The 276924-nt window shown below is 37.0% G+C and overlaps 9 protein-coding genes and 3 long non-coding RNA genes across 33 annotated transcripts; 1 reads left to right on the forward strand and 11 right to left on the reverse strand.

Annotated features, from left to right (window-relative positions):
- Positions 1 to 30909: 30909 nt before the first annotated feature.
- On the reverse strand, positions 30910 to 42788 carry LOC106071296 (galectin-10-like). Of its 4 annotated transcripts, none has more exons than XM_013231373.2 (5): positions 42609 to 42788; positions 37515 to 37691; positions 33182 to 33282; positions 32197 to 32401; positions 30910 to 31178 (listed from the first exon to the last, which is right to left on the reverse strand). In XM_013231373.2, exons 2-5 carry the CDS (start codon positions 37557 to 37559, stop codon positions 31065 to 31067), a joined length of 465 nt encoding a protein of 154 aa, XP_013086827.2. In that variant the 5' UTR covers positions 37560 to 37691; positions 42609 to 42788; the 3' UTR covers positions 30910 to 31064. The 4 variants fall into 4 exon arrangements, with proteins under 4 accessions (XP_013086827.2, XP_013086829.2, XP_055880851.1 ...); XM_013231375.2 differs by lacking the exon at positions 42609 to 42788 and adding an exon at positions 42191 to 42235; XM_056024876.1 differs by lacking the exon at positions 42609 to 42788 and adding an exon at positions 42042 to 42184.
- Positions 42789 to 48821: 6033 nt separating this feature from the next.
- Positions 48822 to 86057, reverse strand: LOC106071297 (galectin-6-like). 4 transcript variants are annotated; one of them, XM_056024296.1, is made up of 13 exons: positions 85864 to 86057; positions 68235 to 68444; positions 67037 to 67077; positions 66818 to 66906; positions 66048 to 66249; positions 61630 to 61752; positions 61084 to 61104; positions 54401 to 54427; positions 54158 to 54187; positions 53185 to 53217; positions 52712 to 52800; positions 51795 to 52011; positions 48822 to 50242 (listed from the first exon to the last, which is right to left on the reverse strand). In XM_056024296.1, exons 2-13 carry the CDS (start codon positions 68245 to 68247, stop codon positions 50126 to 50128), a joined length of 1002 nt encoding a protein of 333 aa, XP_055880271.1. In that variant the 5' UTR covers positions 68248 to 68444; positions 85864 to 86057; the 3' UTR covers positions 48822 to 50125. The 4 variants fall into 4 exon arrangements, 3 of the variants coding, with proteins under 3 accessions (XP_055880271.1, XP_055880273.1, XP_055880272.1); XM_056024298.1 differs by having other exon boundaries at positions 85961 to 85978; XM_056024297.1 differs by lacking the exon at positions 85864 to 86057 and adding an exon at positions 78031 to 78176.
- A 2114-nt stretch (positions 86058 to 88171) lies between these two features.
- On the reverse strand, positions 88172 to 100685 carry LOC106050847 (galectin-7-like). The gene is made up of 6 exons (XM_056024316.1): positions 100499 to 100685; positions 99359 to 99399; positions 96326 to 96414; positions 95316 to 95517; positions 89871 to 89984; positions 88172 to 89600 (listed from the first exon to the last, which is right to left on the reverse strand). The coding sequence occupies exons 1-6, from the start codon at positions 100509 to 100511 to the stop codon at positions 89592 to 89594; spliced, it is 468 nt and encodes a 155-aa protein (XP_055880291.1). The 5' UTR covers positions 100512 to 100685; the 3' UTR covers positions 88172 to 89591.
- Positions 100686 to 101887: 1202 nt separating this feature from the next.
- On the reverse strand, positions 101888 to 102971 carry LOC129925213 (uncharacterized). Its single transcript, XR_008777005.1, has 2 exons — positions 102709 to 102971; positions 101888 to 102026 (listed from the first exon to the last, which is right to left on the reverse strand). It is a non-coding gene; the product is annotated as an uncharacterized LOC129925213 (long non-coding RNA).
- Positions 102972 to 103110: 139 nt separating this feature from the next.
- LOC106050849 (galectin-4-like) lies at positions 103111 to 126513 on the reverse strand. Of its 2 annotated transcripts, none has more exons than XM_056024315.1 (7): positions 126362 to 126513; positions 121002 to 121042; positions 120816 to 120904; positions 115954 to 116155; positions 114032 to 114154; positions 113089 to 113112; positions 103111 to 107034 (listed from the first exon to the last, which is right to left on the reverse strand). In XM_056024315.1, the coding sequence occupies exons 1-6, from the start codon at positions 126372 to 126374 to the stop codon at positions 113101 to 113103; spliced, it is 480 nt and encodes a 159-aa protein (XP_055880290.1). In that variant the 5' UTR covers positions 126375 to 126513; the 3' UTR covers positions 103111 to 107034; positions 113089 to 113100. The 2 variants fall into 2 exon arrangements, with proteins under 2 accessions (XP_055880290.1, XP_055880289.1); XM_056024314.1 differs by having other exon boundaries at positions 113079 to 113112.
- Positions 126514 to 137283: 10770 nt separating this feature from the next.
- On the reverse strand, positions 137284 to 168705 carry LOC106060089 (galectin-4-like). 13 transcript variants are annotated; one of them, XM_056024299.1, is made up of 17 exons: positions 168555 to 168705; positions 153052 to 153092; positions 152859 to 152947; positions 152328 to 152529; positions 151909 to 152031; positions 150932 to 150970; positions 146953 to 146979; positions 144531 to 144557; positions 143739 to 143765; positions 143313 to 143336; positions 142979 to 143011; positions 142391 to 142417; positions 141250 to 141270; positions 140471 to 140503; positions 140143 to 140231; positions 139191 to 139407; positions 137284 to 137982 (listed from the first exon to the last, which is right to left on the reverse strand). In XM_056024299.1, the coding sequence occupies exons 1-17, from the start codon at positions 168559 to 168561 to the stop codon at positions 137869 to 137871; spliced, it is 1140 nt and encodes a 379-aa protein (XP_055880274.1). In that variant the 5' UTR covers positions 168562 to 168705; the 3' UTR covers positions 137284 to 137868. The 13 variants fall into 13 exon arrangements, with proteins under 13 accessions (XP_055880274.1, XP_013073316.2, XP_055880276.1 ...); XM_013217862.2 differs by lacking the exon at positions 144531 to 144557; XM_056024301.1 differs by lacking the exon at positions 143739 to 143765.
- Positions 168706 to 175136: 6431 nt separating this feature from the next.
- On the reverse strand, positions 175137 to 197765 carry LOC106060087 (galectin-4-like). 2 transcript variants are annotated; one of them, XM_056024311.1, is made up of 12 exons: positions 197621 to 197765; positions 188712 to 188758; positions 185400 to 185491; positions 183721 to 183925; positions 183448 to 183570; positions 182326 to 182340; positions 181087 to 181125; positions 180493 to 180546; positions 178477 to 178509; positions 177873 to 177961; positions 176898 to 177114; positions 175137 to 175920 (listed from the first exon to the last, which is right to left on the reverse strand). In XM_056024311.1, the coding sequence occupies exons 2-12, from the start codon at positions 188721 to 188723 to the stop codon at positions 175804 to 175806; spliced, it is 996 nt and encodes a 331-aa protein (XP_055880286.1). In that variant the 5' UTR covers positions 188724 to 188758; positions 197621 to 197765; the 3' UTR covers positions 175137 to 175803. The 2 variants fall into 2 exon arrangements, with proteins under 2 accessions (XP_055880286.1, XP_055880288.1); XM_056024313.1 differs by lacking the exon at positions 197621 to 197765 and adding an exon at positions 197361 to 197481.
- Positions 197766 to 208038: 10273 nt separating this feature from the next.
- LOC106060090 (galectin-4-like) lies at positions 208039 to 224058 on the reverse strand. Its single transcript, XM_056024318.1, has 7 exons — positions 223909 to 224058; positions 222709 to 222758; positions 216041 to 216132; positions 213513 to 213732; positions 208795 to 208917; positions 208335 to 208364; positions 208039 to 208062 (listed from the first exon to the last, which is right to left on the reverse strand). Exons 1-7 carry the CDS (start codon positions 223946 to 223948, stop codon positions 208054 to 208056), a joined length of 564 nt encoding a protein of 187 aa, XP_055880293.1. The 5' UTR covers positions 223949 to 224058; the 3' UTR covers positions 208039 to 208053.
- Positions 216095 to 232487, forward strand: LOC129925215 (uncharacterized). The gene is made up of 3 exons (XR_008777006.1): positions 216095 to 216223; positions 231554 to 231685; positions 232088 to 232487. It is a non-coding gene; the product is annotated as an uncharacterized LOC129925215 (long non-coding RNA).
- LOC129925214 (uncharacterized) lies at positions 217344 to 221236 on the reverse strand. Its single transcript, XM_056024317.1, has one exon. The coding sequence runs from the start codon at positions 221229 to 221231 to the stop codon at positions 217830 to 217832; it is 3402 nt and encodes a 1133-aa protein (XP_055880292.1). The 5' UTR covers positions 221232 to 221236; the 3' UTR covers positions 217344 to 217829.
- On the reverse strand, positions 229902 to 241169 carry LOC106060088 (uncharacterized). The gene is made up of 4 exons (XR_008777007.1): positions 240989 to 241169; positions 240605 to 240824; positions 231582 to 231716; positions 229902 to 229916 (listed from the first exon to the last, which is right to left on the reverse strand). It is a non-coding gene; the product is annotated as an uncharacterized LOC106060088 (long non-coding RNA).
- A 6945-nt stretch (positions 241170 to 248114) lies between these two features.
- LOC106060091 (32 kDa beta-galactoside-binding lectin-like) lies at positions 248115 to 270926 on the reverse strand. Of its 2 annotated transcripts, XM_056024321.1 has the most exons (12): positions 270702 to 270926; positions 261129 to 261172; positions 259302 to 259393; positions 258047 to 258248; positions 257399 to 257521; positions 257078 to 257092; positions 255449 to 255478; positions 254116 to 254145; positions 253921 to 253953; positions 253372 to 253460; positions 252778 to 252994; positions 248115 to 252223 (listed from the first exon to the last, which is right to left on the reverse strand). In XM_056024321.1, the coding sequence occupies exons 1-12, from the start codon at positions 270715 to 270717 to the stop codon at positions 252107 to 252109; spliced, it is 1008 nt and encodes a 335-aa protein (XP_055880296.1). In that variant the 5' UTR covers positions 270718 to 270926; the 3' UTR covers positions 248115 to 252106. The 2 variants fall into 2 exon arrangements, with proteins under 2 accessions (XP_055880296.1, XP_055880297.1); XM_056024322.1 differs by lacking the exon at positions 257078 to 257092 and having other exon boundaries at positions 270702 to 270925.
- Positions 270927 to 276924: the final 5998 nt, after the last annotated feature.

The following is a 276924-nucleotide window of genomic DNA, read 5'->3' on the forward strand; positions in this document are numbered from 1 at the left end:
GTCATTTTGAACAGAAGAGTCTTGATTTAAAGCTAGCCATTGAGTTCTAGCGGAACCTTCATTTTGAACAGAAGAGTCTTTTGATTTCAAGCTAGCCATTGTGTTCTAGCGGAACCTTCATTTTTAACAGAAGAGTCTTTTGATTTAAAGCTAGCCATTGAGTTCTAGCGGAACCTTCATTTTGAACAGAAGAGTCTTGATTTAAAGCTAGTCATTGAGTTCTAGCGGAACCTTCATTTTGAACAGAAGAGTCTTGATTTAAAGCTAGTCATTGAGTTCTAGCGGAACCTTCATTTTGAACAGAAGAGTCTTTTGATTTAAAGCTAGCCATTGAGTTCTAGCGGAACCTTCATTTTGAACAGAAGAGTCTTTTGATGTAAAGCTAGCCATTGAGTTCTAGCGGAACCTTCATTTTGAACAGAAGAGTCTTGATTTAAAGCTAGCCATTGAGTTCTAGCGGAACCTTCATTTTGAACAGAAGAGTCTTTTGATTTCAAGCTAGCCATTGTGTTCTAGCGGAACCTTCATTTTTAACAGAAGAGTCTTTTGATTTCAAGCTAGCCATTGAGTTCTAGCGGAACCTTCATTTTGAACAGAAGAGTCTTGATTTAAAGCTAGTCATTGAGTTCTAGCGGAACCTTCATTTTGAACAGAAGAGTCTTGATTTAAAGCTAGTCATTGAGTTCTAGCGGAACCTTCATTTTGAACAGAAGAGTCTTTTGATTTAAAGCTAGCCATTGAGTTCTAGCGGAACCTTCATTTTGAACAGAAGAGTCTTTTGATTTAAAGCTAGCCATTGAGTTCTAGCGGAACCTTCATTTTGAACAGAAGAGTCTTGATTTAAAGCTAGTCATTGAGTTCTAGCGGAACCTTCATTTTGAAAAGAAGAGTCTTGATTTAAAGCTAGCCATTGAGTTCTAGCGGAACCTTCATTTTGAACAGAAGAGTCTTTTGATTTAAAGCTAGCCATTGAGTTCTAGCGGAACCTTCATTTTGAAAAGAAGAGTCTTGATTAAAAGCTAGTCATTGAGTTCTAGCGGAACCTTCATTTTGAACAGAAGAGTCTTGATTTAAAGCTAGCCATTGAGTTCTAGCGGAACCTTCATTTTGAAAAGAAGAGTCTTGATTTAAAGCTAGTCATTGAGTTCTAGCGGAACCTTCATTTTGAAAAGAAGAGTCTTGATTTAAAGCTAGTCATTGAGTTCTAGCGGAACCTTCATTTTGAAAAGAAGAGTCTTGATTTAAAGCTAGCCATTGAGTTCTAGCGGAACCTTCATTTTGAACAGAAGAGTCTTGATTTAAAGCTAGCCATTGAGTTAACTAAGTTCTGTTATACTAACTACTACATTTACACAAAAATTTTTTTTACTTTTTTTTAAAGAGAAAAAATCCATGAAGTTGGACATAATTTCAAACAACAGTTAATAAGTAGTTTTTCATATTATCGTGTGAACTGCGGTGCAAACCAATTGCAATAGAACACTGAACTAAAGGATTTTTATTTTTTTATTTTACGGAAATGTCTTTTTTCTTGAGGAATAAGAAATTGACCCTTTACAAAACAATTAGAGCAAATATATATTTATCATAAGACATTAGTTAGGCCAGGTTCACATCTAACTTCACATTCACTGTCACTTTTTCTTTCTCTGTGGACCGCTGGGGCACCACACAAGATCCGTCTACCTTCTTTCTCCATTCTTCTATGTCATTTGTATTTGATAGAATTTCATTCTGATGTTCTTTCTGAAAATATTGAAACCTGCCTTTTTACCTGCTTGGATGGACCACTTCGGGGGCCGATTTTGAGTTTGTGTCTCCACACAAACTGTCTTTGTAACCTTGTTATTTATTAGCATTTTAATTATATGAGCATCTAGATCTAGAATGCTGATTTAGAACTCCTGTGATCTAGAGCTAGAATCTAGATGTAATCTATATTTAATTTACGTAACACTATAAGCAAAGCTTTGACACGGCCTTTAAATATAGACTTAGAAGACGATGTGCACAATGTTCATGAACATGAGTTGTATTGATTCTTGTGTTGTCAGCTATATGAAATAGTTGTGCACATGTGTAGATTGATCCGAGATTGGGCGTTGGAGAAACAATGTGTACAGACGTTTGGCCAGACAGACAGACAGACAGAGTGAGTTTGATATTAGTGTTGTAACAAAAGAGCACGTTTTCATTACATACAGAGGTGTGTTCAATACAAAATGTAGTTAAAGTTGGCAGAAGAATGTTGCCTTCTAGAAAAACACATAGTTTCCTTTTAGTCTCAATCGTTGAACTATATCAATGGCTGAAACCGATTGTAAAAGTGAAGACTAAAAAAGATAAAAGTAATAAAAATAGAAAAAATAATTTGTAACAACGCTTACATAATACTATAAATTGTTAGGCACTTAGTTTATATTTTAGTTAGGTAGAGACGCACCATAGAAGACGTTTATTGAACGGGACTAGTGACGCTTTGACTTAGTGGGGTTGGAGGCTTCTTAGAGACAGACAATCAGTAAGCGATAGGATTCTCTAGGGTAAAGACGTGTTTTATTGACAGAGACTTAGACTGTGGCCTTTTCATGGGTTAAATAGCATCTTAATTGTTCATCAGTGTTTCGGACTCATCTCTCTACTTGTTAAATCAATGTTGTCCGTCTGTGTTGTTAGTTAACTACACTGGAATAGACCCGAACAAGAAACTCATACATTTGCTGAGTAATTTGTCATAATGTGACAAGCATCAACAGTTAACTGCAAGACAGACAGGCATCCATCACAAAATGTATCAAGACTAAAGAGGTTGTGTATGTGTCTATGTGTTTAGTTTGAGTTAAAGGCCCTTCACTGGCTGACTAGATGCAGATCACCAGCTGCAGTACAATTAACGACATGATTTGGTTCACTACATTTTACTTTGATTAATCTACACTAGTAACACACTCTTTAAAAGTAGCACAGAACTTATATAAGAAATGAATAAGGTCAGACCCAAATAGGAAGTTTTTGATCTTTCTCATTGACATTCCACCGAGGATGGGTTGTAGGAACTGACCAGACAAAAACAATTTATAAATATCATCAATGTCGTTCATCTTTTAATATTTACTACTGGAAATGTATGTCTTAGGCAATCAACTATAAATAGCTCGTGTATTGGTGTATCTGGTGTACGACATAAAGGAAGTGTTGCTAAGCTAAGTATTTTAGAAGGTATAGGATCACTTGGTGCACTTTATGAGTGTCTAAACTCTTCTACGAGTACACAAAATGATATGCAGGAAGTATTAGATAATTAGTTGAGCTACTTAAAACGTTTTTATTAACGACTGGCCAACAAACTATCAGGCTACTCTTATGTTGGCATCTTTCTATTTAACGTCCTTGACATGGCTTACATAGTCAAACTCTCTCCCAATCTTTCCCTTTCATTTTGTTTCCTTATTTTGCCACCATGTTTCTTCATACCGCCCGCTCTCTGCTATTTCTATATTGCTGTATTTTGTTGCTTAAAGTTTGTAAATAGGATCTTATACATTCAATTGTAAACAAAGAAAAGGAGGCGTGGAGTGGTGAAGTGGTTCCGGACTCCCGGGTTCAAATCTCTCTGAAGACTTGGATTTTTTTAAATTCGGGATTTTTAAGACGCCTCTGAGTCCACCCAACTCTAATGGGTGCCTGACACTAGTTAGGGAAAGTGAACGCGGTTGGTAGTTGTTCTGGCCATATAACATCCTCGTAAGCCATAGAAACAGATAATCTTTAGATCATCTGGCCTATAGATCGCAATGTCTGAAAAGGGGAACCTTACTACTGTAAACAAAGAGCAGATTATTCTATTCATAACTCCTACAAATCGCCAATCAAAACATGACCATATAAGATAAATAAAAAAATATTATGAATGAAGAGAATGTAGGGGAGACCAATTAGGAGAAGAGAGAAAGAGTGAAAGAAAGATTTAAACCAAAGGGCCGTGAAGGCATAGGCGTGATACAGTTAATGAGATAGTATAGCCATTGAGACGAAGCTGGAATTCTAATTAAACAGCGCCCCTGGTACAGATCACTTTACCTCGTGTGACAGGAAGTGTGATGAGCAGCGCATCACGTGACCCATCACAGGATACTTTCCAACACTGACCATCTATCTTCCTCTGGTCACACAGGAACCAACTCAATGAAATCTTGTGGTTTCCACAACTGAGTCATAATGCACCTAAAACTAGCCACGGTCATTATAAAAATAATACATGTATTAGTAACAAATGGCCACCTTGAACAATAACTTATGCCCAGACTTACCAAGCTGTCAATCAACTGAATTGTGATACATTAAAAGAGGAACACGCACAATTATCATGGCTCTACAGCAAGGCAGCCATTGAAGTTCCACAAGGGGGAGAAGAGCGCTAGTAAACCATGGACAGCGAAGTCACAGGGAAAAACAAACCGAACGCAAATGAGTTAAATATTGAAAACTAGTCGACCCACGGCGTAGCATACGCCGTTATTTTGCAGGGCCGGCCTTAGGCCAATGCAACCTATGCGACCGCAGTGGGCCCCGCCCTTTCAAAGGACCCGTGGTAATTCTAGGCCTTAATTATTAAATTAAACCATTTTATAACTTATAACAGAATTCCCTCAAAATATACGAAAAAGTCACGGAAATCTCCGGAAATTATGAAAATCTTTTGAAAACTCAACAAAAAAAAAATCTGTTGAAATATATAAACAAAAAATTGTCATTTTGGGGTATCATTCAAAATGGAAATCGCCAATCCTACGCGCGATGAAAAAAGAATCGCGAATATGCAATACCCGTAATTGTGGAATCTGGTGAAAGAAGCTTCTCCGCCTCAAACTAGTGAAGAATTACTTGAGGTCAACAATTCTCGAAGATAGATTGAAACATTTGGTAATTCTTGCTATTGAGCGGTATCTATATAGGAAACAAAATTTTTATGATATACTGTAAGACTTTGCTACACCCAAGGATCGTAAAGTTATTCTGTACCTAGTAAAGAATAAATAAAATGCAAAGAAGAATGTATTTTCTTATACAAATTTCACTTATTATCCGTATTCCTACCCAAATCATTCACATAAGGCTCCACCACGGTTGAGTCCGGCTATGCTATTTAGTGACGGGTAAATACAGAGTAGATTACTTATTCTCCTCCCCCCCCCTTTTTTTTTTCGCCGCTAAAACTACGTGGGGTAGAAATAAAAAAGAGTGATCATTCCATGACTTCTTGGTCCCAACGATTAAGTCCGGCCCTTTATTTTGTGACGAGTGAATAGTGAATACTACTTGTTTTCCGCCCCCACTTTTTTTTTCGTAGCGTAACTCTAGTCCGACTTGCAGAAATAAAAGAGTGATCTTTCCTTTACTTCTTGTCCAAACTCATGAGCCATGAAGAGAATTATATATAGAGATATAGATAACTTAAAAAAAAATTATATTGTGTGAAATGGCATAAAAAAATGAAAGTTGCTCGAGTCTTAAATCTAACTCGAGTCTTCATGATGGAAGGCCGACTTGTTTTTCCACTGAGCTATTTCATGCACTTATAAAAATATAAGATTTTTTTTAGTTTATTGTTAGTTTAAAATTTTTAACGGACGACATAATTCTCTACATTATTGTGATTATTGTCATGGAACGCCCATCGCTGATTTAGTTTTCCATATAAAACAAACTCAATCAATTAGGACTAATTGATTAACGAATTGATTACTTTTTGTATTAAATTAATTCATGTGTTTTTAACGACAATGAATAATTGGGCAAAGTTTCAGCTGGATCCGAGAATGGGAAGTGGTACAACTAACGTAAACAAGATTTTGTCCAGATATAAGCTTGTTAACAAAAAGACTAGTCAACCCCGTGGCGTAGCATACGCCGCTATTTTGTGACGGGTGAACACGTCCTGAAAGACACAGTTGTCCAAAATGAGAGTCGGTGTGCCGTGCGTGCGTGGTATCCCGCATAGTTGAGCGACGTACCCCTCCCTCTTTTTTTTTTCCGAGTCGCGTTCTCTGTCGCCGCAAAGGTTACGTGGGGTAACTCTAGTCCGACTCCGAGAAATAAAAGAGTTATCTTTACATAACCTTTTCATCGAGGGTTAGAGAGTTGGCGTGCGCGCGTCTTGTCCCGCATGGTTGGGCGTCGTAGAGAATTATATATATAGATTGCTGCTTTAATACCCAATTTACGAAGACGTAATTGCATTGTCTACAACCGCAAGGTTTATGTCCAAGTTGAGGATGAACACGTTGGTGATACTTAAACGCAGTCAAAATCAACACCAACCTGCTATACTTAGAGCTATCAGTCAATAGAAAAAGTAACAAAACAAACAAAAAAATGTAATCAATTCCACCTTTACGAAGCTGATAATAACTCGTAACTTCTTTTTTCTCGTAATTTTCTGTAAAACTTCAATACTGCAAAGAGTCTTTCCAGTGAGTTTTGAACCATCAAGTTCTTCAATTAACAGTCCAATTCATGATTTCTATGAGAAGGTGTTGAAAATTTCATGTACAGTCTATCTTTTTAATCAACTCTTTACTGAATACAAAGAAATAATTGAGTAGAATGCTGGAATAATCCTAAAAAATGTAAGTCAAATTTAATTTTAAGATTATTATAATTTGAAAAAATTATAACGGTCTAACCAGAGTTTTCAATGTTTGGCTTATAAGGTATTTTCTTTCCTCCAAATATGTAAATAAACTATCCAATTTCTAGGAAAATCGTTAGATCTGTTTTTTGAACTACACTTCCGCTCAGTTTCCAGCCTTTCCAACTATTTGATTCTGGAACCCATGAAAAACTTTGCAAGCTAATAGGAGAAATAATAAAGCTTAGATGGTTTGGCAACTGACAAGATACAAGAAAAAAAATCCTACATGGCACAGTACCAGGTGGTAGAGTACGATGAAGACAGGTTAAAAGGAATATGGGTCTTTAATTTCAATAATGTATTGGTCCTAAAAGAGTCACACTAATGAAACTAAAATCTCAAGTTATTCATAAACCAGACGATAATTATGGCATGAGCGTAAGAGCGCCTAGCCAGGAAAGCACACTTCATCACTTCCGGTCCGTGAGATGTCATCATGAAACATCATCGGCAGACACCAGACGATGACAGTGCCCATCAGTGAAACTTTGTTTCCCTTCCCCTCCAAGATTCCCGCCATTTTACTTGCACGTGCAAAGTGGCATGTTAATTAGATATAGGCCTACCGTATTACATATATGTAGAAATAATAATAAACAAAGAAGCCTTCGTGGGGGTGGGGTTGGATATAGTGAATTGAGACTTTAGAATAAGAAAGACCTCAAAATATCCAAATTTACAATAATATAGATCTAGATTTTTAATTATTTTTTTTCTTAATTCTGCTTTTCCCTTCCCACAACTTCAAGAAAATAATTCTGTTTGGATCTGAGACTTCAGTACACCACCAAGAGGACGGCGAATCAGTGCGCTATGTCATGAAATAGTCTGCACTGTTCTGAGAACAACGAATTTACTGCCTAAATAAACCCTATAAGAACACATTCTGAAAACAAATATACTGCCTGAACATGGGCGTAGCCAGGATTTTTTTCGGAGGGGGGGGGTGTTTTGGGGGGGGGATTTTTTTCTCCCCCCCCCCCCGCCCCTCCCCCCGAAAAAATATATATGTTTATATGGATGGATGTGTGTGTGTGTGAGCACATAATTAATCTCTATTACATTCTGACCCTTAATTCTTTTGAAAGACGTTTATTGTGCCCCGGAATAGGTTCTTCCTGGAGTTAGTGAAAAATTGTTGACTCCTCGCTCTTGCCAGCAAGGGGTCTGGCGAAGCCCCGCCGCCAAGCTTTATTTCTGGTATTGAAAGCCAATAAATGCATATTCTGAGGTACCTATAGTGCATTATTTTGCAATTGTGACATAATGGGGAACTAACTATTTTTGATTACTTGTATAGTTAGTAGTGATTCCCCTTATGTAGTTTATAAAAGGCTTTGCTTAGTTGCCACTTGCTCCTGAGTTACCAGCTTGACCACTTGACCTGTGTTGTGAATAGTATTTTTTTTTCTGTTAGTGGTCGTGTGTCATGGGGTGCTCGGAGAAGTGTGCCCTGCTCTGGAGATCTTTGGCCTAAGTATATCTTTAGTATGATTGTATTTTGTGTAATGTATAATTATTAGTAGATATAGCCTCAAATGATTTTCAGGCAGTATATTTTTACCCTGATGTTCTGCATCCTGTGGTACTCCCAAACGTGACATATTTTTGTAACCTTTTCTGAGGGATTCAACCTGTATTGAATCATCAGATGGACTTAACATATTTGTATAGCCTTGTCTCTGAGGGATTCAACCTGTATTGAATCATCAGATAGGCTTTACCAAACGGATGTCTATAGGTGGGATGCTATGAAGCTTGTAGGCTCATAGGTTTCCCTGAAGCTTGTAGGCTCATAGGTTTCCCTGAAGCCTATAGTTCATCATGACCCTTTTGTGTTTTTTTTTTGGCTAAAAGTGGCTAGTGTCAGCCTGAAGCTTGTAACCCCAGAATGGTCAAAAGTGGTCATGTGTTGACCTGAGGCCTGTGACCTTTATTTTTGATAACCAGAATGTGACGATAATGTAAAATATGACTAGGGCTGTGTGCCATACTATTTTTGAGTATCTTTTGTTTACTTTTTGTTGTGTCGGCCTGTGAATTGATGGCCCTTTATTTACACATTTATGTTACTCATGTAAATAAACTTTGTAAATATGTTTACCTGCGACTTTGTAAAGTCTTTTGTTGCGGGGTTACATTAGTTGAATTGTATACCTGGAGGTTATACCTAATAACCTAGGCAGTACAAGAAGGGACCAGTACACCTCTGGACGAACGTGCCAGCACACTTTTAACACTGATCTGTTGATCTAAAATATCTAAATCTAGATATCTAAATATTTAATTCTAGTTGAATATTTTTAGCTATACCCGCTAATAGGTAAATTAATTGATCGTCTTTTTGTTTCATTTGTAACAGCTATTAAAAAGTTTTATTTCAAAAACCTAATGTGTTATTCATACTGACGTCTGAAGCCTCTTTCCACCTGCTCTAAGGACCTCCATGAAATTGTGGCGCCAAGTTGTACTAGAATGTCATCGCAACTTTTATTATGCGTAATTCATTTTGTCGAAGAACATGTCCCGCAAACCTCATGCGACGCTCTGTCACAACCTTACTAAGTTGTCGACTCCCACTTCGGAATAGGATTTCCTTGATTTAGACCTGTCTCTATAACTGACTTTTAAAATCCGTCTTAGCCATCTATGTAGAGCCACATTTAGTGCTTTCAATTTCATTGCACTTTATTAACGGAGCGTAGCCACTGGTAGACATGTGTAACTTCTCTTGACTACGATCTTGGAATTAGGTGACTATTTTGCTTTAGATGCTATATCGAAAAGGGAAGTTTTATCGTCAAAATCTTTTGGGAGGGGGGGGGGTTAAACTAAAATGTATCTGGAGTCATACGGTCATAGAATTTGGTGACTGTATTTTGCTTTAGAAATAACATTGGCTTTCAACCTTAAAACGCTCTGTAGGGGGATATTAAACTTTTTAAAAAGCCATCTGGAGGAGAGGGGTTGAAACTAAAAACCCCCCCATTGGCTTGGCTACGCTCAAAGAATTTTAGTGTGTAATTTGCTTTTTTTTTTAAATGGAAGATGTATTTTTTAACATCAAACCCCTCTGAAGGGAAATTTAAACTCAAAACACCCAATGGGCTTGGCTACGCTCAAAACATTTTGATTGCTAAATTTGTTTTTTTTTTATTTTGAAGATTTATTTTTTAGCTTCAAACCCCGCTGGTGGGGGGTTTAAGCTAAAAACCCATTTGGCTATGCTCATAGCATTTTGAGGGCATAATTTGCTTTTTTAAAAATATATTGAAGAGGTATTTTTAGCTTCAAACCAAGCTGAAGAAGGGTTTAAACTCAAACCCCTTTGGCTACTCTCATACAATTTTGTATATATTGAAGAGGTATTTTTAGCTTCAAACCCAGCTGCAGAGGGGTTTAAAGTCAAAACTTCTTTGGCTACGCTCATACAATTTTGAATGTGTAATTTGCTTTTTTTTATATTGAAGAGGGGTTTATCGTAAATTTTGGAGAGGGGTTTAAAATAAAGAAAATCTTCCTTAGATGTGCTCTTGGAATTTGGGAATTGTCGTTTGCATTTTTTTGTTTTATAGAAAAGGGGGATTTAAATGCAAAACCCCTGGTAGGGGGGTTTAAACGCAAAACCCCTGGTATGGGTTTTCAAACTCAAAACCCCCTGGTAGGGGGTTTCAAACTCAAAACCCCTCAAATCCCCCTGGTAGGAGATTTCCAACTCTAAACCCCTTGGTAGGGGGTTTTAAACTCAAAACCCCATTGGCTGTGTTAGAGCAAGTGATGGTTTAGTATTAAAATTTCACCTAAAATAAACAAAATTAAAGCAAAAGATCAGTCACTAAACTCCGATCCCCCCCCCCTGCGTTTCATTTCGGGGGGGGGGGGATTAAGGATATGTGACTGATCTTGGCTACGCCCATGTGCCTGAATAAACCCTAAATATAACAACACATTCCGAAAACACATTTCCAGCAAAGCTGTTTTCTGTTTCCGGCCGGAGAAAAACAATGAAAACAAATAAAATACAAGATTTTTCTTTTTTTTTTATTTGTCAGAAAAAAATATATTTATAGAGCGCTTATATGCATAATGACGTTACGTTTAAATACAGCCACTAAATGTTACTAGGGGAGTTCTTCGTAAATGTGGAAAATGTTGTTCGCAAACAGCATTTACTTTAAAAAAAATGTTTCTAAAACAAAGTTGTATGTTTTTAATAATAAATTAAAGAAAAACCTTTTTTAAAATAGGAAAAACTCATTCCAAAGGAGGCGATTCTTGAATCCTTTATGTTGTATATTGAGCAATTACCGCAGTGGATGCATCTTAGAAATGCATCTATTAATAAGGGCAAATTATAAACTCATTGTGTAAAGAAACATCTAGTTAACAACCCTAACCCATGCTATAGTTAAAACAATCTAAATAATTTGTCTCCTTGCACTTTGAAGGGCCAGTCCTATTGTTGGCTTGTCAGATTTCATATCAATATTAAACTTTCTAAAACATTGAACGTTGCAGAAAGAATTGGCTTAGAAGACAAACATTGTTTTATGCTGGAGAAAAATAATTTGTGTGTGTGCGTGTGTACATTGTTTTATAATAATATGGTAATAACAATAACAACAACAATTATAATATTGTTTCACAATCGTACATAGCAAACCGTGGAGGACCATAACCACGCGTATGGTTTCCACTGGGTAACGGTGCAACGGAAGGGTCTGGAAACCAAGTCTTTCTTCCATCCTCCTCACGTTCAGATATGTTCAGTCTGAACAAGTCAAGTGCAATCATCCGCATACAGATGCACTGCGACGATCATGTCTTAATGTTTAGGCGCCGTAGTTTGAATATACTGCCTTCTGAGAGGAACCTGATGCCTTTATGCCTTATTTAAACATTGATGAGATTGTAACTCATAAAATAAGAAAATACACATCCTGGCTTTACCTCACTGTCACTAGAGAAATGAGATGTTAGCTCATCCAATGTCAATTTCTTTTATCATTTTATCCCTCATAAAGCTGCTTTAGAATTGAAAGGAACATTGGAGGGCCTCCGAGATGATACACAATTCTCCACAAGCCATTGAGACACTTTGAATCGAAAGCCTTAGTAAAATAGACAAAGCCATCGTTCTCTGCATTTTCCTTATAATTGTCGCATGCCAAAAAATCACGGCATATATACCTCTAGTTAAAAACGACATTGGCTTTCAGATCTATTCATCTATCTTCATCTATTGTAGAATTGGTCTGCCGTTGAAAGAGAGTTCTGATCAGAATTTTTCCTGCAAACTGATAGAAGCGTAGTTGGAGCAGTCAGACTTGTCACCTTATTGTGCTTAGGGATATATTGACCACATCACAAAGAAAATGTGGAATGACACATTCTTAGAAAATGGTGTGAAAATCTCGGTGAGTCTTCCCGCTAGGGCGAAATTGTTTCATTTTGAAGACTGCTGCTGAAAGACCATCAGAGCTTTGTGTTTTATATCAGTCTCCTACGAGTTATCGGGTACCACGTTAACCTTTTGTTGCAGAATATATGGCTTCAAGATGAACTTATAGTGGCTAGTAGTGAGTGGATGCGCCTTGCAACTTAATAAAATGGAACTATCGGAAGCTTCTAAGAGCGCACTGGTCTAATCTAATAGGCCATAGATAGACAGATCGGAGCGACGGAAAATGTACATGTGTCCAGCGTCCGTCTGTCAGGATAGCTTCATATACACCAGAATCTATTGTTTCATTCACTGACTTTAGTCAGCTGACTTCTACACTTAGTTTTGTAATAACACAATACCATGGGTGACCAGCACAACGACCAAACGTCTTTACGTATGACAGATCACCTCAAAAGTATTGTCTTCATTCGCTTTCAAACTCGACATTATAGACCACGCCCTCCATTCATAGTTTACTTAGTGTCTCTTTCCTTTCACTTTTAAATCCATCTTTCTATCGTTTATCTTTTCTCTCTATATATCTCTTTTCTCTCCCTATTACTTTTCTCTCCCTATTACTTTTCTCTTCCTATTACTTTTCTCTTCCTATTACTTTTCTCTCCCTATCTCTTTTCTCTCCCTATCTCTTTTCTCTCCCAATCTCTTTTCTCTCCCTATTACTTTTCTCTCCCTATCTCTTTTCTCTCCCTATCTCTTTTCTCTCCCTATTACTTTTCTCTCCATATCTCTTTTCTCTCCCTATCTCTTTTCTCTCCCTATTACTTTTCTCTCCCTATCTCTTTTCTCTCCCTATTACTTTTCTTTCCCTATTACTTCTCTCTCCCTATCTCTTTTCTCTCCCTATTACTTTTCTTTCCCTATCTCTTTTCTCTCCCTATCTCTTTCTCTCCCTATTACTTTTCTCTCACTATCTCTTTTCTCTCCCTATTACTTTTCTCTCCCTATTACTTTTCTCTTCCTATTACTTTTCTCTCCCTATCTCTTTTCTCTCCCTATTACTTTTCTCTCCCTATTACTTTTCTCTCCCTATCTCTTTTCTCTCCCTATCTCTTTTCTCTCCCTATTACTTTTCTTTCCCTATCTCTTTTCTCTCCCTATTACTTTTCTTTCCCTATCTCTTTTCTCTCCCTATTACTTTTCTTTCCTTATCTCTTTTGTCTCCCTATTACTTCTCTCTCCCTATCTCTTTTCTCTCCCTATTACTTTTCTTTCCCTATCTCTTTTCTCTCCCTATTACTTTTCTCTCCATTCACTTAATATTAATGGTTTTATTAACATTCAGAGAAAACAAAAACAATAAAAAGAATAGGACGAGCAGGAAACAAACGCCATAACCAGCTTACAGTGTGATCAGGGCAGTCCCTTACACAGTGTGATCAGGGCAGTCCCTTACACAGTGTAATAGGGCAGTCCCTTACAGTGTGATCAGGGCAGTCCCTTACACAGTGTGATCAGGGCAGTCCCTTACACAGTGTGATCAGGGCAGTCCCTTACACAGTGTGATCAGGGCAGTCCCTTACACAGTGTGATCAGGGCAGTCCCTTACACAGTGTGATCAGGGCAGTCCCTTACACAGTGTAATCAGGGCAGTCCCTTACACAGTGTAATCAGGGCAGTCCCGTACACTGTGTGATCAGGCTATCCAAGTTGTTGGTACACAGACTCCAGATGAAATCACAGGTTGACTTTCTGAAGGTAATATAAAGTTTGGTATAACCTTTGGATTGAACATTTTAGATATTTTTCAATAACGGCTTGGTGCAATTATTTTTTTCTCTTTGGTTGTGGCCCCTACGTGCCAAGGTTGCTTCGTCACAGACTGTGGGCCCCTAATGGTCGTGGGCCCGAGTTCAATGAGCCAAATCGCGCCATGGATGCTACGCTAGTATTTGTAACTCATCAGTCACTCTATTTCAACGTTCCAATTCATCCTACACCACTGGCGGATCCAGGGGGGGGGGGGGCGGTAGGGGCGATCGCCCCCCCCCACTCGGCCGACCCCCCCCCCCCCCCGAAGGGGGGGGCGGACGAATTATAGTATAGAATTCACACAATTTGTATGCGAATTTATTACTTATGTTAATAATATATACTAATTATTTATATTTCAACCTATTTTTAGATTATTTCGCCCCCCCCCCTTCTAGTATTTTGGCCGATTTGGTAGGGTCGGGAGGGGGCGATGGCATCAATCCGCCCCCCCCCCACCATAAACTTTCGAGTGGGGGGGGGCGGTCCTATTTATTTGTAGAAATCACAGTTTGCTAAGAGAATCAATTAAATATCTATATGATTAAAACTTTTTATTGGTATTTTAACCGGTCTTTATATAATTTCGTTCACCTGTTGGCCAATTGGAAGGGGAAGAGAAAATACCTCCACTGCCCTTCCCATCTAAACCCTTTGAGTGGGGGGGGGGCGGTCCTACGTTGAAGGAGAAATTCTTATATCGAGTCGCCCAACCCCTATTCTTTAATGCAAAATGCAATCAATAGCAGAAATTATAAAAAGGAGCGAGAATTAATAGGTTTCATTTTACCGCCCTTGCTCTTTCCAGACAGAGTTTGTGTAATTTGACATGAATTTATCATAACTATTTTAAGAAAGACTTTGCTTTGGAAAAGTTATAATTCAAACGAAATTTTTCAATATAACAGTCACGGTTGAGATGAGTTCAAAAGCCAGATAATCTTTTCCTAGTCGACTTTTTCCAACCTTTACTCTATCTCATATTTTTCTAGTTAAATAAATTTAGGACTATAACTCACAATGTATACTAGAATTTTATTGAATATTATTAATCGAATATTTTTTTTTCGGCGGAGATCCTCAAAACCTTAATCTAAATATGTGGGGTATCTAATCTTTTCAAAGAACAAATCGGTTTTATTTGCAATGTATTAAGGGATTATAAATTCATATTAGAATATTTTTCTCATTATTCAAAAGGCACTTTATAATAGAATGAATAATGAGCTGTAGGGCACGAGAATGCGTTATTGCAGTGAAGAATGCCAGAAAACGCTTCGCCCCGAACCTCACTGATGAATAATAAGCTGTAGATGTCAGGAGAATGCGTTTCTGCAGTGAGAAATGCAAGAAAACGCTTTTGGCGTCGTGGCTTCGCCCCGAACCCCACTGATAAATAATGAGCTGTAGATGTCAGAAGAATGCGTTTCTGCAGTGAAAAATGCAAGAAAACGCTTTTGGCGTCGGGGCTTCGCCCCGAACACCACTAATAAGTAATGAGCTGTAGATGTCAGGAGAAGGCGTTTCAGCAGTGAAAAATGCAAGAAAACGCTTTTGGCGTCGGGGCTTCGCCCCGAACACCACTAATAAGTAATGAGCTGTAGATGTCAGGAGAAGGCGTTTCTGCAGAGAAAAATGTAAGAAAACGCTTTTGGGCGTCGGGGCTTCGCCCCGAACCCCACTGAAGAAGCTTACAGCGCGCTCCCAGACCCCCAAGCTTGCAAGAGAAAGACTGTTTTTTTTTTCTGTTTTTTTTTGCCGAAGATTGAGAAACAGTCTTATTTTATTCTCATATATCGAATATATATATATGCTGTACGCACGTTTATGCATAGGGTTAGGGTTTACTGGGCGTTAGGGTTAGGGTTTGATAAAAAATCGCCCCCCCACTCCAAAGTTCTGGATCCGCCAGTGTCCTACACTTTTATGACTTTGTTTATGCATATTTTGTTTCGCTTCTTTTTCTATTTTAAGACCTGTGTTGAACATTTTTAGAATCTCTTCATTTTTCTTGGGTCCTATTACCATAATTATGTTGTAGGGAGAGAGTCCGTGGGGCGGGCGAGGTGAATGAGTTAATTCCTTCTATCTGGTGTCATCCCCTGACTAAGTCGCTATGGCAGGACTTTAGAATGACGGCCTCTCTAAACTTGTCAACCTGCTAAAACATACAATTCATTACTGTCATGCGGCGGCTTCTCGAGCTGTCAGGTTTGAACATGCCTATGTTGTTTAGAGCTCAGAAAAAATACTCAGACATATATGTGTGTTCGTCAATGTGAGAATATGGGTAAGTTATTATAACAGGAGCTTGGGGGAGAGGGTATTGTAATGTATATGCCCTTTGGTCATTCTTATTCATTCTTTCTGTACCCCCCCCCCCCCCTCTTTCACTTGGATAAACTCTGTCCTTATCAATTAATTATGGTTTACCAAATTGGTCACTTTTCTTTATTTTATTTTTTAGCTTATCTATTTTTTTAGATGTTCTTTATCTCTCCTTATAATTCTCTATCTCTTTTTCGTTCTCTTTCTCTCTCTCTATCTGTCTTTCTTTCTTTCTCTCTCTCTCTCTCTCTCACTTTCTCTATCTTTTTCTCTCTCTTTTTCTCTCTCTTTCTCTCTCTCTCTCACTTCTCTCTCTTTCTCTTTTTTTTTCTTTCTTTCTCTTTCTTTTTTTCCTCTCCCTCTCTCTTTGTCTCTCTCTTTTTCTTTTTTTCTCTTTCTCTCTTTTTCTCAAACTCGACCCCTTACCAATTATAGACAATGCCCTGCTTTCATTACTAACTAAGTTTCTCTTTCCATTCTCTTTCTCGCTCTCTCCTTTCTCTCTCTCTTTCTCTCTCTCTCTCTCTCTTTCTCTCCCCCTCTCTCTTTCTCTCTCTCACTCTATCTTTAACATCTCCATGTAATTCTAATTTTCTTGTATCCTCTCCTACCTCCTCCTTGGCAGCCTGACCAGACACTGATATGAACTTTGGACTGTCGTTCAATGGTCACGATGGTCCAGAGTTCAAAACCTGCAGGCTGCCATCCGCCACCATTCTGCTGGACGTTTGGGATAAGATGTAATTATCTTCAAACATGAAACTCGTTAAACATATTAATATTTAAACATCTGATCTATGAGTATGTATAATTCATTTCTCTTCATTCTTTTTATCTCCCTAATTCTCTCTCTTCCTAATTCTTTTTCTCCCTAATTCTTTGTCTCCTTAATTCTTTCTCTCCCTAATTCTTTCTCTTCCTAATTCTTTCACTCCCTAATTCTTTCTCTTCCTAATTCTTTCACTCCCTAATTCTTTCTCTTCCTAATTCTTTCACTACCTAATTCTTTCACTCCCTAATTCTTTCTCTTCCTAATTCTTTCACTCCCTAATTCTTTCACTCCCTAATTCTTTCTCTTCCTAATTCTTTCTCTCCCTAATTCTTTCACTCCCTAATTCTTTCTCTCCCTAATTCTTTCACTCCCTAATTCTTTCTCTCCCTAATTCTTTCACTCCCTAATTCTTTCACTCCCTAATTCTTTCACTCCCTAATTCTTTCTCTCCCTAATTCTTTCTCTCCCTAATTCTTTCTCTCCCTAATTCTTTCACTCCCTAATTCTTTCTCTCCCTAATTCTTTCTCTCCCTAATTCTTTCTCTCCCTAATTCTTTCACTCCCTAATTCTTTCTCTCCCTAATTCTTTCTCTCCCTAATTCTTTCACTCCCTAATTCTTTCTCTCCCTAATTCTTTCACTCCCTAATTCTTTCTCTCCCTAATTCTTTCACTCCCTAATTCTTTCTCTCCCTAATTCTTTCACTCCCTAATTCTTTCTCTCCCTAATTCTTTCACTCCCTAATTCTTTCACTCCCTAATTCTTTCTCTCCCTAATTCTTTCTCTCCCTAATTCTTTCTCTCCCTAATTCTTTCACTCCCTAATTCTTTCTCTCCCTAATTCTTTCACTCCCTAATTCTTTCTCTCCCTAATTCTTTCACTCCCTAATTCTTTCACTCCCTAATTCTTTCTCTCCCTAATTCTTTCTCTCCCTAATTCTTTCTCTCCCTAATTCTTTCTCTCCCTAATTCTTTCACTCCCTAATTCTTTCTCTCCCTTCTCTACTCACTTCTTCTTTCTCTGCCTCTCGACATCTTTCTTTATTTTCAAACTTCTTGCTAAAAGAAACACGAAGCCTGTATGGAGGACTAGACCACAGGTAAGAAAGGACCCCTCCCCCTCCATCTCTCCCCCACACATTCTCACCACATCCTCAACATTAGCGGGAGCTATAAATTAGGAGCAGTGCGTCGTGGCTTTCTTGATGAATGTTGACATCTCGATGGCGAAGTGAAAAGGCCATCCTGAATACAACGTAAGCATGTTTCAGTTTCTAGGCCAAGTCTCCAGGCCAGGGATTCCCAAATGATTCCTAGCGGTGGGGCTGTGCATGTGCGTGTATGCCTGTATATATGGGGGGTATGACCTTGTATGTTTCTACTCTAAGATTGTACAAACATAGGCCTAAAGAATGTGATACGAACTTCTTAGATTTCCTATCTGCTTCTCTAGTAGTTACAAGATAAATATATGAGGAGAAACATTTATGATGGGAATAGTACTCTTTAGTCGTGATGTTTAAATTTAGCCTCAAAATAATATCTTAAGACTCTCAAACAATCACAGTTACTGTTTCCGGTGTAGCCGTATCAACTCCACGAGACTGTGGTTTCACCTTTCCAGCACCTGAATGAAGGGATGTCTGCTTTTGATTTTTTATGAATTCATAGTGACTAATGAATTCATGATTTTTAATGGTGTCCTGAAACTTTCTGTCTGTCTAATCTATCTATCTATCTATCTATCTATCTATCTATCTATCTATCTATCTATCTATCTATCTATCTATCTATCTATCTATCTATCTATCTATCTATCTATCTATCTATATGTCTGTCTGTCTGTCTGTTTGTCTGTCTGTCTGTCTAACTATTTATCTATCAGCAACTATTTAACACCGTTAAAGAATGAATAAATGGTCACAGACATAAACAAAGAGGTTAGATTTAAAATAATTCAAATACATTTGACGCCACAATAACTTTGGAAAAAGTTGTACGCACTAAGCTAGATAGTTTAAGCCGTTAACCTGGCAGTCAATAGATTTTCTATACACTACATAGTTCCGAGTCATTATTCCCAGCTTATACCTGACACAAGCACACACGTTTTGGTCTTCTGTTCGCTTTAAGTGCTTCTCGAGGCTTCTGTCATACTGATCGTTGGGGGCGTGCACTTTATTTTTCCAGAGTTAGATCTACTTTCTCTTTCAAATTAGACTAAGTTTCTTCTTGAGGCGAAGCTTCTGATTCGCAAATTGGTCTGACCTCTTCATTTATTTCCCTAATATGACGTCTGTCAGTCCAGACAGGAAGTAGCTGCTTAGTAGAGAACTTCAAAGTGGGATATCATTTAGTGGACATTTAGTGGACTCTTTGTGTCTGTAAGTCTTGAACTCACTACCTGCAATCACATCTCCACCCAACTGACCCAAGTGCGTGAGAACTCGTACCTATGTGATGTCAACAGGTCAATATCTTTTTTTTTTTCTAAAGTTTTATGTTTATGAAGTCTCCATGAGATTGATCTTCCTGCTCAATCTCCAGAACACAGGCCCACGTTCTATGTAAGATTTTTATGGAAATAAAATTTATGGTGGTCTCATGGTAGATCTGTCATTTGCTGCAGATATTAAACTTAATAAGAAATTGTTTTACTTTTCAGTTGGAAGCACACGCACACATAAAATTGAAATAAAAGTATTCAGGAGTTCAACCTACTTTAGTTTGCGCAGAATATAAACGATGGTCAAATCTGAATTTCATAGCGCTAGTAATTTCTGAAATCTAAACATTGCAGTCAGAGTTTCATAGCGCTAGTAATTTTTGAAATCTAAACATTGCAGTCAGAGTTTCATAGCGCTAGTAATTTCTGAAATCTAAACATTGCAGTCAGAGTTTCATAGCGCTAGTAATTTCTGAAATCTAAACATTGCAGTCAGAGTTTCATAGCGCTAGTAATTTCTGAAATCTAAAAATTGCAGTCAGAGTTTCATAGCGCTAGTAATTTCTGAAATCTAAACATTGCAGTCAGAGTTTCATAGCGCTAGTAATTTCTGAAATCTAAACATTGCAGTCAGAGGTAGCCTACATAGTGATGGGAACTAAGCTAAATTTTAAAAAGCAACTTTATTAAAAGTTAATTAAAAGTTAATCACTAATTTTAACTAAACTAGAAGCATGATTAATTGAGCTTCGACAACTTTTTCAACTTTTTTTTTTTTTTTTGGGGGGGGGGGGAGGTAAACATTAGAAAAATATCTCAGGGGGGGTTTCTGATAGAAGGTTGCCGTGCTGCCCTATGCGCTCAGCAAATACAACTCTGCTCTAGTAAGGACTCGAACTCCAGACTCCTATTCAGATGACTAAGCCGTAAGAAAACTTCATTATAGTTTGTGTCATTGTAAATTTTGTATCAGCATAAGGTTATATCAGTATAAATTTTGTATCAGTATAAAGTTGTATCAGTAGAAAGTTGGATCAGTATAAAATTGTATTAGTATAAAGTTGTATTAGTATAAATTTGTATCAATTTAAAGTTGTATCAGTATAAAGTTGCATCAGAATAAAGTTGTATCAGTATAAAGTTGTATCAGTATAAAGTTGTAACAGTATAAAGTTGTATTAGTATAAAGTTGTATTAGTATAAAGTTGTATCAGTATAAATTTGTAACAGTATAAGGTTGTATCAGTATAAATTTTGTATCAGTATAAAGTTGTATCTGTAGAATATTGAATCACTACTACTATCATAAACTTTGAATTGAACTTTCTAGATTGTAATTAAAAAAATGAATAATCCTCAACTCTAATTATACTAATTTGGCTTTAATTATGTTTTTGTTTGTTAAGCTAAAAGTTGGTTACTTTAAGCTTGTGCTCATCACTGGACGTCCCACCGACAACGAACAGATGGACGAGGACAGATATTCAGTACTTAAACTAGCGCTTTGTTTTCATGTCAAAATGCACTCACTTGAAATTTTACGGTCAATGGGGAGTAACCGCGATATAAAACAGTGAATTAAACGCACTAAGTGCGCTCCCTTTTAGTTTGCTCTATTTAATTCCCCCCCCCTCCCAAAAAAAAAAAAGTACCTCACAATCTTGTTATAAGGTATAGTGCTACTAAGAAAAAGTTTAATAAGCTGGTTTTGAAACCAAAAAACAAAATTATTGGCAACTTCCCTCTCCTCGTATTACTTGGCGACACACCTTCATGAAGGACTTCAGAACAATGGGCGTCCCGAGACATGACGTTAAACTGCGCTCCTCTTTCCTTAGCACTTTTGGAGCTCACTCTGTCTCCTTATCTCTAAATATCTCACTACGTCCTAGACCAGTCCGTTTGTCGTGGACTGCGACGGGTAAGGGGGGATAAAGAGATCCTGGTGTTTGAGTGGTGGCTATCTGAGGATAAACCACCACAACACAATACTTTGGCTCCAAGTTCCCCTAGACCTGAGGCCCAGATGGCCCGCTCTGGGTCAATCGGCTGGTCATGCCGAGCTACCAGCACACATGTCCGATGCAGCAGCTGACTGAGTATAGCACCTGTGTAGCCCTGGCGGGCTCATTCTGGACTTCCGAATAGCCCGTCCCCTTGTTGGACTCGATGGCGGGTGGGGAGCACAGGTGCCGAATTAACAAGAATATATATGGACAAAAAAAACCCCCAATAAACTACTTGCCCCAGATTTAAGTCTGGGCAAGAGACGCCGTATTGAGGCAAAAAAAATGAGGAGGCCACAAAAAGCTGTACCACCTGGCCATCATTTTTGGTGGTCAGGTGCGCAGAGGAGGGGAAAAGTCTGACAAAGCTGAGCCCTTTCCTTATCTATAAGGGACTCAAGTCAGTAGTGGGAGAGCCCAAGAGTGTGTCTAAGCTACACAAATCAATGGAACTTCTTGTAGAAGTAGATGGCAAGACACACTCTGATGAGCTTTTAAGATACAGAAGACTCTGTGATCTCCAAGTGGAAGTCATGCCACACAAGAGTCTGAACACCAGCAGAGGTGTAATCAGCTCTAGGGACCTACTGGAATGTTCCGAGAAGGAAATAGTGGAGGGCATTGAAGGAGTCACCCATGCCCGGCGCATTACCAGGCGCAGGGATGGTGAGTAGGTCAAAACCGCCACTATTATCCTCACATTCGGAACTAGGACACCGCCAGAGTATGTGAAGGCAGGATACCTACGAGTTCCAGTGAGGCCCTACATACTGTGACAAGTCAAAAACTCGCTGTCAGAGTCACTCAAATTTATCACAGCATTAATTATTATTTTTCATTACTTATTTATTTTATTTTAATTATTTCCCCATCCTACCCCTAAATTCTCCACCCGCACCACCTTTTCCTCTCCAGGCTAGACTTAGTTGACCACATTGGAGATAGCTAAGGCGCGTCCTTTCATTTATCTGCCCTTGATCGGGGAAAGGTAAACACACAATCTCTTTTGTCTTACCCGCCGGATGTCTGAAGGACGGTCGCGACTGACACCACCTTGGTCGGAATGCAAACCAATCTTTCTCCCCCCCCCCCCTTTCTCCCACGTTTCTCTTTCATCTAGGAGATTACTCGAGTCAAAGTGCCTCTCGACGTACCAATGTGCGACTCCCATCTCAAGTCTAATTCACCCACGTGTAAGATAATTCTAAGCCTAGGACATTTCCTGTTTCCGCCCGTACTTTCCAGGCCTATATAAAGTAGATCCAAATCAAATCAGATCCTCTTATTTCTCATTGTCGCTGAGCAATCGAGTCTGGACTACTTCATTTATTCATACTCTTAAGAGGAATACCTGGTGGTAAGCCGAACTTAATCACAAGTTCCATCTTAATCACTTTTGTGCTATTTCCATTGGATATTATCATGTGTATTTTGCTTAGATCACTTATATTTAATTAGTGCATTGTGTATTTCTCAATGGCCCTCCCTCAGGTGTCTGCCTATTTATTTGCTATCGAGAATCACCTATTGCCTATTTATGTGCTTAGTGCTATTCAGCACTGCACTTGCCTACTGAGATCTACTCAACTCTACTACTTGGCGCTATCGGCATTGCCCGCCTATTCGACAGCCCACCTGTCAACCTATTAGGTGCGATGTCCCTATAGACTCAGGTCTGTGCGAGACGTCATAGCTACGCCAACCCTCTGCAACTCACTGGACATATCCTGTCAACTACGCTGCCCACGGCAGATCAGATCTGCCCGCAGTAACCTTGTGTCCACGGTAGCCGGCCACCCGCCCTACTGTGCCCACTACAGATATCAGAACTTTGGATTGAGACTCCACAAGAACTGAATCACCGGCGTCCCTCTATCCGCTAGAGCGCCACCTCCAGCTGCAGAACCTCAAGTCAGGACTCAGCCAGCTGCGGCATCAACAGGAAAACCAGCTAAGTCAGAGGACAAAGTGACATACTCTCTCATTAGGTGCAAGAGTGATGATTAAATCTAGTATTATTTAGAGATAGATGCAAACCCTCCCCCTTTTTATTCTCATATGTAAATATTTACGTCTGTGACGAACCGTTTTAGCTCACTCAAGATATCACTCAGGTCTAAGCATTTAATTAATTTATTTGCACGCTATTAGTCACCAATTTTACTAATTTAGCGATCAAGCGCTGAAAACACAGCCACCACCCCTCCAATCCAACCCCACCCCTTTTGGCATCGATGTCACGTTTTACTATCCCCACCTTGACACGTGCCACACTAGACTCTTGACAAGAGTACGCTCCCCTTTTCCTATCTTGGCAAACATCCGTTGACCCCCCCCCCCTTGTTGGGAGCGGCTGGTCACTTCAAAGTGCCCATTCAACTCAACGCCTCGGGCAACGCTGTTCGTCTGGCACTAGCCTTTATCAAGGTATAATCTCCCTTGATGTGCCGAGCTCTGATAATCTCCCCTTCATAATCCACCTGACCACCTGGGCTGATTTCCTGGACTTTCAACTCGCGCCTCCGCGCAATGTCTATCTCCCGGAAACTCTCGTCACGGTCAAGCGTGGACCCCTTTGTCAAAGACGTCAAATAGTCTAGACCACATTTGCTCTTATCTCCCGCCACTCACCCCCCCCCCCCCCATCTCTCCACGTGTATATGGACAGAACTTCAACGTCCGATCTCATTCTCGCTGGAGAGCTGACAGGGAGCATATCTATCTCTTGCTTGAGCTCTAGACTATTTTCATTCCCTTATTTCACTTTGGATTGGTGGTATGTAACTTAGTAAAGTGCTTGAGAACCATTTTACTTAATAATGTATATATTATTAGTGCATTTATTACTACATTATTTGTGTATATATTTGTGCATTCTTATCATGGATAATGTAAGTAGATTACTGTATACTTATATTTTATATCATGACTTTTGTGGCTAAATGTTCAAACCAGCTGGACTAGAGTTTATTAACAATTCTTACCAGATGTATTTAGCTCTTTAACTATTATTAATTTAACTCTGATATGTTAGCGCTCGGCACGAGCTTTTAATATACTATCATTGATTAATTCCTTGGCAGGGAGTTATCAAAGCATTTCTGTAAACATGTCTTATTACTGAGTATGTATCTACTTATGCTCTATGTTTACTTATGTGGGAACATGGGCGAGTATCAGACGTTGATCTCTCCTTCCCCTGTCATCTCATTTATCTAAGAGATGTATGTACTTGCTACTCACCGTGATTGGTGAACGTCACCTGTATTACTTATCATATGTCACTTACTACTGTTTGTTATTTCCCTTTATGGGAGTCCCCATTATTATTGTTATCTCCCTTGATGGGACACTTTATTCATTTGTTAGTTCCCTTTGATATTTAAGAAACTAGCTTATAGTTTCTCTACATGAGACTGAAGATGTCCTTCACGGAAAGGCATCTACCTCCCAGTGTCATCATTATGGCTAAACCGACGTATACATCATATCGTTGCAGCTTTTATCTATAGGCTACATCCGCCTGAAATCTTAGCAACCTAAAGCTGATAGCAGATTTGCTGGCACAAGATCTGTAGACATCAGACCTACTCATCCTTCAAGAGTCCAAGTAACAACGCTAGCCACAGACTCGTCACTGGCTTAACTGATTGGTAGACGCAGCTTAGCTCTGCAACCATACAAGTTGGACTGCACACGGAGCCTGGATCCACTTCGCCAGCCCACCAGCAGACAGCATCAGTATCAGCCACACCAGTCTCACCAGTGCAGCACAGGACCAAAAGCTAAGCAACCAGCCTAATGACACTCAGACCACTTGGTTCTAATATCTGATGATGATAGTCCTATATATGTAAATAAGCTAGATCCCATACTAGCAACTGTACAGCATTTCACCTTTCATTATCTTATTTTGTATAATAAACTGTACATAAGTTTACATCTAAATATAGTATTTGTTGCCTGCATTATAACGCTGTGCTTGTAGTTTATATGTGCAAGTAAGGATTCTCAAACTATAAAAATCCCCTAGACACCCAAAACGGCCAATACTTTAATCCGACTTGTCACAACGTCAATAAATATTCTTCATTTTTAACTTTGTATCTATCTTTCATTGCTTGTCTCGTGGCGTGTCTGCTCCCGATAGCTTTAAAAATAATCATCCCCTAGACATTAAACGCGCCAAACACACGTTACATTTCCCCACCTGTCACACATACCTAACCCCATGAGGTGCTTCAAGTGCCAGGGTTATGGACACGGCGCGGCAGTCTGCAAGAGGAACACTGTGTGTGCCAGATGTGCTGGAGAGGGTCATGAGGACAAGGGCTGCACAGCCCAGTTCAAGTGCCCAAACTGTCAAGCTGGCCACTCAGCCTACTCCAAGGACTGCCCTGTGTGGAAACAGGAGGTTGCCGTGCAGGAGTACAAGACAAGAAATGGATGTACCTTCAGCCAGGCGAAATCGGCTGTATTGGCCCTACCCTAGGGCCTATTCGGCTTGACAAAGACCTACGCCCAGGCTGTTGCTAAGATAGGAAGATCCATAGCCACACAGACGGACACATTGACCCCACCACCCCCTCCTCCTTCTCCAACTGAGAAGAAAACACCACCAAAGAACAAACCTCTGAAGAAACAAGAAAGCCATGTTGTCATGCTAAAGAACAGGTTCTCTGTGCTCGCTGATGAGAGCATGGAGACTGAGCAGCATGTCAAAACCAATACTCCGGGAGAACCCGGAGACATCATGTCTGACACAGGTTCTCCTCAGAGAACCCAGCCAGACACCCCAATCTCTAACGAATTAGAGGTTGACCAACTCCCTAAGGGGAGAAATCAAAGCGGAGAGGATGCCCGTGGTGAGAGAGGAGGAAATGACCTCCGCTCTAACCAGAGGGATCTCCCCTCTCATGAGAGAAAGACTTCCCCCAAAAGGGGATTGTCCTCCTCTCCATCAAAACCCAAGAATAAAAATACCAAGGTCACTGGAATAAAGGGAAACCCCTCCGGGGGCCTCCCAAGGCCAAATAGCTCCAAGTAGGTCATCTAGAATAAGCCATGGATTCCAGAATTGTACAGTGGAATTGTAGAGGCCTCAAGGCCAATTACGAGGAAATGCAGCTACTGATGGACTCTGAGACTCCTGTAGCTGTCTGCTTACAGGAAACATTTCTGAAAGATTGCATCAGCTTCCGAAGCTACCGTGCTTATAGCAAGAATGTTGAGGATGCAGAGAGAGCATCAGGTGGAGTCTGTATCCTTGTGAAGGATAGCATTCCCCATGAGAGGGTAGAACTACAGACAACACTACAGGCCGTAGCAGCTAGGATAACCCTTCACAAGGTTATCACTTGCTGCAGCCTGTATCTACCACCAGGCACTCCATTAAATCCAACAGACATGGAGGACCTATTGAAACAACTCCCCCGACCTTATTTAATCCTTGGGGATTTCAACGCCCATAACACGATATGGGGATCCAACAATACCGACACAAGAGGTCGTATGCTGGAGGATATCTTCCTCCAACATGATTTATGCATACTTAATGATGCATCACCAACCTACTTGCACCCAGGAACTGGATCACTCACATGCATTGACCTCACCGTATGCGTCCCCGGACTTCTGGACGACTTTAAATGGTCAGTTAGCAATGATCTACGGGGAAGTGATCACTTTCCAATCATCATTACTAACAATCTCCCTTCATTGGGACGACCTCAGCGGTGGAAACTGAATAAGGCCGATTGGGAACAATTCCAAAAAAGATGCTCCGAGGATATCACAGAAAATATCTTCGATGAACAGAACTCAGCTGATACCTTTGCTAGCAAGCTACTAAGTATAGCCAGGAAAGTTGTACCCCTAACCTCGCAAATCCAAAACGGCCTAGCAAACCATGGTTTGATACAGCTTGCAAAAGTGCTATTGGCGATAGGAAAAAACGACTGGCTGCATTTATAAAGAATCCTTCCCAGGAAAACCTAAAGCTATTCAGGATAGCTAGAGCAAAGGCTAGACAAACCATAAGGTCAGCCAAAAGGAATTCCTGGAGAAGTTTTGTCGGCAGTCTGGATGCTAAAACTTCTGCTAGAGCGGTTTGGAAGGCAGTAAGGCGAATCAAAGGGAAAGAATCAAATGCAATAGGGCATTTGAAAAACCAAGGACGAACTGTCACGTCCCCCAGAGAAATAGCTGACTGCCTTGGATCCTCAATAGCAGAAAAATCATCCACTGCACATTACACGCCAGAGTTCCAAAAAGTCAAAACCAGGGAGGAAAGACACCCCATTGATTTCAGGTCAGAGAACAACGAAGACTACAACAAACCGTTCTCGCTTGAGGAACTGAGGGAATCGCTGGACAAGTCACATGACACAGCGCCTGGAGAAGACGAAATCCATTACCAGTTCCTCAAGCACCTTCCCGAACCCTCATTGGCAGTCCTGCTAGGGGTCTAGAACTGTGTGTGGCAAACAGGCGCTTTCCCAAACAGCTGGAGGAAAGCCACAGTTATACCGATACCTAAACCGGGATGAGACGGCTCTGACCCAGCTAACTATCGACCAATAGCACTAACAAGCTGCATCTGCAAAACCATGGAAAGAATGATTAACAGTAGGCTGGTCTGGTACCTGGAAAGAAATAAAGCGATCTCAAACTACCAGTGCGGATTCCGGCAGGGGCGGACAACAACTGACCACCTGGTAAGGCTGGAAGCTTATATTAGAAATGCATTACTCAGAAGAGAACATCTAGTAGCTGTATTCTTCGATATAGAAAAGGCCTATGACACAACCTGGAAACATGGCATTCTACGTGACCTGGCGCTTATGGGGCTTAAGGGACACCTCCCCCGTTTTGTGGAGGAATTCCTGAAAGATCGAAAATTTCAGGTTCGAGTGGGCAACTCCGCTTCTGACACTCATGACCAGGAAATGGGTGTACCCCAGGGCAGCATTCTGTCAGTCACCCTGTTCAACATTAAAATAAATAGCATCATAAATGCGCTGTCCCCTGGCATAGAGTGCTCTTTGTATGTTGATGACTTTGTCATTTTTACTTATGGGAAAAACATGAACACCTTAGGAAGAAAATTACAGTTATGTTTAAACAAAATTCAGGGTTGGGCAAACGATAATGGTTTTAAATTTTCAGACTCCAAAACAGTTAGTATGCATTTTTGTAATCTAAGGGGACTCCACCCAGACCCTGAACTATTTATACACAAAAAGAAGATCCCTGTCGTGAAAACTACAAAATTTTTAGGCCTCACCTTAGATTCCAAATTTAATTTTCTCCCCCACATTAAGGAACTTAAGTAGAAATGCCAAAAGTCATTAAAAATACTTAGAGTACTCAGCCATACGGACTGGGGAGCTGACAGAGATACCTTGCTGCTGCTTTATCGGAGTCTAATTCGATCCAAGCTAGACTACGGATCCATAATATATGGAGCAGCAAGGAAGTCGTACCTAAAAATACTGGAACCAATAAAAAATGCTGCCCTGCATCTCTGTCTCGGCGCGTTTCGTACACCACCTATCCCAAGTCTCCATGTGGAGGCTGGAGAACTCCCCATGGATATAAGAATGAAAAAGCTTGCAATGCAGTATATACTCAAGCTAAAATCCAACCCCACGAACCCTGCTTTCGACTTCATATTTAACCCCACAGAGGTAGAATTATACAATCGAAGGCCTAACGTCATACAGCCGTTGGGCCTTCGAATAAGAGAACCCATCCAAAATTTAACCCCACCCATTGACCAAATCTCTAAAATAGAAACCCCTCAGAATCCTCCTTGGCTAATGAATAAACCCAAATTAAATTTATCCCTCCTTAATTTCAAAAAAGAAAATACAGACCCAAGCATACTACAAGTCCACTTTAGGGAACTGCAGGAGAGCTACGGAGATTGTGGCACCATCTACACAGACGGATCCAAAATGGATGGAAAGGTCGCGTGCGCCTGCTCCTTTCGGAACAAAACAATCTCCCGTAGACTCCCCGATGGCTGCTTCATCTTTACGGCCGAATTGCACGCAATATCGCTTGCACTTATGGCCGTTAAAGCATCAGAAAGGAGGAAATTTATAATCTGCTCCGACTCCAAATCTGCATTGCAAGCTTTGGGGCGGATGAAGACTGACATCCCATTGGTACATAAGAGCCTGAAGCTGTTGGACCAAATAACAGCCGACCGTAGGGATGTCACCTTCATCTGGGTCCCCTCCCATGTTGGCATTGAGGGAAACGAAGCCGCAGACAGAGAAGCAAAGAGAGCCCTAAATCATGCGGTGTCAGGAACCCAAATTCCCTACTCGGACCTGAGACAAAGTTTTGCCTCTGCCATCTATCGAGAGTGGCAGAACCAATGGGAGGCTGAGACTCACAGTAAACTCAGGCAGATTGTGGCGGATGTCGGGTGGCGGCCCAATCTAAGGGTCTGACAAGGCGTGGTAGCACGACCATGTCCAGACTTAGGATTGGCCACACCTACATCACGCACTCTTTTGTACTGAAGAGAGAGGAGCCCCCACTTTGTGAGTACTGTGACTCTCGCCTCACCGTGGAACATATCCTCGTTGATTGCCCCAGATACCAGGATGTCAGGACGAAATATTTTAGAGCCACTAATTTAAAAACACTATTTGATAATGTCGACCCTGGGAAGGTACTGGGCTTTATCCGGGAAGTGGGGCTATCTACGAAGATCTGATTTATAAATTTGTGAACATGCACTATTTAAATTAGATTTTTACCAAATATTTAAATTTTTACTACCTTTACTATTTTAACTGTGAATAGACCTTGATTTTAATGATATGACTGTATAGAATCTGGCCCTTGTTGTTTAGAGAGAGAGAGTAGTCCTTGGGGGACTACAGGCATGACATGGCCTAAATTGTGCCGATGTGCCTCAAGTCAAAAAATCAAAATCAATCAGAACAATGGATACCAGGTGGGAGGAGGCTTCAGACATTGCCAATGACAGATCTTTATGGAGACAGCTTGACGCCCAGTGCGCGGGAGGACCTAAGTCTAAGTCATTAATTAACTAACTGGTTATTTTGTTTATTAATTCTTGTTTCGTCAGGTGCAAGAAATAATCGTGCAAAATTTGATCTGAAATTGAGTGGAGAGGAACAAGTGTCAGCTAGCCATCACTAGTGTCAGCCATCAGAAATGAGTGGACTCATAAAAAGACAAAAAAAAAAAAATAATCTCCAAATTAATAAAATCACCAAGATTCGAACCCGAGACATCGCGGCTCGGAAGCCACTCAGCCACCACGCACGCCCCCCCCCCCCAGATATGTCATTGCTTACGTTGTTGTCCCCGCCCCCCCCCCCTTTATAAAACGTTACATATCTATCATTGGTTCTCTCTTAACTTCTGCAACGCAGTCATTCAGTTTAAAACTAGAGCAACATTGATTGACATCATGTTTTCAAAGTTATATTTATTTATTTATTGATTGATTGATTTAAGTTGAAACTGAAACTTATAATATTATTTCTGTCTTTGAAACGGATCAGACCTCACGAGCTACAGTCTCTTGTTTCAGGTGCTATTTAGAGACACATGGGCGTCACCCCAACCTCAACTCTTTTGTTTTGACATCGCCCTTGACTTTCATGGTGGTGACTGTGGTTGGTTTGACACGATGGTTTAAGTAGGCTAAGTGTTGGCCAGTCACGCTCAGCTGAGGAGTACAAGAACAACATTACAACAATAATCCAGTGGACTAATAAAAAACTTGTTCCAGAACTTGAACTTAATTATGGAGTGCCTCTGAGAGTTTGGGTCAAACAGTGTAACTCTGGGCTACCTAGTAGGCCTACCTACGCTTTCGGATTCAAACCAAGTTGAAAAAAAACAGATTTTTACTGTGTAGTCTGGGGTTGGCCTGAAGACGTTTGTAAATGACTTCTGTAGCTTTGCATGAGAAACTAAAGAATGGTAACGTCACTATTATCACGTGACACGTTTATGAACCGTGGCCACAAAAAGAAAGCAAACATATACTTAAGTCACCTATGAACCTTGAACTCTCATGAATAATTAATTTCTTTACCTGGCTGTACAAATCATGTACAGTGCTCGTCATTGAGTCCATACTTTGACATTATTTTATACTTATCTCTGACAGTATCTTGTACTTATCTATATGACAGTATCTTATACTTATCTTTCAAAAAGAACCTTTTCCTTTCTTTGATACAATATCTCACTGTAACAATATCTTGTACTTATCTCTGTGGCAGTATCTTGTACTTATCTCTGTGGCAGTATCTTGTACTTATCTCTGTGGCAGTATCTTGTACTTATCTCTGTGGCAGTATCTTGTACTTATCTCTGTGGCAGTATCTTGTACTTATCTCTGTGACAGTATCTTGTACTTATCTCTGTGACAGTATCTTGTACTTATCTCTGTGGCAGTATCTTGTACTTATCTTGTAGAACGTACATTTACCTTTATTTCTGTAACAACACCTTCTATTTATCATTGAATTAATTGAAATAGTCATTTCTACTTATCTTTGAAAAAAGTAATTAGTATTTGTCTTTAAGACAGTACCTAGTACTTATCTTTTCAGGCAGTATTTAGTACTCATCATTTAGACAGTACCTTAAACTTGTTTTTTAGACAGTACCCTGTATGTATTTGTTTTTGAAACAGTACTTTAAGATAGTACCTACACTTATCTTTGGGACAGTACCTTGTACTCATCTTTCAGAACTTCGATGCCCAGTTTGAACGGAATACCCCTGGAGAATGGCAATGAAGTGTCGTCAAAGGTTAGTTGATGTGACCTGGCGCTAGCATCGCTGCGCTTGTAGTCTAAAGTAACAATGTTTTTCTGGAAGTCTACCTGGACACTCAGCGCCACATCGCCCTGTTTGTTCACTAGATACACGCAGAACCTGAAGATAGCACAGACACAAATGTAGTTCTGACACATCACTCAACCATCACACAACCCATCACACAACCCATCACTCAACCTATCACTCAATCCGCCACTTACAATCAGTCACCAATCACTAGTCCACTCAACCACTATTCAACAAATATCAACCTCAGCACTCAACCATTTTGCAGATGTAACTCAATCAATCAAAATCAATCAAACCTATTACTCAACCCTCCTGTCAAAACATCACCCATCACTCGACTCTCCTTCCAAAACATCCCTCACCCGTGACTCTTCTCCCCCAATCCATCTCTTACCCATCACTCAACTCACTAATCATCAATAGCTGTGTATTTTTAGATGACTTTTAAATGTCTAAAAACTGTTACAAACTCCAATGATCTTTTGATATGTGTCTCATAAACTTTCAAATCTTGTGTTTGGTGCTAACCTCATTTAGATAGTAGACACAAGAAGATTACGGTTGAACAATTAGTGCATGCCTTAGAAAGATGGCGTTTGTTAGCACCGAACCTTTGCTTCTAAGTTCAGACTACTCTCTTCATGTTCATGATCTAATGCCACAATGACTTCATTCTACTTAAACTCTTTTAAAATGGGGAGGGGGGGGCTAGCAATATGTTCTACAAGGCCAAGTTAGAAATAGAGTCTTTAAAGAAATGTGTTGTCTAACCAACAAAATATATCCCTCAGTTTCCAATAAGAGAAAAAAAAAAAGAGTCAGAACGAGATCAAGGTTCAAACCAAAACTCTCTCACTCGGCACTTACTCCTCAGCATCTCTGTCCGGTGTTCCAATGTAACTCACTTTCTGGCCAACTTCTAAGGCTGCAGGAATTTCAAACTCCGCCAATTGTTCACATTTAGCATCCTGCAGCAGAGGTACATTTGTGTACTGACAAACAAAATATACAACTCGATTTTAGACAGTGGCGGAGCAACCGTGACGGGAAGGGGCTCATTGCGGCCGAGCCTAGGACTACTAAAGACCCACATAGCTTATTGAAAGAATGATGACTATTAGTTTTGAAGAAGACGTATCAACATTAATGGTTACGACTGTGACACCACTGCTGACACTACTGCTGACACCAGTGCTGACACTACTGCAGACACCAGTGCTGACGCCATTACTGACACTACTGCAGACACCAGTGCTGACGCCACTACTGACACGACTGCAGACACCAGTGCTGACGCCACTTCTGACACTACTGCAGACACCAGTGCTGACGCCTTTGCTGACACGACTGCAGACACCAGTGCTGACGCCACTGCTGACACTACTGCAGACACCAGTGCTGACACTACTGCTGACACTACCGCAGACACCAGTGCTGACGCCTTTGCTGACACGACTGCAGACACCAGTGCTGACGCCACTGCTGACACGACTGCAGACACCAGTGCTGACGCCACTGCTGACACTACTGCAGACACCAGTGCTGACGCCTTTGCTGACACTACTGCAGAAACCAGTGCTGACGCCATTACTGACACTACTGCAGACACCAGTGCTGACGCCACTGCTGACACTACTGCAGACACCAGTGCTGACGCCACTTCTGACACTACTGCAGACACCAGTGCTGACGCCTTTGCTGACACTACTGCAGAAACCAGTGCTGACGCCATTACTGACACTACTGCAGACACCAGTGCTGACGCCACTACTGACACGACTGCAGACACCAGTGCTGACGCCACTTCTGACACTACTACAGACACCAGTGCTGACGCCTTTGCTGACACGACTGCAGACACCAGTGCTGACGCCACTGCAGACACCAGTGCTGACGCCACTGCTGACACGACTGCAGACACCAGTGCTGACGCCACTGCTGACACGACTGCAGACACCAGTGCTGACACTACTGCTGACACTACTGCTACCAAGAAGCTGAAACCGAATCGTAAAAGTTGGTACAAACAATGAAGTCTTTTTGTTAATATATTCAAGATGATCCGATTTCCTTTTGTCGTCTGAGCCTTCAAGTTTTTTTTGTTGGGGGAGGGGGGGGGAGGAGTGGGGGACATCCTATGTCTGAACTCTGACCCATAGGTACGTTTCTACGCCGCTGAATCTAGATCCACTTGTTTTACGTCTCTCTCGCCTGCGTTCAAAATGCCGACATGATCGTCACTGTCATTATTATTACTACTATTATCATTATTACAGCTTTTACCTACTACTACTACTATCATTATTACAGCTTTTACCTACTACTACTAGGCCTACTACTATTATCATTATTACAGCTTTTACCTACTACTACTACTACTATTATCATTATTACAGCTTTTACCTACTGCTACTACTACTATTATCATTATTACAGCTTTTACCTACTACTACTAGGCCTACTACTATTATCATTATTACAGCTTTTACCTACTACTACTACTACTACTACTATTATCATTATTACAGCTTTTACCTGCTACTACTAGGCCTACTACTATTATCATTATTACAGCTTTTACATACTACTACTAGGCCTACTACTATTATCATTATTACAGCTTTTACCTACTGCTACTACTACTCTTATCATTATTACAGCTTTTACCTACTACTACTAGGCCTACTACTATTATCATTATTACAGCTTTTACCTACTACTACTACTACTATTATCATTATTACAGCTTTTACCTACTGCTACTACTATTATCATTATTACAGCTTTTACCTACTACTACTACTATTATCATTATTACAGCTTTTACCTACTACTACTACTACTATTATCATTATTACAGCTTTTACCTACTACTACTACTATTATCATTATTACAGCTTTTACATACTACTACTACTATTATCATTATTACAGCTTTTACCTACTACTACTACTATTATCATTATTACAGCTTTTACCTACTACTACTACTACTATTATCATTATTACAGCTTTTACCTACTGCTACTACTACTATTATCATTATTACAGCTTTTACCTACTACGACTAGGCCTACTACTATTATCATTATTACAGCTTTTACCTACTGCTACTACTACTATTATTATTATTACAGGTTTTACCTACAACTACTAGGCCTACTACTATTATTATTATTACAGCTTTTACCTACTGCTACTACTACTATTATTATTATTACAGCTTTTACCTACAACTACTAGGCCTACTACTATTATTATTATTACAGCTTTTACCTACAACTACTAGGCCTACTACTATTATCATTATTACAGCTTTTACCTACTGCTACTACTACTATTATTATTATTACAGCTTTTACCTACTGCTACTACTACTATTATTATTATTACAGCTTTTACCTACTACTACTACTACTATTATCATTATTACAGCTTTTACCTACTGCTACTACTATTATTATTATTACAGTTTTTACCTACTGCTACTAGGCCTACTACTATTATTATTATTACAGCTTTTACCTACTACTACTACTACTATTATCATTATTACAGCTTCTACCTACTGCTACTACTACTATTATCATTATTACAGCTTTTACCTACTACTACTACTATTATCATTATTACAGCTTTTACCTACTACTACTACTACTATTATTATTACAGCTTTTACCTACTACTACTACTACTATTATCATTATTACAGCTTCTACCTACTGCTACTACTACTATTATCATTATTACAGCTTTTACCTACTACTACTACTATTATCATTATTACAGCTTTTACCTACTACTACTACTACTATTATTATTACAGCTTTTACCTACTACTACTACTACTATTATCATTATTACAGCTTCTACCTACTGCTACTACTACTATTATCATTATTACAGCTTTTACCTACTACTACTACTATTATCATTATTACAGCTTTTACCTACTACTACTACTACTATTATCATTATTACAGCTTTTACCTACTGCTACTACTATTATTATTATTACAGCTTTTACCTACTGCTACTACTATTATTATTATTACAGTTTTTACCTACTGCTACTAGGCCTACTACTATTATTATTATTACAGCTTTTACCTACTACTACTACTACTATTATCATTATTACAGCTTCTACCTACTGCTACTACTACTATTATCATTATTACAGCTTTTACCTACTACTACTACTACTACTATTATCATTATTACAGCTTCTACCTACTGCTACTACTACTATTATCATTATTACAGCTTTTACCTACTACTACTACTATTATCATTATTACAGCTTTTACCTACTACTACTACTACTATTATTATTATTACAGCTTTTACCTACTACTACTACTATTATCATTATTACAGCTTTTACCTACTACTACTACTACTATTATTATTATTACAGCTTTTACCTACTGCTACTACTATTATCATTATTACAGATTTTACCTACTACTACTACTATTATTATTATTACAGCTTTTACCTACTACTACTACTATTATCATTATTACAGCTTTTACCTACTACTACTACTATTATTATTATTACAGCTTTTACCTACTGCTACTACTATTATCATTATTACAGATTTTACCTACTACTACTACTATTATTATTATTACAGCTTTTACCTACTACTACTACTATTATTATTATTACAGCTTTTACCTACTGCTACTACTATTATCATTATTACAGCTTTTACCTACTACTACTACTACTATTATCATTATTACAGCTTTTACCTACTACTACTACTACTATTATTATTATTACAGCTTTTACCTACTGCTACTACTATTATCATTATTACAGCTTTTACCTACTACTACTACTATTATCATTATTACAGCTTTTACCTACTACTATTACTACTATTATTATTATTACAGCTTTTACCTACTACTATTACTACTATTATCATTATTACAGCTTTTATCTACTGCTACTACTATTATTATTATTACAGCTTTTACCTACTGCTACTACTATTATTATTATTACAGCTTTTACCTACTGCTACTACTATTATCATTATTACAGCTTTTACCTACTACTACTACTACTACTACTACTACTATTATGCGACAGGTATGCGAATATATCTATATATATATTATACATCTACAACCTTACAAGATAACAATACCGATGAGCAAGGGAATCTTATTTATGAACTGACCTTTTGTAGACATCCTTGACCTGCAATCTTCACACATAAGGTCATATTTATCGATGATCCTATTAGAATTCGCCTTAAAAAAATACGTTGTGATTTTGTTTGCGTTTATTTGTAAATAGAATCAATATAGTAAAACACTTTCGATCGTCTGTACAAGTTCTATGGGTCACACCACTCCTGGGATTATAAAAACAAGAAAATATTTTCAATAATTTAAAGAAAAAAAAATTATACAAAGTGTAGTTGTATCAGTTTGGATCAGTCATGTAACAGATCTAGACCAATAACATTAAATCTGTGCGATTAGAAATATTTTTACCAATTGTTTTTGTTAAACACTATTTCATGCTTTTAGCTTTCTCACTATGCTATGATCCTTATCATGTATCTGAAAAATGATGAGGGGAGAAAGAAAGAGATATCTGGGTAAATTTTACAGTAATCACTTTTTAAAAGCATTTAGGGGAACGACCTGAATTTGAATTCATAACTCAAGCTATTTACTCTGCTAGTGAAGTGCTTATGAAAATAGAAGATTGTATAGGCCCTATAGTTATCTATTGTTTGTTTCAAACTTACTTTAAAGCGGCGACCTATATATCTATATATCTGTCTATCTATCTATCTATCTATCTATCTATCTATCTATCTATCTATCTATCTATCTATCTATCTATTACGGGTGCACCGGATAGTACTTTTTGATATCCGGCCGGAGCCGGATATGACCGGATAGTAAAATTTGATATTCGGCCGGGGCCGGAGCCGAATACCTAAGTGTCTTGTAAATAGCTTGTATTGCTGAGCATTTTACGAAACTGTTAAATAACATACCTATATTTGTTGGTATTCTTTTTTTTCCTTTTATATACCTTATTGTTTTAAACTCTGTTACTGATTGATTTATTCAAGCTTAACAGTATTTATAAACAAAAATTAATCTGTGTAGCATGTACGAGGCCACCAACCATAAAGGCTGTGTGTTGGAGGGTCAATGTAAAATATGTTAGTATATATTTAACTAGTTACTATTGTAAATCTCTCATCTGGCTTGTATGGTGGTTGGATGTATGTGTTCAAGAATTTCTGACCAACAACTGGTCATCAGACTTGTAATTTTAAGTCCAAAGACTGCTTCTGGTTCTGGTTTCAAGGGCTTAATACTGATAGCTGTTAGTTAATAGTTGGAATCTGAAGCGTAGTAGGTCATATATTTATTAATCCATTTGCGGCAAACGATATTTTATTAACAGCAGGAACATCTATTATACCTACTCATAGCCTGAGCCTTAAATATTGCGAAGCATAGATTTAATTGTAGTCTGTAGGCCTATTATTGATATCTATGTTTAGATCTACTGTTATATAGATCTAAGAAAATCAGGAAAATCAACTATAGAAGAAAAAAAAAACGCATTCACACCCTCCGTACCAAAAAAAAAACATAAATAGACTCTGTGTTCGACTGATAGTAACAATCTGGTCAGATAGACGTAGTGAGCCTACACATGTAGTCCTAATGTAGTGTGTATAGATGATGGTGTTGACCATCACGCGTTTTTGTTCTTGGGCATTCGCAATAGTGTTTAGTGTGCAGTCGAAATAAGATAACACAATGGCATGGTCAGTCAAGCATATAGATAAATTATATCTGTACCTTAGTTATAGAGGTCAAGTGTTTCTTAATATTCCAGCATATTTTTTCTTTGTTTGCTAGATCTAATTGTGGTGTTTTAGATCAATTTATTTTCTGCGATGTTAAATTTTACTGTAAGGTTTTCCTTTATATATTAAGTCAATAGAATTAAACAATGATATTATTTTTCTTTCTAAAAGTTTTAATACAAGGGGAAAAAATACATACACGCACACATGCACATATTTGTTTTATTTTACTGTGCAACGAACGTGTGTTCAGCGCCCTAAATGACATTTCTCTCCAAGTAAACAAACTTAGTCTCATCATCTAGTCACCTCTAGACAGTGTCAATGTTTCTCAACAATCTGCGTTAATCCATTCTGGCTTAAGAATGGTCAATGTCTATCAATACATTGTCATGGATTAAACAAATAAGAAGTTGAGCGTGTTGAGTCTCTTGAGCCTTCCCTTTAAAGATACCCCTGGTCAGTGTCTGTTTGGCTTGTAGTCCAGCCTCCTACTTGAGACTTTAAGTAAACAAACTTATTGTCCCTGCCAATAGTATAAAAGGTGTGGGTTGTGGTCCAGACCCTTGATTGACAACCTATCTCATAATAAACACACTCATACCAGAGTAACCTTATGGAGATTTGGCTTGTAGTCCCGCCCCTAATAAAAATTCTTTTCCAAGTAAACAAACTCAGTTCCCTCATAAGATGTGACCTCTAGAAAGTGTCAACACGTTGACATCTAGCTTAATGTGGTCAGCTGCCTATCTGTGAACTCAATGTTATGGACTAAACAAACAAAAGGAGGTGGGGGTTGCTCATCTCTACCTCTGGAGATATACCCGCACATCTAGACAATCAGCTTGACATAGTTAAGAAATATTACATGGTTACTAGACCACTCAAAGGTCAAGACAAGCTTTTAAAGTGTGCCAGACATCGCTGCTACGTATGTAATACGAATTTATAATGTAAAGTCTAGGCCACCCCCCAATAACAAACCTAGTTCCCTCGTGTGACCTCTAGAGAGTGCTTACGTCCATCGTATCTGACTTGGGTTCACCTGTCAATCAATGAACTCAATGTGATGGGCTAAACAAATAAAAGGGGGAGGGAGATGTTCATCTAGAAATATACCTGGTTACCTTAGAGGTGTGGCTCTTGTAGTCCAGCCCCCCCCCCAATAAAAATTAACTACTAAGTAAACAAACTCAGTTCCCTCGAAAGGTGTGACTACTAGAGAGTGTCAATACGCTGACATTAAACCTACGTCCATCGTATTTAACTTGTGGTTACCTGCCTATAAATTAGCTCAATGTGATGGACTAAACAAACAAAAGGGGGTGGGAGTTGTTCATCTCTACCTCTGGAGATATACCCACACAGCTAGACAGACGTCTGGTCAGCATGACGTAGTCAAGGAATGTAGCATTTTAACATGTTAACTAACTTACTCAAAGGTCAAGACAAATTGAAAAAAATGCCAGCCATTGCTGCTCTGTATGTAAAGCGCATTTATGATGTAAAGTTTCATCTCTATTTATATTAAGTTATTAACATGCCTTGTCTTTATAATAAACGATGTTTGGTGCATATTCATAATGGCTCTATTTTAAGCACATTATTTTGTTTTCATATAAGCATTAATACATTCTATAACAGACAGTAATGGAACGAGGTCCACTTTATGCATATTAATTAGGTGTATTTTTTATTATCCGGTTTACTATCCGGTAGTGATATCCGACCGGAGCCGAATAGCACCGGATAGTAAAAAATACCGGATATTCGGCAGAAGCCGGAGCCGGAGGGACTATCCGGTGCACCCCTACTATCTATCTATCTATCTATCTGTCTGTCTGTCTGTCTGTCTGTCTGTCTATATATCTATCTATCTATATTTACAATTCGTTGGAAATCCAGATTCACGTAAAGAATGCTCATTAAAGGCTAAAACGTTTAGTACTAGAAACAAACTATTTTCAGAGATTGCAGACAGCAGTTTCCTCACGAAGTCAAGGGGTTTGTTGGGGCGCTGTAAGCTCCCCGAGGGCGGCTCGTTCTGAGCTTCGGAAATTCATTTTCCTGGCGTCTATAACACATTTTATTCCTCATTGTAAGAAGAGCGCATGTCGAGGGTTAAATTTAAAACAGATGGCACGTGATTAATAAGTAAATTAAGGGTACTAAAGAAGCAGGCCACACTGGCCAATCTTGTTATACAAGTGACAGTCGAGGTACATATAGCGTCTAGAACAGGTGTGAGATCATCGTAAGATCGTCTTTGAGTTAAGTAGGTTGTCTTATAGCGGGCATTTTTTGTGTGTGTGACGCAAAAGTCGTCAACATAACGACGTATTGTTTTTTCCTTTATAACCCGAATCCTAAGCCTAACCAAACCCAAATCATGCAACACACTGTCCTCCTTTAAAGAAAGCGTCTTTTATGCTCTGGTCTTAGTAGTTCAAGGATGCAAATACAGTCTTATAATTTATAACAAATGGATATTTACATTCTACTATAGTAGAACTATAGAACTAAACTAAACTCTTAGATAATTTAAAGTCTACTTAGTCATTGGTCTGGTGTAATCAGGAACACACGTTCCCTACATTAAACCTAATGGAACTAGCATATGAATAAGAAATGATTATTTTATCTTATATAATACAGACGTTACTTCAAAAAAAAAAAATGTGTATACGTCCTACGTGTGACTCAGTAGGCTACTTTAATGTGAGTCTTCTATCCTGGAGAGTCTCTAATTAATATGCACGACTAGATTGACATATAGATGTAGTCATTGTAGTCTAGATCTAAATTATATAGACCTACGTAGGATGTAAGTAGCTTCTTCTTTGTTGTCTTTGACGACTCAACCTGTTTTTATCTCTGGTTTTCTGTATTTTATAGAATTATTGAACTAGATCTAGTATAATTAAGTTGTGATTTCTACAATGTTACTTTTTTTTCAGGAAAATGTTTTGAAGAAAAAAACACCTTTCTAGATCTATCTTAGACTAGCTTACTTTTAAAACTTCCTTTTTGAGTATCTAAGTGATTGTTTATATTTTGTTTTGTTATTTTCAGACACAAAATTTATTTTTTAATGAGCATTTATAAACATTGAAATATATATAGGTCAGTGTGTATAGGGATTTTTAAAAAATTGCATCTCTGTTATCAAATAAACTTTTAAAAGTTCATGTTCTTGAAAATTTGCTTGTATTATAACCAGCGTCAAAGATCTACAACAGATTTTATTTAGATACAAAACTCAGATGTTTACATCTACTTAGCTAATACAACAGCATTCTTAGACTCTTGATCAGCCGGGTATGAGTTTCTCGACCAGGTCTCAGAAAAAAAAATTTAGACTGGGTGAAATTATCTGCAGCTTTAAAACTAAGGCGAGATTAACAAGAGATATTCAAAGTATAGACCTACTTTCTGCGAGATGAAGTTACCAGGACGTCGTATCCGCTGACTTTCCAGTACTAATTGAAATCAATACAAAACAAACAATGATGGTCTCTATGTAGGTGTCTATGCTACGATCACAAACTTATTTAGTATACTAGACTGAAAACCGGAAATAAATTCTTATCCGAGACTGATCGATTCACAGACCTATATATATATATATATTTATGTGCGTATTTAAGCGCTAAGGGGAGTCGTCCCAATAAATCTTAGAAAAGTAATGATCTTTAGTTTTCAAAGTTTAGAAATAATGCAAAATCATTTCTCAGATATTCACGCAAATATATGAAACAAAGTCATTTCCTGTTTGTTTCCATTGAGATAATGTTACAAAATCCTAGATCGAAATAATTTATGTTGATTTAAATCATCTTACGTACATTTAAATATTACCTAGATCTTTCTACATTATGTATCTAAAATTTGCAAAATAATAATTATGAGACGAGAGTACTCTCTTTTTTGATGTTCAATTACTAGATCTAGATCTAAAAATTAAATTATATGTTACATAGGCTAGGATTGAAAAAAAACAAAAACTTTACCTCTTTTGACTACTTTACAAAACAACGCCTTGATCCAACTTTTTAAAAAAATTTCGCGACATTTTTTGTAGTGTTAAAAAGTCTCCATGTCCAGTCTAGATATAGTATATATAAGTCTATGGCTACGACCTTATGAAAGGCTTTTATTTGTTTCTTTTACGTTTTGCGTGTTCCTTCAGAAGTGAACATTCTTACATCCTAGCTGTCTAAAGAATAAATGACTATTATAGGATGGAGTTGACGTTTCTAGTGTCTGTAGCATGTGTTGTGCCGATGGCGTTAATGAGCCTTGGCGACTGGAACTACTTACATGTGTTTGATAGTGACATGTAGAATAAAGTAAAGGCCGCGGGATACACTTTTAACTGCAAAAAAAATCTACTTCTGAGGTCAGACGTAGAGGCAATAAAAAAAACCTAAACCGACAACCTGCAGACAACAGAGTTAAGTTAGTGCTGGATGTGACAGACTATGTTGATCGAATACGCCTTCGTCTTGTGGGGAATCGCGGTGGGCAGGGCTTGAACCCGGAGCCATTGAGATAATAGTCTAGATTGCATACTAGAATGCAATGGCACTGTTCTACTAAAGGTATTATGCAATCTCTGTTTAAAGTCAATAAGCTGACTATGTGAATAAGCGAAACGTTGATTTTTAAACCAGTAGGCCTATGTGCAGCGTTTCAAGAACTTTTTACTAACAACAAAAGCTATCTCGACTACACTAATGAAATGTTCCAAAGTATCTTCTCTTATATAAATTACAGACGTTACAACAAAACAGAACATAATTATGTCCTACTCATTTCATGTGTCAATCTGGTCATGCATGTTAATCAATGACTTTAACTCCTTGATTTTTCTGTCTGATTCAGGCAACACATTCCATGCTCTAATGGCACTAGGAAAAGGAAAAAAGAAAACTTGTTCGAATTTATCTTAGTCTTTCTGAGACTGATTATTTTATTAGGTTTTGTTTTCGTATTTGTAAACTATGGTTCCGCTTTTTACGTAGCCTATCATTGTTAGTTCACTATTAATTCTTCTGTCCTGAAGTGCCTCTAAATTTAGAGATTCTACTGGTTGTGTTACTGTAATCGTGAATATCCGTTTGTTATAGATCTCACTGCTCTATTTGAGTTCTATTATTTTATGTTTACTTGAGATGAGGGCGTCCCAAACCAAGGTTAAATAGCAGTGTTTTCTTTTTTTTTTTGATTTGTTACAATTTCTTTCAATAAGCCCTAACGCCTATTGTTAATGTAAATCTCATATGTACGCAAGTCTAAGAGTTATAACTAACCAGTTTACAATACACTAAGTGAGTTACCGGAGTGAATTAATGTGTCATTTATTTATTTATTTATATTTTATTTGAAATTTTAATCCTAATAATTGTCATTTTTCTGGTAGAAGAGTAGTAGGTTTATAACAACAAATCAAGGGCTTAAGTAGATCGCCACTGATCTGAGATTGATGGTAGAACCTCCAGTCTTTTTATTTGCTCACTATTATTAAAACAGAATTATGTCAGCATGATAAAGTCAAAGAATTAAAAAGAAAGGGGAGAAAACTAAAATATTTGTTTCAAAATATAAAAAATTATTTATTGCGTCCCTTTGACTGCCCAACGCATCGTAAAAACAATGTCATAATGAACAAGAGTAGGCCTACTTGCCCCTGGTATTGGGTTTCTACATTATATAGATAGATTAAAAAAGAAAGAGCTATCTTCTAATATATAAAGCACAAGGTAAGGCGTATGTGTGTATGTATGTATGTATGTATGTTTCGTATAGAAATCAAAACCGTTTGACCAATCTTGATAAAACTTCACATAAATGTTCCTTAGGTCATGGCAGAGACCGTAATGTATCTTTAATGTCCTACCACCACCGGGGGACCCTAAAAATAAAAGAAAATACCTAAATAATGTATCTCTATTAAAGAGTGAAACGTTTAGACAAATCGGGTAAAGCCGGCCCGCAGGCCGTGGGTCATATTCGGATAGTATTTAATAAACAACAATTGATACTTAGCTGGACCCAATTGTCTATAACTAAAGTTTTTATTTCATGCTTTACAAGTACTCAACGTGACCACCACCAGCGGCACAGAGTGGCACCTTCGACATAGGGGTCACGGAGGTCACGCACAGAGAACATCAAGCCGACTGCCGTGTGAACATTCATACCTACCGCACTTCAGAATGTCCCCGTCCAATTGTGTTAACTGCCATCAGTTGTTCAATCTTTCATGTCCTGGATATTTACTGGCAACAGTGGAACAAATACTTGGTCTTGAACTTTTCTCCCTATCCCCCCCCCCCCCCCCCCCCCCACCAGGAAAAAGTCGCTGCACTGTGAAAATGGCTTTTTTTTTTTCACAAACTCAAGCAGACCAAAACGCCTTCTGCTGTGGAGTCATGATTTTCTTACAAATACAAATTGAAATCAACCCTCAGTTGAGCAAAGATAACTTCTGCATCAAATGATCACTAATTCAATTTGATCCTTGACTTTTCTTTTTAATAGAATGAATAGTGCGCTTTGATTACACACACACACAAAAAACAACTCTTAGTTATCGGCCCGTTCAACCCCTTTTAGCGGCCCCCGAAATAAAAACAAACGCTATTAGTTTTGTGTAGTCTGTCTGTCCGTTCGCCCGTCCGTCCGTCCGTCCGGTTTAGATCTCGTAAACTATAAAAGATATTGAAAATCCGATATCATGATATTTTAGACCTTTCAAAGTTCTGATGCATCGGCTACTTTTTTCTTTTCTGAAAGCGAAAATTTAATTTTTAAAATCTACAGTGCCAGCCGTTTTTTCTTTAAAATATGCCATTTTTTACATCTATTAATAGTAACAAAAACGGGAGGCTATTTAGTAAGGGAGATGACTATTTATCATATTACTAACACATTTATGCAAACGGTTTTAGATTTTTTGATGAAAAATTTTTTTTCACATATGTATTGCTAAGTTAAATAAGTTCTGTCATACTAACTACTACATTTACAAAAGAAATGTTTACTTTTTTTTAAAGAGAATAAATCTATTTAGTATGTAGGCCTATATAATTGTAACATAATTTAAAACAACAATTAATAAGTAGTTTCTCATATTATCGCGTGAACAATTGTGTAGCATTGTATGTATGAAACACTGAACTAAAGGTTTTTTTTTCCTTGAGGCTTTCAATAAGTGATTGACCCTTAACAAAACAATTAGATCAATTACATAATCATTATATGACATCAGCTAGACCAGGTTCACATCTAACTTTACCTTAACTTTCACTTATTCCTTGGTATGCTCGACCGTTGGGGCACCACACAAGATCTGTCAACCTTCTTTCTCTATTCTTCTCAGTCATTTGTCTTTGATAGAATTTTATTCTGATATTCTTTCTGAAAATATTGAAACCTGCCTTTTTACTTGCCTGGGTGGACCACTTCAAGGGCCGATTTTGAGTTTGTGTTCCCACACATAGGCCTACTGTCTTTTTAAAACCCTGTTAACTTTTTGAAGCGCTCTTTTTACTACGACTAAAAGGCCTTTTGAAGCTCAGAACACATCAGAACATTAGGCGCTCCAGCTAGCAATTACATCACTACAAAACATTATTTTCAAAAAAAAAAAAAAAAAGGACTACCTTTATTGAACATCTATTTCTTAAATTTGTATTCTAAACAGTTTAAATATCAAAGAAAATGCGTTATTATTTTTCTTTTTTTCTTTGTCATTCCCTGGTGTCATGTGGCCTGGGTACGCTATTCTGCCTCAACGTGGCACTTGGGTGGAAACAATCATTTGAGGAAGTGATTAGGCTAAATGAATAGCAAAACAAAACTACTGTGGGAGTGTCCACGGGAATGCGAGAGCTTTCCCATTGCACGGTGTGGAGTTGAAAGAGAGCTTCCATGTCCCTGTCGATAATTTATGCGCCGTTCATCAAGGGACCGTTACACTAATGGCAAGTCCTGCACGGTTAGCTTGGTAGGCTACAACATAGGAAAATGGCGGAGGTACCCGGTGCACTCGGTGTCCGGCCATGCATTCTAGTCCATGCGCCCAGAGTGCCAGATATGTCGTAAATGGCAATGCTTTACATAAGCATTGACTTGGATCTCTTCCAGACAGAACGGTTGTTCAACCAGGTTTACACGCCTAGAGCTGGAAGAGACTTCGGCTCAGCTCTTTTGACAATCAAACGGTGTCTTGTAGTGTGGGGTGCGAGAAGAAATCTGGTAGGCTGCAGAGTTTGGTCGCAGACCTGTCACGAGAATGTTATTAACAATTCATTCCACTGCTTCACCCTAAGCAATAGAGCTTTTCTACTTACCCTGATAACCTCAGTTCGGATCAATGAATTCGTTAAGTGTTTGACTGAAGTAAGATTTCTGTTTATAATTAGGCCTACTCTAAGTGTGTGTGTGTGTGAATGTTTTAAACCAAATTTAGAGTTAATATTGCCACCAAGAAGCTACATCTAGACTAAGACAGTTTAAAATGGTTATTATATTGAATATGTCGCAATAAGTGGGGCAATAAGTCACGTGATATCAGGGCCGGAGTTAAGTAGGTGGAGGCCCCTACATTTTTCGGAAAGCTTGACTACAATTAACTTATTCATAGATGTAGCTAGATAAATCAATCATCATCAACCAATCCTAAAGCTTGACTACAATTAACTTATTCATAGATGTAGCTAGATAAATCATCATCAACCAATCCTAAAGCTTGACTACAATTAACTTATTCATAGATGTAGCTAGATAAATCATCATCAACCAATCCTAAAGCTTGACTACAATTAACTTATTCATAGATGTAGCTAGATAAATCATCATCAAGCAATCCTAAAGCTTGACTACAATTAACTTATTCATAGATGTAGCTAGATAAATCATCATCAACCAATCCTAAAGCTTGACTACAATTAACTTATTCATAGATGTAGCTAGATAAATCATCATCAACCAATCCTAAAGCTTGACTACAATTAACTTATTCATAGATGTAGCTAGATAAATCATCATCAACCAATCCTAAAGCTTGACTACAATTAACTTATTCATAGATGTAGCTAGATAAATAAATCATCATCAAGCAATCCTAAAGCTTGACTACAATTAACTTATTCATAGATGTAGCTAGATAAATAAATCATCATCAACCAATCCTAAAGCTTGAATACAATTAACTTATTCATAGATGTAGCTAGATAAATAAATCATAAAAAATCAATCCTAAAGCTTCACTACAATGAACTTATTCATAGATGTAGCTAGATAAATCATCATCAATCAATCCTAAAGCTTGAATACAATTAACTTATTCATAGATGTAGCTAGATAAATCATCATCAATCAATTCTAAAGCTCTGAGGAAGTTGTGACAGTGTTCAAAGCAAAAGTTTCACACTTCTCTCAATTTGAAGATGTCTAGATCAGTATATCAAAAGATTCAGGTTGTACAACCAACTTTTAGGTATAGAAATTCCAAATAACCAGACTTGTAAAAAATTTTACCCTGCCCACAGTCATTTCCTGCTGCATCATGTTTGAGCTAGGACATAAAAGGAACAACCTAAACTTTGAAAACTAAACAAGTAGACTACAACAAAAGAAGTTTGATCATTTTATTGTCACAGAGAAAAATGTACTATAATGCTGTGAGGTATAAAGCAGATCCATTAAATATAAACATTTCTAAAGCAGATCCATTAAATATAAGTTCATCAGTCTGTGATCATAAACAGAGGTTACATGAAAAAATAAAACAATGCTGTACAATATTGAACAGACAATATCATTTTATGTTTTTTTTTAAATAGTATATATACATATATATATATATATATATATATATATATATATATATATATATATTCTTTTCATGTTAATATGATCAAAAAAATGTTCAAACTTTTACCAACAGTGTTTATTTGATAATCAAATGACTAGACAGCTCTACAGCTCAGGGGGAAAAAAAAGCCAACAAAAAGAAAAACAAAGTAAATAAATTTCAGTAGAAAAAAAATATTTAAAAAATGAAAATGATTTCAAATAATATCACAGTTTGTTTTTTTCAGTTGATCCAAGGTCAAAAATAAAATGAAAATGAGATCTACACCAACATAATTTTAAAGTTTGGACCAGATAGATATCACTTGTAGTGTTTGACTCAATGTCATCAAGAACAAGTATAAAAGTCAAACTAAAACTTCTTGGGTGTCATAGAGTCAATAATTGAATCTATATTAAAATTCTAATGAGACATAACTTTTGTCAAATGATGTTTAGTTAGGTTGTAAACAATTGAGTCATTTGAAATGTCCCAAAAAAAAATTAAATTGTTAAATACTTGAATTGTTTTATTTCTTTGATAGACATTGTAATATCATTTTAGCAATAGCCTTTGTATATATTTTAACAGATGAATCATTCTTATAGAATTGCCATTTCATATACAATATTTTTTTTAAAGTTTATGGGCACTTTTAGAAGTCAAAACAATGTTATGTTATAGGCCCTGGAATATAATATTTGTTACAATTATATTTGCCACTTTAAAGATTTGATGCCAAACACCTTAAAATAAACTGGGAATTTGTTATGACTGTGACAATACAATAATGACTAGAACAAAAAATGAGATAATCAAAAGTATTTAGCATTTAGTAACAGCACTGACTAGCTAAAATTTAAAAGCGTTTTCAATATTTGATTGAACTCATTAACTACAAATATTTATCAATAGCCATTAAATAGGGTGCCTTATTCCACAGGTTAATAGGACTACTAATATTGTGAATACCATCTACAATATTCAAATAGTGAACCATTTGGCCTACGTAGTAACATAAAACAACTAGCTCTATGTCCAAGTTCCAAACATCAATACAGGTCAGCCAGGTACAATCTGGACACTATTGGAAGCGGACATGTGTCAGCTTGACATCACCAGTAACAATTAAATGATTGATTTCATTGATTGGCTGGAGTCTGTGATTGAACTCAATGAAATGAGCATTGTTGACAGCAACCTGAAAACATGACAAGACATAAAAAAGGATATAGTAGATCTATATAGTTATTAGTTTAAAGCAGTATGAAGAGTACCCTTTTTTGTTAGATATACAAAATTTAAAAATTAATAAAATATTTAAAAGATAAAAAGAAATACTTTTGTAACTAAGTTATGCATAACAAGGATGTATCTATAAAATCAGTTGTCTATGATATAGTAAGAAGCAAGCCTCTCATTCCACCAGCAGGAATACCTCAACATGTTTACATTTATTACACAATGGCACCTTGTTGCTGGAAACACTCTCAGTTTAAACAATAGGTTGTTCAACCAAAATATATTTCATTTGTAAATGTCTCTGAACCCTTTGAGATATTCGAACCTTAGCATCGGGGGCAAGCAATTAACACTGGTAAAATGCTCAAGCTGATGAAGGCTCAATGATGTGCTATGATATTTGATTATTTCACTATAATATATGAATTTTAATCTTTAAGTCTGGGTCTGATAAGAAATTGGTGAACAGAAGGAGACAAGGAAGACGATGAGAATGACTATTGAACTAAACAAGGATAAATATGTTTATATTTTGATATTTATTTATGACATTTAATTCTTACATATACATGTTTAGTTTTATACTAGAAGAGGAGATGAAAAAAAATGCATAGGGAAGGCTTCCTTGACCTTCGCTAGACTCAGGTCAAGAGTTTGGGGAAACCAGAAGCTCACTACAGTGACTAAAATGGAAGTCTACAAGGCATGTGTTATGAGTATGCTACTGTTAAGAAGTGAATTGTGGACCACCTATGCAAAGCAAGAGAGAAAACTTAACTCATTCTATTTGCGATGTCTCCGAAGGATCTTGAAAATCACATGGAAAGAAAGAGTGTGCAATAATGAGATCCTTGCGCGAATAGGTATTCCCAGCATCTTTACAGTCCTCAGAAAACACTGCCTGCGCTGGCTTGGACATTTTCACCAGATGGAGGACAATCGCATCCCGAAAGTCATTTTATATGGACAACTTGCAACTGGCTGAAGAAAAACTGGTCGCTCCACCTCCGTTACAAGGACATAATAAAACGGGACCTCAAATCAGTGAACATCAATACTGACCATTGGAAAGACATAGCTCTAGATTGCACTAGATGGAGAAAGACAGTGACCAAGAAAGCTATGGACAGCAAAAAAACATGGGCCTCAGCTCTGGAAGAAAAGCATACCATGCGAAAAATGGCCAGCTCCTCTAACACCAAAGCGAAAGCCACCTTAACCTGCGATATCTGAGGGCAGGAGTGTCTGTCTAAAACAGGGCTCTGCAGCTATGTGAAAAAGTGTGCGAGATGAACCATAGTCGCTCTATGACTGAAGGAGACCAACCATACACAAGTACATCATATCTGGTCATAATGGTATTACATTATTTCTAGCAGGATAAATATTTTTGGTGTTCAAACACATATTTTATGGACCAGAATTGATTTATGAAAAAGAATTGAGTTACCACTATACTATATGTAGTAATATAAGCAAATGACTGATGCCCACAAGTATAGCATTCTTACCTTGAAACAGTTTGGCTCAACCAAGATCATTAAATCAAAATTTGTGTTAGGAGCAAATGGAAAAACTGGAGTTGTCTTTTCTTCTGGTCCCCATGATCCACCTTTCTTGTGTGTTCTCACAACAACATTTTTGTCAGAGCCGTAGGCGAGACGCACATCAAAATGTAGTCCATAGTCATGGTTCTCAGAACTCCCAGTGGTCAGGTTGATGGAGAATCTGTTAAGTAAGACATTGTGCTGGCATAAACATTTTATAGGTATATTTATAGGCTGCTACAAAATCCATATTGTATTGCAACTTATTTTTTTGTGTGAAATTACTTGCTTTGAAAAGATGGGGTTACTTTCAGGGAGTAACTTTGGATAGCCCTGATGGTGACCTATTTTCTTTTAAAATAATATCAATTATGTTAAATTATACAATAAAATTAAAAAGTTACATTAGTTTAACTCTACCCCTGCTTGCAGATTTTTGTTTGTCCCATAAAACTCTATGTTTTTTAATAATTCACACTGAAAGAATTAAAATGTCTGAGCAAACAAGATTTGATAATGTTATGATCAGTAGAGTACCCAAAGGAGTCCTGGTGTGGGCAGCATTAATATTGACCTCAATGGCAACTCCTTCAGTGGCATATTTGTTATTAAAATGTTAAAAATAAAAACAATTAGTATTTTTTTGCTTATGTAATTAGATATTCATCAAAAAGGATTTTTTGAAGGATCAGCTTTAGTTCAGCAGCTATAAATGATTATTTTAATTCCTAGAAGACAAAATTTGAGTAACAGATTTCCCAAAAGCAATTATTCAATATTTTTAAAAATCTTTTTTTTTTTTTCATTTATAAGCATTATTTTAAACTTGCTTGGAAAAACAAAACAAAACAAAAAAAAGCAAATCAGAATCAGGAACCAACCTTTGTGCATTAGCATTAGGTACTCCACTGATATAGATCATTTTGCTTGGATGCAGACCACCAGGTATAGCAGTAGTGAAGGGCACAGCCTGTAGATTCAAAAATGTTCCACAAACATAAATAAATTAATGAAATAATCCTTTGAATACTATTCAAAATTTTTAGTATTGAAAGCTAAGAGATTTCCTTCCTTTTTTTTTGTTTAGTTAGTAATAATGTGTTTTTTTTGTAAATTTTAAAAAACTGTATTTCATTAATAAAATTTGTTATAAAAATGATGATTATGTTTTACAAAAAATATAATTATAAAAAAGTAATGAATAGAAATATCAATTTTACATTTTTTTTTAAAAAGATAGTTGGATATTTTGTATTTTAAAATAAAATTTTAAGCGATTTAAACTAAATCCAACTTTATTTTTTATTTGTCGCTTAAATTATTAGAAATAAAAGTGTTGTCAACTCTTACTTACAGGATTGATAATAGGTGCTCCTATCTGTGGGGGCTAAAGACACAAAGACATTAGACGTGTATTTAATATATTTCAATCAGATTAATTATTTAGCACACAACAAATAGCAACAAACAATAGCAACAACAAATAGCAATAACAAATAGCAATAACAAATAGCAATAACAAATAGCAATAACAAATAGCAATGCTGATTGAAAAATAAAAGTTTTATTAACTGAGCTTATAAGAGCATTTCTTTTACCTATATATACTATAAAATAGCAAAATAAAAGTTTTTGTTTTTATACCATTAGATCATCTATGTTGTTTTAAAAAGTACATTTAAATCACTAAAACTTCATTAGTGCAAGTTTCTTGTACAAGAGAAAAATGTGCATAGGTCAGATAAGTTAAAATAAAGAGGCCCAGTATGGATGTCCTCAGTTGTAACAGGTTCATTTTTCTTACTAATGATATCTCTTATGATCATCTTTAGACAAAAAATTAATACTCATTTTTTTCTCATGTTGCACCACCTGTGTTCCCAGCATGAGCCTCCAATATTACCTGATGTCAAAGATTCCATATCACATTACTTGAGTTTTAGTTTATCTTAGTTTATAATCTAGAGTTGCCAGTAATCATCAATAAAATGCTAGACAATATTGTCCACCCTCACTTTTAGCAGTGGGAACTTTTTGTAATTAAGTGTATAACAATTTTCTTTTTTCAGTTCTGGTCAGTACCTATTGTCTTTTTATTATCAATACGTCAAGCTGCATTTATCACTCAGAACTTGAATTAGCAGAAAAGGTTATAAGTTTAAATTGCTTGATGTTTACAACTCAAACAGCTTATTAGATTTTGAACTGGACTCCTTAATGTAGCAGCCATACATTCTTCCTTGCATAACCCCATGGCTATAAACAGCTAATTATATTTTGAAGAACTTAGCAATACATCTCTATAATATTATCTGAACTTAACTTACTAGTACAGGATAAGCTGTGTAGGGTGCAAACTGTTGACATACAATATGAAAAAAAACAAACTAGTTCATTTGCAATTAAAATAAATGTTACAATTATTTGATACATATACATACAAATTATGACCATTATTATTACCATTAAATATTACATTTCTTATAGTATTTATTTTCCACACATTGTTCTTATGATTTCATTAATAATAAAATTATTGTTATTAAAATAGAATATAAAAAAAAACTTACTTGTGGAATTTGATAGTTGAAATTTGGCTGAAAATAAAAAAATGACAACAATAAATTAAGAATCTAATATTTCTAATCATAATATAGTTTACCTAAAATGTTTCATTAAAATATATTTCGCCAGTTTCCAATGCATTCCCCAATTTTCCTTATTAACAATAATACAAAGCCAATTTAAAGATGCAATTATTATGACTTTATAATTTTATTTTTGAAGGAATGTCTAAAGCTTTAAAAATATAATCTGAATATATAATTCTCTTCATGGCTCAGGGACACCAAGGAATGGAAAGATCACTCTTTTATTTTTGCAAGTCGGATGGTCTAGAGTTACCCCACGTAATTTTAGAGGCAAAAAAAAAAAGAGGGGGGGGGGAGAGAACAAGTACTATTCACCCGTCACTAAATAGCAGGGCCGGACTTAACCATTGTGACTAAGAAGTCATGAAAAGAGAACAAGTTACTGGAGCTAGCCCCAGTGTTCAAAATACTTTATCGCTTAACCAGGGCAGACAATTGCATAATATATAGAACAATAAAAACAACACAAGACACAGATATTTTACAAAGAAAATTAGATGAATTACAAAAAATGGGAATCAAATTGGAGCATGTCTTTCCTCCCAGAAAAAATGTGAGTTGTTAAGCGTAACAAAAAAAACTAAAACAAATTAACTCCACTTATCTTATTCATGGCAAACCAGTAACACAGACTAAAAACTCAAAATACCTAGGTGTTATAATAAATGAAAAACTGTCATTTAATCCACATATTGATAAAACTATAAAAAAAAATTTAAAAAACCATAACGGTTTATTAAAAGAAATTTCCATAAATCAAATAAGAACATAAAACTAAAATGTTATTAACCTTGGTTAGGCAAATAATATAATATGCATCCTCCATTTGGGACCCCTCAACTCAAGAAAACATTAAGAAACTAGAACAGACACAAAATAGAGCAGTGAGATTCATAACAAACGAATATTTACTTTTGACTACAATAACACCTTTAGTAAAATCACTAAATTTAGAAAGCCTTCAAGACAGAAGACTCAAAAGTAAAGTATCAATTATACATAAAACACTGAACCATAATCTTCAAATACAAGAACAAAATTAATAAAATACTCTGAAAGACACAAAGATAAAGGCACATTCCTTGTCCCCTATGCTAGGACAAATTTGTACAAATACTCCTTCTTCCCTAGTGCTATTAGAGCATGGAATGGGTTGCCTGAGCTAGCCAGGAAAACCAGTGACTTGTCAGAATTGAAGTCATTGGTTAATTTGCATGACTAAATGCAAGACGCATAGGACATAATCATCTTTTTTAAAGTAACGTCTGTATTATATAAGATAAGATAAGTAATCTACTCTGTATTCACCTGTCACTAAATAGCAGGGCCAAACTTAACCATTGTGGGGACCAATGCGAAACAGATTTTGCAGGGTCCACTTGGGGTAGGGATACGGATAATAAGTAAAAATTAAGGGTTTGTATTAGAAAATATATTCGTCTTTACATTTTATTCATTCTTTACTATGCACAAAATTACTACATGAGCCTTGAGTGTAGCGAATTCATACAGTATATCAAAATAATTCTGTTTCCTACATAGATCACACTCAATAGCAAGAATTACCAAATGTTTCAATCTATCTACAAGAATTGTTGACCTCAAGTAATTCTTCATTAGTTTGAGGTGTGAGAAGCTTCTTTCAATATATTCCACAATTACTGGTATGCAGGGCCGCCGCGAGGGTTGTGGCCGCCTACGTGCGAAATTAAAAATGCCGCCCCCCCCCTCTTTTTCTAGAGGAAAAAAATCCAAATTAAGACTGAGCTGGACACTGTTCCAAAAGTGCCCTTTGATTTAAATCCATTTTTTGTAGACCATTCCATTTTGTCCTTTCATATTCATACTTTGTTGTATCCCTCAAGTACAACTGTGAATCATGCACTAGGAACAATTTCGGATTTACGTGCATTCAGAAATTTAGCATCTTGGTTCTTTGTGATAAGCATTAAAAAAAATGATCTCATTCTGACTCACTTATGCTTCTGTATTTGTGACGATTTTAATTGATGAGCTGCTGCTGGTATGTTACAATGAACAGCGGAAATAATCATGATATATATACAATTTCTCGATAACTTTGCTCAACAAAATTATATGGCCAGGACGTGAATATGTTAACTTGTTTGTTATTGTACGAATGTACGTTAAAGCACAATCCACAAATAAAAAGCTTGAAATACAAAAGCCATTGACAGTGGAACTTTTTCAACGTTCCGTACACTTTCATAATAATTATTATGATTGTATTTTGGAGAGATGTGCATTGTATCCACAATCATCTGACATACATGGATTCAGAAATGCCTACAAATGTATCTAACAAATGTAGCAACTCAGTGCTGAATATTTTTCTTGTGTTTAAAACAAAGTAAATAATCCAAATTACAAGTCAACAATGACTAGAAATAAAACATAGTAAGGCAGTGTTTCTCACATAGCCAGGTGGCGACTCCCTAGATAACAACATTTTCGTTTGAGCCCCTTTTAAAGGCTGGAGCCCAGAGGAGCAATGTAAGCTTACACAGTGAGGTCCGTGAGTTTTTTTTAAAGATTCTCTCTTAATATCTAATAAAAAAAAGAAAAGAAACTTAGTCACAATTTTTAGGTTTTATTTTAAGCCTCTATTCATGGAATACTGTTGGGTATAGAATCCAAAGTAACGTCATGAAAGTTCACTATAATTTTTAGCGTTGTAAAAAGTTCTTCCTGGAGGTAGAATTGAAGATATAGCAGGTTTCCGCTCACGTCGGCAAGGGGTCTGAACATTTTTTCGCCGCCCCCCTCCCCACCCCCTGTTGTTGGTTGGTTGTTGGCTTGTAGCCCAAGACAGCTAGTACAACTGAACCAATGTAGGCGTTTTTTATTTTTTTAATAAATAAACTTTAAATAACTTGACCAAATTCATTATGAACAAAAACTCAATATAATAGTTATTATTCACGATTTAACTTGAGATGAAATATAGATCTAATAGTAATGAAATAAACTGATATTTAAAAAAAATCTAGCTCACAGCAAAAATAAAGTCTTTACTTTTTCATGTCTTAAGATCGTTTCACATTCACTTGGTACACTAATTTCATCATCGTCACTGCATAACCACCAATCAATCCCTTAACCTCTTCTTACCATCGCCTAGGAAACACACACACTCCACAACACCCCTTTTTATCAGAACGTTGCACCCTCCCCCCCCCCTCCACGTGAGAGGAACTAGCACCCCCCCCCCCCACCCCCCACCCCCCCAAGTGAAAATATTTTTCAAATTGACCTTTTAATTACCTGTAATAGATCTACTAACAGTGCTGGCTATTCGACTGAAAACAAATATTATAACAACCCACGAAAATTCAAGGCCAGAAATGAGTAGGCGCCTATGGAAAAAAAACGTGGTAATCCCTAGTACGCTGCTCTATTTTTTTGTTTCTAGTTTCCGAATGAATTTCTCATGTACGAATATCGATTATATTTTTAATGGTAATGGAATAATTAGAATTTATATAAAATATTTAAATAATTTTTTTATTTAACTTTTTTTTTTTAAAGTAACGTTGCAATAATGATTTGGCCGCCCCCTAAAGTTGGGGCCTGCGTGCAATACACATTGCACAATAGGTAGCGGCGGCCCTGCTGGTATGGCATAATGCCTTTTTTTTTTATCGTGCACATGATTTTTGTTTTCCATATTGAATGAAACCCCAAAATGACAATTTTTGACTATATATTTCTTGACATTGATATGAGTTTTCAAAAGATTTTAATAATTTCCGGATATTTCCAGGACTTTTTTGTATACTTTGCAATATCAGGAGATTTTCAGGACCTCCTGGTAAATCAACAGGAGGCCACTGGAAATCTGTTATAAGTTATAAAATAGTTTAATTTAATAATTTATACACCTAGAATTAGCACAGGTCCTATGAAAGTGCAGGGCTTACTTCGGTCGCATAGGTTGCAATGGCCTAAGGCCAGCCCTGAAAAATAGCGGCGTATGCTATGCCACCGGTTGACTAGTATAAAAATAAATGAGAAAAAGTTATTTAAATAGATAAAATAGAATTAATAATTATTTTCTTTTATGTTCATTATTCAAAACTATTCTTGTCTAATGATTATAGGATAAAAATTTATTGAAACATACAAACTATGGAAAAGATTAATTATTTATTAGCAAACAAAAGGGAACAAAATTAATGACTTGTCCTTAAGATTGAACAAAAATTATGCTGCACTGATTAAAACAATGTTTAGATTAAAATAAATTAATATGATAATTGATTTATTATATGTACATTGTTGTGCTACAAAACAGTTTTGGCATAATAAATTAGCATTTGTTTATGTTTTAATTATGTAATAGTAAAAACACAAACAAGAAATAAGGATGCCATAAAAGAAGTTGATAAATTAGCATCTCAGGAGTCAGTTAAGTATTTTCATATAGTACTTTTGAACTTAGTTATTTTAGGGTTCCCGGTCATTTCATCCCCGGTCACTTCATCCCCGGTCATTTCATCCCCTGGTCACTTCATCCACCGGTCACTTAATCCCCGGTCATTTCATCCCCTGGTCACTTCATCCCCGGTCATTTCATCCCCTGATATTTTCATCATCAGATCATTTTTATCTAACAAATTGTAATTTTAAAAATCATGAAATGAGCAATATTTAATGTATTCATTTTTTATTTAAATGATAAAATTGTAACACGTTAATGTTTAAAAGGAATTAAAGCAAAACTTATACAGGCGACATGATATCACGAGGACGGGTGAACTCCGCCTTTATTAGAACAAAATAAAACCTTATTTCAAGGCTAAAAATGAAAGTGAAACATATTCGTACTTTCACCACAGCTTGGCTTTTGATGATAAGTTATCAGCGGCACGGTCATAATTATTGTAATCGCACTTCTATCACTCAAAAGATTTCCACTACTTTCACTACACCTTGGCCTTTGATGATAAGTTATCAGCGGCACAGTCATAATTATTGAATTGCACTTCTATCTCTCAAAAGATTTCCACTACTTGCACCACACCTTGGCCTTTGATGATAAGTTATCAGCGGCATGATCATAATTATTCTAATCGCACTTCTTTCTCTCAAATGATTTTTTACTATTTCCACCAAACCTTGGCCTTCGATCAGGATAATATTATGATATTACAACCCCCACATTCAATAGAAGCGCTTTAGCTAGGTACACACCCAGATTTACAATATACTATAAGATTTCTCATTAAGAAAACAAACTGAAAAATGTCAAAAAGCATTCTACATAATTATATTTATATATAAAATATTTAATTGGGGATGAAATGACCGGGGATGAAGTGACCGGGGGATGAAGTGACCAGGGGATGAAGTGACCAGGGGATGAAATGACCGGGGATGAAATGACCGGGGATGAAGTGACCAAGGATGAAGTGACCGGGGATGAAGTGACCGGTCACCTTTTTTAGTATAGTTAAAGTGACAACAGCAGATAGATTCCTTTTATTACTACATTAAATGTTCTGAATTATTATCACTCTTTATCAACACATTTTGTTGGATTCTGCCTGTTTTTTACTTGTATTTGTTCATTAAAATTAGTGAACACTCTACACAAGACACAGCGAAAGGTTCCCAACAATTGGTGACCTTAATTAGCTTACATGGCTTGCCATCCTATAGCAGTCACCTCCTTGGAAGAGGTAGAGTCACAAGTCATAGGCCTAGACTGCAGCTAGACCTTGATTTGTTAGACAAGATGTACAGCCAGTAAGCCTAGAATTTAAAGCAGGTAACAAAATAATCTTTTAGACTCTTGAACGGAGAAGTACAGTATTGTGAGGCTGTTCAACCTCAGTATTGAAACAGCTGCCTAATTCAAGGAAAGGAGAATTACCGTCCTGTCACAGTCATTTTGTGATAGAAAAACAAACATTGAAGGTCACCTGTACTAATTCAAGATTGACCATTGAGATCAGCCTGAAGGACTTTGCTTTTGCTATGAAGAAGTCTAACATGACACCTACTTCACATGAGTTTGTATAGTGTAATACTACTATACTGTGTTGAGAAAAAGTGAAATCTGCACTACATATTATATAAGAGCAGGACAGTTAGTTGACTTGACCACAGTATCTGAGCATACATACCCCACTTTGAGCTTTGCTGCTAGGACAGACAGTAGCGAGGAAAGTGTTAAGGCTCGAAAGTCACCCGAAAATTAATGTTGCCAATTAGAAATCAGATAAGTGTAGTAGGCCCTACTTTTTTGCTAGAATATGTAGATATGTAGGATTCTAAGTAGTGGCCGTTAACAAGTGGCTCATTGCTAGATTATTGCTGCCAGGTTGAATTGTGGTTGATCAGGGGTATCCTTAAATTCAGGTATACTCTAGCAAGAAGCCATTATATAGTTAGCGTTAGCCTAGTAAACTCTTTACAAAGGACACAGAGAAATGGTTCCCAGCAGCATGAAATAAATTTATTTATGGTATTAAATATATTTATATTATATCTATATTTATAAATGGTAAGTAAAAGAGTGTGGCATGCAAATTGTTACATTAGTTATTTTATACAATGTATTATAAAATAAAACTTACAGGAGGTGGCTGGAAGGCTGCCTAATATTTTTTAGAAGACAAAAAAAAATATATTTAATTTAAACTTATGTAAACACAAAAATTAAAGAGATTTAACTATACTAATTTATTTTTTATTGTATAAAAAACATGCAAATAATACATTGGTTATAAACTCGAAAGTAACTGTTTTTCTATTTTAAATATACAATATCATACCGCAGGGACTATATGGTTGCAATATAATATATATATACTGGTAGATTAATACCCTCAAAGATATTTTTGTTTAAATTCAGGGTGTAATAAAAGGCAAGATCTATTAAAAAAGAAATAAATATTTTAGTTCTTGTTAAAACCAAAACTTTTATAATTTGATGACCATTGAATAATATCATTGATAATAATCTTAGACTTTGTCTAATATTACTACAAAGCTCATTTAAATGTGATCATGTTAATATTTTTAAGCCACATTTCATACCATTTTATGCATGACCAACATTTTTCAATCAGTAACAATTTAAACAAATTTATTGTTGATGAAAAGAATGCTACAGTACATACCAATTGTCCATTAGTTAACTGTATAAAGTGGACAGCTATTTCCCCAGAGAGAAACAAGTGATTCACTCTCTCAACAGGCAATCGATGGTTGAAAGTGCTCACTTCGGCATTGTTGTATAAAATCTGGAAAAAAAAAGCATTGAAAAGCATTTTAAAATGAATTAATCTAAGTTTAACATATAACACAAGAACAAGTTTTTTTTTTTGATGACTTTTTGTAGGAGCGATTTTTGTCATTCACTAAGAGTAAAGGGGACTATGTTTGTTATAAATTTCAAAACCAAAGAAATTCATAATTGATTTTTGTAGGGAAAAGAAGGAAAATGATATTATTTTCTGTAGCTGGAGAGAGTATTTAAATAGTGCAAACTTTTAAATACCTTGGTACTATCTTAGACAACAAATTAAATAAATTCTTATCTTATCTTATATAATACAGACGTTACTTCAAAAAAGAAGATGATTACGTCCTACGCGTCATGCATTTAGTCAGGCATGTTAACCAATGACTTAAATTCTGCCATGTCACTGGTTTTCCTGGCTATCTCAGTCAACCCATTCCATGCTCTAATAGCACTAGGGAAGAAGGAGTATTTGTACAAATTTGTCCTAGCATATGGGACGAGGAATGTGCCTTTATCTTTGTGTCTTTCAGAGTATTTTATTAAATTTTGTTTTTGTATTTGAAGATTATGGTTCAGTGTTTTATGTATAATTGCTACTTTACTTTTGAGTCTTCTGTCCTGAAGGCTTTCTAAATTTAGTGATTTTTTAAAGGTGTTACTCTAGTCAAATGTGAATATTCATTTGTTATGAATCTCACTGCTCTATTTTGTGTCTGTTCCAGTTTCTTAATGTTTTCTTGAGTTGAGGGGTCCCAAACAGAGGATGCATATTCTATTATTGGCCTAACCAAGGTTAAATAACATTTAGTTTCATGTTTATTTGATTTATAGAAATTTCTTTTAAAAAATCCTAATGCTTTGTTTGATTTTTTTGTAGTTTCATCAATATGTGGATTCCATGACAGTTTTTCATTTATTATAACACCTAGGTATTTTGCGTTTTTAGTCTGTGTTACTGGTTTGCCATGAATAAGATAAGTGGAATTAATTTGTTTTAGTTTTTTTGTTACTCTTAACAACTGACATTTTTCTGGGTGGAAAGACATGCTCCAATTTGATTCCCATTTCTGTAATTCATCTAATTCTCTTTGTAAAATATCTGTGTCTTGTGTTGTTTTTATTGTTCTATATATTATGCAATCGTCTGCAAATAATCTGACTTTTGTTCCTGAACTAATGCAATTTGGTAAATCATTTATGTAAATTAAAAATAGTAGTGGACCCAAGACTGTTCCTTGAGGTACACCTGAGTTTACTGTTATCGGTGTTGATTTAGAGCCATTTATTATTACAGTTTGTTCTCTCCCTATCAGAAAGTCTTTAATCCACTGATGCAGTGGACCATTAATGCCGAAATATTTTAATTTTTTAAGCAAACTATGGTGGTGAACTTTGTCAAAAGCCTTAGAAAAATCTAGTAAGATAGCCTTTTGAAAAATCATCAATTAGTCCTATTAGTTGTGTTTCACATGATCTATATTTCCTAAAGCCATGTTGGTATGATGTGAGGACATTATGTTTGTCTAAGTGATTTATGATGTTGCTACATATTATGTGTTCTAGGATTTTACATGTGATGCTGGTAAGTGATACTGGTCTGTAGTTTCCTGGGTCAGATTTTTCTCCTTTTTTAAATAGGGGGGTGACATTAGCTTCTTTCCAGTCCTTTGGTACTCTGCCCTGGTTAAGTGAAGCCTGAAAGAGTATTTTGAACACTGGGGCTAGCTCATTACTTAGTTCTTTGAGTAATCTAGCTGAAATACCATCAGGTCCAGAAGCTTTATTTGGTTTGGTGTTGGCTAATAGTTTTTGAATTCCATTTTCTTGTACTACTATATCTTCTATGTTGTCTACTTGGTTCAAATTCAGTAATATGTCTTTGTCTCCTGGGGCTGAGAATGCTGATGCAAAGTATTTGTTTAGGATGTTTGCTTTAGTTTCATTATCATTATGTATTATGTTATGTTCATCTTTTAATGGCGCTACGCCTGTTGTTTCCATTTTCTTAGATTTAATGTATGACCATAGGTTTTTGTTGTTATCTTTAGATATTACATTGTTTATGTATTCACTCTGCAGCTGTCTGCTTACTTTTTGGGTTAAGTGTTTAATTTTTATATACTTTTTGTAAACTCTTTCTGCATTAGTTTCTTTAAATTTTCTATATAGGTTTTCCTTCTGTTTACAAAGCTTCTTTAGTCTATTATTAAACCAGCATTTATTTATTTTGTTTGATGTGTATTTAGTTGGTATATGATTTTCTATAATGCTTTTAAGATGATTTTTAATGAAATTCCAGAGGTCATCGACTGGTTGGTTAATGTCTTTTTCTAATAAGAATGTTTGTTGAAAGTTTAATGCAGCTTGGTGTAGTTGTGTTAGGTTACATTTATTCCAGAGTAAGATTTTTCTTTTGGGTTTTGTATTGGCTACTGCTTTTATCTGACTGTGTATTTTTATGATCTCATGGTCTGATAGACCAGGGATAATATCATAATCAACTACTAATCCAGGTCTGTTGGTTAAGAAGAGATCTAATGTGTTGTTTAATCTAGTTGGCTTTTTAATGATTCGATCTAAACTTAGGTTGTGTAAAGTTTCTATGAAAAGCTCATTTATGTCCTTAAGGTTTTGGTGTTTATCTATGGTTAGTGTTTTATATCAGGTAGGTTGAAATCACCCATAATCCAAAAAACTGCATTTTTATTTGTCTCTTTAAGTGTAGTAATCTGATTACATAGTTCTAAACTAGAATTCGGGGGTCTGTAAATGCTGACTATTATTAGGGATGTTGAGGTGGTATTAATTTTACAAAATGTTGATTCTATATTTTTTGAATTAGGTAAGGTCATTTCTTCTGCTATAAGAGTGTTTTTTATTGCTAAAAGAACTCCTCCATGATTATCAGCCCTATCTTTTCTAAAAATTTCATAATTACTATTGAAAATTTCTGCATTATAAATTTCAGGATGTAGCCAAGTTTCTGTTCCTGCAATTATGTCTGGTTTCTCACATTCTAATAAAATTTCTAAGTGTGCTGTTTTGTTCCTAATGCAAATACTGATTATATCAGCAAAAAAGGGTAGCAATGATTACAATTACTGAGAAAACTGTCCTCGTTTAATGTTAGCAAAAAAGCCTTGGCTATGTTTTATCTGCAATATTTTAAGTTTTAAGATCACTGCGTATTGCAATCTGAACATTAAAAATAAAAATAAGCTTCATAGAATCCTAAATGCTGCTGGTAAAGTCATTGGATGTTTGAGACAAACATCCATAAAAAAAGATAAAAAAGATTCTAGAAATACAATCACCCTTGGGTCAGGATTTTGTGATTTTACCATCACAAAAGAAATACAAGATTCCGATAGCAAAGACAAACAGACACAAAAACTCTTTTGTTCCCCTGGCAATCAAATCATTAAATAGAAACAATATGATAAACTTTTCACATGCAATTTATGAGTGAGTCTGGTGTGAATGTACATTTTGTTTTTTTTATATTTATAATGCTTTGATAGGTGTAATGCACAAATTGGAAGACACATTTCCTTGCAGACAATAAAGATTATTATTATTATTATTATTATTATTATAAATTAAATGAAACATTTTTTACCCCCACCCTTCCACCCCCCTTTCCCAAATCCAAATTTAAATTATTGTCTATTTATACTTTCAAAAAAATTATAATGGTAAAACCCAAGTTTTCCCTGTGAAACCAACAAACTCATAATTCTTTTCTCAATTTCTAGAAAAAAACCTTACAGTTGTTTTCGAGATTTAGGCCTATGTCCAGGTTCTGACTCCATTAAAAATTTGAAATCTGATATAGAGGAATTGTAAAAATAAAATCACTGATCATAAAATGCATGTTTAATTTTTTTTTAATTTTAAGTGATTTAAAAATCAGTTTATTAAGATTTATTCTTGTGAATGGAGTGTTTTAGTATATTTTCTTAAATACATATTTAAATACAGTCTTAGCTCCAGTAAACAATGAATGTGTAAAATGGTATAATAAAATTGCACATCGTTCATTAATAACAAACATAGTAATGAAATTTATTAAGAGATATGCTACATGTTATTTAATTTGAATTTAAAAAATATTTTTTTTAACATCAAAATCAAATTTCTGAAAAACTTTTTGCATGGATTATATAACCAATATGATGATCTCTCTCTCTCTCTCTATATATATATATTGTATACTCTAAAATCCTGTTAACTTTTTTTTTTTAAATAAAGTTAGCCCTAACCAAAAACTACATAAAAAGCAACAACATCTACCTGATAACCTTTTTGGGTAACTTTGATGCGGAATTCAAAATTTTGATCTTTGCTGCAGGGCAGTGTGGCATCAATTTCTTCTTTTCCCCATTTCCCTCCTTGTTTATCATTCTTGACAACTTTATTTTGATCAAATCTTGGGTTATAATGCAGAGCAACATCTTGGTCTAAGTTAGGGCCAGAGCACAGATTGATGCTGAAACTAAAATAAAAAAAAAATTCATAACACTGTATTACTGTAGATAATATTATAAAAAATAAAAACTCCATCTAGCATGTTTTGACTTCTGGTATATTTCAAAATAGTTCAAACAATTCAGGTTAATCAGGCCACCATCTATTTGGATTGAGTCCTTAAGTTCTGAAACAAATCTATCTATTGAATCTGGTTAATCTAACAGCCGGTAATTATGACCATAATGATTGCAGTAAGATGTGGTCTTATTAACTAGATTTGACTGCAATATGTTGAATCTAGTCTTACTTTCACTTTTGCATTAAAATTTATTGTGTATGTGTCTTAGAGTGTTAGGACTATGAATTCATTTTAAATATGGCTATCGTTTGTCTCCACTGCTTAAAGAATCAATGGCATTTTTTTTTTAGTTTATTTTTCGTAACTTTATAAATATCATTAAACCCTTCTCCTTCACCATGTAATTAGAAAGTTGAGTAAATTTAACAAACCACTTTGGAAATTTAATCTACTGTAGCCTAATTAGGCCAACTCACTGCATGTTAAAAAATTGAATCATACAATGGATGTTCACCTTTTAACATTAGGTAAAGTTTTGCCCACTACAAGAATATCAGTTCCTGGTAGAATAGGTGGCAGCTGGGCTGAATAGGGAATTGTTATCTGAAGAATATATAGATCAAATGTTTACATTGCATGATACTGTTAAGCCTATTTCTATATGATATTTATTGAATTGGTATTAATGAATAAAATAAAACAAATGCAATAATAATATTATAAGTAACCTTACTTGATAAGTTTCGTACAATCCAGGACCTCTTTGTTCTAGAACTGAAACAAAAAAAAATATTTTTTTCCCACTGGTTCTAACTAATAAACATTTTTATATCATGGTCAGCAAACACACTAGCTGGCTAGCAGGAGCGATTGTTTTCCTCTTAATATAGGAATGATTGATAATTTTTTTTAATTGAACATTTTTTTTTACCCCACGCCAACTCCTTACTCCCCCCCCCCCCCACTCTCCCAAAAAAAAAATCTGGTTAAATGAAAGTATAATACTACTTAAGAGTATTTAAAATTTAAATGATAGAGACACAGACTTAGAAGACGGTTCTCAAAATGAATGTCCATTTCTTTATTTCACTCTTTAATCATGAATAGTGAGAATAGCCGCTGATGAATGTACTCGGGAAATAGAATATCACTTCAGACCAACTTTAATTTTCACAATAATATGTACCAAAAAATCATAACTGTCAAGCCAGAGTTTTCCCTGTATGGCCAATCAACTAGTTGTTGTTTTTTCTTAAAAATATACATAAACTGTCAAATTTCTAGGAAAATCATTATAGCAGTTTTCAAGATCCATTCCCACCAAGGTTTCACCCATGAATTTATAAGCTGAATAGAGGAATTGTAAAAATGCTATTCAAGTCACACTTTTGCACAGACAAAAAACCTTCTGTGTGCGCAACGAGTGAGTGGATGCGATTCTCAAAAACGGTTCTAACCTAATCATTTGCAAAAATATTTTTGTTAAACTGTGAAAGGAAAACAGAGAGGGGTCGTTGGTTGTTAGTCAGTAGTTTGGTTTATTAGGTTATCAGTCATTGCTCATTATTCATAATTAATTGTTTAACTGGTGACATATTCTGTCAGTTGAGCTACCATATAGTACCTGTATGATTTATGCAAAAGATTTTTGTTTGAAGTAAATTTTGTTCACAGTTGGATTGTTCATTTTAATTGCTTAAGTTTGAAGATATTAACGTCTAATCGAATTAATGACAGCACGGACTTTCTTCAGTGTCTTACTAAATTGGCTCCTCCGAGTCTGTAGGTGTTACGTTACTTTGAGAGATACTATTCACGTAATAATATGAAAAACACAACACTCAAATCATAACAATCACAATAGTAGGCTATATAAAATTATAATGGATCTATATACTTTATGAATTGTACATTCATTTAAACGTTCCTACCTGCAGATGCCATGACTGTTAAGCTTGGTCAGCACAGATTGAACCAATACCTAAGAATGAGATGCCAAATTTCGTTACACACAGTGTTTTTTCACACAGCCAAGGATGAGTAGTGATGGGAGAATGTCAGATCACACCACTGCTTGGTACTCCTCCTACACCTCTCTCTCTCTCTCTTTCTCTCTCTCTGTCTCTGTGTACTTAGGTTACCTGCAAGGTAAATATTGAAGGCTGAGTAAATGGTTTCAACTTTTGACCCATTCACACCAATTCAACATAAAGAGAAAAATTATAATTAGACTTTTTTTTTTTTTGTTCTTATGTTCGAGCTGACAGAAGTGAAGTGAACACTGGTGTTAGAGATTTAGTCGAAAATCTACATGACAGAGAAAACAAAAGCTCAAACCATCTCACAAAGGTAGACTACATGGCAGAGAGATAGCCTATGAGAGAACGGGCGCGACACACTGGCCAGACCTGTTTAATTATTCACGTTTTACCTAAAATCTGTTTTTAATGTTCCTTCCATAGGCCTATATCACAGATAAATATATAGCTAGTCTCGGTGCTTGTAGACCTATACATATAGATAAAACACTGTAATTTGATCATACAGTTTTCGTGAACTTTCGTGGAATGGGAAAATGTAAAAAAAGGAGGGGGTGGGGTGGAGACTGTGTATTAAGAAGCAATGAGGCGGAGCCACGTAATAAAGTCGGCTTGTTGACGTAATTTAGCTACACACCAACAAATATATTCATGCAATCTGGCAAGTCTGTAGTCCGAGAGTCATTGAAAGATTTTAAAAAATCCTTTTACATGTTTGATCTCGCAAGACCTTCATTTAGGGAACAGTACCAGGAAAAAGAAGAAAAGTGATGGTAAGACAATATAAAAGAATGGACGCGCCTTTCAATTCAAAGCAAAGACAGAGGTATGAAGAAAGACTGTAGACAGATCACGTGTGTGCTACCATAGTGCGGGTGGTGCGGGCCGCACAGGGCACCAAGTGGAGAGGGGCACCAAAATTCCCCCAGTGTGTATTAATTTCCTATTTCCCTGAGCGTTTCAGTAAAAACGACTAATTGTATGGACACGAACAAACATAAACTACTGTATTTTAAACATGAACTAACGATTTATAAACTAGTCATGTCGCTATTTTGTTTCATCTCCTTGACTATTTCTTCAATACAATGTAAGTGTTACGTCTTCATATTGGATGAGACTCTTTAGACATGAAAACGACAAATCACAGTTTATAAATACTTTACTCTTTATTAATACTGAAAACACTTTCTTGTTCATATTCCTCCATTTTGGTTCTTTCTTTCTTTCAACACGCAATCGCACCATTTCACATTCACACTAAGATGCGCACGTAACACCCCCCCTGTTTAACAAGTTCGATGCACATCGAACGTCCAAAATACAAATCACTGAATATATTATCAGACTATTCCAAGTTAAAAAAATCGGTAACATATAAAACCATAATGTAATAACTAAACAAAATCAAACACAATGTCATGTTAATACCAATACAATCCCAACATGAAATAACAATTATATTCATCACAATAATAACTGTTATTATGAGCAATTGAAACCACTTCTGTTAACATTTATCTATAAGTAATCATATTTCTATCAATACAACTCCCCACTCATAATTGTATGCCTGTATTAAACACCATCATTCCAGTCGTAATCAAATAGTTAACAAACAAAGTCTATCTTGCTCCATGCATATTGTAACAACAATATTCAATTCATTACACATATATTTATTCATTGTAGAATAGAACAATAAATAATGTCCATCATTCCTACCTTTTCTAATCATATCTATATAATTCTAACATTATTGACATGCCATCCTTTCCGCTTCCCTCCTTTGCAATGATGTCCCATTGTGATTCTACTACCTAATGATCTAGCTGTACTGTTTTCTAGGCTGCTAATATCCCTCTCTTTTCTCGTATACGCCTCTTCACTATTGTACCTTGAATCCTTAATTCTAATTAACTGTTGACACTGTCTTCTAATATGCCCCCTTTTCCCACAATTAAAGCATAAGATGTATGGATTTGTACGTCTGTATGTGGGCTTATATCGCTTTCCCTGTACCACTGATTGCCTTACTTTACTTTGATTTGGACCCATTCCTATTGCATTGCTTTCTACCTTATCTGTTAATTCTTTCTTCTCGTGCTCTCTGCTACCCATGTCATCTGATGTATGAGATCTTATGTCTTCTTCCACATCCCCATTTCTACCTCGCGTAGACTTTATCCCATAATATTTCTTCCAATTCTCAATCTCCCTTACTGAACATATTTTCACCCCATGAATATTCCCAATAATTAAATCTATCTCACCCTGATCTACAACACAAGCTTCCACTGTCCCCTTAACATACGGTGTGTCTATACTAACTTTAGCAATCGGTAATTGTACAATATTCCCATTAAACATAACACACTTCCTAGATTCGCCTGTATATTCATGGTCTTCCACTAAATTCTTATTCACTCCAATAATAGTGCTCCCAGTATCCCTGATGGTCTTGGCTGCCTTGTTCCCTACGAATGTCTGAAAAATCTCCAATGTTCCAGTATCAGATGACAATGATAAGCCTTGCTCTATTCTACCTTTCTCCCAGTCCTTTCTTTCCTGTCTGTTTCCTTGATATCTTCCGTTGCGGCTATCATTTTGTCTTTCATATGTACCACTTCTATACTGTCTATCCTGTGTCTCCCTTGTTCTGTGAGAGTTATTCTGTGTCTCACATGTTCTGTTAAAGGCAACTATTTCTTCTATATCACTGCCTCTAGATAATTTCTTCTCGGGATGTGCCACTTTATAAGCCCTTATCAGTCTTACTATGTCTTCTATGGATTTCGGTTTCCTCTCCAACAGAAATATTTTTAATTCCTCCTGACACTCGTACATCACTTTGTCCAGCATGAGAAATGTCTTAAGACTGTCAAAGGTTTTTTCTACCTCAGCGGTTTCTATCCAGTTATCGAAATGGCTGCTCATTTTGTCCAAGAAGGTCTGCGGGTCATCCTCTGGTTCTATCTCACAATTAACAAACTGTTGGCGATAGAAAGCTTCTGTTTTCCCGAAAGTTCTAAGTAGTTGTTCTTTCACAACGCTGTAGTTACCCTGGTTCATACATATTTTTGAAGGCACCTCCGCTGTAAATGATCTCGACAATAAGAATGTCCATTTGTCTTCAGGGTACTCCAGTTCTCTCATTTCTATCTCGAACTTCTTCAAAAAAATGTCTATGTCCATTTTGTCTTCGTTGAATATCAAACCTTTATATTTTGCCAGTTTATTCCCTGTAGAGTCACTCTTTCTTTTATCATTCTCTTTTCCTTGGTCTGTTTTTAACTTTTTCTCTGCTGTCTCTTTTTCAAATGCTAATCTTTCTCTTTCAATGGCGACCAATTCATTTTTCTTTTCCCTTTCAATTGCTACTATCTCCTTATCCTTTTCTCTTTCTCTTTTGTCCTCCTTATCTAATCTCTCCTTTTCTTTGTCTCTTTCCATCGCTAATCTCTCCTTTTCTTTGTCTCTTTCCATCGCTAATCTCTCCTTTTCTTTTTCCCTTTCTCTTTTGTCCTCCTTATCTAATCTCTCCTTTTCTTTGTCTCTTTCCATCGCTAATCTCTCTTTTTCTTTGTCTCTTTCCATCGCTAATCTCTCCTTTTCTTTGTCTCTTTCCATCGCTAATCTCTCCTTTTCTTTGTCTCTTTCCATCGCTAATCTCTCCTTTTCTTTGTCTCTTTCCATCGCTAATCTCTCCCTCTCCATTAACCTTTCTTGTACGTATTTTCTTAGTTCTGCCCCTTCCAGCTCCAACAACCTTCCCTCTTCTTTCAACGCTGCTACCTCAGCCTTGTCCGCCATAGTTGATTACTAATAATATCGAATCGAATGTTCTCCTGTCTCTAGATCTAGACTATACTATCTCTACTGTCTGTTGACAGGAGATCCCCTGTGAATAGAGGGATACGTGGGTTACCTTTGCGTTGGGCGCCACTTGTTACGTCTTCATATTGGATGAGACTCTTTAGACATGAAAACGACAAATCACAGTTTATAAATACTTTACTCTTTATTAATACTGAAAACACTTTCTTGTTCATATTCCTCCATTTTGGTTCTTTCTTTCTTTCAACACGCAATCGCACCATTTCACATTCACACTAAGATGCGCACGTAACAGTAAGCTATAGAACAGTTTAAATCTAATTTACTAGATTTATTTCGGACACACGGTACATGTTGTTACTACACTGATCAATGCTCTGTAATATAAAAAAAGAAGAAGAAGATAGGCCAACCTTTTTTTACTTTATTGTTTAGTCCATTAGTTTAATCTAGATATAGAGTCTAGAGGGTGAAAATCTGTTACATATTGCGCATGCTGTTATTGTGTATGAAATAACTGAACTATTAAAATCAACAAAGAAATATGAGACGGTTATCATTGAATCCAGAAAAAAATGATGAGACCGACATCCTGATTGATGAAAAAGAATACCGCAGGTTCTAGAGACTAAAGGACAGCACACAAGCATGTCTATAGTAAACTTCTCAAAAATTCATACTGAAGAAGCTGAACCATCAGACAGTGTAAACAATACAGAAAGCAGGATAATAAACTCTAGACTGAACGACATTGGAGATTGGCCTGATGTCGTCAAAGATAATATTCGCATACACCTTGCCACTCAAGGATCTGAAACAGTTCAGTGTATGGACAGTCAATTCAGAGAGGTGTAAAGACATCAAGAATCAGCAAAAGGAAAGGCTAGAAAGCTTCCAAAGGCTTGGTTTTTCTGGCAAATGTCAAACGGCGAGAAAGTTCTTAGAAAGTGGATGTGTTATTCGCTAAAAAAAGAATCCTAATTTTGCTTCCCCTGCATACTCTTCTCAACAAGATCAAGTACCAAATCTTCATTTAAATCCAAAGATGGATTCAATGATTGATGGAGGTTATCCCCGAAAATAGAAAAACATGAGACCAGCAGAGTTCACAATCAGTCATCGCTTGCTTGGGGGGGAGCTTGAAGTTCGCCTGAGAGTAGGGAACAGTTTTGACAACAAGGCCTAAGATTTGATTATACAAGAGACGAAAACCTGGAGAGACTATCTGAAGAGAATCTTGGACATCATTCGTTTTCTCTCAAAGCAAAATCTGGCACTTCGTGGACATCGCGAGCGAGCAGAAGAAGTGTTGGAAGGGCAAAATCAAGGCAATTTCTTGGAGTTAGTAAAAAATACTATCAAAGTACGATCCACTCTTGAGGGAGCATGTGCTTCGAACTAAGCTTTGTTCCAGACCGAATACATACATGTCTCCACAAATACAAAATGAATTTATTACAATATTGGAGAATCACGTTAAAAACGAATCATACAGCAAGTAAAACAAGCCAAATATTTCTCTATTATTTTTGACAGTACACCTGACATCTCAAAGCTGGATAAAACTTCCGAAATAAATTTTACGGTACGTTGTCATGGGTGCAAGTTCGTGAGTCTTTTATTGACTTCATCGACACAAAGGACAAGCATGCTGCTGAAATCGCTGAGATGATTCTAGAGAAACTGCGTTCGGATGGCTTAGACATAATGGACTGCAGGGGTCAAGGCTATGATAATGATGTGGTCATGAAAGGTCAAAACTACGGTGTCCAAAAACGTATTCTAGAAGTCAATCCTAAAGCACGATTCATTGCCTGCTCATACCATTCTCTTAATTTAGCAGAAATTCGAGCTGCTGAAGCTGAAGTCAATTCGGTAACATTTTTTGGTACACTGGACCGTTTACACGCCTTTTTCTCAACTTCAACACACCGCTGGGATATCCTCATCAAAATAACCAGAACTAGCCAGAGGAGAAGCCGTCTAGATGATTAGGGATACATTTTCTAAAATTATAGAAACTCTGGAGACTTTAACTAGCAGAGATGAAAATTCATCGGCTAGATCTGAAGCAGGGAGATTATTAGTTGCTATTCAGTCTTTTAATTTTCTCACCTATCTTGGATTTTGGGCTCCTGTATTAATTGAAATTAATGATTGTCTATTCGAGACTGCTCACTCAAACTAATAACGTTAGAGACATTTTAAAGTAGTAATCGAGAGGCCATCGCTGAAGCCAGCATTACCTTTGCCGAAAGCGTGTGCTCAGAACTGAGAATCAGTACAGAACCTCAAAAACGTATTGGCCATAAGAAAAAGATGCCTGGTGAGAAAAGTGACTACTCTGTACTTACACACAAACAAGAGCTACGAAGGGAAATTTATTCTACCTTGGACAGGATTGTTCAAGAAATAATCACCCGATTCGAGCAACTTCATGATGTAGCAGATAGATATGAATTTTTGTCGCCTTCCCAGCAATTAAATCCTCAGGTCGAAATCAATCTCGATAGTACTACTAGCGACATTGATAAAAACGAATTTCTGCTGGAGCGAAAGAGACTTCAACGGTTTGTCACAGTTTCATCAGGAGCCTCCGCACTTCCAAAACAAGGATCTGTTGAGATCTTGAATTTTATAAAAAATATCAGCTAGATGATTCAGTCATGAATATCGTCATCATGATTCGCATATTTTTGACTACTGCGGTAAGCGTCGCTACATGCGAGAGAAGTTTTTCCAAACTTAAACTGATCAAGAATTACTTGCGATCAACGATGACAAATTTACGACTCACTAATTTGGCCATTTTGTCCATTGAACAAGAGCTGGTGGAAAAAATTGATTTCGATAAAATTATTGATACTTTTGCAAGCAAGAAAGCGCGTAAAACTCACTTGTAGTAGGCTATGTTTAAATAAAAGTGATGTTTTGAATTAACAATATTTGATTAATGAATACATATTATTTTGAACAAAAAAGTAAGGTTTTGCAATGTTATTATTTAGTTATCTTTTTTTTTTTTTTTTGGGGGGGGGCATCAAGATGAGGTACCGCACCAGGCAACACATACTCTAGCTACGCCACTGCGTGTGTGTTGACTTAACTTTTAACATACTAAGAGCTAGGTGAAGATAAAGAAGATATTTGATTTTAAATTCGTTTAATACATGTAATTGTCTTGTCACTCACAGAAGTAGAGATTTACCAGACAACTGCTCGCACAGAAGTAGAGGGTTACCAGACAACTGCACGCACAGAAGTAGAGGGTTATCAGACAACTGCTCGCACAGAAGTAGAGGGTTACCAGACAACTTCACGCACAGAAGTAGAGGGTTACCAGATAACTTCACGCACAGAAGTAGAGGGTTACCAGACAACTGCTCGCACAGAAGTAGAGGGTTACCTTCGATGAAGTCCAGTAGAGAATCGGCGCCGGAGGCGCCATTATCCCGTTGATGGTTAGAAAGGCTTTTATCCAACCACCAGGCCTGGACATGGGGCTCTTCACCCCTGTCCTGTCTGAGGGCACCCAACGGTAGGCGGCCATATCGGTTGACTGAATGGGAAAACCGGGCCGTGCCGTGTACACAGCGCATCGTCCTCGCTCTCCTACCACTCGCTATAAGTGGTCGAGGACAGTACTAACTGCGGGGAGCTTGTCTCATATTCCTATTCTGTAACCGCCACAATTCCGTGCGAGAGTCGCCACTCCAGGCTCCTGGTACTGATGACGACCCCTTTGTGGAACGGCGTGGCGGACTTTTTGGACTGGGTTGCAGGTTACTTGTTCCATCCCCACCCCGAGTGAGATAAAAAAAACAAAAGCTCACCCAGGGAGACCTGCTAGAAGGCCTGGTTCGCTACTCGTTCTTAGCCTGTCCAGATCCACCTCTGGATGTTTCCACCGGAGGGCCACGCTGAGGCGACGGGTAGCTGGAATTTCCTCCGGTAGAGGGTTACCAGACAACTGCTCGCACAGAAGTAGAGGGTTACCAGACAACTGCACGCACAGAAGTAGAGGGTTACCAGACAACTGCTCGCACAGAAGTAGAGGGTTACCAGACAACTGCACGCACAGAAGCAGAGGGTTACCAGACAACTGCACGCATAGAAGTAGAGGGTTACCAGACAACTGCACACACAGAAGTAGAGGGTTACCAGACAACTGCTCGCACAGAAGTAGAGGGTTACCAGACAACTGCACGCACAGAAGTAGAGGGTTACCAGACAACTGCACGCACAGAAGTAGAGGGTTACCAGACAACTGCTCGCACAGAAGTAGATGGTTACCAGACAACTGCACGTATAGAAGTAGAGGGTTACCAGACAACTGCACGTATAGAAGTAGATGGTTACCAGACAACTGCACGTATAGAAGTAGATGGTTACCAGACAACTGCACGTATAGAAGTAGATGGTTACCAGACAACTGCACGTATAGAAGTAGATGGTTACCAGACAACTGCACGTATAGAAGTAGAGGGTTACCAGACAACTGCTCGCACAGAAGTAGATGGTTACCAGACAACTGCACGTATAGAAGTAGATGGTTACCAGACAACTGCACGTATAGAAGTAGAGGGTTACCAGACAACTGCACGTATAGAAGTAGGGGGTTACCAGACAACTGCTCGCACAAAAGTAGAGGGTTACCAGACAACTGCTCGCACAGAAGTAGAGGGTTACCAGACAACTGCTCGCACAGAAGTAGGGAGTTACCAGACAACTGCTCGCACAGAAGTAGGGGGTTACCAGACAACTGCTCGCACAGAAGTAGAGGGTTACCAGACAACTGCTCGCACAGAAGTAGGGGGTTACCAGACAACTGCTCGCACAGAAGTAGATGGTTACCAGACAACTGCACGTATAGAAATAGAGGGTTACCACACAATAAAGATTCTGTCTTTTGTCCACTGAGAGTTGATCAGCGAAAACGTTCTTAAATTGTTAAAATTTGCAACAAAAAAAAATTATAATAACAAATCACGAAAAGCTCCGAGTCAAAAGTTGCAGTTAAACATATGTTCATGAAGACTATTGTAGAAAAAACAACAAAACAAACTTGCCATCTTTCTACTTTGAGTGCTTCAACTAGATGATGGGAAAGATTGAAGTCCATTGATTGATATAAAGGAATCACAGTAAATAACAGAGAGAAAGCCGGACATTTTAACATAACAACGTCTGTCGAACGAAGGACACCACCCCCAATTTGAAGATATGTATTAGCTTTACCGGATGTCTGATAACCCAATAGTTGTAGAGCCAACTTGATAATGTGCCTGGGACCTCAAACATTGCAATTTATTACAATTCCTCTATTCAGGTCGCACATTCATGGATCTAGATTCCTGGCTAAACAGGGTTCTCAAAAACGGCTCTAACGATTTTCCAAGAAATTCATTAGTTGCTATATATCGCTAAGAAAAGAATTACTAGCTCGTTGGCCACACTGGGAAAGCTCTAGTTTGACTGATTTTTCAAAGAAAAAAAAAGTAATTTTAAATTTCAATAAAGGACAAAAAAATCTTTACATTGAACAAATTATACGTCTAAAGGTATTTCCGCATCTAGGTCCTATTCATGGAAGAGTTTAATAAATATATGTTCAGTAATATTTTGAGCACCATCATCTAAGTCTTGCTAATTCTTTTAATATTGTTGTAACTCTCTAAGGCAGGCACTAAACGAAAGACAGGTTGACAAGAGTAAACGATGTATTTATATATGATAAATGCAAATGAAGCATCGACAAATGGTACGGGTAATAGTAACTAGTTAGACTTGGACTTCTGCTATAAAGTCACATGGAGTAATATGTCTAAGTTCTAAGAGTCCTACTTTATACCAGAACACAGAACAGACCACCGACACACTTCCCAGTGTCGCTCCAGGTCTCCCAAACAGTTTCCTAGTATCACACAGGACAGCACTCAGCACAAGACTGTTCAGACTCCAATGACTTCTAGCCGGCTTCCCAACAGTCCTTCTTGTTTACGTTCACTAGTGCGCTGGTGCGCACCTCAAGCACTGGTGCAAGGTTTGGTTACAACAATATTATAAAGTCTAGTAAAATTTATACATTCGCTTAACCAGTTCTCGGGGGAGGGGATTGGGGAGGGATACAAAAAATATTCGTTTTTTATGTCTAACATTGATTAGTTACTAAGAGCAAAATATAATCGCTCTATAAGATGTATAAAGGGGGACAAAACTAGACAAATCGGACGGAAAGGCAGCTAACAGCACAGTGCTGTGGAGCACTCTAGAGCAGGACAAGACACACAGAAAGTCTCTGGTCATCCACTGCATCCAAACTCGTCCCCAGATGTTTTAACCAAATCTTGCTTCTGGAAAAGGATGGGCTGTAGGGCGAGAGAGTGAGGTCGACGTGTTGCGCGAATCCTCCTTACTTAAACCAAAATTCCAGCGCAAGTCATAGTCATCCCCCTTCCCAAAATACGCAAAGCCCTAAGCCACCTGGATGACAAAAGTGGTCATCATCGAACCACGATGGACGAATATATAGATATTTTGTCACATCCAGGGCAAACATAACCATTGTCCGCAGGTGGGCGATTTAGATTTTCTTTCACCGTCTGCGTTTGTCCTCGGCATAAGATTTTCTTTTGGTCTCAAATGTGTATCCCGCGACCTTCGTGAGTGACCTCCAGTTGTCTCATTCCGACGCCGCATGGTCTTTGAAGCGTTTCCGTGGGGCGCCTCTGTTACGTCGACCACCTTTTAGCTCACTAAAAAAGACTGCCTTTGGCATACGTTCGTCTCCCATACGGGACCATAAGAAGTCCCTCTATACTGTCCATACCGGCGTTCGCAAGGACATCGCTGTTTGTAGTGTGGTCCTGCCACCGTATGTCCATGATGGATGAAGCATCTTTGGTGAAAGCGCTCAAGAAGTCTTAGTTGTTTTCTGTATAGTGTCCATGTCTCAGAGCGAAATAGAAGGATTGAGAGAACCACCGCCTACTAGACATTGATTTTTGTAGGCAGGCGCAGCGATTTGTTACGCCAAACTCTCGCCTGAAGGCGTCCAAAAGCGCTACTGGCCCTGGCCAGACGGTTATCAACTTCCCTTGAAAGTGAGGCGTCATTTGACACTATACTACCTAGATATGTGAATATATATATTGTTGTTGGCCTCCTTCAGTCGTAGAACCACTATGGTTCATCTCGCACACTTTTTCATATGGCTGTGGAGCCCTATTTTGGAGAGACACTCCCGTCCACAAATAGCGCAGGTTAAGGTGGCTTTCGCTTAGGTGGTAGAGGAGCTGGCCATTTTTGGCATTGTACGATTTTCTTCCAGAGCTGAGGTCATGTTCTTTCGTTGTCCATAGCTTTCTTGGTCACTGTCTTTCTCCATCTGGTGCGGTCTAGAGCTGTCTTCCCAATGGTCAGTATTGATGTTCACTGATTTGAGGTCCCGTTTTATTACATCTATGTAACGGAGGTGGGTGCGACCAGTCGCGAGTTGTCCGTAGAGGATAACTTTCGGGATGCAATAGTCTCTCATCCGGCGAACATGTCCAAGCCATTGCAAGCGGCGTTGTCTGAGGGCTTTAAAGATGCTGGGAATACCTGTTCGTGCAAGGATCTCAGTATTGCACACTTTTTCTTTCCATTTGATTTTCAAGACCCTTCGGAGACATCGCAAATGGAATGACTTCAGTTTTCTCTCTTGCTTTGCGTAGGTGATCCATGATTTACTGCCATACAGTAGTGTACTCATAACGCATGCCTTGTAGACTTCCATTTTGGTCACTGTAGTGAGCTTCTGGTTTCCCAAACTCTTGACCTGAGTCTAGCGAAGGTCGAGACAGCCTTCCCTATGCGTTTTTTAATCTTCTCTTCTAGAGACAGGTCATCTTGAATTGTGGACCCCAGATAGCAGAATTCATTTACGGCATCCAGCTTGTTATCGTCAATGAGGATGGAGGGTGGTGCTGTAGCAGGTGGTCCCATAACATTTGTTTTCTTCGTGCTAATAGTTAAGCCATATTCTTTACAGGCCTGAGAGAAGCGGGACATTAGTGACTGAAGTTCCTCTTGTGAGTGTGCCACTACCGCTGCATCAATAACATATCTCTTACGAGGGTGGTTCTGATTTTAGTTTTGGCCCTCAATCTGGCATTATTTAGGAGTTTGTCATCAAATCTGGAATGGAGATAGATGCCTTCGGTGGATTTGTCAAGCGCGTTGTGGATTAGCAGTGAAAATAGTATTTCAAATAGGGTTGGGGCCAGGACACATCCACTGTTTATACTGAAACTTTCGGACCAGGCATCGTAAACTGCACTGTACCCATCATATTTTGGTGGAAAAAGACGATTACATTTAGTAACTTGAAGTTGGCGGATGGAGAAAATCATGTCAATCGTGGATCTCCCTGAGCGAAAGCCGCATAGTGATTCTGGATAGACCCGATCAGCGAGTTTTTGTAGCCTGGAAAGTATCACTCGAGCAAAGACTTTGCCTACAATACTTAGGAGGGAGATTCCCCTGTAATTGTTGCAGTCGCTTCTGTCACCTTTGTTCTTATACAGTGTAACGATTTTAGCATCCCGCAGGTCTTGTGGCACAGCACCTTCTTGTCAACATTTGCAAAGCAGTTCGTGTAGAGGTTGGATTAGTGTAGTTTTGCATTGTTTTAGAAGATCTGGGGGGATACTATCGCATCCGGGTGCTTTGCGGGCAGCCATGGTGTCTATGGCTTTGTTGAGCTCTGACAGGGAGGGTATTTCGTCTAGCTCGTTCATAGTGGGTAATTGTATGATTGTAATTGTATAGTATTCAAAAAGGCTCTCGGACCCTCCCAAAACGAGTCAGCACCTCTTAAATCTTAAATGGGTTGAACATTACTCTGAGCACTACGACACAACAAGCTCAGTCTCTGACTCAGCCCTTAAGGCCATCATACAATTACCCACAATGAACGAGCTAGACGAAATACAAACGTCTTTTTGATTCCTTCGTACATCCCTCTTATGTTGCCCACTTGGGCTGCGAGCTGAATATTCTTATTGAGCTCTACCCAGTATTCATTGCCACAGATCCTTGCTGTCCTCTGTACAGTGGCTCTAGCTTCTTACAGATTTAACAAGTTGCGTTGGGTAGGTTTTGCCTTGTAAGTAGCGAGTGCATCTCCCTTTGCCCTGATGACAGGTGCTAAAATAGCTGATTTAGAGTCAAACCAATCATTTCGTTTTGTAATTTTTCTTCCAAAGATTTCCAGGGAAGTCTTTTGTATGGTGGACTTGAGGTGTTCCCATTTTTCTGTTGCTGTATTTCCAGAGACATTTTTATATTTGCGTTCGAAAGATTTATTAATATTTTTCTTGTTTATATTACCGATGCTAATCTTTCTCTCTCTCTCTCTATCACCCTCTGTCTTTCTCACTCTCATCGTTCTTACTCTCTCTCTCTCTCTCTCTCTCTTTTTCCCTACTCTCACTTTTTCAGTACTCTCTCTCTCTCTCTCTCTTTCGCGCACTTTATCTCTCTCTCTTTCACTCTCTTTTACTCCCCTCGCTCACTCATTGTTTTTTACTTTCCCTTTCTTTACACCTTCAATGTTATAAATCCTCATTACGTGTGGGAGTGCATGAACAACATGGGCATAGCCAGGATTTTTTTTCGGGGAGGGTTTTGGGGGGGGGGGGATTCCCGTCCTCCCCTCCCCCCCCCCCCGCGAAAAAAAAATATATATGTGTGTGTGTGTACATAATTAATCTTTATTACATTCTGACCCTTTCGGAAGACGTTTATTGTTTATTGTAGACTCCCCGCCCTTGCTAGCAAGGGGGTCTGGAGGAGTTCGCAGCGCTCCCCCAGCGCGGGGCGAAGCCCCGCCGCCGAGCACTATTTCTGGTATTGAAAGCCAACAAAATGCATATTCTGAGGTATCTACAGTGCATTATCTTGCTATTAAAAAGTTTTATTTCAAAAACCTAATGTGCTATTCTTACTGACTTAGACCCTCTCGCGCCGTTCGGCGCATTTTCCGGCAAGTTTTTTTCCGCAACTCTTATTTTGCGTAATTCATTTTGTCGGAAAACATGTCCCGCAAAACCTCATGCGACGCTCTGTCACAACCTTACTAAGGATTCGACTCCCAGTTCGGCATATGATTTCTTTGATTTAGACCCGATCTCTATGACTGACTCTTAAAATCTGTCTTAGCCATCTTTGTTGAGACACATTTAATGATTTTCAATTTCGGCAGAAGACTATTCACACTTAATTAATGGAGCCCAAGCCACTGGTAGAAATTTGTAACCTTTCTTGACTACGCTCATGCATGTATTTTGCTTTAGATTTTATATCGACAAGGAAAGTTTTTTCGTCAAATCATCTGTTGAGGGGTTTTAAACTAAGAAATCTCTGGAGTTTTTTTTTGTTTTGTTTTTAATTCAAAACCCCATTTAGCTACGATCATAGAATTTGGTGACTGTAGTTTGCTTTAAAATAATATTGAAGAGAGAGGTTTTCAACTCTAAACGCTCTGTAGGGGAATTTTAAACTCAAAACCATCTGGAGGGGTTTTAAACTTTAAAGAAAAAGCCATCTGGAGGAGGGGGATTTAAACTCAAAACCCCCTTTGGCTACGCTCATAGATTTTATAGTGTGTAATTTGCTTTTTTTTTTATATTGAAGAGGTACTTTTTAGCTTCAAACCCCAACTGGAAGGGGGAGGGGGGTTAAACTCAAAACCCCTTTGGCTACGCTCATAGAATTTTGAGTGTGTAATTTGCTTTTTTTATATTGAAGATGGGGTTATCGTAAATTTTGGATGGGGTTTTAAAATCAAAATCTTCCTAAACTGTGCTGTTGGAATTTGGAGATTGTTGTTTGCATTTTTTTTGTTTTGTTTTATAGAAGAGGGGGATTTAACTGCAAAAACCTCTGGTAGGGGGGTTTAAAATTCAAAACCCCCTGTAGGGGGTTTTAAACTCAAAGCCCCCTGGTAGAGGGATTTGTATTTCAAAACCCCCTGATAGGGGTTTTTAAAATCTCAAAACCCCCCGGTAGGGGGATTTAAACTCAAAACCCCCTGGTAGAGGGTTTTTAACTCAAAACTGCCTCGGCTGTGCTGTGGTAAGTGATGATTTAGTATTAAAATCTCACCTAAAATAAACAAAATGAAAGCAAAAATCAGTCACTTAATTCCGTCCCCCCCCCAGGGGGGGGGGATTTCATTTCGGGGGGGGGTTTGAACCCCAAGAACCCCCCCCTGGCTACGCCCATGATGAACAATCTTTTATTATAAGACCAAGAAACTTCGCTGTGATTTGTAATTTTGTACAGAATCTGAATACTGATGTTGCAATTTTTCGAAAGACATAAAAAAAACAAAAATAAAATTAGAAAAAAAAAATAGCTCTTCATGTCTGTTTTATCTAGTTAATTGTCAATGTTGTTGTGGGCTTTGTACATGGTACATGGCTACAGCTTCCTCGTTGACCCGCGTTGTTTCCTTTCATCAGCAACGACACATCGCGCCAACGTGGCAGAAGACAACTCTATTTGAACCCCAGCTTTGTGTTCAAAGTGAAGTATGCCGACAGACCAGTCTACATCCTTAGAGTTTCTTTTTTTTTTTTTACTCTGTTCCCACACAGACATCTCACAGTAGCGTCACCCTATGTCATATGTCGCTAAAGTTGTTAAAAGCAGCGAAATAGAAATGATAACATTTCAGGTCATATCAGGTTAATAGCATATGTTATTCTTCTAGCCAGCTTTTGGTTGCTGGGCTGTGAGCTCTTTTGCAGACTGTGCCAAGGAAAAATAGTTTGCTGTTTTCTTCAGTGTTGATTATGTTGGGCTGAAATGGTAGTAGGATCTGTACTAAGGGGCATTCAAAGAGGATGTGGTTAACGGTTTCATGAGGGTGGGTGCAGTGTCTTCAAAACGGGGAGTTGTGCGGAAGTTATTTCGTTCAGATGGTAATTTAACAGAGGTGTGTGTCCTGTCCTTAGTTGGAAGATTGTAGATCGTTCTTTGCGGGGGAGGAGGTTAATACTGTCTAGTTTGTTTGTCATGGTCATGGTTTATAGCTCTGCTGTGTCTTCTGATGCCCATTGGTTGAGCCACTCCTCTATGTGATTGTTGACTAACATTAACCTTAGGGCGAGATAGTTAACAGATCTATCTGGTTGGTTGTTCCTTAGATGATACTGCCTTTGATAGTTTATCTGCCTTTTCATTTCCAATGATGCCGATGTGTCCAGGGATTCACTGTAATGTGATGTTGATGTTTAATTTTAACATCATCTGATGTATTATCACAATTAGTGTTGTCAACTCTCTTAGACTGTTTGAGGTGCTGCTGTTAAGTGCTTGCAGAGTGGATTTGGAAGTCTGAAAAGACAATAATATCTGATGGGGTGATTTTACTCCTTCATATAATTTGTTTTTGACTGTCTGCAATGTTATGGTAATTGCCTCAATTTCGGCTTGGAAGTTTCAGCAGTAATCGCCACAGGGTGCACTTATTTCACAGTGTTTATTTTGGAAGGCACTAAGACCAGCATTGATGGTGGCTTTGAAGGCTGATCCATCGGTATATATATATATGGATAGCTTTCAAATGTTTCAAGCGTGTCTACATTGAGCTCTAGTGGTTTTTATTCTTTTGTTAGGGTTTTATTTAAAACTGTGTTTTAATGGTTGGATGTTTGCAGTGTGCGGAGTTATGTTTGAAAATCTGGTAATTTTTTCTCTGTTGTTGGGTCGATGGTGTTTTAGGGCTAGTTCGTCAGTAAGTTGGATCAGAGTCCTTTGCTTTTTTTGCTTGTTTTTCCTATTTCTCTGTGTTAGTAATTTATTTGGATGATCGTCCTCCAACCTTCTGCATCTCTCAATAGCTTCTAATGCTGCTATGTTGCGCCTTAACTTAAGAGGTTCAATATTGGAGTCTATTTCACAGGCTGCTGTGGGAGTAGTTCTCATACCTCCACTAATTAGGCGCACAGCCAATATATAAAGAAGAAAATTCAACATAGCTAGGTGTAAAATTAGACCAGAGACTCTCTCTAAAACACTTTACGGCAGATTTAAAAGAAAAGGCACCACAAAGACTTAACATAGTAAAACACCTAGCAGGAACATCCTGGGGAGCTGAACAGAAAACATTAAGACAGTTGTACACTGGCTACGTCAGTTCTGTCATGGATAAATTCAAATGATAACATATCATTCTAATAGCATAATAGCCTACAAGTAAACTATGTTACTATATCGTAGATTTTAAAACGCCAAGTGGCATGTGATGTAACCAAGGATGTTATGTAATATTGCATTACATCCTTCATTGTTACAGTCTGTATCTGTTGTTAGCATATAGATCTAGAACAGGGGCTCTCAACCTGTGGGTCGCGACCCCCTTGGGGGGGGGGGGTCGATTGACGATTTGCCAGGGGTCGCCTAAGACCATCGAAAATGTGGATTGTTATTGTCTACTCTTCTATTGCTGTATGTGTGTGGGGGGGGGGGGAGGGGGGGAGTCGCGGCAGAGTGGGGGATTGTAAAAAGGGGTCGCCGAGCTTAAAAGGTTGAGAACCGCTGAATCTAGATTCTAGATCTACACACAGATATTTAAAAAAAAATATGCTCAGCCTCAGTGCCGAGCCTATTATAGAATAACAGTTCATCTACTTACCGTAATAATCCAAAGCAGCGAGTCAGTGACAATAAAAACGAAAAAGCCAACCAATTAAATTCCTATACTAACAATTCTTTTACTAATATGTTCTTACTTGATAAAAGGAGGATAGAATCAATTAAAACATAAACACTTTGGTTACATTTGTATCATTATGGGGGAAAAAATCCATTTATTTATAAACGAGATTGTCAGCAGATCTGGAAAAAAACTTAGAATCTAGGTATTTCAAACAAGAAAACTCAGATCTGATCAATTCCTTTCGATCCCTGCTTTTTATTAAATCCTCGAAAGAGCCAGGTTGTTGTTGTCTTTTTTTCAGACATCAGTAGACAGTCGAAACAGGAGAGACATTGTTTAAAAAAAATATTTTAAAAATATATCACCATCAACTTGAAGTTTTAACAAATTTATGACAAAGGCTACTCAAAATACTCTATCTGGTACCACTGGTCATCAAAATGTACGAATACCCACAGACCTAGTGGAAAAAATCTATTGATCAAAGCACTGATAATTACCACATAAATTATAACTGTCTCGTTTTGGTTGCTGGCCCTGTCCCAGATTTTTTGTTTTTCTCCGGTCACCATGGAATTCTACGCCCCTAAAAAAAAAAGAAGAACGGATTGTTTAACTTGTAGCCAGATTAGTACACACTCACTACTTTGTTTTAAAAAAGAAAAATCACATAAAAATTGCCGCAGACATATTACAGTGACGGCTTATCGTCACTTATTTTCTGACTCTGAACATGCGTTTCATTTTTTCATTAATTCTTTCTGAATTTTAAAAAAAATCGACCTATTATCTTTTCTTATCTTCAAGTATTTTGTTTCAGCAGCCTATTAAAATAAGCCATGATCATGATGCAAATTAGCTTGATAATAGGTTTTGTGTAAAAGGTTTATCTTTAAAATCACGTAGGCCTATGCGAACTTACAAATAGCGTTGCTTAATTTTAATGCTAGAGGCACTAGAGCTTTACTTTCTTCTATTATTAGTAACTTTCAGCTGTGCGGCTTAGTCTTAGAAAACGAATCTATTTTTAGCAGATCCACTACGGGAAAACCCCTAGGGTTTCTGTACTGTCTCTACACATCAGAATGTCAGTCTGATAAAGGTGAAACCATGGCATTAGTTTCGTTCCATTGTGTACCTTTGGTTTCATGAAAGCGAGCCCTTTGATTTTGAAATTGAGTATTCATACAGTCATACAGTCATACATAGTGTAATAACTTAAGGGACGCAACTCAACGAGATATAGGTGTTTATTTATATGGAGACATGACAAAAACATAGGACATCTGCGTTGAGCACAGCATCTTCATATCGGCTCTAGACTTGGGCGGAAATCGTTCTCTCCTCTAATGTCAACATCCTCCCTAGTCTAGTCTCAAATAGTGCGCACCTTCTGCCCTATCTTGGATGGTGGTGTGCATGGCGGGGTTATAACAATATGCATATATACATAAACCATTTTCAAACAATAATATAAAAAATAACCAATTAGTTTAATACTGATCATTGATTACCCACTCTGGTATCAAACAAGGGAAAATCGTAGTTGACAGATGTGGTGGTATAAGTTGAATTAGTTCCATTGAGGAGGCTTGAGCCCTGAGTGAAAATTTTTTTTTTTTATGCATATAAAAAGCGATTACGGTAACATTCATCGGCGTAGCCAGAAGTGAGGGAGATTGAAGTTCAAATCCCCCCAAAATGAAATGAGATTACCCCCCCCCCTTTCCATAAAACAAATAATAATGCAAACGACAATCACCTGATCCTATGAGCGTAGCCAAGAGGAGTTTTGAGTTTAAAAAACAACAACTCCAGAGGGCTTTAAGTTAAACCCCCCTCAAGAGGGTTTTGAGTTTAAAGCACCCTTCCAGCGGTATTTGAAGCTAAAAGCCATCTTTTCAAAATAAAATTAAAGCAAAGTACAGTCACAAAATTCTATGAGGGTATCCAAGGGGTTTTGAGTTTAACCCGCCCCTGAGCGCTTTTAGTGTCAATAAAACATGGAAAATAGGACGAGGCTATAGAAACAATAGATAACTATACAATCTTCCATGTTCATAAACTCACCACTAGCAGAGTGGTTACCGTGTTGGCTTGAGAAGCCTGAAAAGACTTTGAGTGCTTTTGTATTGTTAGTCTCGATCTATTACAAATGTAATCACATGACTGGTCCAAACTCTAAACTTAATATACTGTTACGATCTTCTCAATCAGGCCTTCTCCAAACACTACTTAACAACACAACACAGCACATCTAACTCAAGAACATGACAACAAGAGCTTCAAGTAACAAAGTGGCGATTTAATTACAAATAAAATACAATTCAACACAATTTGCTACATCAAATTCAAATGCTTTCTTGAACTTAACAGAACTGCCTAACTAAACATTACAAGTCTCTCTAGCTCGTACAGCTACATTTTCGAGGACTCAAAGGTACCACAGTCCTTATGCCTTGCTGTTCTGAACTCAACTGTCTCTTGTTACACACTGTCTCTCGACCGTGAAGACTCTTGATCACATGATCACATGACCACAACACAGGTCATACTTGCGTGAACTAGCAGTACTGTCCCTTGTCTATCGACAGCCGTTGACCCGTGTGATTGGCCTGAGTCGCACACACATTAACCCTTTCAGTCCGCCACTAGAGTTACAACAATACGCTTTTATTAGAAAGTATTTTAAATAGTTTTTCTTATTTTACAACTATATTGTCAATTGCTTATCGTGCCTTTGAATTGAAAGATTTTGTTGTGTGTGTGAGTATCATTGCTTGTTGTGTGTATGTGTGTGTGAGAGTATATCATTGCTTGTTGTCCTGTAACTTGAGTTTCAAAGAAGTTGATTTTGTAACATCTCATAGATTGACGTGGAAGAATGACTTTACAATGACCATCCATAGTACTCCCGTCTTTCCTTGTGTCTAGCTATTCATCTTATCAAATGTTGCCAGTCTGTAGTAACAATGCGCTCATGTAGTTATGCTGTCTTCTTTCTACTGACCAGATCTTAGTCAAATATTAGATTACATTTGTATATGGTGTAACTTTATTATATATTCGACGATATCGTAAGAATGCCGAGAATAGGACACCATAGTGTTTTTTCTAGTTTCAACCTAAATACATAAAACCAATTCACGTTTCATTCTTGGTGGAGTGAAAAAACACAAAGAAGAAGAAGAAAAAATATTTTTTTAAGCTGTGATAAAGTTTATTAAAAAATTTATCCATTTTAATCAGTTTTGATATAAAAAGAATGTAGTGATTATCAAACACTACATTTTTGTGTCACTAAAGTAAAATTTTATAAAAAAAACTTACAGCAAACAGTGAACATAAAAAGGAGATAAATTGACTAATTTCTAACTAAACAATAACATTCTAAACGAACAATGTAGATTTTAAACTACACTAAAATTAGGTCACCATTGCTGCATAAGGATATAATTATTACTACAAATACATCGTGGAATGTAATTGGATCTCTATAGAGAATCTACTACATTCTCGAGGTTGTATTAGTCACAAGTATAAAAGCATTTATTGAACTAATTAAATGGTTTGAATTATACTGTTAAGATTTATACATTAGCCATTATAAAATACTAGGAATTATTTCAAGCAATAATTCCTTTCCATGCCAGGCTTCCAGAACTCTGTTCCAATGGTGGAAATTATTTCTCGCATTATGCTCTTTATTTTTTCTGAAGACAAAAGTTAATGTACATTAATGATACGTGTATAAATATAATGAACTGATGCATATATTTGCATTAAAATACCCAGTCTATTGGCTAAGTAATCGCTAGTTTTATGAAAATGTTGCAAACTTGTTTTTGTCCCATTTATAGAAACGCCCAAACTTTGTATCTGAAGTATTGATCAGCTAGTGCTGATATAACGAATTATAAACTAAACAAATTAATTTGAGAGCGAATGTCCCAATATGATTGTTGCATTATTGAAAGACTTACCGCTTTAAGCTTAATGAGACTGACTGAAATATCCCCAATCAGGTAAAGATGAGTGACCTTATCCAAAGGTAAGCGGTGGTTGAAATGTATGGCTGGACCTTTGCTGACCTCCACCTGTAAGAGTTTGATTTATAAGAACAAGTCAAAGACAGAGGTGGAGTAAGTTTGTCTGTAAAAAAAATATTTGTTCGTAAAATATTTGACATGTTTCGGGCGTTCCTTCCGACTTAAAGATAATGCAATTCCTAGACAAAACCTCCCGCAGGACGACGGGGGATGGCAGCGGTAACGGTATGAACTCGGGACCATCTAGTCGACCAAACGAAGGTCTAACGGACATGCCGCACGACCAGGCAGCCACCCTATTAGTAATACATGTAGCTAAAGTGGAAAGCGCTCAGATTTAAAAACCAGTAGAGGAAGTCAATGAGCATAAGGTGGGCCTCGACTTTGGAACACACTCAGCCTAAATGTTTTCGTTAGATCAAATCTATGTCGAAGATCTCAAATGTATGCCACATCCAGTGCTGGATTGACTAAGTGGATATTTGTGGGTCTGTCCAGCAAACAGAAATCTAGTAGTAGCTGGTTCTAGGTGGTCGAAAGAATGGTTCTTCAAGTAAAAGCTGCTCATCATCTATTATAATGTCATTGACTGAAGGTCTATCGCTGTTCTGAGCGCTTCAATATCTTAAAAATACTAATTTCTTATCTGTGCCTATATCATACTAGGGACTTTATGCTATAAATCTGTCCTCATATAGAAGTATCGAATAAGCTTAGGGATGAGAGTTACCAGAAAAATATTATAGTAAAACAAGGTTCGACCTAGACACTTAATCAGTCCCGTCCCACTTCTGTTTGTCAAAGTAACTATGGTAACTATAAAGTCAATGAAACAAGTAGAGTTAGTCAATGAAACAAGTAGAGGAGGTCAATGAAACAAGTAGAATAAGTCAATGAAACAAGTAGAGTTAGTCAATGAAACAGGTAGAGTTAGTCAATGAAAGAAGTAGATATAGTCAATGAAAAAAGTAGAGTTAGTCAATGAAACAAGTAGAGTTAGTCAATGAAACAAGTAGAGTAATTCAATGAAACAAGTAGAGTTATTCAATGAAACAAGTAGAGTTAGTCAATGAAACAAGTAGAGTTAGTCAATGAAACAAGTAGAGTTAGTCAATGAAACAAGTAGAGTAGGTCAATGAAACAAGTAGAATAAGTCAATGAAACAAGTAGAGTAATTCAATGAAACAAGTAGAGTTATTCAATGAAACAAGTAGAGTTAGTCAATGAAACAAGTAGAGTTAGTCAATGAAACAAGTAGAGTAGGTCAATGAAACAAGTAGAATAAGTCAATGAAACAAGTAGAGTAATTCAATGAAACAAGTAGAGTTATTCAATGAAACAAGTAGAGTTAGTCAATGAAACCAGTAGAGTAAGTCAATGAAACAAGTAGAGTAATTCAATGAAACAAGTAGAGTTATTCAATGAAACAAGTAGAGTTAGTCAATGAAACAAGTAGAGTAATTCAATGAAACAAGTAGAGTAAGTCAATGAAACAAGTAGAGTAATTCAATGAAACAAGTAGAGTTATTCAATGAAACAAGTAGAGTTAGTCAATGAAACAAGTAGAGTAATTCAATGAAACAAGTAGAGTAATTCAATGAAACAAGTAGAGTAAGTCAATGAAACAAGTAGAGTAAGTCAATGAAACAAGTAGAGTAAGTCAATGAAACAAGTAGAGTAAGTCAATGAAACAAGTAGAGTAATTCAATGAAACAAGTAGAGTTATTCAATGAAACAAGTAGAGTTAGTCAATGAAACAAGTAGAGTAATTCAATGAAACAAGTAGAGTTAGTCAATGAAATAAGTAGAGTAAGTCAATGAAACAAGTAGAGTAATTCAATGAAACAAGTAGAGTAAGTCAATGAAACAAGTAGAGTAAGTCATTGAAACAAGTAGAGTCAGTCATGAAACAAGTAGAGTAAGTCAATGAAACAAGTAGAGTTAGTCAATGAAACAAGTAGAGTTAGTCAATGACACAAATAGAGTAGGTCAATGAAACAAGTAGAGTAAGTCAATGAAACCAGTAGAGTAGGTCAATGAAACAAGTAGAGTTAGTCAATGAAACCAGTAGAGTAAGTCAATGAAACCAGTAGAGTAGGTCAATGAAACAAGTAGAGTTAGTCAATGAAACCAGTAGAGTAAGTCAATGAAACAAGTAGAGTTAGTCAATGAAACCAGTAGAGTAAGTCAATGAAACCAGTAGAGTAGGTCAATGAAACAAGTAGAGTTAGTCAATGAAACAAGTAGAGTTAGTCAATGAAACCAGTAGAGTAAGTCAATGAAACAAGTAGAGTTAGTCAATGAAACCAGTAGAGTCAGTCAATGAAACTAGTAGAGTAGGTCAATGAAACAAGTAGAGTTAGTCAATGAAACCAGTAGAGTAAGTCAATGAAACAAGTAGAGTAAGTCAATGAAACAAGTAGAGTAAGTCAATGAAACAAGTAGAGTTAGTCAATGAAACAAGTAAAGTAAGTCAATGAAACCAGTAGAGTAAGTCAATGAAACAAGTAGAGTTAGTCAATGAAACCAGTAGAGTCAGTCAATGAAACCAGTAGAGTAGGTCAATGAAACAAGTAGAGTTAGTCAATGAAACCAGTAGAGTAAGTCAATGAAACAAGTAGAGTTAGTCAATGAAACAAGTAGAGTTAGTCAATGAAACAAGTAGAGTAAGTCAATGAAACAAGTAGAGTTAGTCAATGAAACAAGTAAAGTAAGTCAATGAAACAAGTAGAGTAAGTCAATGAAACAAGTAGAGTAAGTCAATGAAACAAGTAGAGTTAGTCAATGAAACAAGTAAAGTAAGTCAATGAAACAAGTAGAGTTAGTCAATGAAACAAGTAGAGTCAGTCAATGAAACAAGTAGAGTAGGTCAATGAAACAAGTAGAGTAGGTCAATGAAACAAGTAGAGTAAGTCAATGAAACCAGTAGAGTAAGTCAATGAAACAAGTAGAGTAAGTCAATGAAACAAGTAGAGTAGGTCAATGAAACCAGTAGAGTTAGTCAATGAAACAAGTAGAGTAAGTCAATGAAACCAGTAGAGTAAGTCAATGAAACAAGTAGAGTAAGTCAATGAAACAAGTAGAGTAGGTCAATGAAACCAGTAGAGTTAGTCAATGAAACAAGTAGAGTCAGTCAATGAAACAAGTAGAGTAAGTCAATGAAACAAGTAGAGTTAGTCAATGAAACCAGTAGAGTTAGTCAATGAAACAAGTAGAGTTAGTCAATGACACAAATAGAGTAGGTCAATGAAACAAGTAGAGTAAGTCAATGAAACCAGTAGAGTAGGTCAATGCAACAAGTAGAGTTAGTCAATGAAACCAGTAGAGTAAGTCAATGAAACAAGTAGAGTTAGTCAATGAAACCAGTAGAGTCAGTCAATGAAACCAGTAGAGTAGGTCAATGAAACAAGTAGAGTTAGTCAATGAAACCAGTAGAGTAAGTCAATGAAACAAGTAGAGTTAGTCAATGAAACAAGTAGAGTAAGTCAATGAAACAAGTAGAGTTAGTCAATGAAACAAGTAAAGTAAGTCAATGAAACCAGTAGAGTAAGTCAATGAAACAAGTAGAGTTAGTCAATGAAACCAGTAGAGTCAGTCAATGAAACCAGTAGAGTAAGTCAATGAAACAAGTAGAGTTAGTCAATGAAACAAGTAGAGTAAGTCAATGAAACCAGTAGAGTAGGTCAATGCAGCAAGTAGAGTTAGTCAATGAAACCAGTAGAGTAAGTCAATGAAACAAGTAGAGTTAGTCAATGAAACCAGTAGAGTCAGTCAATGAAACCAGTAGAGTAGGTCAATGAAACAAGTAGAGTTAGTCAATGAAACCAGTAGAGTAAGTCAATGAAACAAGTAGAGTTAGTCAATGAAACAAGTAGAGTAAGTCAATGAAACAAGTAGAGTTAGTCAATGAAACAAGTAAAGTAAGTCAATGAAACCAGTAGAGTAAGTCAATGAAACAAGTAGAGTTAGTCAATGAAACCAGTAGAGTCAGTCAATGAAACCAGTAGAGTAAGTCAATGAAACAAGTAGAGTTAGTCAATGAAACAAGTAGAGTCAGTCAATGAAACAAGTAGAGTAAGTCAATGAAACAAGTAGAGTTAGTCAATGAAACCAGTAGAGTAAGTCAATGAAACAAGTAGCGTAAGTCAATGAAACCAGTAGAGTAAGTCAATGAAACAAGTAGAGTTAGTCAATGAAACAAGTAAAGTAAGTCAATGAAACAAGTAGAGTAAGTCAATAAAACAAGTAGAGTAAGTCAATGAAACAAGTAGAGTTAGTCAATGAAACAAGTAAAGTAAGTCAATGAAACAAGTAGAGTCAGTCAATGAAACAAGTAAAGTAAGTCAATGAAACAAGTAGAGTTAGTCAATGAAACAAGTAGAGTTAGTCAATGAAACAAGTAGAGTAAGTCAATGAAACAAGTAGAGTTAGTCAATGAAACAAGTAAAGTAAGTCAATGAAACCAGTAGAGTAAGTCAATGAAACAAGTAGAGTTAGTCAATGAAACCAGTAGAGTCAGTCAATGAAACAAGTAGAGTAAGTCAATGAAACAAGTAGAGTTAGTCAATGAAACAAGTAGAGTCAGTCAATGAAACAAGTAGAGTAAGTCAATGAAACAAGTAGAGTTAGTCAATGAAACCAGTAGAGTAAGTCAATGAAACAAGTAGCGTAAGTCAATGAAACCAGTAGAGTAAGTCAATGAAACAAGTAGAGTTAGTCAATGAAACAAGTAAAGTAAGTCAATGAAACAAGTAGAGTAAGTCAATAAAACAAGTAGAGTAAGTCAATGAAACAAGTAGAGTTAGTCAATGAAACAAGTAAAGTAAGTCAATGAAACAAGTAGAGTCAGTCAATGAAACAAGTAAAGTAAGTCAATGAAACAAGTAGAGTTAGTCAATGAAACAAGTAGAGTCAGTCAATGAAACAAGTAGAGTAAGTCAATGAAACAAGTAGAGTTAGTCAATGAAACCAGTAGAGTAAGTCAATGAAACAAGTAGCGTAAGTCAATGAAACCAGTAGAGTAAGTCAATGAAACAAGTAGAGTTAGTCAATGAAACAAGTAAAGTAAGTCAATGAAACAAGTAGAGTTAGTCAATGAAACCAGTAGAGTAAGTCAATGAAACAAGTAGAGTAAGTCAATGAAACAAGTAAAGTAAGTCAATGAAACAAGTAAAGTAAGTCAATGAAACAAGTAAAGTAAGTCAATGAAACAAGTAGAGTAAGTCAATGAAACAAGTAGAGTTAGTCATTGAAACAAGTAGAGTCAGTCAATGAAACAAGTAAAGTAAGTCAATGAAACAAGTAAAGTAAGTCAATGAAACAAGTAGAGTTAGTCAATGAAACAAGTAAAGTAAGTCAATGAAATACTTGTTCCCGTACCTCATAGCCATTGCTTGTCAGTTTGATTTTCAGTTTAAAAGGTTTGTCGTGTCCGAATGGTACATCATTGCTGATTTGTTCAGCTCCCCAACCTCCATTGTGTTTAGTGTTGCTGACAACTCTGTTCATTTCTAGTCTAGGGTTGTAGTGGAATGCTATGTCATGGTCCATATTGTGGCCAGCACAAAAATTGACTGAAAACCTGCAAAAGTCAAGAATATTGAAGGGTAATCCTTTTATACTTTGCAATCTATAGGGTAGATGATGTAAAGATAATCTGCTTCTGCGTTAAAAAGGGTGTTACGTGGCCAACACAAGGACTGTTTTACTTTTCTCCAACTAACATAAGTTTGAACATGTTATTTCTCCCACACCCATTCTCGGATCATGTTGAAACTTTGCACAATTATTCATTGGCATTAGCAAGATATGAATCAATAAAAAAAATTAATCAATTAGTCAATTAATTAATGGTAATTAATTATTTTGTTTGATACCAACAAGGGAAATTAGTCCTTCAGTATTCACAGATATAAATAAATATGTAGGGTTTTGTCCCCTTAGATAAGTTTGCATGTTATTTCCCCAATACTCTTTCTCAGATCAAGTTAAACATTTAAAAATGATTATTTATTGTACCTAACTAAACTTGAAGCAATAAAAAATAAATCAATTAGTCCATTAGTTAATGGTAATTAATTGTTTTTGTATTATATTGACAAAAGGTAAAACTTCTACATTATTGAGATACATTGTTGTTAAGTGTGGAGTGCTTTCCCTTTTGACTTTTTTATTTTGTTGTTTTAAATTGAACCCAGGAACACGTTGACCTAAAGACACACTAAGATAGTTTCTAGAGAGCTTTAAGTATAGATAGTGTAGACAGTTGGAACAATAGATAGATAGATATACCTTTTTATATATACACTATATTTTAAAAAATAAGCAGACACAAACTTCTATAACTTTAGAGGTAATGAAAGTAAGGATAAATACAATAAACTAGTCACCCTTTAGCATTGGGCAAAGTTTTGCCCTCAATTAGAATCTTTGTCCCTGCATGAAGAGTAGGCAATGAAATACTGCAAGGAACTGGTGTCTGTGAGAAGAGAAAGTGGTCATCATCAAAGTACAAACAAAAAATATGAGACATTAATAGCTCTAAAAATAAATTCAAAAATACAGTTTTAATGTGGGTTATTTTATTGGAAGGTCAAGTGTATGTTAAGGCTCTTCCACTATGCAGCATACAACCAATGAACTAAACAGGAGATAACTCCCAAACCCATTCAGTAACACCGGCGAAACAATCAATAGAGGTAGTCGACGCTAGTGTTGAAACAACAAACACTTTTAATACTCAAGAAGGGAACCGTCGAATGTCATCTACTTCTAGCCGTCTATATAAATCTTCTTATTCCTACTGTGATAGGAAAAGAGTCTTCATTATAGGGTCTCCTAAAGTGTTCCTACTTTTTCAAGTTCTATCACGTCATCGTCACTAAGTAAAAACTTTCCCCCTATTCCCGAAACAAATAACTAATTCCTAATCGTGTCATAACATGTAACAAGATTGAAAACAAATGCACAAAAGTCACGACCAATGGTCGCTCTATTTCTGGACTTACAAGAACATTACAGAAGACTGAAATTGTATTGGACACTCTTGCACATGGGGACAAAGCCATAAATAGCAAGCTCCGTGGTGTATGGGTAGGCACAGCCGATCACTGGCTTGAAGGTTTCGGACGATAATAATGTTATAAAAAAAAACTTGTATAATACACATTGTTGTTTATTTCGCTACAGTAAACTATAAACTATAAACTATAAACTATGTACTATAAACTATGTACTATAAACTATAAACTATGTACTATACATTCCCTCCTACCCCACCGCCGCCCCCAGGAAATAAAACTTTTAATAATTTTGCGAACTTTGATCGTTTGGCATGTGCTGGGGACATGTCTCTGTGGTCGTGGGTTCGAACCCTGCCTTCCGCAATCGTCCGCCATCCTGTGGGAGGTTTGGGATAGGATGTAGTCATTTTCAATTTTGAGGGATCATCAAAAACAGATAAAACATAAAGTATGAAAAGTCCAATTCCTACATGAGAGCATCTCATTGTCATGCTTACCCAAACCCCTAAAATATAGGCGAGGTGTGAGAAACGTAGAGGGTAACATTCATATCAGTTTTTTTTTTATGTCTTCTTTTAAAAAATAAAATAAAATGAACATAAATGGCTAAAACATTTTGCGCCAAAACGTCCCACGCCAATGCGACAGTAGCGCCAAAATGGCTACGACAAAATGTGATGCTTCGGCGAGCACAATAAGGAAGTATTTACAAGTAAAGAATTCGAATAAACTATTTATACAAGTTTGTGTACTTTCCATGACTATAGAATCAAAGTGCTAAGCTCTTTACGCTTGCAACACAAAATAGTTTAATTTTTTTTTTTGGGAAGGGGGGGGGGGGGCAATGAACAGAGATCTTCCAAAATAGAATCTTTCTGAATGTTTTCTTTTCGTCTTTTCTCAAAATCTCTCTCTCTCTCTCTTCTTTGTATTGTCTTGTGTCTTTCTTTAGGTTCCTTTATATCGCCATCACATTTCTTCATATCGTTTTCTCTTTCTTTTCTCTTCTACTAAATTGTATTGATTAAAGAATGTTAAAGGGTTCTTCAACAAGGAACACGTAACTGTCATTCACTTTGATTGTTACAAGACTCAGTACGGAAATTAAACAAGAAAAAAAAAATACTGTAAGGAAAATTAGCTCATTCTAAGTGTATCAATTAGTTTGGACCAGTCATATAATGAAATTTGTAATAGATCTAGACTCTAGACTAACAATAAAAAGCATTTATACAAATTAAAAAAAAAGGGGGTTAGGGTTAGGCCTCATTTCGAACTCATGGCTGAAGCCTCCTCAGGCCAACACAGTAACCACTCTGCTAGTGGAGAGCCCATGAACATGGCAGATTATATAGTTATCTATTGTTTCTATAGTATCATTCTATTTTTCATTTTGTGTTCACTAAGACTCAAGTGACCATCTATAAAGGGGAATAATTCCGCTTATACCACCATTCAGTCAAATACCAATTCTTTCCCTTGATTGAGATATCAAACAAAATAATTAATTACCAATAATCAATGAAATAATTGGTTTATTTTCTTTATTGATTCTCGTGTTTTTCAGGAATTTCAGCTTTATCCGAGATTGGGTGTTTGGAGAAATAACGTGTTCAAACTTTTGATCTGACAGACAGACAGACAGACAGAGCGAGTTGATATAAGCTTTGTCAAAACACAAACCGAAATGAATCTTGTTAACACGCTTGATTAAAAAGATGTAACTAGCACGAAGTGAAAGAATGCACACACAATTTTTTTTTTAGAATAAAAAGTTCTAGATCTACATAATAATAGATTCGTTTCTCTTTCCCCTTGGTATGAAGACAAAATGTAGGCCTACACAGCGATGGTGTCAATGAAAAGACTAAACACATCTTACAAACAAGTTTTTTTTTTTCAACAGCCGAGATTATTTTCACTGCACTTGGTAGGAAATACAACTGAAGGGGTGATGGCGCACAGGACTGGACTTTGCCCGTAGCATGCAGGTGACAAAATTAAAAATCCGCTAAAGGTCCTGATGAGCATGCCGACGAAGTCAGCGTTTTTGTTTACCAAGAAACTTTAGATCTTTGCACCGGTGGTTCTCTACTTTCTCTAGGACGCGCCGACCTTTTACAGAAATAACCAAACGAGTGGTCTGCGAACACAGGCTGAGAACCACTAGGAATAATCACACGCACAGATGCCCGCGCACATTGTGTTGTGGAGACTCGGCTACTAGTGTTTACTTTAGCTAGTCTTCAAATTCTATCATTATGTATGTCACATTGTATGTGGTGATATAGTGCAAGTCTGTAAGAGGTTCTATACAATGGCTGATATGCTATAGTGTAAGTCTGTAAGAGGTTCAGTATAATGGCTGATATGATATACGAACACAAAATTTATACTTACCCCATGGTGCTCATAATGACCTTCACCTTTCTTTTCTAAAGCTGCGAAGGTCATGAAAAAAAATCTTTATTATATTTTTGTTATTACATATAATGAAGTTCAGTTTAAAACCTAATGAACGTAGCTGAGGCAGTAAAGCCTCTCTATATCTGGAGCGAACTTAGTTGAGTATGCATAGCCTCTTTATTTTTGGAACTAAATTATCTGAGGATGTAAGGCCTCTCTATTTTAGGAGTAAATTTGGCTGATGATATAAAGCCTCTCTATTTCTGGAGCCGACTTAGATGAGGATGAAGGCCTCTCTTTTTCTAGAGCCAACTTAGCTGAAGATTAAACTCTATATTTTAGGAGCCAAAGTAGCTGAGGCTATGAAGCGCCCTAGACTCTCAGTTTGAGGACTAGCTTGACCATTAGCCACCACGCCCTAGTTTATGTATCACTCTAACAATCAATACACAAAAAAAATCAATATTTAAGTTGAAAGTGTAGAACTACGTATATCTTTTTTTTATATAAATTACAGACATTTATTTTCTTAAAAAAGATAATTAAGCCTAACATGTACCCATGTGCTAATCTAGTCTTACGTGTTAATTAGTGACTTAAACTTTGCCAAGTCATTGGTTTCCCTGGCTGATTCAGGCAACCCTTTCCAGGCTCTAATGGCATTAATTAAGGAATAGATGAAAGGCTTTTCTTTCCCACTTTCCATTCAAGTTGAAATTTTGAGGCAATGGTTCATAGTCAATGACAATAAATGAATCAATAAAAAAAATTAACCAATTAGTTAATCAATTAGTACAAATCAATTAATCTTGTTTAATATGGTAGAAAGGGAGCTAATCCCTGCCATTTTCACATAAACGGCAGAAGTTTTGTTTTTAAAAAATAACATAATCACCCAGGTTTCATTAAAAGAGCTTTACTATCATTTTATCTTTCACAATGGAAGTAGCCAAAGGACTAGCCTAGATAAGCCTACATGTACATTGTAAATACATATACACAACAATAGCAACGGCCATAATGAAGCCAAGTATTGATTGACTCTGTACGCTACTGACAAAACAATGTACTGTTAAACTGCTGATAAAGCTGAGACCTACATAACATAGAAACGAATGGCAAGTCATTACTTACACACTGAGGCCATTGCTTTGTAGAGCTACGTCTGTACTAAGATACGTCAAAACAGCAGAAAGAAACGCAACACTCTGGAACGTAAAACTGAAAAGAGTTTATATCCTGGTCGTCTCGTTGACACTTTTTTGTGTAGGTACAGTCTGGGTTTTATTTCTTGTTTTTTGATCGATCCAGTGTGACTAATAGAATGTGGTGGGAGGGAAAGATAAGAGCTAGAAGTAGGAGGGGGGAATTTTTATATACGGAATCTTCTTAAATTGTAAATCACTGGGCTGTACCCGTCTCATCATCCACCTTTATTTCCCCCCTCCACCTTTTCAAATTTAGTTTTGTACACCCACATAAATATATATTTTATCTAGCAGCTTGTCAAGCGCAGTTTCAAGCAAACCAAACATTCTAGGAGTTAGGGTTGAGCTTAAACTTTGGGCCCATTTTAGACATTTTAGTAACAGGTTTTATTTTCTAGATCTAGACTAGTAGATTTAGCCGTGTTTTAAAAGAGAGAGAGAGAGAGAGAGAGAGAGAGACAGCAACTGAACCAGCCGGTTCTATTTATCAGTCCTGGCTTAGTAACACACAAGAGAGTAAGAGAGAGCCAGTATCGATTAGGCTACCTACCTGTTAGAACTGGTAAAGCCCGAGGTCCTAAGTTGTTAAGTGATCGAACCTTGAAGCCTAAAGGAAAGTCTCCTATGAACAGAACGTTTTCCCAACAGATAGTTTTGATTACTATAAACTAGTGATGCCCTACCTACATCCTGCGGGCCATATCTGGCCTATGACGGAGATACTATCCAGCCTTTGGAAACTTCAGCTCACGGATGCTGACCTTGACACGCGTGTCGGAAATTCAGATATCTCTAGATGGCAAGAGCTTAAGCCTCACTGACCTATATGCTAATGAATTGTAGTAACTTTTACGTAGGCCTACAGGGACGCAAGCAATTGTAGATAGAAAACACACACGAGTGAAAGGACGAATTAATTTTAGAAAGCACAAAATCCTCTGGATTATGGGAGTAGCCGGAGCGGGGGGGGGTTCTTGCGGTTCACCCCCCCCCCCCGAAAAAAAATCCTGGCTACGCTCATGCTCTGGATTTTTTAAGATTTTAAATGCACTTTTCTTTCCGGGGGCCGTAATGGCCGAGAGGCTAAAAATCTTCCAGCCTCTAAAGATTCGAACACCGTTAAGACAAGGAGTGTCCAACGTTTGATTCTCATGAATACAAGGATGTCAGTCTACAGTCTTTGTGCTGACTGCTGACCACATGACATCCTTGTTAAGTGACGGTCATCTACCCCAAGATTTGAAAAAAGTGAAATATTATTGCTTTTCATGATAAAAGATTTTTTTTAACCAATCATAAACAATGTATAACGTGACTTAACTCAGCACTCCACGCCTCTCATTTCTTGTTAGCCAAGTCCTTTACAGTTAGCGTCCTTAGAAAAGTGGGAAAAGGTTTGAGGCGATCGGTCCATTCGCCAAACCCGAGCTCTGCTACTGAAATATTTTTTTTTTCTGTAAAATGAATTTAATAGAATTTTAAAACTATAACAATGAGGTAATCATTATTTATTATTTATGACCACGTGACTACAATGAAAAGTAAAATTAAGGCTTTTAAGCCAAACAAACAAAAAATGTACACTATTAGATCTCCGCTAACAAAGTCGGAAAAAATTTACTTCCTTATTAAAATAGTTGAATTATTCTATTTCTCTTTCAGCTTAATCTTTAAGTTGAATGTTGTTTTTTGGCATACTATATCACTCTTTAATTCGTTTTCGGCTTATCAAGAAGTTCTTGTTCAAACTCATAAACTAGGAGCTCTCCTACGTACTGGAGTATGAATCAGTTCCCTGAGTGTGTGAGGGTGGCAAGGTCGGAGGACCGGTCTGGGCGGCTCTTATCTGGTGGCGGAATTTTGGACTGATTTTTTGTTGGTTTGTTTGCTCTAAATAAAATTATCAAGAAGTAGTTAAAGAATGGGAAACATTTAATTCGAGAGAAGTTTGCACTATTTACACTTAACTTCTACACTTAGAATTGCACCACTTCAGGAAGAAACTTTTCAAAGAGCCGCATCAAATCCTGTACACTTAGGCTAAACAAGAACATTGAAGTGAAAGTTGACAAGAACATTACAAAGAGTTTCAAATCAATTTTTTCAACTTTTTTTACAAAGCGTATATCAACTCACCCTGTCTTTGTCTGTATGATGAAGTCAAGTACAATCTCTTTACTTTGTTTGAGATACCAAACAAAATAAGTAACTAGTTTATATTTTTATTGATTCTTGTTTTGTCAGGTGCAAAATTTCAGCTTGATCTGAGATTGGGGTCGAGAGAAATAACGTGTAGGCTACACACCAGACAGAGCCAGTTGATAATAATCGCTGTAAATTAGACACTACACTTCGTAAGGTTTTACTAAGTTTTGAGTCTACGATGTAATATATATATATATATATATATATATATATATATATATATATATATATATATATATATATATATATATATATAACAGAGAGAGAGAGAGAGAGAGAGAGAGAGAGAGAATGATTTCACAACAACACTTCACTCCAATAAACAAGAAACGATTCAGTCACTATGTTTTTATTCCAGATAGATAAAATCTCATGTAAATGACGTACACATACTACAGAATGCAAATGTTTGCCAATGAACGAAAGAGTGGCATACAGCAACTAAAACAGGGGCAGACTGGGTGTTCATAGCGGCCCCTGGCATTACCATACAATCCGGCCCACAGCTTGATTGCATATGATGTGTATACAACGCATATATGGAAACGTACAAGTCAATCATGTGTGTTGTGTTTGTACATGTGAATAGACTTTGAGGCTGGGACAACTTGAAATGGACCTTATTCACGAATCGTAAACAAACAACATTTTGCCACGTGGTTCTCTATCTCTTCTATACAAATTACGCAATCCATAAAGGATGTCACGTGATACGTAATTTTAATTGTTTTATCAATATTATTACGTGGCTAAATGTTGTTTGTTTACGTTTGGCGAATGGGGTCCATTGGTACAAAAAAAAATCTTCAGTTTAATCATACTCTAAATTAGTTTCTTACATTATTTTGATATAACTAAAAAAAAAGTAAAACTAAACACTTGATGGCTACCTAGTCATGATGGCTACCTATTCATGATGGCTGCCTAGTCACGATGGCTACCTAGTGACGATGGCTACCTAGTTGTGATGGCTACCTAGTCACGATGGCTGCCTAGTTGTGATGACTACCTAGTTGTGATGGCTATCTAGTCACGATGGCTACCTAGTCATAATGGCTACCTAGTCACGATGGCTACCTAGTTGTGATGACTACCTGGTCGTGATGGCTGCCTAGTTGTGATGGCTACCTAGTCACGATGGCTGCCTAGTTGTGATGACTACCTAGTTGTGATGGCTACCTAGTCACGATGGCTACCTAATCATAATGGCTACCTAGTTGTGATGGCTACCTAGTTGTGATGACTACCTAGTCGTGATGGCTACCTAGTTGTGATGGCTACCTAGTTGTGATGGCTGCCTAGTTGTGCTAGTTGTGATGGCTACCTAGTTGTGATGGCTACCTAGTCATGTGTTATGAGCTCTGAAGTATCGTCTTGATAGTCCCAGGCTCGAACTCTGCCCGCCGTCTATTCCCCCCCCCCCCCCCTGTTGGATGTTTGAAGTAATAACCAAAACATGTCAAACAAAACAAAACTTTGAAAAGGAAGTGACGTGAAACGCTCAGTGTGTCCACATAATGTTTGTGGCCATAACCATTTCCTGTGCACGTCTTTAGCCCCAGCCTTCAACTGAGTTCAACATAAAGCCCTGCCAGTGTTTTTGTGTCATGTTGTTCTTTAGCCTTTACTTGCAGAAACGTACAGAGATCTTAGTTCATAAGTTACTAACCAATATGACAGCATTAGAACTCACAACACCCTAGCTTACAGTAGCTGATGATTTCATAATACCTCCCCCCCCCCTTTAATAAATTGTACTCTCAATTCATTAAAAGCCATTAGGGCAGACAACTCTCTTTACTATTATCTCCATAAAACCAACCCCACAAAGGACATCGTCCTAATATTCCTAGTGTCATATTTCTAATTATACACAAAATGTCATATTTCTTATACACAAAGACTAAGGCACATTCGTTGTTCCATATTGTAGGATACGTGTTACTATTTCTACGTTGTCTAATGTGGAATGATCTCCAGGGCCCCAAGGGTGAAAGTTCCTTCGTGAAGGTTATCCTGAGATTCAGCGACTGCATCTCTTGAAAGAGGATTCCAGCAATCTGTAGCTTTCATCTCTTTTTTTTTCTTTACCTTTTCCTTTCGATTTATATTTGGTTACATGTTTAATTGTTTAAATGATAATTCTTTCGGAATAGATGGCTAGTAGGCCTATTACACAGGTATCTTATCTATATAATTCTCCTCTTCTCTTAACAGTTTAAACGAGAAGAAGAAGTAAAGGAAAGATTACTCTCTTATTTCTGCCGATTGTCCACGAGAAAACAAAAGGGGTGGGGGAGAACACGTGGGTATTCACACGTCTCTACGGATGGCTGCGCGCTGGACTGTCAAACCCTGCCCTCTTCCATACCCCTTCGTCTTGCGGGAGGTTTGGACTAAAAAGTAAACTTTCTTCAACTCTGAAGGAACACCCGAAACATGTAAAACATTTTACAAACAAACATTTTACAAACACTAAATATCAGGGCCGGACTTAAGCATTGTCCGGCCATATGCGAAACGGATTTTGCGGGGCCACGTTTGGGTACGGAAGCAGACAATAAGTGAAATTTAAGAGTTTGTATTAGAAAATAAATTCGTCTATGCATTTTATTCATTCTTTACTATGTACAGAATTAATTTTCGAGCCTTGCGTGTAGCAAAGTCATACAGTATATCATAATAATTCTGTTTCCTACATAGATCCCGCTCAAAAGCCAGAATTGCCAAATGTTTCAATCTATCTTTGAGAATTGTTGACCTTAAGTAATTCTACATTAGTTTGAGGCGCGAGAAGCTTCTTTCACCAGATTACACAATTACGGCTAATGCATAATGCCGTTTTTATATATTGCGCGTATGATTGGCGTTTTCCATATTGAAGGACACCCCAAAATGACAATTTTTTTTCTATATATTTCCGTATATTTTAAGGAATTTTTGTATATTTTGTAATTTAGGGAGATTTTCAGGAGCTCCTGGTAAATCGCGGGAAATCTGTTTTAAGTTATAAAATGGTTTAATTTAATAATTTATACACCTTGAATTAGCGCGGGTTCTATGAAAGTGCGGATCCTTTGGTCGCATAGGTTGCAGTGGCCTAAAACCGGTCATGCAAAATAGCGGCGTATGCTACGCCGCCGGTCGACTAGTATAAACATATTTCGTTAAAGGTAAGGTGATACTAATTACGTTTACAGGACTTACTGACATTTAAATGTGGCCCATTAGGTAGCCCACCGTTACTTCTTATATTGCTACAAGGTTACAAGGTCGTCCGGCAAGAGCGGGGGTTGTTCTCCTTTTTGTAGAACATCTTTTCTAAACGGTTTGGTGAGGGTCAATCACTGTCATTCAAAGCGGCTCACTTTGGTTCCGACCCACTGGTTATCCTACCAATGCACTACCCACCCATATAGCCAGTACGCCCCTGAGTGTATCTGTAAATCACGTTGACTTGTGACAGTAGCATACAGTGTGATAGAGGTTTTGTTTTTAATGTAATTTATGAGTACGAAGGGTCGCCCAGGAGTTCGACGTAACATATTCAAAAACAGTCGAAAAGGACATTACAAAATGGGAGTTTAACATCCAGGTGTTGATTACGTTGCCTCCCTTTGTTTAATGGACATATTTCAATGAGATTGACTTGACTAACGCAGGCCTCCCTCCACACACACAGTTCTTTCTATTATTTATTTACTCTTACACTCTTCTCTATTTGTGTTGGTCTCTGTAGCAGTCTCTGTGATTTTGTCTCTCTCTCTCTCTCTCTTCCTCTGCCTCCTTCCCAAAGTGTAGCATTGTAGATGTATGTTTTGTTTGTGTTGTCAAATGTTTTACATGTTTCCGATGTTCCTTCAGAGGTGAAAAGAATTTACCTCCAACTCCAAGCATCCCGCAGGACGACGGGGGATGGGAGCGGGCAGGTTTGGAATCCGGGATCGTCGATAAGTTCGAACGACAGTCCAGCGCGCAAACCCCACGACCAGACAGCTATCCTGTATCTGGAACATTATTGAGTGGCCAATCAAATCGTTAATTCTCAATTCGCCTCGTTATATACTGTTCCACTGGGAGGCGAGAGATGTTTTATACATCATGATGTCATAAACACTTATACATCACTTCTAAATATAGATCTCGAGTGTTCACTCATTTATATATAAGCTATTAGTAATTGGCAAAATAGTTCTAACAGAAGGTGATAATGGCAGATTCCAGGCAAAGAAACTTGGCTGATTTTTTACACTCATCCTGTAATAGGTCAAAGCAACAATTGTTAATGAACGAGTCTTGTTGTTGTTTTAATAAAAGAAAAATGTTTCTAGTAAATCTAACAACAAATGTAGTTTAATGACTTATTGCATAGAAACAAACGAACAAAAATTCTAAATCAAATTTTCCTTTATTAGCAACCTCCCAAAGGGGAATAGCCGCTAGTAGTTTTGTTTTGTCTGCCCATCCGTCCGTCTGTCCTTTTTATTTGTCAGAAACGATATTTAAAAGATATTTAAACTTAAATATCATGATATTTTAAATGTTACAAAGGTCTTATGGAAACGTAATGGAACGGAAACTCCTTTTATCTTATCTTATATAATACAGACGTTACTTCAAAAAAGAAGATGATTACGTCCTACGCGTCATGCATTTAGTCATGCATATTAACCAATGACTTAAATTCTGCCAAGTCACTGGTTTTCCTGGCTAGCTCAGGCAACCCATTCCATGCTCTAATAGCACTAGGGAAGAAGGAGTATTTGTACAAATTTGTCCTAGCATATGGGACGAGGAATGTGCCTTTATCTTTGTGTCTTTCAGAGTATTTTATTAAATTTTGTTTTTGTATTTGAAGATTATGGTTCAGTGTTTTATGTATTATTGCTACTTTACTTTTGAGCCTTCTGTCCTGAAGGCTTTCTAAATTTAGTGATTTTACTAAAGGTGTTACTCTAGTCAAATGTGAATATTCGTTTGTTATGAATCGCACTGCTCTATTTTGTGTCTGTTCTAGTTTCTTAATGTTTTCTTGAGTTGAGGGGTCCCAAACAGAGGATGCATATTCTATTATTGGCCTAACCAAGGTTAAATAACATTTTAGTTTTATGTTCTTATTTGATTTATAGAAATTTCTTTTAATAAATCCTAATGCTTTGTTTGATTTTTTTGTAGTTTCATCAATATGTGGATTCCATGACAGTTTTTCATTTATTATAACACCTAGGTATTTTGCGTTTTTAGTCTGTGTTACTGGTTTGCCATGAATAAGATAAGTGGAATTAATTTGTTTTAGTTTTTTTGTTACTCTTAACAACTGACATTTTTCTGGGTGGAAAGACATGCTCCAATTTGATTCCCATTTCTGTAATTCATCTAATTCTCTTTGTAAAATATCTGTGTCTTGTGTTGTTTTTATTGTTCTATATATTATGCAATCGTCTGCAAATAATCTGACTTTTGTTCCTGAACTAATGCAATTTGGTAAATCATTTATGTAAATTAAAAATAGTAGTGGACCCAAGACTGTTCCTTGAGGTACACCTGAGTTTACTGTTATCGGTGTTGATTTAGAGCCATTTATTATTACAGTTTGTTCTCTCCCTATCAGAAAGTCTTTAATCCACTGATGCAGTGGACCATTAATGCCGAAATATTTTAATTTTTTAAGCAAACTATGGTGAACTTTGTCAAAAGCCTTAGAAAAATCTAGTAAGATAGCATCTATTTGTTCACTATTATCTAAACCTTTTGAAAAATCATCAAATAGTCCTATTAGTTGTGTTTCACATGATCTATATTTCCTAAAGCCATGTTGGTATGGTGTGAGGACATTATGTTTGTCTAAGTGGTTTATGATGTTACTACATATTATGTGTTCTAGGATTTTACATGTGATGCTGGTAAGTGATACTGGTCTGTAGTTTCCTGGGTCAGATTTTTCTCCTTTTTTAAATAGGGGGGTGACATTAGCTTCTTTCCAGTCCTTTGGTACTCTGCCCTGGTTAAGTGAAGCCTGAAAGAGTATTTTGAACACTGGGGCTAGCTCATTACTTAGTTCTTTGAGTAATCTAGCTGGAATACCATCAGGTCCAGAGGCTTTATTTGGTTTGGTGTTGGCTAATAGTTTTTGAATTCCATTTTCTTGTACTACTATATCTTCTATGTTGTCTACTTGGTTCAAATTCAGTAATATGTCTTTGTCTCCTGGGGCTGAGAATGCTGATGCAAAGTATTTGTTTAGAATGTTTGCTTTAGTTTCATTATCATTATGTATTATGTTATGTTTTAATGGCGCTACGCCTGTTGTTTCCATTTTCTTAGACTTAATGTATGACCATAGGTTTTTGTTGTTGTCTTTAGATATTACATTGTTTATGTATTCACTCTGCAGCTGTCTGCTTACTTTTTGGGTTAAGTGTTTAATTTTTATATACTTTTTGTAAACTCTTTCTGCATTTGTTTCTTTAAATTTTCTATATAGGTTAATATCATAATCAACTACTAATCCAGGTCTGTTGGTTAAGAAGAGATCTAATGTGTTGTTTAATCTAGTTGGCTTTTTAATGATTTGATCTAAACTTAGGTTGTGTAAAGTTTCTATGAAAAGCTCATTTATGTCCTTAAGGTTTTGGTGTTTATCTATGGTTAGTGTTTTCCAATTTATATCAGGTAGGTTGAAATCACCCATAATCCAAAAAACTGCATTTTTATTTGTCTCTTTAAGTGTCGTAATCTGATTACATAGTTCCTGCATGTATTCTAAACTAGAATTTGGTGGTCTGTAAATGCTGCCTATTATTAGGGATGTTGAGGTGGTATTGATTTTACAAAATGTTGATTCTATATTTTTTGAGTTAGGTAAGGTAATTTCTTCTGCTATAAGAGTGTTTTTTATTGCTAAAAGAACTCCTCCATGATTATCAGCCCTATCTTTTCTAAAAATTTCATAATTACTATTGAAAATTTCTGCATTATAAATTTCAGGATGTAGCCAAGTTTCTGTGCCTGCAATTATGTCTGGTTTCTCACATTCTAATAAAATTTCTTAGTCTGCTGTTTTGTTCCTAATGCTTTGAAAATTTATTACTAAGGTTTTAAGGTATTTTGGTGTTACTTCTTTAGTAGGTTTGTTTAGTGAGGCTGTTGTATTAATTTTAGTAGATTTAGGTTTAACAGGAGTGGATCTGGCTAGTGGTTGGTGAGTTTGGTTTGGTGTTTAGGATGTTGTATGGGTTAGAAGTGTCTGCATCAAACGAATCAAACAGTCCTGATGTAAACTGAGGTAACCCACACGGTACACAGTGCCATGATGCATCTTTGTTGCCTAAGGCATAATACACAGGTGTATTCATATGGAGACATGATGCATGGTACCATTCATCGCAGGTGTCACATTGAATGGCTTTCTGTTTCATGGTGCATACTTTTTTGCAGATGTTGCATCTATCTTTAGATCTAGGCCCTGGATTTGACTCTACATCTCCTGCTATTAATATTAACAGAAATAGGTATTTATTTCTGCTGTGTCTGATTGAGAACTTCCATTTGTGATGGGTAATCTTCTTTAGTGTTATGGATGTGTATGTTAGGTTATTTTTTAAGTTGCTTTGATCTAAAGTGTGATGATTGATTATGACTGTTGTTTCTTTTTTAAGTTTAGTGTTGACTAAGGTAGATCTGGTTCTGTGTTCAGCTAGTATGTATTTAGTAATTATTCAAATGTAAATCACAGCTTCAAACCAGCAGACGCTATTTGCAGCGAATTCAAACCAGCAGACGCTACTTGCAGCGAATTCTTAAAAACTCGATTTTTTAACTTTTAGTACATTGTTGAGTGAAATTCTTATTTTTTGATTACTAATACAAAACATTGGAAGGGTCGTATCTGTGACAAGTCAAAAACTCGCTGTCAGAGTCACTCAAATTTATCACAGCATTAATTATTATTTTTCATTATTTATTTATTTTATTTTTATTATTTCCCCATCCAACCCCTAAATTATTCACCCGCCACACCTTTTCCGCTCCAGGCTAGACTTAGTTGACCACATTGGAGATAGTTAAGGCGCGTCCTTTCATTTATCTTCCCTTGACCGGGGCAAAGATACGCACAGACTTTGATCTTATCGACAGGATGTCTGACAGCCGCAGTGGACACCACCTTGTGTGGAATGCTAGTCACCCCTCCCCCCCCCTTTCTCCTATGTCTCTCTTTGATCTAGGAGACCACGAGGACAAACACGCCCATTGACCTCCCAATGTGCGAATCCCATCTCTTGTCGGACTTCACCCACGTGTAAGACAATTCTAAGCCTAGGACATTTCCTGTGTCCGCCCACATTTTCCAGGCCTTTGTATATAAGGTAAATTAAATCAGGCTAGACTCTCTTTCACTTCTCATTCGAGCTGAGCTATCGAGTCTGGACTAGAGGAATACCTGGTGGTAAGCCGAACTTAATCACAAGTTCCATCTTAATTACTCTGTGTATATTTCCATTGGATTTTATCATGTGTATTTTGCCTAGTTCATTTATATTTAATTAGTGCATTGTGTATTTCTCACTGGCGTAAGTAGAAAACATAAACATGTCCTATGTATTTATTTATGTATTGCATTAATCTATTAATGCTACGTTGCTCAATTGATCGTTGATGCAACCACGTATATATTTGTACATCTTAGTCTATTTCCTTTATCTCGGCTGACAACCGTGATAATTTTACTAGCGCACTAATACTGCGTCTAGAAAAGAGATACGAGTTATCTCCCCTGTAGTGAATTGTCTCCCCTGTACTCATTTTACTCTAAGGAGAGTTGCGCCGCTTGAAGGGACACCCTCTCCATTCAAGCACGCTTCATTGTTCTCGACCCACGGTCATATGTAAACAAACCATCTGGGTCGCTGACCACCGCCCATTCCCCCCCCCCCCTTCTTTCTCTATCCACCTGTGTTGTTTATTTGAGATTATTATTTCCCCTTCTATGTACATTTTTATATTATTATTTCCCCTTTTATGTACATTTTTATATTGCTACTATCTGCCATCTATTTTCCAAATCCCATTTGTCATCATCTCCCCATTGTGCTCTAAAGCAATTTTACCAATCTGACGAATGCACCTCAGTCGAGGGCATCGATAAGATGCATGAGAGACATGTCCTAACTTGTCTTTATTTATCCGCAGCCTCCCTCAGGTGTCTGCCTATTGCCTATTTACCTGCCTATTTATTCATTGCATCAACGATCTATTTACCTGCCTATTTGTTTGATATCAAGAATCACCTACTATCTTTGTGCTTAGTGCTATTCAGCACTGCCTTTGCCTACTGAGATCCACTCAACTCTATTACTTGGCGCTATCGGCATTGCCCGCCTATTCGACAGCCCACCTGTCAGGCTATTAGGTGCGACGTCTCTATAGATTCAGATCTGTGTGAGACGTCATAGCTACGCCAACCCTCTGCAACTCACTGGACATATCCTGTCAACTACGCTGCCCACGGCAGATCCGCTCTGCCCGCAGTAACCTTGTGCCCACGGTAGCCGGCCACCCGCCCTACTGTGCCCACTACAGATATTAGATTTTGGGGATTGAGACTCCACAAGAACTATATCACCGGCGTCCCTCTATCCGCTAGAGCGCCACCTCCAGCTGCAGAACCTCAAGCCAGGACACAGCCAGCTGCGACATCAACAGGACAACCAGCTAAGTCAGAGGACAAAGTGACATACTCTCTTATTAAATGCAAGAGTGATGATTAAAGCTAGTATTATTTAGAGATAGAAGCCAACCCTCCCCCTTTTTATTCTTATATGTATATTTATGTAAATAAATATTCTTCATTTTTAACTTTTGTATCTATCTTTCATTGCTTTGTCTCGTTGCGTGTCTGCTCCCGATTCATATGCTGATAGGTTGGTGTGTGATAGCTTTAAAAATAATCATCCCCTAGACATAAAACGCGCCAAACACACATCACATTTCCCCACCTGTCACAGTATCAAACCTTTCTTCTGGTCGGAGTTAGTCCGTGGGCCGTAGTTTGCCCATCACTGCTATACAGCTTATGTCTAGCGGTAGATAACTTTACTTTTATTGCTGGAAAGTTTCACTCTAAAAGGAAATCACGGTAGTGTGCCCTTTGTTTACAAGTTGATTTTTTTTGCTAAAATCCCTCTTTCAGATTATTGCTGAAAATGGTTACTTAAAATCTTTACTAAAAATACTTGCTAGAATGTTTATTATCCATGTTTACTAAAAAATGACAGCGTGTTATAATAAAAAAAAATAGTTACCAAAGTTTACCGTTTATATGTGCTAGTTTTCATCCTGAAAATAATACAATTTAAAACAGGTTAAAATAAAACTATTCTGTACACATCTGTGTATATCGAGTAAAAGTTAGTTCTTACATGTATGTCAAACATAAAGAAAGAAATAATAGTGAAACCAGATTTTCAATAGAGCTGTTAGTTTATGAGATCTTAAAGTAAAAGACGGACAGACAGACAGCATAAAAACAACAGAGCTTTTTGTTTTTGGGCTAGCCTATAGTTTTAAAAAATGTCCCCAGCAAAATGAGAAATGAACGTAGATAGTAAGATAGGTCAAGTAAGTGTGCCATGTTTCACAAGTGAAGTCGCAGCTCATCACAAGACAATTGGAGTGTGTACTTCACATCTAGTTCAAGCTTACCTGTTGTCAAGTTTCAAACTTCTTTCTCCCAAGTCATCCATTTGAATTGTAAATTAAGCAGGACTACTTCGTTATTCAAATAGAATGTTGTTATTTTTTTTTTATAAAAAAGAGAGAGAGGGAGAGAGAGAGAGACTGAGAAAGAGATAACATTTACACTGATCATAACAATGATTAAAAAGAAGAAGATGAGGCCGACAGAGCAAGCGATGGGAAGACAACATCAAAGAATGGACTGGTCTGTCATTGAATGAAATTCTACCCAAGGCAAAAGACAGAGAGGAACGGAGAAAGGTGATCAACAGATCTGCTATGGTGCCCAAACGGTTCAACAAAGAAAAGGTTAGGTGAAAGTAATTATTAGTCTGCTCAACAGCGTCAATTGTTCAGTGTCTTAAAAGTCACAGAAACAGTTGTCCATCCAAATCTTGACTTCAGTGGACATTGTGGTTGTTGATAAAAACTCACCACCATCTTAGCACCCATTAGGAGGAGATAGACGCTATATATAGACTATGATGAAATAGTCCTGCTACACGTCATTACTACTTACCGATTCTGGGTCAAATAATTGAACTCTGTTGACTCTAATATCACCTGTTAAGTACAGATGACTGACCATCTGGAATGGTATTCTGTGCTTAAAGAACTGCACGATCGTGTTGTCCACTGACACCTGGAATGAACAACAACAAACAAGAAAGACATTTAAAAAATACTTTAAAAAAACAAAGCTTATACGAAGTGTAATCGTATCAATTAGTTTGGATCAGTCATGTCATTAAATGTGTCATAGATCTAAACTATCAATAATAAATCTGTGCGATTAATAATATTTTGACAATTGTTTTTGTTTAGCACTATTTCGTGCTTTTAGCTTTCTCACTACACTATCATCTTATCACTTATCTGGGGGGGGGGGGGGAAAGAAAGGGATATCTGGGTAAAGTTGTACCGTAATTTATTTTTAAAAGCGTTTGCAAAAAAAAAAAAGGTGGGAACGATCTAAATTCAAACTCGTGACTCACGCTACCTCGGGCAGACGTACTAACCACTCTGCTAGCGAGGGGCTTATGACCTGAGAAGATTGTATATTTAGATATTGTCTGTCTCAATTTGAGGAGTGCCAACCTATAAAGGGGACCAATTCAGTCAAGTACTATTTCTTTCCTTTATTCGAGATACCAAACATAATAATTAATTACCATTAGTTTATTAACTAATTGGTAATTTTTTTATATTGATTTTTGTGTTGTCAAATAAAAGAAACAATTGTGCAAAAATGTTCAGCTTGATCCGAGATTGGCTGTCTCAGAAATAACGTGTACAAACAGAGACAGACAGACAGAGGGAGTTGATATAAGCCTACCAATGAAAAAAGCATCCTTTACTACAGGTGCTCCCCTATATATGTTGTCCCATGTATAAGTATATCATTGGCTGCGCTGGGTTCCTCGACAGAGAGTTGTCGTCCAATTCAAAACTTGTAGTGTCAGCAGTCTGGACTCAGCAGTTGAATAATCAGATTGAATAAACATTGACAACCTTCTTCTGTTAGACCCGTTTCTTGTATTTCTTTGACTTATCATTAAGAGCTGGTTTGATGGCACAGACCCGTCAGTTATATTGGTGTTGTAAAAATGAATCGGCTTATACAAAAAAAACAACGTTCCAACATCTAGATCTTGTACTGTGTTTGGCCTCCTTCAGTCGTAGAATGACTAATGTTCATATTGCTGTGGAGCCCTATTTTGGAGAGACACTCCCGTCCCGTCCACAACTATCTCAGGTTAAGGTGGATTTCGCTTTGGTGGTAGAGGAGCAGGCCATTTTTCGTATGGCACGCTTTTCTTCCAGAGCTGAGGCTCGTGTTTTCTCGCTGTCCATAGCTTTCTTGGTCACCGTCTCTCTCCATCTGGTGCGGTCTAGGGCTATGTCTTCCCAATGTACTATTACCAGTTCAACTATGGCGGATGATCATTAATGGAATGTATGATGTATCCGTTAAACAAAAGAAAAAGTACGAAAGCATTTAAAAGCTGTCTCTTTGAATGAGCGCGTGTTATTTTTATTGTCACTTCTTTTATCAATACAGAATCAAATTTCTAGGATCTTACTTTTGGATGACTTAGTATTATTGAGGTCACAACAGTTATCTTTCAATATAGAGTCCTTAACATTTGATTTGTGCATGTATTTACATTTTTTAAATGTTTTCCTTTAAGTTCTATCATATCGCCACTTCCCACCACATTTCGCCAAATTACTTTGCCTTTTTTTTTTCTATGCTGTTGTATTTTTAATGCTTAAACTTGAACAGTGTAAACTTTAAATCTAAATGTAAACAAAAAAAAAAAAGCAGGTAGTTGTGATTAACTTGAAAATCAACGCCCATCACAAACACAATGAAAATATGAACCGCAAATCTTTCAAAGGAACAAATTATTATAACAACAATTCGTTACAATTTTTTACCTCGTAACCATCTTGTGTAACATCAAACCGTAACTCAAAAACTGTATCTTTCTTGAATGGTACATAGTCTTCTGTCTCCTCATAGCCCCAGTCGTCGCGCTGTTTATCATTGCAGTACACAATTTTATCTTTCAAGCGAGGGTTGTAGTGGAAGGCCACGTCATAGTCAGTGTCAAGACCGACACAGAAGCTGGCACTGAAGCTGTGAAAGTCAATGAGATAAAATGGTGCTCAGTTGTTTAATGTAAGCCAAAATAAAGGGATTAAAGTGAAGTGACATGAAATAAAGTGAAGCGACATGAAATAAAGTGAAGTGACATGAAATAAAGAGAAGTGACATGAAATAAAGAGAAGTGACATGAAATAAAGAGAAGTGACATGAAATAAAGAGAAGAGATATGAAATAAAAAGAAGTGACATGAAATAAAGTGAAGTGACATGAAATAAAGTGAAGAGATACGAAATAAAAAGAAGAGACATGAAATAAAGTGAAGTGACATGAAATAAAGTGAAGTTACATGAAATAAAGTGAAGTGACATGAAATAAAGTGAAGAGACATGAAATAAAAAGAAGTGACATGAAATAAAGTGAAGTGACATAAAATAAAGAAAAGTGACATGAAAAAAAGAAAGTGACATGAAATAAAGAGAAGTGACATGAAAATAAAGTGAATCAAATGAAGTGGAATAAAGGGAAGTGATGTGGAATCAATTGTATTGGATTGATATAAAGTGATGTAGTTTTGATTTGATTTGATTTTGATTTTATGCACATCGGAACAATTTAGGCCATGTCGTGCCTGCAGTCCCTTAAGGACTAATCTCTCTAAACAACAAGGGCCAGATTCTATACAGTCATATCATTAAAATCAAGGTCTATTCACAGTTAAAATAGTAAAGGTAGTAAAAATTTAAATATTTGGTAAAAATCTAATGTAAATAGTGCATGTTCACAAATTCAGAAATCAGACCTTCGTAGATAGCCCCACTTCCCGGATAAAGCCCAGTACCTTCCCAGGGTCGACATTATCAAATAGTGTTTTTAAGCCAGTGGCTCTAAAATATTTCTCCCTGACATCCTGGTATCTGTGGCAATCAACGAGGATATGTTCCACGATGAGGCGAGAGTCACAGTACTCACAAAGTGGGGGCTCCTCTCTCTTCAGCACAAAAGAGTGCGTGATGTAGGTGTGGCCAATCCTAAGTCTGGACATGGTCGTGCTACCACGCCTTGTCAGACCCTTAGATGTGGGCCGCCACCCGACATCCGCCACAATCTGCCTGAGTTTACTGTGAGTCTCAGCCTCCCATCGGTTCTGCCATTCTCGATAGGTGGCAGAGGCAATACTTTGTCTCAGGTCCGAGCAGGGAATTTGGGTTCCTGACACCGCATGATTTAGGGCTCTCTTTGCTTCTCTGTCTGCGGCTTCGTTTCCCTCAATGCCAACATGGGAGGGGACCCAGATGAAGGTGACATCCCTACGGTCGGCTGTTATTTGGTCCAACAGCTTCAGGCTCTTATGTACCAATGGGATGTCAGTCTTCATCCGCCCCAAAGCTTGCAATGCAGATTTGGAGTCAGAGCAGATTATAAATTTCCTCCTTTCTGATGCTTTAACGGCCGTAAGTGCAAGCGATATTGCATGCATTTCGGCCGTAAAAATGGAGCAGCCATCGGGGAGTCTACGGGAGATTGTTTTGTTCCGAAAGGAGCAGGCACACGCGACCTTTCCATCCATTTTGGATCCGTCTGTGTAGATGGTGCCACAATCTCCGTAGCTCTCCTGCAGTTCCTTAAAGTGGACTTGTAGTATGCTTGGGTCTGTATTTTCTTTTTTGAAATTAAGGAGGGATAAATTTAATTTGGGTTTATTCATTAGCCAAGGAGGATTCTGAGGGGTTTCTATTTTAGAGATTTGGTCAATGGGTGGGGCTCAATTTTGGATGGGTTCTCTCATTCGAAGGCCCAACGGCTGTATAACGTTATGCCTTCGATTGTATAATTCTACCTCTGTGGGGTTAAATATGGAGTCGAAAGCAGGGTTCGTGGGGTTGGATTTTAGCTTGACTATATACTGCATTGCAAGCTTTTTCATTCTTATATCCATGGGGAGTTCTCCAGCCTCCACATGGAGACTTGGGATAGGTGATGTACGAAACGCGCCGAGACTGAGACGCAGGGCAGCATTTTGTATTGGTTCCAGTATTTTTAGGTACGACTTCCTTGCTGCTCCATATATTATGGATCCGTAGTCTAGCTTGGATCGAATTAGACTCAGATAAAGCAGCAGCAAGGTATCTCTGTCAGCTCCCCAGTCCGTATGGCTGAGTACTCTAAGTATGTTTATTGACTTTTGGCATTTCTTCTTAAGTTCCTTAATGTGGGTGAGAAAATTAAATTTGGAATCTAAGGTGAGGCCTAAAAATTTTGTAGTTTTCACGACAGGAATCTTCTTTTTGTGTATAAATAGTTCAGGGTCTGGGTGGAGTCCCCTTAGATTACAAAAATGCATACTAACTGTTTTAGAGTCTGAAAATTTAAAACCATTATCGTTTGCCCAACCCTAAATTTTGTTTAAACATAACTGTAATTTTCTTTCTAAGGTGTTCATGTTTTTCCCATAAGTAAAAATGACAAAGTCATCAACATACAAAGAGCACTCTATGCCAGGGGACAGCGTATTTATGATGCTATTTATTTTAACGTTGAACAGGGTGACTGACAGAATGCTGCCCTGGGGTACACCCATTTCCTGGTCATGAGTGTCAGAAGCGGAGTTGCCCACTAGAACCTGAAATTTTCGGTCTTTCAGGAATTCCCCCCAAAAACGTGGAGGTGTCCCTTAAGCCCCATAAGCTCCAGGTCATGTAGAATGCCATGTTTCCAGGTTGTGTCATAGGCCGTTTCTATATCGAAGAATACAGCTACTAGATGTTCTCTTCTGAGTAATGCATTTCTAATATAAGCTTCCAGCCTTACCAGGTGGTCAGTTGTTGTCCGCCCCTGCCGGAATCCACACTGGCAGTTGGAGATCACTTCCTCTCCAGGTACCAGACCAGCCTTCTGTTAATCATTCTTTCCATGGTTTTGCAGATGCAGCTTGTTAGTGCTATTGGTCGATAGCTAGTTTAGGTATGGTATAACTGTGGCTTTCCTCCACCTGTTTGGGAAAGCGCCTGTTTGCCACACACATTTATAGACCCCTAGCAGGACTGCCAATGAGGGTTCGGGAAGGTGCTTGAGGAATTGGTAATGGATTTCATCTTCTACAGGCGCTGTGTCATGTGACTTGTCCAGCGATTTCCTCAGTTCCTCAAGCGAGAACGGTTTGTTGTAGTCTTCATTGTTCTCTGACCTGAAATCAATGGGGTGTCTTTCCTCCCTGGTTTTGAATTTTTGGAACTCTGGCGTGTAGTGTGCAGTGGATGACTTTTCTGCTATTGAGGATGCAAGGCAGTCAGCTATTTCTCTGGGGGACGTGACAGTTCGTCCTTGGTTTTTCAGACGCCCTATTGCATTTGATTCTTTCCCTTTGATTCGCCTTACTGCCTTCCAAACCGCTCTAGCAGAAGTTTTGGCATCTAGACTGCCGACAAAACTTCTCCAGGAATTCCTTTTGGCTGACCGTATGGTTTGTCTAGCCTTTGCTCTAGCTATCCTGAATAGCTTTAGGTTTTCCTGGGAAGAATTCTTTATAAATGCAGCCAGTCGTTTTTTCCTATCGCCAATAGCACTTTTGCAAGCTGTACCAAACCATGGTTTGCTAGGCCGTTTTGGATTTGCGGAGGTTAGGGGTACAACTTTCCTAGCTATACTTAGTAGCTAGCTAGCAAAGGTATCAGCTGGGTTCTGTTCATCGAGGATATTTTCTGTGATATCCTCGGAGCATCTTTTTTGGAATTGTTCCCAATCGGCCTTATTCAGTTTCCACCGCTAAGGTCGTCCCAATGAGGGGAGATTGTTAGTAATGATGATTGGGAAGTGATCACTTCCCCGTAGATCATTGCTAACTGACCATTTAAAGTCGTCCAGAAGTCCGGGGACGCATACGGTGAGGTCAATGCATGTGAGTGATCCAGTTCCTGGGTGAAGGTAGGTCGGTGATGCATCATTAAGTATGCATAAATCATGTTGGAGGAAGGTATCCTCCAGCATACGACCTCTTGTGTCGGTATTGTTGGATCCCCACATGGTGTTATGGGCATTGAAATCCCCAAGGATTAAATAAGGCCGGGGGAATTGTTTCAATAGGTCCTCCATGTCTGTTGGGTTTAATAGAGCGCCTGGTGGTAGATACAGGCTGCAGCAAGTGATAACCTTGTGAAGGGTTATCCTAGCTGCTACGGCCTGTAGTGTGGTCTGTAGTTCTACCCTCTCATGGGGGATGCTATCCTTCACAAGGATTTAGACTCCACCTGATGCTCTCTCTGCATCCTCAACATTCTTGCTGTAAGCACTGTAGCTTCGGAAGCTGATGCTATCTTTCAGAAATTTTTCCTGTAAGCAGACAGCTACAGGAGTCTCAGAGTCCATCAGTAGCTGCATTTCCTCATAATTGGCCTTGAGGCCTCTACAATTCCACTGTACAATTCTGGAATCCATGGCTTATTCTAGATGACCTACTTGGAGCTATTTGGCCTTGGGAGGCCCCCGGAGGGGTTTCCCTTTATTCTAGTGACCTTGGTACCGTGAAATCAAATGACGTGAAAGAAAGTGATGTCAAATAAAGTGAATTGACGTGAAAGAAAGTGATGTGAAATAAGGTGAAGTGAAATTTAGAGAAATGAAATAAGATGAAATAAGGTGAAAGAAAGTGAATAACAGTCGATGAAAAGTCTGAAATGAACAAAAAAAAATGTACTCTTTAGCATGCTTGTCAGTTTTGCCATGAATAAAGATTGTTGTTCCGGGCTGAAGACTTGGCAACTGAACAGAAGACGGAATGTCTACCTGGAAAGTTAAACAAGGTTTACAAGCAACAAGATTACTTAATGCAAAAAATATATAGTTAATAATAGTTATGGAAAATAAGCTAAATTTAACTTACGTAGGTCGCTTCATAAACGCCAGATTCTGTCTCTTCTAAAGCTATATAACAAAATAAGAGAAACAAACTATATATTATTAAAACTAACATTTAAATTTAAGAAAAAAAGGAATATATAACATTTATATACAAAGTACAAAATACACATTTTGTCAAAGGCTAATATAAATCAATATGGCGAAATAAAAAAAAATGCCTTCGAGTTAATTAAATAAAATACCTTGTGCTCCTACTGTGCCATATATTATATCTTATAAGTAAATATGTGAGTCATATTAATGGGTCACAAAGGTAACTATAAGATAGCACGTGGTAGGAATATATAATATATGTGTTTAACAATAGTACTGAGTACATTATAAGTGGAGGACTGAGTAAGACCAAGGCTGAGCTAGAGAAAGAAAAGTCACCAAAAGACCAAGGCTGAGCGAGAGAAAAAAAAGTCACCAAAAACACCAAGGCTGAGCGAGAGAAAGAAAAGTCTCCAAAAGACCAAGACTGAGCTAGAGAAAGAAAAGTCACCAAAAGACCAAGGCTGAGCTAGAGAAAGAAAAGTCACAAAAAACACCAAGGCTGAGCGAGAGAAAGAAAAGTCTCCAAAAGACCAAGGCTGAGCTAGAGAAAGAAAAGTCACCAAAAGACCAAGGCTGAGCTAGAGAAAGAAAAGTCACCAAAAGACCAAGGCTGAACTAGAGAAAGAAAAGTCACCAAAAGACCAAGGCTGAGCTAGAGAAAGAAAAGTCACCAAAAGACCAAGGCTGAGCTAGAGAAAGAAAAGTCACCAAAAGACCAAGGCTGAACTAGAGAAAGAAAAGTCACCGAAAGACCAAGGCTGAGCGAGAGAAAGAAAAGTCAACAAAAGACCAAGGCTGAGCTAGAGAAAGAAAAGTCACCAAAAGACCAAGGCTGAACTAGAGAAAGAAAAGTCACCGAAAGACCAAGGCTGAGCTAGAGAAAGAAAAGTCACCAAAACACCAAGGCTGAGCTAGAGAAAGAAAAGTCACCAAAAGACCAAGGCTGAGCTAGAGAAAGAAAAGTCACCGAAAGAACAAGGCTGAGCTAGAGAAAGAAAAGTCACCAAAAGACCAAGGCTGAGCTAGAGAAAGAAAAGTCACCAAAAGACCAAGGCTGAGCTAGAGAAAGAAAAGTCACCAAAAGACCAAGGCTGAACTAGAGAAAGAAAAGTCACCAAAAGACCAAGGCTGAGCTAGAGAAAGAAAAGTCACCAAAAGACCAAGGCTGAACTAGAGAAAGAAAAGTCACCAAAAGGCCAAGGCTGAGCTAGAGAAAGAAAAGTCAACAAAAGTCATCTAGTTAATCCAGTAGCTCCTACATCTCTATCACGTGACAATCTGTCATGGCTGGGCCACCATGATATGGCTGACATACCTCCTTATTCTCATATCTTATATTATAAAAGACGTTACTTAAAAAAAGAAGATGATTACGTCCTAAGCGTGTCCCTAAGTCAATCTAGTCATGCATCAATGACTTAAACGCTGCATAGTCATTGGTTTTTCTGGCTGACTCAGGCAACCCATTCCATGCTCTAACAGCACTAGAGAAGAAGGAGCATTTCTACACATTCGTCCTAGGATATAGAACAAGGAATGTGCACATCACCTGCCATACCCAACACATTCTTCACTTCTTCTTTTATAACCTAGACCAGTCATGTTAGACCTCGGCCTGAGCTGGGGGTATATATATTTTTGACACATGTGCAACGCTCCGCATCGCTGCAAAAAGTATATATATATATAATAGTAGTCAAAGGAGTTTGCTATGACCTGCTGGCTGTAATTCGGGCATTACAAGAGAGTTGATCCTATACCGAGGCAACTGCCGCTTTTCTTCACCTTAAGCTTGTCTTTTTGTTCATCTACACAGCATTGTCTGGAAACCAGTGTTTCTCAAACTTTTACCAATGGCGCCCCCACCCCAAACAAAATCAAATTCGTTCCTGCCCCTCCCTTTCTCCAGCTGGGGTCTATGGAAGTCCCCATAAGGGGGTATGGGGTTGAAGCGTGTAATAAGAAAGATAAGAGACTTATATAGTTGTAACAAACTTTTCTAGTATTTATTTTGTTACTATATGTTTGGAAGACCAATTGACCTACTAACTGCTCATTAAAACCAGTTTAGTCCTTTTTACAAGTCCTAAATATTACCATAACAAAGATCACACTTTCTCTTCATCACCAGAAAATATCATCCACAAAGATAATGCTGTCTCATCGCCACAAATATCATACTGTCCCATTATTTGTTCAAAGATCCACTGTCCCATTATTTGTTCAAAGATCCACTGTCCCATTATTTGTTCAAAGATCCACTGTCTCAGTATAACTAAGATCCTACTATCGTCTCGTTACAAAGATCAAACTGTCTCACCATAAAAATCCTATTGTCTCATCACCAAAAAAATCTTAAGGACTCATTAATAAAGATCCTATTGTCTTGCAAAGATCTTACTGTCACATCCTCACAAAAATTCTACTATATCATAAAACAAACCTTATGGCCTTATCATCAAAAAAATCATACTGTCTGATCGCCGCAAAGATCTTACCATCTTATCATCACAACAATTATCAAACTTATCATAATCACACGGATTTTACTATCTTATCATCAGAAAGATAGTACTATCTCCTTATCACATTGATCCTCTGGTCTCATCAATACAAAGATCTTACAGTTGACGTCACTACAAAGAGTTTTAGTTTGCGTTTTTTGACAGTAGTTAGCAGGTCATCGTGGGGTTGAAGCGTTGTATTCCAATCTCTTCGTTTGTGATGCGGTATTTGTATGTGATTACTACGATCCTTCTGTAGCATCTCGATTCCATTGCTAGGATCATTCTATTGGCTCCTGTCTAGTTCTGCAGTGTCCAAGATTCGCAGGCATATAAAAATGAGGCCATGACATGACCACAGGGCGTGTCTGTCTGATTTTAGTGTCGAGTGCCTTTGTCTTTCTAGATTGTTTTCGAGTTTTGCAACTGCTCCTGTGGACTGTAGTGCAGTAGTTCCTTCATCATAGACGATAGCTCCAAGGTATTTAACATTACTGACATTTGTCAGCTTTACACCTCCATTCAATACTGATGTCGCCTTTAAAGTCTGTTGGCTACTTTATATATATATATATATATATATATATATATATATATATATATATATATATATATATATATATATATATATATATATATATATATTATACTTATATTTGGCATTGATTTGCATAATATATACTTAGAACAAAAGAGCTACAAACACTGTGTTGAATTAGGTAGTGAGGTAGTCAATGCCAATGTCACATTATTTTAAGCTCGTTAAAGCAACTGCCAACTCGGAACAAGGTTTTGTCCTCATTCTGTGGTGTTTTTAAAGCCCACCCTAAAAATGACACAAAATTACTTGATATTTATTTCTCCGTAAAATGTTTGAAAAACGTTCAGTCTTAAGAACGAAACAAATATTGGCCTACACTATACATCAGATATTTCACACGACCTTACATTCAAGCCACACTTGTCCCGTTGGAAGGTGGGCTGATGTGTTTTTGTCTTTGGTGGACAAGTGTTCAAAAAATGTAACAAAATGTAAATGGATATTCCACAGAGTAAAGTAATGAACTCTATTCATTGATATTTTAAAACTTTGTAAAATATTTTTTGTTCGCCCCTGTATAAGCAAGTCTAATTGAGGCTATATTAATAATAATAATAACAATCTTAGAATAGAGATCTAAAGGAATTTTAGAATAGTAAGTTTCCACTCGCCCCTCCCCCTTCCTATAGAGTGAGGCTAGTTGGTCGGGCTGAAGAGGTTTGAGGGTTGAGGAGGGTTGAGGCTTAATTCGAGCAGAACAACGTTGTTTTTTTAATTACTTACTCTCTTACCCCACCCCCACCAACTAGTTCAAACAAGAGATTGAAGCATAGCGCAGTTCGGATGATAAAAACAAGAGATTGAAGTATAGCGCAGTTCGGATGATAAAAACTAGGAAGCATAGCGCAGTTCGGATGATAAAAACAAGAGATTGAAGTATAGCGCAGTTCGGATGATAAAAACAAGAAGTTGAAGCATAGCGCAGTTCGGATGATAAAAACAAGAGATTGAAGCATAGCGCAGTTCGGATGATAAAAACAAGAGATTGAAGTATAGCGCAGTTCGGATGATAAAAACAAGAGATTGAAGTATAGCGCAGTTCGGATGATAAAAACAAGAGATTGAAGCATAGCGCAGTTCGGATGATAAAAACAAGAGATTGAAGTATAGCGCAGTTCGGATGATAAAAACAAGAGATTGAAGCATAGCGCAGTTCGGATGATAAAACAAGAGATTGAAGTATAGCGCAGTTCGGATGATAAAAACAAGAGATTGAAGTATAGCGCAGTTCGGATGATAAAAACAAGAGATTGAAGCATAGCGCAGTTCGGATGATAAAAACAAGAGATTGAAGTATAGCGCAGTTCGGATGATAAAAACAAGAGATTAAAGCATAGAGCAGTTCGGATGATAAAAACAAGAGATTGAAGCATAGCGCAGTTCGGATGATAAAAACAAGAGATTGAAGCATAGCGCAGTTCGGATGATAAAAACAAGAAGTTGCGCTAAACAAAAAATTTTAAAAATATTTCCCGTCGCACAGATTAATTATTGTTAGTCTAGATTTATTACAAATTAATTAGATGAATAATTGAAATAATAAAACTTCAAATAAGTTTTTATTTAAGTATGTGTCAGTCAAAATATGTTAGTCACAGCAGGATCTGCAGTCTTTCAAGAATTATTTAATTATTTATGCTTTTTTTTTAGATTCTGATAGATGAAACATAGGCCTAGATACACTAATACTACATAATAGGAGTCGTTGGCATAACTGAATCTAAAGTGTATAACATATGTAAAGTTCCACATCTGGCATTCTAAGTCAAAACTGGTGACATGCAGCTTCTGTATAAGCATAGACTGCTGACATACAAATATAAGAGCTGATGCTCTATTACAGTGATGTCCAAACTACGACACATCCGGCTCGTGACGCAGCGCTGTACGGTGCTATCCGGTGCTATGAAGCCACAGAAGCTATGTTTAATTAGTTTCGACCTTTTTTTTTTTATTGAGGATGTCGCCTTGAACACATGTGTCGGAAACTAATATGACTATGACTTCTTAGATGCAAATGGATTGCGCATCAGTGCATTAATTAATATTATGTCCATTAGTTAATTTATGGACTGTGATGAAGTCATAGTTAAACACCTCATTGTCTTTGAGACAATCCAATACAGAAACAAAAAGTTGAACACATGTTAGTAGATCTAGTGTCTAGAACAATATACTTACACAAGGACTCCATTGCAACTTGTTCTATACACAGTGTTGCTTACATAACATTCGTCAGTGTTACACAAGTGTTATGGTTATATATGTATGTGTGTCAGTAAGGCTCGGTACACAAATGGCAAATGATAATGTTCACCGTCTGGGTCATCGTGACATCACGTTCTCCCCCTCGCTGTCATGCTTGAAGAAGTTTTATTTTATGTTTAGAAGAGTACATTTCGCTCCAGTATTCAATCAATACAGTCATGCAATATTATGCAATGTGTACACGAAATATAGATCATACTTTCTATCTATTTCATTTTGGATATATATATATATTGATTGTACATGGTATTTCTCCGACACCCAATTCCTCAGCTCAAATTTCGCACATTAATTTTTTTTACCTGACTAAATAATTATTTTGTTTGGTATCTCGAGCAAATGGAAAGAAATTGTACTTGTCTGAAGTGGTAGTATAAGCTGAAGTAGTCTCCTTTATAGGTCGCCGCTTTAAAGTAAGTTTGAAAAAAACAATACATAACTATACAAACTTCTATTTTCATAGCCACCTCACTAGCAGAGTGATTAGTATGTCGGCTTAAGGAGGCTTTAGCCATGAGTTTGAATTGAGGGCTTTCCCGCCTTCCCCCTTTTTTTTTAAATTTGGTCAATGCTTTTAAAAACTGATTACAGGTAACATTCCCCCAGATATGTTTGAAGTAGGTCTACACCTTGAATTCCATGATTTCATTTTTCATCTTTCGATATTCATTACGTCAAGCACATTCCATTTGTGTTGGTTTCATCGGCAGAAAGAGAAGAAGTCTTTGGCATCTGAAGTCGTATTCTACTACGAATGTTAATTTATAATAAATGACTTGATTCATTAGATGGAGATGTATTATGGATGTATTATGGATGTATTATAGATCCTAAAAAGTAAAACCCAACAAACTCTCACAGTTCAATTAGACCACCATATTTAATCTACATCTAAACTTTGTATTTTTATACATCCGTTATTCAGCACTTTACTTTATGTGCTAACATTTGTTTGTTAGCTCAGTTGGTAGAGCAACACATTAAAAATCGGAGAATTAGAAGTTCGAGTCCTAATCGCTCGAAAACTATACAGAGAGACAGAGAGACGGAGGCAGACAGACAGACAGATAGACAGATAGATTAAATAGCGTTTTTCGCACTATTTAATTTTAATAATTCAATCGACATAAGAGTTGAAACGGAATTTATAGCCTCGATCCCAAGATGACCTTTACCCCCACTCAGGGCCATCGCAAGGGTTGTGGCCGTCTACGTGCTAAATTAAAAATGCCGCCCCCCCCCCTTTTTTTTTTCTAGAAAAAAAAGTATTACGACTGAGATGGACCATGTACCATTTTTGTAGATCATTCCTTTTTTTTTTTCCTTTCATATTCACGCCGTTGTCGTATCCATTATGCCCTCATAGATGTTTTATATCCAATTTTAACTTTACATTTGTTTCTATTACCAAGTCATAAAGTCCTGTTGTTTCAGTAATGGACGAAACCCAGACAATGTTCATGTATTGCAACATTAGGTATATAAGAAACAGAAGCAATATGCTAATTATGGTGATATGTTCGTATGAGACATATCTGGTGTACAATCTAATTTTTTGTGAAAGTATTTGTGTGCTTATAAAATTTCAAGGATTTTATTTTCTATTTCACCCAAATTTTGAAATTGCCTGTATTCATTGATACAAATACCCTTATGTGTGTGTGTGTGTGTCAAATAAACTATTTGTGGATCCTTTGAAACAGAGACATTGCCAATAATAATTCGTTCTATAAAGGATTGCTAAGGCTGCTTTTCAAAATTATGCATTCTTTAATGCGTTGCATTTATTGTTGTTTTCTTTTCAAGAGCAATTTCTTAAAATTTTCTTTCTGCACTATATTCGTGCCTTTTCAGATTTAATGTGACAATAATCATTTATTCCTTTTGTACCTGTAATGTCTTTATTTATGTATTCCTAACCCTAACCAACATGGACCATTCAGTTCAAAATATTGTGACTCGAAACACAGAAGCCATTGACAGTGAACAAGCTTTAACGTTTGGTTAATCACGACTATATTTTGGAGAGGTGTGCACTGTTTCCACAATCATCTAACATACGTAGGTGCCTACACATTTATCCATCACATCTCTAGGACAAAATGAAGCAACTCAGCGCTGAATATTTTTTTTGAAATGAAAATAAACAATCCCAAGTACAAGTCACTGATACAATGACTTGAAATGAAAATAAACAATCCCAAGTACAAGTCACTTATACAATGACTTGAAATGAAAATAAACAATCCCAAGTACAAGTCACTTATACAATGACTTGAAATGAAAATAAACAATGTCAAGTACAAGTCACTTATACAATGACTTGAAATGAAAATAAACAATCCCAAGTACAAGTCACTTATACAATGACTTGAAATGAAAATAAACAATGTCAAGTACAAGTCACTTATACAATGACTTGAAATGAAAATAAACAATGTCAAGTACAAGTCACTTATACAATGACTTGAAATGAAAATAAACAATCCCAAGTACAAGTCACTTATACAATGACTTGAAATGAAAATAAACAATCCCAAGTACAAGTCACTTATACAATGACTTGAAATGAAAATAAACAATCCCAAGTACAAGTCACTTATACAATGACTTGAAACAAAACACGTTAAGGCAGTGTTTCCGGGTGACGACGCCCTACACGACAAAGTTTTCGTTCGAGCCCCTTAGAAGCCTAGAGGAGCGATGTAGGCTCCCACAGTGAGGTCGGTGAGTTTTTCTAAGAATGGAAGGAAAAAGAAAAAAAAACTTGGTCATAATTATAAAACAATTTTTAAGTTTTTGTTTTCATTTAAAGTAATTTAACACTAAGTTTAGAATCCAAAATTACATCATGAAATTTCACTAAAACGACTGATTTTTATTTGGGGGGGGGGGGTGAGGGGTGGTGGAAATGGTGTTGCCTACATAATATTTAGGCGTTGTAAAAAGTACTTTCTGGAGATAGAATTGAACATTCGGCGGGTCTCCGCTCAAGTTGGCAAGACTTTGGGGCCGGGTCCCTGACCTCAGCCTACTCTGGGGCGTTATAGCAGCTTCAGAAAGTGTTTCTCCTAGCGTTTACATGACACCTCTCGTCCTAAGAAGCAAGACTATAACAAAGGCAAATACAATTGACTTTTCTTTAAGAACGCACTATGCATCCTAGTAAAAAAAACAACATATCTAATAATAAAGAGAAAGCCCTGGTCAATAATATTATTCGAGAGACATTCTAGATAAAAAGCACATATATATATATAGCCCACGGACGTCTATAATGACGTGATCTTTTTTAAGATCATCTTCGTGCTACCTAATACGTCTCTATCGACGACCTTTTTTTCCACACAAAAATCGGCACTATAATAATGCAATAGTCGGAAGAAATTCGACTAATCCCATGGAAGAAAATCCAGAAGAATCACACTAGTGGAGACGTTTTGAAATGTTTTGTTGAAAAAGTTTTAACCCATATTGTTGCAAGCACCTCTCGCGACATTTGACAAGGTCTTATTAGAAGATGAAACCATATATATATTACTTAAGATATTTTATTTTGTAAACATTGGTAATATTCAGACACGGATTAATAACTACAATGAAAATAAAACTTTTTTTTTTCGCCGCCCCCCTCCTTTTGTTGTTGGTCGGTCTTTGTCTTGTTGCTCCAAACAGATTTAGCCTACAACTTAATGTAGATTTACATCGATAATGACCCAACAAGTTTCTACGCTTAACAAACAGCCATTGAACATCAAGTGAACATGTTTTTAACATTGAGTTTTGAATTACTAGATCTACTTACAGCAGCGGTTCTCAACCTTTTATGTTCGGCGATCCCTTTTTACAATCCCCCACTTAGCCGCGACCCCCCCCCCCCCCCCACCCCGCACACACAGCAATTGAAGAATAGACAATAACAATCCATTTTTTCAATGGTCTTTGGCGACCCCTGGCAAATCGTCAATCGACCCCCAAGGGGGTCGCGACCCACAGGTTGAGAACCCCTGACTTAAAGAGTGGGGTACTCGACTAAACAAGAATATTTATATGTAGGAAGTGGATACTAAGAAGAAAAAAAAACCTTGATGGTGCTAGAAACATCACAAAAGAGTCTTTCAATTATTTCACTAAAAAGCTTAAAAGTCGAAGACTACTCATATTGCATGAAGGGCTAGTTTCTAAGGCGTACCGTGTATGAGCGTTGGGGGGGACTAAGTGACATTGCTCATTAAATCCTCTGGTGCCAATCAAATTTACAGATACTAAATTTCAAGTACTTTATGAGCGGGACAAAATAAAGGGGGTGTGGAGGAGAGAAAAGTGATATAGAGTTCAACAGGCCAGAAGTGTGTTTGGGAGGGCGATTTAAATCGGGCGCTCCAATTAATTGTAACATAGACTAGTATTCTAGTATTCACTGGCCAGACAGAGTTTGTGGAAATGTGGGCAGTTTTTGTGAAAATGCAGAAAAAAATAAGTTTCGGAAAAAGGCCAAAGTATTATGTGAGCATTTTTAGGAGGAAATAATAAAAAAAGGGCCCAGGACCCAAAATATCATAGAGCCAATGAAGTATTTCGAATAAGAACTGAAAAAATGAAGAATAGACAGACAGTATAAATACGTTTAGGCCCTATTTGTTACGTAGGAGACTTGGAGGGAGGGGGGAAAGATGATACTCGAATTTAGGGGAATGGTCAAATTGAACACTATCTCGCCTGCGAACCAATCCACAGGCCTAGTCGGTGTATTTGTATATTTGTATAGAACAAGCTGTACAGTGTGAACTACGACTACATTATTCATGCGGCTCTTCTTGGCCTGCTCTCTGAGAGCTCAGACCTAAATGAGTATTTCAACGAAATAGAGCACATTGAAAAATTTTTTATTATTAAATGTAAAAAAAAACCAAAGAAATGATAATCGATTTTCGTAGGGAAAAGAAGGAAAATGATATTGTTTCTGTAGCTGGAGAGACTATTGAAATTGTGCAAACATTTAAATACCTTGGTACTATCCTAGACAATAAAATAAATTTTACTGCAAATACTGATTATATCAGCAAAAAAGGGCATCAAAGATTACGATTACTAAGAAAACTGTCCTCGTTTAATGTTAGCGAAAAGGCCTTGGCTATGTTTTATCACGCTCATATCTGCAATATTTTAAGTTTCAATATCACTGCCTGGTATAGCAATCTGAGCATTAAAAATAAAAATAAACTTAATAGAATCCTAAATGCTGCTGGTAAAATCATTGGCAAAAAAACAAACCCCATTTGGGCAGTTGTTTGATACAAACATCTAAAAATAAGCTAACAAGATCCTCGAAATAAAGAATCACCTTTTGTGTCAGGATTTTGTGATTTTACCATCACAAAAGAGATACAAGACACCGATAGCAAAGACAAACAGACACAAACACTCTTTTGTTCCCCTGGCAATCAAATCATTAAATAAGAACAATCTGGTATAAACTTTGTCACATGTAAATTATGAGTGAGTCTTGTGTGAATGTACACTTTGGTTTCTTATAGTTATAATGTTTTTTTGTTTGGTGTAATGCACAAATTGTAAGACAAATTTCCATACGGACAATAAAGATTATTATTATTATTATTATTATTATCATTATTAACAGGCAGTTTCACATTCATCTGGCAGCTGATGTTTCCAAAAGGAAAGGTAAGTGCTGATACATTTTAGGAACAAAGGCTCTGCCAGGGTGGAGTACTGTGGCCTGCAAGTTGCCTAAAGCTCACCGGTTCCTGATTTTTCCTGCGGGTAGATTCCTGAAGCCTTTCCCATTTTTGTTTATATCCTTAAAGCAACAGAGGTTTGGATTCAAATTTTTCCCTGTTCTAGGTGGGTAACATGTCAAGGATAAGGAGACCCCGAACCTTACTGGCTTAGGTGCCGGTTGCTCGAAGTGCCCTTTCTCCTGTCAGATATGACAGTTCCACCGGATCCAACGTCTGGGCCACATATTAAGGCCAACAGTTGCACCTGGTTGTCAGAAGCTATTTGAGACGCATGCCAATGTAAGCTTTTATCAGTGAGTGATAATATCCATGACCAGTTCTGACAAATAACCTAGAGGTATGAATAGAGGAGAATCAAAAGACATTTCCTGTAGCAATCATTAAGTCTTCCCTGGCTGCAACATCAAATAGAGACTTGCTTGCTGCGTAGGGTATTAGTTCCACATAGATTCTAACATGCGCCTATTTTTTAGTTAATCATTTGTTTATATATATATAATATATATAATTCTCTTCTTTGCTCAAGAGTTTGGACGAGAAGCAAGAAATAAAGGAAATATCACTCTCTTATTTCTGCGGATAGTGATCCCACGAAAAAAACAAGAAGGGGGGGGGGAGAACACGTTTTCACATCTCGCTACGGATGGCTGCATGCTGGACTGACAAACCCTGCCCGCTCCCATCCCCCTTCGACCTGCGAGAGGTTTGGACTAGGAAGTAAACTATCGTCAACTCTGAAGGAACATCCGAAACATGTTAAACATTTTACAAACATTTTACAAACACTAAATAGCAGCGCCGGACTTAAACATTGTGACCAAGAAGTCATGGAAAGAGAACAGGTAATCTACTATGTATATTTACAGGTCACTAAATAGCATGGCCTGACTTAACCATTGTGGGGCCCTATGCGAAACGGATTTCGCTAGGCCAAGTTTGGATAGGGAAGCGGATAATAGTGAAATTTTAGAGTTTGTATTAGAAAATATATTCGTCTTTGCATTTTATTCATTCTTTACTACGTACAGAATTACTCTACGAGCCTTGCGTGTAGCAAAGTCATACAGTATATCTACTATATCATAATAATTCTGTTTCGTACATAGATCACGCTCAACAACAATAATTAGCAAAAGTTTCAATCTTTCTTTGATAATTGTCTTACTGCAAGTAATTCTTCATTAGTTTCAGGCGCGAGAAGCTTCTTTCACCAGATGACACAATGACACTTATGCATAATGCCGTTTTTATTTATCGCGCGTAGGTTTGGTGTTTTCCATATTGAATGACACCGCAAAATGACAATTTTCGTCTATATATTTCCGTATATTTTAAGGTAAATAGCAGGGCCTGACTTAAACATTGTGGGCTCAATGCGAAACTGATTTCGCTGGGCCAAGTTTGGGTAGGGACAACCGTAGGAATACAGATAATAAGTGAAAATAAAGAGTTTGTATTAGAAAATATATTCCATTTTGCATTTTATTCATTCTTTACTACGCACAGAATTACTACATGAACTTAGCCTGGCGTATAGCGAAGCCATAAGGTATATCAGAAGAATTCTGTTTCCTACATAGATCACGCTCAATAGCAAGAATTACCAAATGTTTCAATTTATCTACGAGAATTGTTCACTGCAAGTAATTCTTTATTAGTTTGAGGCGCGAGAAGCTTCTTTCACCAGATGACACAATGACACTTATGCATAATGCCGTTTTTATTTATCGCGCGTAGGATTGGCGTATTCCATATTGAATGACACCCCAAAATGACAATTTTCGTCTATATATTTCCGTATATTTTAAGGTAAATAGCAGGGCCTGACTTAAACATTGTAGGCCCAATGCGAAACGGATTTCGCGGGGTAAAGTTTGGGTAGGGACAACCGTAGGGATACGGATAATAAGGGAAAATTAAGAGTTTGTATTAGAAAATAAATTCGTCTTTGCATTTTATTCATTCTTTACTACGTATAGAATTACTACACGAGCTTAGCATGGCGTATAGCGAAACCATACAGTATATCAGAAGAATTCTGTTTTTTACATAGATCACGCTCAATAGCAAGAATTACCAAATGTTTCAATCTAACTACGAGAATTGTTGACCTCAAGTAATTCTTCATTAGTTTAAGGCTCGAGAAGCTTCTTTCACTAGATTCCACAATTATGGGTATTGCATAATGCCGTTTTTGTTGTTTTGTTTTTGTCGCGCGTAGCATTGGCGTTTTTTATATTGAATGACACACTAAAATGACTTTTTTTTCTATATATTTCGGGAGATTTGTATGAGTTTTCAAAAGATTTTAATAATTTCCGGATAATTCCAAGGCTCTTTCGTATATTTTGCAATTTCAGGAGATTTCCAGGAGCTCCTGGTTAATCGACAGGAGACCGCGGGAAATCTGTTATAAGTTATAAAATGGTTTAATTAAATAATTTATACACCTAGAATTAGCGCAGGGCCTATGAAAGTGCAGGGGCCACTGCGGTCGCATAGGTTACAGTGGCCGGCCCTGTAAAATAGCGGCGTATGCTACGTCGCAGGTCGACCAGTATTTAATATTATCTGAACTTTAAATTTCATTTTTAAAATGCACAGAGTTTAACAAGATTAGAAAAAAAAACATTTTTGGCTTTATTTCGCGTTATCAGTTAAAATTCTTTTTTTTTTTACTTTATTTTTTTCACATGTATTTGACCATACATACATACATACATACATACATACATACATGGGCGTAGCAAGGATTTTTTTTCGGGGGGGGGGGTGAATCTCCCCCCCCCCCCCCCGCGAAAAAAAAAATTATATGTATTTATGTGTGTGTGTGTAACCACTGTGTATGTACATAATCTTTATTACATTCTGACCATTCATTCTTTCGGAAGACGTTTATTGTGCCCTAGAAATTGTAGCTTCCCCGACATTACTAGCAAAGAGATCTGGGGGAGCTCTAGGAGCTCCCCCAGCGCGGGGCGAAGCCCCGCCGCCAAGCACTATTTCTGATATTGAAAACCAACTAAATGCATATTCTGAGGTATCTACAGTGCATTTTCCTGCTATTAAAAAGTTCTATTTCAAAAAACTAATGTGCTATTCTTACTGACTTAGACCCTCCCACGCCGTTCGGAGCATTTGACGTCAAGCTGTTTCCATAAAAATCTGTCACTGGTAATGTCTGAAGCCTCTTCCCACCTACCATGAGGACCTCCATGAATGAGTGGCGTCAAGTTGTACTAGGATATCATTGCAACTCTTCTTATGCGTAATCCATTTTGTCGGAGAACATGTCCCGCAAACCTCATGCGTCGTTCTCTCACAATCTTACTAAGGGGTCGACTCCAAGTTCGGCATAGGATTTCCTTGATTTAGACCCGATCTCTATAACTGACTCCTAAAATCTGTCTTAGCCATCTTTGTTGAGCTACATTTAGTGTTTTTCGATTTCGGTAGATGACTATTCACTGCAGTTTATTAATGGAGCCCTGCCACTGGTAAAAATGTGTAACCTCTCTTGAATACGCTCTTGGAATTAAGTGACTGTAGTTTGCTTTAGATTTTATATCGAAAAGAGAAGTTTTATCGTCAAAATCTTCTGTTGGGGGTTTTCCACCTCAAAATGCTCTGTAGGGGGATCTTAGACTCAAAACCATCTGGAGGGGTTTTAAACTTTAAAAAAAAGCCATCTGTAGAAGAAGGGTTTAAACTCAAAACCCCCGATTGGCTTGGCTACGCTCAAATAATTTTAGTGTGTAATTTGCTTTTTTTTTTATATTGGAGATGTATTTTTAGCACCAAACCCCTCTGAATGGGGGTTTAAACTCAAAACCCTTTCGGCAACGGTCATAGCATTTTGAGTGCGTAATTTGCTTTTTTTCTTACACTGAAGATGTATTTTTTATCCTCAAACCCCCCTGGCGGGGGGTTTAAACTCAAAACCCCTTTCACTACGCTCATAGATTTTAGAGTGAGTAATTTTCTTTTATTTATATTGAAGAGGTACTTTTTAGCTTCAAACTCCACTGGAGGGGCGTTTAAACTCAAAACCCCTTAGACTACACTCATAACATTTTTAGTGTATAATTTGCTTTGTTTTTATTATTAAAGAGGTATTTTTTACCTTCAAACCCCGCTGAAGTGGGGTTTAAACTCAAAACTGAGTCAAAAGCCATTTAGCTACGCTCATAACATTTTGAGTGCGTAATTAGCTTTTTTTTTTATATTAAAGAGGGGGTTTATCGTAAATATTAGACGGGGTTTTAAAATCAAAATCTTCCTTAACTGGGGGATTTTCGTTTGCATTTTTTTGTTTGTTTTGTTTTATAGAAGAGGGGGAGTTAACTGCAAAAACCCCAGGTAGGGGGTTTAAAACTCAAAACCCCTGGTAGGGGGTTTTAAACTCAAACCCCTAGTAGGGGTTTTTAAACTCGAACCCCTCTGGTAGGGGTTTTGAACTCAAACCCCCTGGTAGGGGGTTTTTAAACTCAAAACCCCCTGGTAGGGGTTTTTAAACTCAAAATCCCTTTGGTTGTGCTGGGGCAAGTGATGGTTTAGTATTAAAATCTCACCTAAAATAAACAAAATCAAAGCAAAAAATCAATTACTAAATTCCCACTCCCCCCCCCTTCGGGGGGGATTTCATTTCGGGGGGGCTTTGAACCCCCAAAACCCCCCCTGGCTACGCCCATGCATACATACATACATACATACATACATACATACATACATACATATATACATACAATGCATACATACATATATACATACATACATACATATATACATATTCCTATACCTGATCATCGACTTTCGGGAACTAGGTCAAATTTTTATTATATTTTTTTATTTGGTGAAGGTTTAACTTACAGACAAAAAAACAAAAAACTGAAGGACAATGCAGCAGCAAAAGGTCAACTTGACCGTGCCTAGACAGTCCTGGAACAACACGCCAAGATCTGGCGCCACGGTTCATAGGAACTAAGAGGCTCATTACGAAGGAGAAAATTCATAAATGTAATACAAAAATATTATAGAAATATAATTAAGTCGAAATAATGACAAAACAAGAGCTTATTATGAGGACGTCATGATTTTATTCCCAGAAATTTGGATTCTCATTCTAGAAAGGCTACGGGAAAGCTTGTGTGATTGTTTTAGCACACTATTTCAAATCATGCATGAATAGAACTCTTAGGAGTTCCTACACTGACTACATTCCACTTTGTACTTGACATTTTCTTTTACCTCTACACTAAACAAGCATCATCCAAGATAGACAGTAGTAAGCAATGGACGAGAGTGTCTCTAATGCTGGCAAAAGATACAGAGGAAGACATTGATTCAGTCGACGATCACATGTGGTGACCCCAATTGTCCAGAAAACAAAAGGAAAGGTGATAAAGAAACAAAATGTGAACCAAGTACAAAATTGTGGAATACACAAAAAGTGATACATTTAATGCACATATACTAAAAAGGTATTAATACAACTGTTTAATTCATAAATAGTAAGGCATAGTTACAGACTAAAAAATATTCGAAAAGCAGTATCTAGATATCCAATAATAAGCAATACATTGATAAAAGATCGCTTTACGATCTTATTCTATGATGACCTTTTAGGAAGTCATAATAGGCCAGTCGTTGCTAGATGACTTATTGAAATCTGACTTGTGTAAGTCTGACGTCACCCATCACTAGGACATGATTGATTTCCTGTAATGGCGACCTGAGGTGGAATTCAAACAGGTGTTGGTTGTTTGCTGCCACCTGGAAGAAGTGGACAAAATAAACTATTACAAATTGAGGATAGTTTGGTGTAATGTGTACATAGCCTATGTAATAAGTATTCAATAATTTCCATTAGCAGTCAGCGTCCTAGACTCGCAAGCCTATAAGAATGTGACCATCACCAGGAAGTGCGACAGTTTGATTTTGGTGTCGAAGGCTTTGCCTTTGTCTTTCCAGATTGTTTTGAGTTTTGTAAGGGCTGCTGTGGACTGTGCAATTCGGGCCAGTAGTTCAGGTTTGATTCCTTCATCTGAGACGATAGCTCCGAGGTATTTATATCTAATGACACTTGTCAGCCTTTCACCTCCAAAACTGATGCCCTTTTTAAAGCCCTGTCGGCTATTGGTCATAATTTGAGTTTTTTTTTTATTTATTTATTTACTTGCATATCATACGCCGCGTAAGTCTTGTCTTTGCACATCACCAGGTCAGCTAGTTCTTCTGACCCTGCTAGGCCATCTATATCATTCGCGAAGTGCAAGCTAGTAACTCTTCTTCCTCCAATGCTTACAGAACCTTCGTAGCCCTCGAGAGCATCTTCCATTATCGAGAAAGATATTGAAAAGAGTTGGTGAAAGTAAGCAGCCTTGTCTTACTCTGTGGTTTAAGCCAGTCTCCAATATTATTGTTGAAGTACACTGCACTAGTGGACTCTTTGTAGAGCTTCTAGAGAGTAGGATTCTAGAAATGGAATCAAGATGCTACAGAAAGATCCTAGCTATTAAATACAAAGACCGCATCAAAAACTAAGAGATTAGAGACAGCGATTGGACCCCACGGTCAAAAAATGGAAAACTAAAACTCTATGGCCATATTACAAGGACTCGCAAAGACCTTTCTACAGTGAACAGTACCATGAAAAAGAAGAAGAGGCAGACAGAGAAAGCGATGGGATGACAACATCAAAGAATGGACTGGCCTGTCATTGAAAGAGGTTCTATCCAAGGCAAAAGAAAGAGAGGAATGGAGAAAGATGGTTGACAAATTTTGTGTGGTGCCCCAACGGTCCAACAGACTAAGGGATAGGTGAAGGTGAATTCCCATTAAATACATTAACGCCCGTAAATAAATTTCCATCATGAATAAAGTTTTTTGATTAAATACTTTGTCTTTACCAGACATTTAACAAAAATGTCTAAAGAAGGACTGGAAAGAAGAATGAAATAATAAAAAAATTTACCCCTCACCTTAATGCTGTTTTGCTCTGCTAGTATGGTCACATCGAAATTGCCGTTGGGCGCGAATGGGAAAAAAGGCGCCTGTCTCTCTTCTGGTCCCCAAGCGCCGCCCTTCTTGTTTGTCCTTACAATGACATTTCTCTCAGACCCAAATGCAATACGTACGTCCATGTGGAGCCCAAAGTCGTGGTTCTCTGTGTTACCAGTCACCAAGTTGATGGAGAACCTTTGGTGGAAACAAATGAGAAGCATGAAAAAAACTAAGGTAGACCGAAATATATATATAAAGGGAAAGAACAAAGGGAAGTGTTCCAATTGTCCAGCCTTGCTTTATGAGTGTTTTAACTTTGTGTTTTACAATGCTTACTTGAACTCCCTCTGATTGGACTCTTGCTCACGTTCTTTCTCCCACTTCCCATTCTCGAATCAAGTGGAAACTTTGCCCAATTATTTAATGTTTCAAACAAAACATAAATCAATCGATAAATTAAAGAATTAAATAATAGATTTATTAATTTTGTTTTTTTTTTATTGTAAAGGGAAATAAATCCTACGATATAGCGAGATATTGATATAAAAGTATTTTTTATATTTCGATATTTTTGTTATTTCAATTCACTTTGTATGATGTCATTGTGTTACAACTACAACAAACATAGTTTAATTTTTGTGCTTTAAAGTTACTTATGTTTAAACTTATTTACATCCAGCAATGGTACAGACATATCCCAGCATTTAGATGAAGTGTAAATTTGACTAACTCTACATCTAGAATTCCCAGGCTAGAAGTCCGTCCAGTCAGACAGGCGGATGGATGCAAGCTTTCATTGAGTTCCAAGAGTCTTATTAACTATTAGGACCTATCACAAATAATTACTATAACGTGGTCACCACAAATCAGAAAGGTCACCTCAAGGTTTGAAATCAAAGGTTATGTTGTAGATACAAAAATATAACTGACCTTTGTGCATTGGGATTAACAACTCCACTGACGAAGATCATTTTGCCTGGGTACATTCCACCAGGTATAGCTCCGGTAAAAGGAACAGGCTGAAATAGAAACGAATGGTTTACTTTTTGTCTTCAGTTTAGGATCATTATAGTTGGACTACTTATAGAAAGCAAAGATTTTATATTTTAAATTGCCTTTACTATTTAACATTCATATTCATTAACAATGACAACACTATTTTATTTGTCACTTGTGTTAAGGCACTACACCTCCTAGCTATCTTCCTAGTTTAGAATGAAGATAATTATAAGAATGAGTTACATGAGAAATGACTCACAGGGTTGACAATTGGTCCACCTGACTGTCCAGCCTAGAATGATATGAGAACAATTAAAGACAGTAGCTGACAATTGGACTGCAAGTTTAATGTAACAAAAATTGGTTGACATAGTATCATAGAGAATAAAACTAGATCTGGGTAATAGTCTCAGAGTAAATGTACAGTGCATACATGTTACATGTGTAATGCACGCTACAGTATTTTTAATGAGAAATATTGGTGAATTAAATGTAGTGAAATAATAGACAATCCTGACCAGAGCACAAACCACGGACTGACTGACTGACTACTCAGGACTAGGCGAATAGACCACACATCGTATCAACTCCCCAAAACAGAATCTTTATAATCGATATCCATAGAGTCGCATTTATCAATCAAATGAATTCTATAAGATTCATAAGTAAAGGTGGTTCCACAACCTGTGGTTCACAGACAACCGGTTCAATGACCATTCTTTCCCAACAATCAATCCACTGGACAAGTGGCTCACCCGATGAAAGGTTGACTGGCGATGAGCTCATTGAATAGTGAACTATTTGTTGGTTCACCAACAGTCATAGGGTGCATCTCACCTCAAAGAAAGTCAAGCGACAAATGGCTTAATGTATTATTATTTTTTTAAATTTGTTCTGTATAAAAACAAAATTTCGATGGATGGGACAGTGAAAAATTGTGCAAAGTTTCAACTTGGGAAGCTGGAGATGTCACGTGGATAACATTTGTTACTAGACAGACAGTTGAAGCAAGTGGATATTAGTTTTGTAACAACTTACAGGATTATAGCCATAGCCACCCTGAAAGTACACAAACAAATTTTATAAGACGATTTATAAAAATATAAACTCTTTACAATTAATTATAAACACACATATGGAAAATAAAAGAATTGGTCTTTGTTAAACATTATAATGCAATCTACAAACACAGAACATAAACAAGAACAACATATAAAACAATGAAAACATGAAAAATACGTTTTAAAAAAAGACAATAGCTCCTTTATACAACTTATCGAGCGTTTGCTTTTCTTTTAATAGCTAATGAATGCTAGATTTTAAAAAACTCCCCACCTCCCCTCGAGAAAGAATCCTAGTTAAGCGAATGTATAGATCAACTACGCTTGAAAGTGTTTCAATGAGAGATCTTTAGATCTAGACTTACTAAGAGGATGTGTTCATTTTTCCTGACCATTAATTTATGAAACACTGAAATTCCCGAATGCGATATTTCTTTCAAGAACTCCAAAGTCAAAAGTAAATTTGTGCGATTAAAAATGTTTTCATTCATCTTTTTTGTTTAGCGCAATGATCATGTTTATAGCACATGCTCAGTGCGCTATGGTTCTAGATCTATCATATTGTGGACCAGTGATGTGGGGGAGGGTGTAGCTGGGAGAAGGTTTCAGTGCTGCCTTTTCAACAAGAATTTTTTTTTAAATTTGCTCGAGTCTAAATTCGATGAAAGGTTATCATGTTAGCCACCAAAAGCAGCTTATAAAAGTAGAAAGTATTATAATCTTTTGTTAGTTCAACGTTTAAGTGTGTGTTACCTTACTCTGTATACAAGGCTTACCTCCCCATAGCTTAGTAGACCCCCCAATAACTCTATACTATATACAATTAATTAGGTATGACTTATACTTAGTATTAATTATTTGGCAATTTTTTTGTGTATTTATTCATGTGTTGCCATGACGCATTGTCCAAGGTTTCAACTTGGGAGATTGGGAAGTGGGAGAAATAATGTGTACAAGATTGTTACCAGTCAGACAGAGACATTTGATAGAAGCTTTGTAAAAAGGTTTTACTTGGTATCACAAGAATGTGGACGAATTTAAAAGTTCATCTTGTGAATGATTGCTTTACATAAGAAAAGAGCTTGTGGTGAATGCAAATAGAAAAACAAAATGCTTACACTTTGAGGAGGAGCACCGTAGCCATACTGAAACGAGAAAGATAACTCTTTCATTATTGACATTAATAAAATCTCATTGTCACTAATAGAAATGTTCCTATGCCTACATGGTGGAAATATCTATAAATAGTTCGCTTTTTGTTGAGTGTCTCCGGTGTACAGAATACAGGAAGTGCTTAGAAGTTTATGTTTTTTAAAAGGTTATATATTTGTCATGCACTTTTTTTAGCACTGCAGAATTACATTTTTTAACCTCTTTTAAGCTCTAAATAATTTTGATATAGGGGATGACATAACATAAAACATAAGGCATATGACCCATACAGTTCAAAACAAATGGACCAATATCTAGCAGTAATCAAGAAGATTTGAGCGCAAACTGCCACATACTTCGATATAGTAAAAAAAGGAAAGTTCCCTTTTCAGACCTTGTGGTCTATAAGGTCATCTTCGATATAGTAAAAAAAATATTATTCCTTAATTTTGATCTATTTTAAAAAAAACTTCTAAAAAATTGTATGTAGAAATATTGAGCAATGGGATCTATGAAAAAAATATGTTACCAAACACCATAAGTTCTAAACTTACAGGCTGTGGTTGGGGTTGACCTCCGTATCCGCCCTGAATATGATAAAATGACATTCATTCTTTAAAATATTTAAGGAGCAAAAAAAAAATATTTCAAATTAATAATTTAGATATTGTTAGAATTTGCTACATGGGAGGACAACATTAAAGAATGGACAGGCCTGCCATTGAGAGAGGTTCTGATCAAGGCAAAAAAAAGGGAGGAATGGAGAAAGACGGTCGACAAATCTTGCCTGGTGCCCCAACGGTCCAACAGACTAAGGGATAGGTAAAGGTGAGGGTAAAAAATATATTAAGGATATGTATGAAGATAATAAGAAAGAAATAAACTTACTTGAGGTGGTTGACTGTATCCATACTAAACAGTGTCAGGAAAAATAAATATGAATGAGCTTTAGTATATAATTAGACATCTCTCCATTAAAATAAAGAAAAACTCTCTAATTTATGTTTAAATATACTATTATTTTAAAATATATTTACAAATATAAGACATATGTGAAATTAGGATGTAAGTTTTAAAAAATATGCTTTTCTCTATCGTTCAATCTTTCTCTTCACAATCAACCTCTCTGTCTCTCACTTTCTAGCACAAAATCTTTCTTTATAACTCCATCTCTGTTTGTCTCTTTCTGCTGTCTGTCTCTGACTGTCTGTCTGTCTGTCTGTCTCTCTCTCTGTGTGTCTCATTGTCTCTCTATCTCTCTTTTACAAACGTATTTAATTATTAGAAGACAAAAAAAAAAAAACGTAGACGTACAGGTTGTGGTTGACTTCCGTAGGCCGCCTGTAAATAGACAGATTTCAATATCACACACAGACTTAGATACGAGGTTTCATTTTCTTACAAGGGTGTGCTTTTATAGAGGGGTTTGGAATAAGATCTCAGCATAACATTGTAATGATCGATCAATGCATCAATTAATCAATCAATCTATCAAGCTATATATCTATTTATCTATCTATCTATCTATCTATCTGTCTGTCTATAGCGAGAATGAATGTTACTTTGATATTTTGGTATGCAGTTATATCCCCTTGTTTATGTATGGTTATGAATGTGAATAGTCTTGCACGTGTTATGAACTGAATGGTTTAGTCTTCGTTGAATGTGCTAGAGAGTGTGTTAGACTGAAGTTTTGTGTATTAAATATTTATTGAAGTTGATGTCATTACTTGTGCTCTATTGGATATTATTAAAGTATTAAAGTATCATTGTTATTTGACAGAAACTATTATTGTTATTCATGGAGTTGAAGTTTATTAATAATAAATAATTGTAAGTAATCAAGTGGATATACAACGAGCAGAGCCAAGTCAAGGACAAGCTAAGAAATGAACCCTGACACTATCTATCTATCTATCTATCTATTTATCTATCTATTTATTTATGGATCTATCTATCTATCTGTCTGTCAGTCTGTCTGTCAGTCTGTCTATCTATTTATCTATCTATCTATCTATCTATCTATCTATCTTAAATTTTCCTTTCTATTTGTCTGTCTGTGTATCTATCTACTTATTCACATGTCCTAACTTAAGAAATACATACTGCTTGAGGTTGACTTCCATAAGGCGCCTGTAAATTGAAACGTTCAACATTAAATGTCGTAAACTAAAGTCAATTGCTTTTCTTACCTAAAATAACGACTTATTGGTTGACATCAGATTATTAAAATAATTGGAAAGATAATTAAATTGTTTTTTTTTCATCGAGAAATGACAGGTAGATGTGAGACAATGACATGTAGATGTGAGACAATGACAGGTAGATGTGAGACAATGACAGGTAGATGTGAGACAATGACATGTAGATGTGAGACAATGACATGTAGATGTGAGACAATGACATGTAGATGTGAGACAATGACATGTAGATGTGAGACAATGACATGTAGATGTGAGGTGAGACAATGACAGGTAGATGTGAGACAATGACATGTAGATGTGAGACAATGACAGGTAGATGTGAGACAATGACAGGTAGATGTGAGACAATGACATATAGATGTGAGACAATGACATGTAGATGTGAGACAATGACATGTAGATGTGAGACAATGACATGTAGATGTGAGGTGAGACAATGACAGGTAGATGTGAGACATAGACAGGTAGATGTGAGACAATGACAGGTAGATGTGAGACAATGACATGTAGATGTGAGACAATGACATGTAGATGTGAGACAATGACATGTAGATGTGAGACAATGACATGTAGATGTGAGACAATGACAGGTAGATGTGAGACAATGACAGGTAGATGTGAGACAATGACATGTAGATGTGAGACAATGACATGTAGATGTGAGACAATGACATGTAGATGTGAGACAATGACATGTAGATGTGAGGTGAGACAATGACAGGTAGATGTGAGACAATGACATGTAGATGTGAGACAATGACAGGTAGATGTGAGACAATGACAGGTAGATGTGAGACAATGACATATAGATGTGAGACAATGACATGTAGATGTGAGACAATGACATGTAGATGTGAGACAATGACATGTAGATGTGAGGTGAGACAATGACAGGTAGATGTGAGACATAGACAGGTAGATGTGAGACAATGACAGGTAGATGTGAGACAATGACAGGTAGATGTGAGACAATGACATGTAGATGTGAGACAATGACATGTAGATGTGAGACAATGACATGTAGATGTGAGACAATGACATGTAGATGTGAGACAATGACATGTAGATGTGAGACAATGACATGTAGATGTGAGGTGAGACAATGACAGGTAGATGTGAGACAATGACATGTAGATGTGAGACAATGACAGGTAGATGTGAGACAATGACAGGTAGATGTGAGACAATGACATGTAGATGTGAGACAATGACATGTAGATGTGAGACAATGACATGTAGATGTGAGACAATGACATGTAGATGTGAGGTGAGACAATGACAGGTAGATGTGAGACATAGACAGGTAGATGTGAGACAATGACAGGTAGATGTGAGACAATGACATGCAGATGTGAGACAATGACATGTAGATGTGAGACAATGACATGTAGATGTGAGACAATGACATGTAGATGTGAGACAATGACAGGTAGATGTGAGACAATGACAGGTAGATGTGAGACAATGACATGTAGATGTGAGACAATGACATGTAGATGTGAGACAATGACATGTAGATGTGAGACAATGACAGGTAGATGTGAGACAATGACAGGTAGATGTGAGACAATGACCATAGATGTGAGACAATGACAGGTAGATGTGAGACAATGACATGTAGATGTGAGACAATGACAGGTAGATGTGAGACAATGACAGGTAGATGTGAGACAATGACATGTAGATGTGAGACAATGACATGTAGATGTGAGACAATGACATGTAGATGAGAGACAATGACAGGTAGATGTGAGACAATGACAGGTAGATGTGAGACAATGACAGGTAGATGTGAGACAATGACAGGTAGATGTGAGACAATGACATGTAGATGTGAGACAATGACATGTAGATGTGAGACAATGACATGTAGATGTGAGACAATGACATGTAGATGTGAGACAATGACAGGTTGAAGTGAGACAATGACAGGTTGAAGTGAGAAAATGACAGGTAGATGTGAGAAAATGACAGGTAGATGTGAGACAATTACAGGTAGATGTGAGACAATGACAGGTAGATGTGAGACAATGACAGGTAGATGTGAGACAATGACAGGTAGATGTGAGACAATGACATGTAGATGTGAGACAATGACATGTAGATGTGAGACAATGACAGGTAGATGTGAGACAATGACAGGTAGATGTGAGACAATGACATGTAGATGTGAGACAATGACAGGTAGATGTGAGACAATGACAGGTAGATGTGAGACAATGACAGGTAGATGTGAGACATAGACAGGTAGATGTGAGACAATGACAGGTAGAAGTGAGACATTGACAGGTTGAAGTGAGAAAATGACAGGTTGATATACATACACCTTGTGGTTGTCCACCATACACGCCCTGTAAGAAATTCAACAATCATTTCTTTAGATGAAACATTTTTAATTATTGACTTTACAAAATTGAAATTAGCAATTTGGTATTAAACAGCTGAATTGTATTTAAAATAGTTTGAAGAATGTAGATCTCAAATATATAAAGTTATTATAGGAATGTCATTTATAGTTATATTTGTAATAAAAAAAAACATTCTATAAGGATCTTTGATTTAGCATCAATAAGGTTCAATTAATGCATGGGAGCATGGGCGTAGCCAGGGGGGGGGGTTGGGGTTCAAACCCTTCCCCGAAATGAAATCCATCCCCCCTGGGGGGGGGGGATCGGAATTTAGTGAATGATTTTTTGCTTTGATTTTGTTTATTTTAGGTGAGATTTTAATACTAAACCATCAATTGCCCCAGCACAACAAATGGGGTTTTGAGTTTATAACCCCTTACCAGGGGGTTTTGAGTTTAAAACCCCCTACCAGGGGGGTTTGAGTTTAAAAAACCCTACCAGGGTTTCTGAGTTTTAAACCCCCTACTTGTGGTTTTTGCAGTTAACCCCCCCCTCTTCTATAAAACAAAACAAAACAAAAATGCAAACGAAAATCTCCTAATTCCAAGAGCACAGTTAAGAGAGATTTTGATTTTAAAACCCCCTCCAAAATTTACTATAACCCCCCTCTTCAATATAAAAAAAAGTTAATTACGCACTCAAAATGTTATGAGCGTAGCTAAATGGGTTTTGACTTAGTTTTTAGTTTAAACCCCACTTCAGCGGGGTTTGAAGGTAAAAAATACCTCTTTAATAATAAAAACAAAGCAAATTATACACTCAAAATGTTTTGTGTGTAGTCAAAGGAGTTTTGAGATTAAACTCCCCTCCAGTGGAGTTTGAAGCTAAAAAGTAAATCCTCAATATAAATAAAAGCAAATTACTCACACTAAAATCTATGAACGCAGCCAAAGGGGTTTTGAGTTTAAACCCCCCGCCAGGGGAGTTTGAGGCTAAAAAATACATCTTCAGTGTAAGAAAAAAAGCAAATTACGCACTCAAAATGCTATGAGCGTTGCCAAAAGGGGTTTTGAGTTTAAACCCCCATTCAGAGGGGTTTAATGCTAAAAATACCTCTTTAATATTAAAAAAAAAAAAGCAAATTACACACTAAAATTATTTGAGCGTAGCCAATCCAATCGGGGGTTTTGAGTTTAAACCCCTCTTTACAGTTGGCGTTTGTTTAAAGTTTAAAACCCCTCCAGATGGTTTTGAGTTTAAGATCCCCCTACAGAGCATTTTGAGTTGGAAAACCCCCAACAGATGATTTTGACGATAAAACTTCTCTTTTGGATATAAAATCTAAAGCAAACTACAGTCACTTAATTCCAAGAGCGTATTCAAGAGTGGTTACACATTTTTATCAGTGGCAGGGCTCCCTTAATAAACTGCAGTGAATAGTCATCTGCCGAAATTGAATAATACTAAATGTACAGTGGCTCAACAAAGATGGCTAAGACAGATTTTAGTAGTCCGTTATAGAGATCGGGTTTAAATCAAGGAAATCCTATGCCGAACTGGGAGTCGACCCTTTAGTAAGATTGTGAGAGAGCGACGCATGAGGTTTGCGGGACATGTTCTCCGACAAAATGGATTACGCATAAGAAGAGCAATGATATCCTAGTACAACTTGAAGCCACTCATTCATTGAGGTCCTCATGGCAGGTGGGAAGAGGCTTTAGACATTACCAGTGACAGATTTTTATGGAAACAGCTTGACGTCAAATGCTCCGAACGGCGCGGGAGGGTCTAAGTCAGTAAGAATAGCACATTAGGTTTTTGAAATAAAACTTTTTAATAGCAGGAAAATGCACTGTAGATACCTCAGAATATGCATTTTGTTGGTTTTCAATACCAGAAATAGTGCTTGGCGGCGGGGCTTGCCCCGCGCTAGCGCTCCCCAGACCCCATTGCTAGTAATGGCAGGGAATCTACAATTTTATGGAAACAGCTTGACGGCAAATGCGCCAAACGGCGCGGGAGGGTCTAAGTCAGTAAGAATAGCACATTAGGTTTTTGAAATAAAACTTTTTAATAGCAGGAAAATGCACTGTAGCCTAGATACCTCAGAATATGCATTTTGTTGGTTTTCAATACCAGAAATAGTGCTTGGCTTCGCCCCGCGCTAGCGCTCCTCAGACCTCATTGCTAGTAATGGCAGGGAATCTACAATTTTATGGAAACAGCTTGACGGCAAATGCGCCAAACGGCGCGGGAGGGTCTAAGTCAGTAAGAATAGCACATTAGGTTTTTGAAATAAAACTTTTTAATAGCAGGAAAATGCACTGTAGCCTAGATACCTCAGAATATGCATTTTGTTGGCTTTCAATATCAGAAATAGTGCTTGGCGGCGGGGCTTCGCCCCGCGCTGGGGGAGCTCCTAGCGCTCCTCCAGACCCCCTTGCTAGTATTTGCGGGGAATCTACAATTTTTCCACTAACTCATGGAAGAACCTTTTCTAGGGCACAATAAACGTCTTCCGAAAGAATGAAGAGTCAGAATGCAATAAAGATTATGTACACACACACACATAAATACATATATAAAGAAAATTTCGCCCAAACCCCCCCCCCCCCGAAAAAAAATCCTGGCTACGCCCATTGCATGGGAGACAATGTCAATGGTAGTACATTAGAATATAATATGCAAATTTTGACTTAGTGTAGTTCAAAGTTTCTATGCAATAAAGATTTTTTAAAAATAATAATTGTTATTATTATTATTATTATTATTATTATTATTATTATAAAGTTTTCAGCAAAAACAAAAACAAAATGATTAATGTCTTTTGTTCTTAAATAGTAAGAAAGAATAGACATCGAAAGTATAATGTAATACATCCATAGTGGCGACACCGGAGATTTCAACATGTAAGAACTAGTAACATAGTAACTAATGGGCTTATGACAACTAGGACATCACAGGAGCCCTTGATGGAAAGAAGACAATAAGAATGTTTGTCTTTAAGAAATCCACCTATCTAATTGAGATCATGCATCGTTTGTTACGTATCGTAACTGAATTGAATGTAATGCAGTTTGTAAAAAGGGGAGCACTTGAATTATGACTCTTTTTTTACAAAGCTTCCAAGATCAACAACACTTACACATACAGAGTACACAAGTTTCATAGTAAGTCCCGACATATGTGCAGATAGTGCAATTTTAAAATGTAGGTTTTATAGACAGTTATATATGATTTATAAATAGTGTAGTTATTTCTGGTTATAAATTAAATGTAGGCCTAAATCAAATGGCGTACATCTATTGCAAATGTATTTATTTGAATACATTTCGTGTACTTCAGAAATTAATCTGATTAAAGTAGGCCTACAACATTGCAGAACAACATTTTACAGATTTATAACTAGAGACATCCATTCATTCATTCAATAGAATCAACTAAATACACTATAACGCTATAAAAATTAAACTAGATCAATTATTTTCAAATTAGTTTCATTAGAGTTAGCTTTCTGTTCATTTTAAAGAGAGAGAGAAACGTGTTTTTATTGTCAAGAAATGTCCAGTCAAACTAAAGTGTTAAAAGAAAGAAACTAAGAAATGTCCAGTCAAACTAAAGTGTTAAAAGAAAGAAACTAAGAAATGTCCAGTCAAACTAAAGTGTTAAAAGAAAGAAACTAAGAAATGTCCAGTCAAACTAAAGTGTTAAAAGAAAGAAACTAAGAAATGTCCAGTCAAACTAAAGTGTTAAAAGAAAGAAACTAAGAAATGTCCAGTCAAACTAAAGTGTTAAAAGAAAGAAATTAAGAAAGGAAAATATTTTTAAAAAAGGGAAAAAGAAACGAATATAAAATAACCAAGAAAGATTTTAAGTTTATAAATACAACTTCTCAGAACAGACAACACACATATGTTAGTGTGTAAACAAACGTGTTAAAAACTCCTTCACTTACTGGCTGGGGTTGGTAAGGGTTATACTGACTATAACCAAACTGAAATAATGTATGGCAGAAATAACACAAAATTTTCGAGTCTAAATTATGTATTGATTTATTTTTATATAGTTTCATTAAAAAGCAAAAAGAATAGACATTGGTAAGAAACGTGTATTGGTATTGCAAAAAAAATGTGTGTTGATATGGCAGGAAACGTGTGTGGATATGGCAGGAAATATGTGTTGATATGGCAGGAAATGTGTGTTGATATGGCAGGAAATGTGTGTTGATATGGCAGGAAATGTGTGTTGATATGGCAGGAAATGTGTGTTGATATGGCAGGAAATGTGTGTTGATATGGCAGGAAATGTGTGTTGATATGCATGAAATATGTGTTGGTATGGCAGGAAATTTGTGTTGATATGGCAGGAAAAGTGTGTTGAATGACATGGAATGTGTGCTGATATGACATGAAATGTGTGTTGCTAAAAATGGTATATATGTTAATGTAGCAATAAATGTGTGTTGATATAGCAATCAATATATGTTAAAATGACATGAAATGTCTTCTGATATGGCATGAAATATGTGTGGATATGGCATGAAATGTGTGTGGATATGGCATGAAGTGTGTGGCTACTCTTTTCAGGACAAGCTGACAATTGGTCTCACTCTGCCGGCTTCGACATTTTCAAATAAATTATTAAAATATTATTTTTTTAAGAGGATTTCTGTGTACACTTTAGACGTTGAGTCATCAGATATAAGCGTCTGAAAATATTAGGACGTATTAATCAACTAATTCTATCGTTTCATTATGAATCTAAGCCACAACCGAAATTTCTACTTTTAAGACTGTAGAGAATGAATCACTTCATCAAGAAATAGTCGCTGTCAAGATGTCTACCACCAAAAGTTAGCTTCCCAACTTCCCAGGCTAACAGTAACGGGTGTGCAAGGAAAAAATAAATGTAAAAATGGAGTAATATTCTTACCGACTGTCCAGTTGTCAGTTGCACTTTCTTGACTGAGATATCCCCAGTGATGAAAAGATGACTGACTCTCTCGATGGCTAGTCTATGTTTAAAGTTGTGCACAGGAGAATTGTGTACAATCACCTAAAATGACAATAAAGTAGTATGCATTTTTAGAATTTATGTTCTTTTTTTTAGTTCTAAAACATTAGCTCTTCAACGTTAAACGCCATATTGGCTATAAGTGTCCTGCTGACATATACAGTCGATTATATGCTTAATTACCACAAGACCTCATTGATACATTGGATTACACATAGGTCGTAAGTATTACTTTATAATACTTTATAACCTTATTGAAACAAAGAATTAGATACAACCATTACCCTATAACTGATCTTTTAAACAACGAACTATAATTATCTAGTTAGTAGTTTTACCTCATATCCATGCTGAGAAATTTTGAAGCGAATCTCAAAATTTTGGTCACGCTGAAATGGAACATGGGCGTCGATCTCTTCAGGTCCCCAGTTACCTCTTTGTTTATCGTTGCTGACCACTCTTCCTTGCTCCAGACGTGGGTTATAGTGGAAGACCACATCACTGTCCATGTTGGGACCAGCACAGAAGTTCACACTGAAGCTGGGAGTAAAATATAAAAAAATGTCCATCCGTCCATACCTTTCATACTATTGACTATTTTCACTCATTCTGTTCAGAATTTATATAACATTTGTTCACTATTGTTTTACTCTTATTGTTTGTCGAAATTGAGTTAAATTAAACAAATTTCAAGAAAGAAGGTAGCTTTTAAAACAAAAATTGACCTAATTGGCCAGTCGTACACATTACTTATACTTTGCATAGCAAAATATTTGTATTTCTTACTGACGCTGCAGTTAGAACAAATCCACTTTCAGATATTTGAGTTAAGAAAAATATTTCTTAGAATTGCAAGATCTGTTACTCACCCTTTACAGTGATCATTAGTTTTGCCTTCAACGACAATTTCTGATCCTGGTTGAAGGCCAGGCAATTGAACAGAATAAGGAACAGATACCTGATGAGAAAGAAAATTAGAATTTATCAAACATTTTATTCAAGTTTTTGTGTTGCTAAACGAGTACCCTGCTTATTAGATCTGGTTTTGAAATAGAAACTTACATGACTTGATTCATAGAATCCTGGTCCTCTTTGTTCTAGATCTATTCAAAGACAACAAATAAGACAACTTAGGACAAATGTAAGAGAAATGTCAGAGAAATGTTTAATATTAAAAGTAAAATGAATTCCTAGTTTTGTGCTATTGAAACTGTATGCAGCACAGATACATGTCACTTAAGTCCGGCCTTCATCCACAGATACATGTCACTTAAGTCCGGTCTTCATCCACAGATACATGTCACTTAAGTCCGGCCTTCATCCACAGATACATGTCACTTAAGTCCGGCCTTCATCCACAGATACATGTCACTTAAGTCCGGCCTTCATCCACAGATACATGTCACTTAAGTCCGGCCTTCATCTAAGAAGCTAAAGGTGATCGTTTCAGTAGGCCTATTCTTAAAGTTTCAAAAGTCTTTTTTTTTGGTAACACGAAAAAGAAATTATTGACCTACTTTAAGCTACAATTGTGTACAAATGACTTAACAAGACTTTCCCCATACAAATAAAAATTAATATCTCCATTGTAATTTGTCATACAAACTAGACATAGATTTAGCTAGATCTAGACCTAGTTTTAGATCTAAATCTAGATTCAAGATCTACGTCTAGGCCTAGAACTAGATCTAAGTCTAGACACTTTTACCATTGTGCACATTTTTTGTTTACCAATGCTCGAATGTATGAATGAAGCTTGAGTTATTAATGAAGAAGTCCATGAACTTTTTTAAAAAGTTATCTCCCCTGAAGTATTTCATTGAAAAGTAGTGTAATTTTTTGAAAAATTTGCTTGCATATATAATTTTAAAAATTAGATGGTTCACTTTAGGAAAAGAAAAAGGTTGCCGTTGCATCAGAACTTCGTAAAATATCATGATGTCCGATTTTCATTTTCTCTTCTAGTTTCTGAGATCTAAACGGGACAGACAGGCCACACAAAACTAATATCGTCTTTTCCCCATTCGGGGGCCGCTAAAAACAAGTTGTTTTTTTTTTCAAACACAGCTATTATTCAGTGTAATTGTATCAATTAGTAGTCAATTGTTCAAGGATGTTCACGTGTTGTTATGAATAATCGTGTAAAGTTACAACTTGATCCGAGAATGGGAAGTAGGAGAATGACCGTGTACAAAATGTGTACCTGCCAGATGAGTTAATATAAGCTCTGTACAAAGAATATGTTGTGAAAGAAAACAATTCTGTCTTCTAGAGAGTGTACTTTGTATGTTCCTCGTTTGAATGATCATCGACCCAGTGAGCCTTCTAGCACCAATCTTCTATTTGAAATCCGCACCTAAATTTCTTCAATGTTCTTCCATCGAGGTCGATTTGTAAGCCTGTGTTTGAACCTCCCAAAGACCTATGCAGTTTCCAGTAGTTAGCAATATAAAGACAATTTTTAACAACAGTGGGGTTTGGGGGGGGGGGGAAGAGCACATTACTGTGTTGTCACAGCTTCATTGGACATTGAGTGTTTATTGTTAACTTTGGGTCTCGAAGGTGAAATCAGGAGAAAACTCTTGAGTAGAAAGAGGAAGTGAGACTTACTAAACTCAATGGACCTCATTCACCAATCGTAAACAAGCAACATTTAGCCACGTGGTGCTCTATCTCTTCTATACAATTTACGATCTCATGTTTCATTTATGATGGTTGTCACGTGACGTTTTTTTTTCGTTGTTTTATCAATAAGATCACGTGACTAAATGTTGTTTGTTTACGATTGGTGAATGAGGTTTGTTGCTTGCAGTCTTTCCTCGGTACTCGGAGCAGTACACATGTATTGGAGTTGCCTTTGTTATCCGCTGTGATGCGGTCGATATTTAGCATTGTATTTGTACGTAAACCTATTCTAGAGGATTTATCATATTTTCTGCCCGCTGTGATGCGGATGTAACTGTATTTCAATACGTTGGATTATGTTTGTATAACTATTGTGAAGGATATCACGCCATTTCATATCTAACCGTGATTTGTAGTTGGACGCTTGCACTATTTATTTTTATATTATTCACAGTAAATAAACATTATTTTGTCCACTGAAATTGGACTAAGTTTGTGTGTAATATTTATGTTTGTCATATACTAAATGTGAAGAGGAACAGTCGAAGCTCAGACTCACGAACCCTGCAGTAGCGAGATCACAACACGCAGACCATTCTACATTTTAATGACCAGTACGACTGTGTTATGTGTATCTCATTGTCCTTGGCTGCCTGGTCGTGCGGTTTGCGCGCTGGACTGTCGTTCGGATTTATCGACGGTCGAGGGTTCAAACCCTGCCCGCTCCCATCCCACGTCATCCTGCGGGAGGTTTGGACTAGGAAGTAAACTATCTTCAACTTTGAAGGAACGTCCGAGCCATATGAAACATTTTACAAACAAAACATTTTTCTTTAAGTCTTTTTCAACTACATTTCTATTTTAGGTCTAATGGAATTTCAATAAATGATAAATCTAATTGACGTGTTTTCATTACAAGTTTTTAACTTCCAGACACTGTCTCTATGCTTCGTTAAAGATCTAATCCACTACGTAACTCTGTTCCAATTATTGTCTCGTTAAAATATGTTCTCCCACTCGAGATCAAATATGACATTTCGAAGTTGTTTTTTTTTCAACTAGAAATGAAATGCTATAATAAAGCATGTTAATCAATATGAATTCCATAAACAAGTCGGCCCACTGTCTACTCAAACCACGTTCATTTCTTTTGTCCTTAATTCTAACTATTCAAGACTTTTTAAAAACTTTATGTTTCCTGCGGAGATGTTGGGGGAAGCTTAATAGACTTTCTGTTGCTAAGTGTGAACCTACCTAAAAGACCTTTTGTAATTGTTTCCAATTCATCTTCTCGACCTTCCGTTTGTACTGTAAGTGCTATATTTAATATTTCTACCCAGATGTAGAAAGGTCTCATAGCAAGAAATGGCCAATGGCCATCGTAAATTATAGTATAATATTATATGTATACTATATTTACGAACTGCGCACTAAATGAAGTATAAGAACAAGGTTACAAACACAGTTTGTGTGGAAACACAAACTAAAAATCGACCCCAAAGTGGTCCACCCAGATATGTAAAAAGGCAGGTTTCAATATTTTCAGAAAGAACATCAGAATGAAATTCTATAAAAGACAAATGACAGAGAAGAATGGAAAAAAGAAGGTTGACAGATCTTGTTTGGTGCCCCAGCGGTCCAGCAAAGGATAGGTGAAAGTGAATGTGAAGTTAGATTTGAACCTAGCCTAACTGATGTCTTATTACGAATATCTAATTGATCTAATTGTTTTGTAAAGGGACAATCACTTATTCAAATCCTAAAGAAACAAGGTTACAAAAGACAGTTTGTGTGGAAACACAAACTCAAAATCGGCCCCCGAAGTAAAATGTTTTACAAAATTCGGATAATCCTTCAGAGTTGAAGATAGTTTACTTCCTAGTCCAAACCTCCCGCAGGACGACGGGGGATGGGAGCAGGCAGGGTTTGAACCTTCGATCGTCGGTAAATCCAAACGACAGTCCAGCGCGCAAACCGTACGACCAGTGGTCCACCCAGGTAGGATTCAATATTTTCAGAAAGAACATCCGAATGAAATTATATCAAAGACAAATGAGAGATAAGAATGGAGAAAGAAGGTTAACAGATCTTGTGTAGTGCCCCAACCGTCCCGCAGATCAAAGGATACGTGAAAGTGAATGTAAAGTTAGATGTGAACCTGGCCTAACTAGTTTGTGTTCTATAGGGCAGATGATGTAAAGTTCATCTGTTTTTGTGGCCTACGGTTAACGAGGGTGTCATGTAGCCAGCACAACGACCAACCGCCTTTGCTTTTCCCCAACTAATGTCAGGTACCCATTAGAGCTGGGTAGACTCAGAAGTTGAAAATCCCAGTCTTCACCAGGATTCGAACCCGGGACCCTCGGTTCAAACTAAATAAGTTAATTGTTTTGAAAAGGCTCAATCTCATATTCGAATCCTCAAAAAAAAAAAAAATTTCCGCTATATAAAAAAAATGTTCACGAAAATGATGTTTATAAGATTACTATTCGTCTTAAATTAGTTCTAACATATAATGCATACTAATTAGCTTTTTCTTATAAAAAAAAACTGCTTGCATGATTGATTTTAAAAATTAGAATTTTCGCTTTCAGGAAAAAAAAAAAGTAGCCGTTGCATCAGAACTTTGAATGGTCTAAAATATTGTGAAGTCGGATTTTCAATATCTCTTCTAGTTTACGAGATCTATACGGGACGGACGGACAGACGGACAGACGGACAGACGAACAGACATTTCGCACAAAACTAATAGCGTCTTTTCCCCTTTCGGGGGCGCTAAAAAACATTTCGTAAAAACAAAATTTTTCCCCTTTAGTTAAGTGTTCTATGGCCGCAGTGTAGCACTGCAGATCACACGATAATATGAAAAACTACTTATTAATATTATGTTCAACTTATATGCATACTAAATAGATTTTTTCTCTTTAAAAAAAGTAAACATTTTGTGTAAATATAGTAGTTAGTATAACAGAACTTACTTAACTTAGCAATACAAATGTAAAAAAAAAAAAAAAAAAAAAAAATTGACAAAAAATCCAGACTCCCGTATTTGTTACTATTAATAGTGAATAGTTGTAAAAGTGGGGTATTTTTATGAAAAAAATGCTTCAATGAGTGATTTTAAAAAATTAGATTTTTCGCTTTTAGAAAAGAAAAAAGTAGCCGTTGTATCAGAACTTTGAATGTCTAAAATATTATGATGTCAGATTTTCACTATCTTTTCTAGTTTACGAGATCTAAATGGGACGGACGGACAGACATTCCACACAAAACTAATAGCGTCTTTTTCCCCTATCGGGGGACGCTAACTAGAAAAAAACATTAAAAAGTACATTTTTGTTAAACGACAATGCCTCCATTATAAAAATAAATAAATAAATAATAGGTTTTTTAAATTAGCTCAAATTGGGTATCGAACACGCGATGTTGACATCGTCAGATTCTTGTTTGAATGAATCTACAAATTAGGCCAGCGGGCATAGTATAGCAATTATTTTTTTTATACCTTTAGTACACGTAGAATTTATAGATCAGGTAAAAGTATAAGCAAAGCTTTGATAATCTATCAAAAAAAAACTTAAAGCAACTTTTATTTTAATGATCAAAACTTTTTTTTCCTAAAATAATTCTAATGATATAGATCTAGGCTTTTAATCTAGACTTCGAAGACGGTACCGGTATGCAAATTTTCCTGAAATTAAATTCATTACTCTTGAATCAGTCATGTCTTTTATTCGGAAATTCCCGAACGTGATAGATCTTTCAAAAACGCAATAGTCTTTTCGAAACATATGTTGGCTCTAGATCTAAGTCTAGTACTCAAGCCAAATTTACAATTATTTATTTTTTACTTTGAAAAATTATAACAGTCAAGCTAGAGTTTTCCCCCATGTGGGCTACGAGCTAATAATTCTTTTCTTAGCAATATACATCAACTGTTACATTTCTAGGGAAATCGTAAGAGATCAGCGTTCAGGTTCCGCCCACTCGACTTCCATGAAGTTCTGACTAGAATAGAATTATTGTTATAGCTAAATTCTTCTTTTAAGAACCTAGGAATAATAATTTACAGTATACAAAAAATTATATCACATCTTCTTCTTGTTTCCATGATCAAGTTATAAGGCTCAGAAAATATATCCCTTATATGATATTATAAGCACAGTTGCCTCTATATCAGGCATCCCTGTAGTATGCAACCCTGAAGGATTAGGACATCATTCTCTGGAGATATTCCGCAAAGTAACTTCTCTAGCTCCAAGTTATTTGATAGTGGAGATACATGTCTATGACGGACCGGAGAACTATTAAAATCTTGCTATTTTGCTTTTCTTGTCAGCAGAATATAGAAAGTGAATAACTATGGTTTTTTGAAGTTTTTTTTTTTAATTAGACCATTTAATCAATGTGCCAGTTACTCAATTAGCAATGGATTCTTGCGATGATCCAACTGTGTACACTCGGTCCTATTGGTTATTAACAAGCATCAACTATTTCCATGAATCTTCATCGATAACAGAACTTGAATATTTCTTTTGATTTTTGTTTTACAACGTCTTTATTCAAACGCCTGGCAAGATAATATAAGTTTGAACCTACTCTTAGTCAACACTATGACCTGTTAGCCAGTTACTATTTAAAGCTAAATTATCAGTGAGGTGTTTTATTGAAAGCATCGTTACAATCAACAAGAAGGAGAGGAAGACAGAATTCAAGAAAACATTGTTTAGAAAATATTCTATCCCCCACACTTCAATCTATGGGCTCCTATTTCCAAACCTCACAACATGTGAGATCTATTTGTATTGCCTCTATTTCTAGGGCTTGGTAGTGCAGCTTTCAAATCACCGTCACGCATGGTTGACTCACAGCCAATAGTCTTATGTATACACAGGCAGGCTTGAGAAAAGTCAATAAATATCTGCACAAACTTGGTTTCTTCTCTCCCTAGTGCATGAAGGGCTCTCATTATTTTAACACTTTTCTACTTCAGGTCTTAAGTTTCAAAGATGTGTGATTGCGTCAATTCGCATAGTATGTACTTTGATTAATCATCTCGATGGTCAAGAGATTAAACAATGCCAATCCTGATCGGTCCGATAGAAGGCTTAAGCTATTAACATTCCAGTCTTTATTTCTTAACATTCCAGTCTTTATTTCTTAACATTGCGCACTATTTTTCTGAACATTCCAGGTCCATTAAAAGGCATCCAACAGGTCCATGCTGCCCATATATATATAAGAAGAAGTTGCACAAGAAGTTGCAAAGGGAAAAGATCGTCTCACGAGACGTAAAATGCCACAGAGATATATATATATATATATTATATGTATGTATGTATGTATGTATGTATATATGTGTGTGTATGTCTGTGTATGTCTGTGTGTGTGTGTGTGTGTGTAATGGGAAAAAACACAAAATCACTACCATATCTCAGGTTTAGTTCCCTTTTTCTATTTAAAACCAAATTAATTAATTAATTCCCTTTAATTGATTAACTAATTTTATTTTATTTTTTATTGAGTCCTACGTTGTTATCGACTATGACTAAGTGTGCTAAAGCTCAATTTGATCCAACAATGGGAATTAGGAGAAATAACGTGTCAAAGATGTTTACCAACAAAACAGACCAAGTGAGTTGATATAAACTTTGTAAAAATAGTCTCCTGTTAGTCCAAAGTCAATGTAGTGAAAGCGATTTAGGTGTGTTCTTTGCAGCATAATGGGTACGTACTATTGACCCACTGTGGCCGACTGCGTGTAGTATAATGTGAATAGCCTATATTAAATTACTCTGTCTGTCCGTCTGTCTGGTACATTTTTTTGTAAAAGCTATTTCTCCCACATCCATTTTTGGATCAAATTAAATGAAAAGGGAAATAAATGCAATATATGACTCTAAATGTGGAGTTTTTTTTCTTAGTACGTTTTATACACGCTTTTTCTACCAATTCTCGTCCTCGGATCAAATTGAAATTGGGCATAACTATTCATTTGCTTAATCAATTTGTGGTAATTATTTTTTTAATTATAGAAAAAAAACTAAGTTTGTTCCTACAGCATCGAGATATATGTTGCTGATTTTTGCGGTTCTTTCCTTAGATAAGCTTTGTTTAAAAAAAAGATTTTTTTTAAATTTTACTTGTTTACCTATTTAAAGTTAAGACTATTCCACTGACACTGCTGACTCAATAGTCAACTAAATGTAACAGACAAACAAAACAAAACACTTGCGACTGTCAATTTAGCATGTAAACTATAGAAGTGAACTTGCTTCTAAGGTCAACAACCTGAGTTCCATGATTACCAATAAGAGTTCTCCCCCTTCAGTTAACTGACGGATTTGTCAAACCAGTTTTTTGGGTATCTAAAAAAAAAGTACGCGCTATTTTTAGCCATCGTGTGTGTGTTTGAATAAAATACCTATCAATGTATCCGTGACACACGGATCGTTAGGTGTGCATAAAGAATAGGTCCAATAAAAGACGGCTCTCTCTTATATGCATTCCTATGTAAACAGTGTTTGCATTAGCTAACGATCAGGGAAAGGTGCTTATACAAAGAAATTTTGTATAGACTCAACACCAAACAGAAGAATGCATCATAATATATCAAGTAAATGTGTCTTTTTTTTTGGTCATGTCAACATTTGTACAATCTAAAGCTGGCAGAGACGCCAAGGCTTTACGGCATTGTTGTGGAGTCAGCAAAAAAAACCCAAACAAACATCAAAAGACACCATGAGAGCCAAACTGTAATTTCTTGTATTGTTTCGTTTGTTCTTTCAGAAGTGAAGATTTTTTACATTCCAAGCCAGACCTCTCACACGACTGCTGGGGATGGCAGTGGGCAGGGTTCAAACCCGCGACCATCAAGACGGTTGTCCAGAGCGCATACCACACGACAGGCAGCGATTCACATATCTCAGTAGACATAAAGTTCCTTTCAATCATTTTTTTTTTAGGACAAACGAACGTTCAGAAAGCTAATTTTTAATTATTCTATTAGAACTCAGCAGCTCTGCCCGCCATCTTCTAAACCTCCACTTCCCATAATGCATCTTAGTTCTACTGTAAGTTACTGTACCAAATAACAGAAACTTATAAAATGTGTTGCTTTTTTTTTCAACGTGATACTGAAGTTATGGTAGCTGGGACTGACTTATTGATGTTGTTGTTTTATATTATTTTCCTAACAATACTTGGAGCTATCAAAGATTTACCAGACCAGTAAATCGTACAGATATTTGCCTCAGCTACACATCTACTAGCACGCCCCCATTTGAAATCACGCTTCAAAAAGCGAACAACTAGTTTAATTTGCCTACGTAATCTAAATATGTATTGAACGCAGATTTTTAGCGGCCCCCGAAAGGGGAAAAGACGCTATTAGTTTTATGCGAAATGTCTGTCCGTCTGTCCGTCGTCCCGTTTAGATCTCGTAAACTAGAAGAGATATTGAAAATCCGACTTCACAATATTTTAGACCATTCAAAGTTCTGATGCAACGGCTACTTTTTTTTTCCTGAAAGCGAAAATTCTAATTTTTAAAATCAATTATGCAAGCAGTTTTTTATAAGAAAAAGCTAATTAGTATGCATTATATGTTAGACCTAATGTAAGACGAATAGTAATCTTATAAATATCATTTTCGTGAACATTTTTTCTATGTAGAGGAATTTTTTTTTTTTTTTTTTTTGAGGATTCGAATATGAGATTGATCCTTTTCAAAACAATTAGCTTATTTAGTTCGAACCGAGGGTCCCGGGTTCGAATCCTGGTGAAGACTGGGATTTTCAACTTCTGAGTCTACCTAGCTCTAATGGCTACCTCACATTAGTTGGGGAAAAGCAAAGGCGGTTGGTCGTTGTGCTGGCTACATGACACCCTCGTTAACCGTAGGCCACAAAAACAGATGAACTTTACATCATCTGCCCTATAGACCACAAACTAGTTAGGCCAGGTTCACATCTAACTTTACATTCACTTTCACGTGTCCTTTGATCTGCGGGACGGTTGGGGCACTACACAAGATCTGTTAACCTTCTTTCTCCATTCTTATCTCTCATTTGTCTTTGATATAATTTCATTCGGATGTTCTTTCTGAAAATATTGAAGCCTACCTGGGTGGACCACTGGTCGTGCGGTTTGCGCGCTGGACTGCCTGCTCCCATCCCCCGTCGTCCTGCGGGAGGTTTAGACTAGGAAGTAAACTATCTTCAACTCTGAAGGATTATCCGAATTATGTAAAACATTTTACTTCGGGGGCCGATTTTGAGTTTGTGTTTCCACACAAACTGTCTTTTGTAACCTTGTTTAATATAATTTCTGAAAATTTTCTGAATAGTCCGAAACTAATTCCTTGTTAGTTTACTTCCCCTTACCACACTTTACCAAATGCTACTAATTCGTAATTTTTTAAATTGAAGATCGCAATAAACAAGGCCGGACTTAACTACAGGCAACACAGACTATACCTTAGTGCTCCCAATACATATTTAACACTGAATGTAATATCTGGCCTTATTTAAGGGTCTCATTTCTTATATAGCTTAGGCACTGCCTATAAATGGGTTTAAAACATAAAGCCTCACATACATATATGTATTTATGTGTGTGTGTGTGTGTGTACATAATCTTTATTACATTCTGACCCTTCATTCTTTCGGTAGACGTTTATTGTGACGAAGAATAGGTTCTTCCATGAGTTAGTGAAAAAATTCTAGATTCCCCTACATTACTAGCAAAGGGGTCTGGGGGATCGCTAGGAGCTCCCCCAGCGCGGGGCGAAGCCCCGCCGCCAAGCACTATTTCTGATATTGAAAACCAACAAAATGCATATTCTGAGGTATCTACACTGCATTTTCCTGCTATTAAAAAGTTTTATGTCAAAAACCTAATGTGCTATTCTTACTGACTTAGACCCTCCCACGCCGTTCGGAGCATTTGACGTCAAGCAGTTTCTATAAAAATCTGTCACTGGTAATGTCTGAAGCCTCTTCCCACCTACCATGAGGACCTCCATGAATGAGTGGCGTCAAGTTGTACTAGGATATCATTGCAACTCTTCTTATGCGCAAACCTCATGCGTCGTTCTCTCGTAATCTTACTAAGGGGTCGACTCCCAGTTCGGCATAGGATTTCCTTGATCTTAAACTCAAAACCATCTGGAGGGGTTTTAAACTTTAAAAAAAAAAGCCATCTGTAGAAGAAACTCAAAACCCCCGATTGGCTTGGCTACGCTCAAATAATTTTAGTGTGTAATTTGCTTTTTTTTTATATTGAAGATGTATTTTTAGCACCAAACCCCTCTGAATGGGGGTTTAAACTCAAAACCCCTTTGACTACGCTCATAGATTTTAGAGTGAGTAATTTTCTTTTATTTATATTGAAGAGGTACTTTTTAGCTTCAAACTCCACTGGAGGGGAGTTTAAACTCAAAACCTCATAGACTACACTCATAACATTTTTAGTGTATAATTTGCTTTTTTTTATTATTATTAAAGAGGTATTTTTTACCTTCAAACCCCACTGAAGTGGGGTTTAAACTCAAAACTGAGTCAAAAGCCATTTAGCTACGCTCATAACATTTTGAGTGCGTAATTAGCTTTTTTTATATATTAAAGAGAGGGGTTTATCGTAAATTTTAGACGGGGTTTTAAAATCAAAATCTTCCTTAACTGTGCTCTTGGAATTAGGGGATTTTCGTTTGCATTTTTTTTTGTTTTGTTTTATAGAAGAGGGGGAGTTAACTGCAAAAACCCAAGGTAGGGGGTTTAAAACTCAAAACCCCTGGTAGGGGGTTTTAAACTCAAAACCCCTTCGGTTGTGCTGGGGCAAGTGATGGTTTAGTATTAAAATCTCACCTAAAATAAACAAAATCAAAACAAAAAATCAGTCACTAAATTCCGACTCCCCCCCCCCTTTGGGGAATTTCATTTCGGGGGGGGGGGTTGAACCCCAAGAACCCCCCCCCTGGCTACGCCCATGCTAACATATCATAATTTACTTTGCATTCTAATGTTTTTAATGGTATTAACAAAAAAAAGTTCTAGATATTTCATGACATGATTTATGTTGTGTTATTTATTTGAAACACACACACACAAACAAACATTGTGAAGTCTAAGAAACACAAGAAATATAAGACACCTAATGGCACACACACACACACACATATATATATATATATATATATATATATATTTGCTCATGTTAAGAAAGTCTAGCTGACGGTAAGAAAGTCTGTCTCACGGTAAGAAAGTCCAGCTAGTGCATTGACATCACCTGCCCCTAGAAAACTCAAGATCATAAATGAGAAAGTTTACTTTTTAAAAAGTTTTTTAGAACTTGTCGCAGTTGTGTATAAGGTAGAATAATAAGTTTATTTTGAGAGAAAACAGCACATGACGAGAGAGAGAGAGAACATACTCATTCAAAGTGTTAGCTAGCTATTCATATCTCAAATGTGTGTGTTGTGTCTGTTCTCTTTTGAGAAATGGAGTTGTTTTTAATTGAAAAAGAGTCATTGTCATCACATTACATTTCCAAGAGGCAGTGTTAGTCTTAGTCTTATTGGACTGCCTAGGGTCACTTAATAAAAAGACTGTGTATTATATAGTTAAATAGTTTATTGATGACATATCTAAGAAAAATAGTGAATGTCAAATGGCAAGACAAAATAGCAGATACTGAAGTCCTTCAAAGATCGGGTCTACAAAGCATCCATACAATCCTGATGCAGTCGCAGCTGCGATGGGCAGGACACGTCTGCAGAATGGAAGACCACCGCATCCCTTAACAACTCTTGCATGGCCAACTAAGCGAAGAAAAGCGCTCGCAAGGTGGTCAAAGAAAGTGCTTCAGGGACACCCTCAAAGCTTCTCTGAAGGCGTTCAGCATAGACCTGGTAGACAGAGGCACATGACAGAGCATCATGGCGTCGCGCTGTGAAAACTGGCGCACAGGTTGCTGAGGAAAAGAGAACCACGCTGGCAGAAGAAAAACGCCAGAGAAGAAAAGCAAGGCTCACGACACTAGCTCCAGATGGAATAACCTGCCCAGTGTGCGGCCGAACATTCCGGGTTCACATAGGTCTCATCAGCCACATGAGGAGGCATAAAACCCCAGTGCAAAGCCCTCAGCCCCCTGAATGACAAAGTGGTCACCATCGAACCACGATGGACGAACTATATAGGCTATATAAATATACATTAATAGTGCTTTTTTTTCAATAGGTGCATTGCCTAACCTTAACTCACTAGCGGATCCAGAACTTTGGAGTGGGGGGGGCGATTTTTTTCCAAACCCTAACCCTAACGCCCAGTAAACCCTAACCCTATGCATAAACGTGCGTACAGCATATATATATATATATATATATATATATATATATATATATATATATATATATATATATATGTATATATATATATATATATATATATATTATATATATATATATATATATATATATATATATGAGAAAAAAAGCGCAGCATTTCTCAACCTTCGGCGAAAAACAAAACAACTGGGGCAGCGCTATAAGGTTCCATAGTTGGTTTCGGGGCAAAGCTCCGACGCCAAAAGCGTTTTCTTGCTTTTTTCACTGAAGAAACGCATTCTCCTGACATATACAGCTCATTATTCAAAAAAGAATTCGGGGCGAAGCCCCGACGCCAAAAGCGTTTTCTTTCATTATTCAATGCAGAAACACATTCTCCTGACATCTACAGCTCATTATTCATAAAAAGAATTAGGGGCTAAGCCCCGACGCCAAAAGCGTTTTCTTGCATTCTTCAATGCAGAAACGCATTCTCCTGACATCTACAGCTCATTATTTATCAATGGAGTTCGGGGCGAAGCCCCGTCGCCATAAGCGTATTTTTTGCATTCTTCAATGCAGAAACGAATTCTCCTGACATATAGAGCTCCTTATTCATAAAAAGAATTCGGGGCGAAGCCCCGACGCCAAAAGCGTTTTCTTGCATTCTTCACTGCAGAAACGCATTCTCCTGACATATACAGCTCATTATTCATAAAAAGAATTCGGGGCGAAGCCCCGACGCCAAAAGCGTTTTCTTGCATTCTTCAATGCAGAAACCCATTCTCCTGACATCTACAGCTCATTATTTATCAATGGAGTTCGTCAAAAGCGTTTTCTTCACTGCAGAAACGCATTCTCCTGACAACTACAGCTCATTATTCATAAGTGGGGTTCCGACGCCAAAAACCTTTTCTTGCATACTTCACAGAAGAAACGCATTCTCCTGACCTAAAGCTCATTTTTCATACTATTAAAAAAGGACCTTTCGAATAATGTTGTACTTGAAAAATATTCTAATATGAATTTATAGGCCCTTAATACATTGCAAATAAAACCGATTTGTTCCTTGAGAAGATATGATACCCCACATATTTAGATTTGGCTTTGAGGATCGCCGCCGAAAAAAGAATTATTCGATAAATAATATTCAATAAAATTAAAGTATAAATTGTGAATTATAGTCCCAAATTTATTTAACTAGAAAAATTTCAGATTGAGTAAAGGTTGGGAAAAGGCGACTATGTTCCGCGTTATTTGAGTTTAGAACTTCTCAATCATGACTCTTATACTAAAAATTTCGTTTGAATTCTAACTTTCTTAAAATAATTATGATAAATTCATGTGAAATTACATAAACTTTGTCTGGAAATGAGAGAGCGGTAGAGTGAAAACGATTAATCCTCGCTCCTTTAATAATTTCTGCTAAAGATTGCATTTGGCATTAAAGAATAGGAGTGGGGCGACTCAACTAATTTTGTTTACAAACTATGATTCTCCATAAAAATAGGACCGCCCCCCCCCCACTCAGAGGGCTAGAGTGGGAGGGCAGTACATGCAATCACTCTCCCCCCAACTCCACCGAATCGGCCAAGATACCAGAAGGGGATTGACATAATATAAAATTTATATATTAATTGAATTAATTTTGTTCACAAACTATGATTTCTCCATAAAAGTAGGACCGCCCCCCTCCCCACTCAAAGGGTTTAGGCAGTAGAGGTATTCGCCCCCCCTCCCCCAATCGGCAAACAGGGAACGTTATAATATAAAGATCGGTTAAAATATTAATAACAAGTTTTAATCATATAGGCCTATATATATATATATATTTAATTGTTTCTGTTAGCAAGCTGTGATTTCTACAAATAAATTGGACCGCCCCCCCCCACTCGAAAGTGTATGGGTGGGGGGGGGGCGGGATTGATACCATCGCCCCCTCCCGACCCCACCAAATCGGCCAACATACTAGAGGGGGGGGGCGAAATAATCTAAAAATAGGTTGAAATATAAATAATTAGTATATATTATTAACATAAGTAATAAATTCGTATACAAATTGTGTGAATTCTATACTAAAATTCGTCCGCCCCCCCCCCTTCGGGGGGGGGGGGGTCGGCCGAGTGGGGGGGGGCGATCGCCCCTACCGCCCCCCCCTGGATCCGCCAGTGCCTTAACTACTATTAAATTAATAATAAACGTTAATATACAACAACATTAAATAATTTTTTCCCCACAAGGAAAAAGGTGCGGTACTTTTAAAACGTTTCCTTGAAGGTTATTTTGCCAAATTATTCACAATATTAAATCACAAGGTATTAGAAAAAAAAACTAATAATGTAGTTGCCGACGATATCTGTTCTAATGCACTTGAATAGCACTTTACATTATAGTGAGCGTTGTCGGGCCGTGTTTAGCGAGGGGTCTGAAGTTCTCTATGAACAGAGAGAGCGCACACTCAGCTTTGAGCAGCTCCGCCGAGACAAAAGATGCACTCCTCTAGTCATTGTCATACAAAGATAATGTTCGACCCTAGGCTATTTACATACTCATGTTAAAGGTCAAAGTTTAACTACTACAGCAAGAAAAACAAAAGCAATAAATATATATATCTTACATGCCATGGCTACTGGAAGTCAGCGAACGATCACCAAGTCAGTGCACTGAAGAGACGATTCACTGAGTCAGCCCACCGCAAACATAACATTTATATCCTGTTCTGCCTGGTTGCATCTGATCGTCGACCAAATCGCTTGGTTTTTTTTTCTCTCTATTTACACTGACTGTCCCCGATGTTTACCTGTGTGAGCATGCGGGGGTGGAAGAGATTTGACTTACGTGCTACATGTAGGCGTATTAAAGGTAAAGTTAGTGGAACATAAAGGACGAAACAGAGTTAGATAGGGTTTTATTTCAATAATTCAAAACTAGTAAACAAAAAAAGTTTAATCAGGAAATCATGTCGAATGCAATTTTTAGCCGATTCTATAGTCCTGTTTTTACTAAATAGCCTTAATTGTTATTTCCGAGGTGAATTCTATTGTAATTACTGACTAAAAAGAAATTCTCAACTTTGTATTTGTGTGTGTGTATTAGAGAGGGTGTGTGCATGAAGTAGTAGACTGCTTAGTATCACTTAAATTGTCAATATTTCTATTTAATATTTATTAGGATAACTTAAACTCATGGGCGGCACCCGATGGTCAGTTGTTTGGTAATCAATGCAGGTGAAAGGGCAAGTTTGATATTTGAGCAACAAGAGGGGGAAATTGGATTACAAAGGTCAGTAAAACTCCGTAGTGATTTCCATTTAAGTATATATCTCACTAAGGATCGTTCAGGATATTTGTAAAATTTATTTGAGCCACCTAAAGACTTGTCCTATAAGTAGGCCCAGTGGCGAAGCTAGGGTATTTGATGCCCTGTGCGGCAGTTCCTCATGATGCCCTCCAAAAAAATATTTTAAGACAGCGAAAGTTTCTAATTTCGAAATAAAGTGCATTCATTATTTAAGCATTGCTATTTCGCAAAGAATCAATTTTACAAAAAGATAATACAAGTGAATCTCACGTAATTTCTCGCCGGCAAGCTATGGATAACTTTATCGAAATCAGTTTTTTTTCCACTAGGTCTTGTTCAATAGATGACATTGCCAAATTAGTGAGTCTTAAATTCGTCATCGTTGATTGTAAGTATTTCTTCATCAAAGTAAGTTTGGAAAAACTTCGCTTGCATGTAACCACACTTACCACAGAAATAAAAAAAAAATTGTGAATCTAGATGGCAATATTCGGGGACTGACATTTTTTTAAATAAAACTCTAGAGCTCAATAGATTCTTGTTTCTGAAGTTCGGAGACTTCTGGAGAAACTGCGACAACTACCTGAAGCCCCCAGACAAAATTTGTTTATGTCTATGTCGCTGGGAGAACCATCCAACCATCCAGATTGATTTCCATCTGATGATTCAATAAAGGCGACTGAAAGTCATATTTATTATGACGTTGTCATGATGGGGTTATTATTTCATGAACAATAAGGTCCAAGGAAGGTATTTCCATCAGTAGCTATTTCTATCTTCATCTTTTTTCGCCTAGCAGTTTTTGTGTGTGGCCAATACGTCTCTGAGGGTCTGCATGACAATGTACCCTCAAATTTTGATCCAGATTTTAGATGTTAAGGGTACTCTGGAAAATAATCGAGAATTATTTGCTTTTTAAACTTTCTGTATGATTTTTGTTTTGTTTTTATTAGCATTTATATTACAATATTTTCATTTTTATTTTCTTGAGACATGTACGTATTCGGTCTCTCAAGAATGGATCGTACTTGGATAGTAATTTCACTCCAGAATATTTCTTTGATTTTGTACTGCCAATTGTTCTTCAACTTGTTCGTGATGCCCACTGAGAGACAGATTCTGCTTTAAGTGAAAACGCATGATGTCCAAGGTTCTCTACAGATAATCTCTCCACATTTTCACCTCTTGCTTATTTAATCTTGAGCCTTGCTGTCATTATTGTTGCCTAGTCACAGACAAACTTCAAGTTCCCTCCAAGTAAGTGATGTGTGGCTGAGAGGCTAAAACCGCTTGGTTACGGCTTGGCCACCTTACATGTGGGCTTGAGTTCGAATCCCTACTCTAGAAAGGTAGTGTTTGCTAACCGGATGGAAAACCTTCTCCCACATACCCCTCCACCACTGGTCCACAAAAGAGATTGATCCATTACTAAATAGTTATAGAAAAAAAACACTATTATAAACTTGTCCACAACCAGTGCATTGAACAATGAAGCATCATCATGTAAGGCTTCAAAAAAAAAGTGTAAAAGTTGCCTTCAGAGATTTAAACAAATCTGATAACATTTTATTCCAGTTGGTCTACAGCTTACATTTGATTTAATTTAAGAAAGAATATAGGACATATCAAATAAACAAAACAAATAAATGTGTTTGTTTTTATTTATGTAATTACATTGTGTAGTTTTACTGAAAGTTGGTCCTCAGTTTGCTGCCCCCCACCACTTGATGCCCCGTGCGGCCCGCACCACCCGCACATTGCTAGCTACGCCACTGATCAGGGGTGTAACTAGGGATTTGGGGGCCCGGGGGGGATTGACCTCTTTGGGGGCCCATTGCATTTTGACATTCGACATATGACATGAGATAGTGTACGTAAAAATATATAAGCCCAAAATCAAATTGGTTCAGTATATCAGTAAACTTAACAAAAAGTAATCATCAAGACTCTTTTAATGAATAATACCGTTGTTTTAAATAATGCACAAGTGTCAAATATCAATTGATATCGCTTCACGTCGTGCATTCTGTGCAGCAAAGACATCTATAACATCATCTACATCGATACTTTCTAGTATTTGTGACTTCACTGACATTAAAGCCATGATAAGCCTTTCTTGCGTCATTGTGCTCCTGAGATAGTTTTTGATGAACTTGAGCTTTGAGAATGATCTCTCACAGGACGTAATGGAAGTGGCCTGAGTTAGCGGTATTCGGAAGAGGTTGCAAGATTTGAGCACACGTAATTCCCATATGAAGCCTGTTTCCTCAATATGTCTATTGGTGATTGTATTACTGGTTTGTTGATGAAAAGTGCTCGTGCATCAATGACATCATTGAAAAAGCGATTTTCTATTTATTTCATCATACAAACAGGAAAAGTAGCACAGTTTTTCATAAGCGTGTCTTCATCCAACAGGTGTCTTGGTTCAAGAAAAAAACCAAAGGTATCCATTTTCTTTCCAGCCTTTGGAATCTGCCCTTCATCTCCATATGAAATCTGTCCAGCACTTCTGTCGCAACACGTTTGAATTGCAGTTCTATTGACAGTCCTACATTAGAACTCAACTTCCCATCAAGTCTTTTCTTTCTTCTGGTTGTTTTGAGTACAGGGAATCCATAGTATTCACTACCTTCTTTTGCTTTTTCGATGGATTGGGTTTTTGTCAGTTTCTCATCATTTTGCAGAAAGCATGAAAGGGTACTAATTTCTTTAGCAGCTTCCCGTATATGCAGTCCAGACTTTTGTAGTTTCTTCTGAACTATATTAATTGGGCGCAGGAGCTTTGACCAGAATTCAAGATAGGCAAAAAATTCTTAATTTTCCACTGCATGAAAAGATTCTGTGCTAATATTATATGGTATTACGTCATTGTTGGTTGTTTATGTTTTGTGCGAAAGCAAAAGGATTCAGAGCATACAAAAGTGGGAAAGATCCATATCTCGTTATGCTCGAGTATACCAATACTCCGATAAGTGGACTGCCATATTCACCATCACAACTGCTGACTCAGTGAATCATTCCAACTGATCCCAAACTATTGAAACCATCGGTAGCTGAAAATGCAGAGACATTACTCGACGAACGACAGATAAAAAGCAAAGTGAAATATGATGCAAAAGCAAGACTACCTAAAGATTATTCTGTCGGAGAGTTCGTCTAGGTCAAACATGGCAGAAAGCAGTTGTCATAAAAAAAACATTCAGCACCCAGATCTTACATCATAAAGACAAACGATGGAAAAACATACAGAAGAAATCAACGCTTTTTGAATAAGAGTTTCGATGAAGACATCTCTGGGTACTATGATACCGATGAAGACAATGAACTGCAAACTGTTGGAACAAACGAAACAGACAGTTATAGACCAACGTCTAGAGAACTTGTTGTGCCAGTCAAGACAACCAGAAGTGGACGAATTGTTAAAGTTCCTAGTAGACAGGGTCGGCCTTAGGCCACTGCAGCCTATGCGATCGCAGTGGACGCCGCGCTTTCATAGGACCCGCGCTAATTCTAAGTGTACATTATTAAATTAAACCATTATAACGTATATAAAATAACAGGGTTTTCGCTACCTCCTGATTTTCCAGGGCCTCCAGGAAATCTCATGAAAAGGCAAAATATACGATAAAGTCCTGAACTTTTTTTGAATTTATTTAAATCTCCTGAAGAATAGACGAAATTTACATTTTGGGGTGCCAATAAATAAAAAGTGGCACTGCGAGCTTTCATTTGATAAAAATTAATTGCAAAGACGAAAGTAGGGCCTATTTTCTAATTCAAATAAAATAATTTTGACATTATGCTTATCCCTACCCAGACAATGCCCCTCGCGATCCGTTTCGCATAGGGCCCCGCAAATGTTAGGGCCGGCCCTGCTATTAGATATCACTCTTAAGAACTTTAAAAGGAAGGGTGTGATAATAACTTCCAAAGGAAGGATGTGCTAATATTATATGATATTACGTCATTGTTTTTTGTTTATGTTTAGTGCGAAAGCAAAAGGATTAGATGGAAATAAAAAGAGAGTTTCCATTGGATTGATGAAAGATGAATAGAGGGGTAATAACTCGAGTGTGAAGTTTAATTCTGAAATTATAGAATAATGAAGTATTTTAGCATTATTAAGAATAACTTTTAGATCTGTTATACTCGATTCTGTAAATTTTGCTTCAAGGTTAATTAGTGTAGCCATATAGGTAATACTCGCCATTTAGATCTAAAGGTAAAGGTAACAAGATACCTGGAATTCGCTGTATATCATGCAGTTTTATTCGTGGCAACAAAGTTTAAAATGTAAAACTAACTTTAAAAAAACTTTGATCTCTGTGGGAAAAAATATTTTTAAAATGTCAACAAAGTCAACGTACTGATAGACCTAGATCTAGGTTTAGTGTTTGTGATAAATTTAATCCATAAATGTTGAAAAAAAAAAGACACCCGTCGACACTATTTGTGAATCAAATATATTAATTTATGTATTTACAAATAAATTTCGGACACCCATTTGGGCCCCCCCCCCCCTAGGTGGGGGCCCGGGGGGATTTTAAAATTCTCTCCCCCCCACCCCCCTCCTTAGGTACGCCACTGCTATATCTACTTAAATAAGTAATTGGTAGTGCCTGAATCAATATAGATTATACAAATTTGGTCCCATTAAGAAGTCGGGATGTAGTTCAAACTTAAAAGATAGTGGCGGTGGTAGCATAGGAATAAATATATCAAGAAAATGAAACAAAAAGAGAAAATCATCGTGCTAGCCCCATCCTGCGTGACACCGTCTACAGCAAAATATTTTTTTGTTTTTGTTTCTTCAGAATTGAAGATATTAATACATCTTATCCCAAATTTCTTGCAGCACGGCAAGAGATGGCGGTGGGAAGGGTTCGAACCCGAGACGACAGTCCAGAGCACTTACCACACAACCAGGCAGATACGTGAAACAACCAGGGATGATCCCCCAAGAAGATAACGGAACACCTCCCAAAAGAAGCGATATGAGTAGACGAGTAGGGGCGCCTAGTCTGGGCTGAACAGATAGGTGAAATGGGGGACTTCCCAAAAGCTCCTAGCCAATAGAGAACATTGCTGGCAGGCATAGATAGATTTAATTACATAGATAGAATGGATTACATAGATAGATTGAATTACATAGATAGATTGGATTACATAGACAGATTGGATTACATCGATCGATAGATAAATTTGATAAGATTAGATAGATAAGATTAAATAGATGCAAGCCTATATGGTAGCATACATTTGTTCACGTTATATAGAGTTATAATTTACTCATTTAGTAATATCAGATAGTCTCAGAAGCATGTTAATATATTATTCACGCATGCATGCTTTAAGTTTTGGTTACTTGTATTAACTTTACATAATAATTTTGAGTACAGGCTTAATTGGATACCCATCATATGGGCCTCAGGGCAGGGGTGGACTGGCTATATGGGCAAACGGGCAAATGCCCGGTGGGCCGGCCTGTTCGCAACCAAAGATTTTTTTTTTCAATGCAGACAACTTAAAAAAAAAATTGACAGCAGTAAGTCACAGATGCCGAACACGTTTTCTTCTTGTTTTTTTTTTTTTTATTAACCTACTATTTAAAAAAAAAATTCAACAAGAATATAAAAAAATGTACACTATACATTGTACGTATCATTTGCAAAACGTTAGACCGTACTTTATGCTATGCTATATGACATGACATGTGTGTGCCGGTTCATATGGTAATGCCCGGGCCGATTTTGATACCCAGTCCGCCCCTGCCTCAGATTATGAAATACCCAGGCAGATTTTGACACCCAATCCGCCCCTGGTAGACCCCTACTAAAGTTTAAAGTACAACATAATAGAAAATCTAACTTCATTATGAATACAATGAAAAAACACATTTCAGTAGTTAAAAATAGATTTATTTGCACCAATGAACACACTTTGACCAAACTTCAATTCATCATCTTTCTTGTCATACATGTCAAACAACAAGATACAAAGTGTCTTATAAAACACAGACTGAGTACATTGAATAAACACAACATTAATTGACATAATGCAATTAAAAATTCTCATTTTAAAATATTGTTCAAAGTATATTATTTAAAAGACAATGGTGTTAAAAAAAATATACATCTTTAAAATATTTTTGTTCTTTTTTTTTTTGTTTAAAATTAAAATATATTAAAATACATTCATAGAAACCATTGATACTTTTTTGGATTATCTTAAAAAGTACAACATGGTGTGTAAATTTTTTTAACACAGTTGAGGAAGATTTTGATTTTAAAACCCCATCCAAAATTTACGATAAACTCCATCTTCAATATAAAAAAGCAAATTACACACTCAAAATTCTATGAGCGTAGCCAAAGGGGTTTTGAGTTTAAAAAAGTATCTCTTCAATATAAAAAAAAAGCAAATTACACACTATAAAATCTATGAGCGTTTAGCCTTGTTTTAATGTGACTAGGAAAGATCACAACGTAATAAAATAAATGACCTGCTGCTTAAGTTGTTTTGATTGCAGCTCAGAACTTGTATAATATTCCAATTTTAAAGATTTACTGAAAGCGGACTTGGGTCAGGCTGACATCTCCTAAGACCATCAAGTGATCCACTCTTTGGACTGGCTGGATGCGGTGGAAAAACTCAGTAAAGTGTTGATTGTTTACGGCAATCTAGAAAGATTGAGAAATAAATTAAATTTAAAGGTTAGGGTACATGTTCATGTACATTATATTTATCTTTGATAATTAACCTATTCTCTAATTTTTGTTTTAAAAGTTAAATTTATTGCTAATAAAAAAAAAATTATTTCCCTGGCTATTGTATTTTGGCAGCAGACATTCAAGATTTTTAAAAATAAGAATCAGAATTAAAAACATGTTTGTGAGTTTAATTGTTCCGAATCCTAAAATATTTTAAAGCATAAAATTATCTTCAAGTATAAAATTTAAACTAAAATTTATAATATAAATAATGAGATGGATGAGTTTACAAACAACTGGAAATCCAAGTATTTTAAGAGAAAATGAACAAACATTAGGAAGTGCTTTCGAAATTGTGTTTTTTTTTAAATATATTTTATTGTTGTTGTTGTTGCAATGCTTTATTGTTGTAACCAATTCATTTCACTTTTTGCAACTTTACTTTAGGCAACAGTTGACAAGATAAAAACAAAAAAAGAAACCTTTTACACATTGAAAGAATGAATATTTTATTTTATTTTTTGTGCTAGAAAAAATTTAGACTACTGATATATTTTGTAAAACAAAATAGCTATTTTATTAATGTAAAAACAAATTTGAACTTTCTGCAATTAAAAATATCATAAACCTTGATCAAAAGATCTCTTTCATTTTTGAGGATACTGCAATTAAAATTGTCTAAAAACTGTAAATAATATGTTTTTAAAAATTTAGTTTTTGTGATTTATTAATATCATATTTTTCCATAGTTCATGGTAAGGAAACTTTGGCCAAGTAAGCTATGAATCTGGTTGTATGCACCATCTCATATCTTTTTTTTTTTTTGGCATGAGTTTGAATCCTACTACTGCCTAAAACTTCTACTCACTTTTATTTGAAACCAAAATAAGACTGAACAGTTAGAATGACAGACATGAGAAGTTTAAAAACAAGTATGTACAAATTACCTTGAATGAATTGGGCTCTGTCAGAATCATTATTTCAAAATTGGAACTAGGGAAAAAGGGGAAGTAATTCTGGAATCTGTCTTCAGAGCCATAGCTGCCTCCCTGCTTGTGAGTCCTAACAACTTGGTTTCTGTCAGAGCCAAAGTTGAACCGCACATCAAAGTGTAAGGCAAAATCAGATGAGTCAAAAGGTCCACAGGCCAGGTTGACTGTAAATCTAAAGAGAAAGTTAAGCAAAATTAAGAAAAAAAAAAGATTTTATTTATTGTCTATTCTCTATTTGTCATCATGAATGAATGAAAAACTTATTAATGTTAGTAAAATAAAAAAACACAAATATTTTGAAGGGATAAAGTCAAGGCTTTAATTACAGTACCCTGCAGAAATGTGAGGGGCTTGAAATGATAGAGAAATTTTACTTGTATGAATTTAAAGTTTCATACTATTCTTGGGAGTTATTTGTTTAGGTTTTTCTTGTATTTGTCATAGACTTCTTACTAAGTAAACTTGCTTCTATCTAAACTGTCGATTCTATTTTTTAGTATCTTTCTGTTCCATACAAGCAACTTTCTATTCATTTATGGATTTACTGCAACTAAATGGATTGTTTTACTGTGATGCAATGACTGGACTAGGATTGTATTTCTGATTCTGATTTTAGAATTATAAAACGAATGCATTGAATTATTTTAAGTTTTACATTACATATAAAAAGTTGTATAAAGTCTGGTCTACTATGATTTATTTCTACATGTGTAGTGGAAGATGTTATGTGGTAATTGAATTAAAAGTAATTTAATTAGTAGATCAAGCATCTCTTGAATTTAACTACTTAATTTGTGACAGCTCTACAGGTTCTAGATTTATCTACCAAGTTTTATAAATCAACCTAGAAGGGACCAAAGTGAAGTAGGTGAAATCCCACAGCTATCACATGTGGCAATATGCATAGAAACGGAAAATGTGGAGACCAACCTTGATGGATTAGGATATGGTACACCTGTGATGTAGATTATCTTTCCTGGATATAATCCACCTGGAATAGGTGTGGTAAATGGAACTGGCTATAGAAAAAAAAACAGTCATATTCTCAATAGGCATTTTATATTTTGTTAAGATCTTGTATCAGTTAGCATTTTAATTTCATTAAACTTAAAACATTGATACACATTTGGTTAATAATGTAAGAATTAAAAAAAAAGAAGTGTGTCACTGTAGTCACTTTGTGCTAAAGTCTATTCTGAGGTAATGGACTGACAAGTAATACTCAAAAAAGGAATAAAATATGAACCATTCGGAACCATAAAAGAGACCATAAACTGTTCAAATTTTTTAAAATGTAATATTTTGTTCAAATTTAAACTTAAATGACTTGAATATCAAGGGAATCACAGAATGGCATTAACTTTAGTTTTGACCTTCCCAAAGTGACCAGTTAGTCAGATACTATCACATTAAAAGTGATCAATGATTTCTTACAAGTAGAAATATTTAAAAAATATTTTAATATAAAAAGTAATTGTAAGTTATATTAATTCTAGCTGGACTAAATAAAAATTATGAGAAAAGATCATCTTACAGGGTTGTATATGGGTCCGACTGGTCCAGGGAACTGAAAAAAAAAGGCAAAAACATTTTCACAGGAAATCAACAAAAATTACTAATATATAGTTTTATATTTTTTAATCCTGTTGTTCTTTTTTTTTAACCATGTACAGATAATTTTAAGTGTCCACTACTGTCCATATACTGATAATTTTAAGTGTCCACTACTGTCCATGTACTGATAATTGTAAGTGTCCACTACTGTGAAGTCAGTCAATAAGTTTGGAGCATAGAAGCACATCATCTCCCTTACAATAGTTTTATCAATCTACTCATTTATTTCCCCGCCACCTTTTTTTTTCTGTGTCACAGATTGAGTACCTTCCGCCTCATCACTTAATAATTAATATTTTCTATAAACTTCTTCATTCAAAGAACAGTTCAGGGTCACATATTTTGAAAAGAAATAAGAAATTTATAAGTGAAAATGAAGTAAGGAGACCTTTTTTTAAAACCATCTCATTAGGTCCTGTAGATTCTAGAATACTTGACGTTATTCTCTTTACTAGTCTCCAAGGCAGCAGCTGATCAATTTCAGCATTTGTTATAAGCCCTGACCAATAGATGCCTACACCAGACAAGCATGCAAAGTGCTCCCCCCACCTACCAGCTAAGTTCTACACCATCAGTTAAAAATGCAAAGGCAGGCTAAGAGAAGTCAGAGACTCCTGCAGTTTTAGTTTTTTCAGCACACCCCAAGAGGGTGAACTTAATGTACTCCACTTTTTGAAATTCGGAGCACATTTTTAAGCTTCTTAAGCCCTCATACAGTATGATGATGATAATTGTTATGAAAATTATATGCTGTATCGATTGTCGTTCTTATGTTTACATGTGCTTGTAGCTCGTCCATAAGAATGTGTTCTGCGCAGTGGTTTCCAAATCAGGGAGCTCTCCATATAGTTTTCTTTCTATTGGGGTGATTTGGGGCCAATGTCTTATATGGGCCTCTTGTTAAAGAGAGCAGTTTTGGAGGACGTGGTCGGCATTTTCTGGTGATACTCCACATGGGCAGATTTCACTGGTTCTAATTTTGAGCTTCCGGTACATGTGTTGTCACATTCTGTTGTATCCGGTCCTGAGTCGAAAGATTAGACGTTGGTCTTGTTGGGATAGCTTATAGTAAGCGTCATCTTTCTTGTGATTTGGATGGGAGCTCGTCCATTTCTCATTTATTTTATCTACAATTAATTTCTACATTTCTTCTGGATAGAGTGCAGAGTTTATTTGTGAGTTAGTTCTCCCACTCTTGGCGAGTGTGTCAGCCTTCTCATTTCCTGCTAGTTGTATGTGAGCTGGTATCCATTGAATAACAGTTTTTTTGGTGTTGTTGTTGAGCTTTGTAAGTGCTGTTCTGAGGTTTTTAATATAAGGGGAATCAGAGTTTTGCAAGCTTTGGAGGGTTGTTTTCGCATCTGTTAGAAAGACAATCTGACTGTGAGGGGAACTTGGATGATTTACTAGCATGGTAGCAGCTAGTGCTAGTGCTTCCCTTTCTGCTCTGTGACTGTCAGAGAGCTATCCAGTTGCAATGGATTTTTCTAGTTTTCCTCCATCTGGCCATTCAATAAGTATTCCAGCTCCTCCATTTGTGGTGGCTTTATGGGATGAGCCATCCTTGTAAACTCTGATCCACTGGTACTGTGGGTAATTGGTATGTAGAAAACAGTTCACTATTTCCTTGAGCTCTGTTGGTCTGTAATCAGATTTTCTTTTTATGTTTCAATATGGTCCCTTATAGTAGGAAGAGGGCTTTCGTCCCAGGGTGGAGATTCATTATAGTGTATCAAGGATTCCAGAGTAATTTTTTCAAAATTAGAAATAACAATTAATACCAAAACACACGAATACATATTTCCTGTGCTTGATTGAGTAGGAGGGCAGTTAGGCTACACTTATCCCCCTTTGTTCATACTGAATAATCACTTTCCAATACTCTACATTACTATATTTTATAGTCAATAACCACTACAAATGAACTCAGACTTACAGCTGGTGCTGAAGGGAAACTGGGTACTGGAGGAAATACTTGACCTGTGGGATACTGTGAATAGAAATATAGTATTAGGTTGAATCTACATATATTTATGTAAAGTAAAGTTATATGGGGCAGATGATGTAAAGTTTATCTGTTTTTGTGACCCCTGGTTAAAGAGAGTGTCAAGTAGCCAGCACAATGACCTACCGCCTTTACTTTCCCCCCAAAAAAGTCACCCATTAGAGTTGGGTGGACTAGGGGGCACTCTAAAAATCCTGAAATTCAAAATCCCAGCATTCACCAAGATTCAAACCCAGAATCCCATGTTTGGAAGCCAAGCGCTTAACCTCTCTTAACCCTTATTTATCATAGTAAAAAACAATATAATAATAATATCTTGAAGACCTTTTTTTGTTTTAGACTAAATTGCCACATAAAATATTCATTGTTTTAATATTGAGTTAGATTCTTGTACTATGATTGGGAGAACATTGAGTTTGAATACCTACATTTCATTTAAAATTAGACAAATATTTTAAACACCTTTTGAAACTTATCAAATAGATCTAGGTTTATGTTATCAGTAAGACCAACTATAAAACTTACAGCAGGCGGAGGTGGCTGATAACTTGGGACAGGGTTGAACTGGAGAGATAAATAACAAACAGAGCATTCATTTAAAAGTGACTATTGTTTCCTAAACTTAATCATTAAATACAAAGATGTATCCTTAGTCCACATTTAGATAATAAATATAATATCTTATGTCTCTTGTTGTAGCTATCATTTAAAAAAAACTACTTGTAAACGTTATGTAGGTATTTGTGTATAAAGTCAGACACATGAAACATTAAAATTTAATAAATCGAATTAAACCTGAAATAAAAATGTATATGGAGACTAAGACACTGAAATGAAATAATTTCTTCAAACCTGAAGCTACATCTTTAATAGATCTAATCTATATAGATAAACAATTAATTAGGTCTATGCTTGATAATAACACACTAAAACTGTATTTCTAATTAAGTTATATAAAAGAAGCTAACTGAAGTTCCTAATACACAGCACTAGAAATCAGTGAACAAATGTTGACTACAATTATCTAAACATGTTTTGGGACACAAATAAAAAAAAGACCTGGTTATCCATGTTTGTTTGTTTGACCTAATGACGTGCTAGCTCAGCACACCAACAACTGACCACTGCCAGGGACTACGAAGGGTCAATGCACAGATATGTTTACGTTCTATTTTGTAGTCCTCGTGACAGTGTGTCAGAAGACCGGGGAGTTCCCCTCCTCCATAACATTGCAATAGTGACTCGCATACACACACACAAACACACTAACAGTATCACACTAACAATCACTTAGAAACACACAAATACGCGGACCTAAGTGTGTAACAGCCACTGGATGGTGAGTGAATGCAGACATCTCAAAACATCCGTTAAGTTAACTACAATGGTTCTCAAACTTTTATGATAGAGATTAATGAAACGAGAGAAGAAAGTAAGGAAAAGAATGTCAAAAAAAAAGGAAAGAAAGACAAGAAAGGAAAGAAAGACAAGAAAGGAAAGAAAGACAAGAAAGGAAAGAAAGTCAAAGATTTCAAGACTCTCGGTTTGTATTGAGTCAAAGTATCGGAGCGAGATAATGTCTTATAAGTTATTGAGAAATAAAGAGACGAGAACAGATTAGATGAAGCGATAACAAACTGAACAAACATAGTGAGGAAATAGGAACGGGCAGCGACCTAACGTGTTTAAAATGGGTACCAGACAGACAGACTGACAGACTGAGTTGATATAAACATTGTAAAAAAAAGTTATTTTTGTACTTACTGAAGGAGTGGGAAACTGAAATAAAAAGTCAAAGTTTTCATTCAGATTGTGTACAGCCTATTCTACCAGATTCAACTCTGGTTAGAAGATATATCTATTTGGTTCTTTTTAATACATTTACTGATCTTCCTAGATAAATAAACTATTATTTGTAACTTAAAGTTTTATAATTATGTGTATATTTTATGAGAGAAGTTTACCTGTTGAAAGATTTCAAGGAATATTAAGATATGACTCAAGTACAACAACAACTAAAAACAAATGAGACTTCAAAAAAAAAAAAAAAAAAAAAATTTCTGTTGTAAAAACTTTAAGGTGGCCCCTAGAAGGAGTCGTAGCCAACTTAAACCTTTTCGTTATATGCACGTAGCATCGCTTCCTCTAATTAATTGGTATAATGACATTATTATCACTAATTTTGTTGAAGAAAATTGAGGTGCTTTGTCGACTTTTTAAGGTTATCCACTTTTCCACGCCTCTAGTGACGTATACAATTTAATTAGTAATTCCATACAATTAACAATTCAAACCTAAAGAATAAGCTATGTTTCGATTCTCTTTATCACATACATGCCAGAATCAAATAAAATAATTATATATATACAATATATTGTTTATTTTGCTTTAAAAAAATACTTTCATTTCCACTGTGTACAAAAACACCATAGAAATATCTTTGAAAATCTTACTTAGCCAGCATACTTGGCGGAGTATGCGCAAATTCATCGCGATCCGATTCGAGTCACAATCTGTTTGTAAACAAAGATTTCTTTATCCAGAATATGAAGCGGAACTTACCTGAAATGTGAATTCATCACATCAGTCAGGGAGGAAGAGGGACTACTTCACTTTCTGGGAGCCCAACCAAAAGCACACTGGGATCGGATCCCTTATTTTTCTATGAGTTATAACTATGCTGTAAGGCCACGTAAGTGATGCCTATGAAAGAGGCATTGAGAGAGGAGCAGCGTGGTTAATTAGAAGGGTGAGCGCTCACCCCTTCAAACTAGCTAGATGAAAGTTCTAGAATCCATGTGGTACCCTTTTGTGAACAGTGTCTGTGCATATTCACAACAGCAACAGCAGTTTAATTACATCAATTAAAAAAAAAAGAGCGCTTACCGAGCTACCTCCCCTGAACTGGATGAATGTAATGGTTGCGTCCCCTTCAATGTAGATGTAATTGATAGTTTCTTTGGGAAGTCGGTAATTGAAGTCACAGAAATGATGGTGGTTGACTGTTACCTGCAAGAAGACATATATCATATATTATTTGCGAGTATGTGCTGTTAATGTCCCTGTCTTGCTTACTAGATATCCAATACAATACAGTTATGTTTACGGTAGTTGACTTGATGATTATATATAAAATGTTAAAAACTGACTGTAACTTACTTTGAAGCCATGATGGGTAACTTTCATGTGAAGTTCAAAATTGTGACCCCTCCTGAAAGGCATGCCACCGTGAGTCTCCTCGGCGCCCCACTGTCCACCCTGCTTGTGGTTCCTGACCACCTTGCCATCGTTGAACCTCGGGTTGAAATGGAACGCCACGTCACCGGAATCTATGTTTGGTCCAGAGCAAAGGTTGATACTAAACCTGTCCAGAATAATTCATTTGAATGAATATGTGAACTGATACAAAACACAATATTTAGTTTTCTATTGAGACATCTCAGGCTGAGTTAAACATACAAAGTTTTTTTTTAAATTGTTTTATTCTCATCTCATAATGCTGACTACATCAAGGATAGTGATACAATATTTAAACTACAACATAAAACAATTGGATTAGTTGTGACTAATTATTAACCATAAAATGTTTTGTTTTGTTCACTAAGTTTCGGAAACTTCTTTAGAAAAGGAAATGATGTCCTAGCTCAAAGCTCCTGTAAGAGAGATAGAGAGAGCGGCCTTAACGTTCAAACTCGGTGCCATCGTGAAGACAGTCGAAAACATTTTCATTTTTCTTTCATCACATTCCTTCGTGCTATTTGAATATTTTTTACGTTTCTATCAAGAGAAATGCAAAGTAAGTCTTCTAACAAATTTATTCTAAGGAGGTACCTAGACGGTTGATTTGTTTCCCTGAGTGAATGGGTGAATAGCGTTTGCGTTTAATTGAAAAGTGCCTTACACACAATGACACCAATCAGCAGCACTAGCTTTGTAAGGAACAAATTGTCCGTAAGGACAGACTTTGGAAGATCATTCTTGCAAGCCCACATGACACAACTAATAACTACGAAAGCTGTTGGGAGTTTCAAAGTCATCTCACAAATACAAGAAATATTGCATCGCGTAGCGAAAACCAGCCACCAATAATTTCTTTATCTAACTTTGGACATGCATTGCAAAAAAAACATCAGAAAAAGTCTGGTATACAAATCAGCCAACTCAAACATTGTAAACTCAAGACACTCGTTTTGAGATCCAAGTGTTAGACCATCCAAATGTTTGACCATAAAAGTGTTAGACCATCCAAATATTTGACCATCCAAGTGTTAGACCATCCAAATGTTTCACCATCCAAGTGTTAGACCATCCAAATGTTTCACCATCCAAGTGTGAGACCATCCAAATGTTAGACCATCTAAATGTAAGATCATCCAAATGTTAGACCATCCAAATGTTAGACCATCCAAATGTTTGACCATCCAAGTGTTTGACCATCCAAATGTTAGACCAACCAAATGCTCGACAATCCTTATAAAGTTTTAGCTGATTCTATTTCAGAGGATGAATCAGAGGCCTTCAAATACACTGATCAAGCTTGTTTCTTCATTGAATTCAAATCAGAGGATAGAGTTTCAGTTTCCTACAAACTTGAATTAAAAATGACAGAATTAGAATTGGTGACCCTCTCATTTACAGCAAGTTTCTCTTTACAATTAAGTTTTAGTGACAGCTTCGTAACATGGAGAAAGAAGGAGAACTTTATTAATTTTTGTGCTGCCCAGACGGAATACACTTTTTTTTAAGTGACTAAAACTATGCTAAACATATTGTAAGAGTAAAACAATCCTGTAGACTCTCTACTGCTCAAACATTATGATTAATCACAGACTTATTACCTGTTGAAACTTGGCAAAGTTCTTCCACTGATGACCACATCCGTTCCAATATGGACTCCACCGGAGATGTGACCAGAGTAGGGTAAAAATATCTATTGAAGTAAAATATATTGGTCTATTAAGTGGCATAAAATAATGTTAATAATAAAGTACGTTTTTAATCAGAATTAATTAGGAAGAATCAAACTGTACGTAAACTTGTTGTCTCGGTAAATAGAGCAATCAGGTCAACTTCATACAAGTTTCTCTCCAGGTGTTATATGAGAAACAACTTTTGAATACGTTTACCAGTAGTACAGTTCTATGTCTAAAAACAAATGATCAGCTCACGTCGTTATTTATGCTTAGAGATGTCGGAGAACTAAATCAATGGAACTCAAAGTGACGTGAGCCATGGGCGTAGCCAGGAGATTTTTTCAGGAGGGGTATTTTTATTTCTTTTGCACACACACACACGCAAGTGTCCAGTGTAGTGTGAATGTGGAATGGTACTAAATGTGTGTTGAAAGAGGAAGAAAGAAAGAGACAGAAATAATGAAGTACTGTGAACAAGGAGATTATTGAGATTATTATTCGTTGAGCAAGATTAAAGTTCTAATAATCTATGACTTGTGGTTCAGCGTTGGTGTATCATCTGCTCGTAACACTATCACTATATATTATATATATATTTGATTTAGTTGTTTATTAAAGAATTGAAGAGGACGTAGTAACCTCAAAACCTACTGGACGGGGAGATACCAAAGTCTCCATTGACTACGCTCATGGAATTTGGTGACTTTATTTTGCTTTAGTTTTTTTTTTTAAGAAGGGGATTCAACCTCAAAATCTCTTGGAAGGGGTAAGGGTTTAAATTCAAAACCACTGGAGGGGGGTTTAAATGCAAAACCCTATTGGTTACGCTCATGGAATTTCGTTACTGTATTTCGCTATTTTTTGTTTATGAAGATGGGCTTCTTAACCTCAAAACCTTCTCGGCAGCGTTGGGGCAAGTGACGGTTTAACTCTAAAATCTCCACTCCAATAAAAAAAAAAAAAAAGCAAACCTAAGGTCACACAATTCCCCTCCCCTTTTGGCTACGCCCATGACGTGAGCAAAGTGCTTACATTAGGTTGTGTTGGAGCTGAGTATCAATAGAGTACGAACTTCCTTTTTTTTTTTTTTTTGTGAACTGTTGTAAATCTTGAAGAATTTGCGTGGAAAATTGTATTTTATTTTTTTATTTTAGTATTTTTTATTTCATACACCTTAGAATAATACAGTTAGATAGTTTTAAACATGACAAGGAGGAAGTGGATTCAATGTATCGGAAATACCGTCAAACATAATGAACAAGAAGAAGTAAAAGCAATATTTTAATATTTCAGCTTGACAATAAACAAAACATATCAACAAGGTAGACAACTGTTACAACAATAATGCTACAATGACCCAACATTTGTCTGATGTTTGTTTACAAATCTGAACATCCACACTCGAAATTTGAATGACATGTTAGAACGTAGTCTGTAAAATCTTGTAGAAGAATCTCTCGTGATATCTTATACAAAGCTTATAACTCATTCAGTCTGCCTGAATAGGTGGATTGGATTCTTTTACCCTTTTTTTTTTCACTTCCCATTCTAGGATCAAGTTGCAATTTTGCACAATTATTCAATGTCGATGACAACATGTGAATTAATCAGTTAGTTAATTAGTAGCAATTAAATGTTTCATATAAAAAAATAAGGAGAAACAAACTAGGGCATAAATTGAACTGTGCGCTCCTCTTATTCATTGTAAGCTTTGTTTATATATAAAAAAAAGTAATCTTTATATTTTGCTTTGTAAAGATTAATTTCATTTGTAGTTTAAGAAGTTTAAAATGAATATAGACTTAATGACATTATTTTTTTGTTACCATAGCAATTTAGAATGATAGGCCTACTTAACTCTTTATATTTCTAGGGCAACAGTGCAAAGAGTAGATCCTTAAATTGCATTTTGGTGCTAAATTGATAGTTCGACAAACCAGTTACACTTCAACATCTGGCTACATCAGTAAACACTGGCATTCAAGAGGCATCAATTAACACTTTCAGAGAAGCCTCAAAACTACAAGACTGAGAATAAACAAAGCAAGTTGAGGTGACCTGAACGAACGATAGACATGAGCCTCGAAAACAGAATATTTAGAGAATGTTTTTAGCATAGACCATCTAATTAATAATGGTGTAATAGTGTCGGTTAGAGCTTTAAAATATTTGTTTTCCTGTTTAGCAGCTTAGCAACTGTAAAACTGTCTGGGTTTCCTTTAGTCTACTCAGCGAGATCTGGGTTCACGACTAAGGAGCTAAGGAAGGTGTCAGAAGCTTGTGACGTTTTAGGAAAACCAAAGTATCAAGACGTTTCAAGAGAAAGTTACATCTTGGACGTTTTGTGTGCTCTGTTTGAGAAGATTTCCTTCTACAACCTTTGACCAATGTCAGAAAGCTAGGACTTATAAACAGAACGCAAGGGGAGTCGATACGTCATACCATTGACACCAACTAACAGTTCATGATACTTGGGACTTCCTGGTTCATTTTGGTTTGTATTTACAATGGGAAAAGTTCAGAATGAAGTATAACTTACTGTCTTCTGCAATTCAAAGAAAAAGAAAACATTCTACTTTGAGGATTAACAAACAAAAAGACCATTCCGAATGTGTCCAGAAGGTGGTCAGGATTAAAACAAAGCGGGAAGAAAGATTACTCTGCCAAAAAAAAAAAAAAGAGACCTGGTGAGCTGTGATAAGGGCGCTAGAGGAAGCGATGGAGGACATAATGGACTGGCCTATCTAGGGAGAGACTCCTGGCAACAGAGAGTGAGGAATGGAAATAGACGGTTGTTACAATTATTTAATTATTATACTTTTTCTTTTATTTTGAAGCTACGATTGCTACTTAGTTTAAAGTGTGAGAATATTGGCCACAAATCTGTATTGGCTACTGTATACACTGTAACACACCAGCATTGACTTGCTTGCACGGCTAGACTACATACGATTAGAAGTTTACATTGACTAAGGGAGCGGCACATGATATAGCAAAGAAAAATAAACTGTTTCATCTATCTCTCTACTCCTGTTATCAGTGGGTTATATATTGATTTTAGCGCAATGCAATACGCACACACACACACACAACAAGACCATAGAACACTTTAAGTTAACTTTTTGTACAGAACAGATGAGATACAAATACTAATTGACTTGATATCAAGAATAGATGTACCACAAATATTTATTGACTTGATATAAAGACTAGATGAATAACACAAATAGAACTTACATTATTTCCCATTGTGAAGAGTGTTCTCTTCTATCCACTGGTTAAACCTAAAGGAACACACAATGTAATCATTGATTTGGCTCATTTTTGTTTTATATTGTCATTATTATTTGCAAACAGAAACAATTTATTGTCAAACATTTTTCTGTTTCTAACCTGGCAATGCACATTGTTCATGAGCAAAAGCAATAGCCAAGTTTTTTAAATTGTTTTTTTAAACTTATATCAACGCACTCTGTCTGTCACAAATCTTAAATACATTATTTCTCGGATCAAGTTGAAACTTAACACAATTAATTAATTTACCTAACAAAACATGAATCGAAAAAAAAAGCCAACTATTGAATTTATTACTGATAATTATTTTGTTTGATACCAAAATGGGAAATTAATCCGTCAGTATTTAGAGATATGGCTTAATATGCGGGGTGGGGGGTGTCTCAGGCTCGTGTATTGCCTTTTATCTCAAACTTACCAGACGCTTTAATCGTAATCAAAAGACAATAAGAAAACGTTTAGTGTTCCATTATTTCTAATGGTCGTAGACTGTGTCTTGGAAGACGAATATTTTTTTTTCAAAGATTTAAAGCTGTTCTTTATTGGAGATGTTCATATATGCCACAAATCCATAAATAGATAGATTGTTGGTCTATCCGGTTTACAGACTAAATATGTTGCCTGTAGGTCCGGCCCTGGGACTTTCGGGGCAAATAGAGCGCACCTAGAACCTACGTCTGGAATGGTCGAGAAAGTCGTAAGATCGTGTTGCTAAGACGTCTGGTCGCGAAAGTCGTAAGATCGTGTTGCTAAGACGTCTGGTCGCGAAAGTCGTAAGATCGTGTTGCTAAGACGTCTGGTCGAGAAAGTCGTAAGATCGTGTTGCTAAGACGTCTGGTCGAGAAAGTCGTAAGATCGTGTTGCTAAGACGTCTGGTCGAGAAAGTCGTAAGATCGTGTTGCTAAGACGTCTGGTCGAGAAAGTCGTAAGATCGTGTTGCTAAGACGTCTGGTCGCGAAAGTCGTAAGATCGTGTTGCTAAGACGTCTGGTCGAGAAAGTCGTAAGATCGTGTTGCTAAAACGTCTGGTCGAGAAAGTCGTAAGATCGTGTTGCTAAGACGTCTGGTCGAGAAAGTCGTAAGATCGTGTTGCTAAGACGTCTGGTCGCGAAAGTCGTAAGATCGTGTTGCTAAGACGTCTGGTCGCGAACTATTTTGCTACTCAAAAGTCGTCAGCATAACGATGTACACCAATTCGACCGTTCTGACAAAGGGACGTCGAAAATAACTGCGTTACGGAATGTCTTCTTCAAAACGTTTTGTTGCTGACGCCACAGAAAGAAATCGTAAGACATTTTTTAATGGCTCTGTTTATAAGATAAAAAAACGTCTTGTACTCAAAATAATTCAATTCGGAACTATTCTGATTTTACTTGGTTATCAAACATTGATACGTAACTATAATTAAACAACGACTTTTCTTTTTGTCCGCTGAAAAAGTAAATAGGCCGCCCCCGCCCGCCCACCCCCAATACTCGTCTGGCAGGTTGATTTATTTTATTTGTTGATTTGAGGCACATCGGCACAATTTAGGCCATGTCGTGCCTGCAGTCCCTTAAGGACTACTCTCTCTCTAAACAGCAAGGGCCAGATTCTATACAGTAATATAATTAAAATTAAGGTCTATTCACAGTTAAAATAGTAAAGGTAGTAAAAATTTAAATATTTGGTAAAAATCTAATGTAAATAGTGTATGTTCACAAATTCAGAAATCACATCTTCGTAGATAGCCCCACTTCCCGAATAAAGCCCAGTACCTTCCCAGGGTCGACATTATTAAATAGTGTTTTTAGATTAGTGGCTCTAAAATGTTTCGCCCTGACATCCTGGTATCTGGGGCAATCAACGAGGATATGTTCCACGGTGAGGCGAGAGTCACAGTACTCGCAAAGTGGGGGCTCCTCTCTCTTCAGTACAAAAGAGTGCGTGATGTAGGTGTGGCCAATCCTAAGTCTGGACATGGTTGTGCTACCACGCCTTGTCAGACCCTTAGATGTGGGCCGCCACCTGACATCCGCCACAATCTGCCTGAGTTTACTGTGAGTCTCAGCCTCCCATCGGTTCTGCCACTCTCGATAGGTGGCAGAGGCAATACTTTGTCTCAGGTCCGAGTAGGGGATTTGGGTTCCTGACACCGCATGATTTAGGGCTCTCTTTGCTTCTCTGTCTGCGGCTTCGTTTCCCTCAATGCCAACATGGGAGGGGACCCAGATGAAGGTGACATCCCTACGGTCGGCTGTTATTAGGTCCAACAGCTTCAGGCTCTTATGTACCAATGGGATGTCAGTCTTCATCCGCCCCAAAGCTTGCAATGCAGATTTGGAGTCGGAGCAGATTATAAATTTCCTCCTTTCTGATGCTTTTACGGCCATAAGTGCAAGCAATATTGCGTGCAATTCGGCCGTAAAGATGGAGCAGCCATCGGGGAGTCTACGGGAGATTGTTTTGTTCCGAAAGGAGCAGGCACACGCGACCTTTCCCTCCATTTTGGATCCGTCTGTGTAGATGGTGCCACAATCTCCGTAGCTCTCCTGCAGTTCCCTAAAGTGGACTTGTAGTATGCTTGGGTCTGTATTTTCTTTTTTGAAATTAAGGAGGGATAAATTTAATTTGGGTTTATTCATTAGCCAAGGAGGATTCTGAGGGGTTTCTATTTTAGAGATTTGGTCAATGGGTGGGGTTAAATTTTGGATGGGTTCTCTCATTCGAAGGCCCAGCGGCTGTATGACGTTAGGCCTTCGATTGTATAATTCTACCTCTGTGGGGTTAAATATGGAGTCAAAAGCAGGGTTCGTGGGGTTGGATTTTAGCTTGACTATATACTGCATTGCAAGCTTTTTCATTCTTATATCCATGGGGAGTTCTCCAGCCTCCACATGGAGACTTGGGATAGGTGATGTACGAAACGCGCCGAGACAGAGACGCAGGGCAGCATTTTGTATTGGTTCCAGTATTTTTAGGTACGACTTCCTTGCTGCTCCATATATTATGGATCCGTAGTCTAGCTTGGATCGAATTAGACTCCGATAGAGCAGCAGCAAGGTATCTCTGTCAGCTCCCCAGTCCGTATGGCTGAGTACTCTTAGTATGTTTAATGACTTTTGGCATTTCTTCCTAAGTTCCTTAATGTGGGGGAGAAAATTAAATTTGGAATCTAAGGTGAGGCCTAAAAATTTTGTAGTTTTCACGACAGGGATCTTCTTTTTGTGTATAAATAGTTCAGGGTCTGGGTGGAGTCCCCTTAGATTACAGAAATGCATACTAACTGTTTTGGAGTCTGAGAATTTGAAACCATTATAGTTTGCCCAACCCTGAATTTTGTTTAAACATAACTGTAATTTCCTTTCTAAGGTGTTCATGTTTTTCCCATAAGTAAGAATGACAAAGTCATCAACATACAAAGAGCACTCTATGCCAGGGGACAGCGCATTTATGATGCTATTTATTTTAATGTTGAACAGGGTGACTGACAGAATGCTGCCCTGGGGTACACCCATTTCCTGGTCATGAGTGTCAGAAGCGGAGTTGCCCACTCGAACCTGAAATTTTCGATCTTTCAGGAATTCCTCCACAAAACGGGGGAGGTGTCCCTTAAGCCCCATAAGCGCCAGGTCACGTAGAATGCCATGTTTCCAGGTTGTGTCATAGGCCTTTTCTATATCGAAGAATACAGCTACTAGATGTTCTCTTCTGAGTAATGCATTTCTAATATAAGCTTCCAGCCTTACCAGGTGGTCAGTTGTTGTCCGCCCCTGCCGGAATCCGCACTGGTAGTTTGAGATCACTTTATTCCTTTCCAGGTACCAGACCAGCCTACTGTTAATCATTCTTTCCATGGTTTTGCAGATGCAGCTTGTTAGTGCTATTGGTCGATAGTTAGCTGGGTCAGAGCCGTCTCTTCCCGGTTTAGGTATCGGTATAACTGTGGCTTTCCTCCAGCTGTTTGGGAAAGCGCCTGTTTGCCACACACAGTTATAGACCCCTAGCAGGACTGCCAATGAGAGTTCGGGAAGGTGCTTGAGGAACTGGTAATGGATTTCGTCTTCTCCAGGCGCTGTGTCATGTGACTTGTCCAGCGATTCCCTCAGTTCCTCAAGCGAGAACGGTTTGTTGTAGTCTTCATTGTTCTCTGACCTGAAATCAATGGGGTGTCTTTCCTCCCTGGTTTTGACTTTTTGGAACTCTGGCGTGTAGTGTGCAGTGGATGATTTTTCTGCTATTGAGGATGCAAGGCAGTCAGCTATTTCTCTGGGGGACGTGACAGTTCGTCCTTGATTTTTCAAATGCCCTATTGCATTTGATTCTTTCCCTTTGATTCGCCTTACTGCCTTCCAAACCGCTCTAGCAGAAGTTTTGGCATCCAGACTGCCGACAAAACTTCTCCAGGAATTCCTTTTGGCTGACCGTATGGTTTGTCTAGCCTTTGCTCTAGCTATCCTGAATAGCTTTAGGTTTTCCTGGGAAGGATTCTTTATAAATGCAGCCAGTCGTTTTTTCCTATCACCAATAGCACTTTTGCAAGCTGTATCAAACCATGGTTTGCTAGGCCGTTTTGGATTTGCAGAGGTTAGGGGTACAACTTTCCTGGCTATACTTAGTAGCTTGCTAGCAAAGGTATCAGCTGGGTTCTGTTCATGGAGGATATTTTCTGTGATATCCTCAGAGCATCTTTTTTGGAATTGTTCCCAATCGGCCTTATTCAGTTTCCACCGCTGAGGTCGTCCCAATGAAGGGAGGTTGTTAGTAATGATGATTGGGAAGTGATCACTTCCCCGTAGATCATTGCTAACTGACCATTTAAAATCGTCCAGAAGTCCGGGGACGCATACGGTGAGGTCAATGCATGTGAATGATCCAGTTCCTGGGTGCAAGTAGGTCGGTGATGCATCATTAAGTATGCATAAATCATGTTGGAGGAAGATATCCTCCAGCATACGACCTCTTGTGTCGGTATTGTTGGATCCCCACATGGTGTTATGGGCATTGAAATCCCCAAGGATTAAATAAGGCCGGGGGAGTTGTTTCAATAGGTCCTCCATGTCTGTTCGGTTTAATGGAGCGCCTGGTGGTAGATACAGGCTGCAGCAAGTGATAACCTTGTGAAGGGTTATCCTAGCTGCTACGGCCTGTAGTGTGGTCTGTAGTTCTACCCTCTCATGGGGGATGCTATCCTTCACAAGGATACAGACTCCACCTGATGCTCTCTCTGCATCCTCAACATTCTTGGTGTAAGCACGGTAGCTTCGGAAGCTGATGCAATCTTTTAGAAATGTTTCCTGTAAGCAGACAGCTACAGGAGTCTCAGAGTCCATCAGTAGCTGCATTTCCTCGTAATTGGCCTTGAGGCCTCTACAATTCCACTGTACAATTCTGGAATCCATGGCTTATTCTAGATGACCTACTTGGAGCTATTTGGCCTTGGGAGGCCCCCGGGGGGGGTTTCCCTTTATTCCAGTGACCTTGGTATTTTTATTCTTGGGTTTGGATGGAGAGGAGGACAACCCCCTTTTGGGGGAAGTCTTTCTCTCTGGAGAGGGGAGATCCCTCTGGTTAGAGCGGAGGTTATTTCCTCCTCTCTCACCTCGGGCATTCTCTCCGCTTTGATTTCTCCCCTTAGGGAGTTGGTCAACCTCTAACTCAGTAGAGGTTGGGGTGTCTGGCTGGGTTCTCTGAGGAGAACCTGTGTCAGACATGATGTCTCCGGGTTCTCCCGGAGTATTGGTTTTGACATGCTGCTCAGTCTCCATGCTCTCATCAGCGAGCACAGAGAACCTGTTCTTTAGCATGACAACATGGCTTTCTTGTTTCTTCAGAGGTGTGTTCTTTGGCGGTGTTTTCTTCTGAGTTGGGGGAGGAGGAGGGGGTGGTGGGGTCAATGTGTCCGTCTGTGTGGCTATGGATCTTCCTTTCTTAGCAACAGCCTGGGCGTAGGTCTTTGTCAAGCCGAATTGGCCCTTGGGTAGGGCCAGTACAGCCGATTTCGCCTGGCTAAAGGTACATCCGTTTCTTGCCTTGTACTCCTGCACGGCAACCTCCTGTTTCCACACAGGGCAGTCCTTGGAGTAGGCTGAGTGGCCAGCTTGACAGTTTGGGCATTTGAACTGGGCTGTGCAGCCCTTGTCCTCATGACCCTCTCCAGCACATCTGGCACACACAGTGTTCCTCTTACAGACTGCCGCGCCGTGTCCATAACCCTGGCACTTGAAGCACCTCATGGGGTTAGGTATGTAGGGCCTCACTGGAACTCGTAGGTATCCTGCCTTCACATACTCTGGCGGTGTCCTAGTTCCGAATGTGAGGATAATAGTGGCGGTTTTGACCTCCTCACCCTCCCTGCGCCTGGTAATGCGCCGGGCATGGGTGACTCCTTCAATGCCCTCCACTATTTCCTTCTCGGAGCATTCCAGTAGGTCCCTAGAGCTGATTACACCTCTGCTGGTGTTCAGACTCTTGTGTGGCATGACTTCCACTTGGAGATCACAGAGTCTTCTGCATCTTAAAAGCCCATCAGAGTGTGTCTTGCTGTCTACTTCTACAAGGAGTTCCATTGTTTTGTGTAGCTTAGACACACTCTTGGGCTCTCCCACTACTGACTTGAGTCCCTTATAGATAATAAAAGGGCTCAACTTGGTCAGGCTTTTTCCCTCCTCTGTGCATCTAACCACCAGAAATGATGGCCAGGTGGCACAGCTTTTTGCGACCTCCTCTTTTTTATCGTCAATTCGTCGTTTCTTGCCCAGACATAGGTCTGGGGCAAGTAGTTTTGTGTGTGTTTTTTGGTCCATATATATTTTGGTTAATTCGGCACCTGTGCTCCCCACCCGCCATCGAGTCCAACAAGGGGACGGGCCATTCGGATGTCCAGAATGAGCCCACCAGGGCTACACAGGTGCTATACTCAGTCAGCTGCTACATCGGACATGTGTCCAATACAGCAGCTCCCTGATTGACCCTCCAGCCACCGCCCTCCAGCATAGGTCGACGACCTATGCTGGTAGCTCGGCATGACCAGCCGGTTGACCCAGAGCGGGCCATCTGGGTCTCAGGTCTAGGGGAACTTGGAGCCAAAGTATTGTGTTGTTGTGGTTTATCCTCAGATAGCCACCACTCAAACACCAGGATCTCTTTATCCCCCCTTACCCGTCGCAGTCCACGGCAAACGGACTGGTCTAGGACGTAGTGAGAATTTAAAGTTAAGGAGACAGTGTGATGATCAATGAAGGCAGACTTAGGAAAAGAGGAGGCAGACACAATGATAGAAAAGAAGTAGGGCCCTTTTGAGCTCCAAAAGTGCTAAGGAAAGAGGAGCGCAGTTTAACGTCATGTCTCGGGACGATCTGGCAGGTTGAGCTCCCCCAGTTTAAGAAACATTGAGCTAGATAGAACAAAAAAAATATTTGGTAACATTGACCCAGTTTTTTAAATTAACAAAAACTAAAAGGGGTACTGGTAGCTACTCCTTAGCATTGTTCAACACGTGAATATATCACAGGATTAGAATTGTAACTACCTTCCTCTTTATACATAACCCAAGACTGATTTCTTAATGTCCATTTAATATTGAATAGCATGTTTTCAGTTTATGGTACTGCTTAAGTACAATGTCACTGAAATACTGTCTCACATAACACACACACGGAGGAGATAAACTCAAGAGTTTAAGATTTGATATTGTCAATAAACATTGCACCCTGGGTCAGGATTTGGTGATTTTACCATCACAAAGGAGATACAAGACACCGATAGTAAAGACAAACAGACACTAACACTCTTTTGTTCACCTGGCAATCAAATCATTAGATGCAATTCAATAATTAAGGATAAACATTTTAGATGTAGATTTTGAGTTGTTGTTTGTTTTGTTTTTTTTGTAATGCACAAATTGTAAGACAAATTTCCATAATGATGGTAAAGATTATTATTATTATTATTATATTATTATAGTTAATAAATTCGGCAAGAACCCCCGCCCTCCCCCATGTAACAATAAATTATGTTACAAAGAAAATCAATGGTTTGAAATAATGAGTGTCTGCTTCTACTTTCATTTTCACCTTCCGCGAAGTGAAAATCAATTGTGTAAAAATAACAGGTGAACAACATGTTGCATTTCTCAGAGATATATCGACTCGCTTTTATTTCTGATGTACGCCTAAGAGTGCCTAGGCTAAATATCATAAGAGAAAGGTGGTTACCTCCCCATCCCAACACAGTCTTCAAATACAAATGTCAGTAGTCTCAAAGTTTTCTAGCTTAGATGTAACATTTACCTCATACTTACACATAGGCCTGCACACGATATATATATATATATCTATAAATCCCCATCTTATTAAATTCGCAAATACTCCCTATTATAACGTATTGACATTAATATTGTTATTAGATTTAGAAAGACGTGGTCTAGATAAGTTAATTACCAGAAAGGGGGCGGGGGCGTATATTGCATGATATAACTAAGTTTTTATTGTATCTAATTATTGCTTCAATTTGTGTTTCTTATTAATACTACATACTACATACAACATACTACATACAACATACTACATACAACATACTACATACAACATACTACATACAACATACTACATACTACGATATTCAGTGCAGAAAACTGAGTGATGGTCAAGAGAAGTATGCAGTGAATGAAACTCTACAAGAACTCATGCTTGATCTGAGCTCACACTTTACTGCAGATTGTAGGCTTCTCGTTGCCTTGACGCATGCACGTTTAAGAAAGAAAAAAAAAAAGACAGTTTAAAGTAGGCTATGTATTAACAAGTATAGTGCGTGGTTAGAAAACAAAAAGCAGTCAAGTTATCCTACGTGTGATATACAAAGTTTAGGACTTACCTCGAATGTAAAGCTGTGCCGAGTAGATAGCCCTCTCGTGTTACCGTACTGATACTGACGGTTTGTTTTTATACACGGATGTGTCATGTGTTGGGCAACGGATGAGTCTATAAATAGCACGTCACATGACTGTTACAGAGCACAACATAATTACACATTGAACTTTGTGAGAGAGAAAAAACTGTCTCACGGAGAGAATGGGGTACAGGGGCGAGCCTGGCCTCAATAAGCTCCCCACGCCCACCTTTTAAACCTCCCTTAGACATAGAGACTATTCATTTTCAACGTGAGTTGACAGGGAATGGTTTGAGTTTGCAAAATAATCTTGTCTTCGGTATGGGATAAAAATAAAAATCAAATTGGCAGACAGCTTGATAGAAGTATCTTAAACCTTGACTGAAATTAATATAGACATGTATATGACAAATTAACGCCATCCTCTCTCTCTCTCTCTCTCTCTCTCTCTCTCTCTCTCTCTTTGTGCCTCTCTCTCTCTCTCCTTTTTCCTAATTAGCCTCTCTCATTTACCCACTCTAACCTAGCTAGACTAAGATTTTAATGATCTAATTGAAAGCTATCAATTATCATAAGATCTTTTGACTGTAGGCCTACATGTATTTTAAATTGTATAATAAAAAAAAAAATAAACGCTAAGGGATCCTACTCGTATTAAGTAGAATATCTTAACTGTACCAAATTATCTTTCCTGGTCAATCAAGTTTTAGTAAGTTAGAGTTACTTTTCTTTTTGCCCTGTCCAGCTGTAACGTTAAGATCTCGTAAACATACAATTTTGACATCTGATTTCCAAATCGCGAATTGATCTAAGTGCAGCTTACACTTAGTGCTATTTCTGTATCAGTTTGTATTTGACAGTGATGCCCAACATAAATCGACCTGCCGTCCATTTTAATTTTCGACACTGGTGTCGCGGGCCACATAATCGGAAAGGTACAAAAACGAAATGAAATTGACCTGAAATTATTTCATTAGAAACCCGTGGATCTAGCACTTACATTCATTAATGGGATATTATTATCTTTTTTTTTTTCATGCGTCAGAAAACGGCTTCATTTCTCTACTAAAAAATGAGCAACAGTGTAGCTAGCTTTACCAACGACTCATATTCTTGACTCTTTTTTATAAATATTAACATAAATCTTCCAATCTCTAGACGTAGTTTAACAATCTTTTTATTCAAATGACGTCAAATTTGTTTTATTTTTGCGTTTCTTTAAAAAAAAAAAAACAGCCACACTTTATTTACAACTCAAATATATTGGCTTATTATCATGTTCTGCCAAAATAGTAAAGTTTTATTTGTATACTTTTTTTTTCTTTGTTTTTTGATAAATTCTACATTAAGAGTCTCATAAACGAACAAATGTTAGTCATGGTACCAAACAATCGGAGAAAATTTGAGGGCACTAACGTAGGTAAAGAGACATTTTTAAACCTTTTCTTTAGCGGTGATAGCGGATTTTATATACTTTGTGCCGACATTTCGGCGGGCCGGATGGAACCACTCTGTGGGCCGGATCTGGCCAGCGGGCCGTATTTTGGGCATCACTGGTATTTAACATTATAAGTGAGTAACACAGGTCCACAAAGGCAGCCTTCTAGTTTTTTTTATATCATTGTTATGATTATTATCATTGAGTGTACATACTTCTTAAACTTTTCGTTTAACGAGTCAATTGATAATTTAAAAAAAAAAAAAAAAAAAGAAATACAAAAATTCAATTAGAACAAAGATGAGTTCAACATACAGACCTATATATATATATATATATATATATATATATATTATACCTAGAGTCCTAGACTGGAAAACGGAAACAAATTCTTATCCGATAATGATCAGATCACAGACCTATAGGCCTATATATAGAGATCATTATTTACGTAACTGATTTTCAAGCTGTAAATCTTGGAAAATCGATTTTTTCTGCCTTAGAAAAGTAATGATCTTCAGTTTTCAAAGTTTAGATAGAATGCAATATCACTTGCCTATTTTATTTTATAGAAAGGACTATTACATGGGCGTAGCCAGGATTTTTTTTCGGTGGGGGGGGGTTGGGGGGGATTTCCCCCCCACACACCCCCACCCCCGCAAAAAATTTTTTTTATATGTATTGTTATAAACCTGGTGGTGGCACAGATGGGGGTAGTGGTGTGTGTGTAGTCAGCCGACGCAAATCGCCCCAGTCCAGCGCAGGACGAGCGGTCAACTGTGACCAGTGACAGTACATGCCAGTTCGGCAACGACCTGTGTGTAAACATTACGCACGCAAGTCACGGCGATTGTGATCATTCTGAGTGGTCAAGAACGTTCCATCCGATTCTAGAAGGCCATTAGAGACAGTATATCAGAGCGAGTGTGTCAGAGGGACTGGACTTCACGTTACCTCGCAATGTGACCAGTACGAGGCGAAGTTAGAAACAGTACGGTGTGTGAAGTCAGGCGGAGAAAGGCTAGGTTTTTGGACACTTTGTGTGATATTGTTGCCAACTGTACAGTGTTTTATTGTATTTGAAATTAAATTGCTACTGTTACTTTGGAGCCCTGAGTTGTGAGGTTCTTTAAGTTCGTTGTGTTGTGTGGTGCAGTTTGAAGAGAGCCTGGATAGTAGTGAGATTCGTAACACTGGTGTCAGAAGTCGGATCGGAATCGGATTGGATCGGATCTACTATGGCTCGTCTGAAACTGCTGTACGAACTTGAATTTAGAGAACTGAAGGAAGAACTCCGTGGACGAAGGCTGAAGGCATATGGTAACAAGGAAACTTTACAAGCACGCCTCCGAGAAGACATTTTGGAAGAAAAAGAAGATCCGGACACATATCTTTTTGAAGTCGAACCGGACTTGCTAAAACAGCTCGCCAGTAGCACGCAGCAACTGATTACCAGTACCAGAATCATGCAGGAACGGATGGCAGCTATGCAAGAAGAGAACACATCAAACAGCAAGACAGATCAAGTGAATGTTTGCTCCGTGTCCAAGCATGTTGCCGAGAAACGTTTGCAAGTTGAAAGTGGCATACGAAGGTTGGACCCTACTGACGCTTGCCCAGATTCTAAGACCAGCGAGAGAAGCCCTGATGGTGACCATAAGAACCCAATGAAATCTGACGAAGCTGTTGAGGGACATCTACAAGCTGAGAGATACAAGCCAGGTCCGGACCCAACAGACGTTGGTCCAGCTGCCAAGACTGGAGATGAAAGTCCTGATGGTGGTGAAGAGAATCCAAAGAAGCTTGACGTTGAAATTGATAGACATTCGTACGATGAAAGTCATCGACCAGGTCTGAAACCAATAGGCGATTGGCCCGATACTGAGACGAGAGAGAGAGGTCCTGATGGTGGTGAAGAAAGCCGAATGGAGCCTGAAGCCGAAGACGAGGTACCTTTGCACGAGGAGTGTTACCAACCTGCCCCACGAGCATGCCCTCCAGACAAGGCTGAAGATGATGACTTGCCTCACCATTCCCAGTCCTGTAGATTTGAAACCCATCCCAGTCATTCTCCGCAAAGTCACCTCTTTGGCCAACGATCTTGGTATCCCCAGCCCTTACATCCTACACCTCTCGATGTGCCAAGCGGCTATCCTCAATACCGAAGGACAATAGAGCGATGCAACCACGACATCACTGCAGCCACATGAAGACCAACTGGCGGAGAAGAAGAAGAAGGCGACTTTTGCTGAGTGCAATATGGATGACCATGCGATCACGACGTCGATACAACCAGATGAAGGCTAACTGGAGGAGAAGAAAACGTTTTCTGAGTTCCACGTGGATGGCGATGAAAGCACGACGGCGAGGCAATCAGGTCAAGGTAAACTGGAGGAGAAGAAGGAAGCGACCATTGCTGACTGCAACATGGATGGCTCCGTCAAGCTCAACAGGCAAGCCAACTGCCACCGATCGACCCCCACCTACAGCGATGAAATTTCACAGCCAATGTCATGAGGTTGATTCTGTCCGGGACGGACAGATCTAAGGAGGGGGCAGTGTTATAAATCTGGTGGTGGCACAGATGGGGGTAGTGGTGTGTGTGTAGTCAGCCGACGCAAATCGCCCCAGTCCAGCGCAGGACGCGCGGTCAACTGTGACCAGTGACAGTACATGCCAGTTCGGCAACGACCTGTGTGTAAACATTACGCACGCAAGTCACGGCGATTGTGATCATTCTGAGTTGTCAAGAACGTTCCATCCGATTCTAGAAGGCCATTAGAGACAGTATATAAGAGCGAGTGTGTCAGAGGGACTGGACTTCACGTTACCTCGCAATGTGACCAGTACGAGGCGAAGGTAGAAACAGTACGGTGTGTTAAGTCAGGCGGAGAAAGGCTAGGTTTTTGGACACTTTGTGTGATATTGTTGCCAACTGTATTGTATTTGAAACTAAATTGCTACTGTTACTTTGGAGCCCTGAGTTGTGAGGTTCTTTAAGTTCGTTGTGTTGTGTGGTGCAGTTTGAAGAGAGCCTGGATAGTAGTGAGATTCGTAACAGTATGTATGTGTGTGTGTGTGTGTACATAATCTTTATAACATTCTGACCTTTCATTCTTCTGGAAGACGTTTATTGTGCCCTAGAATAGGTTCTTCCTGGAGTTAGTGGAAAAAATTTTGACTCTCCGCCATAGCTAGGAAGGGGGTCTGGGGGAGCGTTAGGAGCTCCCCCAGAACAGGGCGAAGCCCCGCCGCCAAACACTAGTTCTGGTATTAAAAGCCAACAAAATGCATATTCTGAGGTATCTACAGTGCATTTTCCTGCTATTAGAAAGTTTTATTGCAAAATTTAATGTGCTATTCTTACTGACTTAGACCCTCCCGCGCCGTCGGCGCATTTTCCGTCAAGCTTTCTCCACAAAAATCTGTCACTGGTAATGTCTGAAGCCTCTTCCCACCTGTTCTGAGGACCTCCATAAATGTGTGGAGCCAAGTTGTACTAGGATGTCATCCCATTTCTTATGCGTAATTCATTTTGTCGGAGAACATGTCCCGCAAACCTCATGTGACGCTCTGTCACAATCTTACCAAGGGGTCGACTCCCAGTTCGTCATAGGATGTCCTTGATTTAGACCCGATCTCTTTAACTGACTCCTAAAATCTGTCTTAGCCATCTTTGTTGAGCCACATTTAGTGTTTTTCAATTTCGGCAGATGACTATTCACTGCAGTTTAATAATGGAGCCCCGCCACTGGTAGAAATGTGTAACCTCTCTTGAATACGCTCTTAGAATTAGGTGACTGTAGTTTTTTTTTAGATTTTATATCGAAAAGAGATGTTTTATCGTCAAAATCATCTGTTGGGGGTTTTAAACTAAAAAATCTCTGGAGTTATTGTATTTTTTTAAATTCAAAACCCCATTTAGCTACGGTCATAGAATTTGGTAACTGTAGTTTGCTTTAGAATAATATTGAAGATAGAGGTTTTCTACCTCAAAATGTTCTGAAAGGGTATTTTAAACCATCTGGAGGGGTTTTAAACTTTAAAAAAAAATCTATTGGAGAGGGGTTTAAACTCAAAACCACCAATTGGCTTGGCTACACTCAAATAATTTTAGTGTGTAATTTGCTTTTTTTTTTTATATTGAAGAGGTATTTTTTAGCATCAAACCCCTCTGAAGGAGGTTTAAACTCAAAACCCCTTTTGGAACGCTCATAGCATTTTGAGTGCGTAGTTTGCTTTTTTTTTTTTACACTGAAGGTGTATTTTTTAGCTTCAAACCCGCTGGCGGGGATTTTAAACTCAAAACCCCTTTGGCTGCTCTCATAGGTTTTAGAGTGTAATTGGCTTTTTTTTATATTGAAAAGGTATTTTTAGCTTCAAACTCCGCTGGAGAGGAGTTTAAACTCAAAACCCCTTTGACTACACTTATAAAATTTTGAGTGTATAATTTGTTTTGTTTTTAATATTAAAGAGGTATTTTTTTTACCTTCTAGCCCCGCTGAAAGGGGGTTTAAACTCAAAACTGAGTCAAAACCCATTTAGCTACGCTCATAACATGTTGAGTGCATAATTTGCTTTTGTTTTTCATATTGAAGAGCAGGGGCGGACTGGGTGTCAAGATCGGCCCAGGCATTTCTATACCATCCAGCCCATAAATTGTATAATATACGATGGGCACACAATTCTAGGTCTACCTGTCCTCAAAATGATTCTATTTATTTAGAAAATGTATCGATACAGTTGCATGCATACAGTTATTTAATACGTGCCTTAGAGACATCAATGAGGCCCCTGTCTTATAAAATACAGACGTAATTTAAAACAAAAAGATTATTGTTGTGGTAATACCGGCCCATTTGGGGACCGGCCCACCGGGCATTTGCCCAAACGCCCATATAGCCAGTCCGCCCATGTTGAAGAGGTATTTTTAGCTTCAAACCCCGCTGAAGGGGGGTTTGAACTCAAAATTGAGTCGAAACCCATTTAGCTACGCTTTTTCATATCAAAGAGGAGGTTTATCGTAATTTTTTGGACGGGGTTTTAAAATCAAAATCTTCCTTAACTGTGCTCTTGGAATTTGGGGATTGTCGTTTGCATTTTTTTTTTTGTTTTGTTTTATAGAAGAGAGGGGATTTAACTGCAAAAACCCCTGGTAAGGGGTTTTAAACTCAAAACCCCCTGGTACGGGGTTTTAAACTCAAAACCCCCTGGTAGGGGGTTTTAAACTCAAAATCCATTGGCTGTGCTGAGGCAAGTGATGGTTTAGTATTAAAATCTCACCTAAAATAAACAAAATCAAAGGAAAAAATCAGTTTTTTAATTCCGATCCCCCCCTGGGGGGGATTTCATTTCGGGGGGGGGGGGGGGGTGAACCCCAAAAACCCACCCCTGGCTACGCCCATGGAGTATTAATCACAGAACAAAATATATTCAGGCAAATCTATGAAATAAAGCGATTTCCTGTTAGTTTCCATTGAGATACTGTTTCGAAAATCCTAGATCTAGATCGTAAAAATTCAAGTTTGTTGATTTTAATCATGTTATGATTTTAGATTGTGCATTTAAATAGATTGATTACTAGATCTTTCTAGATCTAGATTATGTATCCAAAAATTGCAAAATAATAATTATGAGACGAGTGAACTTTTATTTTTTTTATGTTCGATAACATAGGTTAGGGTTGAAACTACTTTACAAAACAACGCCGTGTTTCATTTTTTTAAAACAAGTTTTTCACATTTTTGATTAGTGTTATGTCCAGTCTAGATATAATATATAATTTGGCATAATTTAAAACAGCAATTAATAAGTAGTTTTTCATATTATCGCGTGAACTGCAGCCACTGGCGGATCCGGGGGGGGGGGCGTGGGGGCGATCGCCCCCCACCCCACTAGGCCGAAGCCCCGCCCGAAAGGGGGGGGGGGGGGGAAGCGGACGAATTTTAGTATAGAATTAACACAATCTGTATACGAATGTATTACTCATGTTAATAATATATACTAATTATTTATATTTCAACCTATTTTTAGATTATTTCGCCCTCCCTCTAGTATGTTGGTCGACTTGGTGGGGTCGGGAGAGGGCGATGGTACACTTTTGAGTGAGGGGGCGGTCCAATGTATTTGTAGAAATCACAGCTTGCTAACAGAATCAATTAAATATCTGTGATTTAAACTTGTTATTAATATTTTAACCGATCTTTATATTATATCGTTCCCTGTTTGCCGATTGGGGGGGGGGGGCGAATACCTCTACTGCCCTTCCCACCTAAACCCTTTGAGGGGGGGCGGTCCTACTTTTATGGAGAAATCATAGTTTGTGAACAAAATTAATTCAATTAATATATACATTTTATATTACTACGCTCCCCTTCTGGTATCTTGGCCGATTCGGTGGGGTTGGGGGGAGGGCGATTGCCTGTACAGCCCTCCCCACTCTAGCCCTCTGAGTGGAGGGGGGGGGCGGTCCTATTTTTATGGAGAATAATAGTTTATGAACAAAATTAGTTGAATATCTATATAATATAAACTACGTATTGACATGGGAACCCATTGTATATTATGTCGTACCACACTCTAAATGTCATTAGTATTTTTATCATTTGTATATTATCATTAGTATATTTAAATGAAAAAGGGTTGTACCAGGTTGGAGGGGCAATACATGCAATCGCATTTCACCCATCGGACAAACCAATACTTTTTCTTTATGTATTATAGTTATAAATTACACAATTTAAAAATCTGTCACAAATATAATTTATATATACTATAAATTAAATTCTTATATTGAGTCGCCCTACCCTTATTCTTTAATGCCAAATGCAATCTTTAGCAGAAATTATTAAAGGAGCCAGGAGTAGGCTAATCGTTTTCATTCTACCGCCCCTCCCATTTCCAGACAAAGTTTATGTGATTTGATATGAAGTTATCATAATTATTTTAAGAAAGACTTTGCATTGAAAAAGTTAGAATTCAAATGAAATTTTTCAGTATAAGAGTCATGATTGAGATGAGTTCTAAACCCAAATAATATTTTCATAGTCGCCTTTTCCCAACCTTTTCTCAATCTGATATTTTTCTAGTTAAATAAATTTGGGATTATAACTCACAATATATACACCAATTATATTGAATATTATTTATCGAATTTTTTTTCGGCGGCGATCCTCAAAGCCTTAATCCAAATATGTGGGGTATGTTTTCTTTTCAAGGAACAAATCGGTTTTATTTGCAATGTATTAAGGGCCTATAAATTCATATTAGAATATTTTTCAAGTACAACATTATTCAAAAGGTCCTTTTTTAATAGTTTAAATAATGAGGTTTTGGTCAGGAGAATGCGTTTCTGCAGTGAAGAATGCAAGAAAACGCTTTTGGCGTCGGGGCTTCTACCCGAAATCCTTTGATGAATAATGAGCTGTATATGTCAGGAGAATGCGTTTCTGCAGTGAAAAAAGCAAGAAAACGCTTTTGTCGTCGGGACTTCGCACGGAACCCCACTAGGGAACCTTATAGCGCTGTCCCAGTCGTTTTGTTTTTCGCCGAAAGTTGAGAAATGCTGCTTTTTTATTCTCATATATATATATGTATGTGTGTGTGTGTGTGTGTGTGAGTGTATATGTGTGTGTGTGTGTGTGTGTGCTGTACGCACGTTTATGCATAGGGTTAGTGTTTACTGGGCGTTAGGTATAGGGTTTGGAAAAAAAATCGCCCCACCCCCCACTCCAAAGTTCTGGATCCGCTAGTGACTGCAGCCATGCCATATCGACACGAAACACTTAGCTAAAGGAACATTTTTTAATTTTATTTTTACTAGAATTCCTTATTGCTGATGATATCAATAAGAGGTTGACCCTTTGCAAAACTATTAGATCGATTAGATATTAGTTATAAGACATCAGTTAGGCCAGGTTCACATCTAACTTCGCATTCACTTTCACCTATCCTTTGGTCTGGGGCAACACACAAGATCTGTCTACCTTCTTTCTCCATTTTTCTCTGTCATTTTCTTTGATATAATTTCATTCTGATGTTCTTTCTGAAAATATTGAAACCTGCCTTTTTACCTGCCTGGGCGGACCAATTCGGGGGCCGATTTTGAGTTTGTGTTTCCACTCAAACTATATTTGTAACCTTGTTTTCGGAAATTCATAGTGAAATATAAAAGATGATCTCAAAGTATTTTATTCAAATTAAATCAACTCCGCATATCTAGTATTGAACCGTAAGTGTAGAAATAATCTGCTGGTTTGATTTTGAAAGATTCTATAGCCAATTAAATGTCTTACTATTTATAAATGAAGCACGCTCTCATTTAATTAAAACATGGTCATTACAATATAAGCAATTGTGGGTTTTTTATGTTAAATCTGTAATTTTTAGTGAAGAGCTTCATTCATCCCTAAGCTTTTAATGCAGTTAAAATTTTTTACCCGCAGTTGTTGAGGCCGTGAATTGATATAACCCAATGTGTTTTCTGACACCAAAGTTTGGCATTATGTTTCCAATCACCTCTTAAACTTAACTCTTTCTCTCCGTAATCATTTACCACATTCTGGTGGAATCAACGCTGGTATCGTCAGTTAGGAGAGAAAGAGTTAAGTCACAATTCAAAGGCCTGTGCTTCGCTCATTTTTCTTTAATCTGCAAAGTTTTCACCCAGAACTACATCTAAAGACTAGGGGAAGTAAAGAACATATAAGCTTTTTATACATATTAAATATAAATAAAGTATAAAAAAAAACTAAATTTTAAGAAAATGCAAAAATGTTTATTTACAAAATAAACAACAAAATTTAAATTTATATAGGTTCCAAAAAAAAGATCATAAATTTAATTTCGGAATATTTAACGTTTTCAAAATAGATATATACAAATTATTAAAAATCATTTGAAATAAACAATCTTTCATTTTTTCCTTAAAGCAGTAGGTTTAAAATAAACATTGGAATTATTGAAGATTTCATGGACATTGTCAATGTCGCTAAAAATAAAAAATAAAAAGATGAAGAGTGTATGGGTTCCGGTTATTCCCTTATTGAAATTATTTTGTAATATAAATGCAAGAGCATGAACAATTTGATCCTGTAGTGTTAAAAAGTGCATTAAAATGATCCTATAATTTCCTTTCTTTTGTACACCGGATACATCATACATCAAAAAGCTAACTCTGTTTAGTTTTCCCACCATGTATGAAAATCGTTAAAAGTATTCCCAGCAATTAATAAGGAACAAAAATAAAACAAAATTACTTACTGCTGGCGGAGCACTTTTTACTGCCCTTGTCTGGGGAAATTAAATTGTCCTTAATTAGTAGGTTAATAACATCTTGAGTAAATTGTCCAACAAGCAATGGGTGAATGTTTTATATGTCAGTTCCTTGTTGCCTGAGTGAATGAAACAACACTAGAACCTCAGTATCCGCTTTTAATTATTTTTTTGTTTCTATTTTTAAAACCAATTTGAAATTGTATTTGGCAGCACACGTTACGTGATAGTTTTAGTTGCCTTGCCATATCTAATGCGATGAAAATGATATAGATTTGTTGTTGTTGTTGTTTTAGAAACATTTATTTGAGATATAACTATTAAAGAAAACATAATTGAAATATTAGAAACTGTTTTTCATTCAATGTCAGATATGGACAGAAGCTAAGGAGAAATGGGGAAATATAAATTTAATTAAAAATAATTAATAAAATGAGACTAGACTCACCGTGTCGCTGTTAAAAAGCTGTATAGAACTAATAGACACATCCCCACTGATGTATATGAAGTTAGCTTCGTGCATGTCAACTCGATGATTAAAAGCATAGAAAGGTGAGTCGTCTATAGTGATCTGTGGAGTGGCACAAAACATTTGGATTTAATGGGAGGAATATTTGAGCAACATGCAAAACAGTAAACACCAAACGTAAGTCAGAAATGTTGTAATGTTTGTAGCGAGTGAAAAAGTAACGTGAGAGGCGGAACACTGAATACATACATATGATCATACAATGGTAGCACTCTAAAGAAGGAGGTAACTGTCAATGTTGCCGTGATCGTGATAAAAAAATGTATTTCATTTGTTTGTTTTTTTAAGTTGTACGACTTCAATTCAAACTCGAGGGATCAAGCCTGATCAAGCTGACACCTTTACTACTGTGCCAGCGAATTGCTTATGAAAATGGAAGGTTTTATAATTATTTATTGCTCATTTTAATTTCAAACTTTAACCTAATTATCTACTTATTGTATAAAGGGGACCTACTCAACTTATATCACTATATCTGTCATGTACAATTTCTTTTCCTTGTTTGATACCAAACAAAATAATCAATTACCAATAGTTAATGGTTAATATTTTTGCAAGAAGTACAAGAACTAATTGTGCGAAATTTCAACTTGATCCGAGGTTGGGTGTGGGAGAAATAGCGTGTACAAACTTTCTACCAACAGATAGAAAGACAGATAGACTGAGTTTTAAAAAAAACATGTCAAAATCAGAGTATGCTTTAAAACAAGGACTCTCTAGAACTAATGTCCCAGATAGAGATTGTCAGGGAGAGGTATGGCGAGAATGAATGTTAGTTTGATATTATGATATGATTGTTATATCCCCTTGTTATGAATGCGAAGTGTTGCACGTGTTGTGAACTGAGTGATTAAGTCTTCGTTGAATGTGCGAGAGAATGTGTTAGTCAGTAAGGTCTTGCTCCCGGTCCAGGAAGGTTGGACGTTTACTTCCTGGACTGGTATTTATGTATTTATAAGTTGATGGACTGGTGTATTGTGTATTACTATTTCATAAGAGTGATATAATTGTGTGCGTTATCAAGTATTAAAGTATTGTTGATATTCATGAATATAAGGAGTTAGAGTTGATGTATATTAAGTGTTCGTATTTGAGTTAAGCAAGTATTGATGACATAATTGAGTAACCAAGAAAGTATCAAGCAAGTATTATATAGTATTCAAGAAACCCCTAGTGAGCCACAGGAGCCAAGTAACAGAACAATAACAAGAGACAAGCAGAGCATAGCAGCAGCAGTAATATATATATATAATTTTCGACATCTGACATCTGGGGGCCTGTCCGGGCAGGTATCGTTGTACCTGTTACCTGTATTATTAAACACCAGTGTATTAACCGGTGTACTAATACAGTGTTATTCTTGACATTACCTGAGGGCTAGTCCGGGCAGGTCAGTTATACCTGTTATGTCATTCGTCACGTTGAAGAAGTCGATAAGAAAATAAAGAATAAGCAACACAAGCAAAGATAAGGATACCGAATTTTTTGAGCTTCGTCCGGTCTGGGACAGTAACTATTGTACATGACATTGTCTACTAAAGTTACTTGAACGTTACTTGTTAACTTAACCTTTATAAGTTAATTTACGCTTATTCAGTAATATTTCTTATTATTTGTGATTACCATGGACGAGTTTAAACCTAGGTCAATTGAGGTATTAATAGAACAGGCCCACATGTTTGGAATTCAGGGTGATGAATTACGAGAGTTTGTTTTAAACCAACAAAAACTAGATCTAGATAGATTAAAAGATTTAAACCGACAAAAGCTAGATCTAGAAAGATTAAATTTAGAATTAGAAAGAAACGCAATAGAAGTGGTAAAGTTGGAAATGGAACTGGACGAGTTTAAACCTAGGTCAATTGAGGTATTAATAGAACAGGCCTACATGTTTGGAATTGAAGGTGATGAACTACGAGAGTTTGTTTTAAAACAACAAAAACTAGATCTAGAAAGATTAAAATATTTAAACCGACAAAAACTAGACCTAGAAAGATCAAAATTAGAATTAGAAAGAAAGGCAAATGAAGTGGTAAAGTTGAAAATGGAACTGGAAGTAAAACTGTCATTACAGGGAGATGTGAACTATAAAATAGAAATTGAAAATGACATATTAACTAATGAGGAACAAAATAACTATCAGGATATTGATAATAATATAAGTGGGATAGAAGATAATGAAGAAATTGAGAATGTCTTATCAAGTAAGGAACTAAATGATTGTAATTATACTGTTTATGATATCAGTGAGATAGAAAAGGGAAAAGTAATTGAAAATGTCTTAACCAATATGGAACTAAAGGATTGTAATTATATTATTAATGATATGAGAGAGATTGAAGATAAGGAGATATTAATTGAAAATGTCTTAACCAATATGGAACTAAAGGATTGTAATTATATTATTAATGATATGAGAGAGATTGAAGATAAGGAAGTATTAATTGAAAATGTCTTAACTAATAAGGAACTAAATGACTGCCATTATATTGAAAATGATATCAGTGACAACCCATATAAAAGAGAAAAAAGTGAAAATGTGTTAACTACTAAAGAACTTATTGATTGTCGGTTTAATGAAGTAACTACTGAGGAACTTATTGATAAGGAACATATTGATTGTCAGTTTATTGACAATAATATTATTCATGTTCTGAGACCATTTCACAGAGTACACAAACCATTGAAGAGATTAAACCTAACAAAAGGAGTTTATCAAGTTGTTGGTACTGGTAAAGTAAAACCAGACTCCAATTGGCTACAAATGTTTTTCTACCTAAAAATCCCCAGAAGAAGAAAAATAAGTCTTAAAGAAGTTTGTCAAGTTGTTGGTGGGGGTAAAGTTAAACCAGACCCCAATAGGCTACAAATGTTTTTGTACCTAAAACTTCCAAGAAAAAGAAAAAAGAAATCTTGACGTAGTGTTTCCCCTCTCCCTGTTGCTGAGAAGGGGAATGTCCACGAGGGTCACCTGAATTCCCGAGTGCGACTTGGCAATAGAGAAAATTCAGCCTATTTTGTCCTCTTCTTGTATTTTAATTTTTGTTGTTGTACCAAATCTTAATATATTGTATTATCTAAACAGTTCACCCGAAATAGCTTGCTGTGTGTTGCACCAAGTAGATGGCTTCCTTCCGGTAAAGTGCAGAGAGCTGATACATGGAGAGTAGCATTACTTCATTAGTAGCGTGAGTGTCCAACGCCTAGACAGATACCTCTGATACACAGGAGGTTGCACAATCCAGTTTGACCACAGACTAGCCACAGACCATTGTCTACTAGCAGATAAACTGTCAAGATTTAGCATAGTTGTATTAGTTATAATTGTTAGAATTCATCTTTTTTTTTTTTTTTTTTTTCCCAATACAATATGAAACGCAGTTATAACTATTAGAGATTGTATCTTGTCATATATTATTGCTATATATAGGAGTTGATCTTTTCTTGTATTTTTGCTGTTTTACATATTAAATATTAACGTGGGAAGGACTATGCCTGCCGACTTCAAATTGTAATTTAATTCTCCATGCCACTATTTTTTTTTCTCATTTATTCTTTTCTCATTTATTCTTTTCTCTCTTTCCCTTTGTTGTAAATAGCTGGACATATTTCTTTTGTTAGGTTAATAAGGGCTATTTCACTTTCATGTACATTATATACATTTGTGTGTAGATATAGTTGTTTATATGTATGTATATAAGTATGTGTATGACACAGTGTGTATGTATGTATATTTATGTATATATTTGAATGACTGTTATCTAATAACAGTCATATCGTGAGAGGGGGGATGTCAGGGAGAGGTATGGCGAGAATGAATGTTAGTTTGATATTATGATATGATTGTTATATCCCCTTGTTATGAATGCGAAGTGTTGCACGTGTTGTGAACTGAGTGATTAAGTCTTCGTTGAATGTGCGAGAGAATGTGTTAGTCAGTAAGGTCTTGCTCCCGGTCCAGGAAGGTTGGACGTTTACTTCCTGGACTGGTATTTATGTATTTATAAGTTGATGGACTGGTGTATTGTGTATTACTATTTCATAAGAGTGATATAATTGTGTGCGTTATCAAGTATTAAAGTATTGTTGATATTCATGAATATAAGGAGTTAGAGTTGATGTATATTAAGTGTTCGTATTTGAGTTAAGCAAGTATTGATGACATAATTGAGTAACCAAGAAAGTATCAAGCAAGTATTATATAGTATTCAAGAAACCCCTAGTGAGCCACAGGAGCCAAGTAACAGAACAATAACAAGAGACAAGCAGAGCATAGCAGCAGCAGTAATATATATATATATAATTTTCGACATCCGACAGAGATCTGTTCTGTTTTACACAGCTAATGTAATAAATTCAATAATATTAAATTGCAATATCTATCACTTACCACATATGACTGTTTGGTCACAGCTATCTCTATCACTTACCACATAGAACTGTTTGGTCACAGCTATCTCTATCACTTACCACATAGGACTGTTTGTTCACAGCTATCTCTTTTCTCTATCACTTACCACATAGGATTGTTTGGTCACAGCTATCTCTATCACTTACCACATAGGACTGTTTGGTCACAGCTATCTCTATCACTTACCACATAGGATTGTTTGGTCACAGCTATCTCTATCACTTACCACATAGGACTGTTTGGTCACAGCTATCTCTATCACGAAAGGCTGGTTCGTATTGAAAGGCATATTCAGCCAGCGTTCTTCCTTGCGCCACTTGGAATTCTTCTTGTAGTTCATAACTACCTGGCCATCTGTGCACTTGGAATTGAACCTAAACCTCGGGTTGAAGTGAAGGACACAATCCTTGTCGATGTTATTGTCCTGGCTCAGGTTCACACTGAAGCTGGGGAAGAAAAAAGAGCTAGATGCAGAGTACTTCGTTTGTAAGTTTTAGTAAGTTTTAGAACATTGTCCACTCAACCTAAATCAAAGCATCGTCTGATTTTATTGAAGTAACAATTAGAATGAATGCAGTCTTGCAGCGCAGAATGTTACTCTTCTATTAGAGAATAAAACTCCAAAACTTGCACATCATTGGTTACCTCCCATTTTTCTTTTCCATTTCCATTTAAACACGAGTACCGGTTACTTGAAACAAAAAAAAAAAAAAAGTTACCAGCAAGTCTTGGCCCTGACCCCACCTCGAGGCTAGGAATTGATGTCTATCCAAATACATAAATAGGAGAACGGTGTGATCAAATGAAAGTACCAACATTGTATACACTACTTTAATAAGGCCATAATCAGCTTATCTTATCTTATAGATGGCATACGTTATCTCAGTGATGCCCAAACTACGGCCCGTGGGCCAGATCCGGCCTGCGACGTGGTTCTGACCGGCCCGCCAAAACATCAGCACAAAATGTAGAAAATATAAAGAAAAAGGTTGAAAAATGTATTTTCTCTATGTTAGGATTCTCACGTTTCCTTTGATGTATTTCATACTAATCTATTGTCTTGTTAGTTATTCATGTTCATTTTTTTTCTATAAGAACACAAGTTTGTTTTTTTTCCGCGACAAGAATTGACAGTTATTTTAGAGTCTTGGACGATTCAGCGGCTGTCTTGAGCTAGCTGTGTCCTTGACATCTCATGTGTATAACACAGCGCATCTTTTCTGCATCATTTTGGTTCGGGTATACTTCTGACATCAACATGATTGGTGCCATTCCATGTAACATTTGTACGTTTATGAAATGGGAGTGTCGAAGAATTGGATATTCCAGAACAAGTGGACAAATCTTTATTAAATGTAAATTAACAAGACAACATGTTTGATTAGTACTGAAAGTCTGGCAGTTTTAAAGAACAAAACATAAAAGGCATTCTAAAACAAATCATTACAAAAATATGGAGGCATTGTTAGTTTGAACCGCTAAGAAAAGAGTCGCTAAGTTACATCTAGAGTTGAGCGAATGACGAAAATATTTACCAAGAAGTCAATAAAATGAATCGCGGCTGTAATGGAGGCTACAGAGTTGCTCACATTTTAAGAAGGGAAATGAAGCATTAAAAAGTGCTTGCTAGAAGGAATGGAATAAAATCGGCCTGAACAAAAATGCATTTAAAGCTGTGCCGCCTTTCTGGCATGACTATTGCAAAACGAGTGAACAATGTTGATGAAAATCTTCATTCAAAACTAAATAACAGAGCAGCAGATTGTGAAATATATACTATTGCCGCTGAGGAGTGTCACAAACTGGAACTGATTGACTTAGAAAGCCAGACTTTCCAGCTTGAGAAATTTCGAGCAATACAGACAATAGATTTCTTCGCCGTGTTGTTTACATACACCTTGCACATTTCCGAAAACACTGGACCTCATTCACCAATCGTAAACAAACAACATTTAGCCACGTGGTGCTCTATCTCTTCTATAGAATTTACGATCTCATGTTTAATTTATGATGGTTGTCACGTGACAGTTTTTTTTCATTGTTTTATCAGTAATATCACTTGACTAAATGTTGTTTGTTTACGATTGGTAAATAAGGTCCATTGCTGTGTAGGATGACAATGTTTACAAGCACTTAATTTAGTAGAAAAACTGTTTCAGTTATAAAACACCTGAAACCCTTGTTACATAATTGACTTATGGCTGGATCCACAGGATTGTTATAAAACTTTTTAAACTGGTTTAGTCTCTATTTCATTTTTCTGCATCTTTTTTCATTAATGTGGCCCGCGACACGAGTGTCGGAAATTAAAATCGCCCGCAGGCTGTATAAGGTTGGGCATCACTGAGTTATGAAAGATAATTATGCCCTACGCATTTCATATATTAATCTAGTCATTCATGCTAATCAGTGACTCTGCTAAGTCGTTGGTTTTCCTGGCTGACATATGCAACCCACCCCATGCTCTAACGGCACTAAGAAGAATGAGCACTTTCGTTGATCTTCGCATTTGAAACAAGGTCTTACACAATGATTGTTTCCCTTTGAAAGTAAATTAAGCCACGAATTTTTTGTCATTGTTCTGACAACATTGACATATACGCTAATACGTCACAGTGAATGGCCTAGTTTCATTTGTTGCTAGACCAAAAGTTGCTAAACAGTTCATCCATTGAACATGTATCTCAGTGTTAACCTTTTGAACGTTGGTAGTGTTGTTCCAGCATTGTTTCGGTGACGATGATTTTATCTTACCTTTTGAACGTTGGTAGCGTTGTTCCGGTGATGATGATTCTATCTCCCTGTTTCAGTTTGACTGGCAGCTGACAACACAAAGAACTTTTATTCTAGAGAAATAAAGTCATTGTTGTGTGAAGTTCATAATATTTATATGGATGGACAGACTTATGAGTAGGTAGATCAGTGGATATATAGAAGGTAAATTTTGTTTTATTTTACATGTTTCGTAAGTTCCTTCAAAAGTGAAGATAGGTCAAATCTCTTCAGGACGGCGAAAAAGCCAGCCAGGAAAACCAATAACTTGGCAGAATTTAAGTCATGATTAACATGCATGACTAGATTGACCTAGGAACGCGCGTAGGAAGTAATCTTCTTTTTGGAAGTAGCGTCAGTAGGCATAAGAATGGTGGTGGCAGTGGCGTAGCTAGGGTGTTTGTAGGTGGAGGGGAAAATTTGAAAATCCTCCCGGGTTCCAACTTGAGGTGGGCCCCAAATGAGAGTTCGATTTTTTTACATTAAATATTACGCAAAATGCAGGGGCCCCCAAAGAGGCCAAGCCCCCCCACCCTATGCCCCCAAATGATAGCACATTCCTAGCTACACCACTGGGTGGGGGCTGGGTTTGAACCCGGGACTGTAAAGACGACAGTCCAGAGCGCATTGCTCAGTCAGTCATGAATATTGGAGATGTTCGCAGTTATCTGCTCTTTGTTTGCACTTGTTTTTTTAGCGGCCCCCGAAAGGGGAAAAGACGCTATTAATTTTGTGTGGTTTGTCCGTTCGTCCGTCCCGTTTAGAGCTCAGAAACGAAGAGAAAATGAAAATCGGACATCATGATATTTTAGACCATTCAAAGTTCTGATGCTACGGCTACTTTTTTCTTTTCCGAAAGTGAACCATCTAATTTTTTAAATTATCTATGCAATGAAAAACTTCAGGTGGTAAGTTTTTTAAAAAGGTCACAGACTTCTTCATTAATAACTCAAGCTTCATTCATAGATTCGCGCATTAGTACAAAAATTGCATCTAACGTGTAATAAGATATAAAGGAACACTGAAGAGTAACCTAAACCAAGGCTTTATTAAACTAGAACGACACATGAACTGACGAAAGAGACTTGGACAGTAGCACACTAAATCAATGTTGTGAACACATTCTCACGACGTTACACAAACATAAACAAATAGTAACTATTTCACCACATTCACCCCGCCTAGAATTAAAATAGCAAGTATAGTAATATAGTAGGCCAATAGCATAAATAAAAAGAGAATGCCAGTGCATGTAATACAATAGATCAATAAACAGTATCGAAATATTAATTTCTCTTGTAAACATTAATAAATGGTGATACAAAGAAACCTAAAAACCAGTATCTGTTGTATGACTTATAAACAATTACTAGTTTCTGTTTTAAGTATTAACAAATAGTGTAGTAAGTAGACATGTACGTAAGTAAGTGAAAAGTAAACTCTAGTATAAGTAGCAAGAGATAAACAATGCCAGTTTATGTAGAACATAAGTAGTGCAAAAGAGGAACAACTCTAGACTCTATAGTTTGGCCTGGTTCTTCTCTCTCTCAAGTTATAACGGGGTTGACTATCCTGTTCTACAGTTTGGGAGTCACTAGTGAGTTCCTGAGCGTCAAGTGGGGTATTTTCAAGAGGAAGCGCTCGGAGGTCCTCAGAGCCTACCAGGGGTTCTTTCCTTTCTTGTATCACCGTAGGGGTGTTGGCTGGTACTTCCGTGTTTTGAGTTTCTGGAGGATATTCATTATCCTCACTCTGAGGGAAGAACGAAGGTTCACTTGTTGTTGTGGATGGGGAGGGGGGTGGGAGCCAAGCGTCTTAGAGAGACCGTCTCCTCTTTACCGCTGGGCAACCGTACGACGGCATATTGGGGGTTACACATCAGCAATTCGACTTCCTCCGAGAGAGGATCATATTTTGAAGATCGGTTCTCTCTTCTCAGCAACACTCGACCTGGGCTAGATAGCCAAGTGGGGATAGATATCCCGAAGGAGGATTTCCGGTTGAACCGGAAAACTCTCTCATGTGGAGTTTCGTTTGTTGCCGTAGATAGTAATGATCTAATCGAGTATAGGGCCTGGTTCAAGACAAGCTCACATCTTGAGATCGGGAGATCGAGGTCTTTCAGTGCTAAAGTAACAGCGTTCCATAGAGTTTTGTTTAGTCGTTCAATTTGTCCGTTGCCTGAAGGATTAAAAGCTGTTGTTCTACTTGTAGCTATTCCCCTCTCGTGCAGAAAGGATTGCACCTCCCTCGACATAAAGGACGTACCTCTGTCAGAATGGACGTACTCTGGCATCCCAACTAAGGAAAACAGCTGATTTAAACACTTTATGACAGTAGATGAGGACATATCGGGACATGGGTAGGCAAATGGGAAGCGTGAGTACTCATCCACCATTGTTAATAAGTATTTGTTGTGAGTAGCAGATGGGAGTGGCCCCTTAAAATCAATGCTTACTCTCTGAAATGGTTGGGTAGCCTTGATGAGGGTGCCTGAAAACTGTTTGAAGAATCTAGGCTTCAGTTCAGCGCAAGTTTTACATTGGTTTACCACTTTGCGGACGTCCTCGCAGGAAAAAGGTAAGTTCTTAGTCCGAACGAAATGGAGGAGTCTCGTGACCCCTGGGTGACAGAGGTTGTTGTGTAACAGTTTGAGGTCTTCTCCAGTCATTGCTGACGCAAAGTGGTTCCTTGAAAAGGTATCCGCCGCAGCTTTTTGTTTCCCGGGTCGATATACGACGTCATATTGGAAACAACTAAGCTCCAGTCGCCATCTTTGAATCTTTTCGTTTTTGATCTTGCCCTTGTTCTGCTGGTCAAACATAAAAGACACTGAGCGTTGATCTGTAACCAATGTGAAGGGTCTACTGATAAGGTAATGTTGCCATTTTCTCAGGGCTTCTACGATAGCGTATGCTTCCTTTTCCACTGCTGAGTGTCTGCGTTCACTATTAGTGAGTGTTCTTGAAAAGAAGGCGACAGGACGGCCGTCTTGATTAAGAGTGGCGGCAATCGCGATGTCAGAGGCATCTGTTTCGACTGTTAGTGGTCGATTGTAGTCTATCGTCGACACAGCAGCGTTTTCAAGTTCGTGTTTTAGCTGTTTAAAAGCTTGTTGTACTTGTTCAGGGGGAGGAAAGGCTTTGTTGTTCACCAATAAATGGATCTTGTTGGAGAAAGTAGGGATCCATTGAGAATAATAGGACAGTATTCCAATCACCCGCTTTTGTGATTTCATGTCTTGTGGTGGAGGTAGGTTTCTCAATGCTTGAAATCTTTCGGGGTCTGGTCTTAATTGCCCTTGTGAGATTTCGTAGCCTAGGAGGCATACTTTATTAGTCGCAATAGCACTTTTATCATTGTTGAAGGTGATACCGTACTTTTTAGCGGCATTGAGAAATCTCTGTAGATTCTGGTCGTGGCTAATGGAGTCAAGTCCGCAGATGGTAACGTTATCCACGTAAGCGAACGTGTCCTGTAGCCCTGCCTCCTCAATTATTGTGTTGATCGTCCTTTGAAATGCGGCGACTCCGTTTGTCACTCCAAAAGGAATGCGGCAAAACTGATAAAGCTTTCCGCCAGCCTCGAACGCCGTGTACTGCTTTTCATCATCCCTGATAGGTATCTGGTGGTAAGCGCTTTTGAGGTCAAATGTACTGTACATTGAGTATTTAGATATTTCCTGCACCAGTTCATCAACTTTTGGCACGGGATACGCGTCGAGGTAAGTGAATCGATTGATGGTTTGGCTATAGTCGATAACCATTCTCTTTTTGTGCCTTTCATTCGTTGTTACAATTATCTGGGCTCGCCACGGGGACGTGGAAGGCTCAATAATTTTGTCAGATAGAAGTCTCTTGATTTCAGTTTGAATGAATTTGGAGTCAGGCATAGAATATTTTCTAGATTTAGTGGCTATGGGATGGCAGTTAGGAGCCAGATTAGCGAAGAGGCGAGGGGCTTCAACTCGTGCAGCTTTCAGCGTACAGACCTGGAGAGTGCTTCGTTTTCCTTCAAATGGGATCATCAGTTTTTCGTGCTGGCTGATGAAATCTAGCCCTAAGATTACATCAGATACTAGTCCATCTAGTAGTGAGAGCTTAACACTTTCATATTGTTCATCTTTGTACTTTATTTTAGCGAAAATATGGCCGTGAGTAGTGCGAGAAAGATGTGTAGAGGCCATGTAGATTCTGTTTCTGGACGTTTCTAATTTCCATTTGTACCTTTTAGCAATTGAAGAAGATATATAGCTTTCACTGCTCCCCGTATCCACGAGAGCCTTCAATGGTACTCCATTGACGAGTATTGAAATAGTAGATTTAGTAAGACCGGACGCTGGTGTCGATGCCCAGGAAGATCCAACGGTTGTAGTCCGAGACGTCTCATCATCTGCTTTCACTATGTCTGAGGTTATAGATTTGAGTGTCTGTCTGGTCGATCTACAGACTTTCTGGAAATGGCCCCTCTTACCGCACAGGTTGCATGTAGCGTCACGGGCCGGACATCTAAAGCGTTGATGTGGGCTGTTTCCACAAAAGAAACATCTTTTACTAGTCGCCGCACTCACCTCGTGTTCTACTTTTGTCGTTGGAGAAAGGCTCTCCTCGTCGGCGCTGGCTCCACAGGGAGTTTCAGAGTGGATGTTATACGCCATGGCATGGTTATGGGCATATTCAAGTTGCCTTGCCTCTTCATAGGCGCACTGTAGAGTTAGAGTAGATTTCTCTAAGAGTCGCAGCCTTATGCTGTTTGAAGCCAGTCCAGTAATGAAGGCGTCTCTTACGAAGATATCTCTGTGTTCTTCAGCGGTGACAGCTTTGAAGTCACAGTCTCTGGCCATACTTTTAAGCTTAAGTAGGAAGGAGTCAACGGTTTGTCCGCTCTCTTGACGACAAAGAGTTATCATGTGCCGTGCAAAATTTTCGCTTTTAGGCTTCATGTAGACATTTTGTAGAACTTTGATTGATTCATCGAACGTGGTACACTCACTTATGTACTGAAATACGCTCGAAGAAACGTAGTTTTCCAGTAATTTCTTTTTGTCAATCTCGCAGTGAGAGACTGAGGAGATGAAATTTTCAAATGTTCTGAGCCAGTGCAGCCACTTCTCGGCAGCCGATGGCGAGCTAGGCTCTATGTCCAGCTCTTTTGGCCTAAATAGACGTTCCATTTGTATTACTATTTTTACTTACAGACTGAGAATAGTGTTGAACGAAAATCCAAAAAAGATACGTGAGGCACATAGATCCATGGAATTGAAAATTTCTAGTTTAATAAATTGTAATAAGAACTAAAGGAACACTGAAGAGTAACCTAAACCAAGGCTTTATTAAACTAGAACGACACATGAACTGACGAAAGAGACTTGGACAGTAGCACACTAAATCAATGTTGTGAACACATTCTCACGACGTTACACAAACATAAACAAATAGTAACTATTTCACCACATAACGTCACAATGGAAAAAGTGTCAATGGATCATGATAAAATATATTTTCCATTTATTAACTAACTTATTGAATGGAATACTGATTGAAATGTTGTTTTTAAAAAAGAATTTTGATACGAACTTCGTTTTAATTATAAGTTTCAAAAATAACGAACTACTGTTAAAGCGCGCAGTTTTGACAGATCATTATATACTTGACAGTCTAAAAAAAACTAAAGGGTCCAGATCTAGATATATATATAATATTATTTATATTATACATGTATTAATGATTTGAAAAAAAAAAATATTAAGGCAATAGATTATCTTCTGACAGCTTAGGGGTGCAGATTTATTTATTATGTAAACAGTATTATCTAATTAAGAAGTGAATCGGATACCAACAGCATAGTCTATCATAGTAGATCTACACCTTACCCTGTACCAAAAGGCCTACTATTCCTTATCATAACATTGGCCAAGGTCTATTTATTTTAAGATTGAACGTGTAAAATCATACGAATTCTAGTCTAGATCTAGATTCTAATTCTAGATCTAGTTATATATATCTAATATCTTAGATTGAAGAACTAGGTTTAGATCTAGAATTAGAATCTTTAGAATTTTTAGATTTGCGAGGAAACAGTCTTATCCAAGTCTGTCATGTCATTTCTAGCTATCTCACTTCCTAAAGTAGGTGAATAATATTTTTTTTTTGTGTTGCCAATTTATCTAATTTTGTAAGAAAAAAATTAATCTTTTTTAGTTTCTCTTTATAACATGTAACATGTTATTAATTTTGAATGCAGGGATAAGGTTAATAATTATTATTTTAAACAAATATAAGTGTACGCTAAATGAATATATGGAGATGCTGTGGCTGAGAGGTAAAGCACTTGGAACTGGAAGTCCCCTGTTCGAATCCTGGTGAAGACTCTAGGTAGACCACTTCCGGGGGGCCGATTTTGAGTTTGTTTCCACACAAACTGTTTTTGTAACCCTGTTTAGATTGTATTTACGTTCTTAAATGAATACATTTTAGTATAAAGAGACATCTACAGAAGAGGAAGTGATATGAATAAATGTAGTGGCAATATAAAGAAATCTAAATAGACTAATTGACAACATGTAAGTAATGTTAAGAGTTGTAATTTGATCCTGGATTAATCAACTACGATGCCTTCATAGACGTATTTAAAGACACTGTTTCACTTACTGATATATTGTTGTTAGTCTCGTACAGACCTTGACCTTTGTCGCTCAAGTCTAAGGACAAATTACATCCATTTTGTTAGTATTCCAAGTTTTTTATTATTTTAGCAACACTACATGTAAAACAAGCAAGGTATACAAATACAAAGAAGAAGAAATCCACATTTACAACTATATGTCTCAATACTGTATAATTTATATCTCTTTTTCAGTAACAAACAAATAATTATTACCAATAATTAATTAACTAATTGGTTAGCTTTTTTTTATATTGATTCATCTTTTGTTAGGTATAATAAATAATTGTGTTAAGGTTAAACGTCATCTGAGAATGTATTTGGGATAAATAACGTGTACATTTATCTAATGCAACAAACCCTCACCTATATTTAGCCACATTTCTCAATTCTGTATGATTAATTTCCCATTTTAGTATCAAACAAAATAATTAATTACCAGTTATCAATTGACTAATTGGGTAGTTGTTTTTTTTTATTTTTGATTCCTGTTTTTTTGGGTACAGTAAATAATTCTGTAAAGTTTCAGCTTCATCCGAGAATGGATGTGGGAGAAATAACAACTTCAAAATTTGTACCACACAGACAGACAGAGTTAGTATAAGCTTTTTAATGAACTGGCGAACAATTTTCACCCAAACATTACATGAGTATTTACATGAAATTAAGATTTTTAAAAATCTCTCCTTCTTTCTATTAATTAGAAAATGTCACCCACAGAAACTTATTAAGAAATAGTTTTGTTGTTAGTGGTCTCGTCACTGCTTCAGCTTTAATGCTGACGTCATTTTGCCATTAAGATTTAACAGCATTACCGAACCACGGTTACAAATGTGTTCTGCATTTCATAATAATATCCCCTTGTTTGGTATGCTCCCATAGACCTGATGGTGGAATTGATAAGTATATAACTACCCACATTTTTAAATGCCCACTATTAAGTTAAAGTTAAATTACAGACCTCTGTGTGTATTACATGGAAGACACACGCTAATGTGCTATTTTTAGATGAACCACGTGACCTCGTCTACTCCATTATGTCATTCTAGAGGTAATCTTTAAACAGATTGAACTCGGAGTTGTCAAACTTTAACAAAGATCTAGATCTCACACAATGAAAACATTACATTTAAGTTAGTGATGATGTCAATGTTAGTGGAATTCTGAAAGTATTCTATGTTACTTACAGCAAAGTGAGACTGGAGTCGAGGACTCCGAGTTCCCCATAGTCCTGTTCTTGGTGACCCGAACTTCTGGCTTCTGTTTACATGAGACTAGTTACCCGCGAAATCAGGGATTCTCAATCAATTGTAGCATTAGCACATGTCTTATGTATTTTTTTTTTGTATTCCCTCAATTTGTTTTGCTTTCAGAACCTGCTGGTTTATTTCAAGTCAGACTATCATTTGTTTTTATTTCTAATTAAAACACAAGAGAAACTCACTGGCTGCTCATGCTAGTGTTAAATATCATACTTTGTTCTTTTTATTTCAACAAGTTTAGGAAGTTTCGACGCCACTTCTTTCAGCATTAGACGGCCTCGAATGATTATTTTCTGATGTTCAAACCATCGTATTCCTTTGTTTTTGGTGTATTTTTTTAATATGTGTGTGTTCCTCTCCACTTTATCCTAGTGATTCAAACTGAAACCTGTCTATATGTTTAGTAGATTTTAGTTAAAGATGTGCCCAACTATAAGTACATTCTTTGCTGAACACTTTCTTCAGTCTTATACAGAAAAAAATTTTACTCAACATTCCATTGTATGAGACTGCATAATGAGGAGACGTTTGGTCTATCAGTAGCAGTATTAATAGTGACTATACAATTAAATGCTATTATGTATACACACACTTGTTAAGGAATCCATATTCTTGACAAAATAATACTAATACCGGTACACTTAAATAAGGCATTGTAAAAAAAAAATCAATCCCTACTTTATGTTCAAATATATATGGTCAACTTGGCATTCATTTTTATTTGTCCTAGAAAAATCAAGAGAACACATTTTAAGCACCTGGAATCGAGCCCACTACATTCATGTTGCACGATGCTCTAACAACTTGGCCATGCTGCTCACGTTGAACAATAATTATGTAGATCTATAAGTACCATTTTCATGAATTAAATATAAAGTACCGTTACTTCCTTTGCACACAGTTAACATTATATTATACTGATATTTTAATTTAATCTTTTTTGTTACACAGCGACAGTTTATGTGCGAAGTTTCAGATCGCTAGGAGAATGAACAACTTACAATTCTCAATGATTCAGATTTTGTTTTTCACAACGGTGACAGTGTGAACTAATAGGAATTGAAAAAAAAAAACAACCTGGCCAGCTGTAGAGGAATGCAGCACACCTTCTCCTGTTCCTACATTCTATCCTAAAGTAGACATCCACTTTTATTTCACTTGGCCGCCATGTCTTTAAAAACCTGAGAACATTCTTAGCAAGCGAGATCTTGTCGGGAAAATCCGGAGCAGATTCGACTGGTTTGATCCTCGATCTAGATGGTCTAAATATAGACTCTAGTGAGGACAAGTTTGATCTGAGACACTTCGCAATGACACTATTGACAGGTACAGTGGCGATGTTTGTAGAGGGGAGCGAATTGTTATGATGGCGTGATGAAAAAAGCTGGTCTCAGATTTGTGAAATGAAAAGTTAAACTAGACTAGAGACACTGGCGGATCCAGTTGGGGGGGGGGGGGGAGCGACCACTCGGCCGACTTCTTCCTCCCGAAAGGAGGGGGGGGGGGCGGACGAATTTTAGTATAGAATTTGTATTCGAATTTATTACTTATGATAATAATATTTACTTATTATTTATATTTCAACCTATTTTTTAGATTATTTCGCCCCCCCCCCTCTAGTATGTTGGCCGATTTGGTGGGGTCGGGAGGAGGCGTTGGCATCAATCTCGAAACCCCCCCCCCCCCCTAGACTTTCGAGTGGGCGGGTGGCGGTCCAATTTATTTGTAGAAATCACAGCTTGCTAACAGAATAAATTAAACATCTATTTGATTAAAACTTGTTATTGATGTTTTAATCCCTGTTGGCCCATGGGGGAGGGGGGAATACCTCTACTGCCCTTCCCACCTAAACCCTTTAAGTTTTAAGGGGAAATCATAGTTTGTGAACAAAATTAGATGAATTAATATATAATTTTTATATTTTGTCGCTCCCCTTCTGGTATCTTGGCCGATTCGGTGGGGTGGGGGGATATATATACTGTATATATATTCTGTAAGCACGTTTATGCATAGGGTTGGGGTTTACTGGGCGTTAGGGCTGTGAGTGGAGTGTGTCCAGTGACTGTAGACTTGTGCGTGCTGTGAGTGGAGTGTGTCCAGTGACTGTAGACTTGTGCATGGTGTGAGTGGAGTGTGTCCAGTGGCTGTAGACTTGTGCGTGGTGTGAGTGGAGTGTCCAGTGACTGTAGACTTGTGCGTGCTGTGAGTGGAGTGTGTCCAGTGACTGTCACTGGCGGATCCAGAACTTTTGAGTGGGGGGGGCGATTTTTTCCAAACCCTAACCCTAATGCTCAGTAAACCCTAACCCTATGCATAAACGTGCGTATATATATATATATATATATATATATATATATATATATATATATATATATATATATATATATATATATATATATTTATATGAGAATTTTAAAAAGCAGCATTTCTCAACCTTTGGTGAAAAACAAAACAACTGGGGCATCGCTATAAGGTTTTCAAATGGGGTTCGGGGCGAAGCCCCGACGACAAAAGCGTTTTCTTGCTTTTTTCACTGCAGAAAAGTATTCTCCTGACATCTACAACTCATTATTTATCAATGGAGTTCGGGGCGAAGCCCCGACGCCAAAAGCGTTTTCTTGCTTTTTTCACTGCAGAAAAGTATTCTCCGGAGATTTACAGCTCATTATTCATCAGTGGAGTTCGGGGCGAAGCCCGGCCGCCAAAAGCATTTTCTTGCATTCTTCACTGTAGAAACGCATTCTCCTGACATCTACAACTCATTATTTATCAATGGAGTTCGGGGCGAAGCCCCGACGCCAAAAGCGTTTTCTTGCTTTTTTCACTGCAGAAAAGTATTCTCCTGACATTTACAGCTCATTATTCATCAGTGGACTTTGCCCCGACGCCAAAAGCGTTTTTTTGCATTCTTCACTGTAGAAACGCATTCTCCTGACATCTACAACTCATTATTCATCAATGGAGTTCGGGGCGAAGCCCCGCCGCAAAAAGCGTTTTGTTGCATACTTCACAGAAGAAACGCATTCTCCTGACCTAAAACTCATTATTCATACTATTAAAAAAGGACCTTTTGAATAATGTTGTATTGGAAAAATATTCTAATATGAATTTATAGGCCCGTAATACATTGCAAAAAATCCGATTTGTTCCTTGAAAAGATAAGATACCCCACATATTTAGATTTTGGCTTTGAGGATCTCCGCCGAAAAAAAAATTATTCGATAAATAATATTCAATAAAATCAAAGTATAAATTGTGAGCATATAGACTGGCCGATTAAAGAGTTTTATGAAACGAACATTTGTGACTTGCAATTTTGTGTACTTTATTATACAGCATTTATGAGCAGTATAAAAGTTAAGGATTCATATCTATTTCAGTCATAACCTATATAAGTAGTACAATATGTTCACTGGTGTTTTGTTTAATCTCTAAGAATGAAGATCGTGCAATTTTTCATAATTCGGAAATCCGAATACAATAGATATACATGTTTTCAAGCTACATGAAGTTACTTCCTTCGGCCAGTCTATATTTATATATGTCTATGATTGTGAGTTATAGTCCCAAATTTATTTAACTAGAAAAGTATCAGATTGAGTAAAGGTTAGAAAAAGGCGACTATGAAAAAATGATTTGGGTTTAGAACTCATCTCAATCGTGACTCTTATACTGAAAAATTTCGTTTGAATTCTAGTTTTTTAAATGCAAAGTCTTTCTTAAAATAGTTATGATAAATTCATGTGAAATTACATAAACTCTGTCTGGAAATGGGAGGGGGGGGGGGAAGTGAAAACGATTAATCCTCGCTCCTTTAATAATTTCTGCTAAAGATTGTATTTTGGCATTAAAGAATATGGGTGTGGCGACTCGATATAAGAATTTATTTATAGTATATATAAATTATATTAGTGACAGATGTTTTTGTTTTGTAATTTCCTAACTGTAATACAAAAAGAAAAAGTATTGGTTTGTCCGATGGGGGAAAGGCGATTGCTTGAATCGCCCCTCCCACCTGGTACAACCCTTTTTCATTTAAATTTTACTAATGATATAATTTGAGATTAGAGTCTGGTACGACATAATATACAATGAGTTCACATATCAATATATAGTTTATATTATATAGATATTCAACTAATTTTGTTCACAAACTATGATTCTCCATAAAAATAGGACCGCCCCCCCCCCACTCAGAGGGCTAGAGTGGGAAGGGCAGTACATGCAATTTCCCACTCCCCCAACCTCACCGAAACGGCCAAGATACAAGAAGGCGAGCGACATAATATAAATCTATATATTAATTCAACTAATTTTGTTCAAAAACTATGATTTCTCCATTAAAGTAGGACCGCCCCCCCCTCAAAAGGTTTAGGTGGGAAGGGCAGTAGAGATAAATTGGCAAACAGGGAACGACATAATACAAAGATCGGTTAAAATATCAATAACAAGTTTTAATCACATAGATATTTAATTGATTCTGTTAGCAAGCTGTGATTTCTACAAAGAAATTGGACCGCCCCCCCCACTCGAAAGTTTATGGTGGGGGGGGGAGGGCGGGATTGATACCATCGCCCCCTCCCGACCCCACCAAATCGGCCAACATACTAGAGGGGGGGGGCGAAATAATCTAAAAATAGGTTGAAATATAAATAATTAGTATATATTATTAACATAAGTAATGAATTCGTATACAAATTGTGTGAATTCTATACTAAAATTCGTCCGCTCCCCCCTTCGGGGGGGGGGGGGGTCGGCCGAGTGGGGGGGGCGATCGCCCCTACCGCCCCCCCCCCCCTGGATCCGCCAGTGGTGACTGTAGACTTATGCGTGGTGTGAGTGGAGTGTGTCTAGTGACTGTAGACTTGTGCGTAGTGTGAGTGGCGTGTGTATAGTGACTGTAGACTTATGCGTGGTGTGAGTGGAGTGTGTCTAGTGACTGTAGACTTGTGCGTAGTGTGAGTGTGTCCTGTGACTTGTGTCAGTCTCTCATCATCCATATGCTTATTCTTTTACTTAAAAAATGTCATGGACACTCTACATATTCTCTGCTAGAATGGCATTCTCATCACGCCCAACTATTATTAAGTAAAACTATTATCAATTTAAAAGAGGTATTTATATATATTGAACAAATGTTCATAGACATATCTCACTGCCATATATAAGTAACATTCATAACTAATAAAGCTAAAAAATCTTTTTTTTTTTTTCGTGGACTTAATCTACTGATGTCTTGTCTTTACACTCGCACAATTATTTAGGGGCTGAGTCATGGGCGTAGCCAGGGGGGGGGGGGGACTTTTGGGGTTCAAACACCGCAGGGGGGGGGGGGATCGAAATTTAGTGGCCGAATTTTTTCATTTGATTTTGTTTATTTTCGGTGAGATTTTAATATTAAACCATCATTTGCCCCAGCACAGCCGTTTTTTTTATTTTAAAACTCCCAACCAGGAGGCTTTGAGTTTAAAACCCCCTACCATAAGGTTTTGAGTTTAAAACCCCCTACCAGGGGTTTTTGCAGTTAAATCCCCCTCTTCAATAAAACAAAACAAAAAAAATGCAAACGACAATTCCCAAATTCCAAGAGCACAGTTAAGGAAGATTTTGATTTTAAAATTTACGATAAACCCCCTTTTCAATATAAAAAATGCAAATTACACACTCTAAATCCTATGAGCGTAGCCAAAAAGGTTTTGAGTTTAATTCCCCCCCCCCCTCTTCAGTAGGGTTTGAAGCTAAAAAAAATACCTCTTCAATATAAAAAAAAAAAAGCAAATTATGCACTCAAAATGTTATGAGCGTAGCTAAATGGGTTTTCGATATAAAATCTAAAGCAAACTACAGTCACAAAAAGAACTCAAGAATAAATGAAGGTGCACAAACAACCTTGTAATACTTACGGGTGGCGGATGGCTGGCTTCTGGACTTCTCTGAAAATTGAAAAGATACATCAATTGTGTCTCTACTTTCTAGCAATAAGAGTCGAATGCGTTATTCGTGATCATCGTAAGGGCGAACCCAGGACTTTTGAAACAGCCACAAAATATGGAAAAAAAAATACTTTCTAAAAAAACAAAGTTTGTATTGAGTGTAATTGTATCAGTTATTTTTGGATCAGTTATGTCATTAGATTTGTTCTAGATCTAGACTTACAATAATAAATGTGTGCGATTTGAAATATTTTTACCAATTGTTTTTGTTTAACGCAATTTCATGCTTTTAGCTTTCTCAAACCGCTAGGATCTTATCACTCGACTGGAACAGTTGGAACAAAAAAAAAGGGGGGGGGTGAAAGAGTGCTTGTGCGTAGATGTTACCTTGACCACTTTTTAAATGCATTAAAAATATATAAAAAATTGTTTACTCAGAGTCTGAGCTCAAGCAATCTCAAGCTTATTTATTCAACTTATACCAGCACATCTGTACATCAAGTACGATTTCTTTCCCTTGTTCAATACCAAACAAAATAATTAATTACCAATACCTAATTAACTAATTGTTGTTGTTTTTTAAATTGATTCTTGTATTGTGAGTTAAAACAAAAATACTTGCGCACAATGTCAGCTTGAACAGAGATTGGATGTGGGAGAAATAACGTGAACATTTGACCAGACAGAGTCAGTGGGTAGTTAATAGAAGCTTTGTTCAAAGAGGTACCTATTATATTAAAATTTGAAGCATTCTCATTGCACTGAGAGTTGAGTCTAGGACTCTTGGAACTCTAGGCTTATGGAGGCTTCATCTGTCTGCATGTCTGTCTGGGAAAGATTCAAGCATATGTAAATGTGTGTATCCCTATTACCAATGGCCGGTGACCCACGACGCTTGGGTTAGAAGTGAGGCCACTAGAACACCTGGTAAACTCCCCCATATTCCTTCTCTGTACCACATCAGCCGTACAGGTGTCCTCCATAAAAACGGTCCTTTGTGGATAGTTTTGGTTCAAGACAAATGAACAGAATAATTAAGTACCAATTAATAATATAACGAAACAATAAAAAATGTCTAGTCTATGTCTCTCTGTATGTGATCTATCTCTATATCTCTCTGTCTGTATATGTATCTCTCTCAGTGTCTCTCTGTCTATGTCTTTCTGTCTCTCTGTCTATGTCTTTCTGTCTCTCTGTCTATGTCTCTCTGTCTCTGTGCCTATGTCTTTCTGCCTATGTCTCTCTGCCTATGTCTTTCTGCCTATGTCTCTGTGCCTATGTCTCTCTGCCTATGTCTCTCTGCCTATGTCTCTGCCTATGTCTCTGTGCCTATGTCTCTGTGCCTCTGTCTATGTCTCTCTGTCTATGTCTCTGCCTATGTCTATCTGCCTATGTCTCTCTGTCTCTCTGCCTATGTCTCTCTGTCTCTCTGTCTCTCTGTCTATGTCTCTGCCTATGTCTTTCTCCCTATGTCTCTCTGTCTTTCTGCCTATGTCTCTCTGTCTCTCTGCCTATGTCTCTCTGTCTCTCTGTCTATGTCTATCTGTCTATGTGTTTCTGTCTATGACTAAAACAAATGAACGTTAATTTATTGTTTCTTTCTTTATCATTTTAATTAGTCTCATATATTTTAACAGAACAGCAAAGTATAAGCCATAGACTCACCGTATCACTGTTGACATACTGTATACAACTGATTGACACATCCCCATTGATAAATATAAAGTTGGCTTCGTGCATGTCAACTCGATGATTGAAAGCATAGAAAGGTGAGTTGTCATCTTTTTGTTTCACTGAGATCTAGGGATTGACAAGAATTTGGAAGTTGTTTGGATGCAAAAGTGAAACAGCAACGCTACTGTATATGGTTAATATTGTCACACGCTTGTAGTCTACAGGGAAAACAATTGAAGTTGGAAGTAATGTTTTATACAGTGGTTAGCTATGAATTTGCCATTATTTTGAGGCCCGGGGGCGTGACCTCTTTAGGGGCCCATGCATTTTGACATTTGACAGCAGATAATGGTGTAATATTTAATGTAAAACTAAATTAATTTCGAACACTCATTTTCGGCCCTCTCAAGTGGGGGCCCGCGGGCATTTTTAAAATTCTCCCCCCTCTCTACCATAGCTACGCCACTGTGACCTTAAATATTATTTTCATTTTGCAGATCTGTTTTTAAATTTACTTATATAAAGACACCACCATGGAAGAAATGTTTCAATGGGAGTTACGATTTCCCCAGACGTGACACAATAATGGACTATCCTGACCAGGGCATGTAACCATAGACTCTGCGACTTGACAACTCAACTTAAAAGCAATGCAGGACCAGGCGAGAACACATTGTGAATTTAATGTAGCGAAATAATGGATTGTCCTAACCAGGACACTCCCCCCTCCCCCTTTACGTCGTACACAATAGTCCTACATACAATCTGGAGTAGTCTTCGACTTTCAGTTCTTTATCGAAATATTTTAAAGACTCTAGGATGTTTTGTGCCGGATCCATTTTTAGCGGCCCCCGTAAGGGGAAAAAGCCGCTATTAGGTTTGTGCAAAATGTCCGTCTGTCCGTCTGTCCGTCTGTCACACTCAGATCTCGAAAACTAGAAGAGATATGAAAAATATTATTTCATCATTAAATCCGGCTTGAAAAGTTTAGGTGCAACGGCTACTTTTGGTTTTCTAAAAGCAAACCGTTTAATTTATAAAATTAATTATGCAAGCGATTTTTTCATAAAAATACACCAATTCTAAAACAATTACGTAAATGTAAGGGAGGCAATGTTACAATATGCTAACAAAGATGGACAATTTTTGTGTATTTTCAGTATCACCAAGTCAAATATATTTTTAAAATGTACAGGAAATGTTTACAACAAATACAAATAATAGTTAAAGACGTTTTTTCTGGTCAACTAGCTGCTAAAATTAAAAGAAAACATTTCTGTTTGTTTATAAAGGCAAATAATGCACTTTGTATGTAAATATCACGCACATTTTTTTAAATGGACTTTTTATGCAGCGATTTTCGTGCAGTAGCGTAACGTCGCAACATGATCAGGTGCTAAACCAATTCCTTAAACTTTTTTTAAAAATCAGATTTTATTTATTTTTTGTTTAGTGCCCCCATCCGAATAAAAGAAGCTTAATTTTGTGCGTTTTGTCTGTTGGTCGGTCTGTCCGTCACGATTAGATTTAAAAAACTAGAACTCTAAAAGCTATTGAAAATCTGATTTACCCTTTAATGTTCCTCCCATAACATCTCAATAGTTTTAAGTATCTAAAATTGATTGTTCCGGATTTTTTTGTGCAAAACTAATCAACGCCAACAAATGTTTGTTTGCTCTTCTAACTTATATTACATTCAATTTCCATGCTTAAACGTTGCAAAAACACATTATCAATAATATGTTGTTCCGTTTTTTATGTAAATAGCATATTAATGCTAAATCATAATCTCTATACTGACTTATATTTCATTAAGTGTAAAAATGTTCCGGATATTGTTTTATAAAACATGAATTATGCCTAATGATTGTTTGAAATCGCATAAGGCTTTTAAAAAAAGTAATTTACTAGAATTGATTACTGAAAATTACTTTTTAGACATTTAATTTTCTTGTAAAACATAACATAGAAGTTTTGTAATCGATAAAGAAAGTTCCGGATTTTGTTTCTTACAAATCGTCGCCAGAAATTTCCGAATTTATTTTAAAAATCTACTAACGCCAAATAATTGTTTGAACTCCCTCTTCTCATTAATAAACAAATAATCTTCTCATTTACGAAATAATGTTTTTACGGATTTTTATGAAAAATATTTTAACTCACTACTCTCTTACAGTACATTTAACTTTCTACCTAAAACATTAAAAAATCTAATTATCGTTAATATTGTTACGTATTTCTGAATCTTCTGGCTAGATGTATTAGTTGGCACACAAATAAAAACACTGTAAAGAACTTGACGACTAAACTTTCAGTTTCATATAAATTTAATGACTATTATCTCTAACATTACTGTAACATGTAGCGTAGAAGACTGTACAATATCTGTCAGTTTACAGTTAGCTATACTTCGTTGCACTGCATCTCTTCACTTCGTTGCAATTCCTCTCTTCTCAATTTGCATCGAGCCGTATTCCACAGAACAGACCAACGACACACTTCCCAGTGTCGCTCCAGGTCTCCTAAAGCTGAACCAAGTCGCACTCAAGTCTACCGAATCAGAGCCGCACACGTCTTACATCGACTGTATCGACTGTAACGGCTCAAGTCCACTGTAGTTCGCTGTATAGACTTTAACGACAGTAGTCCACTCCAGTTAACTCTACCCTAGTTAACTTGCACCGAGTCGTACACATTTCTCTTCCACAGAGCCGCACACGTCTTACATCGTCTGTATCGACTGTAACGGCTCACTCACGACTCCATACGACTGACTTTCACATTAACTTTCTGGCTTATATAGAGTCCCTAATCGCTTGTCCAAAGTTGCACAAACACGGCTAGTATTCTCTGAAATAACACGTGAGGAAACGTCACATCCTGTCTCTATTTATACACGTAGATTCCAGAAAACACTCGATGCAGTGTCATCAAGTCGGGGTCACGCGTAGTGACCTTTATCTGTCACTGTTCATTAGTAACTGTCCCCCTACTTAGATCTGTTCGTCCCCTGGAACAACACGTGTGGACACGTCACATCCTGTCTTTGTTTGCACATGTAGATTCCAGGGAACACTAGTTGCTGTGTCATCTCGCCGGGGTCATACGTTGACCTCTACCTATCACTGTTCATTTGTAACACTGCCCCCTTCTTAGATCTGTTCGTCCCGAACAGATTCTACTTCATCACGATACTGATGAAATCGATCGACGATCAATTAGGAAGCTTTGGTGGTTGCCCCCTTCTTAGAGATGTTCTTTCAATCTGGCCGTTGTCCATCTTCTTTCCATAGAAGAATGGGAGCCAAATCCTCATTTTTCAGCAGTTCCTCACAAATGTTTTCATCAATCTTGGTATGGAAACATCGACCTTCAGATGACGACATTGGGCACTCTTGTCGAGAAAATTCATCAGCATTCTAACGAGTTCGTGCTTCACTGGCTGAGTTTTACATTCTCCAGCATCTTTTTACAGAGCTTCTTCAGAGATACACAGGTTCATAACAGTACAGCAATATTCACATGTTCTTCTTACAACAGCAACTGACTTTGGGTTTGTACGATGCATGTTGGATTGATCTTCTCGTACAGTTTTATTTGTACAGTTCTATCTCAGATGGTTACTCACTTCACAGTTCTGGCATCTTACACTAGTTCTGTCCTTCTTGCTTCTGACTTGATTATCGTTCTTCTAAAACCTCTGTTATACTTCATCAAACCTATTCTAATGAGGAATGTTCTTAGATTATTCTTTAGTGGCTTCACACTTTCAACTGATTCGTAAGGCTTTCTTCTTTGGTTTATGGTCCCGGACATAATCTTTTCTAACAACATGGGCTATGGAGTTTCATTAGTGCAGGTGGGGGTCTATCAGTGGGAGAAGTGGTGGGCTTGTTTTCTAACAATATGGGCTGTGGAGTTTCATCAGTGCAGGTGGGGGTCTATCAGTGGGAGAAGGGGTGGGTTTGTATCTTGATCTTGTTGGAGCCATCCACGTTGCACTCTGCATGTGTCGCTTTCTCCGCCTCCTCCTCAATTTGATATTTCTTTGGTTGCGTTGATGTCGTTGTCGTTGGCTTGCTTTCTTGTCGATCAATGCTGATGGCAGCCACTTAGCACATAGGAAGGTATTGCATTTCATGGCTGTAGTCATCAAGACTGTTGATCTAACAAGTTCCTTCAGCATTATTCTTCGATGGGTGCTTTGCGAATGAGCTGCAAGTCCACTTGAAGGCAAGTTGTCAAACACATCATCACCTTCATCCGAGTTTGGAGGACTCGACTGTGGGGCAGGTTGATAACATTCAACGTGCAAAGGTCCATCAACTTCAGCATCAGTTTCTATTGTAATTCCTTGACTATCACCAGGGCTTCTCACGCCTACCTTGATAGCTGTACAAGCTTCTGTTAAGTCTAGAGCTTGTTGGTGTATTTCTAAGTCTTCTTGCATAGCTACGTACGTACAGTTCTTGTCAAACGCATGAGTGCAGTAATCAAACTTCGAGTTCCTCTCGTTGACACTTGCAGATAGACAGAAGTCTTTAAGGCCCACAGCAACAGGCTTGGACGCAGACCCAACGTTGTCTTGATCTGTTTGGCTGGTTGAGGTACTCATATCAGGTTTATATGTAGCTAAAGCTTCGGTCAAACTATAGGTCTCTTCTATTGTTTCTTCAGCGGTCTCATTCTGCTTCTCGTTGAAATAGTAACAGCTACCGTCTCTTTTCATTTCTTGTGGGCCACATTCGTTTGGTTTACTATCACAGTCACAGACAGCACAACCATCACCAGCATCCCTATCGTAATTGTCTGTATCGCCACATTCTTGGTTGGACAATTGTTCGCTGTTCATCAATGGTGTAGTTCTTTCATCTGTCGACTCAATCTGATACTGCTGAGTGTTCAGTAGCTGGTTCATCATGATTCTCGTTTGATCTTTTATTGTATCTGTTTGTTCTTCAGTCTTGTTGGGCGTGGTAGCTATTTGTTCATTCTCATTCATGACTTTAATCAACTGGTTAAATGAAGAAAATCTGGTGTTGATTTCTGATTCTATCTCTTTAATGCTCTCTTTCACCGAGTTCATTTTGTATTGCAAAGTTCTCAGGAGCTCCATCGTATTAGGTTTGATTTCAAATTGGCAAGTGTCTGGATTGTCATCTTCCTCCAACAGGGCTTGTCTGAGACGTGCTGTTAGCGTTTCCTTATTTCCGTTAAGCTGTAGACCTCTTTCTCGAAGCTCTTGTCTAAGTTCTTTCATGTCAAGTTCAATTAGAAGTTTGATGGAACACATTCTAGCCAGAAATATCCCACTTCTGACACCAAATGTTACGTATTTCTGAATCTTCTGGCTAGATGTATTAGTTGGCACACAAATAAAAACACTGTAAAGAACTTGACGACTAAACTTTCAGTTTCATATAAATTTAATGACTATTATCTCTAACATTACTGTAACATGTAGCGTAGAAGACTGTACAATATCTGTCAGTTTACAGTTAGCTATACTTCGTTGCACTGCATCTCTTCACTTCGTTGCAATTCCTCTCTTCTCAATTTGCATCGAGCCGTATTCCACAGAACAGACCAACGACACACTTCCCAGTGTCGCTCCAGGTCTCCTAAAGCTGAACCAAGTCGCACTCAAGTCTACCGAATCAGAGCCGCACACGTCTTACATCGACTGTATCGACTGTAACGGCTCAAGTCCACTGTAGTTCGCTGTATAGACTTTAACGACAGTAGTCCACTCCAGTTAACTCTACCCTAGTTAACTTGCACCGAGTCGTACACATTTCTCTTCCACAGAGCCGCACACGTCTTACATCGTCTGTATCGACTGTAACGGCTCACTCACGACTCCATACGACTGACTTTCACATTAACTTTCTGGCTTATATAGAGTCCCTAATCGCTTGTCCAAAGTTGCACAAACACGGCTAGTATTCTCTGAAATAACACGTGAGGAAACGTCACATCCTGTCTCTATTTATACACGTAGATTCCAGAAAACACTCGATGCAGTGTCATCAAGTCGGGGTCACGCGTAGTGACCTTTATCTGTCACTGTTCATTAGTAACTGTCCCCCTACTTAGATCTGTTCGTCCCCTGGAACAACACGTGTGGACACGTCACATCCTGTCTTTGTTTGCACATGTAGATTCCAGGGAACACTAGTTGCTGTGTCATCTCGCCGGGGTCATACGTTGACCTCTACCTATCACTGTTCATTTGTAACAATATTATGTTCCGATTTTTAAGGAAAACAGAATCCAAACACCAAAGTAAGGTATGAAAATCTCTCCACGTGGCTGTAGTACATCTAATTTTTATACGAGACCATCCAAAAAATTTAATTAACGGTATTACATTTATCTGAAATTCTCTTTTTCTTTTACTATTTATACAAACATCCGGAACAATCTATTATATAAACTTTTCAATTGTGTTCATACCTAAAAATTATTGCGATGTTTTGAAACGTAAAATAAAGGTTAATCAATTTTTAATAACTTTTAGTTGTTTTTTTTTATATCAAGATAACGGACAGACCGACTGACAGACAAAACGCAAAAACAATGTGGCTTTGATCCTTTTTAAATAATATCTATTAGAACTCAGTGCACCAATGTCTATGAACCCTCGTTAAATATCTCGTGTAAATAAAGACATTTTTTTTTATGGTACCGGTACTAGCCTATTGTGAGGTAATGGAATTTTTTTTCTTTGACGTCATATGAATGGACTCTTTAAATGTAATGTTAAAAGAACGCACTCGGTGCACCGATGTCTATTAACCCTCGAAAAAATTGCTTGCATTAATGAAAACATATTTTAGTCTAACTAAGCCGTGTGACGTAGTGTTTTTTTTCCTTTGACGTCACATGGAATGAATTCTTTAAATGAAATGCTAAAAGAACGCACTCGGTGCACCAATGTCTATGAACACTCGAGAAATGGCTCGTGTTGATAAAGGGGATTTTTAGTCTAGCTAGGCCTTGTGACGTAGTGTTTTTTTCTTCCTTTGACATCATATGGAATGAATTCTTTAAATGAAATGCTAAAAGAACGCACTCGGTGCACCAATGTCTATGAACACTCGATAAAAGGCTCGTAATGATGAAGGCGATTTTTATTCTAGCTAGGCCGTGTGACGTAGTGTTTTTTTTTCCTTTGACGTCATATGGAATGAATTCTTTAAATGAAATGCTTAAAGAACGCACTCGGTGCACCAAAGTCTATGAACACTCGATAAATGGCTCTTATAGATGAAGGCGATTTTTAGTCTAGCTAGGCCGTGTGACGTAGTGTTTTTTTTTCCCTCTGACGTTATATGGAATTAATTCTTCAAATGAAATGAAAAAAGAACTCGGTATAGTAATGTTTATTAAGCCTCGTTATGTGACTCGCGTTTAAAAAAGGAATGATATCTTGATTTAGATCTAATCTAGATTTTTAAAACTAGATCTAGATTTTTATTACAGTATATCTAGATCTGGATTTATATTCTAATTAAAATTATTTTAGAGTCTAGATCTAGAATTTCTAGATCTAGTTTAGACTAAAATAGACTAGATTAAGATGTAGAATTTCAATTTCTAAACTTAAAGTGTAAAAAAAAAGTGTAGATTTTCATTTCCAAACGTTTTGATCAATATTGTAATGTTTTAATATACTAAAACTAATCTACTATTTTTTTATTAAATTTAAATTTACGGCAAATGAATCTTTGAAACATTATTACTTTTGACCATCGGATGGCTGCCTGGTCGTGCGGTTTGCGCGCTGGACTGTCGTTCAGATTTATGGATGGCCCAGGGTTCAAACCCTGCCCGCTCCCATCCCCCGTCGTCCTGCGGGAGGTTTGGACTAGGAAGTAATTATCTTCAACTCTGAAGGAACATCCGAAACGTGTAAAACATTTTACATCAAAATTAAATCACCTCTTGAATATTATTTGCGAATATGCAGATCCGACAGGGATCCGACTTCGACGGGGGCCGCCTCTGAGTTTGTGTAACACAAACTCTCTTTGTAATCTTGTTTAATTATTGCATTCTGTGAATCCAATGCTCACGTATTATTGAGGCCACACCTCACCTCTCCCCATTACATTAACGCTTCCCTAACCCTAACCTAGTTTTGGCCCATTAATTATAGTGTACTATTTGAATTAGAACAGCCCGGTTCTATTGACCTCCCACATATACTTCTGATCTGAGAATTCTGGTATCACTTTTCTCACTACCTACACCTGTCACTCTCCAAAAAATATATATCTTATCATATCTTATATCTTACCTTATCATATCTTACCTTATCATATCTTACCATATCATATCTTATCTTATATTATGAGGTTGAAATTTCGAATAAAAAATAGTTGGGTTTTTTTTTTTTGGTAAATTAAACCGCTGATCGTGAAAATGTTCTACCAGGGTTGTCCATGGGACATAGTTTTCTATCCTAACCCATCCCATGGCTTTTTACTTACTGTTCGCAACACTGCTGTGGTTAAAGATGTGTCCACTTGTAGCTTAGCATGTACAAATACAGCTGCAGATATACGATAGTGCGTCCTTCCAGGATTTACTCTTCACTAATTCAAAAATATACTTTTTTTCTATACCGACACAATTTTTTAAACGAAGGAAAATTAGATACATGTTTATAAGTATTCTACTCTATTTCTTACTTCTAAAATAAGGCAAGCTTTTAGATGAAGTATTATTACCAGTCAGTGGATTTTTATTAAAACCTTTGCAAAAGTGTTTCTCAAACCTTTTCTCTAACGGAACACTTCGCACATTCTAAGTATTTAGCGGAACACTTTGGTTTTTTTTTTTAGAGATTACTTCACCTGGTGGCCTACTAGTTAATTATTCCAGTAATTCGTGGAACACAGTTTGGGAAACACTGGTGTAGGGTCCTCTACAAAAAACCCTTCCCCAGGCCTCAACTTACTTAAATCCGGCCTTAATACACCTGTTGTGTCACAGCTACTGTCACTTACTTCATATGTTGATCTAGTCACTTTTATCTCTATCACGAATGGCTGGTTCGTATTGAAAGGCACATTCAGCCAGCGTTTTTCCGTTTGCCACTTTGAGTTCTTCTTGTCGTTCAAGACCACCAAACCATCGGTACACTTTGGGTTGAACCTAAACCTCGGGTTGAAGTGAAGGAGACACTCCTTGTCGATGTTGCTGTGCTGGCTCAGGTTGACGCTGAAGCTGGTGGAAGAAATTTGATTTTACTAACACTAGAAGTTAAGACGCTACTTTCGCAATACCGAATTGAAATATTTTATAATGACTAAATGAGCATTTTGAATCGCGTTTGTTTGTTTTTTACAGACGCTTAAAAAACAACAACAGATAAACATGACAGTTCATACTTATGAAGCGAACTTTATTTTCTGCTTTTGTGCTTGAATTCTTGTAGAGTTACTTATTAACGTAGCCCAGCTGGCTCTCCTGTCATTAACAATTGAAGAGATTTGTTGTACTGCGTGAAGAAAGTGTATTGTTTGTGAACATGAAAGCTGAACCTGTTGAACATTTCCATACTGACGAATGGGTTCAAGATTTAGTATTTGCAATTGATCTCACTGGTCACCTGCAAGACTTGAATTTGAAACTTCAAAGTAAAGACTAAATTGTCACTACTGCGTGTGATGATGTAAAGTGCTTGAAAGTAAAATTACGACTGTGGATAAACAAATATGAAAAGAAAATCTTCACTTCTCAACGTGTCAGGAACTAAAAAGATTAAATACGGCCGCTACATTTGGTAACACGTGGACGTTTTCATGACTTCGTTTCATAGGAGCAAGAATTTTCGTTGTTTGTATCTCCATTTTCATTCGCTTCTGAAAATGCTGCTGATAATGTGCAACTAGAGTTGATAGAATTGTAGTCAGATTCTTTGTTGAAAGTGAAGTATATAGAAGTGGCTGTGCCAAAATTTAGTTATTTACTAAACAGTACGTTGAATTGCGGAAATTTGCAGCCTGAATTCTAGCTATTTTTGCAAGCTGTTTTGCAACTGATTTTAGGCTGCAGCCCCTCAGGCCATAGTAATTTTTTATGCGGCCCATACACCTTAACGAGTTTGACATGCCTGGTTTACATAGATTTACTTATTAATGGAGACTATCGGACAAGTATGAAAATATCAGTGCGTAAAATATTTGCGGGGGAGGAGACCCCGAAACCCCTTGCCCTGGCTACGTCCATAAATGCTTCCATAAACAAACATGAATATAACTGGTAAGCAAACAAATTGTAACCGTTTACCTTTTGAATTCTCTTGAGGTTTTTCCTTTGATGATGATTTTATCGCCGTGTTTGAGTTTTTCTGGCAGTTGACAAGATAAAGTTCCTGTCATCTGTGGAAACATGGTACGTACTGTCGTGTTACAGATATATGTATGAGTTGATGGTTCGATGAGTGGGTAGGTGAGTCAAGTAAGTGCATTGGTAAATGAGTGGCTGGTGAATGCACGGATACCTTTTAAAAAAACTTTTAGAGACAGAGAAGTCTATAGATCAATAGATGTTAGTTAATTTACACCTCACCCTCTAATTTGAATCCTCACCCTCTAATTTACACCTCACTCTCTGATTTACACTTCACCCTGTAAAAAGACGCTTATTTTTGTTTGTTTTTTTTTTAGGCATTTATACATTTATAATTTTATCCATAATTAAATAGTATTTTCCATTACTCAGACTTCGCGTTTTTTATTTCAAAAGATAAAGCAATGTTTTACTTACATGTGCATCAATGTTAGCTTGGTGCAGACCTTGACTAACTAATCTGAGAGCTACCGATAAAATATATAAAATATATAGTTAACATTCAAAAGGATTGTTTCATTCAACACCGTTATAAATATACAATGTTCTTTCACTGGATGATATGGGGGATATTTAATATATAAACATACACTACTTCATTAATTAGCTTATTGTACCCTTCAATTCACTATTAAACAAATGAATCTAATTTAAATCTAGGTCTACAACTAAATAAGGCCTCTTAGCTTTAATTGCACGTCTTTATTTCGGATTTCGGTTTAGCCATACAAAAAGCTTCTCCAAGACAAAAAATTTCGGAAGTGGGAGGAGAAATTAAGTGGACCAATTAGACTCTACTCTAAATTTGTTTGCATTTTTAGGAATAAAGCATAAATTATGAGCTATAGTCCCAAATTTATTTAACTAGAAAAATAGCAGATTGAGTAAAGGTTGGAAAAAGGCGACTAGGAAAAGAATATTTGGGTTCAGAACTCATCTCAATCATTACTCTTATACTGAAAAATTTCGTATGAATTCTAAATTTTCCAAAGCAAAGTCTTTCTTTAAAAAATTATGATAAATTTATGTGAAATTTCATAAACTTTGTCGCCATATTTGACTATTCTGTTTTAAAACACATAGGGGTTGTGCGACTCGATATAAGAATTTAATTTATAGCACATATAAAGTATATTAGTGACAAATTTTTCTTATAATTTTGTAATTTCTTAAGTATAATTCAAAAAGAAAAAGTATTGGTTTGTCCGATGGGCGGAAGGCGATTGCATGTATCGCCCCTCCCACCTGGTACAACCCTTTTTCATTGTATATTTACTAATGATAAAATTTGAGATTAGCGTGTGTGTGCGACATAATATACTAATGGGTTCACATATCAATACGTAGCTTATATTATATAGATATTCAACTAATTTTGTTCACAAACTATGATTTCCCCATAAAAGTAGGACCGCCCCCCCCCCCACACACTCAAAGGGTGTAGGTGGAAATGGCAGTAGATGTATTCGCCCCCCCCCCACACCCAATCGGAAAACAATGGAACGCCATAATATAAATCGGTTAAAACACCAATAACACGTTTTAATCATATAGATATTTAATTGATTCTGTTAGCAGGCTGTGATTTCTACAAATTTATTGGACCGCCCCCCTACTCAAAAGTTTATGGGTTGGGGGGCGGGATTGATGCCATCGCCCCCTTCCGACCCCACCAAATCGGCCAAAATGCATGAGGGGGGGGGGCGAAATAATGTAAAAATAGGTTGAAATATAAATAATTAGCATATATTATTAACATAAGTAATAAATTCGTATACAAATTGTGTGAATTCTATACTAAAACTCGTCCGCCCCCCCCCCCGAAGGTCGGCCGAGAGGGGGGGAATCGCCCCTACCGCCCTCCCCCTGGATCCGCCAGTGTTGTGAGCACACTTCTTTATCGTAGTGAGAGCTGGGCAACTTACATGTGTCAAGAGCATAGGTTAAATAGCTTTCACTTACGCTGCCTGCGACACATAATGTGCATCTCCTGGAGGGATCATGTCAGGACGTTTTGAAACTGGCCAATATGCACAGCATCTGTGCTCTTCTGACACAGAGAAGACTACGCTGGCTCGGACATGTCACCCTCATGCCAGATGGAAGAATCCCTAAAGATATCCTATACGCTGAGGCCGCGGAGAGAGTCAGATCCTAGGGCTGCCCTACAGATATGTCTGCGAGACATGAGAACCTAAGGCATCAACAAAAGTATGTGGGAGGAGATAGCCCAAGACCGGATAGCATGGTGACAGACTGTGCGTGCTGGTACGAACTTCACAGAGAGCAAAAGAAACGAACCTGCCTTAGTCAAGAGATAGAAAAAGAAAGTTGCCCTATCAGCTAGCCCTAAAAACGCTTGAATATTCATGCACGAACTGTGGCAAACTCTGACGCTCCAGAAATGGCTTGACCAGTCAATCCAGATTCTGCCCAGTCTCAAGACGAAACCAAAACCTTTAATTTTGTTTATTATAAATGAGATTTTAATGTTAAGCCATCACTTGCAGCAGTGCAGCCAAGGCCTGCCAAGGGAGGGGTGGGGTTGAGTTATAAATCAACCTCTTCTCTAAAACCAAAAATGATGCAAAAGACAGTCAACAAAATTCATGAACGTAGCCAATGGGGATTCTGAGTTTAAAACCCCCTCCAAAATTCTTTTTTTACGATAAAACCCCTTCTTGAAAGATACAGGGTACCAGATTTTTTAGCGTAGCCGAGAGTGGTATTTAGTTTAAAACTCCTCACCAGAGGTCTTTAAGTTATAACCCCCTTTAGAGGGTTTTAAGCTTAAAACCCCTCTCAGGCAAGGTTTGCATCAAAAATATAAAATTCAAGCAAATTACAGTCACAAAATTCTATGAGCGTAGCCAAATTAAACCCTTCTCCAGAGGGCTTAGCGTTAACCCCCCCCCCCCCCCCCCCGATGGTTTCTAAGTATGTATTTATTTATTTGGCTACAATGGTCCACCTCAGCATAATTACTTTAAAAATAACAATATACATGCAAAACACTAATACACTAGAATCGTTGTAAGTGTTATATCATGCAAACATAGTTACGCACTAAAGTCGATTAAGAATTCCTTTCGATCAAAGATGACAAATTTATGGCACATTTATTGGTAATTTTTGTCATTGAGGTCGTAGAAAAAATAAAAAAAAGTGTATAAAAATATTGATAGTTTGTCAGCAAGAAAGCACGTGTAGTATATTTTTATAAAATTATTGATAGTTTGTCAGCAAGAAAGCACGTGTAGTATATATTTATAAAATTATTGATAGTTTGTCAGCAAGAAAGCACGTGTAGTATATTTTTATAAAATTATTGATAGTTTGTCAGCAAGAAAGCACGTGTAGTATATTTTTATAAAATTATTGATAGTTTGTCAGTAAGAAAGCACGTGTAGTATATTTTTATAAAATTATTGATAGTTTGTCAGCTAGAAAGCACGTGTAGTATATTTTTATAAAATTATTGATAGTTTGTCAGCTAGAAAGCACGTGTAGTATATTTTTATAAAATTATTGATAGTTTGTCAGCTAGAAAGCACGTGTAGTATATTTTTATAAAATTATTGATAGTTTGTCAGTAAGAAAGCACGTGTAGTATATTTTTATAAAATTATTGATAGTTTGTCAGCTAGAAAGCACGTGTAGTATATTTTTATAAAATTATTGATAGTTTGTCAGCTAGAAAGCACGTGTAGTATATTTTTATAAAATTATTGATAGTTTGTCAGCAAGAAAGCACGTGTAGTATATTTTTATAAAATTATTGATAGTTTGTCAGTAAGAAAGCACGTGTAGTATATTTTTATAAAATTATTGATAGTTTGTCAGCTAGAAAGCACGTGTAGTATATTTTTATAAAATTATTGATAGTTTGTCTGTAAGAAAGCACGTGTAGTATATTTTTATAAAATTATTGATAGTTTGTCAGCTAGAAAGCACGTGTAGTATATTTTTATAAAATTATTGATAGTTTGTCAGCAAGAAAGCACGTGTAGTATATTTTTATAAAATTATTGATAGTTTGTCAGCAAGAAAGCACGTGTAGTATATTTTTATAAAATTATTGATACTTTGTCAGCAAGAAAGCACGTGTAGTATATTTTTATAAAATTATTGATAGTTTGTCAGCAAGAAAGCACGTGTAGTATATTTTTATAAAATTATTGATAGTTTGTCAGCAAGAAAGCACGTGTAGTATATATTTATAAAATTATTGATAGTTTGTCAGCAAGAAAGCACGTGTAGTATATTTTTATAAAATTGTTGATATTTTGTCAGCTAGAAAGCACGTGAAGTATATTTTTATAAAATTGTAGGCCTACAGTCTAGACGCCTTGCATTTTGGGAACTTGATTATCTTGTGTGTCCTTATACTGTCATTGAAATAAAATTTATTTATACAAACACACAAAAAAAGAATAATAAAACCCCTGTGCAAACTACATTGAAAATATGAACATTGTACAAAAATCTGGAGTTTATATATTCGCTTCTAAAATACAAAAAGGTAGAGAAAAGAAAGTACGACATTCGAAAACAATTGTGTCCCACAAGGATAATGCCCAGTTGTATTTCATTTGCAAACAACCATGCCATCATGCTTCTTTTTTCTGAACCTATTACCATAGAACATTGTTCACAAGAAAACTATCAGGACTCTGTTTAATCAAGCACAACTAGATTCTCATCATGAAGTTTTCCATTCCTGCATGCAAGCTGTATCTTACTTTGGCACCAGACAGTTTGTACAGCAGTGCAGTCAGTTTCAACAACAAAAGTAACTTCCGAATTGTTATGCCCCAAAACAGGTTGGTTTCACTTGCTGTTCTCTCCATCGAGTGACTAGGCTACTTGCACAAAGACGTACTAGCATTGGCAGTGGAATGACTTTTATCAAAATCTACTGACACATTACAAAACATACAGCGAGGCTTGATATGGTTTCTGTCACACCCAATGTACAGAAAAGAGACCCGCGGGTTCTTACTAAACATTCATAAGACAGCTCCTCTAGATAGAGGGTTATACATGTATTCTCCTATCACTCATAAGACATCTCCTCTAGATAGAGGGTTATATGTGTATTCTCCTATCACTCATAAGACAGCTCCTCTAGATAGAGGGTTATACATGTATTCTCCTATCACTCATAAGACATCTCCTCTAGATAGAGGGTTATATGTGTATTCTCCTATCACTCATAAGACATCTCCTCTAGATAGAGGGTTATATGTGTATTCTCCTATCATTCATAAGACATCTCCTCTAGATAGAGGGTTATATGTGTATTCTCCTATCACTCATAAGACATCTCCTCTAGATAGAGGGTTATACATGTATTCTCCTATCACTCATAAGACATCTCCTCTAGATAGAGGGTTATACATGTATTCTCCTATCACTCATAAGACAGCTCCTCTAGATAGAGGGTTATACATGTATTCTCCTATCACTCATAAGACATCTCCTCTAGATAGAGGGTTATACATGTATTCTCCTATCACTCATAAGACATCTCCTCTAGATAGAGGGTTATACATGTATTCTCCTATCACTCATAAGACATCTCCTCTAGATAGAGGGTTATACATGTATTCTCCTATCACTCATAAGACAGCTCCTCTAGATAGAGGGTTATACATGTATTCTCCTATCACTCATAAGACATCTCCTCTAGATAGAGGGTTATATGTGTATTCTCCTATCATTCATAAGACAGATCCTCTAGATCAGGGGCTCTCAACCTGTGGGTCACGACCATTTGCCAGGGGTCGCTTAAGACCATCGAAAATATGGATTGTTATTGCCTACTCTTCTATTGCTGTATGTGTGTGTCGGGAGGGGGGGGGTCGCGGCAGAGTGGAGGGGGGTGTTGTAAAAAGGGGTCCCTGAGCTTAAAAGGTTAAGAACCGCTGCTCTAGATAGAGGGTTATATGTGTATTCTCCTATCATTCATAAGACAGATCCTCTAGATAGAGGGTTATACATTCTCCTATCGGGTCTCTTTTTTTTTCATTTCAATCCACTATATCTGTACACTTATACAGGTATAAACTACATGATTAGATCTATAATGAAGTCTTCAAGAGTAGGCTAATACTAGAATCATTATAAACAAAATAAAAGTCACAGAAAATACAAAGATCATTAAAGATTAACATTCTTTTAATCAGACCATTGTTAAAAACTATATAGAGACAACATTTGTCACTGGGTGTATCTAACTGGGTTACACAAGGCAACAACAGGAGAACATGACAAGTAAAAACATTACTACAATGTTAAAATAATGGACTGATTGATGTACATTGTGTGCTGTCCACATAATGCTATATTACATTAACTCACATAATCAATAAAACACTTGGCCATTTGATTTTTAAAGAATGTGACTGTCTTCACTTCATATTGAAAACACCAAATAATATTGTCTTCAGTTCTGGACATTGCCATCACAGAATGTGACATTGCTAGTCCAATGTATTGAACAATAATACAGAGTTCATGCTTCTACGCCCTACAGAATTCTCAGTTCCAGACCATTTAATGAACTAAAGCTAAATCTTTACAATAGGCTCTGACATGCCCCCAGACCATTGTACAAGCTAAATCTGAATCTCTATATACTAAAAGGTTTATATAACTATGTACCTGGTATACTGATGAGCTAAAACAGAAGATTAAAATAACTTTTTCAACTTTAACATTTTAAAAAATTCTACTCAGTCACTAAAAGTTCATAAATATACCAAATGTCATGTATACATTCCATTCTATGGACTACAATGCAGATCTCTGATCAAACCATTTAAATGAAATTCAATGGCACAGATAATAGAAAATGATTTTTTAGACATTAAATCAAAGTTGGCCTAACAATATTCAACTACTACCCCCAACAAAACCTTAGTTTGAGAAAAGAAAATGTCAATAGAAAAAAATAATTATAAATTGTAGTTATAAAGAATTATTTTTCTAGCTAGTACTAATAATCATGATGGGGGGGGGGGGGGGGGGGGGGGATGGTGGCTAAGTGGTCTTGAGTTAGAATATTGGTAAAACTGGGATTCTGAACTATACCAGATTTTAAGGATGCCCTTGAGTCCACCAAACTCTAAAAGGCTAATGACAAATATTAGAGAAAGCAAAGGTGGTTGGTCATTGTGCTGGCCATCTGACACCCTAGTTTACTGTCAGCCATAGAAACAGATGAGCTTTACATCATATGCTACTACAGATGATTATGAGTAAAACTTGTAACATGTTCAACAAGTGTGAGTACCCTCTGTTGCTTTCTACTGTGTATATAGAACTTAAACAAATCCAATTCAATATGTCTATGTCAACACTGTTGGAATATCTAGAGGTAATGATCCGAGAATAAAGCAAATGTCTATTTTTTAACCAGATGTCAGAAAATCTTTGCAAACATCAATACAGTGTTAAGATTTACTAGATTTTAACTTTTTTTTGGGTCATTTCTAAGTGGCCTATACTAATTAGTAGACAGTAAATGTTGTCCAAACAAATGATTGGTTCCACTTAAGGAAAGCAAAGATGTAACTGATTGCAAATGAAATTATTTCACTAGTTTTAAATGCAGGTTAATAAATATTGTGCAATGAATTGTGTTTCATTCCAAGACCCAATCTTATTTTTTATTTATAGATTAAAAACAATATCAACAAACCCCCCCCCCCCCCCCCAATTCTACACACACAAAAAAAGCATGAAGACAGGAAAAAATAAAGCCAATTTTGTTTTAAATGCATGTCTATGCCTATATAATATTGCCAGCACTATTATATTGGGGAAAAAAATGTAAAAGAAGCAGCAACAACAAATATAAAGCTATTTTGTTTACTGTGGTTTGAGCCGCCTTCCTCTTATTTCTCTACATCAGGGGTGGGCAACCTTTTTCTACCGAGGGCCACATTCAAAAAAATTTGGGGCTGCATATATATAAATAAATAATATATATATTGCACAACTGAGGGATTACATCAAGAGTTAGCAATTTCTTGAACTAATTTTATGCATTTTTTTTTTTTATTTACCTATTGCCAGTTTAGATCACAAAATTTCACCATAAATGTATAGTAGTACTTAATATAAAGTATATAACTGTTTACTCTCTTGCATAATTTTCCAGAATCTTGGAACTAGCTAACTAGTTGTTGTTTTTCTTGTGACTACTGTCAATTACAGTCAATCATCATTGATTTGTTCTAACACTTGACAATTTTCAAACAAAAAAAAGGTTTGTTCACAGATGAATGTGGTTCCAAATAATGTGAAAGTTTCACAGCAAAGTTGTTTTTTTAAACTCCCGCGAAAGAACTGGCTTGAACTTCTTTTTTAGATCATAATTTGCTTGGAGGTATTTCCTCTGGAGCTGAATCAGCTTCTGCACTAGATCGTAAGCTGAAGGTATTGAAAACTGGTTCCAAGTTCTGGAAGTCTTTCAAATTCCACAATCAAGGAATCCAAATAAGTCTTGTACTTTTCAACCATTTCACTAAAAATAGTTTCACCTTTTACCATTGAAAGTGAGAAAACCTGATTTCACTTGCTGGCCTAAAGAAATGGAATAGCTTTGTTTGAAAAGATTTAAGATGCACATACATTTCATGTGCAAACAACATGTTGCAATGCTTCCGATGATAAACATGAAGTCTGTCTTCAACTTTTTATAATGACGTTTAGAGACATTGTTTCTTTAGCCTCTTCATTATAAGTGATAAGAATCAAAAGTTTTAATAAATTAAAGATATTTACAATATATATTTGCATTTTTATATTTGTGTAATGTTTGGGTACACCTGAATTCTTTAGGTGTCCACGGGACGCATAAAACACTTTGGCGGGCTGCATGTGACCCACAGACCGTAATTTGCCCACCCCTGCTCTAGATAGCTCACTGATACTAAGAGCAGCAGGCCCCTTTTAATACAAACAGAAATCTTTCTTTCTTAAATGTACTTCAAGAAAGTTGACATTCAATGTCACTGCCAAAAAAAAAAAGACTTAATTTTTTATGTCTGTAGTTTAAACCATAAGCAATCCACCATCAATAAAACTGTAAACCATTAAAACAAGTCATAGATATTAAGATGATAAAATTGGTATAATCACAACACCTGTGTACAAATAATTCAGACAATATGTTATGATACTTGTTTTACACATATTCAATACCAGAAGTAAAATCTGAGTTCATGTGACAAATCAAAATCTACTGATTCCCTACACAAAAAAATCACTGAAAATCATTAGCTCTTTCAATGTCAGTTGAAGATATTGACGTAGGGGATGGTCAGTGTGTGTGTGACACATAATGCCTACAGTTTCCATCTCTTACAGAATGTTTCTGTGACAAATACTAAAGTAGAGAGCTAATAAAAAAGAAACAAACAATTACAACAGCTGATGTACAATGTAAAAGATTAAAATCAGATCCGACTAAATATTATGAAAAATGTTTGCTTAAAATGTTTGGCCTCCTATTGTTTCCATTACTTTAAATTAGTCCTCATTAACTTAAGAAACTTCTAAGTGTGTAAATAAATGTAAGCTACCATTAACAGAAATAAATATAATCTCATGACAAGAAAAAAAAAATAAAAACAAGAAACAGCAGAGCAAAGTAACAGAATCTTGTTATCAAAATTAGTTCAATATTCATTTTCAACTATATTTAGTTGAAGCTTTCTATATCTTCAGTTGTCCACAATAGTTTCATTCTTCAACAAATTATTTATAATTAGTTTCTGATTACTTCTAGGTAGTATTTTATGTATATTTTCATAGCATCAAATAAATAATTCTATTTCCATTAATTTCTATAGTTAGTTACCCACAGCAGTGGTGTTTATGATTTTAGCTAATAATAATTACTTCAGATTTCTTGAAGTTTGGTGGAGGATTTCTATGATTTGCAAAGTCAAGGAAACAAATAAAACTAACATCAAGATGTACATCCATCTTGTCATAATGTGCATCAGAGTCCAAAGGTGTTCATATCAGGAAAAGACAAACAATAACATTATGTTCCATTATAACTATGCAAACATTAGCTTGGCTCTACACAGAATGGCTGCCAACCATGATGAGTAGTTTGACCAGAGGCAGGTTGGACCTCACTGGAATCGAACCTCATGCAGCTGAACATCACCGAGCACCATGACATGGGTGGTCCTCTGTATGGGCAGGATTCTGTGAATGAACTCAGTGAAGTGTTTGTTGTTCACAGCAATCTGGGGAATATAAACCAAGAAGAGATTTCAAAATAAACATTGAAAACACTAAAGTTCACTTAAATTTTAACTTCACCTAATCTAAGTATCGAAAAACTTTACATAATCTAGGTATCCAAACTTTATATAATCTAGGTATCTAAAACTTCACATAATCTTGGTACCAGTATCTAAAACTTCAAATAATCTGGGTATCTAAAACTTCGCATAATCTAGGTATCTAAAACTTCACATAATCTAGGTATCTAAAACTTCACATAATCTAGGTATCTACACCTAGAAATATATAAAACAAGCTTTGCTCAAGAGGAGGTGAGATAATTGAGAATAAGATAAGTTTACTATCAATTAAAAGAACAACAGGCAGCAACTGGCTTTTAAAATAAACAGCAGATGTTTTACAAAGACTGCAGCACATACATTGTGCGACCAAAAAGAAAGCTACTGCTGATGTCAGGCACAAACAGTGAACACAACTTAAATTAGGGACTTTCCATTATATCTGATCAAATATAGATATGTGCATGATGAAATACTATATTCATGTCAATTACCTTAAAGCTATTCTTCTCCACCAGGATCATCAGTTCAAATGTGGCAGAAGGAAAAAAGGGAAAATATTCCTGATGTCTCTCTTCTGTAGCGTAAGATCCTCCTTGTTTGTGGGTTCTCACAACCTGATTCCTGTCACTCCCAAATGCAAATCTGACATCAAAGTGCAAGGGAAAGTTGTATGAATCATGTGGACCACAAGCCAGGTTTATTGTAAATCTGTGAACATAAGAAAATTTTTCAAAACAATGTTTAATTTTGTATAATTCTTTGCAGCTAAGTCAAAAGTTGGCAAATTTTATAAACACAAAAACAGAGGCTCAAAATTATATACAGATTTACATATAGCACTTGAAAGTGATAAAGAGAAACTGTGAAACTTGTACCAATGTGCACCAATCCAAAAAGCACACAATATAATCAGCCTGCCACCACATGTTTACATATACACAAATACAACTGGAGATACTAGCCCCAACCACCTTAGTGGTCTTACTAAAGAGAAATTTATAATTTATAAAAATATGATTGAGATTCAGATATACAAAAATAAAATTAAATAAGACAAGATTGCAAAGATAAAATTATGCAAATACCTTGTGGGTTTGGAATAGGCAGCACCTTTAATGAAAATAAGTCTACCTGGAATCACTTCCCCAGGGATGGCTGTTGTAAATGGAACTGGCTGTACAAAAATGAGTGAAAAGGTCATTTTAACATTCATAAAACACTTTATTCAATAAAATGCAAAGTTATTTGTAAAAAAAAAAAAAAAAAAAAAAATTTTTTTTAAAGTTCTAGACATTATTAAAAAAATGGAAGGGAAAGGAAGAATCCAACTTTTGTAGCTCTCACTGAAAGTTTATAACTGTAAATAATGTTTTGTAGAATATTTCAAATCAGAACAAGTATTTAACTTTTTTTAAAAAAATACTATGTAGAATTGTATCAAAACTGTTAAAAATATCCAATACTCTTTGGAAAAATGTTTGTTTTTGTGCTCTTTCTTCAAAAAAAAAAAGTTCTCTTTAGTAATAATAAGAGTTTCTCAAACGATTTAAAAAAAAAAATGAAATTAGGCTCAGTAATTGAATTAATTGCTTTATATATACATAACAACTTCTATGATACAAAAAAAGACTTACTGGAATCATGATTGGTCCATTGCTGACAGGGTACTTTAAAGAAAATATAAGAAAAGTTTAAATAAAGATTGAAAAAAAACTGTTGAACTGAAATAACTTTCTTACTGTAAGTTTTCTATTATATTAGTTGTTCTTTTTACATAAACTATCTTTTAGAAACTGACTGCTCTAAGGCAAAAAAAAAAGTATGCTTACGCTTAAAACTCCTGTTGGGTAAGGTGAATACTGAAAACAAACCGAAAAATAAACAAATAATTCAAATTATAAGTGTACTCATGTAAATAATATTTACACCTATAATAGGTATGGTTCCCTGACATCGCATCATACAAGACATTTCATCATTGTAACATTTCATCACCATAACATTTCATCATTGCATAAAGTGAATTTTGCAAACATAAGTACATGTAGGTGTAATTAAGTAATTAACATACTGAGCAAGTTAACCCTAACCCTAACCTTAACCCTAAATGATGAATTGCTATAATGATGAAATGTTGCAATGATGAAATGTCTCGTATGATGAGGTGTCTGGTCACCAATAGCAATACCAGGTACAGGGATTTCCTCCAAAGTGACAGAAATAGATTTTAGTGGGCAGGTCCCATCAAAAGAATGTCATAGAACCAAGGGTCTAAAATAGTATATCAGCAAAAAGCAAAAGGCAGGCGACCCAAAGGCAGGCAACCCAAAGGGGGGCCGCCCAAAGACAGAGTATGAATACAATTACTTGATGATACAGAGGCAGATCTACAACAACTGAGAGTTTAGAATAGAGACAAAATCTCAGAAGAGATCTGAATGGAAAGATGTTATGAAGCAGGCCATGGCCCTCCATAGGCTGTAGTACCACTGGGATGGATGGATGGATATAAATTTCAATTTAAATGTTTTAGATTTTCCAGCACATTTAATTAATTAATATTAGCCTTTGAAACCAGCTATGCCTTTTTTAAACACAATTTTCTATAATAGAGTGTATGCCGAGATAAGAAATTATACAGATATGTAGGCCTACATGAAAAGAATTTTAAAACCAAACCAAAATGTAAATCCAACTTTGGACCATTGGTTTCCTGTACTTGGTGACAACAAGAAAATAATTTGACCTACAAATTGAACTTTTAAATTTAAAACAAACCAGAACAATTGTAGTCTTAAACAGAAACTTCACTTTTATATATTAATATAAAATAACTTTCATAGAAACATTTTAAGTACTCTTAACTCTTTCTCTCTGTAATTATTTTCCACGTTCTGATGGAATTATTCATTTTGCTCATTTGTGTTTCCCTACCCTGTTAGGATTTAACTTCGATAACTTTTTTGTATGTATTCAGTAAAATATTATATCAGGTATGTAATTATAGAAGAATGCATGCTCTTTTTATTCAACACAAAATAAAAATGTATAAAACCAAAAATTAATTTAATTTAATAAGGTCAAATCAACATTGGTATTGTCAGTTAGGAGAGAATAAGTCAAATAGCATTGAAAACGAATAATTTTGTAGTGATATCTTACCTCTGGTGGCTTTGAGGTTGGTTGAGAGTACTGTGGAATTGAAGTAATCATTGTGTTCAATAATCTTTGGTACCGGGTATTCAATTACATTTAAATCATTCATTCATTTATTAATATTTTTTTTATTTGGATATCTTTTTGGAACAAAATATTCACTGTATATTGTTTACAAAACATTTTTAATTTAAACCCAATTAAATAAAAATTTCTGGATTTTAAAAGAATAATAACATTTGTCAGTGCAGCAGATTGGAAAGTCATGAATATTTAGCAAGAACTTATCAATCCATGAATAATTAGAAACTTTTAGTTTAATTTTAAAAAATTTAATAAAGGCCAAAGTTTAACTAGAAAAAAATATTTATGCTAAAATCATAAGTTTAATTAATTTTTTTTAGTTACAAACTATAAAGCTCAATTAAAATGTGTACAACTTTTTAACATGTGCGTTTAAACGCACATCCCTGTTTTATGGTTAAGTGATATCAACAATTTTGATTATTAAAAAAAAATGTTAGCCTGCATTTGAAGAGGGTAAATTAAGATGCTGGTAGAAGTTATGGGAGTCAATATCTGCACTTCAAGGTATCAGTATTATAAAATGTTGTTTAACATTTTTCGCCAAAAGATTCTATGCAAAATTATTAATGGGGTTGTTCCGAATTTTTCTGAGTCACATGATGGAGTTTCATTTCTGTTTATAGTGGGAATCTGATAAGTGTGTCAATATTTTGTAGTTTTAATCAATTCATGTGTGGCAAACAATAATTTATTAACTACAGAAACATCAAATACACCCTTTTTATATCTTAAACCTTAGATGAAGCCAAAGCGTGTAATAGATTCTGGTCTTTATAGGTTTATAGAGATCTAGGTCTAAATCTACAGTAAGCCTATATAGATCTAAAAGCGTTAGGATAACTAGCTCTACAAAAAAAAAATTTAATGCACACCCTCTTAGCCCTAAAAGAAAATAGAATGTGTCCGAATGATTTTAACAACCTGGTCAGAGAGACGTCCACATGTAAGCCTAGTGAACTGTACATGTGTAGTCAATGATACTACAAGACCACCCCGTGTTTTTTTTTATTGCACGTTATGCAATAGTGTTTGCTCAATGTTGAGTGGTCAGACAAGAAAATAACAAACTGGCATGGTTAGTCAAGCATGTTCGTAGATCTATCTTTACACTAAAATAGTTACACACCCTCTCTGCCCAAAAAGTAAATCGGCTGTGTGTCCAACTGATTTTAAAAACCTAGTTAGATAGGACATATGTAGGCCTAGTGTACTGTAGTGTACTGTAGAGTGTAGTGCATAATAACAAGACCACCCCGCATTTTTTCCTAGCACGTTTAATGGTTATGCAATAATGTTAGCTGTATGGAGATTCTAGTGTTAACCCTAACCCAAAAAAGAAAAGTGAAGAAAGATTTGTATAGTTTAATTAATTTGTTATAGTTTAGTTTAACTATAATTTGAAATTTATGATAAACTTTTAGTTTAACTACTTTATTTTAGTTGAAACTTAGTTTTAGTTTAACTTGTTAAATTTAGTTTAGTGCCCAACACTAGCCACCAACAGGTTTTTCCTCTCAGCAATGTTCTGTATGCTTTATGATAACTTACCTTTCCATCATAACGCTGCATTAAATACACAGTTATCAATTAACAATGTGTTAACATTATGTACATATAAAATAGTTATCAGTTAATAAGTAAACAAAAATACAAGATACGAGAAATATGTTTAGGAGATATTATGTTATGGTATAAGGACTTATAATGAGTGGCATGGTGGGGGGGGGGGGGGATGTTTTCAAGGCCGTACAAATTCTTAATATGATAATATTTGTATTATCCATCACTCCCTAACTTGTTCATATTTTTTGTTCTAATTCTCTAAACAAATATATAAAACCAACAACTGTCTTTTTTTTTTTTACCTACCACTTGTCCTCCTCGCAACTGCAGATCATGAATCAAAATCTGGCCATTAATGTAGATATACTGGACCGATTCTTTACACTGGTGATGTTTGAAAGTACAGAACTGGAGATGATTTACATAGATCTGTGGGACAATAGAATGAAATAGTCATTTAAAAATGAGCAATTAAAATCAAAGTTAAACAAAAACTATAACTATTATGTGGAATGAGGGGTTAAGGAAAGATATACAAATAGTCATAGTTTTGAATATTGGTATGATCAATTTTAAGTCTAGTTTAGTTGATGCTTGGGGCAGAGTTTATCAGTCCTTCTGGATTTCTCCACCCATTTTTGTTTCAACTAAACAATACCAACAGCTAAATTGTTTACTTTATAAGTATTTTATAAGTAATCCTAACTCAAATTTCTTTACTTATTGGTATGCATATCACAAGTTTTGGAACTTAACGGAAGTTAAGACTCCTAATCATCCTTCAATGGACACAAAGTGATTTATTAATTTTTAGATAACTCAAAATTATCTAAAGCAGAGTATTAAGATCATACCTCCACTTTCATTAACAAAATGAAAATGTGTCGTTATTTAATATTATTTACAATTAATGTAATAATTAAATCAACATTCATAATAATTAAATCAATATACCGCAAATTCATATTGTTTCACTTCAATTCTGATCTCAAAATTACTGTCCTGGGCAAATGGAAATCCACCACTTCTTTCCTCTGTCTGCCATTTTCCATTTAACCTGTGAGTTCTAACCACAACTTTGCTTCCAAATCTTGGGTTAAAGTGAAGTGGGGTGTTGCTATCAAGATTATGGCCATAGCACAGATTTACACTAAAACTGAAAACATAAGGAAAAAGGTTTTGAAAATAGCTTGATATAAAATTCACAAAATTAGCACAGTGATAGCTAGAAAACTTTTGAGTTATTGGATTAGTAAGATCACATAATTTTGAAATAAAATTAGCTTTTTTTAAGAGGGTATGATAAAACAAGCGCTTCAGCAAACCATTTCAGGATATTATAGAAATTTACTATAAAGTAAATTAAATCCCTTTCAGACCTTGTGATCCCTAATGCAAATGATGTAAAGGTCATTTCTTTCTGTGGCCTATGGTAAACAAGGGCACCATATGGCCAGCACATTGACCAACTGCTTTTACTTTTAGCCAACTAATGTCAGATAACTTGAACTAGGTAAACTCAGAGGCGCCCTAAAGATCTAGAAATTAAAAATCCCAGTCTTCACTAGGATTCAAACCTGAACCCTCGTTCAGAAGCCAAGCACTTTACAACTCAGCCACTACGCCTCCTAATACACTTTCAAAATGTCATGTTTATGGTCAGGCTCACAACAAATTTCCAAAGATCTTGAATATATTTAATATCAAATCTTTTATTAATTGTTTTGTATTTCAGACCTTTCATGCTTACAGCATGTTTAATGCACTATGGTCCAACCTCTTTTTTGGACCTGTCAGAAGAGATGTGGGTATCTGGGAGGTTTCCATGCAGCCTTAAGGCATTAAACTTGAGTTGTGATACTAACTCGAGCCCCTAGCTAAGTAGCCAAGTGGTTTATTCCTCTAAGCCCCACATCACACAAAATGACTAACACAAGTCACTTTGGTCAGTTCTAGCGAGACACTGACTTGCAACATCACAAACTGTAGGCAGTTTAGACCAATAGCTCTTTGCCATGTCACAGATCTATACGACTATAACTAAAGGTCTTGGTTCTAGTTCTACTACAAAATGACTAACATCAGTCACTTTGGTCAGTTCTAGTTATATGTTACATACAAACATTTTAATTTGTTCACAGGGTACTTGATTTTCTAGCTTCTAGACAAAACATGGTCAATTTTATTACATTTAGATACTTAATCTTACTTATCAAATTTAGGGTCAGTCCTGCCAGTAATAATGATTTCTGTGCCAACAATTAGACCCCCAGGTATGTGAGCTGAGAAAGGCAGGTTAACCTAAAAAAAAAAGAAAGAAATCATTCAAAGTTTAATTATAAATAAATTGTTGTGTTGTAGATCATAAAGAAGATTTTTTTTAATGAACAAAGCTGGTTAGCACCAATAGTTCAAGTCTGAATGTTCCCTGTCACTCAGTAAAGGTTTTAATTTATGACATAACAGTGATAGCCCTGATTATGGCCACATTCTTATATGCTTGTGAATCTTGGACATTGACTAGAACTAGAGAGGGGTATCCTATCGATGGAATTGGGATGCTACAGAAAGATCCTAGGTATCACATAAAAAGACTGCATCACAAATGAAGAGATTAGAAACAGGATTAGTAGAGCGACTGGAACCCATGATGACCTGCTAACTACTGTTAGCAAACGCAAACTAAAATTCTAGGGTAATATTACAAGGTCCTCAGGGCTCACAACCACCTTCCTTCAGGGAAAAGTACCAGGAAAAAGAAGAAGAGGCAGACATGAAGGAATGGATGGGCCTGATATTGAGGGAGATTTTGTCCAAGGCAAAAGACAGAGAGGAATGGAGCAGGATGGTCAACAGGATCTTGTGTGGTGCCGCAACGGTTCAACAGACTAGGGGATAGGTGAAGGTGAAGACAGTGATAGTCCATATTTGTCTTTTGTTTTTTAAGGCACTATCATTCAAAGGTTAATTTCTTTTTCCTGAACACATTTGAAAGATAAAGAATTGTACTTTGTGTATTGCTTTTTTTTTTTTAAAGAAAAGTTGTGATTATGTGATCAAATATAAATTTAGGCCATAGTTCAATAGCATTAAGCATGTCTTTTCAAGGAAATGTTTAACCTAGAACACAATACAGTTGATAAAATTACATTTAAATGAAGCCATGGATAACTACTAATATATTGTGTGAATTAGTTCTTGAACTCCTCTCTCCCATTCCACTGACTGCATTAGTTTTGGTTAATGCCATCATGTCTGCTGCAGTAACTCTGACAAGCTGGTTATGTATAGACAATAAGTATAAGGGGTGACATAAAATTGTCAAAATTTAACATTCCATTCCTAGAAAATATTTTCTAGTATTGAGGAATATGTTTTACAAGCTACAATTAATATGTATTTTACTATTGTATTTTAAAAGTTGGAGAAAGGGATATACACCAAGACATAGAAATAAATGAAGAGTTTTTCTTATGGTACCAAAGAAATTTAGCAATATCATGCCTCACAACATAGTAAATAGACTTAACATCTTCATTAAGTAGTCAACGATAAAACTTGATGACAACTAATTTCATTAGAATTAAGATCTTTATTAAAAGATCAGGTTCCAACAGCGATATGCAAATATGTTAATAGAAAAATAATAGAAATACAAGTTTCAACCATACAAACATTTTCACAGTTGCAGAAATATAAGACTATAAAAGTAACAGCCCTCTTCAAAAATGTTCAGTTTCATCTTGAAAATATGTCAGATTGTAGTAGTAGATTATTAAAAATACTAGTAAATAGTAGCCAAACATTGTAGGATCAAATCCTTTTAAATATTCAGGTCTAATGTCTGACATCTGCCACCAGTGAATCAAGGTATGTTCTAATTGTGCCAGTGACATAAAACCTATTTGTATGCCACTAAAACTAATTAAATCCATATTTAAACTATATAAACATATGTAGGTGTCAGAGAAAAGCTCTACTTTTTTAAAGGCTCAACATAAGCTTTACAAAATATATTGGATAATGAAAAACTTACCATGTCAGGAGGCTCATATGCGCCATGACCTCTATGTACCAAAGCTGTAGATTGGACAAAGAAAGTTTTAATCCAAATAAATTCTGACAGTACTATAGAACAAAGTATTTTTTTTATTTTTTAATCAACCTATTTTTTTTTCAAACCAATGACATATAAAGAATGGATGGGAACAAAACGGAGGGGGGAAAGATGAGTACTAGTGTTAAGTTATTTATTTTTAATCATTGTGTTCATTATTAAGTATATAATATGGTTGGTATGGTTTTTGAGGTACTTCATAATTATTTTTTTAATGATTTTGTTCTGGTAGGAACATTAGCTATTGTTTATGAGCTCCCTTTCCCTCCATTTGTAACTGGTTAAGATTTTAAAATAAAAATGCTATTGTAACTCTCATGTCACTGGCCTTTTAGCCTAAATAGTTGCATGACTACTGTTAGTCTTCAAAAATCTTACTGTTATAGTTATTAAATACAAATAAAGGCATGCAACACCACTGGCTTAGTTCCTGGTCCCAAAAAAAAGTTGGTCAGGCCCCATAAAAATATATGTGCTCTGAGAAGGCTGTCTCCAAGAAGTCAGGAATGAGGCCGGGGCCACCACTTCTGAATAAAAGTTCATTGATTCCAGAGACAATTCTGGGTTTGGGTCACACAAAATGTTGAGGTATTGCCCCTCTGTCCCCACCTGGAGGAGACTGAAAACAAATGTCTTTATAATGTGATCACTTATTTCCCTAGCTTGGTTTAAAATAAACAAATAAAATCAAGATCTAAGTGGATGGAGTTGTGAATAAGCCCAAAACATTCTGACTGAGTTGAGAACTCAATGATATTGAATACTGCACTGGTCCCAGAATTTAGTTTTAAATCTTCAAAAATTAAAAATATTTGTAAGTAACATCTGTCACAGCTATTTAAAAGATATTCCTGATTTTAACATACATGAGTTTGAATATTTTTAAAATCACTTTTAACCACATATCCATAATCAATAATCACGAGAAAATGAAAATGTCAAACACAGTAATAAAAGCTGGAGATTAATCAATAGTTGTATACTTTCTGTTTTCTATTGTTATTTCGCAACTTCACATTATCTGGTTTATAGAAAGGTTGGATATGCTAGAGTTGTTTTGAAGTGTTATACATTTTTTTTGGTAGGATCAAAATGTCTTCTGTTTGTTTGATACTATAGAATGAGTATACCCGGGACCCCAATGTGATCGATTTTAGAAAACAAATAAAAAGCTATGTTTCCTTTCAAATAAAGGAGGTAACTAGATTGAGAATTATTTTAACAATGAAACAATGTTCTGGGTGAAATGATAGTTTTATACCATATGCTATTTATTTGAACTCTGTTGTATTGTTGCTATAATACAATATAGTGCATATATGCACTCAATCTCTACTATTTTGTTTCTGAATTGTGAACATCAAATGGAAAGCAAAGAAGGACATAATTGTAATAGTAATAGTTTCAATGTATTTTTTCCTTCACCCACTCACATCACAGAAACTCAATGAAGACACTCTAGCTATTAAAATGTTTAAAAAAATAACGTTTTAAAAAGATAAAGTTGCTAAGTCTAAATTCAAACATGAGGACTCAAGCCTCCTTGATAGAAAGCTAATGCCACTGACATATACAAGTACTTATAAAAAACAGAAGGATTTAATGCTAACCTTTGTTAGTTTCACGTTTTTAACCTTTGACCTAATTCTCTACAAAAGTTCTATCTCCCCTTAGTTAGTACTTGTCTATGTATAAACGAGATTAATTGCGACTAATTGATAAAACAATTGGTCAATGTTTCATTTGATTCATGTGTTGTCATTGACAACGAATAATTTTACAAAGTTTCAACTTGATCCCAGAATGGGAAGTAAGAGAACAGTGTGAACAAGTTTTGTTTCAGACAGTGACATGATATAAGTTTTGTAATAAACTAAAAGCCTTTTAGAGGATCTTAATCAAACACAATACTCATTCAAATATAGAAAAAATAATTTAAAGAAAATAATTGTATTGTAGAAGTTATTTCCCTTTTTCAATATCAAACAAAATAATTAATAAACAATAATTAATTGACTAATTGGTTAATTTTATTATTGATTCATGTTCTGTTAGAAACAATAAATAATTGTTTGAAGTTTCAACTTGATCCGAGAATGGGTGTGGGAGAAATAACGTATGGGAGAAATAACGTATGGGAAAATAACGTATTTATTATCTAAGGGACTGAATGGGTTATCAATAATGTTGTCACACTTTTTACCAAACTTACAGACTATTAGGCCTACAGACCCACAGAGTGAGTTGATATAAGCTTTGTACATTAAAACAGATGCTGTAACAAATCAAGTTATAAACTATTAGTCCAGCCAGTCAGTGTGCCTGTCTGCCATGAACGCCACACCCCCATCCTATACAGGCCACTCAGGTCAGACATTGTACACGCACTTATGTGTCGGTCATCAATATTATTACAATATAAAGTCATAACCCCCAGGCCACTGGCAAACTTGTACAAGAACTGATAACAGAAATACAACATTCTAGAGATATACAGAGGTAATGATCAAAAAAACGTCCTTCTGTCCTATCGTCATAGGCACTTTAGAAATTCTTTGTTTGGTTACTTGTATGTACTTGTAGCTCAGGCGTCCCCCACACTCCCACATTCTCTTTTTTTTTTCTTTATCTGCATATCATCACAGTATCATGAACGTAACTGTTGACTACACAATTAAGTGTTGCACACACACACAGACCATGTAATACTATAGGTGTTATTAACAAAAAATCTTTTGTAAGAACGACTCTTTCGATGTGGCGCTTCCATCGTCGTATTCTGCTAGTTGAGAAAGCTACAACGTTAATACTATTGTATATCATCACACAAGGTTATATTTCGTTTAAGCAACTCATTGTGAATGAGAACCAAAGTAGCATACTTGACCAGTGGAGCATAAAACTGATGGCAATCATGGACCTGGAGCGTTTATGTAATACGATAGCACCTTTTGGCTGGTTAGGAAAAAAAAACTTTGTATGTGTGTGTGAGTGGCAGGAGATGAGTCACCAAATCAGTGTATTGTACAATAAGTGTGTGGACAAATATTTCTAGGGGCAAACCTGGGTTTACGAGTGTTGGTCATTAATGCCGCAAAAGTTATAACGTGTACTACACGCACCAACAAACACACACAGACTTCCATTCTGTTGTACCAATCTCACAGAAACAACTCTATTACAATCAAGAATGAGCCAGGGCTGCCTGGTTGTGTGGTAAGTGCTCTAGACAGCCGTTTCATGGTCTCAATGGCCCCCGGGATCGAATCCTGCCCGACGCCACCCTCTCCCACCGTCCAAAGGGAGGCTTGGTCTAGGATGTAATAATCTGAACGAATATTGGAAAAATATAATTAAAAAAAAACACCGGATTTTAGCAACATTGTACTCTTAAAGACCCCACCATTAAACTGTTAGATGTCATCATTGATACGTATCCAACATATGTGTGTGTGTGTATCTATTGTTAAGACATTCCCAGTACGTAGAGGTCTATAAATACAAGCTCTCTAGCATAAAAACTATATAACTTCTCTCTTTTTTTGTTTTCAATTAATAACGACGTGATTGAGACAGAGAAATAACTGTATAAACAAAACAAAAGTTTTAGAAAGCCACAGACAGACGCATGCAGACAATATCCAACGTTCTAGACACTAAACTAGTTTCTATTATTGTAAGACACAAGTCTAAGCTTTGCCCTATATGTGCTTGCAAATTGTCAAAGACAGTCGAGCTTATTTTAGTAGTACTTTGATACCAACATCAGTCTCTCTGCAACCTCAGGGCCCGGCAGTGAGAAACGTACACTTTAAAATTATAGTCCTACTTTGTGACGCCTGTTGTTTTTTTTTAATAGCATCTGGTCTTATATATATAATCAAGAGAGAAAAAAAAAGAAGACTTTTATTGCTGCAAGCTGAAAATCTTTCAAGGTGAACCAAGCACACTGCCCAAACGTTTCTAACGAATGGATGAGGAATTCTGACAATGTTAATAGACCAAAACATGAAGGTCAAAACTCCTTGATCAGACAGCCACCAAAAACAAAAAGCTATCTCCCTCCTCCCCCCCCCCCCCAACAAAAATATGACCAAAAAAAATTGATACCAAAAACCTTCCCTTCTAGCACGGTGACAAAAAAAAACAAGGGAGACAGGAGAGAAGCGGTCATGTGACAGCCACAACGACTACACTCGTGATAAGTACACACAAAATGTCAAGAAGTATGGTTCCCCCTCTGCTGGCAGTACGAAACATTTCAACAAACTAAGAGTCTAAGAATAACAACGATATATTCAAATGAATCAATTGTTGGGTTTCAGTAGGCCTACAGAAACATCTTAGAAATGGTGGTCGTTTGAGGCGATACACTTGGAATAGTCTTTTTCTCAATATAAGATTAGAAATAAAGAACTATTCTAAATAACAGTCAAATTAATATTAATGTCTAAGGCCGGACATTCTGCAATAGACTTTTAAGTAGAAAAGCACAGATCTTTTAAAGAAAATTGCAGCGTTTGATTAAATATCCCTAAATATAAATCTGCCTTGTACAACCGGATCTATAAAAGATTGCAAGAGTTGATTTCAGCCCACTAAGAAATCGAGTGGACTAACAGCTCATAATAATAATAATAACAACAAGGTTACAAAGACAGTTTGTGTGGAAACACAAACTCAAAATCGCCCCCAGAAGTGGTCCACCCAGAAAGAACATTCGAATGAAATTATATCAAAGACAAATGAGAGATAAGAATGGAGAAAGAAGGTTGACAGATCTTGTGTAGTGCCCCAACGGTCCAGCAGATCAAAGGATATGTGCAAGTGAATGCAAAGTTAGATGTGAACTTGGCCTAACTGGTTCCCCTTTCAGACCTTGTGGCAGATGATGTAAAGTTCATCTGTTTTTTGTGGCCTACGGTTAACGAGGGTGTCATGTAGCCAGCACAACGACCAACCGCTTTTACTTTTCCCCAACTAATGTCAGGTACCCATTAGAGCTGGGTGGACTCAGAGGCGCCCAAGGATTCCGAAGTTGAAAATCCCAGTCTCCACCAGGATTCGAACCCGGGACCCCCGGTTCGGAAGCCAAGCGCTTTACCGCTCAGCTACCGCGCCTCTCCTGGCCTAACTGAAGTCTTATAATTGATGTAATTTTTTGAAAAGGCTCAATCTCTTATTCGAATCCTCAAAAAAAGTGATTTAAAAAATTAGATTTTTCGCTTTCAGAAAAAAAAAAAAATAGCCGTTGCATCAGAACTTTGAATGGTCTAAAATATTGTGATGTCGGATTTTCACTATATTTTCTAGTTTACGAGATCTAAACGGGACGGACGGACAGACATTTCACACAAAACTAATAGCGTCTTTTCCCCTTTCGGGTGCCGCTAATAAAAGGGACGTCCCGCTGTAACTTTGCAAGAATGGAAATAATGATCAAAAAGTTCACTACATTAGATCTACTTATGGTGAAATGTGAACACACGCTATCGCTTGACACCCAAAAGTAGTTACATCTTTACATCTGAACAATAGTGTTCTGTTCATAACTTCAGGGTTGTTCAATGGTATTACGTTGGCAAAAAAATTGTAATGAGCCATAAATTGAATAAAAGAGCATGAAAAAATCAAACACATAATGTAGCTTTTGAAATGAATCGGTTAACCATTTGACGGATGAATTCTTTGTCAAAAAAAAAAAAAACATTTTCAGGAGCGATGTGTCGTTAGTGAGCTAGTTGTTTGTGATCCATTGTCGTGACGTCATGGAACACTGTTTTCACTTTCGGTTTCTTCTGAATGGAAATAAATGACAACCAAGACTAAACGCCAGGAACCATAAGAAATCAATGAAATAGCTAAACCACTGGTTCCTGAAGTGTGCACCGAGGCTGCTGATTTGCACTGAAGCAATGCAATGTGGTTGTAGGCCTATATAGACGCAATGTTTAGGGGTGGTTAACAGGGGAGACCGCCCAAAGCGCCACGCCTTGGGGGAGGGCAGCGATATGGAGATTCTTTAGTCATTATCCTTGTAGTGTCTGTGATAGTAAATGTTATTGTTTTGTCAGGCCCGTCTCGTTATTGTAACCCAGTAACCCACATTGGTGCCATGTCGAAAGAATGTGCTAATTAACAGATAGGAGGGATAATTATAAATCCCTTTTATATATATTATACACGATCTAACAATGAATAAAGTTGGCAGTTAGACAAGAAAGTGTTTGTTAGTGTCTACTAGCCTACTATTACAGTGTCCGTAAGAGTCGAGCTTGCACCCAATTTGGAGCAAGATTTTAGCCAGGAGTCAGGAGGTCCTTCATTAACTAGTCGATCATTCACATTTGTTTATTTTAAGTCACGACTCCTTGAGCCACGCGGTTCCACTTCCCCGGCGACATCGAGACTTAGATCTAACCTATCTAAGCCTTCTTGCGTAACAGCAGAGTCTACATCAATAATGTAAAGATCGATGAAGGTGATGTGGTAATCAGAAGGAAGCATCCCTCCTTCAGTGAACACACTCCCTTGTGTTAGAAACTCAACTACGACCAGCATGTTAAACGTTGCAGTTGATGCTCAACCAAAACCCGCCCCACTTTCAAGGGAGGCTCCAGGTTGCCAATGATTACCGTGGCCATGATGACATGGAGCATTCAATGTCTAGAACAGCGATACTGCTGGATGAAATAGGTGGATGTACTCAAACTAATATATATATTATATAAGTACAAAAAGAAAAGGAGGCACTCGGTATAATTTTGGCAATAAGGTATCATGCTTGTGTATCAAGGATTGGTCTTTATAACCACAAAGATGTTGCAAAGAAGAAAGCAAAATATTTAAAAAAAAAAAAAAAAGTCTTCAAAAGTAACTATCATTACTCATCTAAGGGGAACAACTCCACATTTATAACAATCTCTTTCAATATTGTATTTTTTTTTTGCTTTTTCCAATATTAATTCAAATAATTAATTTAATTATGACTAATTAATTGAGTAATTGGTTATTGTTGGGGGGGGGGTTTATTACCGAATCATATTTTGTTAGGTACAATAAATAATTGTGTAAGGTTTCAACTTGATCTGAGAATGGGTATGGCAGAAATGATGTGTACAAAAATTTTACCAGACAGACAGAGACAGTGAGTTAATATAAGCTTTCTAAAAAGATTGTCTCTCGAGATGTGAACACAGCAAAGAAGGGGAGTCTCAGGTTCAAATCTCAGTGAAGACTGTCATTTGGAATTTCAGGATTTTCGGGATATCTTTTGAGTCCACCCAACACTAGTGGGTACCTGACATTACTTAAGGAAAGTTAAGGTTGGTCGATGTGCTGGCCACATGATAGTACCCTCGTTAAACATTGACTCTTTTTTTTTTTTTTTTTGTGGCCTACTGTAGGCCTATGGATTTCAAGGTCTAAAAGAGGTACTTTTCAAATAGAAAAATCTAGGCTCAAAATCTAGACTTTGACAAGATCAATCAATTCAATCTAGAATTATAGTCTTTTTAAATTACAGATCTAATGAAAATTAAGTGTTTAGACTGGACTCTGGAGTGATTATTGTCAAGGAAGGCTGCCTCTCGATCTTGCTCTGGTATCTATAAATCTACTAATCAAAAATAGTAGATATCTAGAAAATAATCTAGATCTAGAGATCTGACTATTTTAGACCTTTGTTGCACACAATTAGATTAATTAGATCTATAGATATAGTGAATGAGTCATCACTGTGCACATTCTTCTTCTTCTTTATTGCTGCTGAGTAGTGAGCTCTTTTGCAGACTGTGTCAAGGAAAAAAAGTGTGCTGTTTTCTTCAGTTGTTCAGTACAGGGTGTTGGTTATGTTGGGCTGTAGTGGAAGTAGGGTCTGCCTAAGGTGGATTAGGGAGGGGCATTCAAAGAGGATATGGTTTACGGTTTCAAAGGGTTTCAAAGGGGTGGGCGCAGTGTCTACAAAGGGGGAGTTGTGTGGGATTTATTTTATTGAGATGGTAATTTAATAGTGGTGTGTGTCCTGTTCTTAGTTGGAAAATTGTAGATTGTTCTTTGCGGGGGAGGAAGTTAATACTGTCCAGTTTGTTAGGCGTAGTCATTTCTTTGTACATGGCTCTGCGTATGTTTCCTGATGCCCATTGGTTTAGCCACTCCTCTTTGTGATTGTTGACTAACATTGACCTTGGGGTGAGGTAGTTAACAGGTCTATCTGGTTGTTTCATTGATGAACCTGCCTTTGATAGCTTATCTGCCATTTCATTTCCAATGATGCCAATGTGTCAAGGGATCCACTGTAGTGTGATATTGATATTTAATTTTGATATCATCTAATCGATTACCACAATGAGTGTTGTCAACTCTCTTGGGCTGTTTGAGGTGCTGCTGTTAAGTGCTTGCAGAGTAGATTGGGAGTCTGTAAAGACAACAATATCTGATGGTGGTTGCACTCCTTCGTATAATTTGTTTTCCACTGTCTGTAGTGCTATGGTTATTGCGTCAATTTCGGCTTGAAAGTTTGAGCAGTAATCGCCACAGGGTGCGCTTATGTCAAAGTGTTTATTTTTAGGGAAGACCAGGAAGGCACCAAGACCAGCATTGATGGTGGCTTTGAAAGCCGATCCGTCTGTATAAATATGGATAGCTGTTTTTTATATATAGGCCTAGATATATATGAGTATGATTAAGTTTAAAGTTACTTTCAGTTTCAGTCTAAGATGTGTGATTTTTAATTTTTTTTTTTTTTTTGATAATCTAATCTAGATCTAGAAAGTAGATCTAGAAATCTATATCTAGGAGTCTAGATTTAGTCTTTATAACTTATCTAGACTGTAGGCCTAAGCTATATAGATTAGTTATATACATAGACCATAGATTGATAGATCTATTATCTATGTCTATATAATTATTATTAAATAATTATACTAATATATAATAGACACTAGAATCTAGATCTATATTCTTTCTAGAGAGTATTTGTTCATCGAATAATTATTATAATAAATAAAGACGTCTAGCTATTATCTAGATTCTAGATATAGAGTCTATAGTCTAGATTCTAGTTTTATCTAGATGATTAATTTAATAGATTAGATTATATCATATATGCATATGATAATGATACTGTGTGTTGGTATCTGTTCATAGAGCTTATAGTCACAGCTAGTGAGCTAGAATTGCTAGATCTACTCTATGTCTCTAGGCCTAGGCTAGTATGGGGCTAGATCTATATCTAGATCTATTTTTTTACTAGATTACTAGATAGAGTCTATAACTAGATCTATATCTATAGAATAGACTATATTCAGTTTAAACTCTAGCCTTAAATTCTGCTCTAGACCTAGCTATTATACTATTGTAACTATTATAGATCTAGATTCTAGTCTAGTCTAGAGTCTAGACTAAGAATAACAAACAAATATTCAGAATTCAGAAATAATGTCAGAATATTGTGAAAGTGAAATTAGAATCTAGATTAGATCGTTTGCTTACAAGTTACAGAAGCCATTTTTTTCTTTAGTTAGAGTAATATTCCACTTTCAATATCCAGATTCTAGTAGATAGAAATCTAGATGTAGGACTATGTAGTCACTATTGCGTATTGAATTAATTGTACACACAATAGAGAATTTAAAGTTACAGATCCGAAGTTAGTGGAGTTGACCTCCTTGAGCCTCAAGTCACAAGAGCTGACCTACATAGCACTGAGGATGATTCTTGGAAAAGTATTTTTCTTTGCGCAGCCGCAGCAAAAGTGACCTTGAACTGTAACCCGGGGGGGGGACCCCACCTCCCGATTGTCCCACATACAATTCTTCTGTTTACGCACTTCCATCAAGGAGGGAATAATGGAATGTGGGTCATATACGAACACGGTTACAAAGACAGTTTGTGTGGAAACACAAGCTCAAAATCGGCCCCCGAAGTGGTCCACCCAGGCAAGTGAAAATGCAGGTTTCAATATTTTCAGATAGAATATCAGAATTAAATTCTATTAAAGGCAAATGACAGAGAAGAATGAAGAAAAAAGGTTGACTGATCTTGTCTGGTGCCCCAACGGTCCAGCAGACCATGGGATAGGTGAAAATGAAGGTGAAGTTAAATGTAAACCTGGCCTAACTCTAGCCGTCATCTGGCATTCGGCCAGCGCTGACAAAACGGAAAAAATTATGAGCACCACTGATTTAATGCTTTACTGAATAAATATCCCAATGAATAAGGCATAGTTGGCAATAAGGACTTACAATCATGGGCGTAGCCGGGGGGGAAAAGGAATTCAGTGACTGATTTTTTGCTTTCATTTTGTTCATTTTAGGTGAGATTTTAATACTAAAACATCACTTACCACAGCACAGATGAGAGGTTTTGAGTTAAAAACCCTCTACCAGGGGTTTTTGAGTTTAAAACCCCCTACCAGCGGGTTTTGAGTAAAAAAAAAACCCTATCAGGGGGTTTTGAGATAAAAATCCCTCTATCAGGGGGTTTTGAGTTTAAAACCCCCTACCAGGGGTTTTGAGTTTAAAACCCCCTTCAGGTGTTTTGAGTTTAAAACCCCCTACCAGGGGTTTTGCAGTTAAATCCCCCTCTTCTAGCAACAAAACTAAAAAAAAAATGCAATATAAAAGAAGCAAATTACACACTAAAATTCTTTGAGCGTAGCTAAGCTAATGAGGGGTTTTGAGTTTAAATCCCCCTCCTCCAGATGGCTATTTTTTAAATTTAAAACCCTTTCAGATGGTTTTGAGTTTAAAAGTCCACTACAGAGCGTTTTGAGTTGAAAACCTCTCTCTTCAATATTATTTTAAAGCAAACTACAGTCACCAAATTCTATGACCGTAGCTAAATGGGGTTTTGAATTTTAAAAAATAAAAAAAAACTCCAGAGATTTTTTATTTTAAAGCCCCTCAACAGATGATTTTGACGATAAAACTTTCCTTTTCGATATAAAATCTAAAGCAAAATACAGGCATGTAATTCCAAGAGCGTAGTCAAGAGAGGTTACAAATTTCTACCAGTAGCTGGGCTACATTAATAAAGTGTGAATAGTCATCTGCCGAAATTGAAAAACACTAAATGTGGCTCAACAAAGATGGCTAAGACAGATTTTAGGAGTCAGTTATAGAGATCGGGTCTAAATCAAAGAAATCATATGCCGAACTGGGAGTCGAACCCTTAGTAAGGTTGTGACAGGGCGTCGCATAAGGTTTTGCGGCACATGTTCTCCGACAAAATGAATTACGCATAAGAGTTGCGAAAACAGCTTGCCAGGAAAATGCGCCGAACGGCGCGAGAGGGTCTAAGTCAGTAAAAATAGCACATTAGGTTTTTGAAATAAAACTTTTTAATAGCAAGATAATGCACTGTAGATACCTCAGAATATGCATTTTGTTGGCTTTCAATACCAGAAATAGTGCTCGTCGGCGCGGCTTCGCCCCGCGCTGGGGGAGCACTGTGAGCTCCCCCAAACTCCCTTGCTAGCAAGGGCTGGGAGTCTACAAGATTTCCACTAATTCCAGGATGAACCTATTATAGGGTACAATAAACGTCTTTCGAAAGCGTTAGAATGTAATAAAGATTAATTATGTACACACACACACACATATATATAATTTTTTTCCGCAGGGGGGAGCGGGGGGGGGATACCCCCCCGAAAAAAAATCTTGGCTACGCCCATGCTTACAATATACTAAATACCTATAGGCCTATATCTGTCTCTGGCATTTTATGTCGTGAGACATTTTTTCCCCACATTTCCTAAGCAATTTCTGATGCTACTAAAGAGGCCAAACCTTGATACACAACTACGTAGGTCACAGGTTGGGCATTATAACTATAATCACCAAACGCTATAGTATCCCCCCCCCCCACCCTTCTTACTACTTCTGATATGTACACCATCTGCAATCCAGGACCATTCCTTTATGGTGCTCTCCTTGTGGATCTATCCAGTGCTTCTTTCTCCCAGCTGGTGCTGTCGATTTTGAAGAGCTTCATGTCGCGCTTGCATGCAGCAGTGTACCTTAAAAGTGGACGACCTGTAGCTCTCCTGCCTTCTATTAGATTATACAAAATATCTTGTGGGAATTGACCTTGTGGCATTCTTTGAACATGTCCAAGCGCAAGGCGTTTACTACTTATACCAGCGCGGATGTCCTGGCATCCTGCTCTTCTGCGGACTTCTTTGTTGTTATTTTGTTTATCTTGGCACCTTATTTTAAGTATCCACTTAAGTATAGGAGTTGGAAGATATTCAGCTATTTGTTTTTTACCTGTGAAAGTAGGTGGACCATGCTTCACTATTGTACAGCAGAGTGCTCATCGCGGTTCCTCGACAAATTGTTCATCCGACATTTCGTTCATTCGACAATACGTTTACACGGCTATTTGTTTACATTACTATATGTTCAACCGACATATCGCTCACCGACAACTGGTTCACAGACTATTTAACGTTTTCACCGACAGTTGGTTCACGACAAATTGCCACACAACAAATCGTTCACTGACAATTGGTTCATCGACATATTGTTCACTGGGTATAATAGTAGGCCTAACATATTGTTACTATTATGTTCTCGTCGCGTGTTTAATTGGTTTACATTAAGAGTACATACAGGGGATTGATAGGGCCTACATTATAACTACATTATAACTACATTATAACTTTTGTTGCTATTATTTCCAAAAACAAATTGATTGCTAGAGATTGGACCTAATACGAGTTTCTTTTTTTTATATATTAAGTATGAGAATAGTATGCGATAAAAATTAGACCATTACAAAAAATGCAATCTTACAAGCTGGCTGAACAACAGTGTGGGTGTGTGTGTATGCATACAGGCAACAGGGTCGGCTTTAGGCCGATTTGACCGATTATGTTCCAATATGCCCCCTCACCTGGCGGGGGCCCGCAGTTTACATTTTGCATATCACTATAAGTCATGGCTCTTTTCACAGGTCTTAAAGATGTAGTATTTAAAGGGTTAACATACGATTGACGTAACTGTATTCAATCCACAGGCACATTTGATTTGCTTCCTATGCATGTTGTTTAACAAATGTTGGCAATATGATCTAATTATATAGTAGGCTAATAATTTTTATTGTAAAAAAATTATTAGAAGAAGATCCTCGCAAGCATCTGTGGCGTAGCATCCATAGCGCGAAGGGGAACGTTCAATGACCATTTAGGGGCCCACACCCGATGGTGTAACAATTATGGGACCAGGGCCGGATTTACCTCCATGCAACATAAGCTCTAGCTTAGGGCCGCCAAGAAATATTTAGTATTTAGATACAATATCTGGACTTATATGGGGACCCCATATCTCAAATAGCTTAAGGTCTTTTCAACTCTAAATACTGCACTGCATGGGGCGTAGGGGTTTTATATCGCCTAGTCCCATGACTAATGACCAAATGGCCTACCTACACTGCAATTTGTCAAAAAATAGTTAAAAAGTTAAATAATTTCCTAAAAATCTCCTAAACGTCATATCAAACTTTATATTAACTTCAGAACATTTACCAGTGTTTTCACCTAGACCTAGAGTCATTGTAAGGAGCTGCTTTCATCAGGTTTATTGTAATATGGGGACGGTGCGTTAGTGGTGACGTTTGGGTCGCATACTTCCATTCTTTTTGTTTCCTTTGACGGTATTTCTTTCTTTTTTTTTTTCTTCCTTTTTTTAAAGTAAGCTTTTTTTTTTTTTTCATTTTTCTATTACCAGAAACCTAGATTTAGATTTAAAATTAGATATTAAACAAGAAAAAGAAACATCCTACCCGGTTATTTATGTAAACTTTAAAGATGTTGACTTTCTAGCTATCTTTCATGACTGAATTTTGGAGGAGGTTTATAACAAGAAAAAAATTAAGATAGAACGATGTCTTTCACTTGAATGGCTTTGTCGTCTGGTATGTGTACTGGAAAGTCGTGCAGATGGTTTCGATGGTCTCGGGCGTATACCCTGACACAGCACCAATGTTGTTTGTTTTCCAACCGAATCACCAAAAAAAAAAAGATAGGCCTATACTAATTAACACTTTATTATTATTAACAAGCTTGCCAAACCTACAGACAACATGAAGGACTGAGAACGGTGGATGGTGTAAACAATGTTGAAGTTGACAATTACTGACTGAAAATAAATCATCGCCTAGTGAATGTTAGTTTTAACTTTAGACAGCCTTTCATTTAGTGGTCATCGCGAAGAGTATCGTTGTGATACAAGTGTTACGTATTTCTGAATCTTCTGGCTAGAAGTATTAGTAGGCACACAAATAAAAACACTGTAAAGAACTTGACGACTAAACTTTCAGCTTCATATAACTTTAATGACTATTAACTCTAACATTACTGTAACATGTAGCGTAGAAGACTGTACAATATCTGTCAGTTTACAGTTAGCTATACTTCGTTGCACTGCATCTCTTCACTTCGTTGCACTTCATCTCTTCTCAACTTGCATCGAGCCGTATTCCACAGAACAGACCAACGACACACTTCCCAGTGTCGCTCCAGGTCTCCCAAAGCTGAACCAAGTCGTACTCAAGTCTACCGAATCAGAGCCGCACACGTCTTACATCGACTGTATCGACTGTAACGGCTCAAGTCCACTGTAGTTCGCTGTATAGACTTTAACGACAGTAGTCCACTCCAGTTAACTCTACCCTAGTTAACTTGCATCGAGTCGTACACATTTCTCTTCTACAGAGCCACACACGTCTTACATCGACTGTATCGACTGTAACGGCTCAAGTCCACTGTAGTTCGCTGTATAGACTTTAACGACAGTAGTCCACTCCAGTTAACTCTACCCTAGTTAACTTGCATCGAGTCGTACACATTTCACTTCCACTAAAGCCGCACACGTCTTACATTGTCTGTATCGACTGTCACGACTCACTCACGACTCGTTCACGACTGACTTTCACATTAACTCTCTGGCTTATATAGAGTCCCTAATCGCTTCTCCAAAGTTGTACAAACACTGCTTGTATCTTCTGGAATAACACGTGAGGAAACGTCACATCCTGTCTTTGTTTATACATGTAGATTCCAGAAAACATCGGCTACAGTGTCATCTTGCCGGGGTCACAAGTTGTGACCTCTATCTGTCACAGGACATTGCTAGTACCTTTTGGAATAACATGTAAGGACACGTCACATCCTGTCTCTGTTTATACATGTACATTCCAGGGAACACCCGCTGCTGTGTTATCTCGTCGGGGTCACACGTTAACCTCTTCCTGTCACTGGTCATTTGTAACACAAGTAACAACGACAATTCTTGAAGAAAACAAAAACACAAGCCTTTACCTCGACCCACAGATTCAAAACGAGATAATAGGTCTGTTGGGCAATGCAATTTTAGCAAATATAGGCCTACTAATGGAGAATCAATCTGCGCCATTTTTCTCAATCATGATTGACATCACTCAAGAAGTATTAGAAGTTGATAAAATCAGCATTATTTTCTGAAATGATTTTGTGAACTCCTATGACGAGACCAGAGGAGATACACAAAAGAATTGCAATCAGATGACGAGACCAGAGGAGATACACAAAAGAATTGCAATCAGAGTCATGTGAAGGTGTTAAATTGTTTTTTTTTTTATATTTGCGAGAACCAGGAGTCTGCAGGGTTGACTAAACAAATGCTCTTAAGTAATTACTTACAATGCCAAGGCATTGATGGTTTTTCAATATGAG

This window comes from Biomphalaria glabrata, chromosome 3 (assembly GCF_947242115.1).
Source record: "Biomphalaria glabrata chromosome 3, xgBioGlab47.1, whole genome shotgun sequence".
Taxonomy (NCBI): Eukaryota; Metazoa; Mollusca; class Gastropoda; family Planorbidae; genus Biomphalaria; species Biomphalaria glabrata.

Excerpts from the sequence above, each read along its gene's own strand:
- LOC106071296 (XM_013231373.2), bottom strand. The coding sequence starts at position 37,559 with ATGACCTTATGTGTGAAGATTGCAGGTCAAGGATGTCTACAAAAG. Across the intron at positions 33,283-37,514 it reads GTCAAGGATGTCTACAAAAG|GATGCTAAATGTGAACAATT; the intron begins GTCAGTTCATAA and ends CCTCTGCTGCAG. Across the intron at positions 32,402-33,181 it reads CCGGACAGAGATGCTGAGGA|GTTCTGCGTGTATCTAGTGA; the intron begins GTAAGTGCCGAG and ends TGCTATCTTCAG.
- LOC106071297 (XM_056024296.1), bottom strand. Across the intron at positions 66,250-66,817 it reads ACTTTACCTAATGTTAAAAG|TTTCAGCATCAATCTGTGCT; the intron begins GTGAACATCCAT and ends TTTTTATTTTAG. Across the intron at positions 61,753-66,047 it reads TTACCCAAAAAGGTTATCAG|ATTTTATACAACAATGCCGA; the intron begins GTAGATGTTGTT and ends TTTTTTTTCCAG.
- LOC106050847 (XM_056024316.1), bottom strand. Across the intron at positions 96,415-99,358 it reads GTCATTATGAGCACCATGGG|ACACCAGTTCCTTGCAGTAT; the intron begins GTAAGTATAAAT and ends CTCTTCTCACAG. Across the intron at positions 89,985-95,315 it reads TGACAAGCAATGGCTATGAG|GTGGAGGTCAGCAAAGGTCC; the intron begins GTACGGGAACAA and ends AAACTCTTACAG.
- LOC106050849 (XM_056024315.1), bottom strand. Across the intron at positions 116,156-120,815 it reads ACTGACAAGCATGCTAAAGA|CTTCAGTGCCAGCTTCTGTG; the intron begins GTACATTTTTTT and ends TGACTTTCACAG. Across the intron at positions 114,155-115,953 it reads TTACACAAGATGGTTACGAG|GTGTCAGTGGACAACACGAT; the intron begins GTAAAAAATTGT and ends TGTTCATTCCAG.
- LOC106060089 (XM_056024299.1), bottom strand. Across the intron at positions 142,418-142,978 it reads GTCAACCCCAACCACAGCCT|TATGGCTACGGTGCTCCTCC; the intron begins GTAAGTTTAGAA and ends TTCTCGTTTCAG. Across the intron at positions 137,983-139,190 it reads CAGAGCAAAACAGCATTAAG|GTGGCAGCAAACAACCAACA; the intron begins GTGAGGGGTAAA and ends CACTTCTTCCAG.
- LOC106060087 (XM_056024311.1), bottom strand. Across the intron at positions 183,571-183,720 it reads TTACCCATCATGGCTTCAAA|GTAACAGTCAACCACCATCA; the intron begins GTAAGTTACAGT and ends GTCTTCTTGCAG. Across the intron at positions 177,962-178,476 it reads TCGGACCCATATACAACCCT|CCAGTTCCATTTACCACACC; the intron begins GTAAGATGATCT and ends TTTTTTCTATAG.
- LOC129925214 (XM_056024317.1), bottom strand. The coding sequence starts at position 221,231 with ATGGAACGTCTATTTAGGCCAAAAGAGCTGGACATAGAGCCTAGCTCG.
- LOC106060090 (XM_056024318.1), bottom strand. The coding sequence starts at position 223,948 with ATGGGGAACTCGGAGTCCTCGACTCCAGTCTCACTTTGCT. Across the intron at positions 222,759-223,908 it reads GACTCCAGTCTCACTTTGCT|ACTTGAGCGACAAAGGTCAA; the intron begins GTAAGTAACATA and ends ATTTGTCCTTAG. Across the intron at positions 216,133-222,708 it reads AGACTAACAACAATATATCA|AATAAAAGTTCTTTGTGTTG; the intron begins GTAAGTGAAACA and ends TTATTTCTCTAG.
- LOC106060091 (XM_056024321.1), bottom strand. Across the intron at positions 258,249-259,301 it reads ACTGACCCTAAATTTGATAA|TTTTAGTGTAAATCTGTGCT; the intron begins GTAAGATTAAGT and ends TTATGTTTTCAG. Across the intron at positions 253,954-254,115 it reads ACCCAACAGGAGTTTTAAGC|TACCCTGTCAGCAATGGACC; the intron begins GTAAGCATACTT and ends TTTTCTTTAAAG.